This window comes from Saccopteryx bilineata, chromosome 5 (genome assembly GCF_036850765.1).
Source record: "Saccopteryx bilineata isolate mSacBil1 chromosome 5, mSacBil1_pri_phased_curated, whole genome shotgun sequence".
In the NCBI taxonomy this organism is placed as follows: domain Eukaryota; kingdom Metazoa; phylum Chordata; class Mammalia; order Chiroptera; family Emballonuridae; genus Saccopteryx; species Saccopteryx bilineata.
In genome coordinates, this window is record NC_089494.1 from 32,801,605 (window position 1) to 33,051,069 (window position 249,465).

Here is a 249,465-nt window from a genome sequence, read left to right on the forward strand (position 1 = left end):
CGAAAACCGCTGTAAGAGCCAATGCCAGGCTGAGAATGGCCTGACGGAGGAGGGGTTTAAGAACACAGTGGAGAAGGGAAGGGCCCCTGGCCACCAGGGGAGGAGAAAGAGAGATGGTAATGGTGAATAAGAAACAGGTTTTTGTGAAGGGAGGGGAGGGGGCTCTCAGAGGGAAGAGACCCGAGCACAAAAGAGGTCCACAGAGGGACCATAGAAAAGTCCCGAGGGGGGGGTGACCCTGGGGGTCAGGCAGGAGAAAAAGAGAGTTGGGAGTCCACGGAGAAGGAAATATCAGGAGTGGAGGTTTTAGGTGAGGTTTCTCTGGCCAGAAAAAGGCCTGTGCGGTGGAACAAGTGGCACAGAGATTAAGGACAGGCACACAAATAATTAGAAGCCGTGAATGTAAGAGCTCTCCAATCAGTTCCCAGCTTTTTTGGCGATAATTAAATTGGTGAGGGTGTTAAAACCAAAATTCCCTTCAGGAGGCTAATTCAGTGGGTTCTGTGGCCTGGCCACAGCGGAGAAGAAGGACAGTTTCTTCTTCTTTAGGGAGGGAGATTCCTGTGCCCCCACAGCCGCCCTCACTCCTCGGAGTGGTCAGATTTGAGTATTAGCGTTCTAAAACTCAGGGTATGACCACGACGGAAAAGGTAAAGTGGATATGCTTGGGACGTCTCCGCAAGCACACTCACTCAGAACGGAAAAGACTTCCCCGACGTAGCTACGGTTTCAGACAGGGAGTCTGTGCCGAAGTGGGTGGAAGGTTGGAGATCCTGGTTCTTTCTCGGAGGGGATGAGGAAGAGGAGCGGTCCTTGCAGACTTCAACTCCTCCCGGGTTTCCGGCACCAAAATTTAAGGTATTTATCCCTGCCGAGAAGGAATGAAGGGGCCAGAGCCACCAAGTGTGGAATAACAAAAGGTTTTATTGAGTACAGCGCATCCCACCCAGCAAGGTTTCCTGGCCCCGAGGAAAGGTGGAGGCCAGGGAAGTCGCAAGGAGTGAACCATGTGGGAGATATTTAAAGGGGTCCTCTAGGGAAGTCGGGCTAATATGACGTGGTGAAATCTTACCAGCTGGCAGACGGTCATTTTTTCCAAAGGGTTCCTGTGAAGCCTCTTTTGGCGTGCTTGGTTGTGGGCAGTCCTCGCCAAAGTTTGCGGGTCTGGGTTCCCCACGTGACCATCCTCCATTATCCACTGACCTTACAATATATGTTTATATTTTTTCTAACATACAAATGGGAATTACTTTACCCACTTAGCCTTTACTATTTTTATTTAGCAATTGGGAGCATATATATCTTCCTAGTTCTTTTGATGCTACGTAGTATCCATTATACCAGTGGTCCCCAACCCCTGGGCCGTAGACTGGTACCAGTCCATGGGCCATTTGGTACTAATCTGCAGAGAAAGAATAAATAACTTACATTATTTCCGTTTTATTTATATTTAAGTCTGAACGATGTTTTATTTTTTAAAAAATGACCAGATTCCCTCTGTTACATCCGTCTAAGACTCACTCTTTACGCTTCTCTCGGTCACCTGACACATTTATCCGTCCCACCCTATAGGCCGGTCTGTGAAAATATTTTCTGACATTAAACCGGTCCATGGCCCAAAAAAGGTTGGGGACCACTGCATTATACCATATGTTTTATCCTGATCCTAAACCCAAGATCTCACTGGCTTGAGCAAGGTGTTACTCGCTGTGCTGGAGCCCCCTGGTTGAGAGACATATGAGAAAGCAATCAGTGAACCACTGAAGTGCCACAATGAAGAGTTGATGCTCCTCATCTCTCTCCCTTTCTGTCTGTCCCTATCTGTTCCTCTCTCTGTATCTCTGTCTCTGTCACAAAAAATAAATAAATAAGAAAATTGATTTTTTTCTATCTCATTTCAGTAAAAAAACAATACTTTTTTTTGTTTGAAATACACTATTTGACATGTGCTTTATTACAGGCAGTGAGGTCACTCAAGGAGACAATCGAAGACTGTTGGGACCAGGATGCAGAGGCTCGGCTTACTGCACAGTGTGCTGAGGAGAGGATGGCTGAACTTATGATGATATGGGAGAGAAACAAATCCGTGAGCCCAACAGTCAATCCAATGTCTACTGCTATGCAGAATGAGCGGTAAGACCCAAAGGGGGTTGGCATCCATCAGTCAGTATTGAAAACTGAAGCCAAACAGAGACCAAGAAATAAATATTCTTCACACCAGTCTAGTAGTGCAGTGATTAACTCATTCAGTCTAAAGTTGTAATTTTTTTTGTCTCCCTTCCCCTGTCTCTCTAAAACCAATAAAAATACTTTTTTTTTTTACCTTTTTAATCCTTTATTCTTAACCTTCAGGCAAATCTACTTTTTAGAGATAAAAGGGATGGGCAGATCGTGACTCCCAGGCATCCTGCAAAGTAGGCGGGTCACCTTAGGGGCAACCTTTACCCGCTCAAAAATTTGTCTCACATTAGCAGTGAGGATTCGGGCGTCACCCCACATCGTTATTTTCCTTACTCACAAGTTTAAGGCATTAAAACCAATAAAAATATTTTTAAGTTGTAGTTTTTCTTTCAATATTCCCATTCTTTTACTGATTTTTATTTTATTTAAATGCAAAATGGAATCTGGGCTTTAAAGAATATCTACAGATATAATAAAAGAGGTTAGTTTTTCTCTACTAAAGCTTCAATCTCCCTACAGTAATAAAGGTAAAACATTCTTTGTAGTTCCAAAAGTTCATAAGCACTTCAACAACTATTGTCATATTTATCTTTTGTTGTTATTCTTCCTTCCTCTACTTTTTGTTTATGTGTGTGTTTGTTATTTTAAAGGAACTGGAACTATGATCTTGCCTATGTATCCGACTTGTCTCACTGGAGGCTGTTGTTTCCAGGCTTCTTACCCAGTGCTCTTCCTTGTAGAATATGCTACTACTTTTACATGAGAGCAGTTCACAAATCTTTCCATCCCCTCATGAACATTATTCTATGAGACTTTTTTGTTGTTGTTAGAGCTATATTTATGGTCCTAAATAAAGGAGCTTTCTAAGGAATTTCTAAAACTTGGAACTTTCAGATTGTGTCGCCTGTGTTTGTTTCATGTTTAGGGGAGAAGTGTACCCACAAAATTGTCATTTTGTCTAATACCTGTTACAAATTTTCAGAAAGACATCAAGAAAAAAGTTACCAGAGAAAATTGAGAGGAAAAATATACTTGACTCTTGAATCATTTTTTGTGTTATTTTCTATTCTATTTCTAAAAGCAATCTGTGTTTTGAACTAGAGGCCCAAAATTGAGTTTACACTACTTATGTTTAGGTTAAATTAACTTCAACATATAAACCCTATGCTTTAAGTCGAGGGAAGTAGAGACTAGCAACTCTAAATATAAATTTTCTCCCTTTGCACCTACCTAAGGGTAGTCTTCTGCTTTCTTCTCACCTTATCTTTGTATTCTCTGTGCTCTTGTATGTTCTTGTACCCCTCTCAAGAATCAGCTACTTTGAAGTGTTTTTGAACTCTTCTTGAATAGTAAGAGGAAACCTTTGATGCTCCCCCTTGCTTTAGCCATTTTTTACCTTTTGTATCATTCAACTCTACCCCTTACATGCCTCTTCCCATGCTCTCTCTTCTAAGTAGTTTTCCCTAAATCATAGTTTATGCCATAACCCTTCTACTCTTTGTTTCATTTTATTGATTCTTCCTCTCCATGCCTCCTAAACTTTCTCTTGTACAGTACAACTTTTTACTTCTTCCTCTCCCTGTCATTCCGCTCATAACCTCATCAGTCTTTCCTCATAGCACTTCCTCTCCTTCAGCTGCTGCTTTTCCCTGTAACACTCACAACTATTATTAATGTTCCTAGTGTTTATACTTTGATTGTAAAGCTATCCCTGGGCTTTTATTTTAAATAACATAAATATATTAAAGTGCAATGCTCAAAAAACCATCACGCTCAAAGTGTGATGGTAATTATGAAGAAACCTTAATAACAGGAGGACTTTTCTGAATCTTGGATCCTTATCTGAATGTAACATTCTGTATTATAGTGTAGGCTCTAGGACTTTTCATTGATATGGCTTAGTCTACCCCAGGAAATTACATTTCATTGCTAGACTAGTCCTCTTCATGGAAGCATTATGGAACAACCTATTAGTCATTACCATTTGGCTGTTGGAACTTAATTGGTAGCATATTTGTTGAGTAGCCACTATATATCTAATATTATAAGAATACAAAAGAAATGTTCCGCCTGACCAGGCAGTGGCGCAGTGGATAGAGCATCGGGCTGCGATGCGGAGGACCCAGGTTCGAGACCCCGAGGTCACCAGCTTGAGCGCGGGCTCGTCTGGTTTGAGCAAGGCTCATCAGCTTGGATCCAAGGTTGCTGGCTCGAGCAAGGGGTTACTCAGTCTGCTGTAGCCCCACAGTCAAGGCACATATGAGAAAGCAATCAATGAACAACTAAAGTGCCACAACAAAAAACTGATGATTGATGCTTCTCATCTCTCTCCCTTCCTGTCTGTCTGTCCCTATCTATCCCTCTCTCTAACTCTCTCTCTGTCACTGTCTCTGTAAAAAGAAAAAGAAAATAAACGTTCAATGGTCCCTCCTCTCATGAAACTTAGTATCTGGTTGAACAAGTATATAATTCATAGATATATTTGTTAATGTTATACAACTATAAGAGAGATTTTTAGTTAGCTTATAAAACAAAATAATGAACATGTATAAAAATCATATCTAGGTCTGACCTGTGGTGGTGCAGTGGATAAAACGCCAACCTGGAATGCTGAGGTCGCTGGTTCAAAACCCCAGACTTTGCCTGGTCAAGGCACATATGAGAATTGATGCTTCCTGCTCCTTCCCCCTTCTCTCTTTCTCTCTCTCTCTCTAAAAATGAATAAATAAAATCTATAAAATAAAAAATAAATTATATCTAGATCCACATAGGTTTTTCAGTAGGCTTAAATCATATAAAACTAGCTTTTAGTAAGTTATTAAGTGACATTTGATTATTTGATTAGAATTTTTAATAACTTCTAGAATGATATGGGTTAGGAATAAAGTAAAAAGTAATTTCTACTTTAAAATCAGAGGTGTTGAACTTGGATAGTCAGTTTGTCATAAATGTACATTCTCAATGTAGTACTTTTTTTCTTTATTTAAGCAACCTGTCACACAATAGGCGTGTGCCAAAGATTGGCCCTTACCCAGATTATTCTTCTTCCTCATACATCGAAGACTCTATCCATCATACTGACAGCATTGTGAAGAATATTTCTTCTGAGCATTCGATGTCCAGCACACCTTTGACAACAGGAGAAAAGAACCGAAACTCAATTAACTATGAACGACAGCAAGCACAAGCTCGAATTCCCAGCCCTGAAACAAGTATCACCAGCCTGTCCACTAACACAACAACCACAAACACCACTGGCCTCACTCCAAGCACTGGCATGACCACTATATCTGAGATGCCATACTCAGATGAAACAAATCTTCATGCCACAAATGTTTCACAGACAATTGGGCCAACACCTGTCTGCTTACAGCTGACAGAAGAAGATTTGGAGACCAACAAGCTAGACCCAAAAGAAGTTGATAAGAACCTCAAGGAAAGTTCAGATGAGAATCTCATGGAGCATTCTCTTAAACAGTTCAGTGGACCAGACCCACTGAGCAGTACCAGTTCTAGCTTGCTTTACCCGCTAATAAAGCTTGCAGTAGAAGTGACTGGACAGCAGGACTTCACACAGGCTGCCAATGGCCAAGCATGTTTAATCCCTGACGTTCCACCTGCTCAGCTCTATCCTCTCCCCAAGCAGCAGAACCTTCCTAAGAGACCGACTAGTTTGCCTTTAAACACCAAAAATTCAACAAAGGAGCCCCGGCTGAAATTTGGCAGCAAGCACAAATCAAACTTGAAACAAGTAGAAACTGGAGTTGCCAAAATGAATACAATTAATGCTGTAGAACCTCATGTGGTTACAGTCACGATGAATGGTGTGGCAGGTAGAAACCACAACGTTAACTCCCATGCTGCCACTACTCAGTATGCCAATGGGGCAATACCGTCTGGCCAGACAGCCAACACAGTGGCACATCGGGCCCAAGAAATGCTGCAGAATCAATTCATTGGTGAAGACACCAGGCTGAATATTAATTCCAGTCCCGATGAGCATGAACCTTTATTGAGGCGAGAGCAACAGGTTGGCCATGATGAAGGTGTTCTGGATCGTCTTGTGGACAGGAGGGAACGGCCACTGGAAGGTGGCCGAACTAATTCTAATAACAACAATAGTAATCCATGTTCAGAGCAAGATGTTCTTACACAGGGTGTTCCAAGCATAGTAGCAGACCCTGGACCATCAAAACCCAGAAGAGCACAGAGGCCTAATTCTTTGGATCTTTCAGCAACAAATGTCCTTGATGACAGCGGATTGCAATGTAAGTGGAGGTGTCATGTAATCTCTCCTGCTTGTCTTTTTGGACCATTTAAATAACTACTTAGGTAGAATCAGATTGTATTTCAACCAGCAATTACTTATTTTTACCACTTTTAGAAATAAAATAAGCCATTTGGCTGGACCTCAAAAATAATTAGACTGTTAAAAAGAAAAAAGTAATTTTTTTGTTGATAATTAAAAAGTCAGTTTTACAATAGAATAATTACAAATTTAATATGTGTCTTATGTATTATAGCTACTGGTTTATAACATAACATTTTCTGTGAATGGTTAAGATTAAATAAATACCAGTTTAAAACCTCCAAAAAAATGCCGGTATAACTTTTGAAACAGTTTGTTGAGTATATTAACATCTATTATACACACACACACATTTCAATTTTATCATACATAATAAAATCTTTAAAGTTTAGAGAAAATCAAAAAAGTTACTATAAAGTTGCTGTTAGCTTTTTTAGTGTCATGTTTTTCAAGAGTTATGTGTTGAGTCTCCCAAGTGCCTATAGCATTGTGCTATGGGCCTCTTAACAACTTAAACAAATAATTTCAATAATTTGATACTTGGTTGTTGGCCCTAAAGAGATTATAACATAAAACAGGAGAGCTCACCAAAATCTTTAACACTTATCATTACACAAAATTTATCTCTCTTTTAGACAGCACTTATGAAGAAAGACAAAAGTATGTTTTATGGTTGTTATCGAAGGCTACAAAATGGTCTACAAGGGATTTAGCTCTCAAAACTTGATCAGTAGAATATAATCCCTTACTTGAGTGGTTTAGATTATAAACCACTTGACCTATTGCAATGGCTCCATATCAGTAAAATGTCCTATCAGGTATGGGAAAGGGGAATTACTAGAAAATTTGCATTCTAGTATTTATGTCTTTGTTCTGTAAAATATTATATGCCAAGTGCCTTTATAATTTTATTTGCTTTGAGCATTAAGTAAAATGATTAAATGCATTTTTGCCAAGTTAGGATTGTGACCAATAATGAAAGGATTTGAGACTACAGGTAAGAACTCTGAATTTTCTCTTCTGTTGTTTCTTTTTGTGGTTTTTAAATACTTTAAATATCTTGCCCTGTAGAATAATTCAACCAGTTATAAAAACATTGGCCTTAAAGAGTCCTAAAAATATGTTGTTTTGTCTAGAAAAATATTGCCTGGCATTATCAATTTTAAGAAATGTCCAGGCCCTGGCCGGTTGGCTCAGTGGTAGAGCGTCAGCCTGGCTTGCAGAAGTCCCAGGTTCGATTCTCGGCCAGGGCACACAGGAGAGGCGCCCATCCGCTTCTCCATCCCTCCCCCTCTCCTTCTTCTCTGTCTCTCTCTTCCCCTCCTGCAGCTAAGGCTCCATTGGAGCAAGGATGGCCCGGGCGCTGGGGATGGCTCTGTGGCCTCTGCCTCAGGCGCTAGAGTGGCTCTGGTCGCAACATAGCGATGCCCAAGATGGGCAGAGCATCGCCCCCTGGTGGGCAGAGCATCACCCCTGGTGGGCGCGCCGGGTGGATCCCGGTCGGGCGCATGCGGGAGTCTATCTGACTATCTCTCCCCGTTTCCAGCTTCAAAAAAATACAAAAAAAAAAAAAAAAAGAAATGTCCATTAACACCTCCTGCAGACATTAGTTGATCTGTTCTTGAGTTGGAACCCTAACTTTTTACTTTTTAATAGTTTCTTAATATATATAGTTCATTTTTCTGTATTTTTATTTTCAGTAGGTGAGTCAATGCAAGATGGCAAATCAGGATCTGGTGAAAAGATCAAGAAACGTGTGAAAACTCCCTATTCTCTTAAGCGGTGGCGCCCTTCAACCTGGGTTATCTCCACTGAACAACTGGACTGTGAGGTCAACAACAATGGCAGTGACAGGGCAGTTCATTCCAAATCTAGCACCGCTGTTTACCTTGCAGAAGGAGGCACTGCCACAACCATGGTGTCTAAAGATATAGGAATGAACTGTCTGTGAAATGTTTTCAAGCCTATGGAGTGAAATTATTTTTTGCATCATTTAAACATGCAGAAGACATTTTTTAAAAACTGCTTTATCCTCCTGTCAGTACCCCCTCCCACCCCTGCAACAAGGACTTGCTTTAAATAGATTTCAGCTATGCAGAAAATTTAGCTTATGCTTCCATATTTTTTAATTTTGTTTTTTTAAGTTTTGCACTTTTGTTTAGTCTTGCTAAAGTTATATTTGTTATGACCACAGAATTATATGTGTGTGTATCAAAAGTGGTCTCAAAATATTTTTTTAAGAAAAAAAGCAAAAACAATGTTTTACTGATAATCAGTTTGAAACAGTTTCTAAATATCATTAAAACAGAAGTAAATTAAGACAGGTTTGACTTCAGTGGTATCTGGTATCCATGTTTTATTTCTGGGCACAAGCTTGTTTATTTTATATGTTGATATGTCCCTAACATTTTATCTGTTAGACATTCTTTTCTCTTGTATTTTGTTTGAATGTGCAATAGTCTTTAGGCCACAAATAAGCTTTTTGATAAGCTCTCTTCCTAACAGAGCACACATTCTTCCATAATATGAACATTTTTCTCCCCCATACTTTGGTCAGGTCTGTTCCATAACAGTGAATTTGACAAGAGAAAGCAGCTACCTGACGTTTTGCTTTCTCTCTCCTTTTAGAAAATGCAGAAACATTGTCTCAAAGGGCTCTAAAGAAGGAACTACCAAAACCTAATTTGAAATGCTGTTTCTTTTAACCTTCCAAATTCTAAATGTTTCCTTCCAGGCATTTTAATAAACATATTTGGTTCTGGTTTTGGAAGTTCATGAAAGAGCATAGAACAAAGTTGAAGAAGTGAAATATTAGCCTTTTTTTTTTCATTTTATTTTATTTTTATATGTATGTTTTGTTCCATTTTCACTTATTTAAGAAGCACATTTTTATCAGAAAACTTATAGAACTCTACTTATATTGGAATTTTTAAGTAGGTAGATGGCTAAGACTATATGGTGTATATCCTTTATTCTTTGAATAAGCCATCTTTCACTCAAATAAAATTACATTTCCTGTTTAAAATAACTTCAAAAGTAATTCATAGTTTTGAACCTGTAGTATCTTTTTATCCTCTTCCCAAGCAAAGCCTGGTAACTGTCTGAAAAGGATCCCTCATCTCTTCCTATGACCTAAAACACTGTGTGGAAATATCAATTGGCATGCCAAATCCCTGTGGAAGGATTGCTGCCGAACCTATCATCTTTGAGCAGATTGAAACTTACCTCTCTTTTCAAAACTGTGTTTTTTCACTAATCCTATTTTCTTAATTTCTCTTTTTGCCAATTTTTCACATGATTTTTGATATGTGACCAACATTTATTATTTGTTATATTCAAATACACCTTTTAGTGATAACATGTATCTTTCAGATTATATTTTTTAAGCTTTTTTTGCTTCTTCATTACTCATAATTGTCTCTGAAACAAGAACCTCTGCATGTTTTTTAAATAAAGCACTTTATGTCAAATAAGGGACTTTTTTTTATAAGCACAAGCTATTTTCTATTGATTTGCAAACAGTGATGCTCTCATTTTTTACAAATTCTCACAGTACTTAGTACTAATTATCTAATTAAGTTCTATGATTTCTCTGGGAGATAAAAAGCTAAGAGGAAAAAAAAAACCCCAGAACAATATTTTCTCAATAATATTCCTCTGTCTTCTTCATTTAGCTAAAAACAGCCTAAATTTCCCAATTAGCTCTCCAAATTACTTATGACATATATAAGCCTTCTCGTTTGCCATCTGCTATGATCTTGAGTTAGATGTTATAGCACTTACCATTTATTCTGCTAGATTGCTGAACACAGTTTTGAATTCTTAGAATTTAGATTTCTTTTACTAACACACAGGATTTTCACCTGTTTTATTGGCCCTTATCTTTTTTCAGACCCTTAATATATTCTTCAATCTTCTGGCATAAAATGTTTTCCATTTAGTTATTCTTTTATTGTGTAATAAATTATATCTTTCCCAGTTAATTTTCACTTAGTTCTCTTGCCTTTACATGTCTTTCAACAGTATTTCAGGATATTATTTTCAGATATTTGTAGGACATATCTGAAAAAAAAAATAAAGTCCTTCTCCAATTGGAAGCATTGAGGATAATGACCATTTGAGGTTTAATTAATCTTTTCCTGACAGAGGGAGACTTTATCTTAAATTCTACGATACTTTGTGTTTGGCCCAGGTGATAGAAACTTTTCCAACATTTTTTGATATTTAATTAAATACTTCTAAAAGTTAATATATCAAATTAAAATAACTCCTTATAGTTTCTCATTTCATGCAAGCGTGTTTAAAAGAAATACCATAATTTCTCTTCCCCAGTATTTTAGTAGAGTTTTGAAAAAGTAATAGTAGAAAGTGTAGTTCATTTTAATAAATTTTTAGATTAAATTGTACACCAGACTGATTTACTTCTAGAATCTGTTTATAATATACAAGCAAGCAAAATTACTTAAAATACTTATTTGCAAATTTTATCCATCTAATAATAAATGTTTCTTAAAATGTTCCCCCTTTCTAAGTGCATAATTGGGGGGAAATTTGTTATCAGTGTAAAAAGTTTTGGGAAGGTGCAAGAGTGAAATACTAATTGACCATTTGTTGTATATTGAATGTTGGGATATATAGAGACACACCATCTCTTTTAGTCCTCTTTTAATCCTTATATAATAACCATATAAAGATTATAATTAATATATCTCCTTTACAGATGAGTAAACTAAAGCTAGGAGAAACTAAGTAATTTGCCCAAGGTCCACATCTAGTAATAGAGATGGATTTTAACCTACATTTGCTTTTCTCCACATCTCTCATTTATACCATATTGCCTACACACTGTATGACAGGATATATCATGTACTGACATTTCATAGGAAATTTAGTCATTATACTCCAGCACAATTGTGCCTTGTATATAAGCCAAACCCAGACACTTAATAACTTTAAAAGTTAGGCAACTATGAGAAGGCATGTAGATATATCTATGCTGATTGTTGCTTGAGAAGTAATTACTAATTCAAGACAAAATTCAGTCTCACTTCTTGCCATTATGAATCTTAAAATCACTTCTCTTAAATCCTAAACGTTCTTATATTGAAGAAATAACGTTAAGTAAATTTTAAGGGTAAAGTGAAGGTGGCTTATGGAAATAGAGGCTTTTTCATAAATTGATTACATTCTTAATTTGGAGGAATTAATTTAACATGGACTTTTAGTCTCATCAATCCTTTGACTCCATCTTGAGAATTTCTGCTTTTAGTGACTTTAGAAAATTTTACTAATCCAGAAAATGAATTGAGGAGGATGTAGGAAGGATATAACAATAATGTTTTAATAAAGTAATTTGTCTAGTGTCATTACATGTGTCCGCATGTTCCAGAAAATGTACATTGGTTCTTAATGTGAAAACAATTAAAGAAAGGTAGAAACACTCGAGTATGTGTTTTAGTGGGAATTATCCCACAATTGGGTGTGTGTTTTTATTTCAAATATTTTCAAATTTAGCTTTTACAGTCAATGGAATACCTGGTAAGCTGCAGCTGTTTACTAAACTGTTCATTATGTGTAATCCTCTTTCTTTAAAGTCGTTTAAAATGGAAAAATATTTCAATAAACTTTTTATTTCTTTTTTTCATATTTATGGAAATGAATATTTCATTGGAGGTAGTTGGTTCCTAGGACTTGAGATTACCTATATTTCTATATAGTCTTTTATAAATTTATGTTGAATTGAGGTTATTGCATAACTAGTCATAGATTTCTTTATATATAACTTTCTATTCCAAGCTAACTTCTTAAAAGTTACAGTAAATATTAGTTGATTGTCCAGATAAGTTACTCTAGAGATTACATATCATCCCCATGTACACCCCAAGAGTATTTTTCAGACTAGGATATTTCTAAATATTCATACCTTTTACTGTCAGTTTCTCTTCAGCAAATAAAATTGCATTTTAATTTTTAGATTCAGAACTATGCAAACTTTAGCCAAAACTACCTTGCATGACCAGCACCTAAATATACTCCTTGATTGAGTAAATCTGGCAAATTTCAGTTTGAGCTAGTTGCACAAGAGTTACTATCAAAAAAAAAAAAAAAAAGAAAAGAAAAGCTTCTCCGGGTTAAACTAACAGACAAGAAAGAAAGCCCCAGGGTGTTCTCTTGTACCTAAACAGCACTGTCCTTCCAGCACCTCTCACTTTATATCTGATTTAACCCTGTCCCTGGGTTATCTGACTTGCAGTCTTCTGTGTCAGGGAAGTTTGTTTCATGTCCTGCTTCTCGCCTATTTTCATTTTATATTCATTTCTCTTATCCAGTAGTAAAAAGAGCAGTTGGTTATCCTCTTCAACATTGTTCTTCAGTATGCTTCAGGCTTTTTATCCAACACCTAAGTCTCAGATCCTCAGACAAGATTGCTTTAGTTCCTTTAGCATTTTATCCTCAGTCCAATTTTAAAAACTATTTATATTTAAGAACACCTAAGATTATATTTTATGTTATATTCAAGTTTATTACTTCAGTTAATAGGATAGAATTGAGAATTAAGATGTTACCATTTGACAGTGGATCCAGCCATCAAATTGTCAGCAAATCACTTAAGGTTTGTATCATCTAACATTTTCTATTAAACTGTTGAGTTTTATGATTTTATATTCTGTTAGTTATAACTAAAAAGCCATGCATACAGCATTGTATATCATTTTGCCATTAAAATTTTTAACATATTGCAGCAAGCTTAGAATTATGTTTGAGCCACATAAAATGTATGTATGTTTTACATATTTCTTTGTATCAAATATTAAACACAAAGTGCAACATTAACTTTCAAAAGTAAACCCTACAGTAATCAGGTATTATCTATGAACATTTTTGCAGACCACTTTTGAAATACTTATCATTGTTTTTGCAACATAGACTAGACAGTAACAACTTTCATTTAACCTTCTTTCATTTAAGTGACTTTCATTTAAGTGGCTGGTTAAAGTTAAGTGTGCATATAAAGAAAAATTTAGGATTTTATCTCATGGTTGATACATTTGAAAGTAAATACTTACAAAGATTCGTGCTGTGTATTAAAATTATGCCCCAAATAAATTATCATATCTTGAAAATTCTAATTGTTATTACTGTGATTTTTGTAGTATTACGGTTAAACATGTGACAGTCTTTTTTTTTTTTTTTTTACAGAGACAGAGAGTCAGAGAGAGGGATAGATAGGGACAGATAGGAACGGAGAGAGATGAGAAGCATCAATCATCAGTTTTTCGTTGTGACACCGTAGTTGTGCATTGATTGCTTTCTCATATGTGCCTTGATCGCGGGCCTTTAGCAGACCGAGTAACTCCTTGCTCAAGCCAGTGACCTTGGGTCCAAGCTGGTGAGGTTTGCTCAAACCAGATGAGCCCACGCTCAAGCTGGCGACCTCGGGGTCTCAAACCTGGGTCCTCTGCATCCCAGTCTGACGCTTCATCCACTGCACCGCCACCTGATCAGGCATGATAGTCATTTTTTAAACTTAATTTGAAACCTAGATTTTAAAATCTGGGTAAGATAGGAGAAATCTTTAGAAGTTAATCACATCATGAGGGTTCCAATTTATGATTGAATTTTAAAACAATTTTTAAACTACAGCTGGTTTTTGTTTTAAAAGATAATGTGGGTGATTTTCATTTTATTTGTACTTTTAGACATATTACTTGAAAACTCAGGGCTGCTTTTCATCCCTTTGCACATTTCAAAACTTCAATTGGTAGTAAACAAGTAATTAGAACCAGTCAAATATTTCAAGTGCTTATTGCACACACATTTCAATAAATGTTTCATCATATTTAGGTTTTAGAGTTGAAGCACCATCTTCAAACCACTTATAATCTTTGGTCAAATAGTTATCTATGATGGGATAAAATAAATATTTCACTTTATTTTTTTTCTTTTTAATGGGAGAACTTAGTAGTTTCTCTGTGATAAAATTTTCTCAGGAGGTAATTTAACATTATAAAACTGTCTTCTGAAAGCGAACTAATGAGCTTATAGCTTCAGTAATAGCTTGGGACATTTCAAGAAGATAACCCATTTGTCACATTGTTAGATCCAAATAAAATTGTTCTTCAAATATGTTCAAGCTCCAAATGGGTATGGTGTATACTTAAAATCCTAGCAATGAAGTTGTTTTTTAACCAGTCTCTTGTCTCAGGCTCTCCACGTTACTACCAATTCTTATAAATATGGTAGGGAAAGAAGTTTAACCATAAGAAAACTAAATTACTAAAAAATACAATTCAAAAATAGGTCCTGGTTTAACATTGAATTGCTTGGCTTTTGTGGCTTTTTTTCTGGTCACATTTATTTATTTAAACAGTTTTTGAATGCCTTGTCATAGAGATTATATTATATAAGTGTATAAGCTGGAATCATTCTTAATTTTCTGTTGATAATTTTTCAAATGAAGATAAATGGATAGTTGTAAAATACACTAACTTAGAGTGTTGTAGCTGAAACATGGAGATGTGTAGCTGCCATGCTTTTTCTGACTAGAGAGGAGAAACAAGCTACAGAGTATTCATTTCTGAGAATGCCTTTCTGGAATAAGGAAGGTTGGAAAGTATTGTCAATTCCTCAGAACCCTCTTTCTTGTTAACGGGTATCTTTTGTTGGTGTGGTTTGCTCTTACATAACATAGAATATCATAAATGAATTTATGAATAATTTCAGTTATTTTGCTTTTGTATAAGCTGTCTGAGACCTTGCTATGCTGTGTAAGTTGTGTTTGATGGGTCAGTGTATGAAATAAATAAAGCAAATCACTTTTCTTTTGTATTATCTATGGATGCCACTATGAAAGCTGACATTAAGCCACTAAAGAGTTTTCTATGAATAATTGTAAGTAAATGCTTTGATATATATAAACCTAAATAAAAAACTATTGATACAGAGGCATTGGAGGAGATTTTAAGACAGTTCTCAAACTTATGAAAAAGGCTTGCTGTAAATGGTGCATTATTCCGTTTATTAAAGATCATATTAATGACAAAAGAAATTGTATCTTTTGATTTTATGATGTTATCAGAAGTTATTGTTAATGTGGTATTTTAGGAATTTCTCCCTAGGATTTTTTTTGGGGGGGGCAGAGAGAGGGACAGATAGGGACAGACAGACAGGAAGGGAGAGAGATGAGAAACGTTAGTTCTTCGTTGCGGTTCCTTAGTTGTTCATTGATTGATTTCTCATATGTGGCTTGACCAGGGGGGTGGGGGGCTACAGCAGACTGAATGACCCCTTGCTCGAGCCAGCAACCTTGGGCTCAAGCTGGTGAGCCTTGCTCAAACCTGATGAGCCCACGTTCAAGCTGGCGATGTCAGGGTCTCAAACCTGGGTCCTCCGCATCTCAGTCCGACGCTCTTATCCACTGCGCCGCCTGGTCAGGCTCCCTAGGATATTAAATATTCTAACATAACTTTTCATTGTTCAGTATGATACATTTTCTTTTTCAGTATGATACATTTTTAAAAATCAACTAATGTTACACTAATAGGAGGATACCTGCTATATTCCAGATGTTGAATGTTAGTTATTTAATATGTGTTGTTAATTCTCACAGTAATCCTACAAAACACCTATTACTGTCCCCATTTTATAAATTAAAAAACTGTGGCTCAGCAAAGTTAAATACCTTACCAAAAGCCACAGATCTGGTAAAGATGAGATTCTAATGCAGGGGTCCCCAAACTACGGCCCGCGGGCCACATGCAGCCTCCACCGCACTTCCGGAAGGGGCACCTCTTTCATTGGTGGTCAGTGAGAGGAGTATAGTTCCCATTGAAATACTGGTCAATTTGTTGATTTAAATTTACTTGTTCTTGATAAAGCGTCGACCTGGAAATGCTGAGGTCGCCGGTTCGAACACCTGGGTTTGCCTGGTCAAGGTACATATGGGAGTTGAGGATTCCAGCTCCTCCCCCCTTCTCTCTCTCTGTCTCTCCTCTCTCTCTCTCTCTCTCTCTCTCTCTCTCTCTCTCTCTCTGTCTCTCCCTCTCCTCTCTCAAATGAATAAATAAAAAATAAAATAAAAAAAAATAAATTTACTTGTTCTTTATTTTAAATATTGTATTTGTTCCATTTTGTTTTTTTTACTTTAAAATAAGATATGTGCAGTGTGCATAGGGAATTGTTCATAGTTTTTTGTTTGTTTGTTTTTTGGGTTTTTTTTGTATTTTTCTGAAGCTGGAAACAGGGAGAGACAGACAGACTCCTGCATGCCCCCGACCGGGATCCACCCAGCACGCCCACCAGGGGCGAAGCTCTGCCCCTCCGGGGCGTCGCTCTGCCACGACCAGAGCCACTCTAGCGCCTGGGGCAGAGGCCAAGGAGCCATCCCCAGCGCCCGGGCCATCTTTGCTTAATGGAGCCTCGGCTGCGGGAGGGTAAGAGAGAGACAGAGAGGAAGGAGGGGGGGTAGAGAAGCAAATGGGCGCTTCTCCTATGTGCCCTGGCCGGGAATCGAACCCCAGTCCCCTGCACACCAGGCTGATGCTCTACTGCTGAGCCAACCGGCCAGGGCCAATCATAGTTTTTTTTATAGTCTGACCTTCCAACGGTCTGAGGGACAGTGAACTGGCCCCCTGTGTAAAAAGTTTGGGGACCCCTGTTTTAATGTATCTTCCATTTTTCTTTGAACTACAGTTTTAAATCTCTGATTATGGCATGGGAAACTTAGAAATGAAAATGGCTCGGTGATAGTATCCAAGAACATAAAGCAACTTGAGGTTACTGAAAAGCTACCAGGTACAAAAACAACCGTCTCTACTGGCCTAACATTCTGTTTGTGTTTTACATCATCACATAATCTTTTTAGTTAGAGCTTTTCATTTTTAGGAGGACTTGTTAAAATAGAATATGAGTTTGTAAAGACACATTGTGTTTGAGTCTTGAATTCAGTTTATTAACTAAGTGTCCTGGAGTAGAAGAATCCTGTGCCAATCCATAGGACAACCATGAGTTAAAAGAAAAGATCACTCTTACCCAGATTCCAAGGGAATTTTTGCTTGAGGAGAAGCATACCTACTTCCGTAGACTGTTGTCACCTTAAATAATACTTTAGAGATGATAGATTTGGAGTTCATTTGTCCTTTTTATGCACATGCCAGATCTTAATATAGTATATTACAGGGTGCCAATGGAATTCTCTGCAGAATCCATTACATAATATTCAAGATAGTAACCAAATATCCTTAGAGAAAATATGATGAGCGGGGAAATATGTGTAACAATGACCTGCTGATTTTAATAACCACAAGTAAAATTATTCCCATTTGTACTTACACCTATCTGAACCATCTTCCAAGCTTACATCATTCTCTGCAAAGGACTAACTTAAGCTAGTGGTTAATTTCCTCTCTACTTTCTAGTGTTTCTCAAATTAAAGGCCAAATTCTATATTTGGGCAGCTTCCCTTTGATTGGTATAATGTATTTTTATTCACTTTTTTGAAGCTGAATCATTATTGCTGTATTGATACCAAAAAGTGTGATATAATTCCTGTCCCCCAGGAACTTAAATCATCTTGTGGAGGAGAGAAGGCTTACCCAGGAAATGGTTACATCCCAACAAGATGACGTGCAAGTGCCCAAATAAGTGGTAAGCTGTATGTTCAATATGTGTTTGAAAAGTCAAACAAGATTTCAGTGAGGAAATCATCATCGAGCGGAGTCTTGAGAGGACAGGTGGGATGTCAATTGGAAAAGTAAAGGCAGAATATTTGAAGTGACCAGAGTTAAAGGGGACTGGAAATAAAGTAGAACAAGTAGATCCAAACATTTTAAGGCTTTTGAAAGCAAGACATGAGTGTCTGGACTTGCAGTCATAGACCACAGGGAGAGAGACAAAAGTTTCTTAGGAAGGAAGGACTTTGACAGAGGTTATTTGTAGAAGTTTCGATTGACAGCTGTTCATGATAGATTAGAAAAGTGATTAGATGGGGTCACAAGAGAAACTGCAAATAAAATGCAATTTCCATGGTAATAAGTTCCATCTTTCAGAGGAGCATCAAAAAACTTCCTGGAACACTTAATGTGTAGCAAGCCCTATAGTAGGAGATCAAAGACACAGTCCCACCCTCAAGTTGCTCTCAGTAGTAGATTTGGAGAAAATTATAGTACAGATTAAGTATAGTGACAGAGTGAAAAACCCAGGGTAGGAAGTACATGGCAAGGATACCTAATCCAATCCTATGAGTCAGAAGCAATTTCTCCTTTTGAGATAACTTTCCTGTCTTAAAATATGAGTAGGAATTAGTTAAGAGATGAGCAATAGCCCTCTAAACAGAAGTTGCAACACTGAAAAAGCCCTAGAGGCCTGAGAGTATGGAGCTTTTTAAAGGGAATGGGAGGATGTTAGATAAGAGTAGGGTTTCAGGCCTGACCTGTGGTGGCGCAGTGGATAAAGCGTCAACCTGGAAATGCTGAGGTCACCGGTTCGAAACCCTGGGCTTGCCTGGTCAAGGCACATATGGGAGTTGATGCTTCCTGCTCCTCCCCCCTTCTCTCTCTCTCTCTCCTCTCTCTCTCCTTTCTAAAATGAATAAAAAATAAAAAATGTAAAAAATAAAGAGTAGGGTTTCAATGAGTCTAAATGACAGTATGGAAAGAGATGACCCAGTAGAACCTAGATGATTTGGATAGGGCGATATCACAGAATGGCTTACATGATATCCTGAGAGTTCAGATTGACCCTGGAAGTTAATGGAAGAATTAAACATGGGGTTTCAAATTATATAGCTCAACAAGCAGTACACAAGGAACGGATTGAAAGCGAATTGAATATAGAAACATGAAGTCTAGTATGGTACGGAAGAAAGGTAATGAGAGTCTGAATCAAGGTTGAGTCAGTGATGGTAAAGAAGAGGAAGTAGATTAGATCAAGGTTAAAGGAAAACAGACCACTAAGATGAGCACTGGAGAGATAAATATCATAACTTCAAAGTCTTATTTGGCAATGTACTGATCATCCCTTAGAGAAAGTAAAAATCGCAAGAGTGTGCAGCTAATAGAGGAGACTGCCTTTATAGGTTTTGAAAATAGATCAGTTTTGACATAATGTGATCAAATGGGTTCCAAAAATATATGTGTGTGCCTTCTACCTATTATCCATAGAAATGCTTTAAGAACAGAGCCTTCCTTAGGTAAATCACACAGAAGTTCAATTTGTTCTTGTTGAGTTTGTGCCTTATTAGACCAATTTGTTACAAAATTGTACTTGGACATTTTCAAGAACAGCCTTACAGGGAACAACAGCAACAAAAAGTTATCCTAAAATGGTGGGTGATGGAAAGGTAGTGAAGAGGTGGTGTTGACGGTAGACATGAAGCTCTTCCTTCCCTCTCTACCTAATTAGAAAGGACGGTAGAAAAGCCCAGAAACTATTTCCTATTCAAGGAAACAAGCATCCCAAGTGTGTATCTGTTTGTTTTCTTGGTAATTGTGATAAATGGAACAGATAAAATATGTTGACTGTAAACAAAAAGTCAGCCAGCTTAAGAAATTTTACTTTTATTGATTAATTTTAGTAAGATGGAACTAGCAACCTCTGTGCTTGGGAACTACACTGTAATCAGTGGAGCTTTTATAAAAATTGGCTCAACAGAGAATTGTATCTGGAACATGCAGTACACCGCAAAGGAGAGGAAGCTCTTTTTTAGGGGGAAAAAGGAAATTGGGATTGCTGTTACATATAAAGAGATTCCTCTGGCCTGACCAGGCAGTGGCGCAATGGATAGAACGTCGGACTGGGATGCTGAGGACCCAGGTTCGAGACCCCGAGGTCATCAGCTTGAGCATTGGCTCATCTGGCTTGAGCAAAAAGATCACCAGCTTGGACCCAACGTTGCTGGCTTGAGCAAGGGGTTACTTGGTCTGCTGTGCCCACCCGACCCCCCAGTCAAGGCATATATGAGAAAGCAATCAATGAACAACTAAAGTGCCACAACAAAAAACTAGTGATTGATGCTTCTCATCTCTCTCTGTTCCTATCTGTCTGTCCCTATCTATCCCTCTTTCTGACTCTCTCTCTGTCTCTGTAAAAAAATAAAAATAAAAATAATAAAAATATATAATTAAAAAAAGAGAGAGATTCTTCTGCTGGACTTTGTGATCACATGGGCCTCCCTACTTCATTTTAAATGAGATTGCTGTTTATTAATTTTTAAAAAGGGAAATTTTCCTTTGCTTAACAACTTTTCCATAAACTGAACCCATCAATATTTTATTTAAGAGGTCATAGAAAATATGTTTAAGTTCCTAAGGAAAATAGATTTAAGGAAACAAATTATTCTTTAAGAACATTAGAATTTCTTGGGTATTTTAAAAGTAAAATTTTTATTTAGTTTTTTTTTTGTTTGTTTTTTTGTATTTTTCTGAAGCTGGAAACGGGGAGGCAGTCAGACAGACTCCCGCATGCGCCCTACCGGGATCCACCCGGCATGCCCATCAGGGGGCGATGCTCTGCCCATCTGGGGCGTCGCTCTGTCGCGACCAGAGCCACTCTAGCGCCTGGGACAGAGGCCAAGGAGCCATCCCCAGCGCCCGGGCCATCTTTTGCTCCAATGGAGCCTCGGCTGCTGGAGGGGAAGAGAGACAGAGGAAGAAGAGGGGGAGGGGTGGAGAAGCAGATGGGCGCTTCTCCTGTGTGCCCTGGCCGGGAATCGAACCCGGAACTTCCGCACGCCAGGCCGACGCTCTACCACTGAGCCAACCGGCCAGGGCCATTTATTTAGTTTTTAAAGTAAATAAATAAGTTCCTTAAGCTCCTTTCCATAAAATTGGTGATGCCTTTTAGGAGTCACATCTTACATTTAGAAAAGTAAAAAAAATTTTGATAAAGTTTAAAAGTAGCCCTGGCCAGTTGGCTCAGCGGTAGAGCGTCGGCCTAGCGTGCAGAGGACCCGGGTTTGATTCCCGGCCAGGGCACACAGGAGAAGCGTCCATTTGCTTCTCCACCCCTCCGCCTCTCTGTCTCTCTCTTCCCCTCCCACAGCCAAGGCTCCATTGGAGCAAAGATGGCCCGGGCGCTGGGGATGGCTCTGTGGCCTCTGCCTCAGGCGCTAGAGTGGCTCTGGTCGCAACATGGCGACGCCCAGGGTGGGCAGAGCATCGCCCCCTGGTGGGCAGAGCATCGCCCCTGGTGGGCGTGCCGGGTGGATCCCGGTCGGGCGCATGCGGGAGTCTGTCTGACTGTCTCTCTCTGTTTCCAGCTTCAGAAAAATTAAAAAAAAAAAAAAAAAAAAAAAGTTTAAAAGTAAAAGCTCTTACATTGATCTCTTTACTGTATCTTCTTAACTGAGTTGCATTTTTTTTTTATTTATTCATTTTTTTAGAGAGGAGAGGGAGAGATAGAGAGAGAAAGAGGAGAGACAGAGAGAGAGAGAGAGAAGAGGGGGAGGAGCTGGAAGCATCAACTCCCATATGTGCCTTGACCAGGCAAGCCCAGGGTTTCGAACCGGCAACCTCAGCATTTCCAGGTCGACGCTTTATCCACTGCGCCACCACAGGTCAGGCCCAACTGAGTTGCATTTAAAAAAAACCCTCTGTTAGCTGTTTGCAATTGCCATTTAAGGCTTAAATTTTTTTTTAGCAATTGCCATTTAGTCTTCCTGTTTTGTGTTTCTCCTTATTCCAAGCCATTTATAATCTGCTGCTAGTCATCTTGTCAGTAATATTCTTGTCAGGTTACTGATGAACGATTCAAACTCCTCAACTGAAATTCCAAGTTGTCCACCATGCAGCAACCATTTAGCTTTCCTGCCTCATCTTTTGCTAGCACTCTATTCTGTAGTTTATAGCTCCAGTTTACTTTATCTTCTTACTAGATTGTCGCCTTTTGCATCAGGGAGAGAGTCTTATCAGTTTTTCCTGAATTAACAATTTTAATTGATTTATATTCTGATACCAAAATAGTCTATAATTTTTTTAAAGTAGATTCTCATTTAACTTCTATTAACTAGACATCTTAGTCACTCTGAGTTCTCTATGTTTTGGTTTTTTGTTTTGTTTTTCTTTTTGTATTTTTCCGAAGCTGGAAACGGGGAGGCAGTCAGACTCCCGCATGCGCCCGACCGGGATCCACCCGGCATGCCCACCAGGGGGCAATGCTCTGCCCATCTTGGGACGTCGCTCTGCTGCAATCAGAGCCATTCTAGCACCTGAGGCAGAGGCCACAGAGCCCTTCTCAGCGCCCGGGCAAACTTTGCTCCAGTGGAGCCTTGTCTGCGGGAGGGGAAGAGAGAGACAGAGAGGAAGGAGAAGGGGAGGAGTAGAGAAGCAGATGAGTGCTTCTCCTGTGTGCCCTGGCCGGGAATTGAACCCGGGACTCCTGCATGCCAGGCTGACGCTCTACCACTGAGCCAACTGGCCAGGGCCGAGTTCTCTATGTTCTTGAAAGTAATTTAACTGTAGGTCATTTGATAAGTTATTCTGTGATTTTTTTTTGGGGGGGGTGGATTTTTCTGAAGTTGGAAACAGGGAGGCAGTCAGACTCCCGCATGCACTCGACTGGGATCCACCGGGCATGCCCACCAGGGGGCGATGCTCTGCCCATCTGGGGCGTTGCTCTTTCGCAACCAGAGCCATTCTAGCACCTGAGGCAGAGGCCACAGAGCCATCCTCAGCACCCGGGCCAACCTTGCTCCAATGGAGCCTTGGCTGCGGGAGGGGAAGAGAGAGACAGAGAGGAAGGAGTGGAGAAGCAGATGGGCGCTTCTCCTGTGTGCCCTGGCCGGGAATCAAACCCGGGGTTCCTGCACACCAGGCCGATACTATACCACTGAGCCAACCAGCCAGGGCCTATTCTGTGAGATTTGTGGCACATTTTTAAAGTTAAAAGTGACCAAAATGGAAGCACTGAGAATGTGTGGATGTACACACACACACACACACACACACACACACATATATATATAATTTTGAGTAAAGTGAGTACTGGTATTATCCATAAACTACATTCAACAGCCATGGTTTTAATAAAAAGTGAATTAGAGTAAGTGGGTTTGGAAAATAGGTCCTTAACTTAAATGCTTTTATCTTTTTGTTTTTGTTTTTGTATTTTTCCGAAGCTGGAAACGGGGAGAGACAGTCAGACAGACTCCCACATGCGCCCGACCGGGATCCACCCGGCACAACGCTCTGCCCACCAGGGGGCGATGCTCTGCCCCTCCGGGGCATCGCTCTGTCGCGACCAGAGCCACTCTAGTGCCTGGGGCAGAGGCCAAGGAGCCATCCCCAGCGCCCAGGCCATCTTTGCTCCAATGGAGCCTCGGCTGCGGGAGGGGAAGAGAGAGACAGAGAGGAAGGAGAGGGGGACGGATGGAGAAGCAGATGGGCGCTTCTCCTGTGTGCCCTGGCCAGGAATCGAACTCTGGACCTCTGCACGCCAGGCTGACGCTCTACCACTGAGCCAACCGGCCAGGGCCTCATTTTGTTTTTTTACTGTAGTGATTTTACTTGTTACTTTTTCAGACCTGGTAAAATAAAAAAATCACTATTCCTCCTATGCCCAGCAACAAGTCTGTGTACCACTTTGACCACCAGGCGGCTCTCTCTTCTTTCATGTTCTAAGAACTGAAGGCCTCTCATTTCTTTTCAATGTCTAGATGTCTCTTGTCAAATTGGTTCATACTATTGACTGAATAATAAGCTGGAAGGCTCTGTGAACACTATTTACATTAGAAGAGTCTAGTGCTTTTTGTTGGCTGAGAAGCTTTGGTCAATAAAACAGAAGATCTATAGATTACCCCTTCTCTCCAGAACAACACAAACACCAAAGCCAGAACTTAACAAATATGATTGTGTTATGACTTTACTTTAGTCTTGCAATGAAACATTATTTACAATTCCTGAAACACTGAAAAATGTGTTTAATCAGAGTTGTTCAAACATTTTCATGGAATACTAGCATCTGTGAGGATTCTATCTAAGTTTAGCAGTTTTATGAAGGCATTTCATAAACAAACTTAGGTTTTAGATTTTTTTAATTCATTTTTAGAGGGAGAGGAAGAGAGAGAGAGACAGAAGGGTGGAGGAACAGGAAGCATCAATTCCCACATGTGCCTTGATCTGGCAAGCCCAGGGTTTCAAACTGGCGACCTCAGCATTTCCAGATCAACATTTTCTCTACTGTGCCATCACAGGTCAGACCAGGTGTTAGATTTTTAAAATTATTATTGACTTTGGGCTTTCTTGATATTTTATTTTTGAGGAAACTATTTCTGATTTTTCTCTTCTTTGATTATTTTCTACCTTAAAATTGCATTCTTATCAATATTCAAAATAGTTGAACAGCCTTTACTATCACTTTATATATTAAGAAGGAAAAACAGGTACCATTTTTCTCTTTAAAGCTTTTGTATTCTCTAACTTTCCATTAAGATGCCTTCAGATGTATAAACTGACAGTCCCCAATTATAAGAACTTACTTGAAATTTTAGATGGTAAATGCAGCTACTGACATTTCTGTTATGAAAGATGAAAATACAATAATGAAGAAGGAATGAGACATTACTACATTTATCCAGATAAGCTAAATACCCCCAGATGATCAGGACTGTATCAAGCTATCATAGATCATATCTGACTCAAGTGTGACTTCAGGTTACCTATCTTAGAAATTGCATAACTTTCAATATTATTTTATTTTCTTACCTAAATCTGAACCATTATTTTCTCATATTCTCAAAAGAGAAATTATTTTTTCGATCTTCCAAACAGTAATCCTTTTGGATTTGAAGACTATTTCTACTATAACACATAAATTCAGGACTTGCATATGTTTTAAAATAGGACATCTTTCAACATTAAAATTGTAGCAACATCAGAAATTATATCCTCATACAGACTGTGTATGCAAGAACCAAAAAGGGCTGTAATTTACTTTTGACCTATTAGGAGGGGTTAGGCTTCATTCTTTTAAAGAGCTTTACAAAAAAATATTTTATATTCCCTGGCTGATTTAAAAAATGAAAGTAAGAAATTAAAACCGCCTGCCTGTGGTGGCGCAGCAGATAAGGCCTCAACCTGGAATGCTGAGGTTGCCAGTTTGAAACCCTGGGCTTGCCTGGTCAAGGCACATAGGGGAGTTGATGCTTCCTGCTCCTCCCCCTTCTCTCTCCCTTCTCTCTATTTCTCTCCTTTCTAAACTGAATAAATAAAATCTTTTTTAAAAATTTTAAAAAAAAAGGAAATAGAACCACAATTGCTTTAATTCAGTTTGACTAAAATTCTGGAAATAGTGTCTCCTAAGGTATGTAGACTCTCCATAAATCACGCTCTATCTAGATTTTCCTCTTAATTTTTTTTTAAATTTACTTATTGATTTTACAGAGAGATGGGGTGGTGGGGATGAGAAGTAGTTGCTTCACTCTAGGTGTTCACGGGTTACTTGTTGAATGTGCCTTGACCGGTCAAGCCCTGGGTTTTGAACCAGTGACCTCGGTGTTCCAAGTTGGCACACTATCCACTGCACCACCACAGGCCAGCCCTCTTAATTAGTTTTTCTACATTTGAAAGGAGAATACTTTAATCCAGGGGTCCCCAAACTACGGCCTTCGGGCCACATGCGGCCCCCTGAGGCCATTTATCCGGCCCCCCGCTGCACTTCCGGAAGGGGCACCTCTTTCATTGGTGGTCAGTAAGAGGAGCATAGTTCCCATTGAAATACTGGTCAGTTTGTTGATTTAAATTTACTTGTTCTTTATTTTAAATATTGTATTTGTTCTCTTTTTTGTTTTTTTACTTTAAAATAAGATATGTGCAGTGTGCATAGGGATTTGTTCATAGTTTTTTTTATAGTCTGGCCCTCCAATGGTCTGAGGGACAGTGAACAGGCCCCCTGTCTAAAAAGTTTGGGGACCCCTGCTTTAATCCCTGTTCTCTAGGAAAGGAATAAAACTATGATTAGCTCAGAGCTGAACTTAGCCAGCCAGCTGTGTTATGTTTGGCCTGCAAATATTTAAAATTTGTTTATATTTTAATGCCTTTTAGGTGGGACCTGGATTCTCCCCAAATTCAGCAGTTCCTGTCTTCTACCCAACAAGATTTACCCAGCCTGACCTGTGGTGGCGCAGTGGATAAAGCGTCGACCTGGAAATGCTGAGGTCGCCGGTTTGAAACCCTGGGCTTGCCTGGTCAAGGCACATATGGGAGTTGATGCTTCCAGCTCCTCCCCCCTTCTCTCTCTCTCCCTCTCTCTTTCCTCTCTAAAAATGAATAAAGAAAAAAAGAAAAAAAAAGATTTACCCGTTTATATTACCTTCCTAATCTTTGTAAGCTTTTGCGTTTTGCTCCCTGTTGCAGGAATCTCCATCCCAGGTATAACATGGATATAAGGATCTAGAGGAAATGCTTGACCTAGTGGAATAAACGTAAGAGGAGAGGCAGGCAGCCTTGGCTAAGACTGTGAAGTAAGGCAGTTTGCTCCCTCCACTGATGAGCACTTCTCTTCTTCCATAGAAAATCCATTGTTATCTTATTTCTCTATTCTTTCCCCATTGAAACCTGCACATGGATAAGGGCCCAGTACCCATTCATGGGATAAATGACTATGTGAAAAAAAAATTTTTTTTAATGTTTATTTTGTTGATTTTAGAAAGACAGGAATGTCAATCTGTTCCTGTATGTGCCCTAACCAGGGATTGAACCGGCTACTTCTGTGCTTCTAGACCGTGCTCTAATCAACTGAGTTATCCAGCCAAAGCTAAAAACTATTTTTAAGCTACGTTACCCTCTCCCAACATGGCTTCCTTGAAATCAGAAATCACCCCATACTTGAACCCTGCTTGATTATTTTATAAAGACTTATCTTTCTTACTGTTATTTTTTTTTCTTTTTTAACTTGGTAAGAAAGATTTTTAAGTTGGTGAGGAAAAGCAGAAAAGGGAGGCCACTCAATAAGGAAAGGTGAGACTAAAGGAGTTTCAATTCAGCCTTCTAGAATGGTAGGAGCAGAGAGAATTGGGATTCAGAAATCATTTGCTCTAAGTCAAGTCTCTTGCTTCATGGCAAACAACCAGAGAAGTATGGAGCAGTGTATCCCCTCACTTTCTCAGTCAAGACTTATTTTTACTGTTTGTCACCTAAAATGATTCTGGTTACAACACTGGGACGTTTATTCTTTTAGTTGCACATGTCAAAGAAAACAACCGTTGATATACTTTTAAATAGATAAATTTCAAAATTAAGGTAAAAATCTGTCCTATAGTTTTTCTCCAAACTAAAACATCTCTTTTCCTCTTCCTGTTAGCCTCTTTTATTTTCCCTTTGTATTTTTCTGAAGCTGGAAACGGGGAGAGACAGACAGACTCTCGCATGCGCCCGACCGGGATCCACCCGGCACGCCCACCAGAGGGCGACGCTTTGCCCACCAGGGGGCGATGCTCTGCCCCTCCGGGGCTTCGCTCTGTTGCGACCAGAGCCACTCTAGTGCCTGAGGCAGAGGCCAAGGAGCCATCCCCAGCGCCCGGGCCATCTTTGCTCCAATGGAGCCTCACTGCGGGAGGGGAAGAGAGAGACAGAGAGGAAGAAGAGGGGGAGGGGTGGAGAAGCAGATGGGCGCTTCTCCTGTGTACCCTGGCCGGAAATCGAACCCGGGACTCCCACACACCAGGCCAACGCTCTACCACTGAGCCAACCGGCCAGGGCCATTGTTAGCCTCTTTTTTATGTCTTATTGTGAAATGCTCTCCCCATTTATTGCTATCCCTACTCTAAGTTTTCAGTTAAATTATGGTGGCCCAAATCAGACCTTTAGTACTTTCAACTTTAATATACAGGGTGTGGTAAAAGTAGGTTCACAGTTGTGAGTATATGAAACACAGTTTATTCTTTTTTTTTTTTCAATGTATGGCTCTTTTTTTTTATATTCATTTTTGAGAGGAGAAAGGGAGAGAGAGAGAGACAGAGAGGGAGAGAGAAAAGAGAGAGAGAGAGAGAGAAGGTAGGGAGGAGCAGGAAGCATCAACTCCCATATGTGCCTTGACCAGGCAAGCCCAGGGTTTCAAACCGGCAACCTCAGCATTTCCAGGTCGACGCTTTATCCACTGCGCCACCACAGGTCAGGCTCTTTTTTTTTTTTTTTTCAAAGACAGAGAGAGAGTCAGAGAGAGGGATAGACAGGGACAGACAGAAGGAACAGAGAGATAAGAAGCATCAATCATTAGTTTTTCATTGCAACACCTTAGTTGTTCATTGATTGCTTTCTCATACGTGCCTTGACCACGGGCGTTCAGCAGACCAAGTAACCCCTTGCTTGAGCCAGCCACCTGAGGTCCAAGCTGGTGAGCTCTGCTCAAACCAGATGAGCCTGCGCTCAAGCTGGTGACCTTGGGGTCTCGAACCTGGGTCCTCGGCATCCCAGTCCGACGCTCTATCCACTGCGCCACCACCTGGTCAGGCTAAATTTTTTATTTTATTTTTTTACAGAGACAGAGAGAGAGAGTCAGAGTTAGGGATAGACAGGGACAGACAGACAGGAACGGAGAGATGAGAAGCATCAATCATTAGTTTTTTGTTGCGCATTGCAACACCTTAGTTGTTCATTGATTGCTTTCTCATATGTGCCTTGACTGCAGGCCTTCAGCAGACTGAGTAACCCCTTGCTTGAGCCAGCGAGCTTGGGTCCAAGCTGGTGAGCTTTTACTCAAACCAGATGAGCCCATGCTCAAGCTGGCGACCTCGGGGTCTCGAACCTGAGTCTTCTGCATCCCAGTCCGACGCTCTATCCACTGCGCCACCGCCTGGTCAGGCGAAACACAGTTTATTCTTGTATTATTATTTATTAATTATTGTAATATTTTCCATATGAACAACTGTAAACCTACTTTTGCCCCACCCTGTACAATAGAGAAGATTACTGATGCTGCAAATACTGTTAAACTGTCTTTTCTAGACCAAAACTTGAGTGAAATTCAGTCTAAAATTCAAAAGGTGTATGTTTTATTATACAGCATACAAGTGTGAGTCTCTTGAATCCAGTCTACCTGGAAATTTGGCTTTATAGAATAGAAAGTGAGCCTGACCAGGCGGTGGCACAGTGGATATAGAATCGGACTGGGACGCGGAAGTTCCAGGTTTGAGACCCCGAGGTCGCCGGTTTGAGCGCAGGCTCATCTCGAGCAAGGAATCACTGGGTCTGCTCCCCCCACCCCTCCATCAAGGCACATATGAGAAAACAATCAATGAACAACTATGGTGCTGCGAGAAAGAATTGATGCTTCTCATCTCTCTCCCTTCCTGTCTGACTCTGTCTCACACACACACAAAAAAAAGAATAGAAAGTGATTCTTGAGGCAGCAGGTAGGCCATGTGGCCGGTGCTGGCAGCGGGGTCTGGACGGAGTGTGAACACAGCGCTGTCCTCACAGCGCCGCGGGGTTCTCGCAGGCGAGTCCATGGACCTATGCATGCTCCAGAAATGCTCCGCCAGCAACCGCATCATTGGCGCCAAGGACCACGCGTCCAGGTAAACGTGGCGGAGGTTGACAAAGTGATAGGCAGGTTCAACGGCCTGTTTAAAACCTAGCTATCCGTGGGGCTATTTGCAGGATGAGCGAGTCAGATGACTCCATTCTCCGAATGGCCAAGGCTGACAGCATCGTCTCAAACAACTTTTTTTTTTTTAATAAATAAATTTTTATTCATGTTAATGGAGTGACATCAATAAATCAGGGTACATATATTCAAAGAAAACATGTCCAGGTTATCTTGTCATTCAATTATGTTGCATACCCATCACCCAAAGTCAGATTGTCCTCCATCACCCTGTATCTAGTTTTCTTGTGCCCCCCCCCTTCTCTTAGTCTCGTTTTTCTGTCCCTCCAATGTATGGAATCATGTAGTTCTTGTTTTTTTCTGATTTACTTATTTCACTCCATATAATGTTATCAAGATCCCACCATTTTGTTGTAAATGATCCGATGTCATCATTTCTTAAGGCTGAGTAGTATTCCATAGTATATATGTGCCACATCTTCTTTATCTAGTCTTGTATTGAAGGACTTTTTGGTTGTTTACATGTCTTGGCCACTGTGAACAATGCTGCAATGAACATGGGGCTACATGTGTCTTTACATATCAATGTTTCTGAGTTTTTAGGGTATATACCCAGTAGAGGGATTGCTGGGTCATAAGGTAGTTCTATTTTTAGTTTATTGAGGAACCACCATACTTTCTTCCATAATGGTTGTACTACTTTACATTCCCACCAACAGTGGATGAGGGTTCCTTTTTCTCCACAGCCTCTCCAACATTTGCTATTACCTGTCTTGTTGATAATAGCTAATCTCACAGGTGTGAGGTGGTATCTCATTGTAGTTTTGATTTGCATTTCTCTAATATCTAATGAAGATGAGCATCTTTTCATATATCTGTTGGCCATTTGTATTTGTTCCTGGGAGAAGTGTCTGTTCATGTCCTCTTCCCATTTTTTTATTGGATTGTCTGTTTGTTTGTTGTTGAGTTTTATGGGTTCTTTGTATATTTTGGATATTAGGCCCTTATTTGAGCTGTTGTTTGAAAATATCATTTCCCATTTAGTTGGCTGTCTGTTTATTTTGTTGTCAGTTTCTCTTGCTGAGCAAAAACTTTTTAGTCTGATGTAGTCCCATTCATTTATCTTTGCCTTCACTTCCCTTGCCTTTGGAGTCAAATTCATAAAATGCTCTTTAAAACCCAGGTCCACCCTGGCCGGTTGGCTCAGTGGTAGAGCGTCAGCCTGGCGTGCAGAGGTCCCGGGTTCGATTGCCGGCCAGGGCACACAGGAGAAGCGCCCATCTGCTTTTCCACCCCTCCCCCTCTCCTTCCTCTCTGTCTCTCTTCCCTCCTGCAGCGGGGCTCCATTGGAGCAAAGATGGCCCGGGCGCTGAGGATGGCTCCTTGGCCTCTGCCCCAGGCTCTAGAGTGACTCTGGTCGCGACAGAGCGACACCCCGGAGGGGTAGAGCATCGCCCCCTGGTGGGCAGAGCGTCACCCCCTGGTGGGCGTGCCGGGTGGATCCCAGTCGGGCGCATGCGGGAGTCTGTCTGACTGTCTATCCCCATTTCCAGCTTCAGAAAAATAAAAAAAATAAAAAAACCCAAAAAAACCCAGGTCCATGAGTTTAGTACCTATGTCTTCTTCTATGTACTTTATTGTTTCAGGTCTTATATTTAGGTCTTTGATCCATTTTGAATTAATTTTAGTATAAGGGGAGAAGCTGTAGTCGAGTTTCATTCTTTTGCATGTGGCTTTCCAGTTTTCCCAGCACCATTTGTTGAAGAGGCTTTCTTTTCTCCATTGTGTGTTGTTGGCCCCTTTATCGAAAATTATTTGACCATATATATGTGGTTTTATTTCTGGACTTTCTACTCTGTTCCATTGGTCTGAGTATCTATTTTTTCTGCCAATACCATGCTGTTTTGATTGTCGTGGCCCTATAATAGAGTTTGAAGTCAGGTATTGTAATGCCCCCAGCTTCATTCTTTTTCCTTAGGATTGCTTTGGCTATTCAGGGTTTTTTATAGTTCCATATAAATCTGATTTTTTTGTTTCATTTCTTTAAAAAATGTAATAGGAGTTTTGATGGGAATTGCATTAAATTTATAAATTGCTTTGGGTAATATGGCCATTTTGATTATATTTATTCTTCCTATCCAAGAACAAGGAATATTTTTCCATCTCATTGTATCTCTTTCGATTTTCTTTAACAATGCTTTGTAGTTTTTGTTATATAGGTCCTTCACATTCTTTGTTATGTTTATTCCTAGGTATTTTTGTTGTTGTTGTTGCAATCATGAAGGGGATTATTTTTCTGTGTTTGTTTTCTAATATTTCATTGTTGGCATATAGAAAGGCCATGGACTTTTGTATGTTGATTTTGTATCCTGCAACCTTACTGTATTGGTTTACTGTTTCTAGTAATCTTTTTTGTGGCGTCTTTGGGGTTTTCGATGCATAGGATCATATCATTTGCAAAAAGTGATACCTTTACTTCTTCTTTTCTGATATGGATGCCTTTTATTTCTTTGTCTTGTCTGATTGCTCTGGCCAGAACTTCTAGCACCACGTTAAATAAGAGTGGAGAGAGTGGACAACCCTGGCTTGTTCCTGATTTAAGGTGGAAAGTCCTCAGTTTTATGCCATTTAATATGATGTTGGCTGATGGTTTATCATATATGGCCTTTATCATGTTGAGATATTTTCCTCTATACCCATTTTGTTGAGTGTCTTAAACATAAAATTGTGTTGTATTTTATCGAATGCCTTTTCTGCATCTATTAATAAGATCATGTGGGTTTTGTTCTTTGTTTTGTTGATATGGTGTATTACGTTAACCGTTTTACGTATGTTGAAACATCCTTGAGATTCTAGGATGAATCCCACTTGATCATGATGTACTATTTTTTAATATGTTGTTGTATTCAATTTCCCAGTATTTTGTTTAGTATTTTAGCATCTGTATTCACTAGAGATATTGGTCTGTAGTTTTCTTTTTTTGTGCCCTCCTTGCCACATGAGGTTTCGGTATGAGGGTTATGTTGGCCTCATAAAATGTGTTTGGAAGTATTGCTTCTTCTTCAATTTTTTGGAAGACTTTGAGTAGAATAGGAACCAAGTCTTCTTTGAATGTTTGATAGAATTCACTAGTATAACCGTCTGGGCCTGGACTTTTATTTTGGGGGAAGATTTTAATAGTTCTTTCTATTTCCTTTCTGCTAATTAGTCTGTTTAGGCTTTCTGCTTCTTCATGACTCAGTCTAGGAAAGTCGTATTGTTCTAGGAATTTATCCATTTCTTCTAGATTGTTGAATTTGGTGGCATATAGTTTTTCGTAGTATTCTACAATAATTCTTTGTATATCTATGATGTCTGTGGTGATTTCTCCTCTTTCATTTTGGATCTTGTTTATATGAGTCCTTTCTCTTTTTTCCTTGGTGAGTCTTGCCAAGGGTTTGTCAATTTTGTTGATCTTTTCAAAGAACCAGCTCCTTGTTTTATTAATTTTTTCTATAGTTTCTCTGTTCTCTATTTCATTTATTTCTGTTCTGGTTTTTATTATTTCCTTTCTTTGGCTGGTGTTGGGTTGTCTTTGTTCTTCTTTTTCTAGTTCCTTAAGGTGTGAAGTTAAGTGGTTCACTTGGGCTCTCTCTTATTTGTTCATATAGGCCTGAAGTGATATGAACTTCCCTCTTATTACTGTTTTTGCTGCATCCCAGAGATTCTGATATGTCGTATTGTCATTTTCATTTGTCTGTATGTATCTTTTGATCTCTGTGCTTATTTCTTCTTTGACCCATTCATTTTTTAAAAGTATGTTGTTTAGTTTCCACATTTTTGTGGGTTTTTTCCCCTCTTTTTTGCAGTTGAATTCTAGTTTCAAGGCTTTATGATCAGAAAATATGCTGGGTACAATTTCAATTTTTCTGAATTTGCTGATGTTATTTTTGTGGCCCAACATATGGTCAATTCTTGAGAATGTTCCATGCACACTAGAGAAAAATGTCTATTCTGTCACTTTGGGATGAAGTGTCCTGTAGATGTCTATCATATCCAGGTGCTCCAGTGTTTTATTTAAGGCCAATATATCTTTATTGATTCTCTGTTTGGATGACCGATCTAGAGCCATCAGCGGTATATTGAGGTCTCCAAGTATGATTGTATTTTTGTCAGTTTTTGTTTTAAGGTCAATAAGTAGCTGTCTTATATATTTTGGTGCTCCTTGGTTTGGTGCATATATATTAAGGATTGTTATGTCTTCTTGATTCAGTGTCTCCTTAATCATTATGAAATGACTATATTTTGTCTCTGAGTACTTTTTCTGTCTTGTAGTCAGCATTATTAGATATGAGTATTGCTACACCTGCTTTTTTTTGGATATTATTTGCTTGGAGTATTGTTTTCCAGCCTTTCACTTTGAATTTGTTTTTATCCTTGTTGCTTAGATGTGTTTCTTGTAGGCAGCATACAGTTGAATTTTCTTTTTTAAACCATTCTGCTACTCTGTGTCTTTTTATTGGTGAGTTTAATCCATTTACATTTAGTATAATTATTGACACTTGTGGGTTCCCTATTGCCATTTTATAAATTGCTTTCTGTTAGTTTTGTATCTTGTTTGATTCTTCTCTTTTGTTTTTCTATCATTTGTTTTTGTTTGTTTGTATTGCATACTTCTTTCCTCTGTTGCTACCTTTTTTAAGTCATGTGCTTCTGTGGTGGTTTTTTCAAGGGTGGTTACCAAAAGTAATGAAAGTGAATACCAACCATATTCACTGTAGTACCCTATCTTATGAGTATTTCTGCATTTCATCATGCTTTGCTACTGTTAATCTCCATCCTCTCCCCTTTTTTTTTTGCTTTTGTTGTCACAGTTTAAATTTGGTTTTATTGTGTTCTTGGTGGAGCTTTTACTTGTGTTTTTTTGTTTGTTTGTTTGTTTTTGTATTTTTCTGAAGCTGGAAACGGGGAAGCAGTCAGACAGACTCCTGCATACGCCCGACTGGGATACACCCAGCACACCCACCAGGGGGACAATGCTCTGCCCATCCGGGGCATTGCTCTGTTGCGACCAGAGCCACTCTAGCACCTGAGGCAGAGGCCACAGAACCATCCCCAGCGCCTGGGCCATCTTTGCTCCAATGGAGCCTTGGCTGCGGAAGGGAAGAGAGAGACAGAGAGGAAGGAGAGGGGGAGGGGTGGAGGAGCAGATGGGCGCTTCTCCTGTGTGCCCTGGCGGGAAATCGAACCTGGGACTTCCGCACGCCAGGCCGACGCTCTACCACTGAGCCAACGGCCAGAGCCTTTACTTGTGTTTTTGTTTTGTTTTGTTCTTTGAATCTGGTTGGAAAACCCCTCTAGTATTTCCTGGAGTGGGGGTTTTCTGATGATAAATTCCCTCATCTTTTCTGTATTTGTGAATGTTTTTATTTCTCCTTCGTATTTGAAGGATAGCTTTGATGGGTATAGTATTCTTGGCTGAGAGTTCCTCTCTTTCAGGGCTTTAAATGTTGGGGTCCACTCTCTTCTAGCTTGTAGAGTTTCTGCTGAGAAATCTGATGATAATCTAATAGGCCTTCCTTTTTTTTTTGTATTTTTCTGAAGCTGGAAACAGGGAGACAGTCAGACAGACTCCCGCATGCGCCCGACCGGGATCCACCTGGCATGCCCACCAGGGGCGACGCTTTGCCCACCAGGGGGTGATGCTCTGCCCCTCCAGGGCATCGCTCTGGCATTTCCAGAGCCACTCTAGCGCCTGGGGCAGAGGCCAAGGAGCCATCCCCAGCGCCCGGGCCATCTTTGCTCCAATGGAGCCTTGGCTGCGGGAGGGGAAGAGAGAGACAGAGAGGAAGGGGGGGTGGAGAAGCAAATGGGCGCTTCTCCTATGTGCCCTAGCCGGGAATCGAACCCAGGTCCCCCGCACGCCAGGCCGACGCTCTACCGCTGAGCCAACCAGCCAGGGCCTCCTTTTTTTTTAAATTTTAATTTTATTTTATTTATTCATTTTTAGACAAGAGAGAGCGAGGAGCGAGAGACAGAGAGAGAGAAGGGAGGAGGAGCTAGAAGCATCAACTCCCATTTGTGCCTTGACCAGGCAAGCCTAGGGTTTCAAACCGGCGACTTCAGCATTTCCAGGTCCACGCTTTATCCACTGCGCCACCACAGGTCAGGCCTAGGCCTTCCTTTATATGTTGTATTCTTCTTTTCCCTGGCTGCCTTGAGAATTTTTTCTTTGTTGTTGGTTTGTGCCATTTTCATTATGATGTGCCTTGGAGTAGGTTTGTTGTGGTTAAGAAAACTCAGTGTTCTGTTTGCTTCTTGAATTTGAGGCTTTAGTTCTTTCCACAGGCTTGGGAAGTTCTCGTGTATTATTTGTTTGAATATATTCTCCATTCCATTTTCTCTCTCTTCTCCCTCTGAAATACCTATTATTCTTATGTTATTCTTTATGATGGAGTCAGACAATTCCTGTAGGGCTTCTCTTTTTTTTTTAATTTTTGAGTCTCTGTCTTCTTCTCTCTGTTGTGCCTGAAGTTGCTTGTCTTCTATGTCACTAATCCTACCTTCTATCTGGCCTGTTCTATTAGCTAAGCTTGTTACCTCATTTTTCAGTTCATGAATTGAGTTTTTCATCTCTCTTTGATTTATTTTTATAGTTTCAATTTCCTTGGTAATATATTCTTTGTGTTCATTGAGTTGTTTTCTGAGATCCCTAAATTGCCTTTCTGTGTTTTCTTGTATATCTCTGAGTATTTTTAGGATTTCTATTTTAAATTCTCTGTCATTTAGCTCCAAGTTTTCCAATATATTAAATTTTTTCTCCATAGATTTTTCCACATCTATCTGTGCTACTTCTCTATCTTTTGTATCCATGATATTCGATTTCCTTTTTCTTAATGGCATCTGAGTGTGGTCTTGTTGATAGCACTAATGAGAATTAATAAAGAATAAAAAGTAAAAAAAAAAAAAAGTAGGCCATGGCCGGTTGACCCAGTGGTAGAGCATCGGCCTGGCATGCGAAAGTCCCAGGTTCGATTCCCAGCCAGGGCACACAGGAGAAGCGCCCATCTGCTTCTCCACCCCTCCCCCTCACCTTCCTCTCTGTCTCTCTCTTCCCCTCCTGCAACCAAGGCTCCACTGGAGCAAAGTTTGCCCGGGCGCTGAGGGGTTCTGTGACCTCTGCCTCAGGCGCTAGAATGGCTCTGATTGCGGCAGAGCAACGCCCCAAGATGGGCAGAGCATCACCCCCTGGTGGGCGTGCCGGGTGGATCCCGGTTGGGCACATGTGGGAGTCTTTCTGACTGCCTCTCCATTTCCAGCTTCAGAAAAATACAAAAAAAGAAAAATAATAATAAAAAAATAATTTAAAAAAATGGGGAAAAAATTTGGAAAAAAACAATATTAATTTATTATTTCACCCCCCTTTTCTTTCCTCTCTTCCTCTCCTCTCCCCTCCTCCTTAGGAAAATATCGTGGTGAACTGTGATTTATATTATGCTAAATGGAACAAAAACTGCCTATAATGGAGGGCCTGAGAAGTGTTGGGGAGAAGTGTTCAAGGGGCAAAAAAGGAAGTAGGTATCCACAAAATGCAAAAAAGGAAAAAATTTGGGTCAAGTATAAAATGATTTGCTTGTCCCAGTGGATAAAGTGACAACCTGGAAACACTGAGGTTGCCAGTTCAAACCCCTGGGCTTGCCTGGTCAAGGCACATATGGGAGTTGATGCTTCCTGCTCCTCCCCCCTTCTCTCTCTCTCTCTCTCTCTCTCTCTCTCCCCTCTCTATAATGAATAAATAAAATCTTTTAAAAAAATAAAATGATTTGCTTGTAAGTGATGGTTGACTAAGAGATATAATGAGAGGGATAAGAGGGAAACAGGAAAAAGGAAAAAAAATAACTATTGTATTAAGTGGAGCAAAAACTAAATAGAATGGAGATCCTGGGTTGGGAGGAATGCTAATGAGTTAATAAGCGAAGTAAAAAGCACCCAAAATGCGTCAAAAAAAACCTTGAGTCCCAAATTAAATAATTTGTTCATGATTGAGGATTGAATGAGAGGAAAAGTAAAAGGAGAAAAGGAGAAAGTAATAGAGAGGGAGAAATATGAAAAAGGGGGAAAGGAATAGAAGAAAAAAGAAAAAAAACAAAAAGAGAGAGAGAGAGAGTTAAGGGTTTTGAAGTGTAACCCTCATGGAGAGTAAGGAAGACGAAAAGAAATAAAATGTAACACTTATGGGTAGTGTAGTTCAAGAAGAGGAAAGAATAAGATGGGCAGAGAATAAAAGGACCAAAGTGGAGGAAATAGAAATAATAATAGTAAAGGCAAGAAGATGAAAGAAACAAAAAAATAGTGGAACAAGTTATAAAGTCTGTGGATTTTTCTTGATTTTGAGAGGTTAACTTCTTCTTCCTTTTTCTTTCCTCTCCCTCTTCCTGGTCAGTGACTCTGTACCCCAGGCTCTGCCCCTGTGGCACACTTAGGTAGAGATTTGCAGTTGATGAGACTCTACGGTGATGTCATATATTATATTAGGCTTCAGTCTCATTGGTAGTCAAGGCTTGTTAGCGTTTGCAGGCTCCGACAATGAGAGAGTCCGTTTTCCCAGAGCCTCTCTCCTAGTCTCTCCTTCCTGAATTAGCAGTCTGAAGATCCAGCTATGAGGCTGCTGCTGCCTCTGCCTGGGGAGTAAGAGGCTCAAAGAGCTGGCAAATCCCCACTCAATGTAGGGCTCTGGATAAGGCTCTGGCAGTCAGAGCCGTCAGCGTAATCGGATGGGACTGGGAGCCAATTGCTCTCAAGGTAACTTTCTATGAGCCGCCAGGCCTGTTCAGCACACCTAGCACTCTGTGGGACCACTCTCCCCAGGCTTTCCGCACTTTGTAACCTGTTTTTGCTGGAAAGAAGATGCCCTAGTCGCTGCCTGCAGTACAGGAGGTCTTAACATCTGCCAAGTCCCTCTTTTTAGCGTATATCCCTGAGTATGAAAGCTCTGCCAATCAGAAGTTGTCCCCACCCCTTTAGCAAGAGGCACTAAAACATATCACACCTCTTGTCTTAGATCGCTGAACTGAGAGAGATCTTGTCAATTAGAGCCGCGTAGGTCAGTTGGGAGGTGAGCAGACTGGGTTAAGCTAATTTCAGCGATTGGATCCGCTGATCTGTTCCAGAAAGGACTGCAAGCTGCCTGCGTGGCCCTCCCCTGATGCTTGATTGTTAGCTTGAATGGCTGGGTGAGTAGCCCCGCCCACCCAGAGAAGCTCGGGCATCAGGAAGTTCGCCTAGGCGCACTCCCCATGCGCTGCTGGCAGCTGCTGCTCGTGGGGTGCAGGCGTTTGCTCACGGTGCATGGGCGTTTGCTCACATGGGCTGATTCACCACAGGCACACTCTTTTCTCGGCTTGAACGTGCCACAGCCTAGCTTCCTCCACACCCTTAGTCCCCCCCGACTCTCAGTTCCAAGTGAAAGCAGCCTTTGCTCAGGTTAGTGAGGAAGGCAGAGTGTTCTTTTGTCTGACTTATTTCCTTCCAGGTTGATGTAAAGCCAGTAGCTAGGGCTACCATCACAGCAGCCTGGCCCATGCAGGTTCACATTGGATTCGGACAGTTGGTAAAGAAACAATGGAGCCAAAAACTGGTGGGCCATCATCTTTAATCCTAGCTTGCACTGGCAGGCAAGTAAAACACACACTGGGCTCCAAAACCCACTCACATTCAGTGCTCACAAAGCTACTGACTTATTCGAGTTTCCTAGAATCAAAGGTTTCTAGCTCACCAGACTTATTCACCTCTGTTCCCCATCTCCTTCCTTCTCCCTGCACAAACTCTGCCCAAACTGGCTTCTCACTCAACACTTCGCCATCTTGGCTGCTTCTCCTGGCCTCCTCCATGTGGCCTTTATCTGCTCTCCTCTCTGCTTTCTCCTGTAATGATAATCTCATGAACCAAAAGAGATCAAGCTCCTATTCTGCCCCGATTTTATAGTGTAGAAATAAAAACCTTTAATCCAATATACAAAATAGGGAAGTCTCTAATACCAAGTCACTTATCTGAGGCATGATGGGATTGTACCACCCCACATCAAAAAGGGTGGGAAAGACTTGGTTCTCAAACCAAGCCCCAGGCTACAAGGATCCTGCCTGTCCACAGCCTGCCCCCAACACACATTAATATCACCTGAGCGACGGCTTCCACGTTGGCAGCGCCATCTTTAACAAAGTGAGCATAATATATATATTTTTTATCTGCCCAACAGTTGATTATATATTTAGTCAATTTTTCGCTCAATCCTACCTTCACCTTCAGTGTGTGGAACTCCCAGACGCTCCAAGGATAGATTTTTCTGTCTCTGGTTGATGAACTTGTTGAAATTTTGGGGAGATTTGTCCGTTGCGCTCCTCACGGCGCCATTTCTCTGACGTCACCTCAAAGAACTTCTGATTGGAGAGCATCACAGATGTGAAATTTGTCATAAATGATGAAAACTCAAAAAAAAGTGATTAAAAGGATTCACCAATGCTTAAAAAAAAATAGGTTTTCCTCTGGTAAAAATAGCCTTTTCAAAAAAAAATAGCCTTTTCAGTAACATATTTATCACTCAGATTAATATGTGCTTGTATAAGTTGAGAGAATGAAAAGAAAACTATATGCTAATTGAACCTATGTAAGAGCTGCCAGTTTTATATAAAGTGACAATACGTCTGTCATGTTACTCTACATTTGTCTTTCTTGCACCTTTCTTAGTAAGTCTCGACACAAAAGCAAAATTTAGAGGGCTTAATTTCTCCTATCCTCCACCAAGGAAATAAACTCCTCCCCAAACAAATAGTAGGTAAAAAGAAAGGAAATTAACTTCTTAATTTAAAAAAAGAAAAAAGAAACATAGTACTTATTAATCTCATTTCCATTTTAGGTTTCAAAATAAGATGATTTGGACTCTGACTTTCTATTTTTTTCTTTTTTTTTTTTTAAATTTTATTTATTCATTTTTAGAGAGGAGAGAGAGACAGAGAGAGAGAAGGGGGAGGAGCTGGAAGCATCAACTCCCATATGTGCCTTGACCAGGCAAGCCCAGGGTTTCGAACCGGCGACCTCAGCATTTCTAGGTTGACGCTTTATCCACTGCGCCACCACAGGTCAGGCTCTGACTTTATTTTTCTATGAGTACATTTTAACTGAAACTAGACAAAGCAAGAACTTCCTTTATAATTCAAACATTTCCTTGAATTTTTTAGATAAGCTCCACCCTTGGCAGCACTGACATCTCAAAGGTGTGAGCCAATACCCTCTTTGTAGCTGCGATTAGAGAAAAAATATTTCTTTGCGTGTGTGTGTGTGTGTGTGTGTGTGTGTGTGTGTGTGTCACAGAGACTGAGAGACAGATGTTAAAACTGAGAAAATAGGTACAGTGAGTGGAATTCAAAAAGCTCAAAGCCCAGCCTGACCAGGCGGTGGCACAGTGGATAGAGCATTGGACTGGGACATGGTGGACCCAGGTTCGAGACCCCCGAGGTCGCCAGCTTGAGCGCGGGCTCATAGGGTTACAGCAAGGCTCACCAGCTTGAGCCCAAGGTCGCTGGCTTGAGCAAGGGGTCACTAGGTCTGCTGTAGCCCTCAGTCAAGGCACATATGAGAAAGCAATCAATGAACAGGTAAAGTGCCATAATAAAAAATTGATGCTTCTCATCTCTCTCCCTTCCTGTCTCTGTCCCTATCTGTCTCTCTCTGTCGCTGTCACCAAAAAAATAAAAATAAAGGAGAGAGAGAAAGTGGGGAGGAGCAGGAAGCATCAACTCCCATATGTGTCTTAACCAGACAAACCCAGAGTTTCGAATTAGCAACCTCAGCATTCCAGGTCAATGCTTTATCCACTGTACCACCACAGGTCAGGCCAACAAATATTTTTTAATCACCTACTTTTATTTTCATATCTAACATATTTGAAACCTGGAACAGATCACTTTTTAACTCCTCTACACAACTAATTTATTTATTTTTAATTTTTATTTCTTGATTTGAGAGAGAGAAAGGAAGAAACATCAATTTGTTCCACTTATTTCTATATTCATTGGTTTGTTTATTTATTTATTTATTTTCTGAAGTTGGAAATGGGGAGGCAGTCAGACAGAATCCTGCATGTGCCTGACCGGGATCCACCTGGCATGCCCACCAGGGGGCGATACTCTGCCCATCTGGGGTGTCGCTCTGTTGCAACCAAGCCATTCTAGCGCCTGAGCCAGAGGCCATGGAGCCATCCTCAGCAACCGGGCCAACTTTGCTCCAATGGAGACCTGGCTGCGGGAGGGGAAGAGAGAGACAGAGAGGAAGAAGAGGGGGAGGGGTGGAGAAGCAGATGGGCGCTTCTCCTGTGTGCCCTGGCTGGGAATAGAACCCAGGACTTCTGTATGCTAGGCCAACGCTCTACCACTGAGCCAACCGGCCAGGGCTGGAAATCTTTTTTATTGTTTATTGCTCTCTTTTCCATTTTTAAAAATGAACATATTTTACTATTACAAAAGCAGTATGTGTTCCTAATGGAAAATTTGAAAAAACACAAAATTAGAAAAAAGAGCAAAACCTCTGGCACCTGGAAGACTAGTGGCCTTGGGAGTATCTGGAAATCACACCCTTGCCCCGGGCAATTTGACAATACATGTCAGAAGTGTAAAAAGATACTCACCCTCTGAGCAACAATCCTTGTTTAGAAGTGTCCTCTAAGAAAATAACTGGACATGTGCCCAGAGAGTTAAATACAAAGATATTCTAGATTAGAAAAAATTGGGGCCCTGGCCAGTTGGCTCAGCGGTAGAGCGTCGGCCTAGCGTGCGGAGGACCCGGGTTCGATTCCCGGCCAGGGCACACAGGAGAAGCGCCCATTTGCTCCTCCACCCCTCCGCTGCGCTTTCCTCTCTGTCTCTCTCTTCCCCTCCCGCAGCCCAGTCTCCATTGGAGCAGGATGGCCTGGGCGCTGGGGATGGCTCTGTGGCCTCTGCCTCAGGCGCTAGAGTGGCTCTGGTCGCAACATGGCGACACCCAGGATGGGCAGAGCATCCTCCCCTGGTGGGCAGAGCGTCGCCCCATGGTGGGCGTGCCGGGTGGATCCCGGTCGGGCGCATGCGGGAGACTGTCTGACTGTCTCTTCCTGTTTCCAGCTTCAGAAAATAGAAAAAAAAAAAAAAAAAGAAAAAAATGGAAACAACCAAATTAGTTTGCTAGGGCTGCCGTAACAAACCACCACAGACTGGGTGGCTTACACAACAGAAATTTATTTCTCATAATTCTGTAGTCTAGAAATTCAAGATTAAAGCATCAGCAGGATTAGTTTCTTCTGAGGTGTCTCTCCTTGACTTGTAGATGGCCATCTTCATGCTGTATTTTCAGTGTTCCCTTCATGTATGTCTGTGTCCAGCTTTCCTCTTCTTATAAGGACACTGGTCAGAGTGGACTAAGGCCCACACTAATGACCTAATTGTAACATAATTACCCTTTTCTTTTCTTTTTTTTTCTGAAGCTGGAAACGGGGAGAGACAGTCAGACAGACTCCCGCATGCGCCGGACCAGGATCCACCCGGCACACCCACCAGGGGCGAGGCTCTGCCCACCAGGGGGCGTCGCTCTGCCGAGACCAGAGCCACTCTAGCGCCTGGGGCAGAGGCCAAGGAGCCATCCCCAGCACCCGGTCCATCTTTGCTCCAGTGGAGCCTCGGCTGTGGGAGGGGAAGAGAGAGACAGAGAGGAAGGAGGGGGGGTTGGAGAAGCAAATGGGCGCCTCTCCTATGTGCCCTGGCCGGGAATCGAACCCAGGTCCCCCGCACACCAGGCCGACGCTCTACCGCTGAGCCAACCGGCCAGGGCCCATAATTACCCTTTTAAAACTCATTCTTTGTTTTGTTTTTTAGATTTTATTTATTGATTTTACAGAGAGATGTGAGAGAGAGGGAGGGAGAACGAGAAGTATCAACTCAGAGTTGCTTCACTTTAGCTGTTCATTGAATATTTGTCATATATGGCTTGACCAGGCAAGCCCAGGGTTTCGAACCAATGACCTCAGCATTCCAGGTCAACGCTTTATCCACTGCGCCATCGCAAGTCAGGCATAACTTGTTCTTTAAATACGGTCACATTCTGCCTTGGCCAGTTAGCTATGTCAAAGCGTCATCCCAAAACACTAAAGTTGTGGGTTCGGTCCTCGATCAGGGCACATATGGGAAGCAACCAATGAATGCACAACTATGTGGAATAACAAGTGAATCTTTCTCTCACTCTCTCTCCCTCGCTTCCTCTCTCTGTCTCTTTAAAATCAATCAAATAGCCCTGGCCGGTTGGCTCAGCGGTAGAGCATCGGCCTAGCATGCGGAGGACCCAGGTTCGATTCCCGGCCAGGGCACACAGGAGAAGCGCCCATTTGCTTCTCCACCCCTCTGCCGCGCTTTCCTCTCTGTCTCTCTCTTCCCCTCCCGCAGCCAAGGCTCCATTGGAGCAAAGATGGCCCGGGCGCTGGGGATGGCTCTGTGGCCTGTGCCTCAGGCGCTGGAGTGGCTCTGGTCGCAACATGGCGACGCCCAGGATGGGCAGAGCATCGCCCCCTGGTGGGCAGAGCGTGGCCCCTGGTGGGCGTGCCGGGTGGATCCCGGTCGGGCGCATGCGGGAGTCTGTCTGACTGTCTTTCCCTGTTTCCAGCTTCAGAAAAATGAAAAAAAATAAAAATAAAAAAAAAAATAAAATAAAATCAATCAAATAAATAAATAAGTACAGTCATATTCCAAATTTCAACAGGTTAGGACTTCAACATATAAAATTTAGAAAGACATGATACAACCCATAATAGAACTTCATCTGAGAATGTGTAATTAATTAAATAAATTATGATGTATTTACACAATGGTACATCCATACATTCTAGTTCAGGCGTGGCCAACAGTTTTTGCCCCCAGGCCAGATTAGAAAGAAAACTTTTTTCATGGGCCAAATGAAATATTAAAATTAAAAACTGTTAAATACAAAAACAATTTGTTTAAGTAAACAAAATTTTATTATGTAATTAGTTTATGAATAAATGTAAGTCTGAAAAAATTTTAATATACAATATTATTTTAATAAAAATATAATTACATACTGCATAAATATTCAAACTATCACAATCAATTGAAACAATATTTAATTGATAGAATGAGCTTGAAGGGGTTATATCGCAAATAAAACAATTATTTTGTTTTACAAACAAGCCTGAACATGTTTTCAGTTATCAACTGCAGCTATTGTCTATGCTACAATGCCACTTGACCACAAAAATAACAAATTGTTTGACCTTGGGTACGCACTGGTAAACTCCGCCTAAAAGAATATGAGTTTCACATCGCTGCTAAACATCAAACAGTTCATATCAAGTACAGATGAGTACAAAAGTTGTAAATCTTTATAATGGAATTTTTTTTAAAAATAAAGAAGTATCACGAATCCATGCAACCAATTATTGGAAGTTAACCTTAGATTAGTCATACATGGAATTCTTTTCCGTGTATCACTATCTTCTTAAATATCTCGATTTCCAATAATCAAAGACGCTTCCGCTTCTGAGTAGCTGAAATTTTAAAGTAGCAGAGAATATTAAAAATTTAATCGCGGGCCTGACCGAGCGGTGGCGCAGTGGATAAAGTGTTGGACTGGGATGCGGGGGACCGAGGTTACCAGTGTCGCCAGCTTGAGTGCGGGCTCATCTGGTTTGAGCAAAGCTCGCCAGCTTTAATCCAAGGTTGCTGGCTTGAGCAAGGGGTTACTCAGTCTGCTGAAGGCCCACGGTCAAGGCACATATGAGAAAGCAATCAATGAACAACTAAGGTGTCGCAACGAAAAACTGATGATTGATGCTTCTCATCTCTCTGTTCCTGTCTGTCTATCCCTCTCTCTGCATCTCTGTCTCTGTAAAAAAAAAAAAAAAAAAAAAAAAAAAATTAATCGCAGGCCGCATAAACTCATTATGCAGGCCAGTTCCAGCCTGCAGGCCATATGTTGTCCATGCCTGTTCTAGTTCATGTACACATTTTTACTACTGCAATTAAAAATAGACCTAGAAATATGTATTTATGAAATAATTTCATGATGTATGTTGAACAGGCTACAAAATAATATGTGTAATATGATTCTTGTTCTTTCTTTATGTGAATTACATGTACAAATGTACAGAAAAATGACTAAAAAAGTTAATGGCAATTATATGTGGGGGATGATATGGATGATTTTCCTTTTCTTTCTATTTATTGCTTAACTGTACGTTTTAATCTTTTTTTTTTTTTTTAATTCAGTGAGAGGAGGGGAGGCAGAGACAGACTCCGGAATGCACCCGATTGGGATCCACTGCGCAGATCCACCGGGCAGTTCCACTAGGGGGCGATGCTCTGCCCATCTGGGTCCATTGCTTTGTTGCTCAGCAACTATGCTATTCCAGCACCTGAGGCAAGGCCATAGTGCCATCCTCAGCACCTGATGGCACCATGGCCTTGCCTCAGGTGCTGGAATAGCATAGTTTCTCAGATCAGCCATGGCTATAGAAGGAGGAGAGAGAGAGGGAGATAGAAAGAAGTGGAAGGGGTAGAAAAGCAGATGGTCGCTTTTCCTTTGTGTCCTGACCAGGAATTGAACCCAGGACTTCCACACACTAGGCTGATGTTCTACCACTGAGCCAACCAGCCAGAGCCAAATTTTTTGCACAATAAGTTTGTGTAATATTTTACAAGAACAATGATGACAAAAACACTCCCCCCCCCCAAGAAAGGGAGGGAATCTACCCTATGCCTAAAGCATATTTTACTTATTTATTTATATATTATTATTTTTATGTAAAGAAAGGGAGGGGAGAGAGAGAAGTATTAACTCATTGTTCCACATAGTTGTGCATCCATTGATTGCTTCTCATACGTGTCTTGACCAGGGGGGGATCAAACTGGTGACCTTGGGATCAAGCTGGCAACCCTGGGCTGATGACCTCAGCACTTCAGGTCAATGCTTTATCCACTGCACTATCACTGGTCAGTCTAAACATGCTTTAGTGTATGTAGTGTTTTTCAACTGTTGGTCTGCCAGAAATTTCATGCCAGCCTGCAAAAGAGTTAACCACCCTGATGTTGTATGAAGATTATAGACCCAATGATTCTAGACTCTGTAATCTTCATACATCACTGTTATAGAGAACAGTTCTTTAGTCATACAGTTTTCCTGTAGCCATTTCTGCTTTCCTGCTGCTAAAGTGAGTTTCAGTGAAATATGAAAGTTTATCAATGCTCTGTACTGTTTCTATTTGCCCTATATAGTAATAACCTGCTCGTTTAATGTGCAGAGAAGTGTGCAGTGTACTTTTATTCTTTTTTGGAGGTTGTTTGAAAATGTTTTTGCTTCATCCGAAGACATTGCTGAAGCCAGTGATTTTGTGACTGAATGACTCATATTGGTTTAGGGCTTATGATCAAACAAGCTCTGAACTCTACTCAAACTTTAGAAGGAAAAAATTAATGGGGTGAGTTCCCAAAAAGGAGAGGAGGGTGAATGTGTTTGGAGTCCTAATCTTCATGGTTTCTAGCTTAGGAGGCAGAGGTTACCTCTTCATGGCACCCTCTCATTCATGGGAGAAGTGACTGTTTTCTTCTGAAGTCTGTTATTTCTTCAGAGGCTGGACCTACCACTACAATTATTTTCTTCTAGGCCTGCTTCTCTTCCCCTTTCCTTCATTTCTGTAGCTTGGGTAATTTATGTATGAAATATGTACTGTTTGAATAAAGGGACAACACCTAAGTTAAGCCATAATAAAGTAATTTGAGGTTATCTGTGTACACTTTGCGTAATATACCTTATGTGGCCATTAAAATTGCTGTTTGGTGAACTGAAAGGCAGATACGCCCCTGGTTGTTATATGGAGTTGTGGCAGATTCAGTGTCTTTATACCTGTATGAGTAGGGAGCAGGCAACAATACCAGAACTTGTAAAAAGTCTTATAATATAGAGGGTATCTGTATTAAGCATCTTGCTTACACCTCTGACAAGTTTTGACAATATAGTGTGTCCTTAAAGTCATGGTGCACTTTTGACCGGTCACAGGAAAGCAACAAAAGACGATAGAAATGTGAAATCTGCACCGAATAAAAGGAAACCCCTCCCAGTTTCTGTAGGATGATGTGGCAGCATGTACGCATGCACAGATGATGACGTAACACCGTGTATACAGTGGAGCAGCCCACGGCCATGCCAGTTGAGATGTGGACGGTACAGAGGAAAGTTCAGTGTGTTCTGTGGCTCACTAAATTTGAATCTGTGACCAAAGTGCAACGTAAATATCGTGCGTTTATAACGAAGCGCCACCACAGAGGAATAACATTACTCGGTGGGATAAGCAGTTGAAAGAAACTGGCAGTGTGGTGGAGAAAACCCGTTCTGGTAGGCCATCAGTCAGTGATGAGTCTGTAGAGGCTATACGGGATAGCTACCTAAGGAGCCCTAAAAAATTTGTGCATGAGCCCACATCGAACTGCACTGAATAGGTATTAAACTGGAAGGGTTTTCCTTTTATTTGGTGCAGATTTCACATTTCTATCATCTTTTGTTGCTTTCCTGTGACCGGTCAAAAGTGCACCATGACTTTATGGACACACTGTACTTCTAGAACTGAGAATTCTCTACAGAGGCACTTTTTTTTTTTTTTTTTTTTTTTTTTTTTAGAGAGGAGAGAGAGAGGGAGAGACAGAGAGAAGGGGGGAGGAGCTGGAAGCATCAACTCCCATATGTGCCTTGACTAGGCAAGCCCAGGGTTTCGAACTGGCGACCTCAGCATTCCAGGTCGACGCTTTATCCACTGCGCCACCACAGGTCAGGCCAGAGGCACTTTTTTTTTTTTTTTTTTTTTCCATTTTTCTGAAGCTGGAAACAGGGAGAGACAGTCAGACAGACTCCCGCATGCGCCCGACCGGGATCCACCCGGCACGCCCACCAGGGGCGACGCTCTGCCCACCAGGGGGCGATGCTCTGCCCATCCTGGGTGTCGCCATGTTGCGACCAGAGCCACTCTAGCGCCTGGGGCAGAGGCCACAGAGCCATCCCCAGCGCCCGGGCCATCTTTGCTCCAATGGAGCCTTGGCTGCGGGAGGGGAAGAGAGAGACAGAGAGGAAAGCGCGGCGGAGGGGTGGAGAAGCAAATGGGCGCTTCTCCTGTGTGCCCTGGCCGGGAATCGAACCCGGGTCCTCCGCACGCTAGGCCGACGCTCTACCGCTGAGCCAACCGGCCAGGGCTCAGAGGCACATTTTTTAAAAAAGATTTTATTTATTGGCCCTGGCCTGTTGGCTCAGTGGTAGAGCATTGGCCTAGTGTGTGGATGTCCCAGGTTTGAGCCCTGATTAGGACACACAGAAAAGGCGACCACCTGCTTTTCCACCCCTCCCCTTCTCTCTATCTTTCTCTTTCCCTTCCGCAGCCATGGCTTGGGTGGAGTAAGTTGGCCCTGGGCTCTGAGGATGGCTCCATGGCTTCACCTCAGTAGCTAAAATAGCTTGGTTGCTGAGCAATGAAGCAATAACCCCAGATGGGCAGAGCATCGTCCCATAGGGCTTGCCAGGTAGATCCTGGTTGGGGCACATGCAGGAGTCTGTCTCTCTGCCTCCCTACTCCTCACTTAAGAAAAATAAAAAAATAAAAATTAATTAATTTTTTAAAGATTTTATTTATTGATTTTATAGAGAGAGAACAAGAGAGAGACAGGAACATCCATCTGTTCCTGCATGTGCCCTGACCCAGGATTAAACCAGCAACCTCTGCACTTGGGGATGACACGCCAACCAACCAAGCTATCCAGCCAGAACGAGGCACATATTTAATAGATCATTCCTTGCCCTCAATTTCTCAAATGAGATACATTAATTTGTCCATTTTCAGAGCGGAGCAATGGGCAGACATTCCAGATTCTTAGCATTTTACTTTGATCCAGGATAAAATTTGAGTTAATGACTATTTACATCTGTTATTTACAGTAGTCTCAGTGAACAACTTTGATATTACAGTGCCTGACCTACCATGCTTCTGGCTAGAAAACATGAATTAGGAATGCTGTTCAGGTGGATTCTTATAGTGACCAGTTAGCCCTTACTACCTGTGATACTTGGGAGTTCGTGGAGATGTAAGAGGGGAAAATAAACTGGGAAGTTGCCTACCAAGGTGCCTCTGGCAAAACACTTCTTGTTTGATCATTGGTCAGACTTGATAGTGTAAGGTATTTTTCCCCACCGAGGAAGAAGGAAGGGCACGAAGTGTAGAATAGCAAAAGCTTTATTTAGTACGGGTATTGATAGACTTATGACCTATGCAACTTACGACCATTTGATTTTACAACCACAATCGCTAGCCACGACTGCTCCACATCTGGCAGTGCAAGCATTGCCCAGCTGGGCGTATGACAGTGCTGGCCAATAAAATGTTTCGTACATCTTTATATATTTTGATGTGTTTTGCAATTGGGAAAATGTTTCCTATAGTATTTTTTACACCTTTTTTTTGTTTTGTTTTGTTTTGTTTGCATTTTTCTGAAGCTGGAAACAGGGAGAGACAGTCAGACAGACTCCTGCATGCGCCCAACCGGGATCCACCCGGCACACCCACCCGGGGGCGATGCTCTACCCATCCTGGGTGTCGCCATGTTGCGACCAGAGCCACTCTAGCGCCTGAGGTAGAGGCCACAGAGCCATCCCCAGCGCCCAGGCCATCTTTGCTCCAATGGAGCCTTGGCTGCGGGAGGAGAAGAGAGAGACAGAGAGGAAGGCGAGGCGGAGGGGTGGAGAAGCAAATGGACGCTTCTCCTGTGTGCCCTGGCCAGGAATCGAACCCGGGTCCTCTGCACTCTAGGCCGACGCTCTATCACTGAGCCAACCGGCCAGGGCCTATATTTTGTATTTTTTTAAAACTTTTTTTTTAATTTTATTTTTTTACAGAGACAGAGAGTCAGAGAGAGGGATAGACAGGGACAGACAGACAGGAATGGAGAGAGATGAGAAGCATCAATCATTAGTTTTTCATTGCGCGTTGCAACACCTTAGTTGTTCATTGATTGCTTTCTCATATGTGCCTTGATTGCGGGCCTTCAGCAGACCAAGTAACCCCTTGCTGGAGCCAGCGACCTTGGGCTCAAGCTGGTGGAATTTTGCTCAAACCAGATGAGCCCGCGCTCAAGCTGGCGACCTCGGGGTCTCAAAGCTGGGTCCTCTGCATCCCAGTCCGATGCTCTATCAACTGCGCCACCGCCTGGTCAGGCTGTATTTTGTACTTTTGTATGTTTTGCAAATATTAAACCAGTTGTACTGGTAATGCAGTGTTTTACTTAAACCTGATGAATGTAAAAATAAGAAACAAAATGGTGTAGAGATGATGCAAATGGCATAAAATGAACAAAGAAATTATGATATATAACAATAATTAAAGAAAATTATGATAAAATGACTTAAAGATTTTTATAACATCATTTCACAGTACTGTACATATAGCCTACTCAACTTACGACCAAATTGTGTTACAACCAGTCTGTCGGAACCAATCATAGTCGTAAGTCGAGCACTAGCTGTACAGTGCTTCCCAGACGATGTTCTCTGGTCTGCCAGACAGGGGCCAGAGAAGTCATGCAGGGGGATCCACGTGGGGGGTAATTTATAGGGTTGGCAAGGTGAAGGCGAGTTGATATGATGTGGCAAAATTTCATTGGCTGACAGACGGTAGGTCTTTTCCAAAGGGCTTCTGGGAAGTTTCTTTTGGCGTGCATGGGTGTGGGTGGTTCCAGCCAAAGTTCCCGGGTTTGGTTCCTCACGTGACTTTCCCCCATTGCCAACGACCTCACATTCCAACCTTTCATGTTAGATAGGGACACTGCTATTCATCTGGCTACTTCCTGCTGGTTAGGGGTACTGTGGGGAGAGCAGGCTGGAAGGTGGTGGCTTTGAGGGGAGTCACGTATATGGGTGTAGGAGCATCTGTTTGATTGTGACTCGAGAAACTTCACGGATGCAGTCCTCTGAGGAGCAAATATGAGTAATATGCTGATAATTAGAAGAGGACCTAGGATGGGGGCAGTCCAAGTGAGGATGGGTGGCTGCCATCAGGAGTTAAGCGGGTTGTAGGAGGAGAGATTCTTGTGCAGTTTCTCTTGCAGACAGTGGAGGACCCCGATGCTCTCTTCCATTGGGCCAGTCTCATTGAACAGCATTGCTCCCTGCTTTAGCACACTCTGGTGGCAGGTTCCCAGTGGGAGCGACAGGAGCAACAGGGTGATCTGCAGGGCCCCACCTTTTGGTAAGCCGGAGACTGGTAGGGCCCAGTAGTTCCAACTGCCAGCGGTCCTGCAGGGAGAGCAAGCTTGAGGCAAAAAACATGGTTAGAAATGAGGGTAATATTGATTATGGGGGAGCCCTTGGTAGTGAGGAAGATATTGTCAGCTGGATAGTGGCTTCAAGACTTTGTAGATTGTCTCGACTCAGGAGGGGTGCAGGGCATGATGGCATAACTAAGAAGTAGTGCGAAAAGGGGATTCCATCCAAACTGCATGTCAGGGGTGGTGTGTGAAGGGGTCCCATCCACTCCTATAACCAAGACCTGTGAGGGAACTAGAGGTCCAGAGTGTGATGGCAAAACAGAGAAGGTAGCCCCTGTGTCCACAAGAAATGAGATGGACTTACCCGCTACCTATAACATTACCCTGGGCTTGGCGAGGGTGATGGGGGTCTTCAAGTCCAGGCCGTGTCAGTCGTCCTTGAGGCCTAGGAGTTTGAGTGGTGGGCCCACCTGGCTGGCTTGTCCTCCTCGTAGAGGTGTGAGGAAAAGCCTCAAAGGGGGCAATCGCTCCACCAGTGACCGGGCTGCTTGCAGTCAGGGTAGAGTTTAGTGGGTGGCCTCGGGCAGGGGCACTGTCAGGCCCAGTGACCTTCCTTGCCACACTTAAAGCAAGCTCCCGGTGGGATTCCTCTTTGAGACCCGGACTTGGGTCGGGCACCTCCTATGCCTTGCCCCTGTTGCTCTGCCAGCCTCAGGGCTTCCAGAAGAGCCTGGGTTTGGAGTGTTACCTTCTGCTGTATGCGGGCCTAGTGAACAGCCTCGGCCTGTTTCTCCCAACCATTAAAAACCTTAAATACGCCTGACCTGTGGGGGCACAGAGGAATAAAGCATCCAACTGGAACACTGAGGTTGCTGGTTCGAAACCCTGGGCTTGCCTGGTCAGGGCACATGTAGGAGTTGATGCTTCCTGACCCTACCCTCCCCCCCCCAAAAAAAACCCCCTTAAATGCCATGATCTCGGATAGGGGTTTGGGACTTGAGAATAAGAGGAGGGGGGCTCCTGGGGAGTCCGGCACCCAGATCCAGCCGGAAATGCCAGAGCCAGAGGCAGGACAAGACCAGGCCTTCCTGCAAGAAAACCAGGGTTGGACCGTGGGGTCAGGAGCCCTGCAAATCCACATGAGAGTCAATGGCCAGCGGAGGGCCTGATAGAGGAGGGGCTTAAGAACACAGTGGAGGAGGGAGGGAGGGGCCCCTGGCCAGCAGGGGAGGAGAAAGGCAGACTGGTATTTGCAGGTGAATGAGAAGTAGGATCCTGCGAAGGGAGGGGAGAGGAGCCCGATAGGATAGAGGGAGCTATGCAGGAGGGGAAGAGAGTTGGGGGTTGGCAAAGAAGGAAAGATCTGGAGCGGAGGGTTTAGCTGAGGTTTCTGTGGCCAAAAAGGGCCTGCGCTGTATAGCAGGTGGCACAGAGATTAAGACGCGAGTGCAAATACTAGAAGCCCTGAATGTAAGGGATCTCCAACCATTTCCCCATTCTTTAGCAATAAATTGGTGAGGGTGTTAAAACCGAAAGTCCCTTCAGGAAGCCACCTGGTCTGGTTATCCAGTGGGTTCTGTGGCCTGGCCACAGTGAAGAAGAACAGTTTCTTCTTCTTTAGGGAGGGAGAGATTTCAGATAAGACACTCCAGGAGTGTTTTTGAGTCAGGTTTAGATTCCTGTGCCTGCCATGGCCACCCTCAGTTCTCGGAGTGATCAGAGATGACAATTGGCATCCTGCAACTCAAGCTCTGGCCACCAGATGGTTAGGTAGAGTGGATGTGTCTGGGACGTCTCCATGGGCACACACGCACTCAGACCAGATAAGAGGACCCTGATACAGCTGCGATTACGAACAGGGACTCTTGGCAAAAAGAACTGAGGGGGGCCCTGGCCAGTTGGCTCAGTGGTAGAGTGTCGGCCTGGCATGCGGGAGTCCCGGGTTCGATTCCCAGCCAGGGCACACAAGAGAAACACCCATCTGCTTCTCCACCCCTCCCCTTCTCCTTCCTCTCTGTCTCTCTCTTCCTCTCCCACAGCCAAGGCTCCATTGGAGCAAAGTTTGCCTGGGCACTGAGGATGGCTCTGTGGCCTCTGCCTCAGGTGCGAGAATGGCTCTGATTGCAGCAGAGCAACACCCCAGATGGGCAGAGCATCGCCCCTGGTGGGTGTGCTGGGTGGATCCCGGTTGGGCGCATGCGGGAGTCTGTCTGACTGCCTCCCCGTTTCCAACTTCAGAAAGATACAAAAATAAATGAATAAATAAATAAATAAAGAAAGAAAGAACTAAGGGGAGGCTGGAGGCAGGGGACTTACTGTACCGTGTGCCGAAGTGGGTGGAAAGTCGGAAGTCCTGGTTCTTCCTCGGAAGGGAAGGGTAGAGGAGTGGCCCCAGCAGGCTTCAAACTCCTCCCGGGTTTCAGCACCAAATGTAAGGTATTTATTTCCCACTGAGGAAGAAGGAAGGGCATAGCCACGAAGTATGGAATAGCAAAAGCTTTATTTAGTACAGAGCTTCCCAGACAATGTTCTCTGGTCCACGAGACAGGGGGCCAGAGAAGTAGCACAGGGGAATCTGTAAGTGGTAATTTATAGGGTTGGCAAGGTGAAGGCGAGTTGATATGATGTGGCAAAATTTCATTGGCTGAGAGACGGTACGTCTTTTCCAAAGGATTCCTGGGAAGTTTCTTTTGGTGTGCATGGGTGTAGGTTGTTCCAGCCAAAGTTTCTGGGTCTGGTTACTCACATGACCTTCTCCCATTGCCAACTGATCTCACAGATAGTACTTAGATAAGAGATTATCTGTGAATACTGAATCTTACGGTCTTTCTTTTAGGTTTACAGCTAGCTTCTCAGGGGCAAGGGCCATGACTTCTTTGTCTTAAGAGTCCTAGGCCTAGGCACATAATAAATATCTGTTTAATTGAATTCATAATTAGCCATCTACTTGTGAACAACACTCATTTTATATATATTTCTCTGTTACTAATCTTGGATGTGGTAAAATTGTGGTAAGGTACCAAAGAATTGCAAAAATTAATATTAATATTTTAGGAGGAAAAGTCAGGCTTCTTGCCCCATTCTTTCTTTAGAGAATGGAGGGAGAAGAATGCAGAAACTTTCTGGCTTACAAGAATCACTGGGTCATTTAGTTTAACTATAGTTCTCTGAAAAGATAAAGGTTATCTGAAGAATTCCCTTTCCCTTTCAATAGGAGACAATGTTTGCAGGCCCTGCACTGATTTTAACTCTCCCTCCCTTCCTGGAATCCTGAGAGTAACATATACCTCTAGGCAAAGGGAGGGGAGATAGACACTAAAAGATTTGTGAATGTCTTTGATATGTAAAACAACATCACTATTATGTTACCTTGAAAATTTTAATGTCTTTTATAGATCCTCTAGACCAGGGGTAGTCAACCTTTTTATACCTACCGCCCACTTTTGTATCTCTGTTAGTAGTAAAATTTTCTAACTGCCCACCAGTTCCACAGAAATGGTGATTTATAAAGTAGGGAAGTAACTTTACTTTATAAAATTTAGAAAGCAGAGTTACAGCAAGTTAAAGCATATAATAATAATTACTTACCAAGTACTTTATGTCGGATTTTCGCTGAGTTTGGCAGAATAAATCTTTATAAAACAACTTACTATAGTTAAATCTATCTTTTTATTTATACTTTGGTTGCTCTGTGTTGGGCAGATAAAATGTATTATGCTCACTTTGTTAAAGAGGCCGTTGCCCAGGTGATATTAATGTGTGTTGAGAATCCTTGTAGCCTGGGGCTTGGTTTTGGGATTAAGCCTTTCCCACCCTTTTTGATGTGGGGCGGTGCAATCCCATCATGCCTCAGAGAAGTGACTTTGTATTAGAGACTTCCCTATTTTGCATATTGGATTAAGGGTTTGGATTTCTACACTATAAAATGGGGACGGAGCGGGAGTTTGTGCTCTTGGTTCCTGGGATGATTAGAAGAGAGAGCAGAGGAGAGCAGAGAAAGGCCACGTGGAGGAGGCCAGGAGAAGCAGCCAAGATGGCGGAGTGCTGAGTGAGATGCCAATTTGTGCAGTTTGTATCTGGGATAAGGAAGGAGATGGGGAACAGAGGTGAATAAGTCTGGTGAGCTAGAAACCTTTGATTCTAGGAAACTCGGATAAGTCAGTAGCTTTGTGAGCACTGAATGTGACTGGGGTTTGGAGCCTAGTATATATTTTTATTTGCCCGCCGGGTGCAAGCTAGAATTAAAGACTATGGCCCATCAGTTTTTGGCTCCGTTGTTTCTTTACTGACTGTCCGAATCCAATGCGAACCTGCATAGGCCAGAAGGCTGCTGTGATAGTAGCCCTGGCCGTGGCTTCTGGCTTTACACTCTGCTACCGTCCACCATGAAAGCTGGAATGCCCAACTAGTGGGCGGTAGGAACCAGGTTGACTACCACTGATCTAGACAAATGTTATAAGCTTAATGATTGTGTCATGCTGCCCCCAACATGTATGTGGTCAAGGGTATATAACCAGCCTCAGAGTTATATTCGGCACTGCATGATTTGGGTCAGCTATACCCCGTATACGTCATATGCAGCTGGCTTATTAATAACTCTCCTCAAAAATTCATTTAGACTTGGTGTCTCTATGTAACCCGTGGATTAAGGTACAGTACTTTGCAACAAATTATATTAGTGTAATGAGGCTTCAATACTATTTTTTTTTTTGTATTTTTCCGAAGTTGGAAACAGGGAGGCAGACAGACAGACTCCCACATGCGCCCGACCAGGATCCACCCGGCATGCCCACCAGGGAGCGATGCTCTGCCCATCTTGGGGCATAGCTCTGCCTCAATCAGAACCATTCCAGCGCCTGGGGCAGAGGCCACAGAGCCATCCTCAGCACCTGGGCAAACCTTGCTCCAATGGAGCCCTGGCTGCGGGAGGGGAAGAGAGAGACAGAGAGGAAGGAGAAGGGGAGGGGTGGAGAAGCAGATGGGCGCTTCTCCTGTGTGCCCTGGCCGGAAATCGAACCCGGGACCTCTGCACGCCAGGCCGACGCTCTACCACTGAGCCAACCGGCCAGGGTCTTATACTATTCTAATATTTATTCTAAAATATGGAGATGAAAAAGACCTTAGAAATAATTTAGGGTAGAATGCCTTAATTTTGCAGACAGGAAACATTGGTCCAGAGAGATTGAATGACTTGTTAAAGCTAGTTAGTGTCTGTTGGTCAAATAAGTTTGTTAATATGATATATGATATATGTTAGCTCACTTATAGTTTGCATTGGGTGTGGGAGATAGGCTGTAAGCCGGCAAAATCATTATAGCCTAAGGCTGAGTTTTAAGACTAAGCTTTTCCCCACACCTTTGACTGATTGCATAATGTGGGGTGGTGCACTCTTATGAGAAATCTCATTATGCCTCAGATAAGTGACTTTGTATCAGAGACTTCCTTGTTTGTATATTGGATTAAAGGTTTTGATTTCTCCACTATAAAATGGAACAGATAGAGAGCTTGCTCTCTCTCGGTTCCTGAGATTAGCATTAGAGAGGAGAGCAGAGAAAAGCTATGTGAAGGAGAGGAGAAGCAGCCAAGATGGCAGGGTGCTGAAGGAGAGACCAGTTTGTGCAAAGTTTGGCTAGAGAGCAGGAGATGGGGAACAGAGGTGAATAAGGCTGGTGAGCTAGAAACCTTTTCTTTTTTAAAAAAAATTATTATATTTATATATTTTTTTTTTTTACAGGGACAGAGAGTCAGAGAGAGGGATAGATAGGGACAGACAGACAGGAATGGAGAGAGATGAGAAGCACCAATCATCAGTTTTTCGCCGCGACACCTTAGCTGTTCATTGATTGCCCCCTCATATGTGCCCTGACCGAGGGCCTTTAGCAGACCGAGTAACTCCTTGCTGGAGCCAGCGACCTTGGGTTCAAGCTGGTGAGCTCCTTGCTCAAGCCAGATGAGCCCGCGCTCAAGCTGGCAACCTCGGGGTCTCGAACCTGGGTCCTTCTGCATCCCAGTCCGACGCTCCATCCACTGTGCCACCGCCTGGTCAAGTGTTGGGCAGATAAAATATATTATGCTCACTTTGTTAAAGATGGCACTGCTCACGTCTAGGCCGTTGCCCAGGTGATATTAATGTGTGTCTCTGTGAGCAGGCGGAATCCTTGTAGCCTGGGGCTTGGTTTTGGGATTAAGCCTTTCCCACCCTTTTTGCTGTGGGATGGTACAATCCCATCATGCCCCAGATAAGTGACTTTGTATTAGAGACTTCCCTAATTTGTATATTGGATTAAAGGTTTGGATTTCTACACTATAAAATAGGGGCAGAGCGGGAGCTTGCTCTCTTGGTTCCAGAGATTAGCATGAGAGCAGAGAGAGCAGAGGGAGCAGAGCAGAGAGCAGAGAAAGGCCAAGTGGAGGAGGCCAGAAGCAGCCAAGATGGCGGAGTGTTGAGTGAGAAGCCAGTTTGTGCAGAGTTTGTGCAGGGAGAAGGAAGGAGATGGGGAACAGAGGTGAATAAATCTGGTGAGCTAGAAACCTTTGATTCTAGGAAACTCAGATAAGTCAGTAGCTTTGTGAGCACTGAATGTGAGTGGGTTTTGGAGCCCAGTGTGTGTTTTTACTTGCCTGCCAGTTGCAAGCTAGAATTAAAGATAATGGCCCACCAGTTTTTGGCTCCGTTGTTTCTTTACTGACTGTCCGAATCCAATGCGAACCTGCATGGCCGGGCTGCTGTGATAGTAGTAGTGGCCCTGGCTTCTGGCTTTACATCAGGCTATTATTTTTTTAATTTTATTTTATTTTTATTTTTTTACAGAGACAAAGAGAGAGTCAGAGAGAGGGATAGTTAGGGACAGACAGACAGGAATGGAGAGAGATGAGAAGCATCAATCATCAGTTTTTCATTGCGACACCTTAGTTGTTCATTGATTGCTTTCTCATATGTGCCTTGACCACGGGCCTTCAGCAGACTAACCTCTTGCTCGAGCCAGCGACCTTGGGTCCAAGCTGGTAAGCTTTTGCTCAAACCAGATGAGCCCGTGCTCAAGCTGCGACCTCGGGGTCTCAAACCTGGGTCCTCCGCATCCCAGTCCGACGCTGTATCTACTGCACCACCACCTGGTCAGGCAAAACCTTTGATTCTAGGAAACTCAGGTAAGTCAGTGGCTTTGGGAGCCCTGAATGAAAAGGGAAGTGTTTTCCCACTGTGTGTATTTCTTGCTCACCGGGTGTAAGCTAGGATTAAAGCTAATGGCACACCAGTTCTTGACTCTGTTGTTTCATTACCATCTATCCGAATGAAACTTGAACCTGCACAGGCCAGGCGGCTGTGATGGTGGCCGTGGCTACTGGCTTTACAGTGTCAGAAATAGAACCAGGTCCTCTTGGCTCCTAGTTTGCTACTAAATACCCCTATACGAAGACTGCTTCTGCTTTAGATTCTACTTTTATTTTCTTCTTTCACTTTCTTTTCACATTGTCCCTCCCACCACCACCACTACCACTTGAACATGAGCTCAACATGCAAATCAGAGAACTTGGAAATTTTTAGCAAAACTGTGCTGTTTTGTGACCGAGCATGGTAGAGGTGGAACTTGATCCTCCTGTTAAGATATTATATTTATTTATGTTCTCTGGGCTTTAGTTGAATGTGATAGCCTTGCCCAAGAACAAGCATCTTTCCTGCTCAGTGACTATACCTTGCACTATAGTTTGAGGAAACCTGAGCTCTCATCTTGCCTCTTGCCTCTGTCACCACTCCTGTGGCTCTGCAAAAGTTAATTTTCCTCTCTGGAGCTTAGTTCCTCTTTAGACAACATAGAACTTGGACTACATGAGCTCTGAAATCCTGATTCTACCCATTTCTACTTCTGAATTATGAAGAATTAAAAAAAAAATTCCACCTTTAGGCTCTGGCTGGTTGGCTCAGTGGTAGAGCATTGGCTTGGTGTATGGTTGTCCTGGGTTTAATTCCCAGTGAGGGCACACAGGAGAAGAGACCATCTGCTTCTCCACCCCTCCCCCCATTCTCTTTCTCTCTCTCTCTTTTTCTCTCTCTCCCTCTCCAGCAACCACGGCTTGATTGATTGCAGCACGTTGGCCCAGGCACTGAGGATGGCTCTGTGGAGCTTCTGCCTGAGATGCTAAAAATAGTTTGGTTGAGAGCATGGCCCCAGATGGGAAGAGTGTTGACCCCAGATGGGGGTTGCCGGGTGGATCCTAGTTGGGGTGCATGTGGGAGTCTGTTGTTGGGCAAATAAGTTTGTAAAATGTGTTTTTAAGGTTTGCTCGCTTATATTTTGCATTGGCCTGGGCAGTGCCATGTGTATGTAGTCTGTGAGAAGCTGTGGTGCTTGTCCTCAGGGTGGCAGATTGCAAATTGTGGATTACCTTCCTGCTTGGGAGGGGCCATTGTATTGCTAATGTTTGCTGAAGAAGGGATGTTTTCCCCAGCCTGCTTTGCAGGGAGGTCAGAAGGAGTGCAAAAGTGGAACTGGAGCTGAGGGACTTTGGAAGCTCCCCTGAGGCTGGTGGTTTGCTTCTAGGAGGAACTGGAGGACTTTCTGGTTGTGGAACTGGAGGATGCGTCAGGGATTTGGGAGCTCTGAATGAGAGGAAAGTGGTTTTACCTGCCTGTTTGCTTGTCCACCGGGTACGAGACTTTAATAAACGGAATGGCCCACTGTAAAGCCAGTATCCACCAGCCACTATCAGAGCCGCCTGGCCATGCAGGTTTGCATCTGATTCGGGCAGATGGTAATAAAACAATGGAGCCAAGAACTGGTGGGCCATCATCTTTAATCCTAGCTTGCACCTGGCGGACAAGTAAAAACATACACTGGGCTCCAAAACCCATTAATTCAGTGCTCACAAAGCTACTGACTTATCCAAGTTTTCCTAGGATCAAAGGTTTCTACCTCACCAGCCTTATTCACCTCTGTTCCCCATCTCCTTCTCTGCACAAACTGGCTTTTCCCTCAGCACTCCCCTGTCTGCTTCTCCTGGCCTCCTCTATGTGGCCTTTCTCTGCTCTACTCTCTAATGCTAATCTCAGGAACTGGGAGAGCAAGCTCCTGGTCTGCCCCACTTTATAGTGTAGAAACCAAAACCTTTAATCCACTATACAAACAAGGAAGTCTCTGATACAAAGACACTTATCTGAGGCATAATGGGATTCCTCATAAGAATGCACCACCCCACATCATGCAATCAGTCAAGGGTGTGGGGAAAAGCTTAGTTTTATTTATTTATTTATTTGTTTGTTTGTTTTAAAAAGATTTTATTTATTCATTTTAGATAGAGGGGAGGGGGGGAGAAAGAAGGGGGAGGAACAAGAAGCATCAACTCCTATACATATGTGCCTTGACTGGGCAAGCCCAGGTTTCAAACCGGCAACCTCAGCATTCCAGGTCAACGCTTTATCCACTGCGCCACGCCTTAGTTTTAAAACTAATCCTCAGGCTATAACGACCCAGCCTGCTTACAGCCTGTCCCTCACACACAATGCAAACTATAAGCGAGCAAACATATATCATATTTAAAAACTTATTTCACTAACACCCACCATCTTTTGTCTTCACTGTTTTTTTTTTTCTTTAAATTTTCTTTGTTGGCCTTGACCCGTTGGCTCAGCGGTAGAGCGTCGGCCTGGTGTGCAGGGGACCCGGGTTCGATTCCCGGCCAGGGCACATAGGAGAAGCGCCCATTTGCTTCTCCACCCCCCCTCCTTCCTCTCTGTCTCTCTCTTCCCCTCCCGCAGCCAAGGCTCCATTGGAGCAAAGATGGCCCAGGCGCTGGGGATGGCTCCTTGGCCTCTGCCCCAGGCGCTAGAGTGGCTCTGGTCGCGGCAGAGCGACGCCCTGGAGGGGCAGAGCATCGCCCCCTGGTGGGCAGAGCATTGCCCCTGGTGGGCGTGCCAGGTGGATCCCGGTCCGGCGCATGCGGGAGTCTGTCTGGCTGTCTCTCCCCATTTGCAGCCTCAGAAATTTAAAAAAAAAAAAAAAATTATTTATTTATTTATTTTTTACAGAGAGTGAGTCAGAGAGAGGGATAGATAGGGACAGACAGACAGGAATAGAGAGAGATGAGAAGTATCAATCATTAATTTTTCATTGCGCGTTGCAACACCTTAGTTGTTCATTGATCGCTTTTCTCATATGTGCCTTGACCGCAGGCCTTCAGCAGACTGAGTAACCCCTTGCTTGAGCCAGCGACCTTGGATTCAAGCCGATGAACTTCGCTCAAACCAGATGAGCCCGTGCTCAAGCTTGGCAACCTCGGGGTCTTGAACCTGGGTCCTCTGCACCAGTCCGACGTTCTATCCACTGTGCAACCGCCTGGTCAGCCTCTCTCTCCACTGTTTCTTTAATGTCAGCCTGAATCCAATGAGAACCTGCATGGCCACGACAGCAGTGGCCACTGGCCTTACATCTGCCTATCTCGTCTCCTCTCACTTGGAAAAGAAGAAAAAAAAAAACCTTCCACCTTTAACTTAAAAGCCACACTTAAACCCCATGGGGTTTGATTAGCTTTATATTTTTGTGTGAATGTTGACAGTCCTTTTCTGTTCTGTTTTGTGTACCTGGAAAAAATTTAGTTTTCATTTCAATGGTTTTGTTTTGTTTTTTTGTCATTCTATCAAAGACATAATTGGCACAATGGTTAAAGGTGATCTTATAATCTATGACTCAGTTCCCCTGGGTCTCATTTCAAGTGTTACTTTGAAAATCTCTAGACCTCCTCTTCTCTGTCACTCATCTGGTGTTGGATGGTGTCCCTTGTTGGTTAAATTAGTTTGTAAATATGATATATATGTTTGCTCGCCTCTAGTTTGCATTGTGTGTGTGGGGGGGAGACAGGCTGTAAGCAGGCTAGGTCATTATAGCCTGAGGCTTAGTTTTAAGACTAAACTTTTCGGCCCTGGCCGGTTTGCTCAGTGGTAGAGCGTTATCCTGGCGTGCAGGAGTCCCGGGTTCGATTCCCGGCCAGGGCACATAGGAGAAGCGCCCATCTGCTTCTCCACCCCTCCCCCTCTCCTTCCTCTCTGTCTCTCTCTTCCCCTCCCGCAGCCAGGGCTCCACTGGAGCAAAGTTTGCTCGGATAAGTCAGTGGCTTTGGGAGCCCTGAATAGAAAGGGAAGTGTTTTCCCATTGTGTGTATTTCTTTTTTTTTTTTTTTTTTTTTTTTTTGACAGAGACAGAGAGTGAGTCAGAGAGAGGGATAGATAGGGACAGACAGAAACGGAGAGATGAGAAGCATCAATCATTAGTTTTTCGTTGCTCTTTGCAACACCTTAGTTGTTCATTGATTGCTTTCTCATATGTGCCTTGACTGCAGGTCTTCAGCAGATTGAGTAACCCCTTGCTCGAGCCAGCAACCTTGGGTTGAAGCTGGTGAGCTTTTGCTCAAACCAGATGAGCCCGTGCTCAAGCTGGCTACCTCAGGGTCTTGAACCTGGTCCTCTGTATCCCAGTGCAACGCTCTATCCACTGCACCACCGCCTGGTCAGGCCCATTGTGTGTATTTCTTGCCCGCTGGGTGCAAGCTCAGATTAAAGACGATGGCCCACCAGTTCTTGGCTCCGTTGTTTCATTACCGTCTGTCCGAATAAAATTTGAACCTGAACGGGCTAGGCGGCTGTGATGGTGGCTTTACATCCATAAATACTATCTTCTGCTTCTTGTGGTACTGGGAGAGAAGGCAAGAATCTCCTCAGGATCAGGGATCCCAAGAGGTGCCTGGAAGGAGGAACATTATCTCCAAGTAGAGGAAGAAAAAGCTGCAGGTTGCTAACTCTACTGTAGGCAGGTGACATGGAGTGAGTTGCACCTGACTCCTCACCGCTCTATGGGGTTGCTGGTTTGTGTTATCACATCAAAGTCCTCTAGACATGTCATGGCAGCCTATATCCTTTGCCTTCTTCTGCTTACATGCCTGCACACCCAGGAATGTAGACTCAAGAGATCAGCTTTCTGGCTATTGTTAAAAGGATGCCCTATTTATCAAAAGCAAGTGGCCTCCCTTTTTCTGAAAATTACCTTGATGTGCAAAGCTCCAGAACACAATTTTTTGTTACCTGCACTTAAAGGAACATAAGTCCCAGTTTCGCTTTACTTTGCTTGCCTCTAACAGACCTTCCTCTTTTGCATCAACTGTTTTATGCCATCAATCATTCAAGAGCAATTATGAATCACTTGCCTCAAGCAGGAAGGAAAGGATGAAAAGGAAGAAAAGCCATGCTTTCCTTGAGTACTAAAAATTGCTGAGAGAAGACTTGACAATGCATTAAAACACTAAAGACCACACAAACAAGTACAAATTAACATAATGCAGAATATTTCCAGATACGGTTAGGAGTTAATTGGTATGATCAAGTTTGGATGGAGTTAATCAGAGACTTCTAGTCCCTGCAATTTTTTTTTTTTTTTTTTTTTTTTGTATTTTTCTGAAGCTGGAAACGGGGAGAGACAGTCAGACAGACTCCCGCATGCGCCCAACCGGGATCCACCCGGCACGCCCAGCAGGGGCGATGCTCTGCCCACCAGGGGCGACGCTCTGCCCACCAGGGGGCGATGCTCTGCCACGACCAGAGCCACTCTAGCGCCTGGGGCAGAGAGAGGCCAAGGAGCCATCCCCAGCGCCCGGGCCATCTTTGCTCCAATGGAGCCTTGGCTGCGGGAGGGGAAGAGAGAGACAGAGAGGAAGGAGAAGGGGGTGGAGAAGCAAATGGGCGCTTCTCCTATGTGCCCTGGCCGGGAATCGAACCAGGGTCCCCCGCATGCCAGGCCGACGCTCTACCGCTGAGCCAACCGGCCAGGGCCTAGTCCCTGCAAATTTAATTGACTATATTAGCATACTTACCTAGTTATAAGGGATTTAAATGATTAAAGACTCACTAAGTCATATTCCAGAGGACACAAAAGATGTAAAGTAAGAAATCACATGGTAAACTGTGAAAAGGGCTTGAGTAGAGAAAGAATGAAGAAGCTAAATAAGGGAATTTGTAGAAATACACCTGAAGGCCAAGTTGAGATATTTGGATCTGATAAAATTTGAGATAGGGAGCCACTGGGAGTTCTTTTTTTTTTTTTTAAATTTTTATTTTATTTTATTTTTTCTTTACAGGGACAGAGAGAGAGAGAGAGTCAGAGAGAGGGATAGACAGGGACAGACAGACAGGAACGGAGAGAGATGAGAAGCATCAATCATCAGTTTTTGTTGCGGCTCCTTAGTTCATTGATTGCTTTCATACGTGCCTTGACTGCAGGCCTTCAGCAGACCGAGTGACCCCTTGCTTGAGCCAGCGACCTTGAGTCCAAGCTGGTGAGCATTTTTTATTTTGCTCAAGCCAGATGAGCCCGTGCTAAAGCTGGCAACCTCGGGGTCTCAAACTTGGGTCCTCGGCATCCCAGTCCAACGCTCTACCCACTGTGCTACCGCCTGGTCAGGCCCACTGGGAGTTCTTAAGCATGGAAATGACTTATGAAAATATCTGAAGAAGATTAATCTTTCTGCTATATATAAACTAATATGGAAAAGTTAGTTGCAGGGCCCATTTAAAGCTGCAGCTGTGAAAATGAAGTGGAGATGATTTGGGGGGTGAGATGGAATCAATTAGCAGGGCTTGACCAAGGCCTGGACAATAATAAGAGTCAACATTCACTGACTACTTTCTATGTGCCAGTCACAGGGCTGATGAATGAGTTTAAACCTCAACAGAACTGTATGAGAAGAAAGGAAATAACTTGCTCCAGATCATGCAACTATAAGTATTAAACTGGAATTAGAACCCAAGTACTCTGGTTCTAAAGCTACTTTTCTGCTACGCTAGACTGTGTCTCTAAAGTAAAAAAAAAAGCTAGGAAGAAAATTACTTTAGCACAGTGGTTGAGAGTATGACCTCTAGATTTAGACTTCCTGGAATTTCATCCTGCCTGTGGCACTGGTTAGATATACACTCCTGGATGATCTACTTAAAATTCTACCCCTTCTTTTCTTTGCCCATAAATATGGGGATAATAGTACTTATATAGAGAGTTGTTATAAAGTATGAATCTGTTATAGTGTACAGTACATGGACCAGTGCCTGACACATAGTGAGTAAAATAATGTTAACTATCATTATTATGTTAATGATATAAATGTTAACTATCAATAAACTTGTTTTTATCATCCTATGTCTTAGAATCTAGAATCTGGAATCCTGGAAGAATAATTCTATAAGTGCCAGAATTAGAAAAAGGGGGAATTTAGTTTAAGGTTATTTACCACTAACAAGTCCCTTGCTCTTGGGTTATAGAAGCTATAGGGTTCAGTAGAATCACAAAATGATAAGAAACTAGGGGAAGTTCTGAACACAATTATCTGAAAACACCAGTCTTGCAGAGCATTGAAGAAAAATCATGCCAGAAGTAAGGGAAAGGGAGGGAAGCTAAAACTTTGGTTAGTGTGGAGTATCGTGGGTTGTGGGCAAGGAGGAGTGGAGTTGCTATTTTATTAACTTACGTATTGAGCATGAATTTAACTTCCCTTTTGATTTCCTCTTTTTCATCCTTACTATTAATAGACTATGCACATATTGAGAAGTAATCTGTGCTGCAATTCTCCCTCAGAACTTCATGTATTTAATGCAGTTAGTAGAGAAGATTTTAAAAGGACATTGCTTTAAAAAATATTTTAAAAAATTACCTTTTGCCTGACCAGGCGGTGGCACAGTGGATAGAGCGTTGGACTGGGACGCAGAGGACCCAGGTTCGAGACCCCGAGGTCGCCAGCTTGAGTGCGGGCTCATCGGGTTTGAGCAAAAAGCTCACCAGCTTGAGCCCAAGGTCGCTGGCTCAAGCAAGGGGTCACTCAGTCTGCTGTAGCCCCCCAGTCAAGGCACATATGAGAAATCAATCCATGAACAACTAAGGAACCGCAACAAAGAATTGATGTTTCTCATCTCTCTCCCTTCCTGTCTGTCTGTGTCTCTTACTCTATCTCTGCCACAAAAATAAATAAATAAATAAATAAATAAATAAAAATAAAAATTACCTTTTATTCAGAAACTTTCATAAGGATCCTCAGACTTTTTTTTTTTATTATTACAGAGACAGAGAGAGGGATAGATAGGGACAGACCGACAGGAACAGAAAGAAATGAGAAGCATCAATCATCAGTTTTTCATTGCGACACCTTAGTTGTTCATTGATTGATTTCTCATATGTGCCTTGACGGTGGGCCCTCAGCAGACCGAGTAACCCCTTGCTGGAGCCAGAGACCTTGGGTCCAAGCTGGTGAGCTCTGCTCAAACCAGATGAGCCCGCGCTCAAGGTGGTGACCTTGGGGTCTCGAACCTGGGTCCTTCGCATCCCAGTCTGGTGCTCTATCCACTGCACCACCGCCTGGTCAGGCTTTAAAAAATATTTTAAAAAGAATAAAATGATAGGTGATTGTCATCGTTCATAGGTCAAAGAACTGCTAGTCCTCTGAAGTCCTTTGCTCCCTTAGACATCCCTAAGAAGAGGTCTTTGTGCTCCAATGTGTAAATGACTACTTAGGAGCTGAGTCAAACAAGGAGTCTTAGTTTTCTGGATACCAAGTCTAGGCAGGCCTATGCTTTCACTCTAAGGGAGAGATAAGTGATTATATTTATACACATGTTAGCTGCCAAAGTCATCTCACAGGGTATCATGACTGTTAATTATCCCAACTGACTGGAGACACTAGGTTTGGGGGCTAAGCCACTTCCTATTGTGTATAACAGCAAGTAGTGATTTTGCACCCTGCCCTTTTTTTTTTTCTTTTTTTTAGAGAGGAGAGGGAGAGACAGAGAGAGAGAGACAGAGGAGAGACAGAGAGGGGGGGGGGAGGAACTGGAAGCATCAACTCCCATATGTGCCTTGACCAGGCAAGCCCAGGGTTTCGAACCGGCGACCTCAGCATTTCCAGGTCGATGCTTTATCCACTGCACCACCACAGGTCAGGCCGCACTCTGCCCTTTGATTCACTCTGTATTCTGGAATAGCTTCAGTGGTAGTCAACCTGGTCCCTACCACCCACTAGTGGGCGTTCCAGCTTTCATGGTAGGTGGTAGTGGAGCAACCAAAGTATAAATAAAAAGATAGATTTAACTATAGTAAGTTGTTTTATAAAGATTTATTCTGCCAAACTTAGGGAAAATCTGACATAAAGTACTTGGTAAGTAATTATTATTATATGCTTTAACTTGCTGTAACTCTGCTTTATAAATTTTATAAAGTAAAGTTACTTCCCTATTTTATAAATACTGTGGAACCAGTGAGCAGTTAGAAATTTTTACTACTATCAGAGATACAAAAGTGGGCGGTAGGTAAAAAAGGTTGACTACCCCTGGTTTAGATAAAGAATTTTTTACAAAGTGACTCTTACATAAATGTGAGCAGAAAGGATTAAGGGAACAAACAAGGATGGTATAGTGTCCAGATAGCAACAATGAGAAGCTGTTCCCCTCCCAGGGCCAAAAAGGCAAGGTTTGAAAAGGTGTTAATGCAGCCCAGTGAGAACTGGAATCCAGGAGGCAGGGCCTCCCAGTGGGAGATATAGCTATTGCCTGAGAGATACGGCTCAACATCAGGGATACAGCAGGAAAGAAATCCTGTGAATTCTTTCTCTTCCTGCAGTTTGATCTCACATTGGCCAACCCTAACCAGAAACTAGCTGATACAGTTTATTAAGGGTCATTCTCTCAGGTAAGGGCAGGGTGTGTAAATGAAGGAAAATAATTATTGAAAAATAATACAATAACATTTTCCCATCTGAAAAACATCTGGTGTCCATCTCAGGGAATTATTTTAAACCCCAGCATAATGAATTTTCAGAACACCATTGATAAAGAGAAGATTCTGGAAGAAAAACTGATCGTGCATAAAGGATGAGAAATCACAAAGGCATTGGATTGCTCAACAGCAACAATGAATGCTACATGACAATGGAGTACAGTAGTGTCTTCAACTTCTTGAGAAACATTCTTTCTAAGCCAAATCATCAATCAAATGTAAGGATGGGATAAAGACATTTTCAAACATGCAATGTCTTAAAAAATCTACCTTTTGGCCTTAGCCAGGTGGTTAAGTGGCTAGAGCATTGTCCAAGTGTGTCAAAGTCTCTGATTCAATCCCCAGTCAGGGCACCTACGAAAAGCAATCAATGAGTACACAACTAAATGGAACAACTAGGTATAATAAAGGGTTGATGTTTCTCTTTTTCTCCCTTTTCCTCTTTCTGTCTCTCTCCCTTCCTCTCCTCTAAAAGTTTTTTAAAAAATTATTTTCTACACACCTTTAGGAAACTATTACAAAACAAAGGAATAAACAAGAAAATAAACAAAAATGTAAAGACCAGGTGGTAGAGGAAACATGATGTATGTACACCCAAGAAGTAAAGGAAAATCCCAAGTTGACAGCTATGCAGAAGTCCTAGAACATACCTAGTTTAAACACAGCCAAAGGGCCCTGGCCGGTTGGCTCAGTGGTAGAGCATCGGCCTGGCATGCGGAAGTCCCTGGTTCAATTCCCGGCCAGGGCACACAGGAGAAGCGCCCATCTGCTTCTCCACCCTTCCCCCTCTCCTTCCTCTCTGTCTCTCTCTTCCCCTCCCGCAGCCAAGGCTCCATTGGAGCAAGGATGGCCCGGGCGCTGGCCTCTGCTTCAGGCGCTAGAATGGCTCTGGTCGCAACAGAGCGACGACGCCCCGATGGGCAGAGCATCGCCCCCTGGTGGGCATGCCGGATGAATCCCCGTCGGGTGCATGCGGGAGTCTGTCTGCCTCCCTGTTTCCAACTTCGGAAAAATACAAAAAAAGAAGAAAAAAAAAAAAACACAGCCAAAGAAAAGAACGCTCCATTAAGATTTTTTTTTTTCTTCTGTATTTTTCTGAAGCTGGAAACGGGGAGAGACAGTCAGACAGACTCCCGCATGCGCCCGCCCGGGATCCACCTGGCACGCCCACCAGGGGGCGACGCTCGGCCCACCAGGGGGCGATGCTCTGCCCCTCCAGGGCGTCGCTCTGTTGCGACCAGAGCTACTCTAGCGCCTGGGGCAGAGGCCGAGGAGCCATCCCCAGCGCCCGGGCCATCTTTGCTCCAGTGGAGCCTCGGCTGTGGGAGGGGAAGAGAGAGACAGAGAGGAAGGAGAGGGGGAGGGGTGGAGAAGCAGAAGGGCGCTTCTCCTGTGTGCCCTGGCCGGGAATCGAACCCGGGACTTCTGCACGCCAGGCCGACGCTCTACCACTGAGCCAACCGGCCAGGGCCTCCATTAAGATTTTTTAAGCGAAAAACAAACCACTAATCATTTACAGAGAGATTTAACACTTCTTTGGAGGGTTTGGGAAGGGCAGTGAAAATGAACAAATGGTTACTTAAGAAAATCAGCCTTCTAACGCCATCTGATTTCTTAATTTGTGCATACATATTGCTTTTATATAACAAGAAATTTTAAATACTCTCAAAAGACTGCAGAGTATAACTGCAAAGATGTCATTAGACCATTGTATATTATATCAAAAAGTTGAAAATAACCTAAATGCCATCAGTAGGAGATTTGTTAAAATATGGTACAGTCATGTGCTACATAACAATGTTGCATTTAACAATGGACCAAAAACAATGGTGGTTCCACAAGACTATAAGGGAGTCGAAAAATTCCTATTGCCTAGTGGCATCATAGCCATTGTAAAGTCCTAGTGCAACATATTACTCTCATGTTTGTGGTAATGCTGGTGTAAAGAAACCTACTGTGCTGCCAGTCCTATAAAAGTACAGGCATACCTCATTTTATTGCGATACTTACTTTATTGCAGTGGTTTGTAACTGAACCCACAATATCTTGGAGGTATGCCTATATGACACATACGATGTATTACTGATAATGATAACAAACAACTGTGTTACTGGTTTTTGTATTTACAATGCCATAGTTTTTACCATCACTTTAGAGTGTATTCTTTCTATTTCTAAAGAAGTGTGCTGTAAAACAGTGTCAAGTTACACTGATAACAGCCTCATACATTTCATTTATGCATCTCTTGATTGTATCATATTCTTTTGTGCACGATTTAATCTTGTGTTGTTTTGTACAGATATGTAGCCTAGGAGCAGTAGGCTGTACCATACAGCCTCAGTGTGTAGTGTGCTGTACCATCTAGGTTTGTGTAAGTGCACTCTATGATGTTTGCGCAATGACAAAATTGCCAACGGATGCATTTTTCAGAACATATCCCTATTGTTAAGCGGCACTTGACTGTACTGCCAAGTGATAAGAAAGAATCTAGATATGTATTGAGTGAAAAGATGGTGAAAACAGTGTAGCCATAATGTAATCCTCTCTTTTTTTTTTTTTTTAACAGAGACAGAGAGTCAGAGAGAGGGATAGACAGGGACAAACAGGAACGGAGAGATGAGACTCGTTGCGTATCGCGACACCTTAGTTGCTCACTGATTGCTTTTGCTTTCTCCTATGTGCCTTGACCACGGGCCCCCAGCAAACCGAGCAACTCCCTTCTCCAGCCAGGGACCCTGGGTCCAAGCTGGTGAGCCTTTCGCTCAAACCAGATGAGCCCGCGCTCAAGCTGGCGACCTCGGGGTCTCGAACCTGGGTCCTTCTGCATCCCAGTTCAAAGCTCTATCCACTGCGCCACCGCCTAGTCAGGCAGGATCCTCTTTTTTAAAGTAAAAATTCTTATAAATGTGTATCACTATATATATAGAAAAATGAAAAATTGGGAACTGTGAATTTTATTTTCTAATTAAATTTTTTTGTATCAAATTGTTTATAATAAGGATGGAGTTAGTGTACTCAGAAAACTCAATACACGAATTTTTTTTATTTGTTTATTTTTTAATTTTTTTTTTAAATTATTTTTTTTTATTTATTCATTTTAGAGAGGAGAGGGAGAGACAGGGGTGGGGGGGAGAAGAGCTGGAAGCATCAACTCCCATATGTGCCTTGACCAGGCAAGCCCAGGGTTTTGAACCGGCGACCTCAGCATTTCCAGGTCGACGCTTTATCCACTGCGCCACCACAGGTCAGGCATTTTTTAATTTTTTTACAGGGACAGAGAGTCAGATAGAGGGATAGATAGGGACAGACAGACAGGAATGGAGAGAGATGAGAAGCATCACTCATCAGTTTTTTGTTGCGACACCGTAGTTGTTCATTGATTACTTTCTCATATGTGCCATGACTGCGGGCCTTCAGCAGACTTAGTAACCCCCTGCTTGAGCCAGTGACCTTGGGTCCATGTTAGTGAGCTTTTTCCTCGAGCCAGATGAGCCCGTGCTCAAGCTGACAACCCCGGGGTCTCGAACCTGGGTCCTTCCACATCCCAGTCCGATGCTCTATCCACTGCCTGGTCAGGCAATACACAAATTTTTAATAAGATTACTCTGGGGCTAAGAAATCAATTTTTTTATATTTTCAGTTAACAATATTTATTCATCAAACTATCATGTTTGGTATTGGAGAGACAGAGATGAATAAAATATGTTTCCTGCTTTCAATTATATCACAGTCTAGTGGAATGGTATTTAAACTGCCCTGTGCCTCAAAGGTGGAATAAATGTTTGATTTGAATTTCATTTTCAAAATATATTTTAAATATTAAAACACCTGTAATAAAATCGATGCAATATAATAAATTTTAACACGTTGGGACCATCACTAGTTAATGTCAACCAATAGGTAATGAGAGATGCCAGTCAGTTGAATAGATGGCAGTGTGCTGGTCATGGAATTTAATGTACAAATGAAGCTATCTGTGTAGGGAATGAGTGGAGTGAAAGGTTTGAGATGGAGTCCTGCGACACTCACCATTTAAGAATCAGGTTGAGTAGGAGCCAGCAAAAGTGACCAAGGAGTATTCAGAGAAATAAGAATGACACTGGAATGTGTAGTGCTATGAAAGTCCTTGATGAACTGGTCTAAACAAAAGTCTTAGAAAAGTAGCAATCAGATTTTTTTTTTTTTTTTCTTTTCATTTTTCTGAAGCTGGAAACAGGGAGAGGCAGTCAGACAGACTCCCGCATGCGCCCGACCGGGATCCACCCGGCACGCCCACCAGGGGCTACGCTCTGCCCACCAGGAGGCGATAATCTGCCCATCCTGGGCGTCGCCATGTTGCGACCAGAGCCACTCTAGCGCCTGAGGCAGAGGCCACAGAGCCATGCCCAGCGCCCGGGCCATCTTTGCTCCAATGGAGCCTTGGCTGCGGGAGGGGAAGAGAGAGACAGAGAGGAAAGCGCGGCAGAGGGGTGGAGAAGCAAATGGGCGCTTCTCCTGTGTGCCCTGGCCGGGAATCGAACCCGGGTCCTCCGCACGCTAGGCCGACGCTCTCCCGCTGAGCCAACCGGCCAGGGCAGCAATCAGATTTTAAGTAAAGGATATCACTTTGAAATATAAGTTCTGATAATTCTCCCTTTTTATTAGGAAATTGTATATCATTATTTCTTAGGGGAAAAAAACCTTCCCAAATCCCACATTAAAAATGATTATTTTATTTTCACATCAGTTTTATCCTTTAATATTTGTTTAGAATGCATGAGCATTTTTGTATTGTTGCAGCTACAATGAATGCATAATTATTATTTTTTCTATTTTAAAGTGATAGGACCTTATGACTTCATAATTATCATTTTAGTGGCTGCATACTGTTCCATTCAATGACATTTTAGAGATTTATAAAAGAATATGGCTGATGCTAATAGAAATATGGAGAGAAAAAACCTAGAAACTTTCTTTTTTATTTTTTACAGAGACAGAGAGAGAGTCAGCAAGAGGTATAGATAGGGACAGACAGACAGGAATGGAGAGAGATGAGAAGCATCAATCATTAGTTTTTCATTGCGACACCTTAGTTGTTCATTGATTGCTTTCTCATATGTGCCTTGACCACGGGCCTTCAGCAGACTGAGTAACCCCTTGCTCGAGCCAGCAACCTTGGGTCCAAGCTGGTGAGCTTTGCTCAAACCAGAATGAGCCCATGCTCAAGCTGGTGACCTTGGGGTCTCGAACCTGGATCTTCCCCATCCCAGTCCGATGCTCTATCCACTGCGCCACCACCTGGTCAGGCTAGAAACTTTTTAAAAACCCACCCTCCTTGCCTGACCTGTGGTGGCGCAGTGGATAAAGCATTGACCTGGAATGCTGAGGTCGCTGGTTCAATACCCTGCACTTGCCTGGTCTAAGGCACATATGGGAGTTGATGCTTCCTGCTCCTCCCCCCTTTCTCTCTCTCTCTCTCTCTCTCTCTCTTTCTCTCTCTCTCTCTCATTCTCTCTTTCTCCTCTCAAAATGAAAAAAAAAATTAGGAATGGAGTTTATGGGTGTTAATTATAAAACAAAACAAAACAAAAAAACCCATCCTCCTTTACCATAACAGGATCATTTTGAAGAGTTAAAAAAGCACAGAAGCATATTTTGTCTTCTGGAGTTTAAATTTGGATAAACTAATTCCAATATATTGCTTCCTCAACTTCATACAGTCACATTTCAACCTTGGAGAGAAAATGGAAAATTTGAATTAAATCATAAGAACAGGGTTAAAGGGTTAAACCAAAGAAAGACATGTTTATTATGTTGATCTTTGAAATACAAGGACACTCTTCATGGGTATACCAGCAAACTGAAGACCAATATGTCACCTCAATGCATTGTTTTGAATCTTCAAAGATGGATAATGAAGTAAATAATATGTTTTTGCATTGCCATTAAATCTTAAAATCAGACCAAAAAGTTGTAAAGTATCCAAGTGAGTATTTTTATTAAAATTTTTTATTTATTAATTTTAGAGAGAGGAAGGAAGAGAGAGAGAAGGAACATTAATACGTTCCTGTATATGCGATGATCAAGGATCAAACAGCAACCTCTGCACTTTGGTATGATGCACTAAACAACTGAACTGAACTATCCGGTCAGGGCAAGTGAGCATTTTTTTAAGCATTCTTTCATGATTTTATATTTCAAAGTTTTATACAGGGCCTCATAAATATCCTTTAATACAAAGGGGGCTGAAATGGTTAATACCTGCTTCAGTTGACATGTTCTCATTTGTTTAAAATTAAGTCCAAAACTGCTTTAGTGAGGTAAGCTGTCAAGACGCAAAAGAGGCATTTTCTGGAGCTATGGAGCTTTAGGTTTTATAGGAAACATGACTAGAAGCAAAAGGTGAACTCATGATTGAGCCAAGGACTTTTTAACTCTTTGATCTAATAAACTTCTGTGATGAAATTAGTATTTCAGCTTAGAAAAGCATAGGTCTCTAGTTAGGTAACATAAAAAGTGAATGATCAGGATGCCTAAGACACTAGGGATGCTGAACTCCTGCAGTTTAATTCAGTAAATATATATTGAGTTGCTACTTTGTGCAGAACAAAGTGCCAGAATCAGCTTCCATGAAATCCTTATTTAAAGGCTTATCTTCTCTCTTGCTTTAAGATCCGCCTTAGCTTTCTGCATGAATCTTGCTAGCAGTTTCCTATGTACCCTGTCTAGTGAGTAGCTACTTTTGTCTTCACTCTAGGTTGTGGGAATGAGTAGTGAGTGATGTCAGTTCTATCCAGAGCACAAGCCAACAAGGCACTTTCCCGGGCCTGGAGCCTCTCTTTGTGGTTGGTGGGAGAGAGAGGGGAAGTTGGCAAAAAGAAGAAATGTGGACTTGTGAATCACACGAAGACTCTGGAATTGTTGAATATCTTCGTGTGTGTGTGTGTGTGTGTGTGTGTCAGAGATTGAGACAGAGAGAGACAGATAGGAAGGGAGAGAGATGAGAAGTATCAATTCTTCGTTGAGGCACCTTAGTTATTGACTGCTTTCTCATATGTGCCTTGACGGGGTGGGGGTGGGGTGGAGCTGCAGCAGAGCTGGTGACCCCCGCGCTCAAGCCAGGACCTTGGGATTTTGAACCTGGGTCCTAGTCTGACCCTTTATCCACTGCGCCACCGCCTAGGTCAGGGGTGTTGAGTATCTTCTGCATACCACATTCTCATTTAACCCTCGGTTAATAATCACAACAATTGGATGAAAGAGATGGCTTGTCTAACGGCATTTTACAGATAAGGAAACTGGCTGCTAACCTGTAAAAAGTCAAAGAATAAGTGGTGGATTTGGGATTTCAGTCTCCTCTCTAGGTCTTCAAAGGCTTTCTACCACAGTGCACAGGGACCTAGTAGAATTTCAGATCTAGAGCAAATCATCCTGTGCCTTTCATTCTCCCATTTGTACAGATGAATCTGTCTACAATGTACGTTACTTAATAAAGTAGTAAAGGGAAAAGAAGAGGTCATAGACAATTGATAGCCTGAGATGTATGTGGGGTGAGGGTCCACCATTTTTTCTTGTCTTGATGAGGAGCCCCTAAGGTTATTTTAGAACTAGTTTTACTGCCTCTTGTCCTGAATTCTTGCTCATAATACACAGACTTGTTCCCTCCACTGGATAAAAATATGAATGGCTAGTCCAGTTCTGTCTCAAATAATGATTGTGAAGATCAAATAAACCCCTTTGTAAACTAAGGCCTTTCACAAACTTGTAAGGTAGCAGACATTTTTCCAAGGGACCAGGTAACTGTGAAGTAGCTGATTAAAAAACATTCTTGATTACTTGAGATACAGGAGGTTAGTAATAGTATATGATAACTGGACTTCGTAGTTACAATCTACAACTTCATTCTAGTAAACAATTTTAATCTTTCTAATACTTGGCTCTTTGTTGGGCTTACAAAAAGAGGAGATGAGGTGCAAAATGCCAGTAAGATCAAATTTCTTCTCCTTTGATCCCTACCCAACGTTGATGGAATTAGAACAAAAAAAGATCAAGGAAAAAAAAAAAGCCACGTACACGGTCTCTATCAGTAAATACTGAGGTAAGGACACAGTTATGAGAGGAAGACTTCAGAAATCGCTGGGGACGGTTTTGGTTCGGGACATTCTCTTTGGCAATACTCCAGAGCCTGCGTGCCCAGGGATCCCCTCAGTGGAAGGGAAAGACGCGCGTGACCAGGCGCGCGCGTACGAATTCTCACGTGTACACACACACACACACACGCGCGCGCGCGCGCGCACACTACACATACACACGGCCTCTTTCCTCAGCGCCCCCTCCCCCCGGGGGGCGGGCCTCTTTCTCTTTAAAGAGCGGACGGTCTCCGCGCAAAGCTAGGCTCTCTAAGGCCTCGGGGGCCGGGGCCGAGCTGCTTGCAGCCAATGGGAGCGGTGGAGCGGCTCGAGCGCGGCTGACGCTACACCAATGGGCGTCCGCGGGGGGCGGGGGCTGCGGAGGAGACACTATTGTTGATGAGGAGAAGCGGCGGCGGCGGCGGCGGCTGCAGCACCTCGTTACTGTCGACCGCAGCTTAGTCGCCCCCCGCACCCCGGATTCCGGCTTCGTCACCCCGTCGCGGGGACCATCCCTTCGGCCTCGAGAATTTTTTCCCTTCAAGCCAACAACGCCCCCCACCCGTCTCGCCCCGTCACCGGGCAGGGTGGACCATGTCCCAACGGGTGAGGCGCAATGGGTCCCCGACGCCAGCCAGCTCCCTCGGGGGCGGTGCGGTCGCCCCAGCCGGGGGAGCCGGGAGCCGCTTGCAGCCCATGAGGGCGACGGTTCCGTTCCAGCTGAAGCAGCAGCAGCAGCAACATGGCAGCCCCACGAGGAGCAGCGGCGGCGGCGGCGGCGGCAACAACAACGGCGGCTGCTGTGGTGGCGCCTCAGGCCCCTCGGGCGGCGGGGCTCCGCGCACAGCCTCGCGCAGTACGAGCCCCACTCGCGGGGGCGGGAGTGCGGCCGCGCGCACCAGCCCCACGGTGGCCACGCAGACGAGCGCGTCCGCGACGTCCACGCGAGGAACCAGCGCCACGCCCGGAGCTCGCGGGAGCCCCCCACGGCCGCAGCCCCCTCCGCCGCTGCTGGGCACCGTGTCGTCGCCGTGCTCGTCGCCCACCCACCTGTGGACTGGCGAGGTGAATGCAGCCCCACCCTCAGCCCGCGTCCGGCACCGGAGGAGGTCCCCGGAACAGAACCGATGCTCCCCGGAGAGGAGGAGCCCGAGCGCCCCCGTTTGCAAAGCAGGTTCGTGTTGGGGGCCGTAGGGCGAGGGGAAGGCGGCGCCGGGAAGGGGTCCGGGGCGCGCGTTGCTACCGCGCGGGGACTGCGGCGCTGCCGCGGAGCCGGGGTGGCTGGGGGCGGGGCCCGGGTGGTGCGGCCCCGCCTTCCTCGGGCCTGCCCCGCGCCAGCCCCGCAGCTCCCCGCCGGATTCATTCATTCCTCAGCCGGTCCACGCTTGTCCCAGGCGGTGGGAGTGCACCCGCTAACCTAGTGCTTGGTCTGATACGTGTTGAAGATAAACCTGGGATCCTGGCCACCGCTGGTTACTGCTTGCCCTCCTTTGATGTCAAGGCCAGGAGTGGTTTGTCACTTTTAGTGACATCGTTAATGTTAATATAGCACACGCCTGCAGCTAAGTATTTCTCTTTCACAAAGCAGTTCCTGATTTTGGGGACTGAATACGTCAGCATAGCAGATTTGGATCCCTGAAGAGATATGAGGCTGGGAGCTATTAGCATTTCCTAAGACTTGATAAGTGGGTAGCAAGAAGTGAAGTAAATTAAGCAGGATTCCTTCGGAAGGTTAATGAGCTTTGTTTGAGGGTCTGGGTGAATTTCTAATAGACTGATACACTGTTTAGGGTGTAAAACCATTCATTTTTTTTTTAATCCTTTAACAAGGTTTGTCTATTTGTTGTTATTTTAGAGATCTAGAAACTGTTATTTTTCTCTATACCTGAGACCTTTTCTGGGAAAGGTTCTGAACGGCCATTGGAGTCATTCGTAAAGAGTAATTCAATAGAGAAATTAAAACTGTGGAAATAGAGAAAATTCATCATCTGATTGACTTCCTGTTAGAATCTAGTGAAGAAAGGTATGGGTGGGTTTTAATTTATGTGTTAATACTGCCAACATATATACCTTTGTCTTTTTTTGTCGAGAATTTCGGTTGAAATCTTTCAGGTAGAATGGCTGGAAATTTCAGGGAAGTTAGTATGGTACTTCCTAACCCAATAAAAAAAGACAAAGTGATTTCAAAGGTTCATGCAGAAATGTAGGGAGGATGAGTTTTTCTTCTTACTATTTATTTTATCAGATATTTTAGACAATGGATACTTTTTGTTGGAGAGAATTGCCTTGAAAAATATCAGTAGTGTTTTATAACGAGAGCAAAAGTGCTGTTTAAAATCTTCTGGCAATGCAGAATGCTTTTTTAAGCTTGTTTAAAGTACTAGAACCTTCCCCCCCTCCCTTTCAAATAATAGCTGTCAGGTACTGAGCTCCTGCTATATGGTGAGTGATTTACCTACAAGTTCAGATTTTAATTCTCATAGTAGGTTTTAGCAAGGTTAGGTAACAAGTTTTAGAGTTGATATTTGAACTTTGCTGTGTAGTGCTCCGAAAACCATATCTTTTACATTTTATCAAGGACGTAGCTTTATGATGTATAACATAGAACCTGGGGAGCTGTTAGCTGTAAGCACACCCAAATTGCATGTGCTTAGTTGTTTTTTTTTTTACAGAGACACAGAGAGTCAGAGAGAGGGATAGATAGGGACAGACAGGAACGGAGAGAGGTGAGAAGCATCAATCATCAGTTTTTCCTTGCGACACCTTAGTTGTTCATTGATTGCTTTCTCATGTGTGCCCTGACCGTGGCGAGTAACCCCTTGCTCAAGCCAGCAGCCTTGGGTCCAAGCTGGTGAGCTTTGCTCAAACCAGATGAGCCCGCGCTCAAGCTGGCGACCTCCAGGTCTCGAACCTGGGTCTTCCGCATCCCAGACCTATGCTCCATCCACTGCGCCACCGCCTGGTCAGGCGCATGTGCTTAGTTTTTGAAGTAACTCTTAGAGCTATCTAGTGAACATAATTGCTTCACTTTAATTTCAACTTTCTGGAGCTGGCATAATGTGGCAGGTAGAAGGGAAGGCGAGCTGCTTAAGTGGGCAGTAGTAATGGAGGCAGGAGGCCGTGACCACATTCTGATAATAGAATCTGGCTACCCTTTTACTGTTTGACCCTTGAAGCAGAGCCGCAGTCTGAAGAAAGCTGGGTTAAGTATTAGCAATATGTGGAGAAAAGTGCTCTTTTCTTATCTCTAGAAGGGCAGAAGGGTTCCATTTCCAGGGACCTCAGGCTCCTGGTGTGCCCATTCTTTTTTTCTTTCTTTTTTTTTGTGACAGAGAGAGAGAAAGAGGGACAGATAGGGACAGACAGACAGGAAGGGAGAGAGATGAGAAACATCAGTTCTTTGTTTCGGTTCCTTAGTTGTTCATTGATTGATTTCTCATATGTGCCTTGATGGGGGCGGGGGGAGGGGTGGAGGCGAAGGGGCTACAGCAGACCAAGTGACTCCTTGCTCGAGCCAGCGACCTTGGGTCCAAGCTGGTGAGCTTTGCTCAAACCAGATGAGCCCGCACTCAAGCTGGCGACCTTGGGGTCTCGAACCTGGGTCCTCGGCGTCCCAGTCTGACGCTCTATCCACTGCGCCACTGCCTGGTCAGGCCTGGTATGTCCGTTCTTCATGTTGCCCAAACCTCCCTTCTAGCTGTCTCATTCCATACAGTCATCATACTGTAAAATTAACCTTTCTCATTCCCCATCTCCCCCAAAACCCAGGAAAATAAAAACTCCTCTAATGCAGCACTTTCAACTAGGTATGAAAAGGGATACTGCCTGTTCCTAAGTTATACTGAAGTGGATGTCTGATAGTTTCCTTTCCAGTTATGTAGTCTTGATGCAGAGTGGGACAAAAATTTTCAAATTTCAACTCTTCATAGCACAAACTAGACTATTAGCTTTATTTTCTCTGACCAAAACTGGAAGGAGAGAAAAGAAAAGCCCTTTAGACTAAAGGGAAATTAACACCAGCTTAACAGCCTCAGTGAAAAATGTAGAAATCTTTACTTTAGAGGAGAACTGTTCACCTTACATAGTTTTGTAAACCTCATATGACTCAAGTTCCAGGGTCTGTCTAGATCAGGCTGCCACTTTCTGGGTATCTGTCAGGTCAACTGGATGCTGTTGCCTTTGTTAGTGATCCTTAGAGAGTTGTTCCTCTTTTGCTACCTACCTGGTTGCTTTATTCCTCCAGGGTTAGAACTAATCATTGGCTCTTCTAGAACTCCCCTTTTCTTGGCTAATATAAGGCAATGATTTTCAACTACTGTGCTGCTAGAGGCACACTGGTGTACTATAAGAATTTTTAAAATATGCAGTACCTGCCCTGGCCGGTTGGCTCAGCGGTAGAGCGTCGGCCTAGCGTGCGGAGGACCCGGGTTCGATTCCCGGCCAGGGCACACAGGAGAAGCGCCCATTTGCTTCTCCACCCCTCCGCCGTGCTTTCCTCTCTGTCTCTCTCTTCCCCTCCCGCAGCCAAGGCTCCATTGGAGCAAAAATGGCCCGGGCGCTGGGGATGGCTCTGTGGCCTCTGCCTCAGGCGCTAGAGTGGCTCTGGTCGCAACATGGCGACACCCATGGGCAGAACATCGCCCCCTGGTGGGCAGAGCATCGCCCCCTGGTGGGCGTGCCGGGTGGATCCCGGTCGGGCGCATGCGGGAGTCTGTCAGACTGTCTCTCCCTGTTTCCAGCTTCAGAAAAATGCAAAAAAAAAAAAAAAAAAAAAAAAAATGCAATACCTGACTATTCAGTCAGGGTCACTGACCTCTTTTCCCTTGGATTGTCAAATGAAAAAATGGCGATAGCGAACACAATAGCTGTCCTGTGTGAATGAATCAAAATTATACCCCCCCTTTTTTTTGTCAGATTGGCAGAAAATATATATTTTGGTGTGCTGCAGAATTTTGATAGTTTATGTGTGCCATGAGATAAAAAAAAGGTTGAAAATTGCTCTATAAGGTAATTCAAGCACCCATCCCTGAAAGATATTTTCAGTTACATTCAACATTATTCTGAATTAAGTTTCAGATATATAACAAAGTGGTTTGAAAATCATATACTTTACAGAGTGGTCCCCCTTATGCCTCAAGTACCCACCTGGCCCCATTCATGGTTGTCATGAAATTATCGACTATATTCCATATGCTGTCATCTACACCTGTGACTATTCCATAACTAACAATTTGTACTGCTTTACCTTTTTCACCCAGTCCCCAAACCCCTTTCCGTCTGACAGCTGTCAGTCTGTTCTCTGTATTTATAAGTCTGTTTCTTTTTCGTTTGTTTTGTTCATTAGATTCCAACATGTAAGTGAAGTCATATGGTATTTGTCTTTCTCTGATTTATTTCACTTAGTGTAATACCCTTTAGGTTCATCCATGCTGTAGCAAAAGGTAAGATTTCTTTTTTACAGCTGAGTACTATTCCATTGTGTAAATGTACCACAGCCTTTTTATGCATTTGGTGGCACTTGAGTTGCTTCCATAGCTTGGCTGTTGTAAATAATGCTGCAGTGGGCCCTGGCCAAGTATCTCAGTGGGTTGCATTGTCGTCCCAATGGGCCAGGGTTGCGGGTTTGATCCCTTGTCAGGGCACATATGGAGATCAACCAATGAATGCATAAGTGTATGAAACAGCAAATTGGATGTTTCTCTCCCCCTCTCCCCCCTTTCTCCCGTCCTTGTCCCCGCTTCCTCTTGCTCTCTAATCAATAAATTAAAAAAAAAATAGTGCTGCAGTTATAAGGCAATTACATTCTTAGTTTTTTGAGGAACCTCCATGCTGTTTTCCTTAGTGTTTGCACCAGTTTGCATTCTCACCAACAGTACACTAGGGTCCCTTTTCTTTACCATTTGTTGTTTATTGTTTCATTGATGGTAGCCATTCTGCTAGGTGTGAAGTGACTTCTCATTGTGGCTTTGATTTGCATTTCTCTGATTAGTGATGTTGAACATCTTTTCACATTTCTGTTGGCCAGCTGTATGTCTTCCTTGCAGAAATGTCTATTCAAGTCTTCTGCCCATTTTGTAATTGGATTGTTTTTCTAGTGTTAAGTTAGTTGTCGTGAAGTTTTTCTCCTTTTTCTTGGCCTTTTTTTTTTTTTTTTTTGGTGAGAGATGATGGGAGAGAGAGAGGAAGAGAAGCATCAACTTGTTTGTTCCTCCACTAGTGCATTGACTGCAGCCTTGACCCGGGGATTGGACCAGTGACCTTGGGGTCGAGCTGGCAACTTTGGCTCAAGCCAGTCACTTCAGGATTGCATGGGCAGCCCTGTGCTCAAGTTGGTGACCCAGACTCAAGTTGGTGACATTGGGTTTCGAACTGGCACCTAAGCATTCTGGGTCCGCACTCTATCCACTCCACTACTTTCAGTCAGGCAAATTGTCTAAATTCTTTATAAATTTTGGATATTAACACCTTATCAGATGTTTCATTGGTGAGAATTTACATCAAACTAATAAGTTTTGCACAGCAAAGGAAACCTTCAACAAAACAAACAACCTACTGGCCTGACCAGGCAGTTGCGCCGTGGATAGAGCGTCGGACTGGGATGCGGAGGACCCAGGTTTAAGACCCCAAGGTTGCCAGCTTGAGCGCGGGCTCATCAGGTGTGAGCAAGGCTCACCAGCTTGAGCCCAAGGTCACTGGCTTGAGCAAGGGGTCACTTGGTCTGCTGTAGCCCCCTGGTAAAGGCATATATGAGAAATCAATTAATGAACAACTAAGGAGCTGCAACAAAGAATTGATGTTTCTCATCTCTCTCCTTTCCTGTCTGTCTCTCCCTATCTGTCCCTCTTTCTTACTCTCTCTGTCTCTGCCACACACAACACACACACACACACAAAGACAACCTACTGAATGGAGAAGATAATTTACCAAGATACACCTGACTAATACTTTAGACTTTCCACCTTCAGAGCCTGCTATTTCCATGGCAAAGTAATTTGTCATTAGGAACTGAGATGCTCAGAGATGGTAACTAGGGAACAGTGTTAACTATAGATAAAATGGTGAAAGAAGGAAAGTTTGTTTTTGTGTCTTTCCTCTTTTTACCTGATTCTGTCTTACCTAGTAAAATGTCAAATAGATGTAAATGGAGAGATGGCATAGCATGGAGGTTAGGAGCACAAGTGTTGGGTAGACAGGCTGGGTTTAATACCTGTGTTCTGCTACCTAAAAGCCATGTGATACGGGGAATGAATAACTTTCTGACCCTTTAACTTTCTCATCTGTATAAAAGGTGATGATGATACCTACTTTATATGGTAGTAAGGATTACATTAAAGAAAAATTTAAAATATTTTGGACTATATCTCATCATAAAAGTTAGCTATTAGGTATCATTATTTTGCTTCTGTTTTAGTGGATATAGCCTAAATTGCCAGCCAGTATAAGCTTAGTTTTCATGGTTGTATGAAATTTCAAATTGGAGAGAACGTTGCCTGTGAATATACAGAACTGTTTCTTAAAGTGTGGTTCTGGTTCATTTTTATCAGAATCAGTTAGGATCCTTGGTAAAATGCAGGTTCCAGGCCCTACTACAGACCTTGCAAGCCGATCTCCAACCCACTGTGATGTTGCTGTACTCTAAATTAAAAAAAAAGTCATTAGATGTACTAAAGAAAAATCTTTTGAAAATTCCTCGTTAGAGAAAATGGCATTAGTACAGTATGTGTAAAAGTCATTTTTGCAGTGTGGCTGATAGCAAGTTGTGTTTTTGCTAATTTTCCCCTTACTTTGGATACATTATGTTATGCGTGAATTTGGTTGTTTATCGGGGTTGGGAAAGTGGCAAGAGCAATAAGAGATAGATGTCTCTGGACTAATAATCAAGAGCAAGTAGGGTACCAGAACTTAATATTTGTGACATCTTAGACTTGTACTTTCTAGTACTTTGTGAAGTACACGGCTTTAATAATTCAGTGTTTCTCTAACATTTAAAGAACTGCTAATTTCACACCTTTAAGGGAATCTGTTTGGTTGTAACATCTATATATTCCAGTGGAAGGTGAGGTAAAGTAGAACCTTACTATCAGTTGTACATTTTGGCTAGCAGAATTTACACTTAATTAAGTTCAATTCTGTAAGCTTTGATTACTTTGTTAGTAACTGTGCAATACAAGGAAATGTGAAAGAAACAGGGAACTCCAGAGACTCCGAAAGCGGTCATATAAGACTGGTACATAGGTATATAATAGGATAAGTACTCGGCTTATAGAAAAATGAATTCTATAGGGAATGGGTATAGAAGTTCTATCAGAGGGATGGCTTTTGATTTGGGTTGGAAAGAAAGAAACAGAACTTTATACTTGGATGATAGAGATGTGAAGAGATACATACCATATTCAGTTCTATGTGTCTTAAAATGTAGAGGATAGGCTGTTGGGGAGAAAAGACGGAGCAATAGAAAAAGAGTAGAAAGATGAGTTTTCGCAATGGTCTTGAATAGAATATATTCTGTGGTTAATAGCTCTAGAGCCAGACTGTCAGGGTTCAAATCTTGGCATTACCACTTACTTAGTCGTTTACTTAAGCAAAATGACTTTACCTGTAGAAAGAGGATGCTAATTAGTAGTACTTAACAACAGAGGATTATTAGAAAAATAAAATCCTTGTAATATCTGTGTGGGTACAGGATCTTTCATTGTTAGCTCTTTTTATATCATATTTATCATCTAATTGTTTAGGTATCAAAATTTTCATTAGTAGTAGTATTTACATTCTTAGAATGCATAGAGTTTATATATATTTAGGATGAGTAGAGTATGAATTTGAAATAGGAGAGTAATTTGCAAAAGTGTTGAACACCTGAGTTTAGATGCAGTGGTAATCTAAAAGGATAAAAGGCAAAAATAAAAGGATAGAGGAAACTGTGATATGGTAACCTGTTGGATATTGAGATTGAGAAAGGAGGAGTTGAGTATAATGGTTTGGATGGTGCCCCTGGTTGCATAGCTCAGTTGGTTAGAGCATTGTCCTGAAGTGAAAGCATTGCTGGTTTGATCCCTAGTCAGGGCACATTACAGGAACAGATTGATGTTCCCATCTCTCTCACCCGCAACCCCCCTACCTCTCTCTAAACATTTTTTATTAAGTAAGGGGCAGGGAGTCAGAGCGACAGACTTGCGCCTGTGCCCCGGCCGGGATAAACCCAGCAAGCCCCCTACTGGTGGTGCTCTACCCATGTGAGGCCACTGCTCTGTTGCTTGCAACCAAGCTATTTTGGTTCCTGAGGCGAGACCATGGAGCCATCCTCAGTGCCCGGGGCCAACATGCTCAGAACCAATCGAGCCATGCTGCAGGAGGGTGAGAAAGGAGGAGGGAGGGGTGAAGAAGTAGATGGTCGCTTTTTCTGTTTGTCCTGACTGGGAATCGAACCCAGGACTTCTACACACCAGGCTGATGCTCTGTGACTGAGCCAACTAGCCAGGGCTATCAATAAACATTAAAAAAATAGTTTGGATGGTGGTACATAAGCTACACAGTAGGGAATGCAAATTTAGGGGGAGAAAATGAGATTAGTTCTAGACAAATTTAGTTTGTGCTCTCAGGAAATCTAGATAATTTTCTAGATTATGCAAATACAGTTTTAGAACTTGGGTATAGTTTGAACTCTGGACAAAAATTGGGACTCATTTAACATATACTTTATGCTAGGCGTTTGCATGTGCGCAGTACTTGAAATGACTAATCACTAGGATGGGTTTGATGTTGGGAAGGATAGAACACTGGGAGAAAGCAAGCATTTAAGTGTAAAAAGAAAAGACTGAAGAAGCCTGAGAATGTGGTAGGAGGATAAATGGTCAAAATAGTGTTGAGAAAGCCAAAAGAGATCAGATTTCAAGGAGGAGATGGTAAAGATTTTCAAATTCTGTGAAGAGAACAAGTAGGCTAGTCTGGAGAATAGCCTTTTGAATATGGCATTTTGATCAGTTGGATGATTTCTTCTGAGACAATAGTTTGAGTAGTTTGTTGGCTGCACAAATGAGATTGAAGTGATGGTTGAGGGAGTAGAGGGGATGGTTACAGATTATTGTTATGGAGTTTAAATTACTCATATAACTGAAAGGAAGAAAAGTGACAAAACAGGATGAATTGTTGAGCTAAGGTTTATCTGTTTATTTATAGCAGGGGTAGTCAACCTTTTTATACCTACTACCCACCTTTGTATCTCTGTTAGTAGTAAAATTTTCTAACCGCCCACTGGTTCCACAGTAATGGTGATCTATAAAGTAGGGAAGTAACTACTTTATAAAATTTATAAAGCAGAGTTACAGCAAGTTAAAGCATATAATAATAATCACTTATCAAGTACTTTATGTTGGATTTTCATTAAGTTTGGCAGAATAAATCTTTATAAAACAACTTACTATAATTAAATCTATCTTTTTATTTATATTATACTTTGGTTGGTTGCTCCGCTATCACCCACCATGAAAGCTGGAACGCCCACTAGTGGGTGGTAGGGACCAGGTTGACTACCACTGATTTATAGGATGGGAAAAACTTCAGCATGTATTAGAGGATTTGGGAAAGGATTCACAAATGAAGGATGGCAAGTTTGAGAGGGGATGGAAATAGTAAATATAGCATATAGCAAGGTCATGGAAATGAGGAAGTGGGACCCAGCACATGATAGAGTCTGGAAATAAACTTCTAAGCCAGCGGTTCTCAACCTGTGGGTCGCGACCCGGGCGGGGGTCAAACGACCAAAACACAGGGGTCGCCTAAAGCCATCGGAAAATACATATGGCTCTTCTAAGCAATACTTCTTTTTTTGAGGATGGGAAGGAGGTAAGGGTGGATTAAGAGGATAGACAGTTCAGCAATAGAAGGGGAAGGAAGTTGAGAAAAGTCAGCTACTTCCATCTCCAAACTACATGAAGAAAAAAGTAGCATGTTTGTCTTATTTTTAAATTTTATTTATTTATTTAATTATTATTATTTTCTTTTTTTTCCCAAGTGAGAGGAGGGGAGATGAGATAGACTCTTGCATGTACCCTGACTGGGAACCACTTCGCAACCCCCACCTGGGGCCGATGCTCTGCCCATCTTGGGCCATGCCCACAACTGAGCTATTTTTAGTGCCTGAGGTGGAGGCTCTAGGGAGCCATCCTCAGTGCCTGGGGCCAGTGCGCTTGAATCAGTCAAACAATGCTGTGGGAGCGGAAGAGAAGGGGGCGGGGGAGTGGCAGAGAAGGAGACAGTCACATCCCCTGTGTGCCCTGACTGTGAATTGAACCTGAGGCATCCAGACGCCAGGCCCATGCCCTACCACTGAGTCAACAGTCCAGGTCCGTCAGTGTCTTATAAAACTATAAAGAGATAAATACCCTCAAAGTTTTCTTTTGTCCTCTGCATTGTCCTCACAGCTCTTTTTGTCTTGAGATTTGTCTTTCATGTTGGAAACTTTGTTTAATTTTGTATTAATGTTTAAATAAGAAACAAATGCTTTATGGTTGTTCTGTCTGAGTCCCACTGGTAGACTGGAGGATTTTACAGTAGAATAGTGATGCAGGCCTGACCTGTGGTGACATAGTGGATAAAGTGTCGACCTGGAAACGCTGAGGTTGCCAATTCAAAAAACTCTGGGCCTGCTTGGTCAAGGTCCATATGGGAGTTGACGCTTCCTGCTCCTCCCCCGTTCTAGCGCGCGTGCGCGCGCTCTCTCTCTCTCTCTCTCTCTCTCTCCCTCTCTCTCTATATATCCCTCTCTCCTCTCTAAAAGGAATTAAAAAAAATAGTGATGCAAATACACTAAATACAAGGTTTTTCTTCTCTTGGGCCAGTTTTTCCAGGGAAGAATTCTACATACTGTATATCATGCCTAAGAATGTGTCTGCTGTCCTTAAGTCCAGAGCCTGTCCAGTTAACCTCTCTAGAGCAGTTTTTCCTTAATCTTTGTGCTCTAGAGAAACCCCCGGAATAATTTCCATTTCTCAGGGAACCTTTTCTGAGTACAGATTGATTTCTCTGTGGATCACTTTATTTGGCCAAATTATTATAAGCCTATTCACTTTGTGTATTTTCCTTTCTAATTCTTTCGAGGAAAAATAGTTAATCTTAGTTTACCTTTCTGGAAATTGATCCCTTTTTAAAATAAATTTTAAAACCCATATGGCAGCCTCAATACATTTTGATTAAATAATTGACTTAAGTCTAATACAGTAGTCCCTATCTATCACGAGGGTTAGGTTCCAGAACCCCCCGTGATAGGCAAATATCCGTGAAGTAGCAACCTTATATTTATTTTATTATTTATATATATGTTGACTTTATTTTGATTTAATATTTTAATATGTTTTAATTAATATTTTTTATATTTTCAATTGTGTGTGCGTTTTTTTTTTACAGAGACAGATTCAGAGAGAGGGATAGATAGAGAAGGACAGACAGGAACAGAGAGAGATGAGAAGCATCAATCATCAGTTTTTTGTTGCAAAACCTTAGTTGTTCATTGATTGCTTTCTCATATGTGCCTTGACCATGGGACTACAGCAGACTGAGTAACCCCTTGCTCAAGCCAGGGACCTTGGGTCCAAGCTGGTGAGCTTTGCTCAAACCAAATGAGCCCACGCTCAAACTGGTGAGCTCAGGGTCTCGAACCTGGGTCTTCCGCATCCCAGTCCGACGTTCTATCCACTGCGCCACTGCATGGTCAGGCTATATTTTCAATTTTTTAGGCTATAAAATGCTTTAAATTTTATCGCAGAAATAATGAAAATAAAAATATATAAAAATATATACTGCGAAATTTCACGATAGAGCGAAAATTCGCGATACAAAATTACATATATACAACTTAAAAATCAGTGATACAGTGAGACCTTGAAAAGTGAACCATGATATGGCAAGGGATAACTATGTTTTAACTTTTCTAAAGGTAGGCTCACTAAATTTAACTTAAAGTTAGTAAATTTTCTTTTGCAGTATGAAAATTTATTAACAAGGTTGTATAGTAGAGCTACTAAAACCATAAACCAAGGGAGTGTATGAAAAAATTTAGCCTGAGACACAGTTTTGTATATGTAAGAGTTTGAAAAAATTCTTTGTTGGTAACATGATCTGTCTCAAATACATAGGTCTAACAGAATTATTGTACATATATGTTGATTTTTTTTTTAAGCAAGAGAGAGAGACAGGGACAGACAGGAAGGGGAGATAGACGAGAAGCATCAACTCATAGTTGCAGCACTATAGTTGTTCATTGATTGCTTTCTCATATGTGCCTTGACCAGGGGGCTACAGCAGAGCAAGTGACCCTTTGCTCAAGCCAGCAACCTTGGACTCAAGTCCGTGATCTTGGGCTTCAAGCCAGCGACCAGAGGTTCATGTCTATGATCCCACACTCAAGCTAGTGACTTTGCGTTCAAGCTGGTGAGCCTGTGCTCAAGTGGGTGTCCTTGGGGCTTCGAACCTGGGTCCTTCACATCCCACTCCGATGCTTTATCCACTATGCCATTGCCTGGTCAGTGATGTTTATTTCTTTTTGCTATACAAATAGTCATTTCTGGGTTTTACTTGAAATGAGCACATCTACATTTTTATTTTATTTTATAGGAACAGAGAGAGAGTCAGATAGAGGGATAGATAGGGACAGACAAACAGGAACGGAGAGAGATGAGAAGCATCAATCATCAGTTTTTTCGTTGCGACACCATAGTTGTGTTTTTTTTTTTATTCTTTTTTTTTTTTTTTTTTTTTTTTTAGAGAGGAGAGAGACAGAGAGGGAGAGAGAGGAGAGAGAGACAGAGAGAGAGAGAAGGGGGGAGGAGCTGGAAGCATCAACTCCCATATGTGCCTTGACCAGGCAAGCCCAGGGTTTTGAACCAGCGACCTCAGCATTTCCAGGTCGATGCTTTATCCACTGCGCCACCACAGGTCAGGCTCGTTGCGACACCATAGTTGTTTTATCGATTGCTTTCCCATATGTGTCATGACCGCGGGCCTTCAGCAGACCGAGCAACCCCCCACTTGAGCCAGTAAACTTGGGTCAATGCTAGTGAGCTTTTTTTTGCTCAAGCCAGATCAGCCTGCTCCCAAGCCGGCAACCCCGGGGTCTTGAACCTGGGTCCTTCCACATCCCAGTCTGACGCTCTATCCACTGCGCCACCGCCTGGTCAGGCTACATTTTATTTATTTATTTTTTTTTTTTTTTCATTTTTCTGAAGCTGGAAACAGGGAGAGACAGTCAGACAGACTCCCGCATGCGCCCGACCGGGATCCACCCGGCACGCCCACCAGGGGCGACGCTCTGCCCACCAGGGGGCGATGCTCTGCCCATCCTGGGCGTCGCCATGTTGCGACCAGAGCCACTCTAGCGCCTGGGGCAGAGGCCACAGAGCCATCCCCAGCGCCCGGGCCATCTTTGCTCCAATGGAGCCTTGGCTGCGGGAGGGGAAGAGAGAGACAGAGAGGAAAGCGCGGCGGAGGGGTGGAGAAGCAAATGGGCGCTTCTCCTGTGTGCCCTGGCCGGGAATCGAACCCGGGTCCTCCGCACGCTAGGCCGACGCTCTACCCCTGAGCCAACCAGCCAGGGCTACATTTTATTTTTAAATGAAATAAAACACTTCTTTTTTTATTCTTGGTGCTTGTTAAAGATGTTTGTTTATTCATATAAGAAGTTGTAAATGCAGCAGATCATTAACTGCTTTCCTATGAATGAATGGCAAGATACTTTTCATAAAAATGCAGAACTTGTGTTGGGACAGATCAGAATTGAGCTTCATAATCAGACTGCAGCTAAATTACCACTTACAAATCTGCTTCCAAAACTTGGTTGGAACCTTTTCCTGCTCTTGCCTCCTTTCCTGTCTGTTTTCCTTGCAACTTAGACCTTTTTATTCTTTCAGTTTTATTTATTTATTTCCATGAGTTTTTTCTTGTCCCCCCCCTTTATTCCTTCAGTATTATTTTAATAGGAAGTCTTTAATAATCTTTCTAATAAAGGCTAGCATGCAGTCATGGTGAAATTACCTATTTATTCCCCAAGAAAATCTACATGACATTAAAAAGAGGTTTTTTTTCTGTGAATTTGGGGAGGGGAAAGAGAGAGTTGGAGGAAAGGAGAGAGACAGAGAATCATCAAATTGTTTAACTTAGTTCCATTTAGACATTCTCCACTTGTCTAGGAAGCAGTTGCCATTAATGTTATCCTTAAGAATTCTTGGAAAGTCTACTCCTGAAAATTGATTTAGTGTCACAGGAATACTCCTAACCTATTCAGAGATGTGATGTCTTAATTGTATAAGGAAGGTTTAAGGCCCATACTTTCAGACAGTCTCTCTACCAATTATACTTAAAAATCAAAACTGTGTGGCTCATCTAGTACCTCTATTATAATTACTCTGTTCCTCTCCTTGCGTTGGGGGTAGGAAGAACTTCAAGATTTACCTGTATTTCCCCATGTATTATACACCGTTTTTTGAAAAATTTGAGGTAAAAAATCTGGGTGTACCTTATACAGTAGTTGTAGTTTTTTTACTTGCATTTTCTGCTTTTTTGCACTTGTTTTTGCACTATTGTTGTAGATATTTTTACTTGCATTTTCTGCTTTTTTGTGCCTGTCCTCATTGAGCTCATTGTTTCCCATTTGTTATTGGTATATTACCGTAGGTTACATTTTGCCATGTTCTGCCCAGAAATGGCTCAGAAAAGATTTTTGTACAGTGTTGAATTCAAGATAAGTGTTCTAGTTTGCAAAAGTGAATGGAAATTGGCCCTGAACGTAAGTTTGGCCCTCCTCCAACTGAGAAATCAATCCAAGGCTGTCTATGGGAAGAAGAAACCCTACTGAAAACGCCATGGCAGGTCATGAGAGGCAAGTCAGCAAAATGGCCTGATTTAGAGAGGGAGTTGAAGATATAGATTGAAGAGCAAAGGGCAGTTGGAATTCTTGTGTCCACAAAGATGGTTCAGCATGAGGCAAGAAGAATTGCTGACGAAAAAGAAATTACTGATTTCAAAGGAGGACACAATTGGTGCTTCAGGTTCATGAAATGAATGGACTAAGCATGCGTATACACACCAGACTTGCCCAAAAGATGCCTGAAAGCTCTGAGCAGAAGGTCCATTAATTTCATTGTTTTGCCATTCAATGTCAGAAGACACATCAATTTGAATTGGGGCAGATTGCAAATATGGATGAAGTCCCCCTTCAATTTGATGTCCCAAGTAACAGAACTGTTGTTAAAGAAAGGGGTGAAAACTGTAACTGTGAAGACAAGTGGACATGAAAAGAGCCATTATACAGTTGTTCTAGCTTGTGGTGCCAATGGAACCAAGCTGCCCCCTATGCTGATTTTCAAACACAAACACAGTGCCAAGAGAGGACATTCCTTGAGTGATTGTCTACATTCATGACAAGGGTAGATCGGATCAGGATGGGATGAAGATCTGGTTTGAGAAAATTTGGAGAACGAGACCAGGCGGGCTCTTACGCAAAGCTGCCCTATTGGTGCTTGATCAGTTTAGGGCACACATAACAAAAAACACAAAGAAGATTGCTGCAGAGCATAAAACAAAACTTGCCGTCATACCTGGAGGCTTGACATCCCAGCTCCAACCACATGAGGTCAGCATTAACAAACCCTTCAAAGCTGCATGAGAGACAAATGAACCAATGGATAAAGTCTGCTGGGGACAATTTGACACCAGCAGGAAGAGTGAAGAAACCAACTATAGGAGAAGTTTATACCTGCATGAAAAGATCCTGGGATAATACCAAGATTGAGACTGTTGTCCAGTCATTTAAGAAGTGTGGCATTTCAAATGCCATAAATGGAACTGAAGACAAGGCGCAATATATGAAGACAGTAATTTGTCATCAGACACAGATGAGGACAAGCTAATAATGGATGGGAGTTTTATTGGGTTTTTTTTTTTTTGGATGGCAGTTTTGACAGTGATGAGTTGTATGAAGTTTATGATGAATAAAACTTGAGTACAATGACTTGAATACTTTTTTTTTTCAAATTTCAGGCCCCAAAATAAAGGTGCATATTATACACAGCAGTGTCTTATACATGGAGAAATAGGGTAAATGAGACCTTATAAAATTTTTGTTTGAATAAATGAATGGATGGCTGCCTATTTTAAAAAAATGAGTGTGAAGATCTATGTCCTATCCTTTGCCTTTGTCTGTTTGTTCCCTTCAGTTTGGAGGCCTTGTATAGCACTGAATTTTGCCTCTTTTTTTATTTATTTATATTTTTCTGAAGATGGAAACAGGGAGGCAGTCAGACAGACTCCCGCATGCGCCCGACCGGGATCCACTCGGCATGCCCACCAGGGGGCGATGCTGTGCCGCAACCAGAGCCATTCTAGCGCCTGAGGCAGAGGCCACAGAGCCATCCTCAGCGCCCGGGCCAACTTTGCTCTAATGGAGCCTCGGCTGCAGGAGGGGAAGAGAGAGACAGAGAGGAAGGAGAGGGGGAGGGGTGGAGAAGCAGATGGGCGCTTCTCCTGTGTGCCCTGGCCGGGGATCGAACCCGGGACTCCTGCACGCCAGGCCGACACTCTACCACTGAGCCAACCGGCCAGGGCCGAATTTTGCCTCTTTTGAGTACTATTATTTTCTTGCTTCACTGACCAAATGCTGAGGTTGCCAGTTGCAAACCCAGAGATTGCTGTCTTGAAGTGGGCTTGCCAGCTTGAGCACAGGATTCTCGACATGATTCCAGAGGTCACTGGATTGAGCCCAAAGGTCACCAGCTTGAAAGCCCAAGGTTGCTGGCTTGCGCAAGAGGTCATTGGCTTGGCTTGCCCTGAAGGTCTGATACCTGGTCAAGGCACATAGCAGAAACAAGCAATGCAGAACTAAAGTGAAGCAACTATGAGTTCATGCTTCTCTCTCTCTCTCTCTCTTTCTCTCTCAAAAAAAATGTGAGTTTATGAAGATTATACTGCTAACTCACTTTTTTTTTTTTTAACAGAGAGAGAGAGAGGGTTAGATAGGTACAGACAGACAGGAATGGAGAGAGATGAGATACATCAATCATTAGTTTTTCGTTGCTACACCTTAGTTGTTCATTGATTGCTTTCTCATATGTGCCTTGACCTTGGGCCTTCAGCAGACTGAGTAACCCCTTGCTAAAGCCAGTGACCTTGGGTCCAAGCTGGTGAGCTTTGCTCAAACCAGATAAGCCCGCGCTCAGGCTGGCAACCTCGGAGTCTCGAACCTGGGTCCTCTACATCCCAGTCCAACGCTCTGTCCACTGCACCACCACCTAGTCAGGCTGCTAACTCACTATTGAAGGTAGCATCCTCAGTAATTCTTGGAAGTTCTGTTGAAGGTCACTGTAATACTGCAAAGTTGCATATTTCTGGTAATGATGCTGAGATTTTGCTGATCATCTGCATACTCTTGTCTGATACATTTTTTTAAAAATGCTTTGTGTCTTTATTTTTTTTTTTTACAGTGACAGAGAGAGAGTCAGAGAGAGGGATGGATAGACAAGTATGGAGAGAGATGAGAAGCATCAATCATTAGTTTTTCGTTGCGACACCTTAGTTGCTCATTGATTGCTTTTTTTTTTCCATTTTTCCGAAGCTGGAAACAGGGAGGCAGTCAGACAGACTCCCGCATGTGCCCAACCAGGATCCACCCGGCATGCCCACCAGGGGGCGATGCTTTGCCCCTCTGGGGAGTCGCTCTGCTGCATCCCGAGCCATTCTCGCGCCTGAGGCAGAGGCCACAGAGCCATCCCTAGCGCCCGGGCCATCCTTGCTCCAATGGAGCCTTGGCTGCGAGAGGGGAAGAGAGAGACAGAGGAAGGGGAGGGCGAGGGGTGGAGAAGCAAATGGGCGCCTCTCCTGTGTGCCCTGGCCAGGAATCGAACCCAGGACTCCTGCACGCTGGACCGGCCAACGCTCTACCGCTGAGCCAACCAGCCAAGGCCCATTGATTACTTTTTCATATGTGCCTTGACGGTGGGCCTTCAGCAGACCGAGTGACCCCTTGCTTGAGCCAGCAACCTTGGGCCCAAGCTGGTGAACTTTGCTCAAACCAGATGAGCCCACGCTCAAGTTAGTGACCATGGAGTCTCGAACCTGGGTCCTCTGCATTCCAGTTTGATGCTCTATCCACTGCAGCCACTGCCTGGTCAGGCTCTGATACATTTTTTGATTAATAGTATATGTACTTCTGACTGCTTAACTGAGTTTAAGGCTAAGTGTAATAAGAAGTTATGGCACATTTTCCTCTTTGTAAAGCTTTTTTGGCCATACAAGAATCATACTAGCAGCATGTTGTAACCCAGTGGTTTTCAACTAGTGTGCTACAAGAATTTTTTAAACATGCTGTAGTTCACTATTTAGTCAGGGGCACTGACATCTTTTCATGACAACAGCCAACACAGCACTAGCTGTCTGGTATGAATGAATGAAAATTATACTTTTTTTTTTTTTTAGCAGATCGGCAAAATATATATTTATAATTTTTGGTGTGCTACAGAATTTTAGTAATTAGTTTATGTGTGCCATGAGATTACGAAAGGTTGAAAATTGCTGTTGTAAGCACTTAAAGAATATTTGAAAGGAACATACTTTTTTTTTTTTTTTGGTATTTTTCTGAAGTTGGAAATGGGGGGGCAGTCAGACAGACTCCCGCATGCACCCGACTGGGATCCACCCGGCACGCCCACCAAGGGGCGATGCTCTGCCCATCCCAGGCATTGCTTTGTTGCAACCAGAGCCATTCTAGCGTCTGAGGCAGAGGCCATAGAGCCATCGCCAGCGCCCAGGCCAACCTTGCTCCAGTGGAGCCTCGGCTGCGGGAGGGGAAGAGAGAGACAGAGGGGAAGGAGAGGGGGAGGGGTGGATAAGCAGATGGGCGCTTCTCCTGTGTGCCCTGGCCGGGAATCGAATCCGGAACTCCTGCACGCCAGGCCGACGCTCTACCACTGAGCCAACCAGCCAGGGCCGGGACATACATTTTTTAATGAATCTGAATCCTCAAATGGAAGGTGAGAAAGGATAGAATGCTTGGCCACGGCTGGATGGCTCAGTGGATAGAGCGTCATCCCTGCTTGTGGAGGTCGGGTTCCATCCCCAGTCAGAGCACTTAGGAGAACCAAGCAATGAGTGTACAACTGAGTGGAACAGTGAGTTGATGCTTCTCTCTCTCTCTCTCTCTGTCTCCCCATCCCCACACCCCACTTCCTTTCTTTCACTTAAATGAAGGGGAAATTTTTATTTTATTTTTTAAATTTATTTTTTTTAGAGAGGAGAGAGTGTGTGTGAGAGAGAGAAAGAGAGAGAGAAAAGGGGGGAGGAGGCCTGACCTGTGGTGGCGCAATGGATAAAGCGTCGACCTGGAAATGCTGAGGTTGCTGGTTCGAAACCCTGGGCTGCCTGGTCAAGGCACATATGGGAGTTGGTGCTTCCAACTCCTCCCCCCTTTCTCTCTTTCTCTCCTCTCTCTCTCTCTCTGTCTCTCCCTCTCCTCTCTAAAAAATGAATAAATAAATTTAAAAAAATTAAAAAAATATATATATTTCCCTACCACTTTAAAAATAGTTTAAAAAAAGGGGGGGGGGGAGGAGCAGGAAGCATCAACTCTCATATATGCCCTGACCAGACAAGTGCAGGTTTTCAAACCGGTGACCTCACTGTTCCCAGGTCGATGCTTCAAACACTGCGCCACCACAGGTCAGGCTATGAAGGGAAAATTTAAAAAAAAGAAAATATAGTATGCTTTTATACTCTAATGGGGTTGAATACTTTATGAAATCTATGAAACTTGGCTTAATCTTTCTCCTTTTTAGTGGACATTTGTTTCTGTTTTCCCCCTTATAAATTACTTTAGTTAAAATAACTTTGTAAAAGTATGTGTTTGGTGGCTGGTATGAGTGTGCATTTATATTTATCCAGGTTAGGGGAAAAAAAACAAGTTTGAGAATATTCAGTTAAGTTTTCCTTAACTTAATGCTTTTTAGCATTCCTTTCCAAAAAAGTATTGAATCAATTTACCCTGTCAGTAGGAGTGTATCTACTTGTTACTGTGAAGCCTTGTTAGGATTAGACTTTATGCCAGGGGTCCCCAAACTACGGCCCGGCCCGCGGGCCGCATGCGGCCCCCTGAGGCCATTTATCTGGCCCCCGCCGCACTTCTGGAAGGGGCACCTCTTTCATTGGTGGTCAGTGAGAGGAGCACATTGACCATCTCATTAGCCAAAAGCAGGCCCATATTTCCCATTGAAATACTGCTCAATTTGATTTAAATTTACTTGTTATTTATTTTAAATATTGTATTTGTTCCCATTTTGGTTTTTTTTACTTTAAAATAAGATATGTGCAGTGTGCATAGGGATTTGTTCATAGTTTTTTTTATAGTCTGGCCCTCCAAGGGTCTGAGGGACAGTGAACTGGCCCCCTGTGTAAAAAGTTTGGGGACCCCTGCTTTATGCCTTTCCTTAGTTTCACCAATTCAGTGGGTGAGACAGTTTTCTCACACACTTGTGAGACATTGTTTTCATTTGTATTTCCTTACATATTTTCTGGGGTCATGAGATGGGCAGAAGTAGGTTTACCATTGTAATAAAAATAAATAATATAAAAATTAATACTCTTTCACATACTCACAAGTGTAGATCTTACTTTTGCACATTCCTGTATTTAATCACCTCATATAGTGATCACATAATACAATTTAATAAAAAGTAATAGCTTTTATTAATAAAGGGTTGAATATTCTTTTTAAATTTTTGTTCATTGTGATGTGAAGTCTTTTAACTCTGTTGACTGAACATTTATTAGTTGGGAATGTAGTTATTTATTTTTTTAAAGATCTTGAACCATCTTTATTTTTTTTATTTTTTATTTTTTTTACAGAGACAGAGTCAGAGAGAGGGATAGATAAGGACAGACAGACAAGAATGGAGAGATATGAGAAGCATCAATCATAAGTTTTTTGTTGCGACTCCTTAGTTGTTCATTGATTACTTTCTCATATGTGCCTTGACCGTGGGCCTTCAGCAGACTGAGTAACCGCTTGCTCATGCCAGCGACCTTGGGTCTGAGCTGGTGAGTTTTTTTTTTTTTTTTTTTTTATATATATATATATTTTTTTATTTATTCATTTTAGAGAGAAGTGGGGGGAGAGAGAGATAGAGAGAGAAGGGGGAGGAGCAGGAAGCATCAACTCCCATATGTGCCTTGACCAGGCAAGCCAGGGTTTTGAACCAGCAACCTCACTGTTTCCAGGTTGACGCTTTATCCACTGTGCCACCACAGGTCAGGCGAGCTTTTCTTTTTGCTGAAGTCAGATGAGCCCATGCTCAAACTGGCGACCTTGGGGTCTCAAACCTGGGTCCTCTGCATCCCAGCCCGACTCTCTAGCCACTGCGCCACCGCCTGGTCAGGCTGTTAACTGTTTTTTAATTGGGCAGATGTGTGTGGTGTTGTCAGGCTTATTGAGATACAGTATAAGTTACATACACAAATATTTATCCTTAATGATATACTGTTGTATGAATTTTGACAAAGAACACAGTTGTGTAACCGTAACCTTAACCATAACCAAGGTATAGAACGTTGGACTAGGATGCAGAGGACCCAGGTTTGAAACCCCAAGGTCGCTGGCTTGAGCGCAGGCTCATCTGGTTTGAGCAAGGCTTACCAGTTTGTGCCCAAGGTCACTGGCTTGAGCAAGGGGTCACTTGGTCTGCTGCCCCTCCTCCTCCCGTCAAGGCACATGAGAAAGCAATCAATGAACAACTAAGGTGCCACAACAAAGAATTGATGATGCTTCTCATCTCTTTTCCTTGCTGTCTGTCTGTCCCTATCTGTCCCTCTTTCTCTCTCACACAAAAATATATTGTCAAAGAACCAGCTGTTTTTCATTTACATCATTTTTTCTGTTTCATTGATTTCTGCACCTGTTAGGTTTTTTTATTTTCTGAAGTTGGAAATGGGGAGGCAGACAGACTCCTGCATGCACCCAACTGGGATCCACCCGGCATGCCCACCAGGGTGCGATACTCTGCCCATCTTGGCAGTCAGAGCCATTCTACGTCTGAGGCAGAGGCCACAGAGCCATCCTCAGCGTCCGGGCAAACTTTGCTCCAATGGAGCCTTGGGTGTGGGAGGGGAAGAAAGAGACAGAGAGGAAGGAGAGGGGGAGGGTTGGAGAAGCAGATGGGCACTTCTCCTGTGTGTCCTGGCCGGAAATCCAACCCGGGACTCCTGCACACCAGGCCGACGCTCTACCATTGAGCCAACTGGCCAGGGCCAGGTTTTTTATTATTATTATTTTTTGCTGTGCTTGCTTTAGGTTTAATTTACTCTTTTAGTAGTCCCTCAGATAGAAACTTAAATTATTGATTTGAAACCTTTAAAAAAAAATTTTTTTTTTAATTACAGAGACAGAGAGAGAGTCAGAGAGAGGGATAGATAGGGACAGACAGACGGGAACGGAGAGAGATGAGAAGCATCAATCATCAGTTTTTTGTTGCAACACCTTAGTTGTTCATTGATTGCTTTCTCATATGTGCCTTGACCGTGGGGCTATAGCAGACCGAGTAACCTCTTGCTGGAGCCAGTTCTTATTATTCATGGATTCCATATTTGAAAATTTGCCCACTATAGCTAGAATTTATTTATAACTCCAAAATCAATACGTTATACTTTTGTGATCATTCTCAGATATTCAGTGAATAATTTGAGTTGCTTGTGTACATTCCTAGCTGACATTGGACAAAGCACTTTATATTCTTTCAGCTTTCATACTTGTGAATATAAGTATCTTTTACATGGTCTATTTAGTGCCATGTTTTTCTCATTTTCTTTCTTTTTTTTTTTCTTTTTTCTTTTTTTTAGTGGCTTCTACCTGTAGTTCTGAAGTGCGTGGTCTGGTATTCCTAAGAACGAGAAGGCAGTTATGGAGAATATATGTGTGTTAGAAAAACTTTGTTCAAGCATGAGTAATAGTGTTGTTGGACATGATTTCAATGATATGAATCAATCATACATATTAATAAACAAGGTGTTTTTAAACAGAAATGCACATAAAACAGTTATGTGCATTGGTTCATGAAAATCTGGTGATTGGAAGCTCATGGGTCTATTCCTGTATTTCCCCTAAGAGTATTCACTACTTTATTGTTCACAACGAAGTTTTAAGAACATCACTATCACAAAAAATGAGAATTGGTTGTATTTCATTCTGTTATCTAAGAGGAATGAAGAAAACCACATGATTATCTCAATTTATGCAGAAAATGCATTGGATAAAAATCAACATGTTAAAATTCTTTACATTAAAAACTCTCAAGAAACTAGGACTAGAAGAGAACTTCCTTGTAAAAGGCAGCTTTAATATATATAACCCTCTAAATAACGTCATATTTCTGTCCTCATTAGATCAGGAACAGAGCAAGCATTTCAACTCTTTTGACTCCTATTCTGGAAAAATATTTATACTTGATTTTTTGCTATTAAATCTAAATTTTATATTCAAATGCAAAGATACATAAAATTCATATTGAAATGCAAATAGCCAAAATATGTTGAAAATGATAAAGTTGGAGACTTTATACTATACTGCCTGTGGACAGACATGTAGATCAATGGAACAATAGAATATCCAGAAATACTCTACCCAGACATTTCAATAAACGTTCTTAAGGTAGTTCAATGGGGAAAAGACTGTATTGTCAACAAATGAATTCTGGAACAAATGGAAGGGGTGATAATCTACGACCCTTCAAACTATACACAAAAATGAAATCTAAATGGATCAAAGAGTAAATGTCAAATGATAATTGAAAAATATATTGAAGAAAACAGGAGCAGATACACATCTACTGGAATAACTAAAATGAAAAAAATCTTATGGATAGTAAGTTTAATATCTTGATGTAAACTGATATATTAATAAGTATTAGCCATTGTTAAATTTCTAAAAAAAAATCTAACAATACTAAATAATGATGAGAATGTGAAACAACTGCAATTCTTATGCATTGTTGGTGGGAATGTAAACAGGTAAAACTATAGTTTGGGAAACATTTTGGCAGTGTCCTATAAAGTGAGACCTGTATTTGTTCTTTGACCCAGCATTTCTGCTACCATACCCAAGAGAAATTAAAACCTCTATTCATAAAAAGATGTACAAGAATGTTATTAACACAGTCATATGCCACTTAAGGATGGGGATATCTTCTGAAAAATATATCATTAGGTGATTTCACAGGTGTGACTACCATAGGGTGTACTTACACAAAGTTAGGTGGTATAGTATAGCCTACTACACACCTAGGCTACTTTGTATACTACCATTGTATATGCACATTGACTCAAATGTCTTCATATGGGGCATGACTTTATCTGGTTTAGTCCTAATAGTGAAATCTGTAAACAATTTAAATCTCCCTCAGTAGGCTGTTGGTTAACCTAAAATACACTATACAGTATTGTATTAGTCCAGGCTGTCTGCCTGTCAGTCTGTCTGTTATCTTCATCTTCATGTTATTAACACATTAGATAGAGATAGATAGAGATTTATTATAAGGAATTGGCTCAAACAGTTATGGAGGTTAAGTCCAACCATCTGCAATAGGAAAGCTGGAGACCCAGGATTATCAATGGTATGGTTGCAGTCTGAGTTCAAAGGCCTGAGAACCAGGAGGAGAACTGATGCTCTAAATTCCAATTTGAGTCTGAGCCTGAAGGCAGGAGACGACCAGTGTCCCCGCTTGAAAGCAGTCATGCAGCGAAAGGGTGAATTCTCCTTTACTCAGTCTTTTTTGGTCTATTCAGGTCTTTTAATGAATTGGATGAGGGTCATCCATATTGGAGAGGGCAATCTGCCTATTCAGTCTACCAATTCAAAAGTTAATCTCATCCAGAAACACCCTCCCAAACACACCTACAATAATGTGGGGTGTTTTTTTTGTTTTGTTTTTTCTGAAGCTGGAAATGGGGAGGCAGTCAGACAGACTCCTGCTTGCGCCCGACCGGGATCCACCCGGCACGCCCACCAGGGGGCGATGCTCTGCCCATCTGGGGCGTCGCTCTGTCGCGACCAGAGCCACTCTAGCGCCTGGGGCAGAGGCCAAGGAGCCATCCCCAGCGCCCGGGCCATCTTTTGCTCCAATGGAGCCTGGGCTGCGGGAGGGGAAGAGAGAGACAGAGAGGAAGGAGAGGGGGAGGGGTGGAGAAGCAGATGGGTGCCTCTCCTGTGTGCCCTGGTTGGGAATCGAACCCGGGACTTATGCACGCCAGGCCGACGCTCTACCACTGAGCCAACCAGCCAGGGCCCACCTACAATAATGTTTAACCAACTATCTGGATACCCCATGGCCCAGGCAAGTTGACACATATATTAATCATCATGTATTTCAATACAATGGAATACTCCTCAGCAATAAAAAAAAGGAACAAACTGCTAATATACAAAAGATGAATCTCAATTGTGCTGAGTGAAAGCAGCCAGACACAAGAATACATACTGTATGATTACATATACACTTACATGACATTTTAGAAACATTGATTTGTTGTTTCACCCATTTATATAAGAACTCTGCTTGGTGCTTCTTTGTACCCTGAGCGGTGACGGAACCTGCACCATTGGCATATGGGAATGATGCTCTACCAACCAAGCTACCATGTGACTTTAAAAAGAAAAAACTAAAAAGAAAGCAGGTGAAAGTTTACCTTGGTCCAAGACAGAAGGGTGTCTTCAAAGGGGCATTGTTTTGGGATAATGGCACCATTCTAAATCTTGATTGTGATGGTTTAAATGGATATATTTGTTCTTCAAAACTTCAAATTGGCCTGACCAGGTGGTGGCTCAGTGGATAGAGTGTCGGACTGGGATGCCGAGGACCCAGGTTCGAGACCTCAAGATAGCCAGCTTGAGCGCGGGCTCATCTGGTTTGAGCTAAAGCTCACCAGCTTGGACCCAAGGTCACTGGCTTGAGCAAGGGGTTACTTGGTCTGCTGAAGGCCCACGGTCAAGGCACATATGAGAAAGCAATCAATGAACATCTCTCCGTTCCTGTCTGTCTCTATCTATCCCTCTCTCTGACTCTCTGTCTCTGTAAAAAACAAAAAACAAAACAAAAAAACTTCAAATTGTACACTAAAAAAGGGTTCTTATTATATATAAATTAAGTCTTTTGTTTAACAAAAGAATACTTGGATTTTAAATTTTCTAGAATAGTTTTTTTTTTAATTGATTTTTAGAGAAAGAGAGAGACAGAGAGAAGGGGGAGGAGCAGGAAGCATCAACTCCCATATGTGCCTTGACCAGGCAAGCCCAAGGTTTCGAACCGGTAACCTTAGTGTTCCAGGTCGACGCTTTATCCACTGCGCCAGGTCAGACTAGAATAGTTCTTTTTTTGGGATATCATGTCTGTGGGAAATCAGTTTGGTCAAATAAATAATTTAGTTCATATTTGGATTAATTAAATACTGTTCCTATATCAGTTATTATGTGTTAATATTTTATTGAAAACTCAGTGGAGAAATTAACTGAAGAAGAAACATGGCAACAACTGTAGAAATTAGAAATATAGAAATTTTTTTTTCTAAATTTTCCTTTAACAGATTATATTTAAGTTCTCATGTAAGTTTATCATTTCAAAACATAAATTTTAGTATCTTTAATATTCCAGTATATATTTTCCATCAGTTTTCTTGTTCTCCAATTTGGGACATATTATTTATGATTTTTACTGCTGCCAATACAATGAATATCGTTGAATTTAAAGCCCTTTTCTACATTTGATTATTCTGTTTACATACCTAGATATAGAATCATTGAATCAAAGATTATGAATTTAAAAAATATAGGTAGTAAGTCCATATGTCAAATTACAAAGGTATACTTGGGAAGACAGTGAAGTGTACCTCCCTTGTACCTCTGTCTGCCAGCAATCCAGTTCCCCTTCCTGGTGGCGGCCAGTATCATCATTTTTTTTTTTAAGATTTTATTTATCCATTTGTATTGGAGAGAGAGAGAGAGAGAGAGAGAGAGAGAGAGAGAGGAAAATGATAGAACAGGGGGAGGAGCAGGAAGCATCAACTCTCATATGTGCCTTGACCAGGCAAGCCCAGGGTTTTAAACTGGCAACCTCAGCATTCCAGGTCGACGCTTTATCCACTGCGCCACCACAGGTCAGGCAGTATCATCATTTTTTGTATTTCCAGAGACATTTAAGTGTGTGTGTAGGAGGAAGGTTAGACAGTGGGTAAATGGACTTATACGTTTATAAAAGTTTAATCATACTGTGTATAGTATTTAAGATAAAATCAGATACATTTCATCTTACTTGAATTTAATAAAAGAGAAGGAAGCTAAAATGAAACTGAAGGAACCTTCAATTTAAATGTTCATTAAAAGAAATATCTCTGTAAGATTAAGAAAAGAGAGGTTAGAGTATCGCCCCCCTGGTGGGCTTGCTGGGTAGATCCCAGTCAGGCGCATGCGGGAGTTTGTCTCTGCCTCTGCCTCCCCACTTTTCACTTCAGAAAAATGCAAAAAAAAAAAAAAAAAAAAGAGAGAGAGAGAGAGAGAGGCTGGGGTAATATTTTTTTAAGTGCTGGTAATGTATAAAAATTGAATTGGTAATAAAATGTGAATATTTTAGAATTCAGTAATAATTGAAACAAGTAAAATAGTCTTCATCTTTTATAGATGGGCAGAAATTGATAAAATACACTTTAAAATGTACACAGATGAAGCCCTGGCTGGTTGGCTTAGTGGTAGAGCATCGGCCTGGCGTGCAGGAGTCCCGGATTTGATTCCTGGCCAGGGCACACAGGAGAAGCGCCCATCTGCTCCACCCCTCCCCCTCTCCTTCCTCTCTGTCTCTCTCTTCCCCTCCCGCAGCCCAGGCTCCATGGGAGCAAAGTTGGCCCGGGCACTGAGGATGGCTCCATGGCCTCTGCCTCAGGCGCTAGAGTGGCCTTGGTTGCAACAGAGCAATGCTCCAGATGGGCAGAGCATTGCCCCCTGGTGGGCATGCCGGGTGGATCTCGGTCAGGCACATGCGGGAGTCTGACTGCTTCCCCGTTTCCAACTTCAGAAAAATAAAAAAGGCCTGACCTGTGGTGGCACAGTGGATAACACGTCGACCTGGAAATGCTGAGGTCGCTGGTTCGAAACCCTGGGCTTGCCTGGTCAAGGCACATATGGGAGTTGATGCTTCCAGCTCCTCCCTCCTTCTCTCTCTCTGTCTCTCTCTCCATCTCTCTCTCCTCTCTAAAAATGAATAAAGAAAAAAAGAAAAAAAGATTTAAAATAAAAATAAAAATAAAAAATAAAATGTACACAAATAAATAAATATTCTTTTGAGGTCAACATCCTTTCTGGTGGAAGGCTGTACTTTAAAACTTTTATGTTTATTATTGGATATACAAATTGATGTCCAGAAACTTTTTCACAAAAAGGTAATTAAGTGTAAAAAGATATATCTGCCACTGAAAATGTCCATCAATATGGGGTTAAGTTATGGTGTATCTATTCAATAGGTTACTCTACAGCTCTTAAAAATTGTAGTATATTACAGATTTATGTTTATTGCAGTGGTTATAGGTTCTTGACATGCCTTTTTTATTTCTCAAAAATAAGTCATAGCATGACAGTACCTCCTTTATATAAAATTGTGTTTGTGTAAGTATAGACATTTTTGGAAATAAATAATAAAAATGGTTATTTTGCTTGGCTAATTCTTTTTTTTTTTTACTGCTAGGTTTCTATATACAGAATATTTTATCATTTTTCTACTTAAAAAAGGAAAGGTTCCCCCCCCTTTTATGAGCAAATGACTACGTCTAGTATATACTTTCTGCTTGTTAAATGATTTTGTGGATAACAGGGACTACATACAACCTTTAGGCCAGTACCTGATCAAGTTCTACAAATACCTAAATCTAACAAGGTCAGTAGAACCTTTGTAATATAATACTTACGGGCATGGTTTGGGATGCTCTACTGCCATTGAAGCTACACAGGAACCAGTTGAACTGGTATAGATGGTTGGAGAGTTCTGGACTCCAGAGCCCAAGGCATTGACTGAAATTTTTAGTGCTGCACCCTGCTGTAGTTAATGTCTATAAAGATTTGATTTTTAAAGAACAAAACCAAAAATGTCTTGTTTTGATTTACTTTGTTTTTAGTTTTATTGAGGTATAATGAACAAAATTATAAGACATTTAAAGTCTACATTGTGATGATTTGATATGCATTGTAAAACAATTCCTCCCATCTATTTTACTAACACATTTATCACCTCACGTATTTTTTTTGTGAGAACATCTAAGTTCTATTCTCTTTTAGCGCATTTCAATTATACAACAGTGTCATCAACTATAGGCACCATGTTATACATCAGATCCTCAGACCTTACTTACTTAAAGCTAAAAGTTTGTACCCTTTCATCAACCTTTCCCTTTTTTCCCTGGCGACCTGTTTTCCTACTCTATTTCTGTGAGTTTGACTTATTTTCTTTCTTTTTTTTGATTCCCCATATAAGTGATACCATGCAGTATTTGTTGATTTACTTTGGAAAAACAAGAGTATCTGAATTTATTGCATGCACCTACCCTTGTTGAGAGGCGTAGTAACTTTAGAAGTCATTCTCTTCTCTGCCTATATGTCAGGTACTGTCTTAATCATTGGGATGGGGGAAAGTAAAATACCTGTTCTCCAATATATCACTGTCTAGTGGAGCACTGGAACTGTCAAGGGACCATTTCAGTGAACTATGCTATGGCAACACACAGGAAGGCTTTTGACCTAGATGTTGATGTGTTTCCTAATCATCAATTAGTCAAACCAAAAAAAGACAACTAGAGAGAGACAAAGACTTGAAGACATCAAAGAATGGCACATGTTGGGAACTGAAAGTTGTTAAGCATGGTAGGGATTGAGATAGTCCAGGCAAGAAAGGGAGGCTAGAGAGGTCAGATTATGAAGGGTCTTCTCAGTTGTCAGAGTTTTTTCCTTATAAACACAGCTTTTGTTCACGTAGGCAGGGAATCTTAAGAGTCATCTTTGATTCTTGAAGTTGCCTTTCCTTCCTTGTAACTCCTCTATTAATTAGACACCAAATCTTGTCAATTTTGGGAATCTGGATTGAAATGGAATAATGACAAGCTAGATGTAAACTGTATGTTCTTTAGAGCAGACTTTAACTTATTTAATTATTATTATTTTTTAACTTAGTTATTTTTATTTTTAGGGCTTAGTGCTGGCTTACAGACCCCTTAGTAAATGTTATGAATGAGTTATAGGAAGAGTTCAAAAGAAAAAATTTTAATATCTTTACATGTGACCATGTATAACTATACTAATCTCCATTTCATTATATAAAATCTAATAGGAGGTCTAGTTGAAAAGTTACTCTGCCCTGGCTGGTTGGTTCAGCAGTAGAGCATTGATTGGTGTGTGGAAGTTCTGGGTTCAATTACCAGTCAGGGCACATAGGAGAAGTGACCATCTGCTTCTCCACCTCTTCTGTCTCATTCTCTTTTCCTCCCACAGCCATGGCTTTAATGGTTTGAGCAAGTTGTCCCTGGGCGCTGAGGATGGCTCCATGGCCTTGCCTCAGGTGTTAAAATAGCTCTGTTGCTGAGCAATGGAGCAGCAGCTCCAATGTGCAGAGTGTCACCTGGTAGGGGCTTGCTAGGTGCATCTTGGTCAGGGCACATGTTGGGAATATATCTCTCTGCTTCCCACCTCTTACTTAATTAAAAAAAAAAGTCAACTCTTAAATCAGTAATTTACAGAGCCGTGGGCCATGTTGAATTTTTAAAACATGTAGTACCTGACTGTTTAGTCAGTAGCACTAACTTCTTTTCCCTTAGATTATCAAATAAAAAAATGACAGCACCCAACACAACAGTAGCCATCAGTATGAATACCCTGTCTCGAATCATAAATATATGTCATGTAATAGAGTTGCAAATTATTGGTCATGCTGCATAATAAGGTTGTAGCTGATTGGTTAATTCCTGGTATCAGAAATCCTTATATACAAGTATAGACACCTGATTTTTTTTTTTAAGTCACTTTGGAGCAAAAAGAGTAGGTAATTACTATTATATTTTTGGAAATCAATAAAAATTATACCTTTTTTTGTTAGATCAGCAAAAAATATGTTTTTGGTGTGCCACAGAATTTTGGTAATTTATGTGTGCTATGAGATGAAAATAGTTCAAAGTCACTGTCTTAGCTCATTAAAAATCTTGAGTTCCAAGAGATAGTGTTGTTAATATTTCCTGTAAATACCCTTTTAAGTTACTTAAGCGGGTATTAATGTGTATGTTGGCCTATTGTTGATATTAAAGTTTTTTGAATAGCCCTGGCCGGATAGTTTGGTTGGTTAAAAGCATCCCGAAGCACAGAAGTTGCCAGTTTGATCCTCGGACAGGACACATACAGGAATACATTGATATTTCTGGCTTTCCCTCCCTGCTGCGCTCACTAAAATTAATCAAAAAAGTTTTTAAAATAAGTTTATGTTACAGTGTTTCATTTAAACACTCAGAACATTTTAAAGGTATTTTGTTTTTTTTATAGCATAGCAAAATAAATTGGGAGAATCACAAATTGACATTTTTCAAACCCAAACTTGGTAAAATTTATATCTTGTAGGTAAGTTAGCTTGAATAACAAAAAATGTAAAGATTGGCCCTGGCCGGTTGGCTCAGCGGTAGAGCATTGGCCTGGTGTGTGGGAGTCCCGGGTTCGATTCCCGGCTGGGGCACACAGGAGAGGCGCCCATCTGCTTCTCCACCCCTCTCCCTCTCCTTCCTGTCTCTCTCTTCCCCTCCCGCAGCCAAGGTTCCATTGGAGCAAAGATTGCCCGGGCGCTGAGGATGGCTCTGTGGCCTCTGCCTCAGGCGCTAGAATGGCTCTGGATGCAACAGAGTGACGCCCCAGAGGGGCAGAGCATCGCCCCCTGGTGGGCATGCCAGGTAGATCCCGGTCGGGCGCATGCCGGAGTCTGTCTGACTGCCTCCCCGTTTCCAGCTTTGGAAAAATGAGAAGAAGAAAAAAGTATAAGATTATTTTTTTTAGATATGTATGAAATAAGTTAGTACTTTTTCTTTAACAAATTGGTAGTTTGTCAATTACTAAATTTTTATATAATAATATTTTGTATTAGTTTGAAAAACAAAATCTTGAAAATGGAATCAAACCCATTAGTAAGGTCTATTTGATTAGTTGAACTGGACTGGTGAGTAGCTGACACCATTAGAAGGAAGAAAAGTGCCTGACAGATTTTAGCAATTTGATTTTAATGAATAATTTACTAGTGGGTTTGTACCTTTTTCTTTCTAGTTAAGAACAGTCTTTTTGTGACTGTCTCACTAGAGATCAGATTTTTATTTGGAAGAAAAATTAATAGTGTGTATTTGTTGCTTTTCATGTGTCATAGTTAATAGTGTGGGCACATATGTTTTCTTAAGCCTTATGGATATGCACTGCATTTCTTTTCTCTTTACTATAAAAGGGAAGACTGTATGCAGAGATTGTTAGCATTTACAACAATTAGGCATTGCTTTAATGAAATAATTGTGTCATGTTGAAAGCAAATTATGTATCTGAGGCATATCTGTAAAGCAACCTTAATGATTATCAGCAACACAGCTGTTGTAACTCTTATCTTAGTTGAATTGAATCTTTTATTTGGGTCACATAATTAGCAATGGAACTTTTATATTTGTAACTCTACAAGACCCTTATTAAGACATAATGCAATAATAAAAGTAAAAGAGAGGTGTCTTAAAGTTTTTATATGTGGCTGTTGCGGAGACAGTGACTAATTGAAGACCACATAGAGTGCACCGAGGGACATGGGAGAGACCACCTCACAATCCCCTATACCAGTGGTCAGCAAACCGTGGCGAGCGAGCCTCATGAGGCTCTTTGAGCCAGGCTCTTCCACAAAATACCACCTGTGAATTAATAACAATGTACCTACCTATATAGTTTAAGTTAAAAAAATTTGGCTCTGTTGACAAATGAGTTTGCTGACCACTGCCCTATACAGGTTTCATAAGATGGCCTCTACCCTCAGCCCTTACAGGTATTTATTGATACACACAAATAGAAGCAGGGATGCGAATGAGAAAGTCAGGAAGGGGAACTTTAGAGCAAATGAAAAGGCAAGGGAGTAGTTCAAATGTCCCCATCTATTGATTAATCAGAATTGCTAATTCTATTCCTGTTGTGCTGTGTTCAGCACAGTACTGCTGTTCGGTACTTTTGTCACTAAAGCCACTGTGGCTTTTCTCTCAGGGCACTGAACTCTGTCCCTGTTCTATATTCCTATTCAGGGCCTCTACAAATGGCCTTAAGTGTAAGTTAGTTGTTATATAGAACTAGAATAGTGGTCGGCAAACTCATTAGTCAGCAGAGCCAAATATTAACAGTACAATGATTGAATTTCTTTTGAGAGCCAAATTTTTTAAACTTAAACTATATAGGTAGGTACATTCCTTATCGAGGTAGCACCCAATGTGGTATTTTGTGGAAGAGCCACACTCAAGGGGCCAAAGAGCCACATGTGGCTCCTGAGCCACAGTTTGCCCAATGATAGTTTTCATTTTTGGCTTATATCTAAGTACATAACCTGTAGCTTGAAATAAAACAGATTTTTGCATATGTGCCTTCAATATAGCTCCTATAGCCTGATTAATATGGTTTCTTAGGGTCTATTTGTTGTAACAAAATCTCATTGAGATACGTGTCTTATAGAGCTAGATTAAAGTGGCATTTAGACTTCATCTTAACTGCCTTATGTCCTCTTGAGTATTGATAGTATAATGATAAATGGGTATTTTACATATTATACCAGCTTAATTTTAAAACCAAGATGAACATTTCTTTTTTTCTCTTCTGAAGTGAGAAGTGGGGAGGCAGAGAGGGACAGACTCCTGCATGCGCCCTACCAGGATCCACCCAGCATGCCCACTAGGGGGCAATGCTCTACGCATCTGGGGCATTGCTCTCTTGCAACCGGACAAGATGAACACTTTTTAAATGGATGTGTGTGTGTGTGTATGTGTATGTGTGTGTGTGTGTGTGTGTATTGGTCATTTTTTTGTAGAAATAATTGCAGTAAGATAATAATGCACCAAGATCTTGTGTACACTTTGCCTAGTTTCCCCAGATAACGTTTTGTAGAATATTCTACAATACCACAACCAGGATATTGACATTGTACAATCCATTGCTCTGTTCAGATTTCTTCAGTGTTACTTGAACTCTTTTGTGGGAAGTGGAATTCTATACTGTTTAATCTTCTTTGTATGTTTGTATATCCACCACTGCAGTCAAGATACTGAATATTTTGTTATCAAAGGGTCCCTGTATGTTGCCCTTTTATAAAACCGGCTTCTCTCCTGGCACTGTATTTTTCCTCCCCTATTTCTAATCCCTGGCAACCACACACTTCTCTCCATTTCTAAAATTTTGTCATTTCAAAAATGTTACATAAATGAAATGGTATATTTCATATATAAATGAAATAATATATTTGAGAATGACAGTTTTCACTCAGTATAATTACCTGGAGATTGAATCAAGTTTGTATGGCTCAGTAGCTTATTTCTTTTTTATATTTAAGTTCAAAAACTCCTATCTAGTTTAAAATTTAGTTTCTGTTTTGTTTCCTCCCTAATTTAAATATTTATCTTAAATCCAGGTGACAAAACACGACCGCCTTCCTCAAGCCCCTCTACTATTATTCGCCGCACTTCCTCTCTCGATACACTTGCTGCTCCATACCTTGCAGGGCACTGGCCTCGTGACAGTCATGGACAAGCTGCTCCTTGCATGAGAGACAAAGCTACACAGGTAGGTGTATTACAGTTCTTATTCTGAAGTATTTTACTCTGAAATTCTTTCTTGTAATATTTGTTTTGGGCCTGACCTGTGGTGGTGCAGTGGATCAAGGTACCCACCTGGAATGTTGAGGTTGCTTGTTTGAAACCCTTGGATTGCCTGGTCAAGGCACATATGGGAGTTGATGCTTCCTGCTCCTCCCCCCTTCTCTCTCTCCCTCGCTCTCTCTTCTCTCTAAAATGAATAAATAAAATCTTTAAAAAATATTCTATCTCTGACCAAATTGTTAAAACATTAGTCTATATTAGAATAACCTGAAAAGCTTATCAAAAGTACAGATTCCCAGGCCTTACCTCCAGATATTCTGTAGTAGATTTTGGTTGAGGCTTGAGAATATGCTTTAACCCAGTGATGGGCAATCTTTTTAGCTTGGTGTGTCAAAATTCGCCAAAAAACCAAGCGTAACTCGAGTGGTGTGTCACTTCGAGAAAAAAACCGTAATTTTGCAATAGTTAATAGTTTAAATAATTGTAATATGTAACTATTTAATAAACCAAAAACTAATTATTTAACTTACCTGCTTAGTGACTTCTTTGTTCATCTGTCAGTTGGTTTCTTTTATTGGTCTTGATATTATTTAACTTGTGTGGGGTGCTGTGAACTAAGATAATTGAGGGGGAGAGGGAATTCTTTAATTAACCTGCCTATTAGTGACTTAATTTTTTTTTTATTTTTTCAGAGACAAAGCGCAAGTCAGAGAGAGGTATAGATAGGGACAGACAGGAATGGAGAGAGATGAGAAGCATCAATCATCAGTTTTTCGTTGCAACACCTTAGTTGTTCATTGATTGCTTTCTCATATGTGCCTTGACCGTGGGCCTTCAGCAGATCGAGTAACCCCTTGCTCAAGCCAGCGACCTTGGATCCAAGCTGGTGAGCTTTTTGCTCACACCAGATGAGCCCGCGCTCAAGCTGGTGACCTCGGGGTCTCGAACCTTAGTCTTCTGCATCCCAGTCCGACGCTCTATCTGCTGTGCCACCGCCTGGTCGGGCAGTGACTTTTTTGTTGCTGAATTTCATTTGCTAAATCTTCAATTGAAGGTTGGTATTTTGTACACTTCAAGCCCAAGGAAGCGCTGCTGACTTCATCAGTCAATCTGTTTCTTTTGTTGATTTTGACATTATTTAAAGCTGAGAATAAAGTCTCACAAAAGTACGTAGAGGGAAAAATTGTGAGTAAAGCTATTGCTTTATTTTTCAGGGTGCTAAAAGTGTCTGGTAATCGGTTCCAGGCACTCCAAATTTCCTGTTTGTAGTGGCATTCCTCTTGAATCTCCAAGCAGCACCTTTCCAGATTCTCAAGCTTTGACCTCAAGTCAGCAAACACCTGAGCCGAGATGCTGTCTTGAAATTCTGCAAGTTGCATCTTATGTAAATAAGATGGCTGCCGCTATTTCTAATGGCGGGAAACGGCACCCATAGCATGGGCCCTCGCCTCCCCCTCACTTATCTTAGTAATGATGGTCAGTTAGAAATCCACGACACCCCAGAACAGTAGATTGAATGATGATTGCTGTGGTTATGTGGTTGCTGGTAATGGCAATCACAAGGCCCCCAGAGATGCGTCCCCCACAGCATTCCACTGCTCCCTGCTCTGCCGGCCAGAAGTGAGGTCAAAGATCCCCTGACGGCCTAACCAGAAGTCCCAGAATTAGACACTCTGTCCGGGAAGTTCTGTTGTTTTGGCCTACAGACCTCCGGCACAGAGTGTCTACACTACAGAAAATGTTTTATCCTTGGCTACTGCACCTGGCCGTGCAGGAGCCAAGGATGAAACGTCCTCTCGGCATGCAGCCCCATACTTCTCTGGTATGTGGCCGCGTGTCATCAAAAATGGCTACACATGTTAGTGCTGACACGCGTGTCATAGGTTCGCCATCACTGCTTTAACCAGTACCCAGGGTAATTCCCATTTATGCTCATAATTTATAGCATAAATTTTATACACACTATTTTTCCACATTTTATAGTTAAGAACATCACTATATGCCACAGACCAGCACAGCTCGTAATTCTGGCTCTTGAGGGAGAACGGTGTGGAATTAAGAAAATAGACTCATTAAGTAAAAAGGATGGGATCGAGAGGACTCTTCAATGCTGATGGCAATATCCTAGAGCTCATAGCCCCCAGTTTGCTTTATTATATAGCCATATGCAAATAAGAAAGTCTTTGATACAAAGTTACACATCTAAAGCAAAAACAGGAACTCTCCCAAGGCATAAACAGGAATCCCCCCACCATGCATAAGCGAAATCAGCCAACATCTGAACAAACAAAAGGTGAGAGGAGGGCCTGTAAATTCCTTCCAGCAACTTAAGCAAGCAAGTGAAGTGGGTGCAAATACTCAGCTTCATAGCCAATAAGGAGGTGGGGGAGGGGGGGAAGAACTTAGCCTTTTGCTAAGCCTTGAATTTACAAAGGCTTTTTGCCACTTGCAGTCTACAACTATATATATGTATATCTTTTTTGGGGTTTTTTTGGTGACAGAGAGAGACAGAGGAGGACAGATGGGGACAGACAGATAGGAATGGAGAGAGATGAGAAGCATCAACTCTTCGTTGCAGTTCCTTAGTTGTTCATTGATTGCTTTCTCATATGTGCCCTCACTGGGGGGCTACAGCAGAACGAGTGACTCCTTGCTGAAGCCAGCAACCTTGGGCTCAAGCCATTGACCTTGGGCTTCAAGCCAGCGACCCTGCGCTCAAGCTGGTGAGCCCGTACTCAAGCTGGCAACCTTGGGGTTGTGAACCTGGGTTCTCTGTGTCCCAGTCCAATGCTCTGTCCACTGCACCACTGTCTGGTCAGGCATCACAATATATTTAATAAGGAATTTGGATTTAAAAATTTGTAATAGTATTACTTTGCTTTCAACCTTTTTTTTTTTTTTTTTTTTACAGAGACAGAGAGTCAGAGGGATAAACAGGGACAGACAGACAGGAACAGAGAGATGAGAAGCATTAATCATTAGTTTCTCGTTGCGCATTGCGACACCTTAGTTGTTCATTGATTGTTTTCTCATATGTGCTTTGACCACGGGCCTTCAGCAGACCGAATGACCCCTTGCTCGAGCCAGCGACCTTGGGTTTAAGCTGGTGAGCTTTGCTCAAACCAGATAAGCCCGCGCTCAAGCTTGAGACCTTGGGGTCTCGAACCTGGGTCCTCGGCATCCCAGTTCAACACTCTATCCTCTGGTCTACCACCTGGTCAGGCTCAACCTTATCTTATACAGCAGGTCCTTAAATACTGTCATTTCATTATAATGTTGATTAGTTGTCATAGGAATGTAATTTGCTTATGGTTAACCATAAAAAAGTTAAGTGTTAATGGTAAAATTGGTTTTGTTACACAATTTTGCTTAATGTCACAGAACCTATATGTGAAATTAAGTGAAGACCTAACTGTATTTTTGTGCCAAAAATGTTTGTGATGTAGATGGGGATTATATTACATTGTTAATAGAGTCTATAAATGTGAATATCCTAACAGAGGAACTCTGGAAGCAAAGTTTTATACTTTTAGATTTATAACTTTTTTTAATTAAAAGAATCTTAGAGCCCTGGCCTGTTGGCTCAGCGGTAGAGCGTCAGCCTGGTGTGCAGAAGTCCCGGGTTCGATTTCCGGCCAGGGCACACAAGAGAAGCGCCCATCTGCTCTCCACCCCTCCCCCTCTCCTTCCTCTCTGTCTCTCTCTTCCCCTCCCGCAGCCGAAGCTCCATTGGAGCAAAGATGGCCCGGGCACTGGGGATGGCTCCTTGGCCTCTGCCCCAGGCGCTAGAGTGGCTCTGGTCACAGAGCGACGCCCCAGAGGGGCAGAGCATCGCCCCCTGGTGGGCAGAGCGTCGCCCCCCGGTGGGCGTGCCGGGTGGATCCCGGTTGGGCGCATGCGGGAGTCTGACTGTCTCTCCCCGTTTCCAGCTTCAGAAAAATACAAAAAAAAAAAAAGAAAGAATCTCAGATCATTTATATCTGCTTTCTGTTTATAAATGAGGAAGCTGAGGTCATAGGTCATAAAGGCAGTTGATGACTGCATCTTAATTTGGTATAGTTTCTTTTGTAGTATCTACTACAATTATGATTAAATAAAATATTTGTGTAATTATTTAATGTGTCTCATACTCGTTAGATGGTGAACCCATGAAGGCTTGTCCATTTCTGTATTTTCATCCCCAAAATTTAGTGCTATACCTGACAAATTAAACACTCAAGGAGTGTTTGCAAAGGAATGAATGAGCAGAACAATTAAAGCTTTATTGCTAGTGAAGAATGAAAATCATTTAGCCCTGGCCAGCTGGCTTAGTGGTAGAGTGTTGGCCTGATGTGTGGATGTCCCAGGTTCCATTCCTGATCTGGGCACACTGGAGAAGTAGCCATCTGCTTCTCTACTCCTCTCCCTCTCGCTTCTCTCTTCTCCCCTCCTGTAGCCATGACTCAATTACAGCGAGTTGGCCCCAGCACTGAGAATGGCTCCATGGCCTCCGCCACAGGCGCTAGAAAATGGCTCTGGTTGCAATGGAGCAAGGGCCGGGCCCCAGATGAGTAGAGCATTGGCCCTAGTGGGCTTTCTGCATGGATCCTGGTCGGGGCACATGCAGGAGTCTGTCTCTGCCTCCTCTCCTTTCACAAAAAAAAAAAAAATGAAAATCACTTAAAGAATTAAAAAAATCCTTTATACTTATTGTTGAAAATCTCCTAAGGTACATTTCAATTTAGACTTAAAATTTACATCATTAGTGATTATTTGATTCTAGCACTCTATGAGAGACTGATCTTTTAAATTCCCTAATGTATGTATACCAGTTAATTAAGTCAACATTTTAAAATTTGGTAAGATCTATGTAACAAAATTTGACATTTTGACCATTTTGGAAGTATAAAATTTAGTGGCATTAATTACATCAGCACTATCTAGTTCCAAAATATTTCAGCACCCTCTCCTTTCTCCAGGCCCTGGAAACTACTATTGAACTTTCTTTTTCTATGAATTAGCTCAGTCAAGGTGTTTCATATGACATATTGCCCTTATACATCTGGCTTATTGCTTAGAAAAATATTTTCAAGGTTGATCCATATTATAGCATGTATCAGAACTTCATCTTTTTCATGGTTGTATAATATTATGTTGTAAGATCATACCAAACATTGTTTATTCATTTACCTATTAGTGGACATTTGGGTTGTTTATAAATTTTGGTTATTGTGAACAGTGCTGAAGTGAACATCAGTGTACTGTTTGAGTCCTTGCTTTCAGTTTCTTTTGGTATGTACCTAGGAGTAAAATTGCTGGGCCATATGTTTAGCTTTTAAAGGAATTGCCAAACTGTTTTCCACACCAGCTATACCATTTTACATTGCTACTATCTGTGTATAATGGCTGCAGTTACTCCACATCCTCACCAACACTTGTTCTTTTTTTTTTAATTATAGCCATCTTAGTAGATATGAAATAGCATCTTACAATTTTGATTTTTATTTCCCTAACGACTGAAGATGTTGTGCATCTTATTATGCGCTTATAGGCAATTGGTATATCTTCTTTGGTGCTTAGGCACTTTCTTAACATGTCTGTGCCTCTGTTTCCCTTTAGTAAAATGGGGAAAATAATACTACCTATCCTTTAAGGTTATTACGCGGATTAAACAGGAAATACATGTTAAACACTTAGAACAGTATCTGGCACATAATAAGCATTCAGTAAATGTTTGCTATTAAAATGACTAGCTTTGATTATTGTCTGATTAGAACAATAGTGACATGTAGATTTCAGCTCCTGTGTAACTTGTCAATTGCTGTTAGCTTCCTGGAGCAATTATGTTGAAAAAGATTCAGGCTAAAGATGACTGGGACTGATTAGTAATGTCTGCCCTGGATGAGGGGTCTGGGGCGTTTTTATCATTCCTGGTCCAGATGGTATAATGGAAATAATAAATGATTTTTTTTTTTTTTTTTAAGAGAGAGAGGGGAACAAGAAGGGAAGAGAGGGTGAGAAAAAAATCAACTTATAGTTGCTTTCAGTTTAGTTGTGCATTGATTACTTCTAAGAGAGTGAGAAGCATCAACTTGTAGTTGTAGTTCTCATATGTGCCTTGCCTGGGGCTGAGCCAATGTCCCCTTGTTCAAGCCAGCATCCTTTGGGCTCAAGCTAGTGAACTTTGGGGTTGTGTGGACGATTTCCCCGCTCAAGCCAGCAACCCCATGCTGATGAGCCCACGTTCAGAGCCAGCAAACTTGAGGTTTTGAACCGGTAACCTCAGTGTTCTGGGTCAATGCTTTCCCCACTGCGCCACTGGCCAGGCTAAACCTAAAAAAAAAAATTGCTTTTTTTATTTTTATTTTTAACAGAGACAGAGAGAGGGATAGACAGGGACAGACAGACAGGAACGGAGAGATGAGAAGCATCAATCATCAGGGTTTTTTTCATTGCCACACCTTAACCGCTGGCCTCTTGGGTCCAAGCTTGTGAGTTTTTTGCTCAAACCAGATGAGCCTGCGCTCAAGCTGGCGACCTCGAACCTGGGTCCTTGGCATTCCAGTCCGACGCTCTATCCACTGTGCCACCACCGGGTCAGGCAAAAAATTTCTTTTTTAAACTTAAGTGATATTCAGCTTTACTTTTTATCAGTACCTACGAATGTTTTATAATGCAACAAAATAGAAAGCTTCTTAGTTGAAGAAAAATTATTTTCTGAATTAGGAGTTTAAGTAAAATTAATGATTTTTGCTAAGTATTTTTTCCTGTCTGCATGTCTCATTACTGAAATTAGCAAAGCTATTGTTTTTTGTTTACTTTTGTCTTGCTAATTAGTACTCTTGTTCTCATTATTTTTAATTTGTTCCTAACAAATTATAGGAAACTTCCAGTTCCTTTGCTTTTCCTTGAATTAATTTTTATACTTAACATTATTATCTTTAGTAATTATCCTGATTGTTAAAGTATTTTTTATTTTGAAAAAGCCTCAAGTTTACAGAAACGTGGCAAGAACATTTTTCCATGTTTTGCTTATTTGTGTATGTATAATTGTATTAATATTATTTGCTAATTGTTAATAACGTGGTTCTGACAACTCTTTTCAGATACTTTAGCATGTATATATGAGTGTAGACTTTAAAATATTACTGATATAATTACCAAGTTTAGGAGATTTAACATTTATATAATGCCATTATTTAATATGTGTTACATAACACTAATTTTTTCAGTTTCCCCAGTCATGTTCTCTGTAGCAATTTCTCCTATAAGCCAGAATCTAGTCAAGGAACACACATAGCAGTTAGATGTGATGTTTCTTTAGTATCCTTTAATCTGGAATACTCCCACAGCTTTTCTTTGTCATTTATGGCATTGAGATATATATTTTTTTTTTTCTCCCCATTTAGAAATTAAATTTACTGTGTTGACATTGATCAACACGAGGACATAGGTTTCAGGAAAACGTTTCTACAGTATTTGAACTTGATTGTGTTGTGTGTCCATCACCCAAAGTCAAACAATTTTCCGTTGTTGTATATTTGTCCCTTATGAGTGCTTCTGCACTTCATCCTCCTTTGTTACTGCAGATTTTTGTCCTCTTCCCCTTTTATGTTACTGTTATCACAGATTATCCTTGTTTATATTGTAGCTTTGTTGGAGCTTTACTTGTAGTGTAGTTTTGTTTTGTTCTTTGTATCCGGTAGAGTAATCCCCTTGAGTATTTTCTGCAGTGGGGGTTTTCTGGTGAAAAATTCCTTCACTTTATGCATTTTTGGAAAAGTAAGCTGTTTTGTTTTTTAGCAGGAGAGAGGAAAAATACAAAAAATAAAATAAAAAGAGGGAGAGAGGAAGGGCGAGAGATGAGAAGCATCAACTTGTAGTTGTGACACTTTAGTTGTTCGTTGATTGCTTCTCATACATGCCTTGACCGGGAGGCTCCAGCAGAGCCAGTGACCATAAGCTTCAAGCTAGTGACCTTTGGGCTCAAACTAGTGATCTTGGGATCATCATGTTGATGATCTCATGCTCAAGCCCACAACCCTGTGCTCAAGCTAGCGAGCCTTCTCTCAAGCCAGATGAGCCTGTGCTCAAACTGGCAGCTTCGGGGTTTTGAACCTGGGACCTCAACATCCCAGTTTGATGCTCTGTCCACTGCACCACCACTGGTCAGACCTGGAAAATTTTTTATTTTTCCTTCATATTTGAAGAATGACTTGGATGGATATAGTATTCTTGGCTGGTAGTTCTCTTTCAACTTCGCACGTTTGGGTTCACTCACTTTTGACTTACAGAGTTTCTGCTGAGATGTCTGCTGATAACCTGATGGGCCTGCCTTTATATGTTATGTTCTTTTCCCTAGCTGCCTTGAAGGTTCTTTCTTTGACATTGATTTTTGACAGTTTTATTACAATGTGCCTTGGAGAAGGCCTGTTTAGGTTGAAGTAAGTAGGCATTCTGTTTGCTTCTTGGATTCGAGGAGCTCTTTCCAAAGACTTGGGAAGTTCTCATAAATTACTTCTTTGAATAAACTCTACATTGCCTTCTTTGCCTCTTCTTCATCTGATATACATTAGTCTTATTTCTCTTCCTGATGGAGTCAGATAATTCTTTTTCTTTTTTTTTTTTCTTTTTTTTTCTTTCCGAAGCTGGAAACGGGGAGGCAGTCAGACAGACTCCCGCATACGCCTGACCGGGATCCACCCGGCACGCCCACCAGGGGGTGTGATGCTCTGCCCCTCTGGGGAGTTGCTCTGTTGCATCCAGAACCATCCTAGCGCCTGAGGCAGAGGCCACAGAGCCATCCTCAGCGCCCGGGCCATTTTTGCTCCAGTGGAGCCTCGGCTGCAGGAGGGGAAGAGAGAGACAGAGAGGAAGGAGAGGGGGAGGGGTGGAGAAGCAGATGGGTGCTTCTCCTGTGTGCCCTGGCCCGGAATCGAACCCGGGATTTCTGTACTCCAGGCCGACGCTCTACCACTGAGCCAACCGGCCAGGAACCAGATAATTCTTATAGAGCTCTATCATTTTTTTTTTAAATTCATGAGTCTCCCTCTTCCCTTTGTAGCATCTCTAATAGCTTATCTTTGATGCTACTGATTCTCTCCTCTATCTGGCCTGTTCTATTAACTAAGCTTGCTAACTCATTTTTCAATTCATGTATTGAGTTCTTCATCTGTTTTCAACGTTTTAGGCCCTGGCCAGTTTGCTCAGTGGGTAGACTGTCAGCCCACCATGTGGATACCCCAGGTTCTATCTCCAGTCAGGGCACACAAGAGATGTGACCATCTGCTTATATTTCCCTCCCTCTCCCCCTTCTCTCTCTTTTCCCCTCTCGCAGCAAGTGGCTTGATTGGTTTGAGCATCTGCCCCGGGAGCTGAGGATAGCCTGGTTGATTCAAGCATTGGGCGTTGCTGGGTGAATCCTGGTCCAGGCTCATGTGGGAGATTGTTTCTTACTAAAAAATAAAAATAAAGTTTGAATCTCCTTGGTGAAGTACTCATTTTGTTCATTAATTTGTTTTTTGAGCCCATTAAATTGCCTAGCAGTGTTTTCTCACAATTTATTGAATATTTTAAATTCTCTATCATTTAACTCCAAGATTTCCATGGGATTGAGATTGCTTTTTGGAGGTATTTCATTTTTTTTCTGAACTGTGTCTTTTTCTTGTGTAGCCATGGTATTAGTTTTCTTCTGCCTTGATGGCATTTGAAAATGGTATTGTTAAAAAAATCAAACAAAAACAACTACAAAAAAATAAAGATAGAAATAAACAAAATAGATGTAGAAAAATAAGTAATAAAAAGTTAAGGAGCAAAACCGCAAAAAAAAAGACCAAAACCCAAAAACAATAATCAAAACAAAACACCCACAAAAATGAATTTACAAAAGTAAAAATAATAAAGAGGGGGCTCTAGCCGGATAGCTTGGTTGGTTAGAGCATCAGTCCGAAGCACAGAGGTTACCAGTTTGATCCTCAGTCAAGGCCACATACAAGAACAGATTGATGTTCCTCTCTCTCTCCCTCTCTCCCTCCCTTCCTCCCTCCCCTCCCTCCCTATCTTCCTTCCCTCCTCCCTCCCTCCCTCTCTCCCTCCCCCCCTCCTTTCCTCCTTCCCCCTTTCCCTCCCTCCCTCCTCCCTTCTTCTCTGATTAAAATCAATAAATAAATAAAATATTTTAAAAATTAAAATAAAAAAGAGGGTGAAAATGTTGCATTTCTAAGAGGTTTTGTTTTTTCCCAGTTGGTAGTGTGGGATTACAAGTTTTAGCTCTCTGAAATTCTCAGGCTGACCTCTGCTAATATGTTGCTGTCCCAATGATAGAGGTAGGGCTGTAGTTGCCTTGGAGAATTTTGAGGACTTATGGCTTTAGCAATGGCCTCTGGCCCCTCTTCCTCACATCTCAGCAGAATAGGGGACCAATCATGGAGCACCACTGTTCTTCACGGGAAAGAGTCCTGTAGAACTAGCCATGGGGGTCTTGGCCAGTTGGTTCAGTGATAGAGCATCGGTTGGTGTGGGTGTCCCAGGTTTGATTCCTGTTTAGGGCACACAGGAGAAGCGACTATCTGCTTTGCCATTTCTCCCCCTTCTCTCTCTCTCTCTCTCTCTCTCTCTCTCTCTCCCTCTCTCCCTTCCTCCCTCCCCCCTCCCTCCTCCAGCCATGGCTTGATTTTGATTCTAGTGAGTTGGCCTCCTGCACTGAGGATGGCTTTGTGGCCTCTGCCTCAGGTGCGAAAAATATGGCTCGCTGCTTACAGGGTGGATCCCAGGTCGGGGAGCATGCGGGAGTCTCTCGCTCTTCCTTCCCTCCTCTCACTTAAAACAAAAAAACAAAAAAACAAAAAAAACTGATTGTAGGGTATGTTTCTGCCACTCTCCCTACCTCAAGGGGGTGTGGTAGGATTTGGTATTTTGGGGTCCATAACCTGTTTTTCTACGTCTCCATCCCAAGTGTGGGCTGCCCCAAACCGTGGGAAAACTGACCCCCTAGTTCCCTGCTGCTTGGGTTCAGTGTCTATACAATTTTCCTCTTAATCTCTGTGCTCCTCCTGGCAGAAGAAGACCCAGTCACTTTGGGTTTCTGGAGCCCTGGCAAACAAAACCCAGACTTCTGGGTTTCTCTCTCTAGAGCCCCACTGTGTGTCTTAACCCCCCCCTCCCCCCGCCGCCCTTTTCTGTCCACCTTTCCCACCGTTTAGTCAATTAGGTGCCTGGATCATTTCAGGCAAGCTTGCAAGCCCAGCTTGGGTTTCTTCGCTACATTATAGCTGTTCAGTTTGTTGAAATTTCAAGGAGAGAGATCTAGGATATCTCACACCACCATTATTACTCTGATGTCTGCTTTGATACTCTTTGAGTGCAAGTCACTGTTTTTTCTGAATCTTCCCAACTTGGGTTTATATGTTTTATACATAATTAAATTCAAGTTACTATATTTTTGGCAGGAATATTGTGTGTGTTCCTCTCTGTGAATATGTATCGACATGTGCATGTCATAAATGATGTTAAGTTTCTGCCAGATTCTAACTAATGAGTAGTATGTGGGGAATTTTTTTCTTTTTCTTTACAGGGACAGAGAGAGAGAGAGTCAGAGAGAGGGATAGATAGGGACAGACAGACAGGAACGGAGAGAGATGAGAAGCATCAATCATCAGTTTTTGGTTGCGACACCTTAGTTGTTCATTGATTGCTTTCTCATATGTGCCTTGACCGCGGGCCTTCAGCAGACCGAGTGACTCCTTGCTTGAGCCAGCGACCTTGGGTCCAAGCTGGTGAGCATTTTTTATTTTTGCTCAAGCCAGATGAGCCCGCACTCAGGCTGGTGACCTCGGGGTCTTGAACCTGGGTCCTCAGCATCCTAGTCCAACGCCCTATCCACTGCGCCACTGCCTGGTCAAGCTGGGGAAATGTTTTGAAACTGTAAATATCCTTCCTATTCCCCAGTAAACTTTCACCCCTTTGTTTTAGCATTCATTGATGATTGTTGCTTAACTCAAAAATTACTGTAATAGTTCACATGGTGATTTTCTAACTTTGTTGTCATTCTTCTGCATATATATGTCTACTGTTAGAAGTATTTCTTACGTAATTGTCTCAAATGGATTTTATAAATGTCAATTTATATTACACAAGATTCTGTTTTCCTCCCTCTAGCTTTTTACTAGAAAATGTTCAAGATACAAAAAATAAAATATCACCCCTGTCATTTGATTCAAGAGTGTTAAATATTAGCCACATTTGCTTTCCATCTTTGTATTTATGTGTTTACTGCTGTTTCTGAAAGTATGTTGCAGATACATACTTTATCCCTAAATTCTTCAGCATATATCTCCTGAAAACAAGGATGCTTCTTGTTTAACCATAATAGCATTAGCTGAACTTGGGAAATTGACAGTTCCATAATTTCATGTGACATCTAGTCCATGTTAAAATTTCCCTATGATTTCTTTTTTTTTTTCTTTATAAAATAAATCTGGGCCCTGGCCGGTTGGCTCAGCGGTTGAGCGTCGGCCTAGCGTGCGGAGGACCCGGGTTCGATTCCCGGCCAGGGCACACAGGAGAAGCGCACATTTGCTTCTCCACCCCTCTGCCGCGCCTTCCTCTCTGTCTCTCTCTTCCCCTCCCGCAGCCAAGGCTCCATTGGAGCAAAGATGGCCCAGGCGCTGGGGATGGCTCTGTGGCCTCTGCCCCAGGCGCTAGAGTGGCTCTGGTCGCAACATGGCAACACCCAGGATGGGCAGAGCATCGCCCCCTGGTGGGCAGAGCGTCGCCCCTGGTGGGCGTGCCGGGTGGATCCCGGTCGGGCGCATGCGGGAGTCTGTCTAACTGTCTCTCCCTGTTTCCAGCTTCAGAAAAATGAAAAAAATAAAAATAAAAAAAATAAAAATAAATCTGGAACCAATCTGAGATTCATACATTATGCTTGGTTTCTGTTTAGTCCCTGTTAGTTTAAAACAATGTATTCTCATAGCTCTTTTATTTTTTGGTCTTAATAACATTTTATGAATTAGCCTTCATGTTTTTAAAGGATATACTTTTTCTTTTTGCAATTAGCAAGTAATTAGTAGAGTACCCTTTTGCACTACATGAATATATTATACTATTCTCTAGTAACTTTTCACCTTATAGTTTTATTATCCTTTGATGATCCTTGTCTAAATCAGTTATTTCTGAAAGTTGCCCCCCAAAAGTTTTTTTTTTCTTAAGCACAAGATAGATATTCTATACATATTTCTGCAACCTGTTTTTTTTGTTGTTTTTTGGGTGTTTTTTTTTTTTTTTTTTTTTTTTTTACAGAGACAGAGAGAGAGTCAGAGAGAGGGATAGATAGGGACAGACAGACAGGAATGGAGAGATGAGAACCATCAATCATTAGTTTTTCGTTGCGCATTGCGACACTTTAGTTGTTCATTGATTGCTTTCTCATATGTGCCTTGACCGTGGGCCTTCAGCAGACCGAGTAACCCCTTGCTCGAGCCAGCAACCTTGGGTCCAAGCTGGTGAGCTTTTGCTTAAACCAGATGAGCCCGCGCTCAAGCTGGCAACCTCGGGGTCTCGAACCTGGGTCCTCCGCATCACAGTCCGATGCTCTATCCACTGCGCCACCACCTGGTCAGGCTGCAACCTGTTTTTAAGAACATAATTCTATTTATATAGAAAGATTCTCCTGTATCTTAAAAGGTTTTTTCTTCCTTGTATAAGAGCAGTATTGTTTTGAATAGATATACATTCCTTCATAAAGCACAAAATTCAAGAGGTAGAGAAGAGTATACAGTGAAGGGTTTTCCTCCCATGAGGCAGCCATATCTGTTTCTTTTGTTATCATATATATACTTCCAGAGATTTCTACATATGTATATAGTCTTTCTAGCAGTTCTATATAAAGGTAGTTGATATACATACTGCCCCAGTGCTGGAGCTCAGAGTGAGTGGATCCAGTAAGTCTGTGCATGGGCTCTTTAAGAGGAATGTCTGGGGCCCTGGCCGATTGGCTCAGCGGTAGAGAGTCAGCCCAGCGTGTGCAAGTCCTGGGTTCGATTCCCAGTGAGTGCACACAGGAGAAGCACCCATCTGCTTTTCACCCTTCCCCCTCTCCTTTCACTCTGTCTCTCTCTACCCCCTCCTGCAGCCAAGGCTCCATTGGAGCAAAGTTGGCCCTGGTGCTGAGGATGGCTCCATGGCCTCTGCCTCAGACGCTAGAATGGCTCTGATTGCAGTGGAGCAACACTCCAGATGGGCCGAGCATCACCCCCTGGTGGATCCTGGTTGAGTGCATGTGGGACTCTGTCTGTCTGCCTCCCCCCACCCCTTTCTCACTTTGGAAAAATACAAAATACAAAAAAAGAAAAAGAAAAGGAATGCCTGGGACTTCAGCAGCCCTCTTTCTCACTCAGCCACAATCTTTGCTGGTTTTCACAGCCAGGAGTTACAATGACTTCTCTTCCTGGCACTGGAGCCCTGTACCAGGGAACCTGGTGTGGGGCTAGGATTCCTTGCTCCTTAGGGGGGACCTTTAGAGCTGAGATAGCCCTTCCTGTTTTTAACTGCCACACATGGGTGTGGGAGCAGTCCATTTCACATCTCCAGTCTCAGTGTGGCTGGCTTCTTCTGTATATCCTTAGTTATAGGACTTCTGTTCATCTAGTTGTAATTTTCATGTAGTTTTGAGAAGATGTGAGTAGTACTGTGTTTACCTACACTGCTAGTTTGACCAAAGCCTTCTTAATCATTTTTTATACTGCATTATAGTCTTTTGTAAAGGTATACTATAATATATTTAGCCAATCCTCTATTTACTTGTAGAAACAGTGCTACAGGAAATATGATACATCTTTTTGTGATAAAAGTATACAGTTTGGCCTGACCTGTGGTGGCGCAGTGGATAAAGTGTCGACCTGGAAATGCTGAGGTCGCCAGTTCAAAACCCTGGGCTTGCCTGGTCAAGGCACATATGGGAATTGATGCTTCCAGCTCCTCCCCCCTGTCTCTCTCTCTCTGTCTCTCCCTCTCCCTCTCTCTCCTCTCTAAAATGAATAAATAAAATTTAAAAAAAAAGTATACAGTTTGTACATCAGCAGAATAAATGACCAAAAGAGGGATTTCTCTGTCAAACAGAATGTGCATTTGTAACTGACAACACTTGTTGAATCCCCTTCTACAAAGGCTGTACTAATTTAAACTCCAGTCAGCAGTGTAGGAGATTGTATATTATCAAATTGTCAGTGACGTTTTAACCTGCATGTGTCTTTTTTTTTTTTTTTTTTTTACAGGGACAGAGAGAGTCAGAGAGAGGGATAGACAGGGACAAACAGGAAGGGAGAGAGATGAGAAGCATCAATCATCAGTTTTTCGTTGCGAGACTTTAGTTGTTCATTGATTGCTTTCTCATATGTGTCTTGACCACGGGCCTTCAGCAGACTAAGTAACACCTTGCTCGAGCCAGAGACCTTGGGTCCAAGCTGGTGAGCTTTTTGCTCAAACCAGGTGAACCCGCTCTCAAGCTGGCGACCTTGGGGTCTCGAACCTGCGTCCTCTGCATCCCAGTCCGACACTCCATCCACCGCACCACCGCCTGGTCAGGCCTGCATGTCTCTTTATGGGTGAAGATGAGCATATTTTTTTGTGTCAAGAACTCAATTTGTATTTTTTTCCTGATACACTGTTTTTAAATTTTGAATTTTGTATAACCACTAAGGTTTTAACATTTTTGAGGCTATCCTATCCAATACTTTAAGACAAGATGACATAGTATAGAGATTAAGATGAACTCTGAAGTCTAGATTTCTGTCTTGGCTCTTGCCACTTACTGTGAGACAGCCTTTAGGCAAGTTTTGTAACTTCATTGTCACAACTTCCTTATCTACAAAACAGAACTTGGAGAAAACTTTTGTATGTATTGCATCAGACAATACAGTGAAGACCCTTCACTGTTAAGCACAGTGCCTAGCACACAACAAGGTCATAGGACTGTTAGCTGTTGTTAGTATTCATTTGTTCAATAACTGCTATACTTATAATTATGTTAAAATAATTTTATTAGTGATAGGAAAGCAAGAAGTAGGCTAAATATTGGAATTAAGTAACTGGTACTGGGAGAATTGTGGGTAATTTGTGTTATTTAAAGTATTTTCTAGTATCGCTTCTCGGCCTTTTGGCTAAGATCAAGTGTAAAATATTTTCTAGTATCTAATTTTTCTGTAATAGGAATGCATTTTATAATAGAAAAATTTTTTAGAAAGGGATTTTTTTTCAGATTTGTTGAGACATATTTGATATATAGCATTGTATAATTTTAAGGTGTACAGTATAACTTCACATACTTATATGTGAAATGATTACCACAATAAATTTAGATACTCATCACTCATAGTTACAAACTTTTTTTTTTGTCATGAGAACTATTAGGGTCTACTCTTAGCAACTTTCAAATATACCATACAGCAGTGGTAACTATAACTGTCATGTTGTAAATCACATCTCCATTACTTATTTATATCTTACAACTGTAAGTTTTTACCTTTTGATTTTCTTTGTTTAATTGCCCTACCAACCCACCCCTTGGCTCTGGTAACCACAAATCTGATCTCTTTCTATGTTTTTTTAGGTTTCACTTAAAGTATTTGTCTCTCTTTGTCTGACTTACTTCATTTAGCATAATGCCCTCAAAGTTTGTCCATATTATCACAAATGTGATATATACATTGTTGTTAAATGATTCTTTTATTAAAATACTCCTTCCCTCTTTCTCATTATAGACAGAGAGTGCATGGGCTGAAGAATATGCTGAAAAGAAGAAAGGGTCTCACAAACGTTCAGCATCCTGGGGAAGTACAGATCAACTTAAGGAGGTCAGGAAAATGGATTTAAAAAACTGGATGTGGAAATTTGATCCCTTCATTGGCTAGTTCCTTGAAGTTGTGGGCAGCAGTGATTTGTCAGGTTCCATTGTGTATGGGGTTTTTTTTAGTTGTTTTGTTTACATGACAAATAACAAAAACTGTTAAATTAATTGGATAAAGATTTAAATGAAATGTATACATTACTATCAGATAGTGTTTTTTTTTTAAAATAGAAAGTCTGTACCTGTTAATATTATATATCAGATGTATAAATTTGTAGTGATATAACAAATTCACTTTAAAACATTTTTATGTATTCATTTATTTATTTATTGTGAGAGACAGAGAGGGACAGATAGGAACAGACATACAGGAACGGAGAGATGAGAAGCATCAATCATTAGTTTTTCGTTGCGCATTGCGACACCTTAGTTGTTCATTGATTGCTTTCTCCTATGTGCCTTGACCGGGGGTCTACAGCAGACCTAATGACCCTGCTCAAGCCGGTGACCTCAGAGTTTCAAACCTGGGTCCTCTGCATCCTGGTTCGACACTTTATCCACTGCGCCATCTTCTGGTCAGGCTTATTTATTTATTTTTAGGGAGCGGAGAGAGAAAAAAACATCGATTTTTTTTTTTTTTAACTTATTTATGCATTCATTGGTTGATTCTTGTATATGTCCTGACTAGGGACTGAACCCACAACCTTGCCACATCAGGATGATGCTCTAGTTAACTAAGCTACCCAGCCAGGGCCAACAAATTCACTTTTATTATTTCTATATATAATGGTAGTGTTTCTGAATTCAGTAACCAAATATAACCAAGTTGATTATGTCCCTATGCTTTGATTACCATTTTCTGTGCTTGTAATTATACAATTCGCATTTTACATATAATGTAAGAATAAAAAAGAATTCAGTCCAGGAATAATATGGGGTATTGCTTAAAATTATATTTTTTATTTAAAGATTCTATCTGATGCATTTCAAGGCTTGAATTGATTTTTAAATACTATTTAATTTTTGAAGCTGTTGAAGGTTAGGTGTTTGATAAAGAAATCTAAATCTAAATAAAATGTGACTTATAAGGGCAGTGAGAATATTATTTTTTAATTTGTTTCAAACCCTGGAATTTAATTTATTCTAAATGCTAAAAAATTTACTTGTTTAGTACTTGGGAGGCTTGATGGCTCAGAACAATGTTGGAACATAATTCTGTTCCTCTTTAAAATATAGACTCATATGTACATCTGTGTGTATGTGTATATATGAAAATTTTGAACAGTAAATCAGATTTCGTGATATGGTTTAAAAATTCAGAAGATTTATTAAGGCTGAATTTTACTGGTTCTTATTAAGCAAGGATGTTTTATGTAGTATGGAAAACACTCTGATGCACTGTTATTTTTTCCTTTTTCAGATAGCAAAATTACGCCAGCAATTGCAGAGAAGTAAACACAGCAGTCGGCATCATCGAGATAAAGAAAGGCAGTCTCCATTCCATGGCAACCATTCAGCCATTAACCAATGTCAGGTAGGAGCACAGATACCACAAAATCCAGAAAAGGGATTTGTTGTTTTGCTGGTGATTTGTTATTTCATAGGTAAGTATTTAGGACAGCAGTTCTCAACCTGTGGGTCGCAACCCTAGTGGGGGTCGAACGACCAAAACACAGGGGTCGCCAAATGCCATCGGAAATACATATTTTATTTAAAAATGTATTGTATAATAAATATGTATTTTCCGATGGCTTTAGGCGACCCCTGTGTTTTGGTCGTTCGACCCCCACCGGGGTCGCGACCCACAGGTTGAGAACCGCTGATTTAGGACAAAATGTCCAAAAGCATATTTGAAACTGATTACTGAATTATAGCCCTGAAAAAATCCAGAATATTAAGTTGATAAAATGATATTTTACTTTGGTAATTGTGATATGACTTCTAGGAGACATAGCTATTTTCCATATATTGATGTACCCTATATTTTGTCTTTATCAGTTTAGCATGTTGGAGGCAGAATATAGGAGATAAGCACTGGCTGTGGAACTAGACCCTGTATAAGTAACCTGTTCTCTCTAAATCTCAGTTTCCTGATAGGAAGATTAAGGATGATGATAGCTGTCTCATAAAGTCCTTTGTTAGAGGAAAACTCTTCTTCAGCTGCTTTGATTCCTTAATAGAACCCCATGAACTACTCTTAATAGATCACTTAGCATTTCTCTTTAACCAGATTGAAATCGGATGGAGTTCTTTCACAAGAAGAAAGCAAGAAAAAGTTTGCCAACCCCTTTTATAGGTTGATATGATAGCTTCTGATGATTGTAAAGTATATGTAGATTTTTTTCAAGAGAAAGTATGGGTAGAGGTATGCATTTTTTCAAACTAATTTTTTTGTAAAGTTGGCACATGGGTTGAATTTGATTTCATAAATTTACAGTTTGGTTGTAATTTTCAATAGCTTTTTTTAAATAAATGAGAGGGTGGGAGGCAGAGACAGACTCCCCTGCATTCTGACCGGGATCTACCTGGCAACTCCCATCTGGGCCGCTGCTCTGTTGCTTGGCGATGAGCTATTTTTAGTGCCTGAGGTGAGGCCATGGAGCCATCCTCAGTGCCCAGGGTCAGATTTGCTCAAAAGAGTCATGGCTGCAGGGGGCGGGGGGAGTACGGGTAGGATTAGAGATGGTCACCCCTCCTGTGTGCCCAGACTAGGAATCACACCTGGGGCTTCTATACCTTGGGCTGATGCTCTACTGTTGAGCCAACTGGCCAGGACCTCAATAGCCTTTTTTCTATGTAATATCTTTTTTTTTTTTTTATTATTATTTTTTTTTTCATTTTTCTGAAGCTGGAAACAGGGAGAGACAGTCAGACAGACTCTCGCATGCGCCCGACCGGGATCCACCCGGCACGCCCACCAGGGGTGACGCTCTGCCCACCAGGGGGCAATGCTCTGCCCATCCTGGGCGTCGCCATGTTGCGACCAGAGCCACTCTAGCGCCTGAGGCAGAGGCCACAGAGCCATCCCCAGCGCCCAGGCCATCTTTGCTCCAATGGAGCCTTGGCTGCGGGAGGGGAAGAGAGAGACAGAGAGGAAAGCGCGGTGGAGGGGTGGAGAAGCAAATGAGCGCTTCTCCTGTGTGCCCTGGCCGGGAATCGAACCCGGGTCCTCCGCACGCTAGGCCGACGCTCTACCGCTGAGCCAACCAGCCAGGGCTCTATGTAATATCTTTTAATTATAATTTATGAATATACACTAATACAGTAAAAAACTTAAACAACTGGATTTATATATGAAGAAATAGAATATGAAAATTGTCAAAATAGATGAAAAATGTGAATAAACTAATAATATATAAATTGGAATGCTAATTAAAAACCAAATCCCCTCCTGACCAGGTGGTGACACAGTGGATAGAGTATCAGACTGGGACACAGAAGACCCAGATTTGAAACCCTGAGGTTCTGGCTTGAGTGTGGGCTCACCAGCTTGAGTGCGGGGTCACTGGCTTGAGCGTGAGATCACAGACATGACCTCATGGTCACTGGCATGAGCAAGGGGTCACTCACTCTGCTGTAGCCCCCTGGTCAAGGCACATATGGGAAAGCAATCAATGAACAACTAAGCCGCAACAAAGAATTGATGCTTCTCATCTCTCTCCCTTCCTATCTCTCTGTCCCTATCTGTTCCTCTCTGTCTCTGTCATAAAAACAAACAGAAAAACTCCAAACAACTTACAAGTGAATTTGCCAACCTTCCACTCCCTCTAGTTTATCCAGAAATAGTTTATATGTATTCCTAAGAGATAAAATAAATTTATTTTCAACTCAATATTTTTATTTCAAGGAAAATAGGGCTTAAGATTGATTGATTGATTGATTGATTGCCTGACCAGGCAGTGGCGCAGTGGATAGAGCATCTGACTGGGATGCGGAAGACCCAGGTTCGAGACCCCAAGGTCGCCAGCTCTGGTTTGAGCAAAAGCTCACCAGCTTGAGCCCAAGGTCGCTGGCGCGAGCAAGGACTTACTCAGTCTGCTGAAGGCCTGTGGTCAAGGCGCGTATGAGAAGGCAATCAATGAACAATTAAGGTGTTGCAATGCGCAACGAAAAACTAATGATTGATGCTTCTTATCTCTTCGTTCCTGTCCGTCTATCCCTCTCTCTGACTCTCTCTCTGTCTCTGTAAAAAAACAACAACAAAGATTGATTGTTACTGAATTAAGTGATGAGTTTTAAGAATTTTTAAGTTTTTGAAATTTTTTTAGAGAGAGAAAAGGATAGACAGGGACAAACAGATAAGAAGGGAAAGAGACTAGAAGCATCAGTTCTTTGTTGTGGCACCTTAGTTGTTTTTTTATTGCTTTCTCATATATGCCTTGACTGGGGGACTCCAGCAGAGTGAGTGACTCCTTGCTCAAACCAGTGACCTTGGACTCAAGCTGGCGACCTTGGGGTTTTGAACCTGGATCCTCTGCATCCCAGGCCAATGCTCTATCAACTGTGCCACCACCTGGTCAGGCTGAAATGTATTTTCTTAAGTTGCATTAAAATCAGTAAAATAGCCTGACCTATGGCGACACAGTGGATAAAGCGTCGAACTGGAACACTGAGATCACCAGTTCGAAACCCTGGGGTTGCCTGGTCAGGCACATATAGGAGTTGATGCTTCCTGTTCCTCCCCCTGTCTCTCTCTCTCTCTCTCTGTCTATATCTCTCTCTCTTCTCTAAAATGAATAAATAAAATGTTTTAAAAAATCAATAAAGTAGTACAATTATCTAAAACTTGCTTTGCTTTCCCTTGCATATTGAATTTTCTTTTATCTAGAAAATTACATTTAACAGAGTGACATTGATCAATATCAGCACATAGATTTCAGATAAACATTTCTATAACATTTGAACTGTTATGTTGTATACCCATCACCCAAAGTCAAATCATTTTCCATCATCCTGTATTTGTCCCTCTTTACATCCTTCCCCCCACTCCCTCCCCCTGGTAACACTTCACTTTTATCTATGTACATTGGTCTCAGTTTTATATTCCACTTATGTGTGAAATCACACAGTTCTTAGCTTTTTCTGACTTACCATACTTATTTCACTCAGTATAATGTTCTCAGGGTCCATCCATGTTGTTGTAAATAACAATATGTCATCATGTTTTATGGCTGAATAGTATTCCATTGTATATATGTACCACATCTTTATCCAATTCTCTACCGAGGGACACTTTGGTTATTTCCATGTCTTGGCCATTGTGAATAATGCTGCTATGCACATGGGGGTGCATGTATCTTTACATACCAGTGTTTTCATGTTTTTGGGGTAGATACCCAGTAGAGGGATTGCAGGTCATATGGTAGTTCTATTCTTAATTTTTTGAGGAACCATGCCATGCATTTTTCCACAATGGTTTTACTAATTTGCATTCCCACCAGTAGCAAACAAGGGTTCTTTTTTCTCTACAGCTTTTCCAACACTTGTTATTACCTGTTTTGTTATAATAGCCAATCTAACAGGTGTGAGATGGTATCTCATTGTAGTTTTGATTTGCATTTCTCAAATAGCTCGTAAAGATGAGCTTCTTTTCATATATAAATATTTGTTGGCCATTTGAATGTCCTCTTGGGAAAAGTGTTAGTACAGATCCTCTCCCCATTTTTTAATTGGATTGTTTGTTGCTGAGCTTTGTGAATTCTTTATTTATACTCACAAAAATTAGGGAATATTTCAAAATGAATATGAAGCAATAAAATATCCCCTAATTTTTGTGAGCAGTATATTTTGGCTATCAACTTCTTATTGGAGCTGTTGTTTGCAAATATCATCTCTCATTTATTTGGCTACCTATTTGTTTTGTTAACAGTTTCTTTTGCTCTGCAGAAACTTTTTAGTTTGATATAATCCCATTCATTTATTTTTGCCTTTACTTCCCTTGCCTTTGGAGTCAAATTCATGAGTTGTTCTCTATGTCCAAGGTCCATGAGTTTAGTACCTATGTTTTCTTCTATGTAATTTATTGTTTCAGATCTTATGTTTGGATTTTGAATTAATTTTGTGGAGGGGGACAAACTGTAGTCAAGTTTCATTCTTTTGTATGTGGCTTTCCAGTTTTCCCAGCACCATTGATTGAAGAAGCTTTCTTTTCTCAATTGTTTTTTTGGCACACCATGGGAATACCAAAAGGCATTCCTTTGCATTTTTCTTTTGTCCAGTCACAAAGCATTTCCTCACAACTATGACACACAATATGAGGAGCTCAATTTTTGTCTTGATCGCTAAGGGGAACTTGAAAATAGGCAATATATGCATGTGTCACAGATGATGAAATATTGCGCCTTTGATGTTGAGGTGTGTGACAGCCACATATATAACAGGAGGTGTCAGGACTATTCTTACATTTATGCCTACTCAAAGAAGTCATAATTCAATCTTAAAAACAAAATAAGAGAGTGTTTTTATCAGATAATAATTTTTTACATTTAAAAACAACTACAATTATGTAAAAGTGATGTTTGTAAAACATTAATTGCCTTGTGTTTGTGTTCAATCCAAGAGTCGTTGCCCTTTAACTCCAATTTAAAAACCATTGCATGCCATTAACTGTAACAAAAAGAAGTTAAAATTACATAAAAACTAGAGCATGCACCAAAACACAGATTTCAGATTTGAAATCAGCGGTGCAGAAATATATAGTAACAGTTCTAACACCTCATGCAACAGAAAATAAAAAAATAATTATTCCCCAGTGATATGTACCATATAGCTGGTACTATAGTACTCATTAGGGAAAGCAGTGCTACATGTAAATATTGGGGCTTACCCCCCAGCAAGTCTGAGATAGATATAAATAAAGGTAATTGTTACACAGTGTAATGAGTGTGTCCTTAGGGGAGAATGCAGAGTGCTCCATAAAGGGTGTTTATCCTTGGACTGGCTATTGGAGGCTTCTCAGAGAAAGTGGTATCTAAGCTGATCCTTTAAGGATAACATGGATTTGTTTATCTAGTCTTTTAGAAGTGGATAAAATCACGGCTTTATGTAGGAATAGCAAGAGATTACTTGAGAGAGGTAAATAGCAGCCAACCCGAAAGTCTTCAGATCTCAGTTGTTAAGAAGTTTGACTTTGTCCTAGAAGTATCAAGGAACTATTTTTTTTTTCCCCTGACATTGGAAACAGGAAGGCAGTCAGACAGACTCCCACATGCGCCCGACCAGGATCCACCTGGCATGCCCACCAGGGGGCGATGCTCCGCCCATCTGGGTCACTGCTCTGTTGCAACCAGAGCCACTCTAGCGCCTGAGGTAGAGGCCACGGAGCCATCCTCAGTGCCCGGGCCAACTTTGCTCCAATGGAGCCTCGGCTGCGGGAGGGGAAGAGAGACAGAGAGGAAGGAGAGGGGGAGGGGTGGAGAAGCAGATGGGCGCTTCTCCTGTGTGCCCTGGCCGGGAATCGAACCCGGGACTCCTGCACGCCAGGCCGACGCTCTACCACTGAACCAACCGGCCAGGGCCAGTGAACTATTTTTTTAAATGCAGGATTAAGCCTGACTGGTGGTAGCACAGTGGATCAATTGTTGACCTGGGATGCTGAGGGTCCCCCATTGAAACCTTAAGGATGCCAGATTGAGCACGGGCTTGCCAGCCTGAGTGTGGGTTTGAACATAAGATTATCAATATAATTCCAAAGTCGCTGGCTTGAACCAAGGGGTCACTGACTCAGCTTGACCCCCTGGATAAGACACATGAGAAGCAATCAGTGAACAACTAAAAAAGTGAAGCAACTGCACGTAGATGTTTCTCATCTCTCTCCTCCCTCTCTCCTTTTCTCTCTGTCTCTAAAATCAATAAAGCTTAAAAATAAAAAATAACAAATAAAATGCAGGATTGATATGTGGTCAGATAAGCATTATAGAATGGTCATTTTGAGTTCAGAATAGAGAATGAATTTGGAGGAGGACAAGTTAGGGGCAGGAAAACAATTTAAGAGTAGGATTTATAATTTAAGTACAAAATGGTGTGGCTTAAAATAAGATAGAAAGTGATATTCAGAAAGTAATAATAGTTGAGCTCTGTTAAAGTGCTTACTACATATATTGCAAACACTCTACTCAGATTTTGATATATTAGCATTCAGTCCTCATCTTTGAGGGTAGGGATTGTTACTGTCTTAATTTTACAGACAAATAAATTAAGGTCTAGAGAGGTCAGGTATCTTGTTCAAGATCATATGAGACATTCTGACTTTAGAGCCTGAGCTTTTAAATTCTGGTACATGATGATTGATGTGTAGGGAATGATGAAAAAATAAGAGTAAAGAATAATGCCAATTCTAACCTTTTAAACATTTTTTAAAATGTCTGCCTACCTCACATCATATAGAAAAATAACTCAAAATGGGTGAAAGACCTAAATATGACAGTTAAAACCAAAACTTTATAGACAAAAACAGAGACATAAACGACATTGGATTAGGCAATGGTTTGTTAGTTATGACGCTAGAAGTACAAGCAACTAAAGAAAAAGATAAATTGGATTATATCAAAATCAAAACTTTTTTGCTTTAAAGGACATCATCAGAAAAGTAAAAAGACAAGCCATAAGATAAAAAATATTTACAAATTATATATCCTATATAGAGGTTGTATATAAAGAATTCTTGCAACTCAATAAAAATAAGACAAATGCTTGACCAGTGGTGCAGTAGATAGAGTGTTGAACTGGGACACTGAGCTGTCCCTGGTTTGAAAAACCCTGAGGCCGCCAACTTGAGTGTGGGCTCGTTGTCTTGAGCGCAGATTACTGTCTTGAGTATAGGATCATCGGCATGATCCCAAAGTCTCTGGCTTGAGAAAGGGATCGCTGGCTTGGCTTGAACCCCCCCCCCCACACACACACACACGTATCAGATGCACATATGAGAAGTATTCAGTGAACAGCTAAAATGAAGCAGCTCTGAGTTGATGCTTTTCATCTCTCTCTTCCTTCTTCTCTCTCTCTCAAAGACAAACAGCCTGATTTTAAAATGGATAAAGTATCTAATTAGAGAATTCTCCAGGAAGATACACAAGTAGCCAATAGGCACATTTAAAAAGATGCTTAGCATTATTTGTCAATAGAAATGCAATTTAAAGTTCTTTTTTTATTATTATTTTAATGAGAGGAGGGGAGGCAGGTAGACAGACTCCTACATGCGCCCCAACTGGGATCTACCTGGCCAACATACTAGGGGGTGATGTTCTGCCCGTCTAGGGCCAGTGCTCAGTTGCCGAACAACAGCCATTTTTTTAGCATCTGAGGTAAAGGCGAGAGAGCCATCCTCAGCATCAGAGCCTACTCAATCGAACCATGGCTGTGGGAGGGGAAGAGAAGGGGAGAGGAAGGGGTGGAGAAGCAGATTGTCACTTCTGTGTGCCCTGACTGGGAATCAAACCTGGGACATCCATACGCTGGGCTGATGCTCCACCACTGAGCCAACTAGCCAAGGCCTGCAATTTATTTATTTTTTTGTATTTTTCTGAAGCTGGAAATGCGGAGAGACAGTCAGACAGACTCCTGCATGTGCCCAACCGGGATCCACCCGCCAAGGCCTGCAATTTAAAATTCTGATGGGTTACTACTTTATACCCACTGGGATGGCTAAAATTAAAAAGACAGATAAGTGTTAGTGATATGTGGAGAAATTGAAATCCTTATATACAGGTTTACCATTATGAGTACAAAAAACAGTTTATTCTTGTATTATTATTTGTTAATTGTTGTATTATTTTTCTATGAACAACTGTAAACCTACTTTTGCCTGACTCTGTATTCCTCATAGGAATGTAAATGGTGCAGTCATTTTGGAAAGCAGTCTAATCTGACAGTTCTTCAAGAGGCTAAATATAAGAGTTTAGCCTGTACTTCCTCTTCAAGGTGTTTACCAAAGAGAAATGAAAACATATGTTCACATAAAGACTTGAGATGTCCCTCCAGATTCTCACCTGCCACATGTAGGTGTGAGACCAGCCCTTTTCATGTCTCTGCTTTTCATACCAGTCTCAGTGTGGCTTCTTTAAACCCTTGGTTATTAAGACTACTGTTTATCTAGTCTTCAGTTGGTTATTCAGGTTGATTGTTCTATAATATAATTTAGTTGTCATTTCAGTTTGGACCTGAAAGGATATCTACTCCACCACCAACTTTGATTCCTCTTGTATTTTTATTTTAGCCACTCTAATAGATGTATTGTTATTGGACTTGATAGAAATTTGCATTACCATAGTGAATATTTTAAATTGGGCTATTTGTCACATGTAAATCCTCTTTGATGATGTGTACGTTCAAGTGGGGTTTTTGTTCATTTTTAAATTGGGCTATTTTTGTTTTCTTATTATTGAGTTTTGAGAGCTCTTTATATATTCTGAATACAAATCCTTTGTTATCTTAGTTACAAATATTTCTTCCCCATCTGAATTTTTTTTTCATTCTCTTAACGGTCTTTCACAACACAATTTTTTTTTTAAGTGAGAGAGACAGAAAGAGGGACAGATAGGAAAGGAGAGAAATGAGAAGCATCAATTCTTCATTGAGGCACCTTCATTGTTCATTGATCACCCCTCACATGTGCCTTGACTGGGGTGCTACAGTTGAGCTGGTGAGCCTACTCTCAAGCTGGATGAGCCTGTGCTCAAGCCAGTGACATCAGGGCCTCAAACCTGGGTCCTCTGCATCCCAGGGCGACACTCGATTCACTCTGCCACCGCCTGTCAGGCAACACAAAAATTTTCTTTCTTTTTTTTAAAATTGTTTATTTATTGATTTTAGCAAGAGAGGGAAGGGGAGAGGAACATAGATCTGTTCCAGTATGTGCCTTGACCAGGGATTGAACCACCAACCTCTGCACTTCGGGACAGTGCTCTAACCAATAAAGCTATCCAGCCAGGGCAAAATTTTCAAAAGATAATTTTGAGCCTGACCAGGCAGTGGCAGTGGATAAGAGTGTTGGCCTGGGACACTGAGGATAAGGGTTCGAAACCCCGAGGTTGCCATCTTGAGTGTGGGATTGGAGACATGACTCAATGGTCGCTGGCTTGAGCCCACTAGTGAAACAACTGCAAGTTGATGCTTCTCGTCTCTCTTTCTCTCTCTTAAAAAAATTCAATTAAAAATTAGACATCCATCATTTCACACAGTTGCCTTTTTATTTCATTTTCTGTTGAGAACTTTTAAGATTTATTCTCTCAGCAATTTCCAAGTATGCAATACATTGTTAGTATAGTCACCATGCTGTACACTAGATCCCCAAACCAGATTCATCTTATGATTAGAAGTTTGTATTCTTAGACCACATTTACCCAATTCCTCTACCCATCTGCTCCTGGCAACCACCTATCTATCTACTGCTGTTTCTGTGAGTTTGGTATTTTTTTTAGATTCCACATATGAGTACCATCACACAGTATTTGTCTTTGTCTAACTTATTTCACTTAGCCTAACATACTCTACTTTTATCCATGTAGTTACAATTGGCAGGATTTCATTTTTTTATGGCTGAATAATATTTCATGGTATATGTATCAATATATAATTATTCTTTGTCTATTCATTTGTTAGTAGACACTTAGGTTGTTAACATGTTTTGGCTGTCATAAATAATGCTGCAGTGAACATTAAGTGCAGATACTGTAAGGAATAAAAATGTTTTGTGGTTCAACTTAGCAATATGAATCAAAATCCTGAAAATGTTTTCTGCATATTGAGCCACTAGTCTCTCCTGCCCTGGAATTTGTTTTAAAGAAATACTAACATTTGTGTGAAATATTTATCTACGAGGATGTTCATAGTAGCCTTTTTTTTTTTTTTAATGATGAAAACTTGGAAACTATTTGTCCAATAGCAGAGCATTGATTTATTAATACATTTATACAATACCATGCAGCTATAAAAATTATTTGGTAAATAAGAATTTCAAGCATAGAAATATGTCAGATTTGGGAAATGAAAAAATTACATGTTACATTCTGTTTTTGGTTAAAAGTGTATATGCACAGAGTAAAAAGACCAAGATAGAAGGTTATTTATCAAATTAGTAATAATTATTATCTCTGGATGCTTCAATTACATTTTTTTTCAGTGAATACTTGTCACTTTTTCAATTTAAAAAATGCCAGTTAAAAACAGTTTCTCGAGTGACGTCACGAAAATGGCGCCCTCAGCAGCGCGTCCGACAGCTCTCCCCTAAATCACAACAAATTTATCAACTAGAAACAGAAAAATTTATCCTCGGAGCATTCCGGAGTTCCACACAAACTGATAGCGAAAGGACTGTTATCACTTGAATCTGAGAGATGAGGGTGTGGAGGAATCGACCACAGGGACGTTCTTTCAAACCGCAAGGAAGTGCGCCTGTGGTGAGTCAGCCCATATACTTGGGAACTGCGAGCCGCCGCGAGCGGCCAATGGGAGCCGCCGCAAGCCCCCGCGAGCCGCCGCCGCGAGCGGAGCAGCCTCCGCGAACCGCCGCCCGAGCGGCCGCCACGAGCCGCCGCCGTGAGCCACCGCGAGCCGCGGCGCGCGCGCCCGGTCCGGTTGAGCACCGCTGACGTTCCCAGCGGCCCGCACACTGCGAGTGGGGGTCGCCGGCCACCGGTGCCCGGAGTGCCCCATTCGCGCGCGTGCCTTGGGCATTCCACGCGCCCAGGGCGCCCTGCTGGCCCGCACACCCAGGGGGATCCATTATCCTGCGCCTGGTGCGGTCCAGCCGCCAGCGGCGGGGCGAGCGGGAGAGGCTTGGGAGATTCTCTCCATGGGCGGGGCACCTCACCCAGCCATTCAAGCTAACAATCAAGCGTTGGGGGAGGGGCGCGCGCAGGCAGCCTAAAATACCTTCGGAAGCACAGCTGCGACCCAATCACTGAAATTAGCTTAACCCATGAAATCTGCGCACCCTCGGTTCTAATTGATAAGATCTCTCTCAATTCAACGTTCCAAGACAAGAGGCGTGATATTTTTTAGTGCCTCTCGCTAAAGGGGCGGGGGCAACTTCTGATTAATAGAGCCTCCATATTTAGGGATAAACGCTAACAAGAAGGACTTGGCAGATAATAAGGTCTGTACTACACTAGTCATAAGCAGAGACTAGTGCCTCTTCTTCCCTGCAAAAACAGGCTACAAAGTGTGGAAAGCCTGGGTTGAGAGGTCCAACTAAATGATAGGCGCTGAACAGTCACCTTGACAACAATTGACTCCCACCCCCGCCTGATTACACTGGAGGCCCTGACTGTCAGAGCCTTTCCCAAAGCCTTGCACTGAGTGGGGATAGAGTGGGGATTTCCCAGCTCTTTGAGCCTCTTACTCCCCAGGCAGAAGCAGTTGCAGCCTTATAGCTGGATCACCAGGCTGCTAATTCAGAAAGGGGGGACTAGGAGAGAGAATCCAGGAAAGCAAACTCTCTCATCGTTGGACCCTGCAAACGCCAACAAGCCTTTACTTCCAGCAAGACTAAAGCCAATTATATGACATTGCCATAGAATCCCATCAACTGCAAATCCCTACCTAAGAGTGACACAGGGGCAGAGCCTGGGGTACAGAGTCACCGACCAGGAAGAGGGAGAGAAAAGAAAAAGGAAGAAGTTAACCTCTCAAAATCAAGAAAAACCCACAGACTTTACAACTTGATCCACTATTTTTTTGTTGTTGTTGTTGTTTGTTTCTTCTATCTTTTTGCCTTTATTTCCTCCACCTCGGTCCTTCTATTCTCTGCCCATCTTATGCTTCCCCTTTCTTGAACTACACTACCCATGAGTGTTGCATTTTATTTTTCTTCTTCATCCTCACCCTCCTTTAAGGTTATACTCCAAAACACTTAACTCTCACTCTCTCCTCTTTTTTTTTTTTTTTTTTTTGTCTTGCTTTATTTTGTTTTTTTCTCTTCCTATTTTATTTCTTCCTTCGTTTTTCTCTTTTTCTTATTTTTTCCTTTCTATTCGTTTTCTCTTTTCTCATTTTACTTTCCTCCCATATAATCCTCAATCACGAACAAATTAGTTAATTTGGGACTCAAGGCTTTTTTTTTGGCTTTATTTCTCTTTTTTAATTTTGTTTTTATTTTTTTTTCTTGTTTGTTTATTTTTGTGGCATTTTGGGTCCTCCCAACCCAAGGTCTCCATTGTATTTAGTCTTCGCTTCACTTAATACAACAGATTTTTACTTATTATTTTTATTTTTTCTTCTTTATTATTCTTTTTTGGTCCTTTTTTCTGGTTCCCTCTTATCCCTCTCATTATATCTCTTAGTTGACCATCACATACAAGCAAATCATCTTATGCTTGTCTAAGATTTTCTTCCTTTTTTTTTTTTTTTTTTTTTTGCATTTAGTAGGTCCCTACTCCCTTTTTTTTGCCCCTTGAACTCTTCACCCCAAATCAGGCCCTCCATTATAGGCACGATATTTCCCTGAGGAGGGAAAGAGAAGAGAGAAAAAAAGGGGGAAATAATAAATTATTACTGTTTTTTGTGGGGTGTTTTACCTTTTTTTTTTTTTTTTTTACTTTTTACTCTTTATTCTAATTAGTGCTATCAATAAGACCACCCTCAGATGCCGATAAAAAAGAGGAAATCGAATATTATGGATACGAAAGAAAGAGAGGTAACACAAATAGATGTGGAAAAATCTATGGAGAAAAGACTTAACATATTGGAAGCCTTGGAGCTAAATGACAGAGAATTTAAAATAGAAATCTTAAAAATACTCAGAGATATACAAGAAAACACAGAAAGGCAATATAGGGAGATCAGAAAACAACTCAATGAACACAAAGAATATATTACCAAGGAAATTGAAATTATAAAAACAAATCAAACAGAAATGAAAAACTCAATTCACGAGCTGAAAAACGAGGTAACAAGCTTAGCTAACAGAACAGCCCAGATTGAAGATAGGATTAGTGAAATAGAAGACAAACAACTTGAGGCACAACAGAGAGAAGAAGAAAGAGACTCAAAAATAATAAAAAACGAGAAAGCCCTACAGGAATTGTCTGACTCCATCAGAAAGAATAACATAAGAATAATAGGTATATCAGAGGGAGAAGAGAAAGAAAATGGAATGGAGAATATACTCAAACAAATAATAGACAAGAACTTCCCAAGCCTGTGGAAGGAACTAAAGCCTCAAATTCAAGAAGCAAACAGAACACCAAGTTTTCTTAACCCCAACAAACCCACTCCAAGGCACATCATAATAAAGATGACACAAACCAATGACAAAGAAAAAATTCTCAAGGCAGCCAGGGAAAAGAAGAGTACAACATATAAAGGAAGGCCTATTAGATTATCATCAGATTTCTCAGCAGAAACTCTACAAGATAGAAGAGAGTGGACCCCAATATTTAAAGCCCTGAAAGAGAGGAACTTTCAGCCAAGAATACTATACCCATCAAAGCTATCCTTCAAGTATGAAGGAGATATAAAAACATTCACAAATACAGAAAAGATGAGAGAATTTATCAACAGAAAGCCCCCACTCCAGGAAATACTAAAGGGGGTTTTCCAACCAGATTCAAAGAACAAAAGAAAACAACACCACAAGTAACAGCTCCACCAAGAACACAATAAAACCAAACTTAAACTGTGACAACAAAGGAAAAAAAGGGGGGAGAGGATGGAGATTAACAGTAGCAAAGGATGATGAAGTGCAGAAATACTTATAAGATAGGGTACTACAATGAATATGGTAGGTACCCTTTTCATTACTTAATGGTAACCACCCTTAAAAAAACCACCACAAAAACACTTGACTTAAAAAAGGTAGCAACAGAGGAAAGAAGTATGGAACACAAACAAACAAAAACAAATGATAGAAAAACAAAAGAGAAGAATCAAACTAGATACAAAACTAACAGAAAGCAATTTATAAAATGGCAGTAGGGAACCCACAAGTGTCAATAATTACACTAAATGTAAATGGATTAAACTTACCAATAAAAAGACACAGAGTAGCAGAATGGATTAAAAAAGAAAATCCAACTATATGCTGCCTATAAGAAACACATCTAAGCAACAAGGATAAAAACAAATTCAAAGTGAAAGACTGGAAAACAATACTCCAAGCAAACAACACCCAAAAAAAAGCAGGCGTAGCAATACTCATATCTAATAATGCTGACTACAAGACAGAAAAAGTACTCAGAGACAAAAATGGTCATTTCATAATGATTAAGGGGAAGTTGAATCAAGAAGACATAACAATCCTTAATATATATGCACCAAACCAAGGAGCACCAAAATATATAAGACAGCTACTTATTGACCTTAAAACAAAAACTAACAAAAATACAATCATACTTGGAGACCTCAATACACCGCTGACGGCTCTAGATCGGTCATCCAAACAGAGAATCAATAAAGATATAGTGGCCTTAAACGAAATACTAGAACACCTGGATATGATAGACATCTACAGGACACTTCATCCCAAAGCGACAGAGTATACATTTTTCTCTAGTGTACATGGAACATTCTCAAGAATTGACCATATGTTGGGCCACAAAGACAATATCAGCAAATTTAGAAAAATTGAAATTGTACCAAGCATATTTTCTGATCATAAAGCCTTGAAACTAGAATTCAACTGCAAAAAAGAGGGGGAAAAACCCACAAAAATGTGGAAACTAAACAACATACTTCTAAAAAATGAATGGGTCAAAGAAGAAATAAGCGCAGAAATCAAAAGATATATACAGACAAATGAAAATGAAAATACGACATATCAGAATCTCTGGGATGCAGCAAAAGCAGTAATAAGAGGAAAGTTCATATCACTTCAGGCCTATATGAACAAACAAGAGAGAGCCGAAGTAAACCACTTAACTTCACACCTTAAGGAACTAGAAAAAGAAGAACAAAGACAACCCAAAACCAGCCGAAGAAAGGAGATAATAAAAATCAGAGCAGAAATAAATGAAATAGAGAACAGAAAAACTATAGAAAAAATCAATAAAACAAGGAGCTGGTTCTTTGAAAAGATCAACAAAATTGACAAACCCTTGGCAAGACTCACCAAGGAAAAAAGGCACAGGACTCAAATAAATAAAATCCAAAATGAAAGAGGAGAGATCACCACAGACATCATAGATATACAAAGAATTATTGTAGAATACTATGAAAAATTATATGCCACCAAATACAACAATCTAGAAGAAATGGATAAATTCCTAGAACAATACAACCTTCCTAGACTGAGTCATGAAGAAGCAGAAAGCCTAAACAGACCAATCAGCAGGGAGGAAATAGAAAAAACTATTAAAAATCTCCCCAAAAATAAAAGTCCAGGCCCAGACGGTTATACTAGTGAATTCTATCAAACATTCAAAGAAGACTTGGTTCCTATTCTACTCAAAGTCTTCCAAATAATTGAAGAAGAAGCAATACTTCCAAACACATTTTATGAGGCCAACATAATTCTCATACCGAAACCTCATGTGGCAAGGATGGCACAAAGAAAGAAAACTACAGACCAATATCTCTAATGAATACAGATGCTAAAATACTAAACAAAATACTGGCAAACCGAATACAACAACATATTAAAAAAATAATACATCATGATCAAGTGGGATTCATCCCAGAATCTCAAGGATGGTTCAACATACGCAAAATGGTTAACGTAATACACCATATCAACAAAACAAAGAACAAAAACCACATGATTTTATCAATAGATGCAGAAAAGGCTTTTGATAAAATACAACACAATTTTATGTTTAAGACTCTCAACAAAATGGGTAGAGAAGGAAAATATCTCAACATGATAAAGGCCATATATGATAAACCATCAGCCAACATCCTATTAAACGGCATAAAACTGAGGACTTTCTACCTTAAATCAGGAACAAGACAGGGTTGTCCACTCTCTCCACTCTTATTCAACATGGTGCTGGAAGTTCTGGCCAGAGCAATCAGACAAGACAAAGAAATAAAAGGCATCCATATCGGAAAAGAAGAAGTAAAGCTATCACTTTTTGCTGATGATATGATCCTATACATCGAAAACCCCAAAGAATCCACAAAAAGACTACTAGAAACAATAAGCCAATACAGTAAGGTCACAGGATACAAAATTAACATACAGAAGTCAATAGCCTTTCTATATGCCAACAATGAAACAACTGAGAAGGAACTCAAAAGAATAATCCCCTTCACGATTGCAACAAAAAAAATAAAATACCTAGGAATAAACATAACAAAGAACGTAAAGGACCTATATAATGAAAATTACAAAGCATTGTTAAGGGAAATCGAAAAAGATACAATGAGATGGAAAAATATTCCTTGTTCTTGGATAGGAAGAATAAATATAATCAAAATGTCCATATTACCCAAAGCAATATACAAATTTAATGCAATTCCCATCAAAATCCCTATGAGATTTTTTAAAGAAATGGAACAAAAAATCATCAGATTTATATGGAACTATAAAAAACCCCAAATAGCCAAAACAATCCTAAGGAAAAAGAATGAAGCTGGGGGCATTACAATACCTGACTTTAAACTATATTATAGGGCCACGATAATCAAAACAGCATGGTATTGGCAAAAAAATAGACACTCAGACCAATGGAACAGAATAGAAAGCCCAGAAATAAAACCACATATATATGGTCAAATAATCTTTGATAAAGGGGCCAACAACACACAATGGAGAAAAGAAAGCCTCTTCAACAAATGGTGTTGGGAAAACTGGAAAGCCACATGCAAAAGAATGAAACTCGACTACAGCCTGTCCCCGTGTACTAAAATTAATTCAAAATGGATCAAAGACCTAAATATAAGACCTGAAACAATAAAGTACATAGAAGAAGAAATAGGTACTAAAATCATGGACCTGGGTTTTAAAGAACATTTTATGAACTTGACTCCAATGGCAAGAGAAGTGAAGGCAAAGATAATGAATGGGACTACATCAGAATTAAAAGTTTTTGCTCAGCAAGAGAAACTGATATCGAAATAAACAGACAGCCAACTATATGGGAACTGATATTTTCAAACGACAGCTCAGATAAGGGCCTAATATCCAAAATTTACAAAGAACTCATAAAACTCAACAACAAACAAACAAGCAATCCAATAAAAAAATGGGAAGAGGACATGAACAGACACTTCTCCCAGGAAGAGATACAAATGGCCAACAGATATATGAAAAGATGCTCAGCTTCATTAGTTATTAGAGAAATGCAAATCAAAACTACAATGAGATACCACCTCACTCCTGTTAGATTAGCTATTATCAACAAGACGGGTAATAGCAAATGTTGGAGAGGCTGTGGAGAAAAAGGAACCCTCATTCACTGTTGGTGGGACTGTAAAGTAGTACAACCATTATGGAGGAAAGTATGGTGGTTCCTCAAAAAACTGCAAATAGAACTACCTTATGACCCAGCAATCCCTCTACTGGGTATATACCCCAAAACCTCAGAAACATTGATACGTGAAGACACATGTAGCCCCATGTTCATTGCAGCACTGTTCACAGTGGCCAAGACATGGAAACAACCAAAAAGCCCTTCAATAGAAGACTGGATAAAGAAGATGTGGCACATATACACTATGGAATACTACTCAGCCATAAGAAATGATGACATCAGATCATTTACAGCAAAATGGTGGGATCTTGATAACATTATAAGGAGTGAAATAAGTAAATCAGAAAAAAACAAGAACTACATGATTCCATACATTGGTGGAACATAAAAATGAGACTAAGAGACATGGACAAGAGTGTGGTGGTTACCAAGGGTGGGGGGGGGGAGGGAGGACATGGGAGGGAGGGAGGGAGAGAGTTAGGGGGAGGGGGAGGGGCACAGAGAACTAGATGGAGGGTGACGGAGGACAATCTGACTTTGGGCGAGGGGTTTGCAACATAATTTGATGACAAAATAACCTAGACATGTTTTCTTTGAATATATGTACCCTGATTTATTAATGTCATCCCATTACCATTAATAAAAATTTATTAAAAAAAAAAAAACAGTTTCTCATTATAAAGTTTTTATGATCATATTTAAATTCTCTGAACCCTTGTATCTCCGGATTATATTTAAGTAGTCTCTTTAGACTATTGGAAACTGTAAAAATATAAAAAGAAGGGTGGGTGTATTAGTCGGCTTGGGGTACCATAACGAAATACCAGAAGTTGAGTGGCATATACAAAAGAAATTAATTTTATCACTGAGACTGGAAGTCCAAGATCAAGATGCCAGCAGGGTTAGTGTGTGGGAAGAGCTTTCCCTTTGGGTTGCAGGTAGCTGTCTGCTTGCTATGATTCAATAGATCTTTCCTTGGTGTACGTGCGTGGAGAGGGGAGAGTGAGCAAGAGCACAAGTGAGCTCTCTCATGTCTCACAGAATCACTAATCATATCAGAGCATGGTCTAGTTCTTTATTCCTTATAGCTCCTATTTCTTAATATAGCTACACTGCAGGTTAGGGCTTCTACATACAGCTTTTAGGGGGACACAGACATTCAGTCCATAATACCAGCCTACCTGAATAAGTATGTTCTAAACATAAGATGATGAACTAGACATAGTTTCTCCTCTCAGGTTGATGTATAAGAATAAAGGAAAAGTGTATTATCTATAATTCCTTTACCCAAGTGTAGCTTACTCTGTGAGACTAGTCTTTTTCTTCTGTGTGAAATATAGATATATGTATTGTATATGTATATGTTGGCTTTCGGTCAGATGAACTTTAAGAGCTAAAGGAAGAATATTCTTTAACTTCGCTTTTCTGAAGTATCTCGGATAGATAAGGCTTTGTTCTGATAGGTCAGGAGTCGGGAACCTTTTTGGCTGAGAGAGCCATACAACGACCCATGTACATTACGCATTATCCAATAAAAATTTGGTGTTGTCCCGGAGGACAGGTGTGATTGGCTCCAGCCACCCGCAACCATAAACATGAGCGGTAGAAAATGAACGGATTGTAATACATGAGAATGTTTTATATTTTTAACGTTACTATTATTTTTATTAAAGATTTGTCTGCGAGCCAGATGCAGCCATCCAAAGAGCCACATCTGGCTTGCGAACCATAGGTTCCTGACCCCTGCGATAGGTAGACCAGGAAATACTGAGAGAGAAATTAGTTGTTTTTATTTTCCTGAACAAGTATTTATGTTTTTATTTTGGGCAAAAAAGGAACTAAAAGAAAAATGAGAGAGCTAAACGTTTTGAAGTCTTAGTCCATAATTTTTCTATTTATATATTTGTAAAATAATTTTATTTACCTCTTAGAAATCCCATTATTATTACCCTACAGCCTATTCTATATAGTACTTGTAAAATTTAGCTGACACTAGGTTATATCAGATTTAAATTTTGATAAATATAGAGTGTCTGTGAGTTAAAGTTTTATTTTTCCAACCAGTTCTTGATCAATGAAGCTGATGTGCTTTAGGCACCAGCCAGGTTGGATGTAGAGTTGATAATACCAGTGAAGCCAGAGGGGTCTGGCCAAGACAAGTGTTTGGAGAAAATGAACTAGATCAAGAGAATAGTTTTATTGATGTAACAAACGTTTTCTTCAAAATACAATTTTGGAAATGGTACATCATTAGTGCTCCAAGATCTATACTGAATGGCTCAAAGATGTGCGTATGGAACATATTTTAAAACTTTCTCTATGAAATACCTATCTGAACATAAGATTTTTCAGTCTTTCCTTTGATAGTAATAGAGGCTAGAAGAGGGGACAGGGAGAAGAAATGGAAAGTGAAGGAATAAATAATATGAGAAGTTTGAAGGTATGAGGAGAAGATTAGGGAACAAGGATTAAAAAGGGGAAATTAGGAGACATATGTAGAAAAAATAAATGAGACTTGAAAAATTTTTGAAAAGATAAGAAAAGATTAAGAATAAAATGCATGATATGGGAAACACAGGAAAAATTGTAGCTGCTATTTACAGAGCGTATCTCCATTGTAAGCCCAGGCATGAGGCCACGTGTCCTCTCATTTCATTCTCAAAACCACTTCCTGAGGCAGGTGATTGTATTCCCATTTACGTGTGAGGAAAGTGAGACTCGGAGCGGTCCAGCAAGAAGCCGTGAAGAAGCATTGCCTCAGCACTTCAGACTGAAACTTCCCTTGGCTTGGCTTTTTCTTGCCTTTTCCACGGATTATTGTGTTATGCTTTTTTTTTTTTTTTTTTTTTTAATTATAAAGGTGAGCAAGATTAAAAGAGGAAAAATACAGGTTTAACACAGAGTTCTATGTCAAATGACATGGTTATCCATTGAATGAAACTAGTGATAATTCATTAGCAGCCTTGTTACCTTTTCTCCTTGCCTACCTTCCTCAGAAAGAGAAATTTTTCAAAGAAACCTCCAGATGAAGGGTAGGTTAATTGCATTTCTTTACCAGGCAACCAGAAGATGTACAGGATGATCTTCTGGCACACTGCTACTGTTAACTTTGGTGGATACCTTTGCAATTCTTGTTTCATATTTAATTTTGAGTATTTTGTCAGGAAACCAGGTAATATAATGTAATTATATAATCGGTTAATTCTTTTCAAAAGTTGTAAATGTCATTGAAAAAAATACATATTTTTAAAAATTAGAGATAGAGTTTTGGAGGAAGAAATGAATTATATAATTTTCTTTACTGAACAAAACATTAAAATCATTACAATAGTATAAATAATTAAATTTTACGGGGACCTTATTCTCATTTTAGTCTTCCTTGTGAATATAGGAATTGTGGCACTAAACTTTAAAGTTACGTCTGAAATTTGAATTCTGTTAGAATCATAAAAGAATTTCTGAGATGAGCATTCTTTTAGTACTTTTTCTTTGTCCCTAGTCCCTTTAAAGTTTCTTATAGAGTGAATAAACTTCTGAACGTCTGCCTTTAAATTACATTTCATGAATACTGAGGAGCAGGTTTGGTTGCTCACACTTTTTGCGAGGCCCATAAACTCTATTCTGATTTTTTTTTAGGGTTATTCATGTCAACTAAAAGTATGTTTCAACCTAGAGAATTAAAAGGTGGTATTAAACTTCTCTTCTCCCCTCTTTACCACTTCTTCTCAAGGCTCCTGTTCCCAAGAGTACACTTATTCCAGTAATTCCCATCACCAAATCAACAGGCTCCCGGTTCCGGAACAGTGTGGAAGGATTGAATCAGGAGATTGAAATAATAATTAAAGAGACTGGGGAAAAGGAAGAACAACTTATAGTAAGTAATCCTTACACGTTAACTCTTCTACTTACTAAAAAAGGCACAGTTTCATTTTCTATATTTACTTAGGTTCTTTCCTTCTTGTTGAGAGAGAATGAAAATTTTTCTCTTTTGAAAAACTTTGACCTTAGCACGTAAATGAAAACTTCATTTCTCTGCGTCTCATAGAGACAACTGATGTGGCTTAAATTTGGATTCTTGAATAGAAACTGTTTTTTGTTTATCTGTATTTAAAAATCATCAAATAGGTGGTATACTTCTAATTGTTTTAACTCCCTTTAATAAAAGTTTAGCTTACTAATTTGTTGGGGAGAAAGGGATATGACATCAAATACTTTCTAAGCATATATCTACCTGCTTCTTACTGTTTATCACTTCCTATTTAGTTAACTGTAACATCATGAAGTATAATTCTGTTTACCTAGCATACACATAAGAGGTGCACTGTTCTAACTATAACACATGTAAGAATGATCCATATGTAAGACACAGAAAATTTCCTGTCTATATTTAAAACCATGTCACAGAGTATATTAAAGCTTTTTTTCTTCAGTGAAAGAAAAATAGTATTTGAAATAGTATTTTATTGATGCTTAATATCCTTTCCGTTAAGGCTAAAGGTTGGTTTACATTAGAGAAAGCACAACTTTCCACACCCTCTTTTTCTTCATACTGCATAGTAGGGGAAACTTTCCCTGATGTGATAAAGGTAAATGAGCCAGAAAAGAACAGAGAACTGGTTTCCCTGATAAGTGAGCCCCAAGCTTTTTTCAGATTGTTCTCCTTGATTCTCCCCCTTATAATTAGTACTGTTATGATTAACCTTTTCTTCACATAGGAAAGTTTTGTGTTTGTTTTTTTTACAGAGACAGAGAATCAGAGAGAGGGACAGATAGGGACAGACAGACAGGAACAGAGAGAGATGAGAAGCATCAATCAGTTTTTCGTTGCGACACCTTAGTTGTTCATTGATTGCTTTCTCATATGTGCCTTGACCGTGGGCCTTCAGCAGACCGAGTAACCCCTTGCTCGAGCCAGCGACCTTGAGTCCAAGCTGGTGAGATTTGCTCAAACCAGATGAGCCCATGCTCAAGCTGGCAACCTTGGAGTCTCGAACCTGGGTCCTCCGCATCCCAGTTTGATACTCTCTCCACTGCGCCACTGCCTGGTCAGGCTCACATAGGAAAGTTTTTTTGTTTTTGTTTTTTTTAATTTTTATTTTATTTATTCATTTTAGAGAGGAAAGAGAGAGAGAGGAGAGAGAGACAGAGAGAGAGAAGGGGGGAGAAGCTAGAAGCATCAACTCCCATATGTGCCTTGACCAGGCAAGCCCAGGGTTTCGATCCGGTGACCTCAGCATTTCCAGGTCGACGCTTTATCCACTGCGCCACCACAGGTTAGGCAGGAAAGTTTTTATGAAAAAAAATTTCAGGGCAAATTGTCAGGGGGGAGAAGCTAACAGGACCTGACATCAAGTACCACTAGTTCCCACAATGGATCACTTTTTTTTCATATGAAATCTAGTGTTAACACCTAGATTTCATTTTCTATATTTACTTAGGTTCTTTCCTCCTTGTTGAGAGAGAATGAACACCTAGATTTCTTATTTTACCATGGCCCTTCTTTATAATTTTTAAAGTAATATTTAGCACATGATAAGTAATTTAGTGCATTTTCTCATTCAGCAAGCATTGACTACCTGTCAGGTGCCAGACCTTGGAAATTCAGAATCTTTGCCTGTGTTTTTAGTATCTAGTGGAGGGTGGGTAGTCAGATTAGACAGGGATGTCACCAGTGGAGCCAACACCAAGGCTTCTTTCTCATTAGGCCCTAATAGTAGGAGATTTCTGACCTCTGAGTCCCCTGGAACAACAAGGAGATGTCAACATTGGGTGCATTTCTTGGTAAATTTCAAAATGAGTGATAAATATGCATGTGTTTAAAAATTTTATAACAGCCACAAGATATTCCAGATGGCCATCGTGCACCTCCCCCCCTTGTACAGAGAAGTAGCAGCACACGCAGCATCGACACGCAGACCCCCGGCGGGGCAGATAGGGGAAGCAACAACAGCAGCCGTTCTCAGTCTGTGTCCCCCACGTCATTCCTCACCATCTCCAATGAAGGCAGCGAAGAGAGCCCTTGTTCAGCTGATGACCTGCTCGTTGATCCCAGGGATAAAGGTACAGTGCCGGAGGAATTTGTTACCAGATCCTAAGGGAATACTACCTATTTTATCTTTTGTTTCATTTATTTTCTAGCAGAACACACTTAAGGCTACTATGATAATTATTTTGAGATGTTTCAAAACACAGATGTAAAAATACTGGAGTACAAAACAGGTTTTACTGTGGTACTGTGGTGCTGCGGTGATGGTCGGGGGGTGGGTTTGTGGGCTTCTTTTTGTTTCTTTTTTTTCCACTTTTTAATACAAGTTCCTTATTAGCGAGAAACATTCTTTTTGGTATAAATGAGATGAACTTTTGTCCTGAAAAGCACTTTATTCTCTTTCACCTTAGTGGTCATGTTTTTATTATTTACTACTTTTTAATCAAATATGAAGCCTTTAATTTGTGTTTTTTGTGGCATTTCTAAAAGAATTAAGCTGATTTATATCAATGCAAAATGAGTATTCAGGGGAAGCCTGGAATAAAAAGGCTGGTGGGCTACTTAACAGCATTAAACTACTTATGTAACTTGAAAAATAATTTGGAGACCTAAGCAGTTTGAATATTAATTACTAATATTATTACCTTTTAAAATAAATAGGACTTTCATTCTGTCTATATCAGGGCAATATTTTTTTAGCCTATCCTACTTGCTTCATGTGCTGGAGAACAATAGTAAGATACTTATTTGTTAGTTCTGCGGTTCAGTTCAGTAGTCATTTTTAGATCTCATACTCATGGTGTATTGAACATCCTAAAATGTTCCATTGTTACAACTGGCCATTACTAATAATCCCTAAATTGTTGAGACTATAGCACGTGCAGAGAACAGAAGAAGTCATTTCAAACTAAAGGCCATTGTAAAATGTTGTTTGCAGCCATTTTGCCAGTTTCTAGGTTAAATAAAACGAGGCTATTCCAGGCTGACACCCCAGACCATTTAAATCACAACCTGGGGTAAAGGGGATAGGTTGTAGAACATAGGCAATTAGGAGATGGTTTGGTGATTCCAGTATGCACACAAATTTGACACCCACTCAGATAAGTCTTTCGATCGGCTGTGTGTTTCTTCTCAGGAATCTGCATAATTACCCACTTCCTATATTTATTGTGAGGATTAAGAGGAGTTGTCAGCTTCTAGTACTACTTAGTATCCAACCAAATGTACCCCCCCCCAAATTTAAAAAACTGTGGCTTAGCTAACACACACTGAAATTTTAGAACACTTAATGTAGCGTATCAGTATTTTTATTTATTTTGAGAAAAAGAGAGGCAGGAAGGAGAGAGATGAGAAGCATCAACTCATAATGGCTTCACTTTAGTTGTTCATTGATTGCTTCTCATAGGTGCCTTGACTGGGGGGCTCAAGCCGAACCAGTGATGCCTTGCTCAAACCAGCTACCTTAGGATCGTGTCGATGATCCCGTGCTCAAGCCGGCAACCCCGCCCTGAAGCAGGCGACTTTGGGGTGTCTAACCAGGGACCTCAGCATCCCAGTTTGACACTCTATCCACTGCGCCACCACCGGTCAGGCAACAAATCAATAATTTTTAAGTTAAATAGTATAAACTGAGGACATCTGAACTGAACAGGAATACCAGAGTAATAAGTGTTCCCTTTGATGCAGTTGATTTGGAAAGATTTCAAAAACTTTGAGCCAGACTTTGAAGGCAGTTTTGGAAAATCAGCAAAGAAGGAGCTCTTAGGTATGGAGAAATTCATAGGCAGCAGGAACTCTTTGGCATACAATGCACTTATGGCTCTGACTACCCGGAGCAGAGATTATAACCGGAAGAACCAACAACCAATGAAGAACCATTTCAGTTACTTGTACTGGGAAGAATGAAAGTGACATTTGAGTCTGCTTTCTGTGTATGGAATAAAAATAAATCAGTAAGACAGGCCCAGGCTGTGGTATTATAAATGAGAAAGAAATAAAAATCTTTTATTTGTTTGTGTATTTATTTAACAACATTATCTCCTCTTTACCAGGAGTTGTGTATTATATATTGGGGTTATGTTGATGAGTAAAACACTGTTTCTTTCCTCAAGTAGTTCATGGTATAGAGGAAAGGCAAGAACAATTAAATACAGTATGACTGCCCTGGCCGGTTTGCTCAGTGGTAGAGCGTCGGCCTGGTGTGCAGGAGTCACGGGTTTGATTCCCGGCCAGGGCACACAGGAGAAGCACCCATCTGCTTCTCCACCCCTCCCCCTCTCCTTCCTCTCTGTCTCTCTCTTCCCCTCCCGCAGCCAAGGCTCCATTGGAGCAAAGTTGGCCCGGGCACTGAGGATGGCTCTATGGCCTCTGCCTCAGGTGCTAGAATAGCTCTGGTTGCAACAGAGCAACTCCCCAGATGGGCAGAGCATTGCCCCCTGGTGGGCATGCCGGGTGGATCCCTGTCGGGCACATGTGGGAGTCTGTCTGACTGCCTCCCCGTTTCCAACTTCAGAAAAATGCAAAAAAAAATAAAAATAATAATAAATAAATAAATAAATAAATAAATAAATAAATAAATACAGTATGACTGCATTTATGTAGTAGTATTTCTTAGTAATTCAGCATGTCATTTATTGCAGAGAACGGGAACAACTCTCCTTTACCCAAATATGCAACCTCACCAAAACCTAACAACAGTTACATGTTCAAAAGGGAACCTCCAGAGGGCTGTGAAAGGGTCAAAGTCTTTGAGGAATGCTCGTAAGTATCCCCCCAAAAAAATCCCAGAAGCTTTTATTAGGAGAATTTTCAAAGAAGTTGAAGAATAATACAATGATCACCCATATAACCACCACCTACATTCTGTAATAACATTTTGCTGAATTTACTTTGTGTGTGGTAGTGGTTTTGCTGAACAGTTTAAAAATAAGTAGCAGACATCATGACACTTAACCTTAAATACAATTTAATATTTGTTTCCTAAAAGTAAACCACAGTATAACATAACTAAAATACCATTAATGCTTAATATCAAATAATATCCAGCTGTTATTCACGTTTTCTCAGTTCTTTCCAGCATTTCATGTGTGGCTGTTATTTTTGAACCTGTATACATCACACTTTGAATTTAGCATTATATTTACTTAAGATAGACCATAGACCCAGTGGTGTTTCCTTCTTCAGGAATGGAATTCCTTTTGGTTTTTATCTACTTTTGTTCTTCAGTTTTTCAAACAGTTTTAAAAATTATTTGTCTGCCAATATAGGAAACAGAATCTGTCACTTTGCAGAATCATGTTACTGTGATGAATGTGGTAAGAAGTAGAATTTTAAACAGTGCCTATTACTTTTGGTGTGTGATCTCCTATGCTCATATACTTTTGTTGGCTAGTACTCTAGTCAAGTACTACGATTTTAGACTCATAAGTTGGTCAGAAAGTTTTGCAGCCTTGGGTTTACGGCAGCTGTGACTTTTTGCTTTATAAGCAATGGCTACCAGTTGTAAATCTGCATGAAACGGAGAAAATTAGTAGGTGAACATTATTTGGGAATATAGTGATAGTACTTAGCCTCACCTTCCAGTCTCGCTCTAGCTGCTGGTCCAAGAGCCACTGCCTGGCTTTTTCTCACTATGAAACCTAAAGTACAAAGTGAATATTATCCAATCTTGTCTGATTCACATAATTTACCTTTTCCTCCATTATGAACATTTTGAAATATGGTACCCTTTTGTTCCTTTACATGCCCCTTCTGTCAGTGCTTCTTTTAACCCAAATTCTTAATATTTATCACACAAACAACATTGTATTTGAATCCCTTCAACTTCTCTAGTGGAAAATCCCAGCTGTTGTTCACTATCTGCTTTTGTGACAGTAACTGAAAACTGCTTATGAAAGTTGCTTATTTTGTTTTTTACCATCTCGGTCTAAAAGCTTGACTGGTGCTGAGAGAGTAAGCAGTATTTCCTTAAATCTGTTTCTTGGATCCCTGTAATCCTCTGGGGTATTAGTGGAAACTGCAGATTCCCAGGCCCCATTCCAGACCTAAAGAGTAAATGTGTAGAGATGGGATCTGGATTGTGCATCTTTAACAAATACCTTATGTGATTTTAATGCTCAATTTGAAAATACTGGCTTATACTTTTTCATAAGAGTTCTAAAAAAATAATCATTCTATTAAGTAAAAATCAAATGGTCCAGGCCCTGGCTGGTTGGCTCAGCAGTAGAGCGTCGGCCTAGCGTGCGGAGGACCCGGGTTCGATTCCCGGCCAGGGCACACAGGAGAAGCGCCCATTTGCTTCTCCACCCCTCCGCCACACTTTCCTCTCTGTCTCTCTCTTCCCCTCCCGCAGCCAAGGCTCCATTGGAGCAAAGATGGCCCAGGCGCTGGGGATGGCTCTGTGGCCTCTGCCTCAGGCGCTAGAGTGGCTCTGGTCGCAACATGGCGACGCCCAGGATGGGCAGAGCATCGCCCCCTGGTGGGCAGAGCGTCGCCCCATGGTGGGCGTGTGCCGGGTGGATCCCGGTCGGGCGCATGCGGGAGTCTGTCTGACTGTCTCTCCCTGTTTCCAGCTTCCGAAAAATGGAAAAAAAAAAAAATCAAATAGTCCAAATGGACTTTTTGGGAATTGAGCCCTTTGATTTACTCATTGGTAGTTAAGATTTCCCTAAGTGCAGAGAAATGATTGATTGACTCAAAAGCAATTTGAATCTCTTTTATAAATGACTTCGAGTGAATATTGTTGTATAAGTTGGTGTCACGTGGGGTCTGCCTTCGACAATTCCAAGACTCAGTTCTGGGCTATTTATATATTAGTACAATATTTGTATCTAAAGGAAGGGAAGAAAGTACAGGGCTGGTGTGTGTGAATGGATGAATATAGACAGAAAAGTAACAAAGTAAAGCCTAAATATGTTTTATGGCAATCCATCTGTAAAGGTAAAGCTATTCTTTTTTAAATGTACATAGTTTATTATAAATTGTACTGATATAAATGATATGCAGCACACACAAACCTGTTCACTTTTAAAGTTTTTAATTACATTGTAAAAACATAGCAGTAACCCAATAATGGATTTCTTAGAGGTAATTTTAACCTCTTATCAATAAAACAAAAAAACTCAATTGAAAAATTAGTCTCTTGCCTGACCGGGCGGTGGCGCAATGGATAGAGCGTCGGACTGGGATGTGGAGGACCCAGGTTCAAGACCCCGAGGTCACCAGCTTGAGCCCAGGGTCACTGGCTCCAGCAAGGGGTTACTCGGTCTGCCGAAGGCCCGTGGTCAAGGCACATATGAGAAAGCGATCAATGAACAACTAAGGTGTTGCAGCACGCAATGAAAAACTAATGATTGATGCTTCTCATCTCTCTCCATTCCTGTCTGTCTATCCCTCTCTCTGACTCACTCTCTGTCTCTGTAAAAAAAAAAAAAAAAAAGAAAAATTAGTCTCTTTTTGCAATAGCTATGTCAAAATTAAAGCAAAACCCACTGGATTAACTGGCATTAAAGCAAAGTTTAATTATAGGTCCTAATTACCATATTTCCCCATGTATAAGATGCACCCTTTTCTTAAAAATTTGGGGTCTAGCCTGACCAGGCGGTGGCGCAGTGGATAGAGCGTCAGACTGGGACACAGAGGACCCAGGTTCGAGACCCCGAGGTCGCCAGCTTGAGCTTGGGCTCATCTGATTTGAGCAAAGCTCACCTGCTTGGACGCAAGGTCTCTGGCTCAAGCGAGGAGTTACTCGGTCTGCTATGGCCCCACGGTCAAGGCACATATGAGAAAGCAATCAATGAACAACTAAGGTGTCACAACAAAAAACTGATGATTGATGCTTCTCATCTCTCTCTGTTCCTGTCTGTCCCTATCTATCCCTCTCTCTGACTCTCTCTATGTCTCTGTAAAAAAAATTTTTTTTAAATAAACTAAATAAAAATTTGGGGTCTAAAAACTGGGTGCATCTTATACAGTGGTTGTAGATTTTTTTTTTTTACTTGTATTTAAGAAGTGTGGCGTTTCAATTGCCATAGATGGAACTGAGAATGAGGCAATATATGAAGACAGTGATTCATCATCAGACACACATGAGGACAAACTAATGGATGGGAGTTCTGACAGTGATGAGGAGTTGTACGAATTTTATGATGAATAAAACTTGAGTTTAATAACTTATGTAATACATATCTTTTTTCAAATTTTGGAGCCCCAAATTAAGATGTGTCTTCTAAATGGGAAGCGTCTTATACATGGGGAAATATGGTAAAAACTTTGTACCAATTTAATCTTTTTTGTTGTTGTTATTTTGAGAGGGACAGACAGGAAGGGAAAGAGATGAGAAGCATCAGTTCTTCGTTGCGGCACCTTAGTTTATTGATTGCTTTCTCATATGTGCCCTAACGGGGGTGGGGCTACAGCAGATCGAGTGACCCCTTGCTCAAGAGTACAGCCTTGGGCTCAAGCTGGTGAGCCTTGCTTAAACCAGATGAACCCTCACTCAAGCTGGTGACCTCAGGGTTTCAAACCTGGGTCCTCCGTGCCCCTGTCCGATGCTCTATCTGCTGCGCCACTGCCTGGTCAGGCTTAATCATTCTTTAAAGACTTTTCTAGGCCCTGGCTGGTTGGCTCAGTGGTAGAGCGTCAGCCTGGCGTGCAGAAGTCCTGGGTTCGATTCCCAGCCAGGGCACACAGGAGAAGCGCCCATCTGCTTCTCCACCCCTCCCCTTCTCCTTCCTCTCTGTCTCTCTCTTCTCCTCCTGCAGCCAAGGCTCCATTGGAGCAAAGATGGCCCGGGCGCTGGGGATGGCTCCATGGCCTCTGCCTCAGGCGCTAGAGTGGATCTGGTTGCAACAGAGCGATGCCCCAGATGGGCAGAGCATCGCCCCCTGGTGGGCATGCCGGGTGGATCCCAGTTGGGCGCATGCAGGAGTCTGTCTGACTGCCTCCCCGTTTCCAGTTTCAGAAAAATACAAAAAAAAAACAAAACAAAAAAACTTTTCTAAGTCTTACTTTTGGTTTAAGGGAAATAACTCTGACTTGAACTAGAGTGTGGAGAGGGGTGAAGGTTGATCTCTAGTTACTAGAAATGTATGTTTGTTTACCTGAAAGAAAACAGGTAGCTGACTATGGTCCAGAAAGGGCAAGACCTGATTTTGCACTTTTCTGTCTCTGTGTTCTGTTTGAGCTAAACATAACACAGTCATGCCACCCACACTTAGTCCTTTGCAGTGAAGTCAGACGTGCTGTTTCCTAATTCCTAGTAGCCTAAGGTAATGAACTCAACCTTAGTTATTTTAGATTTCTGTATATTATGGCCTCTTTGCAGTATAGAGGTATTTAAAAAATATGGCATGGCCCATCCTTTCTTCCTCTCTCCCTCCCACTCCTTCCCATTGTAAATAACCTCAGCCCACCATTTTCTTTGCTGAAAATTTATGTCTGAATTAAAAAGAAAAAAGTATATAAGCCTTTTAAAAATAATACCAAAGAATTTCTTGGCATAAATATGAAAATACCTGTGATTGTCCATCCCAGTCATCCCTTTCTCAGAAAGTCGGCTAGCAAATAGTATATATATGTTTAGAGACAATACTTTTGGAATAACTTTTTAAGGAAAAATAGAATTTTAATTTTATTTGAGACTTTTTTTTGTATTTATGGTTCTTAAGTTTGAGAAAGCTTTGATATAATATTAGTACTTGGAGCTTCTGTTTGTGTAAGTCGTACACCCCAGGGATGGGTAATAGCTTTCTAGAAGTTAAATGTTAGAGGTTAGGAATGACTCCTCTTGGGTACTGGGTTAGGGACTAGAAGAGGAAACAAGGGGAGGGGTTTTTGGGGCGCCTTTTACTGTTTTTTTTGTTTTGTTTTGTTTTTACAGAGAGAGGGATAGATAGGGACAGACAGACAGGAATGGAGAGAGATGAGAAGTATCAATCATTAGTTTTTTGTTGAGACTCCTTAGTTCATTGATTGCTTTCTCATATGTGCCTTGACTGCGGGCTACAGGAGACCGAGTAACTCCTTGCTCAAGCCAGCGACCTTGAGTCCAGGCTGGTGAGGTTTGCTCAAACCAGATGAGCCTGCGCTCAATCTGGTCACCTCAGGGGTCTCGAACCCGGGTCCTCCACATCCCAGTCCAATGCTCTATCCGCTGCGCCACTGCCTGGTCAGGCCCTTTTACTGTTAATTTTGGGGTTTCTTTAGAAATTCAAAAATTATTTTTTAAGCCATTATGTTTGTTACTTAGCAACAATTAATATAGCCCCTTTTTTTTTGTTTGTAGAGCAGGTTTTAGTAAAAGAGACTTAAGAAAAGACTTGAGGAGAGCTGGGAAAATGTTCCTTTTCTTGTTCTAGATGCTAATTGGAGAAGTTATTACTGTTTATATTATTTTGTGTAAAATTTTTCTTGGCCCTGGCTGGCTGGCTGGCTCAGCGGTAGAGTGTCAGCCTGGCGTATGGAAGTCCCGGGTTCCATTTCCAGCCTGGGCACACAGAAGCGCCCATCTGTCTCTCCACCCTTCTCCCTCTCCTTCCTCTCTGTCTCTTCCCCTCCCACAGCCAGGGCTCTACTGGAGAAAAGTTGGCCCGGGCTCTGAGGACGGCTCCATGGCTTCGCCTCAGGCACTAGAATGGCTCCGGTTGCAGTGGAGCAAAGGCCCAGATGGGCAGAGCATCGCCCCCTGGTGGATTTGCCAGGTGGATCCCGGTCAGGCACATGCGGGAGTCTGTCTGTCTGCCTCCCTGCTTCTAACTTCGGAAAAATACCAAAAAAAAATGTTTCTTAAGTCTTTTCATGAAAGCATCAAGGAAATTAAACTTTTTAGATTCTCTTATTTAAAAATATCAGTGAGGAAGTTCATTTGTATTTCAAAAATGTGAGATTTCATCCTCAAGATCCATTAGCCAGCTATGTGTCTTAAATCATTTTTAAGATAGTCTCAAACAAATTAATTGGTTAAAAATTCTAGGCCTCATTGGAAGAGAATTTAAAATTGATTAGCTTTTCATCCCCCCAAATAAAGTTATCTCTAATAAGTCAGTCTTGAAAACAAAACTCAGGCGTATTTAATTTCCTGTCTTCTTTAAGCAATTGAAAACCTTACTCTCACTAAAAATAGAAGAGTGTGTCCTCTTATCACAGGGTTCTCAAACTTGTGGCCCGCGGGCCGCATGCGGCCCACCAAACAATTTTGTGCGGCTCGCAGACTAATCCACGAAGTTCAAAATATTTTGGATAAAATTAAGTAAGCCCGTGGATTAGTCTGCGGGCCGCACAAAATTGTTCGGCGGGCCACGAGTTTGAGACCCCTGTGACTTATCAGCAGTATGTCCAAATATATTTGAGGGCCTCAAAGTACTCAACAGGTTAAGTTTCTGTTATATTCAAGAAAGAATAGTGTACAAATAAAACAATTTAAATTACGTATTTTTTAAATTTTAATAATATATTTCTTATAACCCAGTGTACCAAATATATTGTCATTTCAACACATATTCAATATAAAACATTATTCATGAGATATTTTACATTCCTTTTATATACCAGGTTGTCACATTGATGGCACATCTCAATTCTGACTAGCAACATTGCCCATGTTCAACAGCCACATGGTGTGGACAGTGCATATCTAGACTCTTCCAGGGCACGGCCTGGGTCTAGTATTTCCATACATCCCACACAGGGAGAGGGATTGGCATCATTTGAACACTTACTGTAATGCCAGGCACTGGGATATATCTCGTTAAATCCCCACAACACAGCTGGGAGGTAGGGGGTGTTCAACCCATCTCAGAGCTGCAAGAACTGAGAAGTGAAGTGACTGGGCTGAAGTCACAGTGGCTAGTACAGCAAGGTCTACTGCCTCAGGCCTCTGTTGTCAGAGCCCTCAGGTGGAGGTGAGGTTCAGGCTGCGAGAGGGCCAGCAAGTTGGCAGCTGGATTTGGGCCTGTCTGCTTGAGCACTCTCTCATGTAATTTCTTTTCTTTCTTTTTTTTAAGTGAGAGGAGGGGAAATAGTAAGACATACTCCTGCATGCACCCGGACTGGGATCCACCCAGCAACCCTGTCTGGGGCTGATGCTGCTTGAAACTTTTTTTTCTTTTTGCATCCATTCTGTTCATTCATTCTTTAAAACCCAACTTAGATGTGACTTCCTTTGGAGGGCTGCTTCTTTCCAAACTGCCTTTTCCTTTGTGCCACAGGTAATCCACTCTCCAGTGTTCCTTTCATAAGCTATTTTATCACATCTATCAGACCCTCTTGCAGGAAGGAGTTCTTACCCTTTTCTGTGTTATGGACACCTTTGGTAGCCTGGTAAAGTTTATGGATGTTTTGGGGCATTAAGTAATTTCTCTGAATAATGTTTTTATAATTTTATTTATTATTTTATTTTATTTTATTTTTTTCATTTTTCTGAAGCTGGAAACAGGGAGAGACAGTCAGACAGACTCCCACATGCGCCCGACCGGGATCCACCCGGCACGCCCACCATGGGGTGAAGCTCTGCCCACCAGGGGGCGATGCTCTGCCCATCCTGGGTGTCGCCATGTTGCGACCAGAGCCACTCTAGCGCCTGAGGCAGAGGCCACAGAGCCATCCCCAGCGCCCGGGCCATCCTTGCTCCAATGGAGCCTTGGCTGCGGGAGGGGAAGAGAGAGACAGAGAGGAAAGCGCGGTGGAGGGGTGGAGAAGCAAATGGGCGCTTCTCCTGTGTGCCCTGGCCGGGAATCGAACCCGGGTCCTCCGCACGCTAGGCTGACGCTCTACCACTGAGCCAACCGGCCAGAGCTGAATAATGTTTTTAAATGCATAAAACACTTAAGATTTCAAAGGAGACTTAAGGATTAACAAAGGAGGGAGGTACTCCCCTCATCTATATATTTAGTTTATCTTCTTGTAGATTGTTTTATCTTTAGGTCCCCAGGATCTAGTGTTGTCTTGACACACTCGGATTTTTGTTGTTGTTTATTAGGAGATGAGAACCATACATTTACCATATGATCATATTACTTCTTTCCACCTGAATCTTGATTTATTTAGGTTCTCCCACCTCAATCTTTTTAATTTTGTGGCAGTTCCATGTTACTTTAACAATTTAATTTTTTTTAATTTTTATTTTCATAGAATACCATTAACACTGGTATTCTTTTCCAACTATTTGGGTTAATTTTCAGGAGTACCTGGAGTTAGGGAAGGATTTGGCTTGAATAAAACTTTCAGAGCAAAGAACTCCCATTGGTTTTATTTTACTTTATTTATTATATTTTTTAGAGAGAGAGAGAGGAAGTGAAAGGGGCGGGGGGGGAGGAGGAAAATGAGAAGCATCAACTCGTAATTGCATCATTTTAGTTGTTCATTGATTGCTTCTCATATGTGCCTTAACCAGAGGGGTGGTGGAGGACTCTCAAGCTGAGCCAGTGACCCCTTCCTCAAGACAGCAACCTTGGGATTATGTCAGTGATCCCATGCTCAAGCTAATGACCTCGTGCTCAAACTGGCAAGCCCACACTCTAACTGGCAACCTTGGGGTTTCAAACTGGGGCCCTCAGCGTCCTGGGCAGACACTCAGTCCATTGCGCTGCCACCAGTCAGGCCCATTAGCTCTTTTTGTTTTTTGGGTTTTTTAAATATTTTTCTTTTTTTTTTTTTAATTTTTTTAATTCATTTTAGAGAGGAGAGAGAAAGAGACAGAGAGGGAGAGAGAGAAGGGAGAGAGAGACAGAGAGGGGGAGAGAGAGGAGAGAGAAGGTGAGGAGGAGCTAGAAGCATCAACTCCCATATGTGCCTTGACCAGGCAAGCCCAGGGTTTCGAACCGGCGACCTCAGCATTTCCAGGTCGACGCTTTATCCATTGAACCACCACAGGTCAGGCATAAATATTTTTCTGAAGTGAGAAGCAGGGAGGCAGACAGACTCCTGCATGCACCTGATCGGGATCCACCTAGCATGCCCACCAGGGGGCAGTGCTCTGCCATCTGGGGCATTGTTCCATTGCAACCAGAGCCATTGTAACACCTGAGGCAGAGGCCATGGAGCCGTCCTCAGCTTGGGGTCAATTTTGCATCAATGGAGCCTTGGCTGCGGGAGGCGAAGAGAGAGACAGAGAGAAAGTAGAGGGGGAAGGGTGGAGAAGTAGATGGGCGCCTCTCCTGTGTGCCCTGGCCGGGAATCGAACCCAGGACTTCCACACACCGGGATAACACTCTACCACTGACCTAGCCAGCCAGGGCCCCCATTAGTTTTACTTTAATTTCGCATTTCTATTATGTTACTCAAAAAACCATCATGGTTAACTCAGAGAATTATTTCAGTTCAAGATATTTTTAAGTACACTTGAAGAGAAAACTAAAGGCTGCTTAAGTCTTCATATTTGCTATCTTAGATCTTCATTGAGATGCACTGGTCATCAGTCTGAGCTACCTTTATGGTGCACAGGGCTCACCAGGGAACTGAAAGCGGCAGCATGACTGGTGTCCTTCTGCATTCTGAAATTCATATTTTGAATCCTGTCTAATTCCACTTTAGTCCATTGCATTTGAAGCTTTTGACATAGCCTGAGTTTTGTATCCCTTTTTTGTATCTATGTTAATTGTTTTTTTAAAAAAGAACTTCCAGTGTTCTGTGACTTAAAAGTATTGGGTTGTCTGTTCTGTGTCTTTAAAAGTATTGGGTTGTCTGTTCTATGTCTAGGCCAAAACAACTTCACGAAATCCCAGCCTTTTATTGTCCTGACAAAAACAAGGTGAATTTCATTCCTAAAAGCGGCTCTGCTTTCTGCCTCGTCAGCATCCTCAAGCCACTCCTTCCCACACCAGATCTCACCCTCAAGGGCTCTGGCCACAGTCTGACAGTCACCACTGGCATGACAACCACTCTGCTGCAACCTATTGCTGTGGCCTCCTTGTCTACAAACACAGAGCAAGACCGAGTCTCTCGAGGAACGAGTACAGTCATGCCATCGGCCTCTCTACTCACACCACCAGAACCAATTGAGGAAGCTGAAGGATAGGTTCTAGTGCTGCGTAGTCATTGTTCCCTCGGCAGTCTTGACTGGGACGGCATCCTGTGCTTCCAGTTGGCTGTGAAGGGCTCCAGCTTTCCACAGTGGTATCTCACAGCACCGCGTCTGGAAGAAAGCAGCCCCTCCGATGGCTCTGCCCCCTTAGGAAGGCCAACCCTCAATACTTAGACTGCTTTTTTGAAAAGCACTGGCTGGCTAAAACAAAAATGGTCTCATTCTTTACATGTGGAGGGCTGATATTACATTGGTTTTTGTTTTCAAATTAAACTTCTTTAGAAACAAAATGCAACAAAAAACTGTCCCCTGCAAATATGATTCCTGGAGACGTGAATGATGCTGCAAGAAACCATCTTTTATATGAAAACGACTATTTTATAATACCAATGTTACATTTTCTGAAACGTAGCAAACAGATGTTCAAAAGATTCTTTGGTGGCCTCAGTTTCTTGTTTCCCTTTCTAGATGTGTGTTTTTTTCAGATGTTTTCAGCTTTGGGACCAAAGGGATTGTTAACATTTTCCCAGCAATCTTAATCTCATGACTATGTTCTTCTCCCAAACAATAATTGATAGGTAAATGCATTGAGCAAGTATATGTTAAAAAAAAATAAAAAGCAATATTAGTATATTATGTGATTTATGTTTTTTTGATGTCAGAAGTTTGTGCTTTGGGTGAAATATTTGTAAAACTGCTGTTTTCTTCAGTACTCTTGTACACATTTCACCATGTGGTCAGAAAAATTGTAATCTGGAGACAAGCGCTTAGTATGTTCTCACCCATTTTTGGAAGTTGGTTTAAAAGTCAGTGAGCCAAAAGGAAGCTATCCAGTGTTGATTGCAAGTTAGAAGTAAGAAGCCCCTTTGGTTTTCTGTGCAATATTTGTCACATGATCTCCCTTTACCGCAGATGTCATTCTGCCTTTAATCATCACTGTATCATAGTCCCAAGAGATCCTAAATTGACTGTGCATGGATTTCCTCCTTTGCTTTCGTGATGTTGTCGTCTTGTGGATTTGGTCAGGGTTAGTAGTTTGCCAGGAGTGATCTATTGAATAGCGGTAGTCACAGAATCTTGCAACTGACATTTCCTTTATGGTAGTTGGCTCTGAGACGTTTTACCTACAGGTTTTGCTAGTTGTCCCTCCCAACATTCCACACAGTGGGGAAATCAGGCAAAGGAGAGCTTTGGAGCATAAACAACAGGAACCTTTGAAAAGATCCACCCAGTTTTGGATTTAGGTTCATCCTAATACAGTCACTGCCAATACCACATGTCAACAGTATTTTATGTCTGGGTATGTGGTAGTAAAGTTAAGGACAGCTCTTTTCAAAAGTGAGTTTCAGCAAATTGTTGATAAAAAGCATCCTTCTGAGGTCTTCATATACTACCTTATGATGCAATAATTTAATGTTCTTATACATATTAAAGGGAGGAAAAAATTAAATACTTGTATAAGGGATACTGTTTAGATGGTTACTATGTCAATTATCCAGACATATTCCATCAAAGAAAACCGAGTGGTAGCAATATATCTTACGAAAGGACTTCTTATACTCATGCACCTTTAAAATATCTAAGTAATCAAAAATGCCCTGTTAAAGTTAACTTGGGGATGTATTTAGGAAAGTTAGATAAATTTAAATATATAAATCTGTCAGGTGAGTTGTTGAGACCGATGAATTTTGGTACTTTCTTTTTGTCTGACACTAATTTACTTGGACACATTGTGGCTTCTAAATCAGTAAAAGCCCAGTTATTTAGGAGCTAAATTTTCTGGTTGGTTTATTGAGAGCATTGATTCTTTGACCTTATCATTTCACCACAGAGAACTGCTCTATCAGAAGTAAGGAAAAGGTAAAACTGAAAATCAGGTGAGTTGATGGGAATGGTAGGAAGGGGAAGTTAACAAGATTTAAAAAACACCTCAGTTTTTGGATTACCTGAGTTCTCTGAAGTCTGTGTTCTTTTCTTTGCCTTACACTTAACTTTCTTCTATCTCTCCATCCCCACGTTGCCAAGGGTATTTTACAACTAGAATGCCACTTTGTAAAGTTTTTCCTTTTACTCTTGTGCATGTTTGTCTAATTCACATTTTTTCTGTAGAGTTTCATATATCCTTAATCTAAAGTAATTTTAAATAGGAATGAGAGAACAAGCTTAGATTTATTATCTACACAGTCTTATAAGTGGAACTTGTAATGTTTGGATTGTAAGGAGAATGTGAATTTGTAGGTAAATGAATTGTATGGCAACCAAGCAGATCCCCTGGGTTTGGTAGAAATAGAGCCTAAGATTTGAAGAAAAAGAAAAAAAAGGTACAAGGTACAAACCACTCTAACTGCCAGTGCCAAAGGGCTAATTTTTAAACATAATGAACTTTGTCGAAGTCTTGAAAAAATATTAACCATAGGTCCATTTAGCTTTATTTAACTCTTAGTTCACAGGTGTTTTTTTTAAAATGGGTCTCAATAAAATGCATAATGCTTTTTAAAATTACATTCCATAATTCTTGTTTTTCTATAGAAGACTGTATAGGAAGTAAGTTAATTAGAATAACTTCAATGAGAATATATTTAAAATTTTTTTATTTTAAATATTTCCATTGCAGTAAAAGAAACAGATGGCATGAATAGCAAAAGGAGCTGTTCTGTGGGTATTCACTTTGTCAGTCTTAAGTTATTTTTTTACCCTTAATTTCTTGTGATAAAAACATGCAAATTTTACAATTTTTTTTTATACCACAACAAAGTCTATTGCTTGTCATGACTATTGTGAGCAATTATATTTTAAAAGTACTTGTTTTTCCATTTTGGCTAATATTTGGCTAATATGAATATGGATGCCAAAATTATTTTTTATCTAGAGTCTTCATTTTGTTTAAAATATTTCTTACATTTATGACAAGGCAGATCAGCTTTTAGAAGGTGCTATTGCTACCTGTGGACTAACTGGCAACAAGAAAGGCTTCTTTTTAAAATGGTTCGCTTTTATTCGAAGGTATAAAAAAAATGACAGAATTTACAGCTTTGTATATGTCCGAGATTAGGACTGGGTTGTCAAGATTTTTTTTTTTGTTAAAGGAAACAAAAGAAAAATTGCTACTACTGAATTTAACTTTACTATTCTAAACTTAAGATTCATTCCTTAATGCTAGGAATTTTGAAGTCTCAAAACCGGACCAGTGGAAGTGCTTAATTTGCATTAAGCTGAGAATACTTAACTCTGCACTTTAAGGTTTAAGTTTTACTCTTCCTAAATTAATGATGAGCAGAGCTGCCCTGAACAATATTTTGTTTATACAATCCTGTTGAAGAATATAATTTATGTTTTTTTTAAAGTCTATCATCTCTGTTGAAACTGTAAATCTTTTTTAAATGCAACTTTTAAAATTTTGGTTTTTTAACAAAATTCTCCCAAAAAACAGCATTCCAATGGTGATAAATATTGTTACTATGTACTTACTGTATTCCCTGTATCTGAACACTTGTTGCTGCCTCACAAGAAAACAGAACTTTTATGTTAAAAATAAAGTCTGTTCTTGAGAGTTTTTCCCTGTGTCCTTTTATGAATGTTGCCTCAAATTCAGATTTTTCGTACTATTCTAGCCTGAATTAACTTATAATTAGTATATTCTTTTTCACAAATTATTACTTCCTTGCTTCCTCCTTGTTCCAGAACTTAAAGTACCTGATCTGCACCCTGGAAGATATACATATATGTTTACAATCCAGTATTTCAACAATTTAAGAGATTTACCCGGGGCAATTTCATACTGAAATACAGTAAGAGGTTTTTTCACGCTTTTGTTTTGGTAATTCATTTCTTTTCTTTTCTTTTCTTTTCTTTTTTTTTTTTTTTTTACAGAGACAGAGAGAGGGATAGATAGGGACAGACAGACAAGAATGGAGAGAGATGAGAAGCATCAATCATCAGTTTTTTGTTGTGACACTTTAGTTGTTCATTGATTGCTTTCTCATATGTGTGTTGACCATTGGCCTTCAGCAGACCGAGTAACCCCTTGCTTAAGCCAGCGACTTTGGGCCCACGCTGGTGAGCTTTTGCTCAAACCAGATGAGCCCGCGCTCAAACTGGCGACCTTGGGTCTTGAACCTGGGTCTTTCCGCATCCCAGTTCGACGCTCTACCCACTGCACCACCACCTGGTCAGGCGGTAATTCATTCTTGATAAACCAGCCTAATCTTTTGTTTGTGAGTGTGGGTTAGGCTAAGGGGTTTAGTCTATGCACAGTAGGACTAGTCAGATATGCCCCAGTAACGACTGCATGTAGTATCACTACTTAGAAAGCAGGGACGCCTTTTGAGTGAAGTTTAAAATGTCACCATGCCTATCAGTTATAAATAGTAGTCACAAAATTACTTAGTAAAAAATTATTTTGGGTGAAAAAAGTTAACCAGAATTTGGGGATAACTAATATATATATATATTACATTTAACAACATCAAATGCATAGAATCTCAAACTGGCTTAAATTTTTTCCCATTGTTTTTCTGTCTTTTCCCTCTACCTATAAAGAGGTTGAAAAGAACAAATTTAGCCTGACCAGGCAGTGGCGCAGTGGATAGAGCGTTGGACTGGGATTCCGAGACCCTGAGGTCACCAGCTTGAGCATGGGCTCATCTGGTTTGAGCAAAGCTCACCAGCTTGGACCCAAGGTTGCTGGCTTGAGCAAGAGGTTACTTGGGCTCCTGAAGGCCCGCAGTCAAGGCACATATGAGAAAGCAATCAATGAACAACTAAGGTGTCGCAATGAAAAACTAATGATTGATGCTTCTCATCTCTCTCCGTTCCTATCTGTCCCTATCTATCCCTCTCTCTGACTCTCTCTCTGTCTCTGTAAAACAAACAAAAAAAGAAAAGAACAAATTTAGATCTCAAATTTATTAGTATTAAATGTACAAAAACAGTTCTTACGTCTATAATGAACCTTTCCCTTCAGTTGCTTTTAATGGTTGGATGTTAAATACTTTTTTAATTTCCTTACTGATTTTAGAGAGGGTGGTGGGACAGAAATATTGATCTGTTTCCTGTATGTGCCCTGACCAGGGACTGAACTCACATCTTCAGTGTTGAGACGATACTCGAAACAACCAAGGTATCTAGCCGGGGCAGGTATGAAATACTTATAGCACTCTTTATAGCAGTGTTCCAGCAATGTACAGTAAGTCCTCAATGTCATTGATAGGTTCTGCGATTTTAAGTGAAATGACTTAAAACCCGTTTTACCATAGGTTTATTGATAGAAATAAGAGTTAAGTTCCTATTGGATCTCATCAATATTATAATAAAAGGATGTTATCCAAGGACCTGCTGTGTATCAGTATCAGTTTTTTTCCTTGCTAAATTTAGGTATGCTTTTAAAATAACTTAAACTTCTAATTAAACACGGTATGATAAAACAAATAGCCTCTGTATCTCTTTGATTCAGTGTTTTTAAAACTGTTTAGAGGTCTTGAATTAAATGGGTCCAGCCAACATTTTTTTCTTAATGAAGCAGAATAGAAAACAAGTATATGCACACATAAGGACTATATTTGTATGTAAAAATTTTGCTAGACATAGAGATAGTCAAGTGATGTGACACATAACATTTCAGTTAGTCACAGACCGCATGATTGTGGTCCCATAAGATTTTAATGGAGCCAGAAAATTCCTATCACCTAGTGACATCTTAGCCATTGTAATGTCATAGTGCAATGCATTATTTATATTTGTGGTGGTACTGGTATAAACAAATCTGTACTGCCAGTTGTATAAAAGTTTAGCACAGAAAATTATGTACAGTATGTAATAATTGGTAATGATAAATGACAATGTTACCAGTTTATGTATTTACTAAAATACACTCATATTTTAGTGTACTCTTTCTACTATAAAATAAGTTTGTTGTAAAACATGCTGTGTTGGCCCTGGCTGGTTGATTCAGTAGCTAGAGCATCAGCCGGGTATGCAGACCATCCCAGGTTCAATTCTTAGGGCACACATGAGAAGCAACCATTTGCTCTCTTCCCCTCTCTGTACCCCATTTACCCCATCCCTTTCCCTCTCACAGCCAGTGGCTCGATTGGTTTGAACGTTGGTCCCAGGTGCTGAGAATAGCTTGGTTGACTCAAGCATCAGCCGAAGATGTGTATTGCTGGGTGGATCCTGGTCGGGGCATTTGTGGGAGTCTGTCTACTATTGCCCCTCCTCTCACTTTAAAAACAACCAAATAACAACAAGAAAATTATTCTGTGTTACATGTGCAGCCTCATACATCTGTTTATTGTCTTTTGATTGCATCATTTTCTCTTGTGCTTGATTTATTTTATTTATTCATTTTAGAGAGGAGAAGGAGAGACAGAGACAGAGAGAGGAGAAACAGAGAGAGAAGGGGGGGAGGAGCTGGAAGCATCAACTCCCATATGTGCCTTGACCAGGCAAGCCCAGGGTTTCGAACCGGCAACCTCAGCATTTCCAGGTCGACGCTTTATCCACTGCGCCACCACAGGTCAGGCTCTTGTGCTTGATTTAATTTCATGTTTTATAAATTTAGTGCAGCCTAAGTATACAGTGCTTATAAAGTCTATAGTAGTCCTAGGCTTTCCCATTCACTCACCACTCACTGACTCACCCAGAGAGGCTTCTGGTCCTGCAAGCTTCATTCATGGTAAGTGCCCTATACAGGCATACTGTTTTCTATTTTTTATTTATTTTTTATTGTTCCTCGTCAATGTTTAGATACATGAATGCTTTCCATTGTGCTATAATTGCCTACAGTATTCAGTACAGTCACATACTGTATAGGTTTGTAGCATAGGAGCAATAGGCTATACCGTATAGTCCAGGTGTATAGTAGGCCATACCACCCAAGTTTGTGAGCGCACTCTATGATGTTAGCACAATGACAGAATCACCTAACACATTTCTCAGAACATATCCCCATCGTTAAGCAATGCATTACTATATTCATATTCCTATAAGGTTGTAAAATATAGTAAGATTTCATTTATTGGTTTTAGAGAAAGGAAAGCAAGAGAATGGGAAGGATGGGGTAGGAAGCATCAACTCAGTCGTTGCTGCTTTTATGTGCCTTGAATGGGCAAGCCTGGGGTTTTGAACTGATGACTTCAGCATTCTAGGTCAATGCTCTGTCCACTGTACCACCACAGGTCAGGCAAGCAGTTATTTTTTAGATTACTGGGGTGATCCAGAGGAGATACAGATGTGTCTTAGGACCACAATTTGGGTACTAATTCTGGCTCTGCAGCTTAATAACTGTGCATGGGGAATTGGATAAAGGAGTCATCTCTTTGAACCTCAGTTTTCCTATTTATGTAATGAAGTGCTGTGATAGTGTTGTCAGTTAAATAGGCAATGAACATGAAAATAGCTTAACTAACAAAACTGGAATCTCCTTTTGTTAGATAAATTTATTCATTGCTAGAAAAGCCAAAAGTTTTTGGTCATAGAAGATGGTCCCATGGAATTCATTTTAGCTTGTAAAATATAATATATAGTCAAAGTTGTTGAGCTGAAATCATAAAAATAGGTAACACTTACTGATAGCTTAACAAGTGCCAGACACTTTATATGTTACTGTTTAGCATAATCTTTACAATAACCCTGTGAAGCCAGGTACTGCTATTTTTACTGCCTTATAGATAATAAAATTGGAATTAGATTAAGTAATATATCCATGGTAATACATCTGGGAAATGTCAAAGTCTGGCCTTGAACAAAGACTGACTATAAAACCCAAACTTAACCACAAAGCTTTACTGCTGTGGAGTTCTGCTGTAACAGTGACGTTAATAAAACAGAGGTTTGGTATCATTGCAGATTATGTGTCATTGGGCCATGGCTCTGTTTGTTCTCCTTTGTGGACTTCACTGCTTCAACTGCTGGCAGCTTGGTTCACAGGGCGAAGACAGAGTAAGCTGGTTAGACACAGTTCCTGCCCAAGCAAGTTAGTGATACTAACCCTCAAACTCTCTGGGTTTTAATGTTGCTAAGGCTATAAAAATTCAAGAGAAACATTTTTAATTTGGGGAGCACATCTTTTAGAGATGCAAAAGGGACTTCAATCACAGTTTTGGTGTTCTTTTTTCACCTGACTTTGAGAAGACTTACAAAATAATTTCTTCAGTCTTAATAATTTGGTATGCCCATTTCTGACAGAGAAAACATAAAAAAATCACCTGGATCACAATTTAAGTCAGATGTGAACTCAAAGGCAATAAAAAATAATATAGAATGTTAACAGTGGTTATTCCTGGATGATAGGGCTGTGGATGATTTTCTACTTCTTAGTGTTTTTCAGACTTTTGGGTATTACTTTAAAATAGGAAAAAGGAAACTTTCTTTAATGTAAAAACAATGCACATCAAAATTTTACCTGTTAACACTACCCAGACCTTTATCTATATAGGCCTTTTTGTATTTACACTTTAGACACGGAACAGTTTATTTTTACAACACTGAGTGAAGAACCATGTCTTCACTTTACCAACAAGGAGAGTTTTTATTGAAATCTTTAGTCTCCTGAATGGCACATAAAAGGTGGCAGAAGATATTTTATGTTGGGCGTATGGATATGACCCATCTAGACCAACAAACATTTTTCTTCCCATACTGTTTCATAGGTTTTCTTTGCCTATTTAAACAACGTACATATTGTATTGTATGTATTATGCATGTATGCATTAATGCATTTCAATATTTAGTTAATACTTGAAAGCTTTTATATTCAAAGACTCTGGGGCTGCTTTATTGCTCAAGGTAAGGAAATGCAATGCACTGGATCAATTCTTTTTTTTTTAATCAAGAAATGGGATTAAATACTATAGATTGTATTTCATTGGTTAATTGCTTCTGGGCCCAAATTTTTGATAGTTTGTATTTTGTTACTGAGAACACCTATACAAAGAACACATATTGTTATTTCACATATCTTACAGTATCCCTTGTATTAGAAGTAAATTAGAGTCCATCTCACAATGATATTAATAGCCCGAGTTTTATTTTCATTCTGTGGTGTGTGTGTGTGTGTGTGTATATATATATATATATAAATTCAAACTACCTTGTCACTAGTATAGTCCTAAGGTAAAACTCAAGTTTTGAAATAGGGAAACAATAATTAGATTTATATTGAGTACCTTAGGATATAAAGTTTTTTCATTTATGCACCTTGTAATCTTGGTTGGTTAAAAGAAGCTCAAACTTCATTTGCTCTTATGCTATAATACCTCCTCATTTCCATAGTCTATAAAGATATTTAGGTGAAATAAATATCCATAGTTGAAATACAAACACTTTTTTATTGTGCAGATACTGGAACCTATTTTGTAAAAAGACAGTTTGTTTCTAACCATATCAGCTATGTTTTATAATTAATGAAATATTAAAAAAAAATACAAAGTCACACCTATCTGATCTCAAATATGCCCTGGCATTCCTGCCCTTCTTGTAAAGTAGTTGTAGAAAGATTAGGCAAATTTTAGTTCTGGGGCTTATCTAAGGTTCAGTGCATTCTTATTTGGTATTAAAAGGTAGAAGATGATAGGTATTTTTCCCCATTTAATATGAAAAGCAACCATTTATTTTAAAAGTTGTTCTCAGCCTACCCTTGGTTAAGGTTAACTTATTTTCATTCAATGGTTGATCTAGATTTAGACAAATAGCAACTGTTCTCTGTGTGTGTTCTGCCCTTTCCTTCATTCCTTACTGAATATGTGGTTGGTTTTCTTTATTAGCAATCTAGGTTTAATAATAGCCACATTTCTGTTTCTGGCCTCTAAATTAATGAATGAGCTTCGAATAACTAATCTTGAGAAAATATGAATGATTACCTTCATTTTAATACCAAAGTTCTCAGTGTGCTTCAAAAATGAACAAGTTGTTAAGATTTGCTGAAGTTATAACTAGACTTGCTAAAGCACTTAATGTTGTATTTGGGTTAAATGGGCAACTACATACCCTGTATTGAAAGAGAAAATGTTAAGAGACACATAACAACTCCTTTTATGTTTTGTTTCTTTTCTTTTTTGATAAACTTTGCTCTTAAAAAATGGAGAGCAGCCCTGGCCGGTTGGCTCAGCGGTAGAGCGTCGGCCTAGCGTGCGGAGGACCCGGGTTCGATTCCCGGCCAGGCCACACAGGAGAAGCGCCCATTTGCTTCTCCACCCCTCCGCCGCGCTTTCCTCTCTGTCTCTCTCTTCCCCTCCCGCAGCCAAGGCTCCGTTGGGGCAAAGATGGCCCGGGCGCTGGGGATGGCTCTGTGGCCTCTGCCTCAGGCACTAGAGTGGCTCTGGTCGCAACATGGCGATGCCCAGGATGGGCAGAGCATCGCCCCCTGGTGGGCAGAGCGGCGCCCCATGGTGGGCGTGCTGGGTGGATCCCGGTCGGGCGCATGCGGGAGTCTATCTGACTGTCTCTCCCTGTTTCCAGCTTCAGAAAAATGAAATAAATAAATAAATAAAAAATGGAGAGCAGTATCTCTTCACACTGATAATCTGGGACTCAGGCTCCTGGCTTGGAGAAACCAGTGGTTTTCCTCTATGTTATGGTGTCTTTGTTTATATGAGATAACAGGGACTGCTTTGTGTGTGAGGGAGATAAATGTATTTGAAATAATGCATTAGTAAAATAAGTTAGGAGACAAATGACAAAAAAGACAAAGCATTTTCTGAGTACTCAAAGTTGAGAGTAGAGTCACCATGAATACAGAATTTAAGATTGTGAATCATAATCATAACTCTTGGTGATTCAATCTTGGCAGAACAAAGTATTACATTCCAGGAAATTTCACTGAATAAAAAAGAGTTTAAAAAAATACTTCTGAAGGGACAGCATAGTAAGCATGTGAGAAGATTTCAAGGAAAGACTTCATACCTTTCTTAGGTCCATGTTTTTGACCTTCAGGATAAGGTCTTCCCAGCCTATGCAGTACCTGGCCATTGTAGTAGGTTTTTTTTTTAGAGCTCATACGCAGTTCAGATTGTAGTTAGGCCAGACTGCTATGGATTGGAGGTGGGCTGCATTTTACCTACTCTGGTTTATACAATGACTCAGGCATTACATGCAGTTCTCTTATAAATAATAAGTAAGGTTTTAAAGCTAATAGCACACCGAAACTACTGTGAACAACTAAGATAAAATGTCCTATAGATATGCAATGGTCTGGATGACAAAAATAACACACCTGTAGGACTGCCTCAGAACTAGAGGGTGGACAAGAAAAAAGACCAGGAAATTGAATGATTGATATGGGATTACAGTGGCTATGTTTTCATTGGCTTACACTAATTTCAATTAAATATCCTTCCCTCTAGTACTTAGATTCAAAACCCTCTATAGGTTAACAGTTTTTCCCTAGTAAACAAATAGAGCAACAGATGTTATCACCCAGCTAGAGGAAAAAGTGGAAAAATAAGACGCTCCCTTACTGATCAGCTTTCTTTAACTCTGGCAGGAAATATTCTGCGTTAAAACATATCAAGAAATATAAGTATGCAAATATGTATAAGGATAAGGTGTTTAGAATTTCTACCTCATTCATATAGAAGTTGCTGGGTAATTTGAGGAATACTATTGTCAATTGGTTAGGGAGTGTCCTCCCTTCCTTTTCAGGAAAAATATAACTAACATATACAGTTGCAGTGGGTCTGGAAATCTTGTGGTTTATGGTAAAGAAAGAGATTTTTCTATTTCTACAAAGGATGGACTTAGCAAATAAATCATCCTGCTACTTTCCCATGAAAATTTGATAATGGATTGAGGGGTGTCCATGATATTCTATGAAGGAAAAAAATTAAGTAATACTTTTTAGTCTCTAAGTGGGGAAAACAAACACCAAATTTTCTGTGATTTTATTAAAACAAATTGAGTTCTAAAATCCTATTGTACCTTTCTAACTGAAGACAAAACTGGTCTAGCTCTAGCGCTATTTTCCATAACAGAAATTTCTCCTTGCCGCCATTTTATTTAAAAACCAGCCCTAAACCACAACCCAATTTACATGCTGTCCTTTATCCACATGAATTCTCACAGACAGCAAGATAACTTACACAAAAAAGGCTTTCCAAATAAATAAGCCTAACTCCTTATTGGTAGGATTCTTCCTAGCCGCTACTTCAAAATAAATTTTGTTATGAATTTCAAACTAAATAGTTTCTAACATTTTCCACTTATCAACTGCTGCAAATTCAAGACATTAGAGAGACAAGTCCACTCAAACTGATTCTTACCATCTGTCTAAAGTTGGCTGACAAGTGTTATATTCACAAATAATGCTTTTGTGTATGGATTACAATATAAACTCCTTTCCACAAAGGCAATATGTCGCAAAATTGATGTCTCAACACCACTGAAGTGACATCATAACTTCAGTCAAGCATTAAGAAGTTCATCATCTGAGTGTCCAATAGCATCTGGGTTTGAAAGTGGATCCATGTCTGCAAACAGACTTAACCAGGCTGACATGTCTTGGTTACCACGGTTGGGAGCTATTAAAAAAAACAACAACACACACAAACACACTGAGTTTCAGATATTTTAAAATCACATTATTGTACCATTTTTGTAATTTTAAAGTGTTCTGAGAAACACTAAGGTAATTTATACAAGACTCAGATAAGTTGCAAAAGCAAAAGTAATCTTTGTTCCTACAAAGTAGAAAATTACATTTATAAACTTAGTGCTTAAAATATTTATTCTAAAAGCAATGTTATTAAAATATTAACATAAGGGGGGATCCCCCTGATCCTATCACATTAACACACTCAACAGTAGTCATTTGATTTATAGTGTTTCATGTCTTTTTCATGTGCACCTCACAAATTTTGTATATATTTTTTTTAATTAATTTTTCTTTTTTCAATTTTTAAAAGATTTATTGATTTTAGAGAGAGGAAAGAGAGAAAAAGAAAGGGGGCAAGAAGCAGGAAGCATCAACTTGTAGTAGTTGCTTCTCATATGTACCTTGACCTCAGCATTCCAGGTCAATGCTCCATGCACTGTGCCACCACAGTCAGGCAAATTTAATTTTCAATTACAGTTCACATACAATACTATAGTACTTTCAGGTATACAACATAGTGATTTGTGAAGAGATCACCCTAATAAGTCTAGTACCTGTCTGACACAATACATAGTTGTTACAATATTATTGACTATTTTTTTTACATTTTTTTAATTTTTTTATTTTTTTTTACAGAGACAGAGAGAAAGAGTCAGAGACAGGGATAGACAGGGACAGACAGACAGGAACAGAGAGATGAGAAGCATCAATCATTAGTTTTTCGTTGCAAGTTGCGACACCTTAGTTGTTCATTGATTGCTTTCACATATGTGCCTTGACCGTGGGCCTTCAGCAGACCGAGTAACCCCTTGCTCGAGCCAGCGACCTTGGGCTCAAGCTGGTGAGCCTTGCTCAAACCAGATGAGCCTGCGCTTAAGCTGGCAACCCTGGGGTCTCAAACCTGGGTCCTTCCACATCCCAGTCTGACGCTCTATCCACTGCGCCACCACCTGGTCAGGCTATTATTGACTTTTTATATGAGGAGGAATTAAGAAAACAATCCTACAGACAATTGCATCAAAAGAATAAAATACCTATGAATAAATTTAACTAAGGAGGTAAAGGATCTATAGTCTGAAAACTATAAAGCACTGAAGAAATAAATTGAAGAGGACAAATAAGTGAAAGGATACACTGTGCTCATGATTGGAAGGATTAATATCATTATAATGTCCATACTATCCAAAACAATTTACAGAGTCAAAACAATTCCTATCAAAATACCAGTGACATTCTTCTAAGAAGTAGAACAAACCCTAAAATTTATATGGAATAACAAAAGACCACAAATAGCCAGCAATTTTAAGAACGAACAAAGTAGAAGATACCATGCTCTCTGATTTCAAACTATACTACAGCTATAATAATCAAAACAGTATGGTATTGGCCAAAAAACAGACACAAATATCAATGGAACAGAATACAGTCCAGAAATAAACCTTCCTTTTATAGTCAACTAATATACAACTAAGAAGGTAAGAATATACAATGGAGTAACAACAGTCTCTTTAACAAGTAGAATTGGGAAAATTGGACAGATGCAAAAAAATGAAGCTGGACCACTTTCTTATATAACAAAAATAAACTCAAAATGGGTTAAAGACTTAAACGTAAGGCCTGAAACCATAAAACTCCTAGAAGAAAACATAGGTAGTATATATTTTACATCAGGTTGAGTAATACTTATTTTGGATATATCCTCTCGAGCAAGGGAAACAAAAGCAAAAATAAACATATGGGACATCCTAAAGCTAAAAAGCTTCTTCCCAGCAAAAGCCATCAACTAAAAAAACACACTTCCTGATTAGAAGATACTCACCAATGATTTATCCAATAATGGTTTGATATCCAAAATATATAAGGAACTCATACAACTCAATAACAAAAACAATCTGATGAATAAAATGGTCAGAGAACATGAAAAAACATTTCTCCAAAGAAGACATACAGATGGTCAACAGACATGAAAAGATGCTCCAGATAACTAATGATGAGGGAAATGCAAGTGAGAATCACAATGAGATAGCACCTCACAGCAGTCAGAATGGATATAAAAAGGTCAACAAGTAATGTTTTGGAGAGGATGTAGAGGAAAGGGAACCATTCTGCACTGTTGGTGGGCTGCAAATGGGTGTAGCCACTACGGAAGACAGTATGGAAATTCCTCAAAAAACTAAAAATCTACCATGTGACTTGGCAATTCCATTTCTGGTAGTTATAATTTTTAAAAAATACATGCACATCTATATTCACTGCAGCATTATTTTCCATAGCTAAGATATATTAGCAATCTAGGTGTTCATTGATGGATGGATGAACATGTGAGATATATATAATATATACAAACAGTGGAATATTATGCAGCTATAAAAAATGAAATCTTGCCATATGTGACAACATGGGTGGAACTAGAGGGTATTATGCTAAATGAACTAGGTCAGACAGAGAAAGACAAATATCATATGGTTTTACCTATATGTAGAATCTAAAAACATAAAACAAAAACAGACTCCTGGAAACAGATGAAAAGAATTCTTACCAGATAGGAGGGGGTAGAAGGCTAGGTGAAAAGGGTGAAGAGGAATACAGTAAATAATATTGTGATAAGTTTGCATGGTGACAGATGATTACTAGAGTTAGTGCAGTGATCACATGGTAAGGTATAAAAATGTCAAATCAATATACTGTATACCTGAAACTAATGTATATATAGACTATACTTAAATTTTAAATTAAAAAATAAGTGCAGAAAAAGAATGAATACCTGAATTTAATCATGTGGACACTTCAGCTAAAATTGGAATAAGCATTCTAATAAGAACAAAAAGTAAAACAGAGGGACTATAATATTCTATGAAAATGCCCACATCTAAAAATGTTTTAAAAGCTATAAATGTTTCAAAGCTGTATAAATTAAAATAGGCTAAAGAGATATGGCAAATAAATACAATACATAACCCTAGACTTGCTGTACCAGAGGGAGAAAGTGCTATAAAGGACATTACTGGGTCAAGTCACAAAACCAGAATACAAATACATGGCAGATTCTAGAAAAGTATTATGTTAACATTAAATTTCTCAAGTTTATAATCATATTGTGGTTGTGCAAGAGACTATACCTGTTCTTAGGAAACACAAACAAGAATTTAGGGATAAATGGCCACGATGTACACAGCATCCTCAGTTGATTCAGAAATAAATACTACAAAGAGGCCTGCATAAAGCAAATGGGATAAAACTCTTAACAGGCGAATCTGGATAATGGGTATACAGGTGTTCTTTGTGGTATTTTCAATTATGCAACATTTCTGTATGTTTGAAATTCTTTCTGATTAAAAAAGTTGTAAAAAAAATCAACATCAGTGACTAAGATTAATATGTATCTAAAATTCTGCAAGACAGAGTGTGTCTATTTCTGTGTAAACCCTACATGGTAAAAACAACATGTAGCAGCTCGGCAGAGGTCAATAAGGTAAGTACTCAATATGCTAGCAGTTACTAGGTCCTATGCCAGTGAGTGCTTGAATGCATTATTAGTCAATAGGTATCCTGTAATCAAAGAACATCTTCTATCCCCAACGGTATTATCCATTATAAACCTTAACACAAAATATGAAACAATGAAAGTACAGAATTTAGTTAACTATGACAAGCTCACAAATTTCTATTCAGTTCTATGGTGAGGGATATCCAGGTACAGTTTTCTATTTTTTTTTTTTTTCCATTGGTCTGAGAGAGAGACTTCCGGGGGTGGAGGGGGAAGAAGCATGAACTCTTTCACTTAGTTGTTCCACTTAGTTGTGTACTCACTGATTGCTTCTCATACGTGCCCTGGGGGTTGAACCTGCAATCTCTGGCACACCGAGCTGGCACCTTATCCGCTGAGTCACTCAGCCAGGGCATAGCTTTCATTTTAATTCATTATTTATAAAAAAATTTTATGGACAATATGAGGTGAAGACTAAAGTCATCTTTTTCTAAATCTGAATTGTACTGTTAATATGATAGAAAAAATATAAATAACTTACATTTCATTAATTTCTTTGGACTCTGTGAAGGCACTGGCTGGTTATCAACCTGTGAAAGAGGAAGATCTAATCTCCCTTTGGAGGCCCATCCTGGGGGGAAGGAAGTAATCGATTATCCATTGTTAATCAAATAGGAAAGTAGCTTCAGAAAAACAAAGAAAAGGTAAAAATAAAAGAAAAGGTAAAAATATTTATAAATCCTCCAATCTTCATACCAGGGTAAGATTCTACACTATAAGAGGTATAAAACACTTAAAATGTATCTGCAATTATGTATTTTATTCAAATAATCTAAATTTAGTTCCAGCTAGAGTTAGATTAGACTTCCTTACATTTTTTCAAAGTGGTTTTGAAATAACAGTCATGCACTACATAATAACAATTTGGCCAATGACAGACCACATTTACAACAGTGGTCCCATAACATAATGGAGCTGAAAAATTCATAATGCCATCTTAACACAACAGTGCAATGCATACACAACAGTGCAATGCATTACTTGTATTTGTGGTGATGCTGCTGTAAACAAACCTGCACTGCCAGTGGTATAAAAGTCTAGCACATACATTTATAGTAGCAGGCTATACTGTCTAGGTTTGTGTAAGTGCACTCTATGATGTTTGCACAATGAATTTGCCTAATGATGCACTTTTCAGAATGTTTTCCCATCCATCTTTAAAGGGCGCTTGACTAAATATACAAGTCTTTTCTTTCTTTCTTCTTTCTTTTTTTTTGTATTTTTCCAGCTTCCTGGAAACGGGGAGGCAGTCAGACAGACTCCCGCATGCACCCGACCGGGATCCACCCGGCACGCCCACCAGGGGGCGATGCTCTGCTCATCCGGGGCGTCATTCTGTCGCGACCAGAGCCACTCTAGCGCCTGGGGTAGAGGCCAAGGAGCCATCCCCAGCGCCCAGGCCATCTTTTGCTCCAATGGAGCCTCAGCTGTGGGAGAGGAAGAGAGAGACAGAGAGGAAGAAGAGGGGGAGGGGTGGAGAAGCAGATGGGCACTTCTCCTGTGTGCCCTGTCCGGGAATCGAACCCGGGACCTCCGCATGCCAGGCCGACTGTAAAGCCAGGAGCCACGGCTGCCACCATCAAAGCAGCCCAGCCCATGCAGGTTCGCATTGGATTCGGACAGTCGGTGAAGAAACAACGGAGCCAAGAACTGATGGGCCATAGTCTTTAATTCTAGCTTGCACCCGGCGGGCAAGTAAAAACACAGACTGGGCTCCAAAACCCACTCACATTCAGTGCTCACAAAGCTACTGACTTATCCGAGTTTCCTAGAATCAAAGGTTTCTAGCTCACCAGACTTATTCACCTCTGTTCCCCATCTCCTTCTTTATCCCAGATACAAACTCTACACAAACTGGCCTCTCACTCAGTACTCCACCATCTTGGCTGCTTCTCCTGGCCACATGGCCTCTTTCTGCTCTCTGCTCTGCTCCCTCTGCTCTCTCATGCTAATCATCCCAGGAACCAAGAGTGCAAACTCTTGTTCTGCCCCCATAGAAATCCAAACCTTTAATCTGATATACAAAATAGGGAAGTCTCTAATACAAAGTCACTTCTCTGAGGCATGATTGGATTGTACCACCCCACATCAAACGGGTGGGAAAGGCTTAATCCCAAAACCAAGCCCCAGGCTACAAGGATTCTGCCTGCCCACAGAGACACACATTAATATCACCTGGGCAACGGCCTCCACGTGGGCAGTGCCACTTTAACAAAGTGAGCATAATACATTTTATCTGCCCAACACCGACGCTCTACCACTGAGCAAACAGGCCAGGGCCTTCTTTCTTTTTTTTAACAATTGCAAATGAGCCTTGGCCAGTTGGCTCAGCGGTAGAGCATTGGCCCAGCAATGTAGCAGTCCTGGGTTCGATTACTGGCCAGGCACATAGTAGAGGCACCTGTCTGCTTTTTTACCCTTTCCCCCTCTCCTTTCTCTCTCTCTTCCCCTCCCACAGCCAAGGCTCCATTGGAGCAAAGTTGGCCCCGGTGCTGAGGATGGCTCCATGGCCTACGCCTTAGATGCTAGAATGGCTCCAGTTGCAAAGGAGCAATGCCCCAGATGGGCAGAGCATCGCCCCCTGGTGGGCATGCCGGTGGATCCCAGTCAGGTGCATGCAGGAGTCTGTCCTTCTGCCTCCCAGCTTCTCACTTCAGAAAAATACAAAAAAAAAAAAACCCAAAAAACAACTGCAAAAGAATAAGGCATAAAAAGAGAAGTCCTAAGAAGTCAGGAAAAGAGGAAATAGATCTGACAATTAGACTCCTGAAAGCAATAATTATGTTTATACCCTTGGACTCAGTAATCGCAGTATTAGAAATATAAGGAAATAATTTAACTGAGGGAAAAATTACATGCATGATTGTGTTTATTGCAGCATTATCTTTAAAGTGAAAAAGTAGAAACAGTAAGGTAGGCATTAAGTTGATTATGGTGGATAAATGTGACTATGGAGTAATTAAAAAGTTCACTATAAATATTCTGTTGGTAATGGAAATGTTTGTTGTTACATGAAATCATTTATGCTATAATTAAAACAGCAGTATTAAAAAATTATTTTTAAAAAACAGCACTAGAAAGTAAGTTAGGGCCTGACCTGTGGTGGCGCAGTGGATAAAACGTCGACCTGGAAATGCTGAGGTCGCTGGTTCGAAACCCTGGGTTTGCCTGGTCAAGGCACATATGGGAGTTGATGCTTCCAGCTCCTCCCCCCTTCTCTTTCTCTGTCTCTCTCTCCCTCTCTGTCTCTCTCCTCTCTAAAAATGAATAAATAAAATTTTTTTAAAAATTAAAAAAAAAAAATAAGTTAGATTGTCCTGCTACTACCTTCCCTGTATAGAAAAGATAATTTGAGGTCCAAGATATTATTTGGGGTTCCTAGAATATAGTTTTTAACTCTCAGGGCAGTTCAGTTTCCTGGTCTACATCACAGAAGCAGAAGCAGCAAACAAGGAAAGGCTAGTAGAGTAGAAAAAGTCCTGTTCTGGCAGGCAGGAAACCAGATTCTGGCTTCCTCTTAATCTTAAACTACCTGAGGACCTTAAGCAAGACACCTAGACACTAAGTATCAACTGCCTCAGCTATTACATGGAAATACCCTGTCAATCTGCAGGCAGGGGCCAGAACACATGTTCTGAGTGGTGAATAAATATTGTTGAGATTGTATTGCCAGAAAGTAAGAGAAGAATCCAGTGCTGCTAGAGATGTGGCAAGTTAAGGAGAAAGAGCAGAAATTCATAGGGGTGAATGAATCAGTGAGTAAATATAACAATTGGGCCTCTGATATGACATGTGAGAATTGTTTTCTAAAATTTTACTATAGTGAAACATCTGAATTATCCTAGAGTGCCTCTTTATCAAATAATACTGTTCATTCTCACTTTTAGGCTATTTAACAAATTCTTACTGAGTAACTGTTTAACTGATATTTTATTTATTGAGCTAACTTTATGCTGCAAATATAATCACTCCACAGATCATGCCCTTGAGTGCTTGCAGATGGCATAAAATATGATCCTTCAGATGAAGTATAAACATAAGTATTTTAATACAAAATACAATGCATTAAGATATTGTGAGCGCCTGACCAGGTGGTAGCGCAGTGGATAGAGCGTCGGACTGGGATGCGGAAGGACCCAGGTTCGAGATCCCGAGGTCGCCAGCTTGAGCGCGGGCTCATCTGGCTTGAGCAAAAAGCTCACCAGCTTGGACCCAAGGTTGCTGGCTCCAGCGAGGGGTTACTCGGTCTGCTGAAGGCCCGTGGTCAAGGCACATATGAGAAAGCAATCAATGAACAACTAAGAAGTCGCAACGCGCAACGAAAAACTAATGATTGATGCTTCTCATCTCTCTCCATTCCTGTCTGTCTGTCTCTGTCTATCTCTGCCTCTGTAAAAAAAAAAAAAAAAAGATATTGTGAGCCTGACCAGGTGGTGGCATAGTGGATAGAGCGTCAGCCTGGGATGCTGAGGATCCAGGTTGCCACCTTGAGCATGGGATCATGGATATGACCCCGTGGTCAGTGGCTTGAGCCCAAAAGTAGCTGGCTTGAAGCCCAAGGTCACTGACTTAAGTCCAAGGTCACTGGCTTGAGTAAGAGGTCACTCCTCTGGTGGAGCCCCCCGGTCAAGGCACATATGAGAAAGCAATCAATGAACAACTGAGGTGCTGCACTGAAGAATTGATGTTTCTCATCTCTCTCTCTTCCTGTCTGTCCCTCTCTTTCACTAAAAAAACAAAAAACAAAAAAAAAAAAACCACTGTTAGTTGCTATGAGGCTTTTTTTCAAGGGTTACAATCTACTTGGGGATAAAGATAGAGCTGTAAGGCGAGACAAACTGATTACAGCCATGAAAATATAAACCACTATAATGCCAGAGGAGGGAAAAACCACTTCCATTTAGCATTACTGAGGAAGTCAAGGGTTGGCTGTCATGGAGCAAATGCGGGGCTGGGAATCTAATACTTAGGCTCAGGCCCAAATTCCAATAGTGAAACGTAAGTCAGAGAAGTGACACAAGTAAAGACGCTGCAGAGGGATCTGAAAATAGCATAGTTATAGAAAATGGTAAGTATTCTAAAGTAAGGTAGGAGGTAAGGGTGGGCAGGCAGGTTGTATCCTGGAACCACGGTGCTTCATTTTTCAATAATGTAAGCAGGGTACTGACGTCAGAATCTGCTTCTGGGAGAGAGAACTGGAGGATGCATGGAGGATGAACTAGGGTTTGGGAATCTGTGAGGAGGACTCCAGCAGTAACCCAGGAAACCAGGTGAAGCTTTAAATGGCTCTGGTAGTGGAGACAGAGAGGAGAAGTGAGAAATTCAAGACATGTTTTTGAAAAATAACAGATAGCACTTAGCAACCAACATGGAAGTGGGGAGCAAGATGATTCCCAAGGTGCTGAGTTAGACACAGGATGATGGAACAACAGATGAGTAGAGGAAGCCTTTGACATATAAACAAGGCAGATGTCCCTTTCCTCAGGAAAATATCCTGCCCCCAGCTTTCTCTCACAGTTCCCCTGAAACTGCTATCCGAACAAGCCTCCAGGGCTGGTCCTTCTTCCCTTGCAAACTCTGAACCCACAAAGAGATAACACTAAATTTCTCTAGGTAGAAGAAACTATCACCTGCCTGCCCTTGGTAGGGCTAACTTAGCAGGTCAAGAGTTTCTGGTAAGCCTGACTAGGTGGTGGCGCAGTGGACAAAGCGTCGGACTGGGACGCAGAGGACCCAGGTTCGAAACCTCAAGGTCGCCGGCTTGAATGCAGGCTTATCTGGTTTGAGCGTGGTTCACCAGCTTGAGCCCAAGGTTGATGGCTTGAGCAAGGGGTCACTTGGTCTGCTGTAGCCCCCGGGGTCAAGGCACATATGAGAAACGAATCAATGAACAACTAAGGTGCCAAAATGAATTGATGCTTCTCATCTCTCTTCCTATCTGTCTGTCCCTATCTGTCCCTCTCTCTCTGTCACACACAAAAATAAACACTTAAAAGAAAGTTTCCAACAAGACACTGATTTTCTATGTTGAGAAGATACCTGGGAAAGTCAATGAAGAAAATATGGGGTTTGGGCCCTGGCCGGTTGGCTCAGCGGTAGAGCGTCGGCCTGACGTGCAGGAGTGCCGGGTTCGATTCCCGGCCAGGGCACACAAGAGAAGTGCCCATCTGCTTCTCCACCCCTCCCCCTCTCCTTCCTCTCTGTCTCTCTCTTCCCCTCCCAGCCGAGGCTCCATTGGAGCAAAGATGGCCAGGCGCTGGGGATGGCTCTGTGGCCTCTGCCTCAGGCGCTAGAGTGACTCTGGATGCAACAGAGCGACGCCCCAGAGGGGCAGAGCATCACCCCCTGGTGGGCATGCCGGGTGGATCCCGGTCGGGCGCATGCGGGAATCTGTCTGACTGCCTCCCCGTTTTCAGCTTCGGAAAAAAGAAAAAAAAAAGAAAATATGGGGTTTGGTGGAGGTGGTGGGAAAGCAACCCTTGTTTCACTCTCATTGACAGACTCCAGTGGTGATAATATGTTATTTTTCCAGTTGATTGGGATGACTGCAGATGTTATATAGTGGTACTCAAGCTATTAAGATCAATCTTGTTAATTTTAGAATCCACATGCATGTAGTTTTGTTTCTCAAAGACAAGTCATGAGTGTCCAAATGTTTCATAGACACTTACTGTTGAGAGCTCCAGCCTCATGAAGGCCAAGGTCAAAGAGATGTGAAGGAAGGAACTGTGCGGAATGAGCAAGGGGCTCAGACCCCGCAGAAGGTTCCTGGGTCGTGAGACTGGCACTGGGGCTCCCAAAGGCAGTCTGGTATTCTCCGGTAAATTCACTAGTATTTGAAGAACCAGGACTTAGAAGGCTGTTCAGAAATGAGAATTCCTTCTCAAAATCATCTTCCAGTGAATCTACTGGTAAATCTTCTGTAACTGTTGAGTGAAAATAAAAACAATTTTTTTAAAGAAATGAGAAGAGAATGTAAGGTAATTCAAATTTGTTTCACTGCTTTCCTATTAACATTTTTAAATAAATTGTAAAAATTATTTCTAATTAGCTAGGCTAGTGGTTGGCAAACCCCGGCTCTCGAGCCACACACGGCTCTTTGGCCCCTTGAGTGTGGGGATTCATGCACAAGTTGAGTGAGCACGTGGTTCTCCTTCCCCTCCCTTCCTCACTCCCATTTCCCCCACCCCTCCCCCTCCCTTTCCCCCCCTTTCCCCCCTTCCCCTTCCCCCCTCCCCTTTCCAAGGTAATCACAGTCTCAGCTTTCACATTTTTCATTTTTCAGGTGGGGAACACAAGGCCCAGAGAGTTTGGGAACCGGCCAGTCTCAAGACTAATGGGAACCACAGAATACTTTCTGCTTCTTGGGGCAGAGGTCGGCAAACCGAAGCTGGCGAGGCCCGTATCTACCACAAAATACCACGTGCAGGTGCATAGGGGAGGAGAACCGCAGGAGAGGATACAGGGCCAGGGGGGAGGCGCGTGAGTTCATGCACAGCTGAGTGAGCATGTGGCTCGCCAGCCGTGGTTTGCCGACCACTGGTTTAGGATAAAGAAACTGAAGGGAAAAAACATGAATAAAGGACCTGTGGGTTTTACCTAATATGTGCCCTTGATATAAGGAAAAGCCACACCAACTTGAGGAAAAGAGAGGGTAAAAGGGAGGGGGGAAGGGGAGGGGGAAGGGGTGGGAGGAAAGGAGGGGGAAGAGAGGAGGGAAGGGGAGGGGGGAATAGGTGGGGGGACCGTGGTTATAAACCTAGCCCAGAGTGACAGGTGGTATAATAAACCTAGCTTGCATCACATGAGGAGTTCCACTACTGCAGGAATAGATTCCACTGAAATAATCTAGCCTATCACTAAGCAAATAAAGAAGCAAGTAATAACAAGCCCAAGAGAGAACTAGTAGCCAAAATTGCCAAAATATAACAGCAAGAAGGCAGGCAACAGAAATTTCCTGTCAGAGCAACCAAGTGTCAGATTTAACAGATTTCAAAGTAATCCTTATAAACATATTTAAAGAAATAAAGGGAAGTACGATTCAATTAAGGAAGTGAGGTGATAGATGCTAATAGATGGGAGGCTCTTCAAAATGTATACATAGCCTGACCAGGTGGTGGCGCAGTGGATAGAGCGTCGAACTGGGATGCGGAAGGACCCAGGTTCGAGACCCCGGGGGTTGCCAGCTTGAGCGTGGGCTCATCTGGCTTGAGCAAAAAGCTCACCAGCTTGAACCCAGGGTCATTGGCTCGAGCAGGGGGTTACTCAGTCTGCTGAAGGCCCGCGGTCATGGCACATATGAGAAAGCAATCAATGAACAACTACAGTGTTGCAACGAAAAACTGATGATTGATGCTTCCCATCTCTCTCTGTTCCTATCTGTCTGTCTATATCTATCCCTCTGACTCTCTCTCTGTCCCTGTAAAAAAATAAAAAAAAAATTTTAAAAAAATGTATACACATATCATATCCACACATTGTACTCTTTAAATACCTTACAATTTTATTTATCAATTCTATTGCAATAGAGCTGAAAAATGTAAAGCAATCTTTAAAAAAAAGTATAGGAAGGTATGATGGCAACATTGCAACAAATAGACAATATCAATAAAGAGAGATCACAAAAAAAGGACGAAACAAATACTGAAATTGAAAAATACAATAACAAATGAAAAATTCACTAGAGGATCAACAGTAGATCTGAACTAACATAAGGAATTAGCTAATTTCAAGATAGACTGGTTAGAGATTATATGATCTAAGAACAGAGAGGAGAAAAAGAATAAAGGAAAATGAACAGATTCTGAGAAATGGTATGCCAACACCAAAAGCATTATACATAATGAAAGCCTCAAAAGAATGGGATGGGGGTAAGAAATAATGGACAAAATGTCCCAACTTTATTGAAAACATCAATCTACTCATCCAACAAATTTAAGAAAACCCAAGTAGAATGAATACAAAGAACAGAGAGATCCTGATCTAGGTATATCATAGACAAACTACTGAAATATTTATAGACTGGAATGACAATACTGTCCACATGACAATTAACTCCAAATTGATGAATGAATTCAATCCTTTTTTTTTTTTTGCAGAAATTGACAAGCTAATTGTAAAGTTTATATAGAAATGCAAAGGAGTTAGAATAGCCAAAACAACTTTGAAAAAACAACAGTGTTGTGGGACTTATACTAACTAATTAAAAAATTTATTATAAAGCCACAGTAATTAAAATAGTATAGTACTAGCCAAGGATAGGTATTTAGATCAGTGGAACAGAATTTAGAATCCAGAAATACACCCTTAACTTTTTTGGACACTTGAAATGCAAGAAAATGAAATGAAAAGAGAAAAGTCTTTTTAACCAATGCTGCTGGGACAACTGGCTATGCACATGCAATAAACAAAAACAAAAAACCTGAGATGCCTCACACCATACACAACAATTAACTCAAAATGATCATAGTCCTACTTGTAAAAGCTAAAATTGGAATATTTCTAAAAAAAAACTTAAAAGAAAATCTTTGTGACCTTGCATTAGGCAGAGTTCTTACTATGACACCAAAAGAACAATCCATAGAAGAAAAAAATGGTAAAGTACAGTAGACTTCATAAAATTTAAAAATTTTTTAATGGATATACAATGAAAAGAGTTACTGAGATGGATGGTGGTAATAGTTGTAAAAAAATTATGAATGCATTAAATACCACTAAACTGTACACTTAAAATGGTTAAGATGGTAAATAGTATGTGTATTTTTTACTACATTAAAATATTTAGGGGGAAAGAAAGTAATGAACTACTGCTATACACAACAACATGGAAGAATCTAAAAAAACATTATTCTTCAGTTCGATCCCCAGTCAGGGCACATACAGGAATAGCTCAATTCCTATCTCCCTGCCTCTCTTTAAAAGAGAAAAAAATTATGCTTAATGAAAAACACAAAAAGCCAGACAAAAAAAAAGACCACCTTTTGTAGTCTGGAACATTATATGAAATGTTCCAGAAAGGGAAATTTACAGAAACAGAAATCAGATTAGCCATTTCCTAAGGCAGGGAGTGGGAAAAAGAATTAATTGCAAACAAGAATGAGAGAATTTTGAGGGTAATAGAAATTTCTATTAGTCAATTATGATGATTGCAAAACTATAAATTTACTAAAAATCAATTTTACACTTATAATTGGTGAATTTTATGGCATTAAAATTATACTTCAAAGCTGTTAAAAAAATCAAGAGCCCTGGCCAGATAGCTCTGTTGGTTGAACATCGGCCTAAATCACAGAAGTTGTTGGTTCAATCCCCGGTCGGGGCACATGCCAGAACAGATCAATGTTCCCCACCCCCGTCGCAACTCCCTCTCTGGCTAAAATCAATAATAATAAAAACAAGATAAATCTTTAAAAAAATAATCAAAAGAGATTTTGTACAACTCTATGTAAGTAAATGGCAAAATCTAGAGAAAATGAGTAAAAGTGGAGATAAATATAACTTACTAAAACTGATCCCAGTACAGATAGATACCTTAAATAGGCCAATTTCCATAGAGAAGAAAACAAAAACCACCAGGCCTACAAATTTTCGCAGGGAAATGAATAATAATGCAAACATAGTAAATAAAATATCAACAGACTAATGCACAATGACAAAAATGGACTTATAACTAAAATGCCCACTACAATTTAACACTGTTCTGGAGGTAGTAACCAATGCAATTAAACAAAAGAAATTGCCTGACCAGGCAGTGGCGCAGTGGATAGAACGTCGGACTGGGATGAGGAAGGACCCAGGTTCGAGACCCCGGGGGTGGCCAGCTTGAGCACGGGCTCATCTGGCTTGAGCAAAAAGCTCACCAGCTTGGACCTAAGGTCACTGGCTCGAGTGGGGGTTACTCAGACTGCTGAAGGCCTGCGGTCAAGGCACATATGAGAAAGCAATCAATGAACAACTACGGTGTCGCGATGAAAAACTGATGATTGATGCTTCTCAACTCTCTCCATTCCTGTCTGTCTGTCCCTATCTATCCCTCTATCTGATTCTCTCTCTGTCCCTGTAAAAAAAATAAAAAATAAAAGAAAAAGAAATTAACTTCAGTGATAAGACTTGGTAAAGAAAAAACTGGCCTATTTCTATTTGCAGATGTCATTATAGTATACCTGGAAAACTAGAAAATTGATAAAACCCAAACTATAAAACTATTCAGCAAGGTAGCAGTACATAAAATTAATATGCAAATCAACAGCATTCATATATAAAACAATAACCAATCAAAAGATATAATAAGAAAGAAAGCCTTTTTATAATGGCAACTAAAAAGATAAAATACTTAGAAATAAATGTAAGAAATATTCAAAACCTATATGAAAATAACTACATCTGAAAGCTCTACAAGTAAACTTTAATAAATAGAAAGAGGTCCCTTGTATTTTGGTTAGGCAGTTTTGACATCATCATGCTGTCAGTTTTCATATTTAATCTTAATACAATGAAAGTATCCATGAGATTTTTTATGGTGCTAGACAATTTGATACAAAGTTTGCTTTCATATAGAAAATTAACATGCAAGAATAGCTAAGAAAGGAATGAAAAGGAGAGAAGGATATAATCCCACTAGATACAAAAACACTCAAATAAATTTCTCTAATTAGAACCATGTGGCACTGGTGTAATCACCCATCAATGAAATATAAAGAAAGCCCAGAAATAGATTTTTTTTTTTTAGAGAGAGAGACAGACAGACAGACAAGAAGGGAGAGAGATAAGAAACATCAACTCATAGTTATGGCACCTCAGTTGTTCATCGATGGCTTTCTCATATGTGCCCTGACCAGGGTGGGGAGTATGCTCCAGCCAAGCCAGAGACCTTAGGCTCAAGCCAGCGATCATGGGCTCATGTCTGATCCCACACTCGAGCTACTGACCTGACACTTAAGCTGGTTAGCCTGTGCTCAAGCCAGATGGGCCCATGCTCAAGCTGCAACCTCAGGGTTTTGAACCTGGGTCCTCAGTGCCCCAGACCAACACTCTGTCCACTGTGCTGCCACTTGGTCAGGTCAGTGGCGGGGAGGCAGAGAGACAGACTTCTACATGCACCCTGACCAGGATTCACCTGGCAAGCCCCCTACTGGGCCATGCTCTGCCCATCTGGGGCTGCAGCTCCATTGCTCATTTAACCGAGCTATTTTAGCACCTGAGGCAAAGCCATGGAGTCATCCTCCATGCCTGGGGCCAATTGCTCAAACCATTTGAGCCATGGCTGTGGGAGAAGGAGGGGAGAAGAGAGAGAGAGAGAGAGAGAGAGAGAGAGAGAGAGAGAAGGAGAGGGAGGGGTGGAGAAGCAGATGGTCGCTTCTCCTGTGTGCCCTGACTGGAAATTGAACCTGGGACTTCCACACGCTGGGCTGACGCTCTACCACTGAGCTAACTGGCCAGGGCCAAAAACAGACTTAAGTACATACAGAAATCTAGTATATGATTGGAACTTATCTGAAATTCCTGTGGCAAAAAAAATGGCATTTAAAAAAAATGATATAGCCTGACCAGGTGGTGGCGCAGTGGATAGAGCATCAGACTGGGATGCGGAAGGACCCAGGTTCGAGACCCCGAGGTCGCCAGCTTGAGCGCGGGCTCATCTGGCTTGAGCAAAGAGCTCACCAGCTTGGACCCAAGGTCGCTGGCTCCAGCAGGGGGTTACTCGGTCTGCTGAAGGCCCGCGGTCAAGGCACATGTGAGAAAGCAATCAATGAACAACTAAGAAGTCGCAACGTGCAACAAGAAACTGATGATTGATGCTTCTCATCTCTCTCCATTCCTATCTGTCTGTCCCTATCTATCTCTGCCTCTGTAAAAAAAAAAAAAAATGATATAGCCCTGGCCAGTTGGCTCAGCGGTAGAGCGTCGGCCTAGCGTGCGGAGGACCCGGGTTCGATTTCCGGCCAGGGCACACAAGAGAAGCGCCCATCTGCTCTCCACCCCTCCCCCTCTCCTTCCTCTCTGTCTCTCTCTTCCCCTCCCGCAGCAAGGCTCCATTGGAGCAAAGATGGCCCAGGCGCTGGGGATGGCTCTGTGGCCTCTGCCTCAGGCGCTAGAGTGGCTCTGGTCGCAATATGGCGATGCCCAGGATGGGCAGAGCATCGCCCCATGGTGGGTGTGCCAGGTGGATCCCGGTCGGGCGCATGCGGGAGTCTGTCTGACTGTCTCTCCTTGTTTCCAGCTTCAGAAAAATGAAAAAAAAAAAAATGATATAGGCCCTGGCTGGTTGGCTCATCATTAGAGTGTTGGCAAACTATATATCTGATAAGGAGTTCATATCCAATATATATATATAAGGAACTCATATAACTCAATAGCAAACAACAAACCCCAAATAATCTGATGTAAAATGGGCAAAAAACCTGCATGGACATCTTTTCCAACCAAAGAAGACATACAAATGGCCAACAGATAAACAAAAAGGTGCTCTACATCACTAAATATTAGGGAAACTCAAATCAAAACCATAATGAGCCTGACCTGTGGTGGCGCAGTGGATAAAGCGTCAACCTGGAAACGCTGAGGTTGCCGGTTCAAAACCCTGGGCTTGCCTGGTCAAGGCACATATGGGAGTTGATGCTTCCTGCTCCTCCCCCCTTCTCTCTCTCTCTCTCTCCCTTCTCTATAATGAATAAATAAAATCTTTAAAAAAAAAACACCACAATGAGATATCACCTCATATCTGTTACAATGACTATTATAAAAAAAAGACAAGAGGCCCTGGCATACAGTCAATAATATATAATCAATAAATTGCAATAACTGTGTATAGTGACAGGTGGGTATTAGAAATATCGGAGGGAACACTTTGTAAAGTACAATGTGTCCATAAAGCCATGGTGCACTTTTGACTGGTCACAGGAAAACAACAAAAGACAATAGAAATGTGAAATCTGCACCAAATAAAAGGAAAACCCTCCCAGTTTCTGTAGGATGATGTGGCAGCATGTGCCACGCGCAGATGATGACGTAACACCGTGTATACAGCAGAGCAGCCCACAGCCATGCCAGTCGAGATGTGGACGGTACAGAGGAAAGTTCAGTGTGTTCTGTGGCTCGCTAAATTCGAATCCGTGACCAAAGTGCAATGTGAATATCGGTGCATTTATAACGAAGCGCCACCACATAGGAATAACATTACTCAGTGGGATAAGTAGTTGAAGGAAACTGGCAGTTTGGTGAAGAAACCCCGTTCTGGTAGGCCATCAGTGAGGAGTCTGTAGAGGTTATACGGGATAGCTACCTAAGAAGTCCTAAAAAATCTGTGTGTGCGCCCACATCAAACTGCACTAAATAGGTATGAAACTGGGAGAGTTTTCCTTTTATTTGGTACAGATTTCACATTTCTATCGTCTTTTGTTGCTTTCCTGTGACCGGTCAAAAGTGCACCATGACTTTACGGACACACTGTATATATTTGTCTAACCACTACACTTCACACCTGAAACTAATATAAAATAATATTGAATATAAACTAAAAAAAAGTGACCTCACATTTTAAAAAAATATATTTTAAAATAATCTTTTAAAAAACTGTTACATTTAAAATGTGATCATTTCAACATGTTAATTTACCATCTTACCTGGTTCACTTCCCAAGCTCACTTCCTCATCTGACAAAACTAACCTAAAGCAAAAACCAAAAATTGCAAAGATTTTGGTTAAAATATATTTAGGACTCACATTTCACAGTTTTATATGGCTTAATTATTTTGTTTTAACTTGTTGGCCAGTAGATCTCCTAAAATCTGTTGGAGACAAAGTCTACTTCTCTAAATCTACACAGACTGTGAACATAACCCTTCACCCCTCATTCATTCATTAGCATTTGTTGAGTGTTGACGAGGCACCAGGCACCATGTTTAGCACTGCACTATATTACAGAGAACATCTGTCACCAAAGGCATTGTATATAAAGTTTAGCTTTCAAGCACTGAAGGGTTTTTGCTCAACACCACTTGGGAATTAAGAAATGCAGGAAAAAAAAATGGGTACTCTAATTTGAACAAAGTGATGTTTGCAAAACAAGACACGTTTGCCTAAAATATTCTCAGTTGGTGCTACTTTTGGATATTTATATCATCCATCTAGTGTAAAAAAAAAAAAGAGAGAGAGAGAGACAAAGAAATTGAACACAGATTTAGTCATTAGCATTCCTGGAATATAGCCTCAAAATTCTAGTATTAAAGGTTGTTTTAAATAAGTTTTTAAGGTTATTTAAAAAATAATGCAGTATTTATTTGCAAATACCACAAAACTAAGCCTACAGAGTAGATACATACTTATGACTTAGAATAAAATTTCCAATGACAGTATACATATTTGGTTTTTCAACAACTTAGATGGGAGAGAAGATGAAATGCTTTGGAATGTATTAGTTAACTCAAAAGGAGGCTATCTGTCACAATGCTAAAGATACATGAGAATAAAAATTTCATAAAATGTGATAATGGAAAAAATTTACTAAGTTAATAAATTTAAAGCAATTTGATTTTAAATGTCACTGTAGACCCAAATTAACATTAATTTGTAACTATACATTTGATTATTTAATCTACATCCTAAAACATTTATATATTTAAGTTAGCCAAAATGTTTTTAATTTCCCCACAAAGGAAAGAGAGAAATGCACAGTATCTGGTTTATAATTGTTCAGGCCTTTCTTCTGGGTTCAATATTATACTCAGTGCAACCTGGTTAAAATGACATGTAAGTGGCAGCTCTTAATGGAAAACAAAGGGAAGATGTAATAAAGGGGAACTCAGGCAACATGAAGGATGGGTACAGCAAGAGCTCCATTTTCAGGTAGCCTAGCCGAGGCCCATCGGTGTTACTTGGGGTATTGATTTTCACCAGCTTCAGGTCCCAAAGGTGCTGGCACCTGTCCCTTTCTTTCTTAAGCTGCCACTTCTGGGACTCACTACGTAGAGATTCTTCATACAAGGCTCAGTCTCCTAAACTCCTAAACAGTTTTGCACTCCTGTCATTATTTTCCCTGCCGTGTTAAAAATGGGAGAGAAAAAAGCTTCAAAACAAAATTTTAATGTTAACTGGAAAAATGACATAGGAAAAAGTATTCAGTAAGCCAGACAAGAAACAACTCTTTCCAAATATACAATGGTGTCCAAGGACTTCCATAATATGAAAAATAACTTTTGCCTGCTTACTTATTGAGGTTTTCAGTGAGTGAATTGTTTTCTATTTGTTCTTCTTTGTGGTCTTCAGGAAGCTTGCTTGAAGTGTCTTGTAGTTGCTAAGGATAAGAAATTCAATGTTAAGCCCTGCCTGGTTAGCTTGGTCGGTTAGAATGTCATCCTAAAATGCCAAGATTGTAGGTTTGCTCTCTGGTCAGGACACGAAGGGAAGCAACCAATGAATGCACAACTAAGTGGGACAACAAATGAATACTACTCTCTCTCTGTCTCCCTGTCTCTCTAAAATTAATCAATTAAAGAAAAGTAAATTCAATATTAAGTAGAGGAAAAGAATCTGTTCCTCTCTTTGTGCAAAAAATATTATTTTTAAAATAAAAATTCTAAACAACAATATAAAATAGGAATTGCTCTGAAGTAGACAGAGAGATATGGGATATGTATGCTAATATAATTTAAACTGAACCTTGTGTCCTTGGAAACCACTCACTGTTACGTGGGTTAGCCCAGGGTTTACAACTTTGTGATATGCCAAAGAAGACTTACATTTGTTGCTAGCCTGTACTGCAATGCTCTAAAAACAGTTGAAGATTTTGACTTCAATTCTGAGTAGAAATTATATATTAAATTTGGCTAAATACATAATATGCTATCCAGTGAAGCATTAATATAGAAAAAGGAAAAAAACAAAACACACAACAAAAAACAAAAACACAAATTCAAGGGTATCTATTAGACTGTAATATGCTGTGTCAGAATGTGACTTAAAAATCCGTAGCAGCCTGACCACAGGTGGCACAGTGGATAGAGCATGGACCTGGGACACAGGTTAGTTGAAACCCTAAGGTCGCTGGCTTGAGCATGGGCTCATCTACCTTGAGTGTGGGATCACAGACATGGTCCCATAGTCACTAGCTTGAGCCCAAAGGTCACTGGCTTGAGCCCAAGGTCACTGGCTGGAGCAAATGGGTTACTGGCTCATCTGGAGCCCTCCAGTCAAGGCATTTATGAGAAAGCAATGAACAACTAAAGTGCCATAACTACGAGTTCGTGCTTCTCATCCCTCTCCCTTTCTCTCTCTCTCTAAAAAAACAAAACAAAAAAAACAAACAAAAAAAACATACTAAATCCCAGAAATATACAGTTGCAAAATATGAACCCATCACAGATAGCACATCTAGCTTGAAAAAATCCACCAACATCATTTTCAAGCTCTACTGAAAATAAGGCAGAATGATAAGTTTGAAGGTCCTGAAACTTATCTTAGCAAAAAGATGAACATAGTGTGACTCTGCTGAATAAGCTATATGCAAAGAAGATTGATGGGAAAATATACAAATGTTAAAAGCTTTATAATTATAGGCTGAGAGTACCTTTTATATGTAGGTGTTACACAAAGAGTTGATCTAATGCAGTCATCTCTTCAGCCACAATCACACACATATATAATGACCAAACTGGCATAATTTTTGTATCATAAATTTCAAATAAGACTTGAGTATAAAACTAAAGCAAGGAAATTTTTCTTTAATTTCTAAATGTCAGGTAGGCAATCTGGTAATTTTTTGAAACACATGACCACTTTCCATCAGTTTTTCCTCTTAACTTTTTCTTTTCCATTTTTTATTTTTTATATTTTAATTTTCTTTTCACTTTCTCCCTCCTTTATTACCTACCTACTATTATTTTGGGTCCTCCAGCAATATTCCAAGTATTTGTTAGTGTTGCTGATAGCATTTGGAATCAGGAAAGTACAGAAAAATGACTGGCTAAAGAAGTATAAAAATATGTTTCCTGCCTGACCAGGCAGTGGCGCAGTGGATAGAGCATCGGACTGGGATGCAGAGGACCCAGGTTTGAGACCCCAAGGTCTCCAGCTAGGGTGCGGGCTCATCTGGTTTGAGCAAAAGCTCACCAGCTTGAGCCCAACGTCGCTGGCTCAAGCAAGGGGTTACTCAGTCTGCTGAAGGCCCGCGGTCAAGGCACATATGAGAAAGCAATCAATGAACAACTAAGGTGTTGCAACACGCAATGAAAAACTAATGATTGATGCTTCTCATCTCTCTGTTCCTGTCTGTTTATCCCTGTCTATACCTCTCTCTGACTCTGTATCTGTAAAAAAAAAAAAAAAAATTAAAAAAAAATTTCCCAATGTTTTATAAATTTGAAATTAGGTTTAGCAAAAAATACATTCAGTGTTATTGCCCAAATGAAATATAATATATCTAACCAAAGAACATGGAAAGAAATGTACCTTGAGAGCTACATTATCATAGGGATGAAAACCAATATAGGTCCCATGGATTTGGGACATTTTTCCAGCTGTTTTCTCCCAGAATCCAAGCAGTGTTCTCTGCAGAAAAAAGGAAAGAAAAATAAGGTGACATTACAGTTCAGCTTCTCCGTGATTTTTTTCAGTGCTATTTTTCCTCACTAATGTAGTAGGTGAATAGTTATCAAATAATAAGCAGGAACTGCCTAACCAGGCGGTGGCGCAGTGGATTGAGCATTGGACTGGGATGCAGAAGGACCCAGGTTCGAGACCCCAAGGTTGCCAGCTTGAGCGCGGGCTCATCTGGCTTGAGCAAAAAGCTCACCAGCTTGGACCCAAGGTCACAGGCTCGAGCAAGGGGTTACTCGGTCTGCTGAAGGCCCGCGGTCATGGCACATATGAGAAAGCAGTCAATGAACAACTAAGGTGTCGCAACGAAAAACTGATGATTGATGCTTCTCATCTCTCTCCGTTCCTGTCTGTCCCTATCTATCCCTCTATCTGACTCTCTCTGTGTCCCTGTAAAAATAAATTAATTAATTAATTAATTTAAAATATATATATATAAGAAGGAACTAAAATCGATTTCCAACTTTGGGAAACCAGAAAGCACGGTAAGTATTAATTCTGCCTAAGAACTAGCTTCTGTATCTGTACGTATACGTGCTGTCTGTACTCAGCACTGGAATGTACACTGGGCCAGCCAGACAGTAACTGCCGCCAAGAGAAGAAAACTGGTAGACTAAAACACCTTCTGAGGAACCCAAAAGAGAAATGTTAAAGCACAATACTGCCTGACCAGGTGGTGGCGCAGTAGATAGAGCCTCGGGCTGGGACACTGAGGACCCAGGTTTGAAACCCCGAGGTCGCCAGCTGAGTGGGGCTCACCAGCTTGAGCCGAAGGTCGCTGGCTTGACCAAGGGGTCTTGGCTCAGCTGGAGCCACCCCCCACCACAGTCAAGGCACATATGAGAAGTAATCAATGAACAACTAAAGTGAATGAATCTTCATGTTGGTAAATGTATATCATCTTTTATTAATTGGAGAGAGATAATATGTACTACTAAATTTGGTCCTAACTTTAGTGTTCAAGAAAGACTTGCCTCTAAAAATGTGTTCTCAAGCTAACTCAAGTAATGAATAAATTTCCTTACTGCTTTAAGATTCCTGTTCAAAGTAAGGGGGATGGATGGAGAGAATAAAGGAGAACTGAACTAACAGTTACTGTGTTTCAGGTATTATGCTGCACAGGGTGTCATATACTTCCACTTTCACTCAGATCCTTTCTTATTCTTGAATCCCACAGTACTGAAATGAATTAGGGAGATTCCCTAGAAGCAGCAGTGATTGCCCGTTTCCTTTAGTTTACTCTATTTTGCCATTTACAATAACATATTAGAATCAGTAAAAGTTGCTTATGATAATCTACTTTATTCATTGTATGCTATTTATGTGTGATTTGTGGTATATAAGCACAAGTGAGACTTTTGAGGTTAAAGTGATATGGATGGCAACTCTAGCAAACTAAAAAGAACACACAACCTAGAATTAGAGAATGTAGGTTTTTAAGCCCAATATTGCCATTTACTTTAATTCTCATAAATTTCACTTTCTTCATCTGTAAAATGATGGAAATTTTTAAATATTTTGGTCCACAGCACCTCTGCTTCAAATAAAATTACATGTAGAGGTTCAAAGTGGAATACCTCTAGGTCAGTGGTTGGTAAACCACGGCTGGTGAGCCACATGTGGCTTTTTGGCCCTTGAGTGTGGCTCTTGCATAAAATACCACGTGCGGCACGCAGGTGCTGGGATGGGGGGTCAGTCGCTCAGGCAACAGTCGCAGTGCAGGGGAGGCCTACAATTCATGCAGGAGTTGAGTGAGCATGTGGCTCCCCTTTCCCTCCTCCTTTCCCTTCCCTTTCCCCCTTAAGCCCCCCTCCCTTTTCCTTTTTTTTGTTGTTGTTGGGTTTTTTTTGTATTTTTCTGAAGTTGGAAACGGGGAAGCAGTCAGACAGACTCCCACATGCGCCCGACCGGGATCCACCCGGCATGCCCACCAGGGGGCGATGCTCTGCCCATCTGGGGCGGTGCTCTGTTGCAACCAGAGCCATTCTAGCACCTGAGGCAGAGGCCACAGAGCCATCCTCAGCGCCTGGGCCAATTTTGCTCCAATGGAGCCTTGGCTGCAAGAAGGGAAGAGAGAGACAGAGAGGAAGAAGAGGGGGAGGGGTGGAGAAGCAGATGGGTGCTTCTGTGTGCCCTGGCCAGGAATCAAACCCAGGACTCCTGCACGCCAGGCCGACGCTCTACCACTGAGCCAACCGGCCAGGGCCTTCCCCTCTCTTTTTCAAGGTAATCACAGCCTCAGCTTTCACCTTCTTCATTTTTCAGGTAGGTATCCACCCCCCCATCTCCTGTCACCTGACCAACTGACACCCCCCCATACACGCCCACAGGTGGTATTTGAGGTAGAGCCACACTCGAGGGCCAAAGAACCGCATGTGGCTCGCGAGCCTTGGTTTGCCCACCACTGCCCAGGTAAACAGGGCTAACAGGCCTGAAGTCCTGCCTCCTCAACATTTCTCTCCTTAGCCCTAGACCAGTGGTCCCCAACCTTTTTTAAGCCACGGACCGGTTTAATGTCAGAAAATATTTTCACGAACCGGCCTTTAGGGTGGGATGGATAAATGTATCACGTGACTGAGACAAGTGTCAAGAATGAGTCTTAGATGGATGTAACAGAGGGAATCTGGTCATTTTTTAAAAATAAAACATCATTCAGACTTAAATATAAATAAAACGGAAATAATGTAAGTTATTTATTCTTTCTCTGCAGACCAGTACCAAATGGCCCACGGACCGGGTTGGGGACCACTGCCCTAGACCATCTATCTCTAGTTCTCCATTTCTCTCCGAGAACACTAAAGGGAATAATGTGAAGCTACTAGAGTAGGCAATCTCGAAGGTCTTTTTCAGTCCAGAATTCTATGATTTTCTGTCATAACCTCAATAAGTTAATTTTAGCAAATCAGAGAAATCTGATCAATTATATATTTTTACATTCTTTAGACAACTTTTAAAAAGAAATCTCACCACTCATCTTCACTGCAAGGACATGCTGACCATGGGATAGGTACCTGATAGATAGTGAGTGAATGAGATAACATACTGCAGCGACTAGCTCCAAGTAAATCCACTTTCTGACAAACGTCCATCTTTAACTTGTCAAAAGAAGCTTTGCTATTTCTCACTTGGGTCTGTACCTGCAACCACAAAAATGTTGATTATTATTACTGATAATACAGATTATAAATATACCATAAAGGTTCATGATACATGTTTTCAGACACATGAAATTATAATAAAGGCCAATTCCCTTTCCCTGTAGTAGTATTTCATGACTGATGGTAAAGATTTTGGCTATTTTTAGTAATTATATGAGATTCTTTCCAGATATCTTTACGCTGAGAAAGTATGCAATGACAGATGGAAAGTATGTAGTTAAGAAAAAAAACCTGTACAGATTCCAATTAAAAAGTTAACATCCAAAACTACGGATGGATAACACTTAGGTAAGAGCAGAAGAATAAATGGATAGGGGACATAGTTAAAGTGCTGAGAAGCATTAATAATACTTCTACGTCATAGAGATATATTTATAAATTTAAATACATTCCTATTCTATTTCTTATACATAAGTTGAGTCATAAGTCACCAAGTACTGTGAACACTCAACTTTTAATTTTTTTTTTTTTTTTTGTATTTTTCTGAAGCTGGAAATGGGGAGAGACAGTCAGACAGACTCCCGCATGCGCCCGACCGGGATCCACCCGGCATGCCCACCAGGGGCGACGCTCTGCCCACCAGGGGGCGATGCTCTGCCCCTCTGGGGCATCGCTCTGCCGCGACCAGAGCCACTCTAGTGCCTGGGGCAGAGGCCAAGGAGCCATCCCCAGCGCCCGGGCCATCTTTGCTCCAATGGAGCCTTGGCTGCGGGAGGGGAAGAGAGAGGCAGAGAGGAAAGGGGGGGTGGAGAAGCAAATGGGCGCTTCTCCTATGTGCCCTGGCCGGGAATCAAACCCGCGTCCCCCCACGCCAGGCCGACACTCTACCGCTGAGCCAACCGGCAGGGCCAACACTCAACTTTTAAATATACCCATTCGTGCCCTGGCCAGTTGGCTCAGTGGTAGAGCGTCAGCCTGGCATGCAGGAGTCCCGAGTTCGATTCCCGGCCAGGGCACACAGGAGAAGCACCCATCTGCTTCTCCACCCCTCCCCCTCTCTTTCCTCTCTGTCTCTCTCTTCCCCTCCCGCAGCCAAGGCTCTATTGGAGCAAAGTTGGCCCGGGCGCTGGGGATGGCTCTATGGCCTCTGCCTCAGGCACTAGAGTGGCTCTGGTTGCAACAGAGTGCCGCCCCAGAGGGGCAGAGCATCGCCTCCTGGTGGGCATGCCGGGTGGATCCCGGTCAGGCGCATGCGGGAGTCTGTCTGACTGCCTCCCCGTTTCCAACTTCAGAAAAAAAAAAAAGAAGGGCCCTGGCTGGTTGGCTCAGCGGTAGAGCGTCGGCCTAGCGTGCGGAGGACCCGGGTTCGATTCCCGGCCAGGGCACATAGGAGAAGCGCCCGTTTGCTTCTCCACCCCTCCGCCGCGCTTTCCTCTCTGTCTCTCTCTTCCCCTCCCGCAGCCAAGGCTCCATTGGAGCAAAAATGGCCCGGGCGCTGGGGATGGCTCTGTGGCCTCTGCCTCAGGCGCTAGAGTGGCTCTGGTCGCAATATGGCGACGCCCAGGATGGGCAGAGCATCGCCCCCTGGGGGGCAGAGCACCGCCCCTGGTGGGTGTGCCGGGTGGATCCCGGTCGGGCGCATGTGGGAGTCTGTCTGACTGTCTCTCCCTGTTTCCAGCTTCAGAAAAATGAAAAAAAAAAAATAAATTTAAAATTAAAAAAAAAAAAAGAAAAAGAAAAAAAAAAAGAAAAGAAAAAAAAAGTAAATATACCCATTTGTTTAACATATATTTATAAGCTATCTATTACGTGCCAGCCACTGTGCTAGCACTGACAGTGTGGTGAACAAAAAAATGCTCTTCCCCACTGTCCCTAAGTAGAAAATCACAGAGAGAAAAAAGAAGTGAATAAATGTGTAAGATAATTTTAAGCTGTAAAGATAACATACAAGTGAACAGAAATGGTTGACTACTTTTGATAAGATAATCAGGGAAGCCCTGGGAGCTCATGCATGATGTTTGAACTGGGACAGAAAGGTGATGAGCGGGCCATGCTGAGACCCTCTGGAGAGCATTCCAGGCCCAGGGGAAAGCATGGACCAGAGTCCTGGGAGGTGAGTAAAGAGCTAATGTTTGCAGAACAGGAATAGGTTAGAACATATCCTTTGTTGGAGCAAAGAGAGTAAATTCAAGATATGGCTGCAGAAGGACCAGGGGTCAGACTGTATAGGGATATTTGGGTCCAGATAAGAGGTTTGAATTTTTTTCTTTTAATTTATTAATTTTAGCCATAGAGGAAGGGGGAGAGAGAGAGAGACAGGAACTTTGATATGTTCCTGTATGTGCCCTAATGGGATCAAACCTGGCAACCTCTGTGTTTCAGACCAGTGTTCTACCCAGCTGAGCCATTAGGCCAGGGCTGTATTCTTTTTTTTTTTTAAATTGAGGTGACAGTTACATAACACTTAACCATTTTATTTTTTTTTAATTTTTATTTATTCATTTTTAGAGAGGAGAGAGACAGAGAGAGAGAAGGGGGGAGGAGCTAGAAGCATCAACTCCCATATGTGCCTTGACCAGGCAAGCCCAGGGTTTCGAACTGGCGACCTCAGCATTTCCAGGTCGACGCTTTATCCACTGCGCCACCACAGGTCAGGCCAACTTAACCACTTTAAATTTACAACTGGCCCTGGCCGGTTTGCACAGGGGATATAGCATCAGCCCAGTGTACTGACATCCAGGGTTCAATCCCCGGTCAGGGCACACATGAGAAGCAACCACCTGCTTCACTTCCCTTCCTTCTCCATCTCTCTCTCACCCCCTTTTGTAGCCAGTGGCTCGGTTGGTCTGAGCTTCGGTCCCAGGAGCTGAGGATATAGCTCCATTTATTTGAGCATTGGCCCCTTACTTATAAGGGTTGCTGGGTGGATCTGGTTGGGGTGTATGCAGAAGTCTATCTCCCCTCCTCTCACTTAAAAAAATATTTGCAACTAAGTGACATTAATGCATTCACAATGTTGTGCAACCACTGCCTTGGACTATATTCTAATTGTCAAGTACTATAAAGGGAATAGAATGACAAGTTACTGTGGCCTAAGGCCATGTGTCCACCACCTACTTCCCAGATCTGTTGGGAGTAATCAGTGATGCAAACCACTGTAACAGCTGGTATAGAATAAAGATTTCATTTTTATTATAAGTACTCTAGATATTTGTGAAATAAAGGGGTGAATGAATTTTATTATTTATGTATGGTAAATTTAGGCAATACAATTTATAATAAGGAATTTATTCAGAAAAAAACAGATGTCTATACATAGTTGCATTGAAAGTTTGTGGTCAAACTATGTATTTTGGCAGAATAAAAAATCTGATCACCTTTATTTTACTTATAATAATCATTTTACCTGAATTTATATTTATATATTTTGCCTCATTAATAAACTATTTCCTTCCTGCCAACAAGCCCAAAAATCCAGGCAAACAACATTTAAAAGGTAGTTAGATCTATTATGAGGGGGATAAAAAAACTAATAGAGGCCCTGGCCGGTTGGCTCAGTGGTAGAGCATCGGCCTGGCATGCAGGAGTCCTGGGTTCGATTCCCGGCCAGGTCACATAGGAGAAGTGCCCGTCTGCTTCTACACACCTCCCCCTCTCCTTCCTCTCTGTCTCTCTCTTCCCCTCCCGCAGCTGAGGCTTCATTGGAGCAAAAGATGGCCCGGGCGCTGGGGATGGCTCCTTGGCCTCTGCCCCAGGCGCTAGAGTGGCTCTGGTCGTGACAGAGCAAGGCCCCAGATGGGCAGAGCATCGCCCCCTGGTGGGTGTGCCGGGTGGATCCTGGTCGGGCACATGCGGGAGTCTGTCTGACTGCCTCCCCGTTTCCAGCTTCAGAAAAATACAAAAAAAAAAACCTCCAAAAAACCAAAAAAAACTAATAGATAAGGTTGATGGGATGGGGATGCCACTCAAAGAGAAAAACAATAAGTGTAACAACCTGTTGTACTTCGACCGAAGATCTCCAAGCAACCAACAATTTATAATATACCATTTTGTCAAAAATAGTCTAATCTTAAATTATTCTGTAGACACTCAGGTGGTTTATGCATCAAGAAAAGGAGAAGGATGTATTTCCATACTTTTCTGAACTTTTCCATTTGTTTTAAGGTGTCTGGGTTGAGTTCTTGGGATACATCTTTCATCCACAGCAGAGCTCCTCTATATTCTGTGCGTGCCTGCTCCATCCGATTAACTGTCATCAGGGTGTCAGATACTGCCCTCTGACTGAATGTTGCTACTTCTTGCTTAAGACGAGACAGGGGAGTATACAGGGCCAATCTAATGGCAGAGAAGTAAAAATCAGGGAGATGAACATCCCAAAACAAAACAAAAACAAAGGTTTAAAACAATCACAAAGCTTATTTGTTGTCAAGATGAGACTACAAATAGAAAATTAAGGTGCCTAACTGAGCTTTAGAAAGCAAATAAGGATCATATAGCCAACTTTGAATTAATAAAGATGTGTCTTTCACTTTTCTTATTTTGGGAACTATATCATTTTTGCAACATTTTGGATGTTAATCCACATACAAATAACCTGTCAAGTAAATACACCATTTAGAAAAGAGTTGTATGGGTATAGGGATTCTATTTGACAAATTTAGGAAAAAGCTGGGAATAGAAAACAGATAAAATACTTGAAGAACTAATGAGAATCAAGTTCTTGGCAACTGAAGATGAGGACAAAAAACAAGAACAAGAACGTAAAAAACACAAGTCAAACGTAGCTCCTCTGGTCTACTTTTGTATTGAGTGCCTCTTTGTCACTTCCTTAAAGATGAACTTTGGCATTGATGTATTGTTTCAGAATAAAACCACTTCAGTTCTTTATGGTCATTACAAGTCTGATAGGCTTTTATTTTCTTTGGAAATTCAGATTTTGGCTATAGTTAGTAATTGTGGGAGATTCTTTGCAGCAGGTATCTTTAAGATAAAAACTGCAAAATGATAAATGCAAAGCATATAATTAAGAAGAAAAATTTCGGCCCTGGCCAGTCGGCCTGGTGTGCAGAAGTCCAAGGTTCAATTCCCGGCCAGGGCACACAGGAGAAGTGCCCATCTGCTTCTCCAACCCTCCCCCTCTCCTTCCTCTCTGTCTCTCTCTTCCCCTCCCGCAGCTGAGGCTCCATTGGAGCAAAAGATGGCCCAGGCGCTGGGGATGGCTCCATGGCCTCTGCCCCAGGCGCTGGAATGGCTCTGGTCGCAACAGAGCAACGCCCAGATGGGTAGAGCATTGCCCCCTGGTGGGGGCATGTCGGGTGGATCCCGGTCGGGCGCATGCGGGAGTCTGACTGCCTCCCCGTTTCCAGCTTCAGAAATATACAAAAAAAAAAAGAAAAAGAAAAAGAAAAAAAGAAAAAATTTCCTTTGCTGAAAAAGTTTGTGTATTCATAGATAATATCTAAAAAGTGAAAAATAGAACTATACAGATATAAATTTTAGCTATGCTATGTCTCTGTTACTTAAACCCCTTAAGAGAATTTAAATACAAGTCTGAAGTTTACTTCTACAAATTAGGCAACTGAGAATGTCAATTTTTACAATAGTTTATTTTTCATTTTTTAAAATAATTTTTTAGGGAGAGAGAGAGAGAGAAACATTGATTTATTGTTCCACTTATTTGTGCATTCACTGGTTGATTCTTGTATGTGCCCTGACCGGAGGTCGAACCTGCAACCTTAAGATGATGTCCTAAACAGCAAAGCAGCCCATCAGGGCTGAGAATGTCTTTTTTTTTTTCTTTTTAGTGAGAGAAGCAGAGGGGGAGAGAGAGAGACTAAAAGAGAGAGAGGACGAGGGAGATACAGACAGGGACAGACAGACAGGAAGGGAGATGAGAAGCATCAATTCTTTACTGCAGCAACTTAGTTCATTGATTGCTTTCTCTTATGTGCCTTGACCAGGGGACTGTAGCTGAGCCAGTGACCCCTTTCTCCCCTAATTTTTGTGAGCAATGTATTTCTCTTTTAACTCTCTATTGAAATGATCATAACCTTTTCAAATATGCATAGTTAGGTACATACATCAAAACTGTCACATTGACTACAGATTTAAGGATGATGCAAAACCATGTCAACCTTTGCTTGGCTGAGGAACAGAGTGCCTTGCCAGTGGCGTCCATCATTTTGCCAGCTTGCGATGTGTCTTGTTCTGCTTGAAACTTTAAAAAGAGCCCTAGTTCATTTTCTTCCTCTGATATAGCTAGGAAAAAATTACAGAACAGTTAATTGTTTCATTTTTATCATTTGTTTAAAACATATACATAACTAAAAGTCTCACAGAAATAATTATCTATATGTAAGAATTACTTGGGGGAAGAAGAAAACATTTTTATTTTTTTTAATTAATTTATTATTTTTTTCTGTAGCTGGAAACGGGGAGGCAGTCAGACAGACTCCTGCATGCGCTCGACCGGGATCCACCCGGCATGCCCACCAGGGGGCGATGCTCTGCCCATTCGGGGCGTCGCTCTGTCGAGACCAGAGCCACTCTAGCGCCTGGGGCAGAGGCCAAGGAGCCATCCCCTGCGCCCGGGTCATCTTTTGCTCCAATGGAGCCTCGCGCCCGGGTCATCTTTTGCTCCAATGGAGCCTCGGCTGCGGGAGGGGAAGAGAGAAACAGAGAGGAAGGAGAGGGGGAGGGGTGGAGAAGCAGATGGGCGCCTCTCCTGTGTGCCCTGGCCAGGAATCAAACCCGGGACTTCCGCACGCCAGGCCGACACTTTACCACTGAGCCAACCGGCCAGGGCCAAAGAAAACATTTTTAAAATGCAATATCTGGGCTCCATTTCCAGAGATTCTGATTTCATAGGTCTGAGAATCTGCTTTTTATTTTTATTTATTTATTTATTTATTTTTTTTTTCCCTGAAGCTGGAAACAGGGAGAAACAGTCAGACAGACTCCCGCATGCGCCCGACAGGGATCCACCCGGCATGCCCACCATGGGGCGACGCTCTGCCCACCAGGGGGCGATGCTCTGCCCATCCTGGGCATCGCCATGTTGCGACCAGAGCCATTCTAGCGCCTGAGGCAGAGGCCACAGAGCCATCCCCAGCGCCCGGGCCATCTTTGCTCCAATGGAGCCTTGGCTGCGGGAGGAGAAGAGAGAGACAGAGAGAAAAGCGCGGCGGAGGGGTGGAGAAGCAAATGGGCGCTTCTCCTGTGTGCCCTGGCCGGGAATCGAACCCGGGTCCTCCGCACGCTAGGCCGACGCTCTACCGCTGAGCCAACCGGCCAGGGCCTACTTTTTATTTTTTTTAACAAGCATTCCAGATGGTTTCGATGCAGTGAGTCTATGGAATTCGCTTTGGGATAGATTGGGAGCTGGGTGAGAAAGGTGAAGGGATTAAGCAAAGAGTGAAAACGTGCAGACACAGAAAACAGTGTGGGATGGCAGGAGGGAAGAGATTTGAGGGGGGACGGGGGAGGGTATGAGGGGGAGGTGGTGATGGAGGGAGATTTGACTTGGGGTGGTGGGCACACAATACAATATACAGATGATATATTGTAGAATTATACACCTGACCTGTATAATTTTATTAATCAATGTCACCACAATAAAAATAATTTTAAAAAGAGACAACATAAAACAAACCCACAAATGATGCATCATCAAATGTGCAGAGATGCATTTTAGGATTTGCCCCTTACAAAGTATTCATTTCCTATTTAAATTTAACTTATTCTTGACTCCCATTCTGGCTTCAGTTTCCTATGCTCAGTACCCCAGGTCCACAGATGTCTACAGTTTTGCTGCTGAAATCCTAAGAGTTGTTGTGCAGTATACCTTACTACTCAAAGTGTGGTCCACGATCCAATGTCAATCCAGAACCAGTTGTTTTAGCCTGTGGCAAATACCAAAACTAAGAAACTGTTGAGAAATTTCTACTAATTTGACTAAGTATTTTAAATGTTTAATCTAATGAAAAAGGAAGGTGTGTTTATATTTTTTGTCTTCTTTAACATCACTTTTCTAAAAATTATTGTGCTTTGCAAAAGTGTCAGTTAATAACAGATTGAAAGTAAAACACAAAACAGAAAGTAGTCCTGTACCACAACGTTTCAGAAGCACTGATCTAGTGCACAACCCTCTAATCACAGTAAGGGGGGTAGCCCATAAAGTGTTCAAACTGTAAGCTTGAAGTGGAAAAAATGACAAATGTCATACCTACTTTCACCCTTGTTTACTGATGGAAAAATGAAGTTAAAAACTGAAAGGGAATTCCCTTGGTACCTCTGAGGCATCAAAAGAACTCAGGACTGCCTGACCAGGCGGTGGCGCAGTGGATAGAGCGTCGGACTGGGATGCAGAAGACCCAGGTTCAAGACCCTAAGGTCGCCAGCTTGTGCTCGGGCTCATCTGGTTTGAGCAAAGCTCACCAGCTTGGACCCAAGGTCGCTGGCTTGAGCAAGGGGTTACTCGGTCTGCTGTAGCCCCACAGTCAAGGCACATATGAGAAAGCAATCAATGAACAGAACAACTAAGGTGTCACAACAAAAAACTAATGATTGATGCTTCTCATCTCTCTCCGTTCCTGTCTATCTGTCCCTATCTATCCCTCTCTCTGACTCTCTCTGTCTCTGGAAAAAAAAAAAAAAAGAACTCAGGACTTCTCACCTCCTAGCTCCCTATTCCCACTGCTCCTCCCTGTCAGGCCTACAGTCCTTACACACGTTGTAGTATCATCTTTAATAAAACCAGTGCTGTTTTATGAACATTTAACTGGCTCCAGAGTAGACTAGATTTTGGGAGCCTTGTTAATATAATACTTTACTTGAGAGATTTACTGATTTCACATGTACTTCAAATCAGAACTTCATAAAATATATCTCAATGAAAACTCTAAATATATCAATTTGTATATGACTCAAAGTTCTCTGAGAACTTGGATTATTTTATTGTCAAGTATCAATTGCACCTGACCAGGCAGTGGCGCAGTGGATAGAGCGTTGAACTGGGATGCAGAGGACCCAGGTTCGAGACCCCGAGGTCACCAGCTTGAGCGTGGGCTCATCTGGCTTGAGCAAAGAGCTCACCAGCTTGGACCCAAGGTCTCTGGCTTAAGCATGGGGTTACTCGGTCTGCTGAAGGCCCGCGGACAAGGCACATATGAGAAAGCAATCAATGAACAACTAAGGAGTCGCAACGAAAAACTGATGATTGATGCTTCTCATCTTTCTCCATTCCTTTCTGTCTGTCCCTATCTGTCCCTCTCTCTGACTCTCTCTCTGTCTCTGTAAAATAATAATAATAATAATAAATTTTTTAAAAAAAGTATCAATTGAACATAAATTATCACTGAATCTTGTCCTTATCAATACCGAGAGAGTAGGAGATGCGACTGAATCTTTGCTGATTTCTGTGTTGGGACCTGCTGCCAGAAACCACAGAGACCCTACTCCTATGTGTCGTCCTGCAGTCATGTGATTCCTATACAGATGTCCTGTAGTTGTCTGATGTTAGTTCCAAAGGAAGACATAGCATTAGAAAAGTCTTCAAAACTCATAGGATTATACACAATTTTGAAGAAAAAAAAAACAATGAAATCTATATGTGTAGACCTCTCCCTTATCTTGAAATGCTCCACTGGTGTGCTAAAAAAACTAGTGATTTCAAGACAAAATGCAGGGTATACAAACTTGCCAACGTTTTTCCACATTTCCATTTCTATCACAGGACTCCTTTAGTCCAATGATTGTGATGGCTTTTACTGCTTGGTAAAATATTAAAGGTCCTTAGCAATGTTAACCACCTTCCTTTGCTCTTTTATCCCCTTATTAATCCCAATTGCAAACTCTTCTACCCATACAGACTGTTCTTACTCTTTAAACTCATTTCCCAAATCCAAAACTCATCTTTTTTTCATATTCAATTTTTATAAAACTTTTAAGTTTTATCTCAATTTCCATTAGTGGAGTTGCCTTTACTAATTACACTAATCCATAGTTATTCTTCACTCTGAGAGAATCAGGATTATGTCTGTATCACTATTCTGAACTCAATTACATACTATTTTGTATCTCTCTTTTTTTTTACATATATATATTGAGAGCCAGGGAGGCAGTGAGATAGACTCCTGCATGCACCCCAATCGGGATCCACCTGGCAAGCTCACTAGGGGGCGATGCTCTGCCCATCTGGGACTGCTGCTCTGTTGCTTGGCAACCAAGCCATTTTAGCATCTGAGGTGAGGCCATGGAGCCATCCTCAGCACCTAGAGCCAACTTGCTCAAACCACTCAAGCCTTGGCTGAAGGAGGGGAAGAGAGAGAGAGAGAGAGAGAGAGAGAGAGAAAGAGAGAGAGAAGGAAGAAGAGAAGGAGGGAAGGTAGAGAAGCAGATGGTCACTTCTCCTGGGTGCCCTGACTGGGAATCAAACCCAGGACTTTTACACGCTGGGCTGACGCTCTACCGCTGAGCCAACTGGCCAGGGCCTATATCTCCTATTTTGTCACAAAAAAATTATTTCTCTATTTCCCTGGGCAAACACATAGTCTTACACATACATGGCAGGTACTCAAAAAATTACTATGCTATATTGGATTTCTTGCTTTAATGGAACAATACATGAGCTTTGCTTGTAATGTTTTGAGATTAATTTATATAGCTACACAAGAAAATCATTCATTGAGCAAATAATTACTGAGTACAAACTACATGCTAAACATTGTTTCAAGGCTTAGAGTACAAAGAAATAAAACAGACAAATTCCTGTCCTTAAGGAGAGAGTATTCCAGTGGTGGTAAGAAAAACATTAATATATAGAATGTTGAAGACTGTTAAGTAGACAAGAAAGTTATGAAAAAGAGGAGTATTACATTTTAGATACGGGAGTCAGGGAAGGTCTCATTAAAAAGATGACATTTTGAACCCTGACCTGTGGTGGCGCAGTGGATAAAGCGTCAACCTGGAATGCTGAGGTCGCCGGTTCAAAACCCTGGGCTTGCCTGGTCAAGGCACATATGGGAGTTGATGCTTCCTGCTCCTCCCCTTGTTCTCTCTCTCTCTCTCCCTCTCTCTCTCTCTCCCCTCTCTCTCTAATAAAAATGAATAAATAAAATCTAAAAAAGTAAATAAAAAAAAAGAAGATGACATTTTGGCCCTGGCTGGTTGGCTCAGTAGTAGAGCGTCGGCCTGGCATGCAGGAGTCCTGGGTTCGATTCCCGGCAAGTGCACACAGGAGAAGCGCCCATCTGCTTCTCCACCCCTCTCCTTTCTCTCTGTCTCTCTCTTCCCCTCCCGCAGCCAAGGCTCCATTGGAGCAAAAGTTGGCCCGGGCGCTGAGAATGGCCCTGTGGCCTCTGCCTCAGGCGCTAGAATGGCTCTGGTCACGGCAGAGCAACGCACCAGATGGGCAGAGCATCACCCCCTAGTGGGCATGCCGGGTGGATCCTGGTTGGGTGCATGCGGGAGTCTGTCTGACTGCTTCCCCGTTTCCAACTTCAGAAAGATACCTAAAAAAAAAAAAAAAAGAAGATGACATTTGACCAAATACCTAAAGGAAGTTAGGGAACCTGTTATGCAAATATGCCTACTGTGAAGAGCAATATGGCCAAAGAGGAACTCTAGGAAATGGGGTCAGAGTGGCATCCAGTATCAAAAAGGTGGCCACATCCAGCAGAACACTGCAATTAAAGTGAGAGAAGGGACCCAAAGATTTAGTTCCAACTTGAAGAGGTCAACAAGAGAGAAGAATCCAGCAAAGGTAGGATACCGATAAGTAATGGCCAGTAAGAGGAAACCCAGGGAAGTAGTGTGCCTGGAAGCCAAGTGAAGAGTGTATCAAAAATGAGGGAATATTGACCTGTGGTAGCGCAGTGGATAAAGCGTCAACCTGGAAACGCTGAGGTTGCTGGTTCAAAACCCTGGGCTTGCCTGGTCAAGGCACATATGGGAGTTGATGCTTCCTGCTCCTCCCCCCTTCTCTCTCTCTCTCTCTCTCTCTCTCTCTCTCTCTCCCCTCTCTATAATGAATAAATAAATAAAAAATCTTAAAAAAAATGAGGGAATAATCAACAGTGATTAGTCAAATAAGACAAGGACTGAGAATTGGTCATTGAGTTCAGCTCTTCATGGTTCTGACAAGAGTAATTTGGTGGAGTGGTATGGATGAAAACTTAACTAGAGTGGACACAAGAGAAAATGGAAGGACAGTAATAAAGACTGTGCATACCGACAATTATGTCAAAATTTTCTGTGAAAGGAGCAGAGGAATGGCATGGTGACTGCAAGGGCAAGTGGGGGTCCAGAGAGTTTAAGTGATGGAAGCAAATCCACTTAGGGCTCTGGGCAGGAAAACTGAACTCAGCAAAATGAATGACACCAAAGGACACTGGTGACATTGAGAAAGTTCACTAAATATTCATAGGTTGTCAAAAGAAACTATTCATAAAACAGTTCAATAAATAATTTTTATATTAAACATTTCACTCAAATAAATATTTATATAAATTGAAGTTACAGAACATACAGCTATGATATCATACCATTGAGTCTTAGCTGATATTTCTCAATTATCTTCAGAAGTTCAGTGCATGTTTCTTGAATGCAGTGAAAGACCTTTGAAATATAAATTTTATTAGGACAATTTAGAGAATCATAAACACAAAACATCTGTTATAAGCACTTCAAAATCAGAACATTTTCTTGTAAGTATTATGCCCACTTTCCTGGACTGTAATGTACTTCAGTTTTGGTTTTATTTCTGATCTAGACATCACATTTAGATTTCCCCCATGATGTTTAGAAAAAACGGTGATAAACACATGGGAGCTAACAAAAGTTTATAACTGTGGAATTTGCTCTCCTCTCAGCTCCAGATTATCTAACTAGCAAAAATGGTAAATCCAATATAAAGTGCATCAAGCATTGCCAACCGCAGAAGAAGAGTATATAGATAACCTTAGAAAATGGTAACTGACTCTGGTTTTTCCCCAATATTGGCATAAGGAAAAGAGGCAAGCAAATTTACTATAAAAATTAAATAAGGGATAACAAACATTGAATTAGACTTTTCCATGTAATCTCTTTATTACTATTATTAATAATAGCTAACAGAAAAGTAAGTTTTCCAGTACGTTCTCATTTCAAAGTAAGCACCTGAAAATTTAAGATTAGGACACATCCATATGAGGTCATTCTTCACACATATTTATAAATTTAGGTTTTCCCAGAGAAACAGCTGGCATAGGTTTGGGTGCAGCCTTCTTCTAACAATTCTACACTTAAGAATTGCTATGAGCCTGACCTGTGGTGGCGCAGTGGATAAAGCGTCGACCTGGAAATGCTAAGGTCGCCTGTTCAAAACCCTGGGCTTGCCTGGTCAAGGCATATATGGGAGTTGATGCTTACAGCTCCTCCCCCCTTCTCTCTTTCTCTCCTCTCTCTCCCTCTCTCTCTCATCTCTAAAAATGAATAAATAAAATAAAAATAAAAACAAACTTTAAAAAAAAAAAAGAATTGCTATGAAACTTAAGTTAAAAAGCACCATGATATATTAGGTCCTAACCTTTTGTTTATCAAATAAATTTCCAATATCACCATTAAGCCTGATCATCCTATTTCTGAAGCAATTTTGCTATTATTCTGATGTCTGGGCAGAACTAAGGAAGACTGTTAAGAGACATTAAATCTAAATGAAGAACAACCATCAATTTTCCACTGCAAGTTTAGGTGTGTTTGAATTGTATTTGGTATATGGATTTGGCTACTTAAAAAGCTGTCTTACATGCATGTGGAAAAAGACTAGAAAAGAATACATAAATGACAGTTATACTATGATGAAGTAATTATGGTTGATTTTTTCCTCATGGGTCTCTTGAAAGGTTTATATACTATTTTTATTTTTACAATGAAAATATTTGTTCACTTTTAGTGAGGTATGACTTCACAAATAAAATTATAATGTATTTTAGGCCCTGGCCGGTTGGCTCAGCGGTAGAGCGTCGGCCTAGCGTGCGGAGGACCCGGGTTCGATTCCCGGCCAGGGCACATAGGAGAAGTGCCCATTTGCTTCTCCACCCCTCCGCCGCGCTTTCCTCTCTGTCTCTCTCTTCCCCTCCCGCAGCCAAGGCTCCATTGGAGCAAAGATGGCCCGGGCGCTGGGGATGGCTCTGTGGCCTCTGCCTCAGGCGCTAGAGTGGCTCTGGTCGCAACATGGCGACGCCCAGGATGGGCAGAGCATCGCCCCCTGGTGGGCAGAGCGTCGCCCCTGGTGGGCGTGCCGGGTGGATCCCGGTCGGGCGCATGCAGGAGTCTGTCTGACTGTCTCTCCCTGTTTCCAGCTTCAGAAAAATGAAAAAAAAAAAAAAATTATAATGTATTTTAACTGTATAACATAATGATTGATATAAGTACACAAACAATGAAAAAATTTCTCAATCTTAAAAAATAATACAAGTGTGTGAGAAAGTTCTCAGCTGATTCCAAATTTTGTCTAATGAACAATAATAACATGAAAATATAAAATGTACCCATAGATTACCCAACGATGTAAAACAATAAAAAATATCTATTTCTGGGGAATATGGGTGGAAATAGTGAAGACTTCCCTTAGAGTTAAAATATATAACACTTATAATAAAGTCCCTTCACTTTTTCCATATTTACCATTGAATCCTAAGAGGAATACTTTTTAAAAAGTAAAAGCTTGTTAATTTTTATCTATTTCCATATGTGTTATGACAATGATATAGTTTACTTACTAAGAATAAAAATACTTAGTAAATTAAGACCTAATTAATTAGACTTATTTTTAATATATTTTTTTATTTATTCATTTTAGAGAGGAGAGGGAGAGACAGAGAGAGAGAGAGGGGAGAGACAGAGAGAGAGAAGGGGGGGAGGAGCTGGAAGCATCAACTCCCTTGACCAGGCAAGCCCAGGGTTTCGAACCGGCGACCTCAGCATTTCTAGGTCGACGCTTTATCCACTGCGCCACCAGAGGTCAGGCAATTAGACTTATTTTTAAAAACCTCAACAAATGATTATATTTTAAGCATAACAGCATCTGCTTGGAAATATTTGTACAGTTATCTTAAATTAGTATATGTACATGGAATTACTAAATCTGCATTTAAAAATCCAGACCTTTCATTAATTTTCATGAGAATTTTTCTCTGATTCACTTAATTACTTATAAGTTTGAAGTTGTTTCATGGTAATTATTCCTTTCTTTCTTTTTTTTTTTTTTTTTTCATTAAGTGAGCAGTAGGGAGGCAGGGAGACAAGAGACTGACTCCTGCTCTGCCCATCTGAGACGGCTGCTCTGTTACTCAGCAGCCAAGTTGTTTCAGCACCTAAGGCAGTGGTTCTCAACCTTTCTAATGCTGTGACCCCGCAATACAGTTCCTCATGTTGCGGTGACCCCAAACCAAAAAATAATTTTGGTGGCTACTTCTTAACTGTAATTTTGCTACAGTTATGATTCGGAATGTAAATACCTGATATGCATTATGTATTTTCCGATGGCTTTAGGAGACCCCGCCGGGGTCGTGACCCACAGGTTGAGAACCGCTGACCTAAGGCGAAACAACATGAAGCCATCCTCAGCGCCCAGGGCCAAGTTGCTTGACCCATTTTGAGCCATGGCTATGGGAGGGGAGGAGAGGAGGCTGGTGGTAGAGAAGCATATGGTTGCTTCTCCTGTGTGCCCTGACTGGAATTAAACCTGGGACTTCTGCATACTGGGCCAACGCTCTACCGCTGAGCCAGCCAACCGATCAGAGTCAATTATTCCTTTTAAAACGAAAAACAAAGCCAGAAATGTATTACGAAATATTTTAATAATTCTATCCCTTAATGATTGAAATTGGCCCTGGCCGGTTGACTCAGTGGTAGAGCGTCAGCCTGGCATGCAGGAGTCCCGGGTTCAATTCCCGGCCAGGGCACACAGGAGAGGCGCCCATCTGCTTCTCCACCCCTCCCCCTCTTCTTCCTCTCTGTCTCTCTCTTCCCCTCCCGCAGCCAAGGCTCTATTGGAGCAAAGATAGTCCGGGCACTGGGGATGGCTCTGTGGCCTCTGCCTCAGGCGCTAGAATGGCTCTGGATGCAACAGAGCGACACCCCAGAGGGGCAGAACATCGCCCCCTGGTGGGCATGCCGGGTGGATCCCGGTCGGGCGCATGAGGGAGTCTGTTTGACTGCCTCCCCGTTTCCAGCTTCGGGGAAAAAAAATTGAAATAAAAATTCTAACTTATAAAACCCTCATTCTTCTGATTTCAATTAATTTATTTCAGTGACGTGTAAGACTTCACACAAATGTATAAAACTACTATGACATGGTATATAAAGAGTATATGGTCTCCTTTAGAAATATAATTTTTTTTTGAGACAGAGAGACAGAGACAGATAGGGACAGACAGACAGGAAGGGAGAGATGAGAAGCATCAATTCTTTGTTGGGGCATCTTAGTTATTCGTTGATTGCTTGCTATTTAATTGCTTTCTCATATGTGCCTTGACTGGGGGGCTACAGCAGAGCAAGTGACCCCTAGGTCAAGCCAGCGATCCTGGGCTCAAGTCAGTGACCTTGGGATTCAAGCCAGTGACCATGGGGGTCATGTCTATGATCCCATGCTCAAGCCAGTGACCCTGCACTGAAGCTGGTGAGCCCATGCTCAAGCCAGATGAGCCTGTGCTCAAGCCGGAGACCTTGGGGTTTCAAACCTGGGTCCTCTGTGTCCCAGTCCAATATTCTATCCACTGCACCACCATCTGGTCAGGCAGAAATAGAATTAATTAACATTTAGCTTAAAAGCTATAATACTTATGCCAAATAAATCACTTAATTTATTATTTATCTAAGGTGTGAACACCAGTTCTACCAATACTCAATTTGTGAGAATTGTGACCTCCTATCCAGCATATCTAACAGATGGTTATAGTAAACATTCTATGATCAAATTTGCATTTATCCCTGTAAGTTCTTCAGGGTGTAAACTTGTCATATTGCCCTGTAGTCCCAAATAATAACCAGTTAAATGCAATACATGGAATCCTCAGATTTACCTCAAGTTTAGCATCCAATTCTGCATCAGATGCCACCACATGCTCATCCTCCTTTTTACCTGTGGCTCTGATAAAGACCTGTTTAGTTTCCCAGTACTTCTTTTGTATTCTGCTGACTACTGACTGGTTGTCTCCTGTTCCGGGTTGCCCGAAGGACTCCATGGAGTGACTACAAGGAACATACTAAAGTTAAAGTTCTTAAAAACATATGTTCAATAACAAATATCTGTTAGCCAATATTTAATCTATTTAAAAAACCAAAAGAGGTGCTAGAGTATTAATGTTAACAGCTAAACATGCTAATGTTTGCCTTGCATGACCTAAATAATTATAACTTTCACAAGAAACTGGCAAAAAGATTAATACTTAGTTTCAGTTAGGTGACAAAGGTAATAAAACTTGTGATTTTGCAATAATGGCTGGAAATAAGTCTACTTTATCTGACCAATTTCTATTTGTAGACATTAGTTTCTAATTTTTGCTTTTATAATAATACTGCAAAATGAACATGTACACACATCTTTGCATACCACTCTCGTTTCCTTAGGAAAACTTCTTATAGTTATAACTGCTATGTCATAAGAATACACATTTAATAAATATTTTCAGATATGCAAAAATTCAGAGAGAGAGGAAGAGAGAAACAATTTTATGATGTGCCACTTAATTATGCATTCACTGGATGATTCTTGTATATGCCCTGACTGGGGACTGAACCCTCAACCTAGATGTATCAGGAAGATGCTCTAAGCAACTGAACTACCTGGCCAGAGCCTGAAATATAATTTTAATGGATATATAACATTCCATTGTATGGTAGGCTATACTTTATTTAACTAGTTTATCATTGAGGAATGTTAGATTGTTTCCAGAATTTTATTATTTTCAAACCATATTGCAATGAATAAGCATATATGTATTATTTGAAAGTATACTTACAAGATAAATCTCTGGAAGTCTAATGGCTGAATCAATAGGTATATGCATTTTACTTATTTTTTTCATTTTTCTAAACTGTCCCCCACAGAGATTGGACCATTTTAAAATTTTTGTTTATTGATTTTAGAGAGAGTGGAAGGTCGAGAGAGTAAGAGAAAGAGAGAGAGAGAGACAAAAACATCAATCTGTTCCTGTATGTGCCCTGACAGGGGATCGATCCAGCAACCTCAGTGCATCGGGAAAATGCTCTGACCCAGTGGTTTTCAACCTTTTTACACTTGGGGACAGATCATTTAGTGACCGGAAATGGAAACACGCAATGAATAAAGTTTGATCTTACTGCACATAATTACAACACGGCACAAGCTGGTGCTTGATTTTCAAACTCCACGGGTACAATACATTGAATACCACATAAGTTTGTTCAAATGCTTTTTGTCTATTGTGCATGATTTGTTAACGCTCTGCATGGTGCAAACTGGTGTTTGAATGAGACTACAAGTGCCAAAGATATCTAAGACAACCCTCAATAGTATTTTCATTGATAATACAGGCTGATAAATGGCTATCACCCTAAACACAAACGACTTTGATGTCATTGGGTCTATAATCTTCATACAACATCAGGGTGATTAACTTTTGCCTGGACTGGCATGAAATTTCTGGCAGACCAGCATCAGTCTGCAGCCTAGACTGGCAGTTGAAAAACACTGCTCTAACCAAATGAGCCATCTGGCCAAGGCATGAGTTACCATTTTTGATGTCCACCAGTTATGTAAGAAAGTGCTTGTTCACTACAACTGACCAACACATTGTATTAATAAATTTTCTGATGTTTTCCAATGCTACAGATAAAAAATTATTTTTTAGTAAAGAAGTGATTTGTAGTTGTCTTACCATATTTCATCAATTGAAGGCACTGCCATTTGAAAGGCACGTCATTATTTTATGTATCTCTATATGAGCTACAAAGTCAATTATACTCTTAAATCATAAATTGTCAGATATGTTAAAAAGTTCAGATTTCAACAATGATTTTCAGATATATGAAACTATGAACAGGTGCTTCTTTGTATTTGAGTGAGGCTGAATGTCTAGAAAGCTTTTTTTTAAAAGATATGCAAGAGTCAGGAATACAGCATTTACAAACTCCTCTTAAAAATAATTTGAAGCCTGACTTGTGGTGGCGCAGTGGATAAAGCGTCGACCTGGAAATGCTGAGGTCACCGGTTCGAAACCCTGGGCTTGCCTGGTCAAGGCACATATGGGAGTTGATGCTTCCTGCTCCTCCCCACCTTCTTTCTCTGTCTCTCCTCTCTCTCTCCCTCTCTGTCTCTCTCTCTCCCTTTCTCTCTCCTCTCTAAAATGAATAAAATTAAAAAAAAACAATCCTTTTTAAAAAAATAATAATTTGAAGCCATAATCCATACAACTAAAATATATTTAAAAATCAAGAATTCATAAAATGAAGAAATGGTAAAAACGGTTATTAGCAATGGGAGCATTTACTTCAGTTAAGTCTAAATGTGATTATAACCAACAAAAATTAATTCTTATAACTGTTAAAGTTATAGGCAAATAATGTAAAAGGAAGAACATTTCGATGAAAATAATTTTTGACAAAAATTCCAGTACATACTCTTATGTTAGCAAGAAGAAATATAAGTATGATAAATTCTTCATCTTCTATGCTTAAAAGGTTTTAAATTTAACATCCATTCTTGATATTTTAAAAAGAAATCTTTCAGTAAAATAGGAATATATGGCTTCTACTTTAATAGGGGAGGGAGTTATGCATACACACACACTCTTACATTCAAATGCCACCATAATGTGTAATGGTAAAAAAAAAAAAGTGCATTCACATTAAGTGAGGAATAATATCACAGAAGTCACCATTATTCTATTAAGCATTGTTCTAGATGTGCTAAACAATGCAGAAATTAGAAAAGGCATGGGAAATTAAAGTCATAATGAACCTGACCAGGTGGTGGCACAGCGGATAGAGCATCAGCCTGGGATGGTGAGGACTTAGGTCCAAAACCCCTATATGAGCTACAAAGTCAATTATACTCTTAAATCATAAATTGTCAGATATGTTAAAAAGTTCAGATTTCAACAATGATTTTCAGATATATGAAACTATGAACAGGTGCTTCTTTGTATTTGAGTGAGGCTGAATGTCTAGAAAGCTTTTTTTTAAAAGATATGCAAGAGTCAGGAATACAGCATTTACAAACTCCTGAGGCCTGAGCAGGGGCTCACCAGCTTGAGTGTGGGGTCTCTGGCTTCTCCATGGGTGCTGGCTTGAGCAAAGGATCACTGGCTTAGTTAGAGCCCCCAGGTCAAGGCACATATGAGTAAGCAATCAATGAACAACTAAGGTGCCACACTATGAGCTGATGCTTCTCATCTCTCTCCCTGTCTGTCTGTCCCTCTCTGCCTCTGTCACACAAAAAAAGTGAAGATATTAAAGGTTGAGAAACACTATCAACCATGTGACCTAATTAACCCATCACCAGCTGAAAACACATTTTTCCCCCAAGAGTAGTTGCAACATTCACCTAAATAGACCATAAGCTAGACAGAAAGAAATATGTCAATTAAATGTAAAGGTACTAAAATAATAGAGTATGTACTTTGACTCTAATATCACTAATTTAAAAATCAATACCAGTGATCTATCCAGAAAATCTCCAAATATCTGGGAATAAAATAACATTAAAAAAAATAATGGATTAAATAAATCACAGAGAAATGTTAAGATATTAAACTAAATGATGATGAAAACACCCAAATTTGTGGAATGCAGGTAAAGCATGCTTATAGGAAAACTTTCAGCTTTAAAATGCCTATATGAAAAGAAAAAAGGTATAAAATCAATTATTTGTGCTTCTACACTAAGAAGTTAGAAAAAGAGAGAAAACAACCCAAAGTAAAGAAATGAAATATAAAAAAATAAGTGTAGAAATCAGGGAAATAGAAAACAGGCAAGTAACAGAGAAAATCAACAATCAAAAGTTGGTTCATTTGAAAAAATTACTAAAATGACAGGTTCCAGCAAGAGTGATCAAGCAAAAAGGAAAGACACATATGAATAAGCAATACCAGGTGGATAGGAAGAGAATGGCTATGGTAGAAAAAGAACTTAAGCTTTGGAAATTTTTCATTTCATTATTTTAAAAATACTTTAAAAATATGACAATGTTGGCAGTGGTTAATGTTATTGTAAGTATATGTACTGTGGTGCTTTAGTCTTTGTTGTTGTTTTTTTTTGTATTTTTCTGAAGTTGGAATCAGGGAGGCAGTCAGACAGACTCCCGCATGCGCCCGACCGGGATCCACCCGGCATGCCCACCAGGGGGCGATGCTCTGCCCATCTGGGTTGTTGTTCTGTTGCAACCAGGGCCATTCTAGCGCCTGAGGCAGAGGCCTCAGAGCCATCCTCAGCGCCTGGGGCCAACTTTGCTCCAATGGAGCCTTGGCTGCGGGAGGGGAAGAGAGAGACAGAGAGGAAGGAGAAGGGGAGGGGTGGAGAAGCAGATGGGCGCTTCTCCTGTTGTGCCCTGGCCGGGAATCGAACCCAGGATTCCTGCACGCCAGGCTGACGCTCTACCACTAAGCAAACCGGCCAGGGCCATAGTCTTTGTTTTAATTCTTTTTGTGTGTGACCGAGACAGAGAGAGGGACAGATAGGGACATACTGACAGGAAGGGAGAGAGATGAGAAGCATCAATTCTTCATTGTGGCACCTTAGTTGTTCATTGGTTGCTTTCTCATATGTGCCTTGATGGTGGGGGGGATGGGGGGGCTACAGCAGAGCAAGTGACCCCTTGCTCCAGCCAGTGATCTTGGGCTCAAGTCAGCAACATTTGGGCTCAAGCCAGTGACCCTGTGCTCAAGCTGGATGAGCCCAAGCTCAAGCTAGCGACCTTAGGGTTTCAAACCTGGGTCTTCTGCGTCCCAGTCTGATGCTCTATCCACTGTGCCACCACCTGGACAGGCTTAAATTTTTTAAATGTAAATTAAATCAACAAAATTAAAAAAAAATCTACATCAACATTGTTGAATGGTAAAATATTTGTAATAACAATAATGATAATAATGAGTTACACAAAAGATGACTTAAAATTTTTTTTAATTTCAACTGATTTGAGAGAGAGAGGAAGCGTGAAACATCAATCTGTTGTCTTATTTATGCATTCATTGATTGAATCTTGTATGTGTCCTGACCAGAGACTGAACCCACCACCTTGGTGTATTAGGACGACACTCTTACCAACTGAGCTACCCAGCCAGGGCCAAAGGTAACTTTTTTTTCCACTTCTTTAATATATAATTTTATTTCTGTTTATAGAAACAAATGCTAAGAGGAGAAACAAAACTTCCCCATCCACATACAACAACTTAATAGACAAGAGAACAGTTAAAATAAATGAATAAAGTCAAAATTTTAAACTTTGTTACAGCTTTAAAAATTAATGTCTGATGACAATTAGAAATCCCATTCACATCTCAAACTTTAGAAAAAAAGTATGGTTAGTTATTGAAATACTGTATACCATTAGAGATGAAAATGCAGGCTGGCCAGACATCGTGGCCTCAGTCTTTCTGACTGTGGTGCTGGCGTCCCACCATCATGGTGGGGGTCTTGCAGGCCTCCCTGGGTTTCCCAGACCAGATTTTGTTTACACATGGTGAAACATTTTGATACGACCTCAACTTTACATCTAAGGCTCTAGAACAGGGGTCTCAAACTCAACTCAGCATGTGGGCCGCAGAGCAAGATCACAGCCATTCGTCTGACCTGTAGTGGCGCAGTGGATAAAGCGTTGACCTGGAAATGCTGAGGTCGCCGGTTCAAAACCCTGGGCTTGCCTGGTCAAGGCACATATGGGAGTTGATGCTTCCAGCTCCTCCCCCTTCTTTCTCTCTGTCTCTCTCTTTCTCTCTCTCTCTCTCCTCTCTAAAAATGAATAAATAAAATAAAAAATAAATAAAATTAAAAAAAAAAAAAAAGATCACAGCCATTCGACGGGCCGCACTAGGTCTACAAAAGGCAACTGTTACGCAACACTTTTCTCACTGCAGTTGAAAACAAAAAAAAATCAGTACAACAAGCACAATCGTACATGCAGTTTACTCAGTGTCACAAAACGACCAGAAACTGTAGTTTGCATCACAACTGCTGTTAACTAAGCTAATATCTAGCTAGGATGCTAGAGAAATGAAAAATACAAGTAGGCCCTTAGGCTTACTTAATTTTATCCAAAATATTTTGAACTTCATGGATTAGTCTGCGGGCCGCACAAAATTGTTTGTCAGGCCGCGAGTTTCAGACCCCTGCTCTAGAATCTAAATTTCCACTTTACAGGATACCACTGCTTTTTAAAGCACTGATTATTAAACATATTGTAAAAAATACCTTAGATAGCCATCGTAAAAATAAACTACACACACTCACACACACAGACATACACACAGCCTTAACAGCAACCCTTCCCCCCTAAGTTATCTTTACAGGAGAATTATCAGTCATAAAAAAATAATCTCAGTATTGGGTTCAATCCTCCCTCACATACCCCACGCTGCTGGGTCTGACCTCTGCTGTTATCAGTGAGAATCTGGGACACATTCTGTCTCCCAGCCCCTTGCCCCATCTTGCTAGAACTTGAGCTGAGTAAATTAAGGTGTACCAGGAAGGAGGGAAGGGCCAAGCTTAAAATGTTGGATTTTAAATCCCATTTTTACTGATTAAAAAACTAAAAAAACAAGAACAAAAAAACTGGACTAGTTAACCTGATATGTCAACGCTGAGAGCTTAAGAGGCCACAGGCTCCACTTAATATCCTTTAGGCCATGCAGGGGGAAAAAATCGATTACAGAGCAAAGATAACTAACTTTTCATGGTGACTACTGGATTCAAGCATAAGTTTCAAAAGTTTGACTTTAGAATAAAGGAAAAACTTAAGAGATGAATGAAAAATTGACAAAGTGCAAGAAAGGAATAAGGATATTATTAAATAACAAAAGTCAGTTTGCACGAGAAAATCTTTACAGTTAGACATATTGAAAAGTTTTTACACACCTTACCTGTTATTGGTAAAGAATGTAAAAAAGAATAAGAGCTATATGGAGGTACAGCGATTACTAAAAAAGATAAATTAGAAAAATAAAGATAAATTTTAAATATAAAGATGTACCACAAAATGAAATCACAAGTTTGACAGTAAAGTAGAACAAAACAATATATTATCTGCTTTATATCTCATATTTAATATTTGGTTCTAGTTCAGTCATTGGTAAAAACATTGTTTTATTGATTGTTTTATAGTAAATATTTGTAATAAAAATATGATGTCCTAGTTTTTCTGCCAGGCTATGTTTGCAGTTTTTATACTTTGAACGGGCTGATCTCTGAGCACTTATGTAGTTCTAAAATTACAATGATTTGTCTGGCAATTATAATTACTTGTAATTAGAACAATGTCTTGCACATAACTGTTTCAATGACTAGATGTACAATAATTTTACACTATTAAATAAAAACAAATTTCAAAGAATATTGGGTATGTTAGGCACAGACAACAAATATAAAACAATTTAAAAATCTGTCATATAATATATACATACCATTAGATGATTGGCCAATACATGTAAAATTAAGTCCTACTAAAGGTTGAGGCACCTGTGGCTACTCCATAAATATTCATGTGAAGATGATTAGAGTAGTATCACCTAACAGTACGTTGCCCGAGTCAGAATCAAGTAAATCAATACACAGATATTTAGAGAAAACCAAAAACCATGGATAAACGTTGTCTTCCCAAAAAGCTATTTCGTAGTGACCTTCAGTTTTCTTGCTCTGTACATCAAGATCATCTATTACATGAAAAATAATCCCACCCCCTCTACCGGCAAACCCACAGCATCGCGGGTTGGTTGCCAAGATGGATCTGTTCCCTTCCATCTTTCTCAAGGCATCAGGTATCAGACCAATGACATCATTTGGGAACCTGAACGGATGATCCCTGTTTCCACAAGCCGGATCCGTGAGTGAAGCTGGGTTCAAGGTTTGGGACCGCAAGATTTGTGCGTGGAACCCCACCGGAGCTCGTGAATTTCGCTGTTCGCCTTACACCTCTCATTTACTTGTGTTTTGTTTTTGCCTATTCATTAACCATTTAGTTTCTAAAGAAAACATTCCCATTCCAAATAATGACATATAAATAAGCACAACAGAAGGTCAGCAGGAGAGCACCTAAAGGGTGTGAGCATTTGCCTCGCAAGGAAGGATGTCCACCTTTGAGAGAAATCACCCAAACCAGCCTCAGGCCGCTGCGCACACTCATTACCGGGGCGAGCGCGGGTGGACCTCCCTCGGCCCAGAGAGGAACCAGCCCCACCGAAACACACTGCCTGCCGGTGCTGCCCCAGGAGCTCGACCCAGAGTGAGGGCCGCAGGGGCCGGGGACCCCGCGACAACCGCGGAGGCCGGCGAGGCCCCGAGAGACCGCGCGCGTGCGTGGCGGGCGCCTGCGGCCGCGTCTCCACCAGGGGCGTCGCCATGGAAACCAAGGGTTTTGCGATTTGGACCCTGGCGGCCCGAAACGGGACGGCCCCACATCCCCGAGGATGGAGCAGGGCCGAGGGGCAGCCGCAGACGCTCACCGCGACGCCGTAGCCGCGACGCGCTGGTCCTCGGTCGCCTCGGGTCGCGCCCTGCCGCGCGGAGGTCCTTCCCGGCACCCGTTCCCGCCGCCGCCCGCGAGCCCGGCGACGTCGCCGGGTCGCTCCCGCAGCCCGTGCCCCTCCACACCGGTGCGTCGAGGTGTCGGGCTTCGGCTGCGGGAGGCGGGAGATTTAAACCCGGCAGCCTGGTGCGTGCGGACGCCGCGCTGCCCCAGCGCCCGGCCCGGGTGCCCGAGCTCACCCCTAGCTGGCTCTTGCTTACCCCGACGGGGCCCCGCTCGCAGTCCATTCTAGAATAAACGCAGGGTCTTCTCCAGCCCTCACTTCCCAACACCGTCCAGTATAAGGAACTGAGTGTGAGATCTCTGAGGCGTGGAGAGAATTCTCGGCTTCCCTGAGCCCTTAGCCCCGCCCCCTTCTCCTCTGAGCCCCCACTGCACCTGCCGGGACCCGGGGCCACCCGGCGAGGCTATAAGCTGAGCCTTGGTCATTCCCGAGTGTTCGGGATCTTCTCAGTACCCCTGCCAGCACGCGGGAAATGTTCACGTGCAACACTTATTTAAAAGTTAACTGACCTCGAATGCACATAATTAAAACCAACCAAACAAACAAAAAGACCACATAATTTGTTGTCATAAATGAGTCTTCAAGAGCAGAATGTATTTGAAATTAAAAACCTCAGGGGGGGGGGGGCCCTGGCCGGTTGGTTCAGTGGTAGAGCGTCGGCCTGGCGTGCAGAAGTCCCGGGTTCCATTCCTGGCCAGGGCGCACAGGAGAAGCGCCCATCTGCTTCTCCACCCCTCCCCTCTTCTTCCTCTCTGTCTCTCTCTTCCCCTCCTGCAGCCAAGGCTCCATGGGAGCAAAAGTTTGCCCGGGCGCTGAGGATGGCTCTGTGGCCTCTACCTCGGGCGCTAGAATGGCTCTGCTTGTGGCAGAGCGACGCCCCCTGGTGGGCATGCCGGGTGGATCCCGGTCGGGCGCATGCGGGAGTCTGTCTGACTGCCTCCCCGTTTGAAACTTCAGAAAAATACAAAAAAAACCCCCAAAAAACAAAAAACCCTCAGGGGGGGGCCTGATCAGGAGGTGTCGCAGTGGATAGAGTGTCGGACTGGGATGCGGAAGGTCCCCGGTTCGAGACCCCGAGGTCACCAGCTTGAGCCAGGCTCATCTGATGTGAGCAAAAAAGCTCACCAGTTTGCACCTAAGGTCGCTGGCTTGAGCAAGGGGTTACTCCGTCTGCTGAAGGCCCACGGTCAAGGCACATATGAGAAAGCAATCAATGAACAACCAAGGTGTTGCAACAAAAAAGTAATGATTGATGCTTCTCATCTCTCTCCATTCCTATCTATCCCTTTCTCTGACTCTCACTCTGTCTCTGAAAAAAAAATAATAATAATTTTAAAAAACCAAAAAAAAAAACCCTCAGGGGGCAAAAGAACTACATTACTGGTGGAAAATAATTCAAAGTGCTGTCTTTTTAAAGTGACCCCAAAATATTATCAGCTGTCGTAAAACTTTACAGAATATGAACTAATTGCAACTACTACATATAGGCTGGCGAGGGAAAAAAGCTTACCCTGGAAGTGATAGCTAAAGTATGTAAGATCATAAGATTGGGTGATATTCTAGAATATCAAATACTTCCCGTAAACCCCTGAAAAAAAGTAGTTTTAGAGTAGGAAAAAGGGTAGGCTATTTATACTACAGAATTAACATGGAGTGAAAATATTAGGATGTCTTTAGATGAGGAATTCTTACTGTGAGATATGGGATTTCTTTTTTTTTTTCTTTCTTTCTTTTTTTTTTTTTTTTTGTATTTTTCTGAAGCTGGAAACGGGTAGAGACAGACAGACTCCCGCATGCGCCGGACCGGGATCCACCCCGCACGCCCACCAAGGGCGACGCTCTGCCCACCAGGGGGCGATGCTCTGCCCCTCCGGGGCGTCACTCTGTGGCGACCAGAGCCACTCTAGCACCTGGGGCAGAGGCCAAGGAGCCATCCCCAGCGCCTGGCCATCTTTGCTCCAATGGAGCCTCGGCTGCGGGAGGGGAAGAGAGAGACAGAGAGGAAGGAGAGGGGGAGGGGGAGAGGTGGAGAAGCAGATGGGCGCTTCTCCTGTGTGTCCTGGCCGGGAATCAAACCCGGGACTTCTGCACGCCGGGCCGATGCTCTACCACTGAGCCAACCGGCCAGGGCGAGATATGGGATTTCAAGGAATGTGTGAGTACTTGAAGTAATATGGGAATTTTGGGGTTTTGTTTGTTTTTTTTAAAGAATCCACAGGTTTCCTCCGAGTCTCCTTGAAAGGGTAAGAAGTTGCATTTGGCAAATATGATTGTTCTTTCTCAGCTCTTTCCTGGTTCATTTCTGGTAAATCTGGAGTGCCTCCAAAGTGCATACCTCTACTCTCACTCAGCAGCTGTCCTATATTGTAGTTATTATCCTGTTTCCCATTGAGGCTGAGCTCCTCCAAAGTGAAAATTGTGTGCATTTCTGTAGCCTTATGTAACACAGTGCCTAGTACATACATACTAGGTTCTGAATCAATGTTTATTCAATCAAAGGAACAGAAACAGATGGTAATTGACAACTGAGGAATATACTATAAGATACCAAAAAAGAACTGAACACCTTTTTCTCCATAGAATAAATGGTAAGCAAAATTACTTTGAAAATGTTACTGTGCACCATAACACGTTTCTTGGGATATTTTATAAAATATTTGTTCCAACAGGATGAAGTTTAACTCAAGGATATTTGGGGCAGCTGTGTTAGGCTTGCTCACTGGTTTACCAGCTGCAAGCCCTTTGCCTGATTAGTGCATGAGCATGGCTGCGCCATGTGTGTATGGCCTGTATAAGGCTGTGGATACTTACAGCTCAGGGAGATTGCGGATGCGCAGATTGCCTGCCTGCCACTGTGAGGGGCCATTTTGCTGTTTGTTTGCCCGGGTAGCAGTTTTTCCTGCATGTGTGCTTGTGATACTTTATTAAATGGTAATGGCCCAACACTTTCCGGCTCTGCAGTTACTCTATCGTATGCCCGAATCCAATGTGAATCTGCCTGGCCTCAGCCACTAACATTACAGGATATTAAACTGATAGCTTCTTCATCTCAATGTGAAGCAGAGAAAAGACCTTGAAGGAACACCAGAAAGTCAAAGTAGTGACCCTGGACCAGGTCTGTTAGTTTTGTTTACTTAATTGGGAAAATTAGCAAAAGATACACAACGTCTCCAAGTCACCAATAAAATGTAGTATTTATGCACAATCCCTTTTCCTTCACAGTCACCAAAGAAAGTGTGCAGCCTGACCAGGCGGTGGTACAGTGGATAGAGCATTGGACTGGGACATGGAGGACCCAAGTTCGAGACCCCAAGGTCGCCAGCTTGAGCGCGGGCTCATCTGGTTTGAGTAAGCTCACCAGCTTGAGCCCAAGGTCGCTGGCTTGAGTAAGGAGTCACTCACTCGGCTGTAGCCCCCTGGTCAAGGCACACATGAGAAAGCAATCAGTGAACACCTAAGGAGCCACAACAAAGAATTGATGCTTCTCATCTCTCTCCCTTCCTGTCTGTCCCTCTCTCTGTCTCTGTCACACACACACACACACACACACACACACACACACACAGTATGTAACTGGGGGCACAGTACAAGAATGGTTTCAGCTAGAGCTGCTGACATTCCCACCAGGCAGGAAGCAGATCTTCTTACTCATGGTATTTGAAAAATGTTTGTGGGATGAATTGATAATCCTCCTTTAGTTGTTGAATTGATAAGAAAATATTTAAATGGCTTATCTTAGTCCCTTAACTTAGCATATGAGGCAGCCATAGTAGTTAAATTTCATTAAAAAACTGTTTTAGAAAACAAAAGTAATTTATAACACCATTTAAATAGTCTTATATGGATTTAATTTCACTTAGAAGTACAAACATTTATAGAATTATTGTTTAATTTTCTATCAACATTTTAACAGATTTATCCTACTATAAAATGTTTTCCTCCATTGTAGCCTTCTAGATGCTAACTAGAAATGAAGACCATTAGATGGCCTGGAATGTGGGTGTTGGGCAGATAAAGTATATTATGCTCACTTTGTTAAAGATGGCACTGCCCACGTGGAAGCCGTCGCTCAAGTAATATTAATGTGTGTTGGGGGCGGGCTGTGGGCAGGCAGGATCCTTGTAGCCTGGGGCTTGGTTTTAGGGTAAGCCTTTCCCACCCTTTTTGATGTGGGGTGGTGCAATCCCATCATGCCTCAGATAAGTGACTTTGTATTAGAGACTTCCCTATTTTGTATATTGGATTAAAGGTTTGGATTTATACACTATAAAATGGGGGCAGAACAGGAGCTTGCGCTCTCAGTTCCTGAGATTAGCATCAGAATGGAAAGCAGAAAAAGGCCACGTGGAGGAGACCAGGAGAAGCAGCCAGGATGGCGGAGTATTGAGTGAGAAGCCAGTTTGTGCTGAGTTTGTGCAGGGAGAAGGAAGGAGTTGGGGACAGAGGTGAACAAGTCTGGTGAGCTAGAAACCTTTGATTCTAGGAAACTCGGATAAGTCAGTAGCTTTGTGAGCACTGAATGAGTGGGCTTTGGATCCAGTGTTTGTTTTTACTTGCCCACTGGGTGCAAGCTATGATTAAAGATGATGGCCCAGCAGTTTTTGGCTCTGTTGTTTCTTTACCAACTTTCCAAATCTAATACGAACCTGCATGGGCCAGGCGGCTGTGATGGTGGCCGTGGATCCTGGCCACACATTTGGCATAGTCTGTGGCAGGATTCGATACAGATCGGCAAGGAGCCACCACCACCTTTGAGTGGTTAGTAGAGCACTGGTTGCTGTTATGGTTCCCCACGGCTGTCCTTTTGGGGACTGTAGCTGGCTGACTTTTACAACCATGAGTGAGGAAATCGAGAGCTCTATGGAAGAGGCTGCCCAAGACCTGCAAACTGAGCAGTGGATGGAGCTGGAGGAAACGTGGGAGAAACAGATGCTGAGCCTGGAGCTGGAGGAAGCGCTGGAGGAGGAGGCCAACCAGGTTTGCGAGATTCACCTGGAAATGGAGCAGCTGCTGGAGGAAGATTCAGAGGTTTGTGAGTTGCAGCTTGCCCTGGACATTGTGGAGAGCCAGCAGCGGTGGGAGGCCAGGGCTGAGGCCGGAGCTGAGGCTGCAAGGTATGTGGAGCAGAAGTCAGCGGTGGCCTGGGGCTCAATTCCGGCAGTGGGAGCTGCTGTTTTCAGTTCCTCTTTGGAAGATGAGTAGAATCAGGTTAGAGTTGAAATCCACAGTCTCCAGAAGATGAGAGCCCAGCAGCAAGGAGTACCTGCTATGTCCCTGGTAGGTCTGTGATTTGGGAACAAAGTGGTGGATGCCATCATGCTCTCTGGAGCAGAGATGGAAATGCTGACTGCCATTGCCAAGTGCTCCTCTTAGGGACAGTGTAAGACCTGCCAGGATGGCAGGGATGAGGTGTGTGTGTGTGGGGGGAAATCAGTGCATGGACTGATTTCCTGGACTATGACTGGAGTGAGCATTGGCTTCTTTGTTGGATGGACTTACGGATTTTGGACAATGTGAAATACCCTGATGGGGGTGGGTGGCGGCTTTGCGAGAGGCCCTTCCCCTGCCCCGAGAAGCTTTTCCCATGGCTAGAAAGAAGTCAGGGGACATTTTGCACTTTTGGCAAAGTGCTCATAGACTGGTGAAGTGTTGAAATTGTATGATTTGTCATGTTATAATTTGTGTAATGTGCCTAATTTCCTTGCACAGGGATGCCGATGATGTAGATTGTGGGTACTAAAGTGAGCATAGGGGTGGATTGTTGGGCAGATAAAATATATTATGCTCACTTTGTTAAAGATGGCACTGCCCACCTGGAAGTTGTTGCCCAAGTGATATTAATGTGTGTTGGGGGCGGGCTGTGGGCAGGCAGGATCCTTGTAGCCTGGGGCTTGGTTTTAGGGTAAGCCTTTCCCACCCTTTTTGATGTGGGGTGGTGCAATCCCATCATGCCTCAGATAAGTGACTTTGTATTAGAGACTTCCCTATTTTGTATATTGGATTAAAGGTTTGGATTTATACACTATAAATGGGGGCAGAACGGGAGCTGGCGCTCTCAGTTCCTGAGATTAGCATCAGAGAGGAGAACAGAGAAAGGCCACGTGGAGGAGGCCAGGAGAAGCAGCCAAGATGGTGGAGTGTTGAAGGAGAAGCCAGTTTGTGCAGAGTTTGTGCAGGGAGAAGGAAGGAGATGGGGAAACAGAGGTGAATAAGGCTGGTGAGCTAGAAACCTTTGATTCTAGGAAACTCGGATAAGTCAGTAACTTCGTGAGCACTGAATGAGTGGGTTTTGGAGCCCAGTGTGTGTTTTTACTTGCCCGCCGGGTGCAAGCTAGGGTTAAAGATGATGGCCCACCAGTTCTTGGCTCCATTGTTTCATTACCATCTGTCCAAATCCACTGCGAACCTGCATGGGCCAGGCAGCTGTGATGGTGGCCGTGGATGCTGGCCACACAGTGGGACTCCACAAATCTGGGATTCCAACTTGGAGTCCTAATGTCCTTACAGAGTAATGATGTTTATTTTTATTTTTGTGCCATCAAACAAACCTCTAGGTAATCTCCCAAGTAAAACCTCAATTGATACTATAAAATATATTAAGAATTTTACCCTTTGTGCTATTTTACTCTTAAGCATTACAGATCTACTGAACCTAATATCCTAGAAATAGTTCCATTTCTTCAGGCCGTTCCACTTTCTTTGTAATCTGTTTGATCTTATCTAGGAAGTCAGAAGTAACATGTCAGTGGCAGTCAGTGAGGTATTATATATGGCATGCTGTCTTTCCAGATGCCCACACTAGTAATTACTTACATTGTCAATCTAAACATGCTCTCTCTGCCATACTGGTTATTATTTTTTTATTTTTTTGTATTTTTCTGAAGCTGGAAACGGAGAGACAGTCAGACAGACTCCCGCATGCGCCCCACTGGGATCCACCCGGCACGCCCACCAGGGGTGACGCTCTGCCCACCAGGGGGCGATGCTCTGCCCTTGACCAGAGCCACTCTAGCACCTGGGGCAGAGGCCAAGGAGCCATCCCCAGCGCCCGGGCCATCTTTGCTCCAATGGAGCCTCGGCTGCGGGAGGGGAAGAGAGAGACAGAGAGGAAGGGGGGGGTGGAGAAGCAAATGGGCGCTTCTCCTATGTGCCCTGGCCGGGAATCGAACCCGGGTCCCCCACACGCCAGGTCGACGCTCTACCGCTGAGCCAACCGGCCAGGGCCCATACTGGTTATTTTATTACTGTTTTGTTTATTCAAATAAGGGTATAATTAGACAGTATTATTAAAATTATTTCATTAAATGTGAAATGCCGTGAACCAGTGTGATTCGTATTATCCAGGTCCTGAGGTAGAACGGTGGGGAATGAAGAAATAGAGAAAAAGAATGGGATCAGGAGGTCTCTCTGTAGGCTGATGACCTAAAACAGCCCAGACACCCCTGGTGAGCTTTATTTTATAGTGCGGAGAACAAAGCAGTTTGCAAAACAAGGAAGTCTCTGATACAAAGTCACATATTTGGGGTATAAACAAGAACTTTTTCAACAGTGCATAACCTTTCACCATGCATAACATTGTAACTAGCAGTTCCACAAATAAGAGATAAGAGGAATGGCATGTAGATTGCTTCAAGGAGCAAAAACCATCAGAGGGTGTGGGGAAGAGTTTTAGCCTTTGGCTAAGCTCTTAGACTGCAAGGAATTTTGTCAGTTTACAGCCTGTCTCCCACAGTGAAATGTTACAGACATAGAAAAAGTATTCCACCCACCAAAAAACCCATTGTACTTACCTTGGTATTAAGAAATCTCAGGGATATTCTTTATACTTTTGCTAACTATAATATATATAGAACTGACATTTCTAAACTTTGTATCGGATTGTACTGAACAAGATCATTTCTCTATAGTCTTTATTACTTAGAGGCACATCTCCTATCTTCTTCACTAACTGTATGCCTTCACACTAAGTATTTAACTTGTCTAGGCTGTGGTTTCCTTTAATAACGAGTAACATAATTCAAATGATATGAATAACATGATTTCTAAAGTTCTTTTTTTGCTCATGTACAATTCCCATGTGAAACTAAAGAAATGAATCTTTATTATTATTTTTTTTAGCAAGAGAGACAGACACACAGGAAGGGAGAGGAATAATCATCAACTCATAGTTTTGGCACTTTAGTTGTACATTGATTGCTTTCTCATATGCGCCTTGACCTGGGGACTCCAGCTGAGCCAGTGACCCCTTGCTCAAGCCGGCGACCCTGGGCTTCAAGCCAGCAACCTTTGGGCTCAAGCTAGGGACCATGGGTCATGTCTGTGATCTCTTCATGCTCAAGCTGGTGACCCTGCGCTCAAACTGGTGAGCCTGTACTCAAGCCTTGGGGTTTCACATGGGTTTTCAGCATCCTAGGCGAATGCTCTATCCACTGTGCCACCGCCTGGACAGGCCAGAAATGGATCTATTTTTAAAATTTTAATTATTTATTTATTCATTTGAGAGAGAGGAGAGAGAAGGGGGAGGAGAAGGAAGAATCAACTCTCATATATGCCTTGACCAGGCAAGTCTGGGGTTTTGAACAGGTGGCCTCAGCATTCTAGGTCGACGCTTTATCCACTGCACCACCATAGGTCAGGCCAGAAATGGATCTTATATATTATGTTAATACATTTAGTTGTATACTAAAATTGTAAAGGCAAACCCATGCAAACTTGAACATAACATTATGGTAATTTGGTACCAACAAATGCCACTTTAGTTTATATATAACCTTTCTTTCACATAGGTGAAGACATTTTTTCATACCTATTCTTTACATTTATAAAAACAGTTGGTCTTGTGCATAACTCAGGAATTGGCAAATATATGTTAGTTAAGAGTTTGGGCTCTAAACGCAGTAAATCGAAATTCAAATCTTGCTTACTGGCTGCATGAAATCTGTTCGCATGACCTCTCTAACATATATATTCTTTAAAATATGGATCAGCCCCGGCCGGTTGGTTCAGTGGTATAGCACTGGCCCGGTGTATAGAAGTCCCGGTTGGATTCCCAGTCAAGGCACACAGGACAAGTGATCGTCTGCTTTTCCATCCTCCCCTTTCTTTCTCTTTTTCTCTCACTCTCTCCTCCTGCAGCCATGGCTTGATTGGTTCAAGAGCATCGGCCCTGGGCACTGAGGATGGCTCCGTGGAGCCTCTACCTCAGGCGATAAAAATAGCTCAGTTGTGAGCATGGCCCAGATCAGCAGAGCATTGGCCCCAGACAAGATTGCCAGGTGGATCCTGGTCGGGCGCATGCGGGAGTCTGTCTCTGCCTCCCTTCCTTTCACTAAATTTAAAAGAAAGTCAATATTAAAGTGATTAAAAGTTCTGGCCATTTTTTTTACCTGTAAGTTTCTGATTAGCATGTTTCAATATAATTTGCTTAATGAAACCTGATTCCAATTAGTGGCTTTTCAAAATAAAAAATATATATTAATTGGCCTGACCAGGCTATGGCACAGTGGATAGAGCATCGGACTGGGATGCCAAGGACCCAGGTTTGAGATCCCGAGGTTGCCAGCTTGAGCGCGGGCTCATCTGGTTTGAGCAAAGCTCACCAGTTTGGACCCAAGGTCGCTGGCTCGAGCTAGGGGTTACTCGGTCTGCTGAAGTCCCACAGTCAAGGCACATGTGAGAAAGCAATCAGTGAACAACTAAAGTGTCGCAACGAAAAACTGATGACTGATGCTTCTCATCTCTCTCTGTTCCTGTCTGTCCTTATCTATCCCTCTGACTCTCTGTCTCTGTAAAAAAATTTTAAAAAAAGATATTAATTGAACACCTCTTGTACATGCATACTTTTATTTTTAACATTTTACTTATTGATTTTTAGAGAAAGAGAAACATCTTAGAGGGGAAGGAAGAGAGAGATTGATTTGTTTCACCTATTAATACATATATTGACTGATTCTTTTTTTTTTCTTTTTTGTATTTTTCTGAAGTTGGAAACTGGGAGGCAGTCAGACAGACTCCTGCATGCCCCCGACCGGGATCCACCCGGCACGCCCACCAGGGGACGATGCTCTGCCCATCTTGGGGCATCACTCTGCCACAATCAGAGCCATTCTAGCGCCTGAGGCAGAGGCCATGGAGCCATCTTCAGCGCCCGGGCCATCTTTGCTCCAATGGAGTCTCGGCTACAGGAGGGGAAGAGAGAGACAGAGAGGAAGGAGAGGGGGAGGGGTGAAGAAGCAGATGGGTGCTTCTCCTGTGTGCCCTTGCTGGGAATTGAACCCGGGACTCCTACACGCCAGGCCGATGCTCTACCACTGAGCCAACTGGCCAGGGCCTTGATTGATTCTTGTATGTGACTGACCAGGGATCAAACCGGCAACCTTGGCATATTGAGATGATGAGCTAACCTACTGAGCTACCCAGCCAGGGCCATGCACATGCATAGTCTTAAAATGTAATTTTTTTCTTTAAGAATTGGAGCTATATATACATATTTATATATATATTTATATATATATACAAAGAAAATATATCAAAGATTAATATTTTCCTTTATACTTGCTTTATATAAGCAACTTTTCAAAAGTAGAATACATCAAAAGAATTTTTGTGAACAGATTTCAGTATTATCAGAAATTTCCAGAATGCATTAGTTTTGTTTTACAGGATTTTTTTTCCAATTATATGTACTTTATATCAATTTAAACTTGCATATTATTATGCATTGTTGACAACAGTTCCAAAATAGTAATTCTAAATGCAAAAGAAAAGGATATGACAAAGCAAATACTGGCCATCTACTCATTGAAAAGTTTTTTTTGTTTTTTTGTTTTTTTACAGAGACAGAGAGAGTCAGAGTGAGGGACAGACAGGGACAGACAGACAGGAACAGAGAGATGAGAAGCATCAATCATTAGTTTTTCATTGCGCATTGAGATACCTTAGTTGTTCATTGATTACTTTCTCAAATGTGCCTTGACCGCGGACTTTCAGCAGACCGAGTAACCCCCTGCTTGAACCAGCGACCTTGGGTCCAAGCTGGCGAGCTTTTTGCTCAAGCCAGATGAGCCCGCGCTCAAACTGGCAACCTCGGGGTCTCGAACCTGGTCTTCCGCATCCTATTCTGACGCTCTATCCACTGCGCCACCGCCTGGTCAGGTTCATTGAAAAGTTATTATGTTTTTCTACATTCTAAATAGAATAAAAATCTTAAGAATCTAAACTCTACCATAACTTCTAGGTAGTCATTACAGCCTGGTTTTAGTTACAGTTTCCAGTATATAAAGATCATGATGTCTTAGATAAGTTCTGGAAGGCAGCTTTGTTTAAATGAGGAAAACAAAATTAAACTTCTTAGCATGTGAAGAAATATTATGCTACACTTCTTTCCTCACAGTATTTCTGAGCTATCATTTTTGCTGCTTCTGTGCTGCTCCTGCTTCCAGAAATAGCCTGCATCTCCATCTTCCCAACCAGTCATCTGTCCATATCTGGCTCAAATGTCACTCCTCTGCACTGCCTTTCTTGACAGCCAACTTGCTCCATACAAACTTAATTGCTCTCCTGTTACCTTTATACCTTACATTTACACCTTTCTTTGCACTGAAAACACTGCTGTAACTAATTTTGAAATGAGTATCTCCCATGTGAGTGTGAAGGCCCTCTTTCTGGACCGTGTCCATATCTTACACATTTTTCTGTTTTTCCCCCTTCTAGCCCCGCAGAGAGCCTGCTACATGGTAGAAGTTCAGCCTTTTTCCTTGACTTGGCTTGTTTGGCAGTAAGATATACTGAGAATGATTTTAAAATTAGGAGGAGGTTTATTGTTAAACAGTAATAAAAGGTTTAAACTTTGGTCAAGTAAGAGCAAGAATCAACGTATTTATGAACGGCATTACTTCGGCAAGACAGCACCAAGAGCTCGTGAAGGGCCACAGGTCCTGCGCAGCGCACTGTCTGTTCCTGACTTAACCCACTACTGGGAGAGCAGCCCCACTCATTTCTCCAAGAGTCTCAGGATAAAGAAGTCCATGTAATGCCCCATCTCGTGTTAAATGAAGAGCAATGGACTATTGCAAAAGGGACTGACTTTTGAAGGAAAAGTGGAGGATGGGATGTAGGAGAGTAGTAATCTAAGAGGACTGAGTCTCCAAGGCTTCTATGCACCTCCTATGTTCTTCCTGTTTGGGGAATAAGATCTAACACTTGAGTTACGCAGGGAGAGCATTTGGTAGAGATCAATCAGATAATCCTTCTCTAAGAGACTTGGTTGCTAGTGTTATATCCATCCCAAGGGAGAATGTCTGACCTAGGAATGTATGCCGCCTTGAAACCAGGATTGAGAATAGGTAAAGGACCTGTGGTTGATGCCACTTCCTTGTTTATCCTTTGCCTTATAAATAGGCCTTTTTCCCTTACCTTAACCATCTAGTGTTATGCATACAACAGTTGAACAGCCCATGTTGGGTGACTTAAGAAAGATATTTATTTTTTTAAGAGAGATATTTTAAATAATTGTACCTATAAGGCTATTCAGGGACCATCCAGAACAGGACTATAAATTGACCTCTGACCTCTAAAAGTTAAAAGATTTCTAGAAACGACATGATGAAATGTACACCAGTTTGCACTAAATGAGAACATCAAAGACTTTCGGTATAAATTTTCATTAGCTTTATTCACTTTTTGGGAATTAAAATGTACTGTCATTAAGCAATGATGTAACTGGAGCTCTAGCTCTTGGTGCGAAGACTGTATTCCAGGGTAAAGGGTGCCTGAGTCCCTAAAGAGTGTAGGACAAAACCACTGTACCAGCCCTGGACTGCTACACACGAGAGGACTAAATTCCCACCTGGTTCAATCCACAGTTAATTTGGCCCTCAACTACAGCCAAGTATAGCTGCTGTTTCCTAGACTTCTATGATAGGAACCTCATGCAAGATATATTGGCATTAAATGGTTTCTGGTCAAGATGGTGGTGAAGGTAAACACCATACTCAGAACCTCCCACCATCACATCAAAATTACAACTACTGAACAACCATCATTCAGAACTCTCTAAAATCTAGCTGAACAAAAGCCCTACAACTAAGGATATAAAGAAGCCACATTGAGTCTGGTAGGCAGGGTGGAGAAGCAGAATGTGCTACTCCTACACCCATGTGTGGAGGTTAAAATCAAGAGGGATATCTCAGCTGCTGAGGTCCCTAAGGAGCCAGGGGTCCCAGCCTCACACCAGGGTCCCTCAGCCAAGGGTTCCAGTGCAGGAAGATAAGTCCTCATAACTTCTGGCTATGAAACCCAGTGGATATCGTGGATGAGTGAGATGGAGGGCTGCTGGAGTCCCAGGCAGCAGCTCTTGAAGGGCCCACACCCAGACTTCCTCGGAATCACTCACTCTGAGCTCGAGCTGTGGGGCAGCAACTTGAAAGGTGCAAGGGACATACGGGAGGGAGGTGAATTGTCTGGCTTCAGGACGAGGGCTGGAGGGGCAGCTTTTTCCCAGATGAAAGTGCTGGCAGAGGCCATCGTTCCGGTGCTGAGCCCTTCCTCCACGCTGAGCCCTTCCTCCACGGAGCCAGCAGACGGGCACCATCCCTGTCTCCATCAGCCTGGCTCACAGTGTCCCCTGGCCTTGGCGATTCCCTGAGGCCTTTCCGCAGCCAGCTTGCAGGCATAGCTAAGCTGTTTTCAGTGCCTTTGCCCTACAAACACTCTTGGCTCATGCTTTGGACTTTCCTAAATCTCTCAAACAAGCAGCGTGTGGCTTCCATGTACTCTGTACCTTGTGCAAAGTGGCCCCAGATGGGCACTAGCGGCACCTGACCTGTTCTCAGCTTGGCCTCTCATGGGCAGCTCCAAGTTCAGCACAAGTAGCAGCCATTTGCAGATAGCCTTGGAGTTTATGCGAGGTGGCTCCAGGCAGGGCACAGGTATGGCTGACTTGGCCTGCACCTTCCAAGAGGCCCTAGAACCAGTGCCCCCACTGGACAGCTTCAGACCACGCTGGATAACAACCTAATCACCTTCACGAGCTACACACTTCAGGGGCAGTTTTGATGAGCACTGAAGTTCCACTGACGTGAGTTCTCCTTTAGGTTGGCCCTGAACAGCAGCTCCTCTGCTGTAGTCACAGGTAGTCCTTGGAGTCCATCAGCCTGGGGGGGGGGGTCATTTTCTCCCAGTGACATGCCAACAGCAAGCAAGGTGGGTGTACCTGGTATGCCCGAGTTGGGTGACTGGGGAGGTTGTACCCCTGGGCCCCTACTAAGACCAGTAGATGTAGTAGCTCTACATAATATAAGAAACATGTCCCAAATAAAAGAACAGGAGAAACTGCTAGAAAAAGAACTAAATGAAATGGAGACAAGCAGATATAGAGTTCAAAACAATGTTTATAAGGATGTTCAAGGAACTTAGAACTTCAACAGCTTAAAGGACATGGATGGAGACCATAAAGAACCAGTCAGAAATGATGAATACACTAAAATGAAGAATGTTACAGGGAATCAACAGTAGAGCGGATGAGGCAGAGGATCAAATCAGTAATTTGGAAGATACTAAAGCAGAAATCACCCAATCAGGACAACAAAAAGAAAAAGAATTTAAAAAATGAGGATAGCCCTGGCTGGTTGGCTCAGCGGTAGAGCGTCGGCCTAGCGTGCGGAGGACCCGGGTTCGATTCCCGGCCAGGGCACATAGGAGAAGCGCCCATTTGCTTCTCCACCCCTCCGCCGTGCTTTCCTCTCTGTCTCTCTCTTCCCCTCCCGCAGCCAAGGCTCCATTGGAGCAAAGATGGCCCGGGCACTGGGCATGGCTCCTTGGCCGCTGCCCCAGGTGCTAGAGTGGCTCTGGTCGCAACATGGCGATGCCCAGGATGGGCAGAGCATTGCCCCCTGGTGGGCAGAGCGTCGCCCCATGGTGGGCGTGCTGGGTGGATCCCGGTCGGGCGCATGCGGGAGTCTGTTTGACTGTCTCTCCCTGTTTCCAGCTTCAGAAAAATGAAAAAAAAAAAAAAAATGAGGATAGTGATCCTGGCCAGATAGCTTGGTTGGTTTGAGCATAATCCTGATAAGCAAAGGTTGCAGGTTTGATCCCCACTCAGGGCACATACAGGAGCAGGTTAATGTTTCTGTCTGTCTCTCTCTCTAGAATCAATAAATAAAAAATTTAAAAATGAGGATAATGTAAGAAGCCTCTGGGACAACTTCAAGTGTACCAACATTCACATCATGGAGGTGCTGGTAGAAGAGAGGGAGCAAGAAATTGAAAACGTATTGGAAAAAATGATGGAACACTTCCCTAACCTGGTGAAATAGATATACATGACCAGGAAGCACAGAGTCCCAAACAAGATGAACCCAGAGAGGACCACACCGAGACACATCTTAATTAAAAGGACAAAGGCTAAAGACAGAGAATCTTAAAGGAAAGAAGAGAAAAGCAGCCCTGGCTGGATGGCTCAGTTGCTTAGAGCATCGTCCAGAAGTGCAGAGGTTGCTGGTTTGATCTTCAGTCAGAGCACATACAGGAGCAGACCAGTGTTCCTGTCTCTCTCTCTCTCTCCCTTCCTCTCTGTAAAATCAATAAAATAAAAACATGAAAAGTTTTTTTAAAAAAGAAAAAGTTACCTACAAGGGAACTCCCATAAGACTTTAATTTCAATGCCAATAAAGTTAACATTTATGTTTGTTATAGGTCCATATATATATATATATATATTGTTTATTTTATTGATTTTAGATAGGGAGAAGAGAAACATGTATCAATCTCTTCTTGTACATACCGACTGAGGATCGACTTGGCAACCTCTGCGCTTTGGGCGATGCTCTCACCAACCAAGCCATCGGGCCGTGGCAGAGGTCCGTATTTCAGTTTTGTCTATTGACTCAGTAATATTCTTTATAGCTTTTTCCCTCCATTAGTGTGTCCATAAAGTCATGGTGCACTTTTGACCGGTCACAGGAAAGCAACAAAAGACGATAGAAATGTGAAATCTGCACCAAATAAAAGGAAAACCCTCCCAGTTTCTGTAGGAGGATGTGGCAGCATGTGCGCATGCACAGATGATGACGTAACACCGTGTATACAGTGGAGCAGCCCACGGCCATGCCAGTCGAGATGTGGACGGTACAGAGGAAAGTTCAGTGTGTTCTGTGGCTTGCTAAATTTGAATCTGTGACCAAAGTGCAATGTGAATATCGGCGCGTTTATAATGAAGCGCCACCACATAGGAATAACATTACTCAGTGGGATAAGCAGTTGAAGGAAACCGGCAGTTTGGTGGAGAAACCTTGTTCTGGTAGGCCATCAGTCAGTGACGAGTCTGTAGAGGCTAGACAGGATAGTTACCTAAGGAGCCCTAAAAAATCTGTGCATGAGCCCACATCGAACTGCACTGAATAGGTATGAAACTGGCAGAGTTTTCCTTTTATTTGGTGCAGATTTCACATTTCTATCGTCTTTTGTTGCTTTCCTGTGACCGGTCAAAAGTGCACCATGGCTTTACGGACACACTGTATTTAGTTGCCATTTTTTTTTTAGTGTCCTTTAATTTTGAACATTTCTACAACTTTTTCTACCTCTTTTCCAGAAATAAACCCATGCCTTTATAGTCAATTAAAATTTGACAAAGGAAGCAGAAATATACAATGAGGTCAAGATAGTCTATTCAATAAATGAGTGTTGGGAAAATTGGACAGATACGTGCAAAAAAATGAAACTAGACTACTTTTTTACACCATGTACAATAAACAAAATGGATTAAAGACAAATGTTAAGACCTGAAACTGTAAAAATTATAGAAGAAAACATAGATAGTAAAATCTCAGACATTTCTTGTAGCAATATTTTTTCTGCTATACCTCCTGGGTCAAGGAAACAAAACAAAAAATAAACGAATGGGACTATATCAAACTAAAAAGCTTGTGCACAGTAAAGGAAACCAACAAAATGAAAAGACAACCTACTGAATGGGGGAACATATGTGCAGATACATCTGATAAGGGGTTAATATCCAAAATTTATAAAAGAACTTACAAAGCTCAATGCCAAAAAAACAGTTGAAAAATGGGCAAAGAACCTGAATAGACACTTCTCCAAAGAAAACAGATGGCCAATAGACATGAAAAATGCCTAGTGTCAGTAATCAGAGAAATGCAAATTAAAACCACAATGAGTTATCACCTCACACCTGTCAGAATGGCTAATAATAATAAAGCAACAAACCAAGCAAACAATCAATCAACAAACAAGTGTTGGCAAGGGTGTGGAGAAAAGGGAACCCTCATGCACTGTTGGTGGGAATGCAGATTGGTGCAGCCACTGTGGAAAGCAGTATGGAGATGCTTCAAAACAATTAAAAATGGAACTGCCATATGACCCAGCAATTCCACTTCTGGGAGTTTATCCAAAGAAACCCGAAACTCTAATTCAAAAGAATATAGATGCACTCCTATGTTCACTGAAGCATTATTTACAATAGGCAGGACTTGGGAGCAGCCCAAGTGTCCATCAGTAGATGTGTGGGTACAAAAGCTGTGGTACCTTTACACAATGGTATACTACTTGGCTGTAAAAAAG

At 41.5% G+C, this 249,465-nt stretch overlaps 3 protein-coding genes, 1 non-coding gene and 2 pseudogenes across 7 annotated transcripts in view; 4 read left to right on the top strand and 2 right to left on the bottom strand.

Annotated features, from left to right (window-relative positions):
- Positions 1-15,535, top strand: part of BMPR2 (bone morphogenetic protein receptor type 2) — a 168,650-nt gene extending 153,115 nt beyond the window's left edge. Inside the window, exons 12-14 of the mRNA XM_066233005.1 lie at positions 1,961-2,133; positions 5,170-6,449; positions 8,191-15,535. Coding sequence (XP_066089102.1) covers positions 1,961-2,133; positions 5,170-6,449; positions 8,191-8,441 — 1,704 coding nt within the window. The 3' untranslated portion in view covers positions 8,442-15,535. The remainder of the gene's footprint in view (positions 1-1,960; positions 2,134-5,169; positions 6,450-8,190) is intronic.
- On the bottom strand, positions 2,382-2,531 carry LOC136307020 (U12 minor spliceosomal RNA). The gene has a single exon (XR_010725745.1). It is a non-coding gene; the product is annotated as a U12 minor spliceosomal RNA (small nuclear RNA).
- Positions 15,536-29,841: 14,306 nt separating the features above from the next.
- LOC136306445 (small ribosomal subunit protein eS21 pseudogene) lies at positions 29,842-30,166 on the top strand (annotated as a pseudogene).
- A 47,522-nt stretch (positions 30,167-77,688) lies between these two features.
- On the top strand, positions 77,689-171,706 carry FAM117B (family with sequence similarity 117 member B). The gene is made up of 8 exons (XM_066280529.1): positions 77,689-78,410; positions 112,948-113,099; positions 129,871-129,963; positions 131,377-131,490; positions 153,033-153,176; positions 155,137-155,362; positions 157,928-158,048; positions 167,982-171,706. Exons 1-8 carry the CDS (start codon positions 77,831-77,833, stop codon positions 168,298-168,300), a joined length of 1,749 nt encoding a protein of 582 aa, XP_066136626.1. The 5' UTR covers positions 77,689-77,830; the 3' UTR covers positions 168,301-171,706.
- On the top strand, positions 129,251-129,363 carry LOC136307014 (U2 spliceosomal RNA; annotated as a pseudogene).
- A 7,126-nt stretch (positions 171,707-178,832) lies between the features above and the next one.
- Positions 178,833-231,882, bottom strand: ICA1L (islet cell autoantigen 1 like). Of its 4 annotated transcripts, none has more exons than XM_066279643.1 (12): positions 231,802-231,882; positions 223,192-223,360; positions 218,671-218,743; positions 212,263-212,386; positions 210,265-210,463; positions 206,042-206,167; positions 202,884-202,982; positions 200,645-200,730; positions 199,061-199,104; positions 191,111-191,365; positions 184,921-185,010; positions 178,833-180,818 (listed from the first exon to the last, which is right to left on the bottom strand). In XM_066279643.1, the coding sequence occupies exons 2-12, from the start codon at positions 223,351-223,353 to the stop codon at positions 180,703-180,705; spliced, it is 1,374 nt and encodes a 457-aa protein (XP_066135740.1). In that variant the 5' UTR covers positions 223,354-223,360; positions 231,802-231,882; the 3' UTR covers positions 178,833-180,702. The 4 variants fall into 4 exon arrangements, with proteins under 4 accessions (XP_066135740.1, XP_066135736.1, XP_066135739.1 ...); XM_066279639.1 differs by having other exon boundaries at positions 178,833-180,767; positions 231,802-231,838; XM_066279642.1 differs by lacking the exon at positions 231,802-231,882 and adding an exon at positions 231,486-231,593.
- Between the last annotated feature and the right edge of the window lie 17,583 nt (positions 231,883-249,465).

Excerpts from the sequence above, each read along its gene's own strand:
- FAM117B (XM_066280529.1), top strand. The coding sequence starts at position 77,831 with ATGTCCCAACGGGTGAGGCGCAATGGGTCCCCGACGCCAGCCAGCTCC. Across the intron at positions 78,411-112,947 it reads CGCCCCCGTTTGCAAAGCAG|GTGACAAAACACGACCGCCT; the intron begins GTTCGTGTTGGG and ends TCTTAAATCCAG. Across the intron at positions 129,964-131,376 it reads GTACAGATCAACTTAAGGAG|ATAGCAAAATTACGCCAGCA; the intron begins GTCAGGAAAATG and ends TTCCTTTTTCAG.
- ICA1L (XM_066279643.1), bottom strand. The coding sequence starts at position 223,353 with ATGGAGTCCTTCGGGCAACCCGGAACAGGAGACAACCAGTCAGTAGTC. Across the intron at positions 218,744-223,191 it reads AATTGGATGCTAAACTTGAG|GTCTTTCACTGCATTCAAGA; the intron begins GTAAATCTGAGG and ends TATATTTCAAAG. Across the intron at positions 202,983-206,041 it reads ATTCACTCACTATCTATCAG|AGAACACTGCTTGGATTCTG; the intron begins GTACCTATCCCA and ends TTTTTTCTGCAG.